The following is a 280,112-nucleotide window of genomic DNA, read 5'->3' as shown; positions in this document are numbered from 1 at the left end:
AACCAGTACTCAGCTGCTTTTCATGAAGATATCTGAAGCCTTTGTGAATTTTTCCCCTGAAAATGGACTTTTCTTCTTTTACCACATTACCAGGCTGTGACAAAGATATCTGAGAATGTAGAAGCAGGTTCAGAAGTGGGTAAAACAGAGAGGTCAGGAGAGTTGGGAATGCTTAGAAGACAGCATGATGAGGAAAAATTTGGACCACTGAAAATAATTGTTAAATACTTGTGATCAGAAGGCTGACAGAAAGATGGACAGTGAAGGCCAGAATTAAAAGGTCTCAGATGAAAATGAGGAACATCTTGTGAACAGGAGCCAAGGTTACATTTGATTGGCCTTAGCCCTGGAGATCTCTGAAACTGTGAACATGGGGGTAACGATTTAGGATGTATCTGGTGGAATGAGCATCTAGGCAGCATAGCTCAAGAGGTGTCCTCTCTACATCCAACAGCCTGTGTTCTTATGTGTGACCTAAGAAATTACCTCAAGTTGCAACTTCTATTTAAATGAGAAGTAGAGCTCAAAAATTTGAAAAATTTGCAGCCTAGCCAAGTGGTCAAAAAGGAAAGCTGATTTTCAGGGGGAAAATTCAAGAGCACTTAAAGTATTTGCATAAAAAAAGAGCCCAGTGCAAATAGCCAAGACTATGGGGAAAAGGCCTTGAAGGCATTTCAGAGACCTTTGCAGCAGCCCTTGCTGTCATAGGCCCTGGGGAAGAGGAGAGAATTGTTTCCTGGGCCAGCTCCATGGCCTGGCTGCTGTGTGCATCCTCAGGACACTGCTGCCTGTATCCCTGCAGATCCGGCTCCAGCCATGGCTGAAAGATGCACAGGTACAGCTTGGGTCACTGCTTCAGAGGTGGCTCCAAGCCTTGATGGCTTCCACATAGTGTTAAGCCAGGAGGTGCACAGAGCAAGAGACTAGAGGCTTGGGAGCCTCTGTCTAGACTCCAGAGGATGTACAGAAAAGCCTGGGTGTCCAGGCAGAAGCCTTTCCAAGAGGCAGAGCCTCATGGGAAACCTTTACTAGGGCGGGAAAGAAGGGATGTATCAGGTGGAAGCCCTCACACAGGGAGGCACCATCCTTCAAACCCCAGATTCATAGACCCACCAACAGCTTGCCCCCTCAATGTGGGAAAGCTACAGTCACTCAACACCAGCCCCGTCCATGAGGGCAGCTGCGGGGACTGATCACTGCAAACCCACAGGTGGAGATCTGCCCAAAGCCTTTGGAGCCCAGCCCTCACACTCCTGTGCCGTGGATGTGGGACAAGGATTCCAAAAGGATGACTTTGGAGCTGTAGGATTGAATGACTGGCCTACTGGGTTTTGGACGTTCATGTATCCTGTGAGTCCCATCGGTGTTTTGTTTTTGTTTCTGGCAATTTTTCTTTTGTTGGCTGGGAATGCTTACCCATTGCCTGTACAATCATTGTACCTTGGAAGTAGTTAACTTGCTTTATAATTCAGAGACTCATGGGCGGAAGGGACTGTATCCTTGTCTCAGATGAAACTTTGGGCTTTACACATTTGAGTAAATGCTGGAATGAGTTAAGATTTGGGGGACTGTAGGAGAGGCATCATTGTATTTTGCAATGTGAGAAAGACAAATTTGCAGGGGCAGGCACAGAATAATACAATCTGGCTCTGTGTCCCACTGATGTGGAACTGTAATGGGAAATGTTAAAGGTGGGGTGCAGGTGGAAGGTGATTTAATCATGGTGGAGAGTGGAGGTTGGAAGGTGGGGGTGGTGGGGCGAATTGGGGAAAATTATGGTGGGGTTGGGGGTGAAAGGCGGGTGGGGGGCAGATCCTTCACAAATGGTTAAACACTGTCTCCTTAATACTGTCCTTGTGATAGTTCTCTTCATGATTTTGTGGCGGTGAGATTGAATGAATACTGTTCTGCTGGGTTTTGGATGTGCATTGGGCCTCTGGTCCCATTTGTGTTATTTTTCTGGGAAATTTCTTCCCCTTGGATTAAGACAGCTTACCCAATACCTGTGTCATCATTGTACCTTTAAAGAAATGAACTCCATTTTAACTTCAGAGACTCATAGGCGTAAGAGACTGTAGCCTTGTCTCGGATGAGACTTTGAACTTTTTATATTTGAGTTAATGCTGGAATGAGTTAAGGATTTTGGAAACTTTTGAAAAGGCATGATTGTATTTTACCCTGTGAGAAGGACATGAGATTTGGAAGGGTCAAGTTCGGAATACTATGGTTTGGCTGTGTTTCCCTAGAAAAACTCATGTGGAAGTGTAATCCTGAATTTTGGAGGTGAAGCCTGGTGGGAGGTGATTTAATCCTGGATGGAAGGAGGGTGGGGGTGTAAGGAAAAAGGGGTGGGGAGGGTGGGGACGAGTAGGCTGGCCATAGGATGGTGGGTAGTAGGAAGGGGGAGTAGCCTGCTGCAGAGGCAGAGGCTCATGGAAAACCTCTACTAGGACAGTGCCCCTGTGGCTTTGCAGGCTTTAGCCCCGTGGCTGCTCTCATGGGCTGGGCTGTTGTTTAATGCCTGTACCTTTTCCATACTGAGAGTATGAGCTGTTGTTGGGTCTATGAATCTGGGGTCTGGAGGATGGTGGCCTCCTGCATAGGGGCTCCAAGCCCATATTTTCCTTCTGCACTGCCCTAGTAGAGGTTTTCCAAGAGGCTCTGCCTCTGCAGCAGGCTTCTGCCTGGCAACAGTGAGGGGTGGAAGTGTGTTGGGGGGTGGATCTTTCACCAATGGTTAAGCACCATCTTCTTGATGCTGACCTTGTGATACTGAGTTCTCATGAGATCTGGTTGTATAACAGGCTGTGACACCTCTTTCCTCTCTCTGTCTTGCTCCTACTCTGGCCATATGCAACATTTTATTGCTGCTTGTCCTTCTGGTATAATTGAGAGGCTTCCTGAGTCCTCCCAGAAGCAGAAGTTACTATGCTTTCTTTACAGCCTACTGCAGAACTATAAGCCAATTAAACCCCTTTTTGTTATGATCTTACAGAAAATTAGTACTGCGAATTGAAGCTATGAAATGTCTTCAATGACTTTTCCCCATCACATTGGCTATTAATACTGGTCTTCCTTTTAGTGCAAATATCTGAAGCCTTCTTGAAGTTTGCCCCTGAAAATGGACTTTTTTTCCTTCTACATTGCCAGGCTGTGACAAAGATAGCTGAAAATATAAAAGCAGGTTCAGAAGTGGCTAACAGCCAGAGGTCGGAGAGTTTGGAGGACTTGGAAGAAGACAGGAAGATGAAGGAAAGTTTGGACCATTGTAGAGACTTGTTAAATACTTGTGATTAAAATGCTGACAGAAGGAGGGACAGTGAAGGCCAGGCTTATGAGGTCTCAGATGAAAATGAGGAACTTACTGGGAACAGGAGCCAAGGTTACTTTTGTTTTGCTGTAACAAAGAACATGGCTGCAGGGTGACCTTGCCCTGGAGATCTGTGAAACTTTAAACTTGAGGTTGATGATTCAGGGTGTATCTGGTGGAATGAACATCTAGGCAGCAAATCTCAAGACGTGTCCTCCCTGTGTCAAACAGCCTGTGCCTTTATGTGTGACCGAGGAAATGACCTCAAGTTGCAACTTATATTTAAATGACAAGCAGAGCTCAAAAGTTTGGAACATTTGCAGCCTGGCCAAGTGGTCAAAACAAAAGCTGATTTTCAGAGGGAAAATTCATGATGGCTTTAAAAATTTGCATAAAATGAAGGCCAGTGCTAATAGCCAACGCAATGGGGGAGAAAGCCTTGGAGGCATTTCAGAGATGTTTGCAGTAGCCCTTGTTGTCACAGGCCCTGGGACCTAGGAGAAAAGAATGGTTTCCTGGGCCATCTCCATGGCTCTGCTGCTGTGTGCAGCCTCAGGATACTGCTGCCTGCATCCCTGCAGCTCCAGCTCCAGCCTTGTCTCAAAGACGCACAGGTACAGCTTGGGACACCGCTTCAGAAGGTGCAAGCTATAAGCCTTGGTGGCTTCCACACAGTGTTAAGCCAATGGGTGCACAGAGCACTAGTTCAGAGGCTTGAGATCCTCCATATATATTTTGGAAGATATATGAAAGTGCCTGGGTGTCCAGACAGAAGGCTGCCAAAAAGGCAGAGCCTCATGGGAAACCTCTACTAGGGCAGTGCAGAAGGAAAATATGGGGTTGGAGCCCCCACACTGGAGGCCACCATCATGAAGACCCCAGATTCATAGACCCACCAAGAGCTTTGCACCCTCCATGGGTTAGAAACCCCAGGCACTCAACACCAGCACAGCCCATGAGGGCAGCTGCACAGGCTGAACACTGCAAAGCCACAGGTGAGCTGCCCAAGGCCTTGGGAGCCCAGCCCTCACGCCCTTGTGCCCTGGATGTGGGACAAGGATTAAAAAAGGATGACTTTGGAGCTGTGGGTTTGAATAACTGGCCTGCTGGGTTTTGGACTTTTCATGGAGCCTGTAAGTCCCATTTATGTTTTGTTCTCTCAGGCAAAAATCTTCCTTTTGGCTGGGAACTCAATGCCTGGACAATCATTGTACCTTGGAAGTAGTTAACTTGTTTGTATTTCAGAGGCTCAGGGGCAGAAGAGACTGCCTTTTCTCAGATGAGACATTGGGCTTTGGACATTTGAGTAAATGCTGGAATGAGTTAAGACCTTGTGGGACTGTAGGTAAGGCATCATTGTATTTTGCAAAGTGAGAAGTACATGAGATTGGGGGAGGCAGGGACAGAATAAGATTTGGCTGTGTGTCCCTACAGAAACTCATTTGGAATTGTAATTGGAAACGTTAAAAGTGGGGCCAGGTGGAAGATGATTTAATCATGGAGGACAGTGGGGGTTGGAAGGTGGGGATTGGGGAGGATGGGGGGATTATGGTGGGGGTGAGGGGTGAAAGGTGGGTGTTGGGGAGGATCCCTCACAAATGGTTAAACACCGTCTCCTTAATGCTTTCCTCATGATGGTGAGTTCTCGTGATGATTCTGGAGCTGTAAGATTGAATAGATACTGTCCTGCTTGGTTTTGGACTTGTACTGGGCCTGTGATCCCATTTGTGTTACTTTCCTGACAAATATCTTCCCTTTGGATTGAGAAAATTTACCCAATGCCTGTACCATCATCGTACCTTGAAAAAAAGACCTCCCTTTGAAATTCAGGGACTCATAGGCAAAAGGGACTGTAGACTTTTCTCAGATGAGATGTTGAACCTTTTACATTTGTGTTAACGCTGGAATGAGTTAAGGCTTTTGGCAACTTTTGAAAAGGCAAGATTGTATTTTACTCGCTGAGAAGGATATGATATTCGGGGGATCAGGGTCAGAATAATATGGTTTGGCTGTGTGTCTCTACCAAAACACATGGGAAATTGTAATTCCAAATGTTGCAGGTGTGGCCTGGTGGGAGGTGATTTATTCCTGTACTTGAGAGGGGTGGAGTTGGAAGTAAACAGAAGTGGGTAACGTTGGAGGAGTAGGTTGGCTGTAGGGTGGTGTGAGGGTGGTGGGTAGTAGGAAGTGGGAGTAGCCTGCTACAGAGGCAGAGGCTCATGGAAAACCTCTACTAGGGCAGTGCACCTGTGGCTTTGCAGGCTTTAGCCCCCATGGCTGCTCTCATGGACTGGGCTGGTGTTGAGTGCCTGTAGCTTTTCCATACTGAGGGTGGGAGCTTTTGGTGGGTCTATGACTCTAGGGTCTGGAGGATGGTGGTATCCCGCGTGGGGGCTCCAAACCCATATTTTCCTTCTGCACTGCCCTAGTAGAGGTTTTCCAAGAGGCTCTGCCTCTGCCTCAGACTTCTGCTTGGAAACACTGGGGGGTGGATGTGGGGTATTGGGTGGATCCTTCACCAATAGTTAAGCACCATCTTCTTGATGCTGATCTCCTGATACTGAGTTCTCTTGAGATCTGGTTGTATGACAGGATGTGGCATCTTTCCTCTGTCTTGCTTCTACTCCTGGAATATGAAACATTTCATTGCTGCTTGGCCTTCTGGTATAAATGGGAGGCTTCCTGAGTCCTCCTGAAAGCAGAAACCACTATGCTTTCCTTACAGCCTCCAGAACTGTGAGTCAATTCAACCTCTTTTCTTTATGTACATGCAGAAAATCAATGCTGTGAAGTGAAGCTATGAAATGCCTTCAAGGCCTTTTCCCCAATCTTTTGGCTGGTAGCACTGGGCTTCTTTGATGCTAATATCTGAAGCCTTCTTGAAGTTTTCCCCAGATAATGGACTTTTCTTCTTTTACCACATTGCCAGGCTGCGACAAAGATAGCTGAAAATGTAGAAGCAGGTTCGGAATTCGGTAATGGCCAGAGGTTAGAGCGTTTGGAGAGCTTGGAAGAAGACAGGAAGATGAGGGAAAGTTTGGACCATTGTAATGACTTGTTAGTTGTGATTAAAAGGCTGACAGAAGGATGGACAGTGAAGGCCAGGCTTAGAAGCTCTCAGATGAAAATGAGAAACTTACTGGGAACAGGGGCCAAGGTTTTGTTCTTTTGCCTTAGCAAAGAATTTGGCTGCACAGTGTCCCTGCTCCGGAGATCTGGGAAACTTTGAACTTGAGGGTGAAGATTTAGGGTCTATCTGGTGGAATGAACTTCTAAGCAGCAAAGCTCAAGAGTTGTCCTGCCTACGTCGAACAGCCTGTGGTATTATGTGTGACCAAAGAAATGACCTTGAGTTGAAACTTATATTTAAATGAGAAGCAGAGCTTAATCCTTTGGAAAATTTGCAACATGGCAAAGTGGTCAAAAAGAAAAGCTGAATTTCAGGGAGAAAATTCCAGAAGCCTTTGGATATTTGCATAAAAAAGGAGCCCAGTGCTAATAATTCAAGACAATGGGAAAAAAGGCCTCGAAGACATTTCAAAGACCTTTGTAGCAGCCCTTGTTGTCACTGGCCCTGGGGCTTAGGAAAAAAGAATGTTTTTTCTGGGCCAGCCCTATGGCCCCACTACTATGTGCAGCCTCAGGACACTGCTGCCTGCACCCCTACACCTTCATCTCCAGCTCCAGCCATGGCTGAAAGATGCACAGGCACAGCTTGGGTCACTGCTTCAGGGGTGCAAGCTCCAAGCCTTTGTGGCTTCCACATAGTGTTAAGCCAGCAGGTACACACAGCACAAAACTAGAGGCTTTGGAGCCTTTGTCTAGACTCCAGAGCATGTATGGGAAAGCCTGGGTGTCCAGGCAGAAGCTTTTCCAACAGGCAGAGCCTCATGGTAAACCTCTACTCGGGCATTGCAGAACAAGCATATAGGGTTGGAGCCCCCATACAGGGAGGCGCCATTTTCCAGACCCCAGATTCATAGACCCACCAACAGCTTGCACTCTTAGTGTTGAAAAGCTATTGGCACTCAACAGCAGCCCAGCCATTGAGGGCAGCTTTGGGGAAAGACCCTGCCATGCCACAGGTGCTGAGCTGCCCAAAGCCTTGGGAGCCCAGCCATCTCACCACCCTGTGCTCTGGATGTGAGATGTAGTTTCAAAAAAGATTATTTGGAGCTGTAGGATAGAATGAATGGCCTGCTAGGTTTTTGACTTGCATGGAGTCTGTAAGTCCCATCTGTGTTTTGCACTTCTTTCTGGCAAATTTCTTCTTTTTGTCTGGGAATGCTTACCCAATGCCTGGACAAGCATTATACCTTGGAAGTAGTTAACTTGCTTTGTATTTCAGAGGCTCAGGGATAGAAGGGACTGTAGCCTTGTCTCAGATGAGACTTTGGGCTTTGGACATTTGAGTAAATGCTGGGATGAGTTAAGACTTTGGGGGGCTGTAGAGAAGGCATCATTGTATCTTGCAGTGTGAGAGGGACATGAGATTTGGGGGGCCAGGGGCAGAATAATATGATTTGGCTCTGTGCCTCTACCAAAACTCATGTGTAATTGTAATGGGGAATGTTAAAGCTGGGGCTTGGTGGAAGGTGATTTATTCATGGTGGACAGTGGGGGTTGGAAGTGTGGGTGTGAGAAGAATGGGGGTTCATGGTGGGGGTGGTCGTGAAACATGGAGACCGGGGCAGATCCTTCACAAATGGTTAAACACTATCTCCTTAATCCTGTCTGTGTGATAGTGAGTTCTCATGATAAATGAATACTCTCCTGCTGGCTTCTGGGCTTGCACTGGGCCTGTGTCCCAATTGTGTTATTTTTCTGGGAAAATCTTCCCTTTGGATTGAGAAAGCTTACCCATCACTGTAACTTGAAAGAAAAGAACTCCCGTTTCCCTTCAGAGACTCATAGGCAGAAGGGACTGCAGCATTGTCCTGGATGAAACTTGAACTTATTACATTTGAGTTACTGCTGGAATGAGTTAAGACTTTTGGAAACTTTTCAAAAGGCACGTTTGTATTTTGCTCTGTGAGAAGGACATGAGATTAGGGGGTCTCAGGGTCAGAATAAAATGGTTTGGCTGTGTTTACCTACAAAAACTCATGGGGAATTGTGCTCCCGAATGTTGGAAGTGCAGCCTGGTGGGAGGTGATTGAACCATAAATGGGAGATTGGTGGGGGTGGAAGGAAAAACAAGTGTGTAGGGTCGGGAGGTGTAGGCTGGCAGTAGGGTGGTGGGAGGGTGGTGGGTAGTAGGAAGGGGGAGTAGCCTCCTGCAGAGGCAGAGGCTCATGGAAAACCTCTACCAGGGCAGTGCACCTGTGGCTTTGCAGGATTTAGCCCCATGGCTGCTCTCATGGGCTGGTCTGTTCTTGTGTGCCTGTAGCTTTTCCACACTGAGAATGTGAGGTGTTGGTGGGTCTATGAATCTGGGATCTGGAGGATGGTGGCCTCCTGCATGGGGGCTCCAAGCCCATATTTTCCTTCTGCACTGCCCTCGTAAGTTTTTGCAAGAGGCTCTGCCTCTGCAACAGGCTTCTGCCTGGAAACAGTGGGGGGTGGGGTGGTGGTAGGGGGTGGATCTTTCACCAATGGTTAAACACCATCTTCTTGATGCTGACCTTGTGATACTGAGTTCCAATGAGATCTCATTGTATAACAGTGTGGAACCTTCTCCTTTCTCTGTCTTGCTCCTACTTCTGCCATATAAAATAGCCCATTGCTGCTTGGTCTTCTGGTATGATTGGGAGGCTTCATGATTCCTCCTAGGAGCAGGAGCCTCTATGATTCCTTTAAAGCCTGCAGAGCCATGAGCCAGTTCAACATCTTTTCTTTATGATCTTACAGAAAATTAGTGCTCTGAAGTGGAGGTATGAAATGCCTTCAAGGTCTTTTCCTTCTTGTCTTGGTAATCAGCTCTCAGCTTCTTTTCATGCAAATATCTGTAGCCTGCATGAATTTTCCCCCTGTGAATGGACTTTTCTTCTTTTACCACACTGACAGGCTGCAACAAAGAGAGCTGAAAATGTAGAAGCAGGTTGAGAATTGTCTAACAGCCAGAGGTTGGAGAGTTTGGAGGACTTGGAAGAAGACAGGAAGATGAGGGAAAGTCTGGACCATTGTAGAGACTTGTTAAATAGTTATAATTAAAAGGGTGACAGAAGGATGGACAGTAAAGGCCAGGCTTAGAAGGTCTCAGATGAAAATGAGGAGTTTACTGGGAACAGGAGCCAAGGTTACATTTGTTTTGCTTTAGCAAAGAATGTCACTGCATGATGCCCCTAACCTGGAGATCTGTGAAACTTTGAACTTGAGGGTGATGTTTCGGGTGTATCCGGCAGAATGAACTTTTGGCAGCAAAGCTCAAGAGGTGTCCTGTCTGTGTCCTGGTCTTCTATGTGACCAAATAAATGACCTCAGTTAGAAACATATTTAAATGAGAAGCAGAGCTTAAAAGTTTGAAAAATTTGCAGCCTGGTCAAGTGGTCAAAAAGAAAACCTGATTTTCAGTGGGAAAATTCAAGACAGCTTCAGAAGCTTGCATAAAATGGAGCCCAGTGCTAATAGCCAAGACAACAGGGAAAAGGCCTTGAAGGCATTTCAGAGACCTTTGCAGCAGCCCTTGCTGTACAGGCCCTGAAGCCTAGGACAGAAGAATGGTTTTCTAGGACAGAATGGTTTCCTGGCCCAGCCCCATGGTCCCCTGCTGTGTGTAGCCTCAGGACAATGCTGCCTACATCCCTGTAGCTCCTGCTGCAGCCATGGCTGAAAGATGCACAGGTACAGCTTGGGTCACTACTTCAGGGGTGCAAGCTCCAAGCCTTGGTGGCTTCCACATAGTGTTAAGTCAGCAGGTACACAGAGCACAAGACGAGAAACTTCGGAGTCTTCATCTTCTAGACTCCAGAGTATGTATGGAAAATCCTGGGTTTCCAGGTGAAGCTTTTCCAACAGACAGAGCCTCGTGGTAAACCTCTACAAGGATGGTATAGAAGGAACATATACGGTGGGAGCCCCCACACTGGGAGGCACCATTCTCCAGACCCCAGATTCATAGACCCACCAACAGCTTGCACCCTTAGTGTTGAAAAGCTACTGGCACTCAACAGCAGCCCAGCCCATGAGGGCAGCTTTGGGGAAAGACCTTGCCATACCACAGGTGCTGAGCTGCCCAAGGCTTTGGGAGACCAGCCATTAAACCACCCTCTTCTCTGGATGTGGGATGTAGATTCAAAAAATATGACTTGGAGCTCTACGATGGAATGACTGGCCTGCTGGGTTTTTGACTTGCATGGGGTCTGTAAGTCCCATCTGTGTTTTGTGCTTCTTTCTGGCAAATTTCTTCCTTTTGGCTGGGACTGCTTACCCAATGCCTGGACAAGCATTGTACCTTGAAAGTAGTTAACTTGCTTTGTATTTCAGAGGCTCAGGGATAGAAGGGACTGCAGCCTTGTCTCAGATGAGACTTTGGGCTTTGGACATTTGAGTAAATGCTGGAATGAGTTAAGACTTCGGGGGACTGTAGAGAAGACATCACTGTATTTTGCAAAGTGAAAGTAACATGAGATTTGGAAGGCCAGGGGCAGAACTATATGATTTGTCTCTGTGCCCCAACCAAAACTCATGTAGAATTGTGATGGGGAATGTTAAAAGTGGTGCTTGGTAGATGGTGATTTAATCACAGCGGACAGTTGGGATTGGAAGTGAGGGTGTGGTAAGTTTGGGGGGTTTATGCTGGGGGTGGGGGTGAAAGATGGGGCTGGGGGGGCAGATCTTTCACAAATGGTTAAACAGTATCTCCTTAATGCTGTCTGTGTGAAAGTGAGTTCTCGTGATGAATGCGTACATACTCTCCTGGCTTTTGGGCTTGCATTGGACCTGTGTCCCAATTGTGTTATTTTTCTGGAAAATTTCTTCCCATTGGACTGAGAAAGCTTACCCAATGCCTGTACCATCATTGTATCGTGAAAGAGAAGCACTCCCTTTTACATTCAGGGACTCAGAAGCAGAAGGGACTGCAGCCTCGTGTTGTTTGAGACTTTAATCTTTTTTATATTTGAGTTACTGCTGGAATGAGTTAAGACTTTTGGAAACTTCTGAAAAGGCTTGTTTGTATTTTACTCTGTGAGAAGGACATGAGATTCAGGGGTGTCAGGGTCAGAGTAATATGGTTTGGTGGTGTTTTCCTACAAAAGATCATGGGAAATTGTATTCCTGAACGTTGGAGGTGGGGCCTGGTGGGAGGTGATTGAATCATGGATGGGAGGGGGTTGCGGGTAGAAGGAAAAAGAAGTGGGTAGGGTGGGGAGGAGTAGGTTGGCAGTAAGCTGGTGAGAGGGTGGTGGGTGGTAGGATGTGGGAGTAGCCTCCTGCAGAGGCAGAGCCTCATGGAAAACCTCTACTAGGGCGGTGCACCTGTGGCTTTGCAGGGTTTAGTACCTTGGCGGCTCTCATGGGTTGGGCTGGTGTTGAGTGCCTGTAGCTTTTCCATACTGAGGGTGCGAGCTGTTGGTGGGTCTATAAATCTGGGGTCTGGAGGATGGTAACCTCCTGTGTGGGGGCTCCAAACCCATATTTTCCTTCTGCACTGCCCTAGTAGAGGTTTTCCAAGAGGCTCTGGCTCTGCAACAGGCTTCTACCTGGAAACAGTGGTGGGGTGGGGGTGTTGGGGGGGACAGATCTTTCAACAATGATTAAGCATCATCTTCTTGATGCTGATTTTGTCATAGTGAGTTGTCATGAGATCTGGTTGTATAACAGGGTGTGATACCTCTTTCCTCCTTCTGTCTTGCTCCTACTTCTACCATATGAAACATCCCATTGCCGCTTGGTCTTCTGGTATGATTGGGAGGCTTCCCGATTCCTCCCAGAAGCAGAGGCCTCTATGATTCCTTTAAAGCCTGCAGAACCATGAGCCAGTTCAACATCTTTTCTTTATGATCTTACAGAAAATTAGTGCTTGGAAGTGGAGCTATGAAATGCCTTCAAAGCCTTTTTCTTATTGCCTTGGCAATCAGCACTCAGCTTCTCTTCATGCAGATATCGGATCCCTTTGTGAATTTTTCCCCTGAAAATGGGCATTTCTTCTTTTTACTGCATTGATAGGCTGCAATAAGGATGGATGAAAATGTAAAAGCAGGATCACAAGAGGGTAACAGCCAGAGGTTGGAAAGTTTGGAGGCCTTGGAAGAAGTCAGGAAGATGAAGGGAAGTTTTGACCATTGTAGAGACTTGTTAAATAGTTATAATTAAAAGGGTGACAGAAGGATGGACAGTGAAGGCCAGGCTTACAAGGTCTCAGATGAAAATGAGGAATTTACTGAAAAGAGGAGCCAAGGTTACTTTGGTTTTGCCTTAGCAAAGAACGTCGCTGCATGATGCCCCTAACCTGGAGACCTATGAAACTTTGAACTTGAGGGTGATGATTTAGGGTGTATCTAAATCATAGGCATGAACTTTTGGCAGCAAAGCTCAAGAGGTATCCTGTCTGTGTCCAAAAGCCTGTGGTCTTCGGTGTGACCAAATAAATGACCTCAAGTAGAAACTTATATTTAAACGAGAAGCAGAACTTAAAAGTTTGGAAAATTTGCAGCCTGGCCAAGTGGTCAAAAAGAAAACCTGATTTTCAGTGGGAAAATCTAAGAGAGCTTTAGAAATTTGTATAAAATGGAGTCCAGTGCTAATAGCCAAGACAATGGGAAAAAGGCCTTGAAGGCATTTCAGAGACCTTTGCAGCAGCCCTTGCTGTCACAGGCCCTAAGGCCTGAGAGAGAAGAATGTTCTCCTGGGCCAGCTGCAAGGCTCCACTGCTGTGCTCAGCCACAGCACACTGCTGCCTGCATCCCTGCAGCTCCAGCTCCAGCCATGGCTGAAAGATGCACAGGCACAGCTTGGGTCACTGCTTCAGGGGTACAAGATGCAAGCCTTGGTGGCTTCTACATAGTGTTAAGCCAGCAGGTGCACAGAGCAAAAGAGGAGAGCCTTGGGAGCCTTCGTCTAGACTCCAGAGCATGTACAGAAAAACCTGGGTTTCCAGGCAGAAGCTTTTCCAAGAGGCAGACCCTCATGGGAAAGCTTTTCTAGGGCATTACAGAAGGAACATATAGAGTTGGAACCCCCACACATGGAGGCACCATTCTGCAAACCCAGATTCATAGACCTACCAACAGCTTGCACCCTCAGTGTGGAAAGCTACAAGTGCTCAACACTAGCCCAGCCCATGAGGGCAGCTGTGGGGGAAAGACCCTGCAAAGCCACAGGTGCAGAGCTACCCAAGGCCTTGGGAGCCCAGCCATCACACCCCTGTGTTCTGGATGTGGGATTTGGATTGAAAAGTGATGATTTGGAGCTGTACAATGGAATGACTGGCCTGCTGGGTTTTTGACTTGCATCGGATCTGTAAGTCTCATCTATATTTTGTGCTTCTTTCTGGCAAAGTTTTTTCTTTTGGCTGGGAATTCATACCCAATGCCTGTACAATCATTGTACCTTGAAAGTAATTAACTTACTTTGTATTTCAGAGGCTCAGAGGCAGAAGGGACTGCAGCCTTGTGTCAGATAAGACTTTGGGCTTTGGATACTTCAGTAAAGGCTGGAATGACTTAAGACTTTGGGGGACTGTAGAGAAGGCATCATTGTATTTTGCAGTGTGTCAAAGATATGAGATTTGGGGGAACTAGGGTCAGAATAATACGATTTGGTTCTGTGTCCCTACCGATACTCATGTGGAATTGTAATGGGGAATGTGAAAGTTGGGACCTGGTGGAAGGTGATTTAATCATGGTGAAGCATGGGGGTTGGAGGTACGGGTGTGGGGAGAATGGTGGAGATTATTTTGGGAGTGGGGTCAAAAGATGAGGATGGGGGGTGGATCCTTCCCAAATGGTTAAACACTATCTCCTTAATGCTGTCTGCATGATAGTGAGTTCTCTTGATGATTATGGAGCTTTAAGATTGAGTGAATACTGTCCTCCTGGGCTTGGACTTGCATTTGTGTTATTTTTCTGGGAAATTTATTCCCTTTGGATTGAGAAATCTTACCCAATGCCTGTACTATCATTGCACCTTGAAAGAAAAGAAATCCCTTTTGAATTCAGGGACTCATAGGCAGAAGAGAAGGTAGCCTTGTCTCAGATGAGACTTTGAAGTTTTTACATTTGGAATGAGTTAAGACTTCTGGAAAATTTTGAAAAGGCATGATTGTATTTTGCTCTGTGAGAAAAACATGAGATTCTGGGGTATCAGGGTCAGAATAATATGGTTTGGCTGTGTGTCCCTGTGAAACTCATGTGGAATTGTAATCCCAAATGCTGAAGGTGGGGCCTAGGGGAGGGGATTTAATCATGGATGGGAGGGAGTTGGGGGTGGAAGGAGAAAGGGTGGGTAGGGTGGGGAGGAATGGGTTGGCTGTAGGGTGATGGGAGGGTGGTGGGTAGTAGGAAGGGGGAGTAACCTGCTGCAGAGGCAGTGGTTCATGGAAAACCTCTACTAGGACAGTGCACCTGTGACTTTACAGGGTTTAGCCCCTGTGGCTGCTCTCATGGGGTGGGCTGGTGTTGACTACCCATACCTTTTTCAAACTGAGGCTGTGAGCTGTTGGTGGGTCTATGGATCTGGGGTCTGGAGGTTGGTGGCCATCTGCGTGGGGGCTCCAAGCCCATATTTTCCTTCCACATTTCCCTAGTAGAGGTTTTCCAAGAGGATCTGCCTCTGCATCAGGCTTCTGCCTGGAAACAGTGGGAGTTGGGGGTGGGGGGCAAATCCTTCACCAATGGTTAAACACCATCTTTTTGATGCTGACCTTGTGAGTTCTCATGAGATCTGCTTGTATAATAGGGCATGGCACCTCTTTCCTCTCTCTGTCTTTCTCCTACTCCTGCCACGTGAATCATCTCATTGCCCCTTGACATTCTGGTATGATTGGGAGGCTTCCTGAGTCCTCCCAGATTCAGAAGCCAGTATGTTTCCTTACAGCCTGCAGAATCATGAGGTTCTTTATGATCATAGAGAAAATTAGTACTGGGAAGTGGATGTATGAAATGTCTTCAAGGCCTTTTCCCTATTGTCTTGGGAGTCAGTACTCAGCTTCTTTTCATTCAAGTATCTGAGGGCTTCTTGAATTTTCTCCCTGAAAATGGACTTGTCTTCCTTTACCACATTGCCAGGCTGTGACAAAGATAGCTGATAATGTAGAAGCAGGTTCAGAAGGGGGTGGCAGACAGAGATCAGGAGAGTTTGGAGGGCTTCGAAGACAGGAAAATGAAGAAAAGTTTGGATCTTTGTAAAGAATTGTTAACTACTTGTGATCAGAAGGCTGACAGGAAAATGGCCAGTGAAAACCAGACTTGGAAGGTCTCAGATAAAAATGAGGAACTTCCTGGGAACAGAAGCCAAGGTTACTTTTATTTTGCTGTAGCAAAGAACATGGCTGCATGGTGACCCTGCCCTGGAGATCTGTGAAACTTTAAACTTGAGGTTGATGATGCAGTGCATATCTGGTGGAATGAACTTCTAGGAAGCAAAGCTCAAGAGGTGTCCTGTCTGCATTGAACAGCCTGTGCTCTGATGTGTGACTGAGAAAATGACCTCTGGATGGGACTTATATTAAATGAGTCCCAACTCTTATGTTAAATGAGAAACAGGACTCAAAAGTTTGGAAAATTTGCAGCCTGGCCAAGTGGTCAAAAAGAAAAGCTGATTTTCAGGGGGAAAATTCAGGAAGGCTTCAGAAACTTGCATGAAAAGGAGCCCAGTGCTAATAGCCAAGACAATAGGGAAAAGCCCTTGACGGCATTTCGGAGACCTTTGCAGCAGCCCTTGCTATCACAGGCCCTGGGCCCTAGGAGAGAAGCATGGTTTCCTGGGCCAGTCCTGTGACCCCGCTCTATGTGCAGCCTCAGGGCACTGCTGCCTGCGTCCCTGCAGCTCCAGCTCCAGCCATGGCTGAAAATGCACAGATGCAGCTTGGGTCACTGCTTCAGAGGGTGCAAGCTAGAAGCCTTGGTAACTTCCTCATAGTGTTAAGCCACTAGGTGGATGGATCATGAGACTAGAGGCTTGGGAGCCTTTTTGTAGACTTTGGAAGATGTATGGAAATGCCTGGGTGACCAGACAAAAGCATCCCAAAAATGCAGAGCCTCATAAGAAACTTCTACTAGGGCAGTGCAGAAGGAAAATATGGGGTTGGAGCCCCCACACTGGAGGCCACCGTCATGCAGACCCCAGATTCATAGACCCACCAACAGCTTGTACCATCAGTCAGGAAAAGCTGTAGGCACTCAACACCCGCCCAGTCCATGGGGGCAGCTGTGGGGCATAAACCCTGCAAAGCCACAGGTGCAGGGCTGCCCAAGGCCTTCAGAGCCCAGCCCTCATGTCCCTGTGCCCTGGATGTGGGACAACGTTTCAAAAAGGGTGATTTTGGAACTGTAGGATTGAATGACTGGCCTTCTGGGTTTGGAGTTTCATGGGGCCTGTAAGTCCTCTATGTGTTTTGCTCTTTCTGGCAAAATTTTTCCTTTCAGTTGAGAATGCTTACCCATTGCCTGCACAAGCATTGTAGCTTGGCAGCAGTTAACTTGCTTTATAGTTCAGAGGCTTATGTGCCTAAGGGACTGTATAGCCTTGTGTCAGATGAGACTTTAAGCTTTGGACATTTGTATAAATGCTGGAATGATACAAGATTTGGGGGGACTGTAGGGAAGGCATCATTGTATTTTGCAATGTGAGAAGGACATGAGATTTGGGAGCCAGGGACAGAATAATAAAGTTAAAGGTGGGGCCTGGTGGAGGGTGATTTAATCATGGTGGAGAGTGTGGGTTGGAAGGTGGGGGGTAGGGAGAATGAGGGGATTATGGTGGGGGTGAGGGGTGAAAAGTGGTGGTGGGAGGTGGATCCTTCACAAATGATTAAACACCATCTCCTTATTGCTGTGCTTATGCTAGTGAGTTCTCTTCGTGATTTTGGAGCTGTGAGATTGAATGGATACTGGCCTCCTGGGTTTTGGACTTGCATTGGGTGTGTGGTTCTATTTGTGGTTTTTTCCTGGGAAATTTCTTCCCTTTGAATTGAGAAAGCTTACCCAATGCCTGTACCATCATTGTACCCTGAAAGAAAAGAACATCCTTTTAAATTCAGGGACTCATAGGTGCAAGGGACTGTAGACTTGTCTCAGATGAGATGTTGAACTTTTTACATTTGAGTTAATGCTGGAATGAGTTAAGACTTTTGGAAACTTTTGACAAGGCATGAATGTATTTTGCTCTGTGAGAAGGACATGAGATTCTGGGGTACCAGGGTCAGAATAATATGGTTTGGCTGTGTTTCTTTACCAAAACTCCTGTGGAATGTACTCCTTAATGTTGGAGGTGGGGCCTGGTGGGAGGTGATGTAATCATGGCAGGAGGGGTTTGGGGTTGGAAGGAAAAGGGGTGGGTAGGGTGGGAAGTAGGTTGGCAGTAGGGTGGTGGGAGGGTGGTGGGTAGTAGGAAGGGGGAGTAGTCTGCTTCAGAGGCAGAGGCTCATGGGAAACCTCTGCTAGGGCAGTGCACCTGCAGCTTTGCAGGCTTCAGCCCCCATGTCTGCTCTCATGGGCTAGGCTGGTGTGGAGTGCCTGTAGCTTTTCCATACTGAGGATGTGAACTGTTGGTGGGCTTATGAATCTGGGGTCTGGAGGATGGTGACCTCCTGTGTCGGGGCTCCAAGCCCATGTTTCCCTTCTGCACTGCCATGGTAGAAGTTTCCCAAGAGGCTCTGCCTCTGCAGGAGGCTTCTGCCTGCAAACAGTGGGTGGTGGTGTGGGTGGTGTTTCCTTCACCAGTGGTTAATCTTCTTGATGCTGATCTCCTGATAGTGAGTTCTCATGAGATCTGGTTGTATAACAGGATGTGGCACCTCCTTTCTCTCTCTGTCTTGCTCCTACTCCTGCCATATGAAATATCTCATTGTCGCTTGTCCTTCTGGTATGGTTATGAGGGCCCTGATCAGTGTGGGCCTCATCAGTGGACCTAGTCAGCTGGGACTTGGTCAGTGAGGCCTATTTATTGGGGGGTGTGGTCAGCAGGGGTCTGCTTAGAGAGGGTCTCATTAGGGGGATCTAGTAGTGGGGTCTTGGTGAGTGGGGACCTAGTGGCAGCCACTTGTTTGGTGTCTGGTCAGTGTAAAACTAGGCTGCAGGACTTTGTCAATGGAGACCTGGTCAGCTGGGGCTTAGTGGTGGCCTTGTCAGCATGGGCCGGGTCACTGGTGACCAGCTCAAGGGGTGCTATTCATTGGAGGCCTGGTCACATGGGACCCAGTCAGCAGGGCCTGCTGGCCATGTCCTCATCAGTGAGGCCCTTGTCAGTGGGGCCCTGGTCAGCGCAGCCTGGTCAGTGGAACCTAATCAGTGGCGGCCTGTTCAGAGAGAGCGCATTCAGTGGTGGCTCTTGTAGCAGTGGTCTGTGGGGTGACCTGGTCAGCAGGGATCTGAGCAGTGGGTGCCTATTCAGTGGGGCCTACTCACTAGGGTCACAGTCAGGGGCATCTTGTCACCTATGGCCTGGTTAATAGGGGCCTGGTCAGTGGCAGCCTGTTCCCTGGAGGCCTGGTCAGTGGGGCCTCATCTATGGTGCCAGGCAATGGGGTCATGATCAGTGGAACCTGGTCAGTGAGGCCCTGGTCAGTAAGAACCTGGTCAGTGAGGCCCTGGTCAGTAAGGTCCTGGTCAGTGGGGTCCTGGACACTGTTGGCCTAGCAGCAAGGGCCTGGTTAGTGGGGCCTGGTCATGGGGTTCTAATCAGTGAGAGTGTGGTCAGGGAGGACCTGATGTGTGGGATATGGCCAGCAGGGACCTGGACCTGGTCAGCAGGGGCTGCTGAGCACTGCTGGGAGATGTCAGGTGCAATGCACGTTATTGAGGGCCCTGTGGACAGTTGGGATGGCCCAGTAGTGCCCAAAGACCCAGTCAAAACTGGACAAAGCAGGTGTTTCGATGGACCTGGGAGATCTTGCTCAGAGATTCCAACAGGACAAAGGGAAAGGAAGGGCCACAGTGGCCAGATAGATGGTCACAGTCTATGGGCTGCACAGGATGGAGGAAGCCAGGGAACAGGCAGGGTGGGCAGCAGGGTGCAGGGAGAGGCAGGTGCATGCTGGGAGGTCAGACCCTGTGAGGGCTGTGGGGGCATCAGGCGCAGTGGGCTCCAGGTGCACCCTCAATGCACTGGGCAGGTCTCAGGCCAGGCTCCCTGGACCCCGGCTGGGTGATGTGGTCACTCCCTGGGGGACTGCTGTCAGGCACCGGGCACCCACCATGGGCAGCACTGTCCCATCTCAGGACTGGACTTTCTCAGATCCTGCAGAGGGCACAGCCTCCAGCCCAGGAGGGGCAGCCCCATGGTGCAGCTGGAGCTCTCCATTGGCCTGGAGTGTCCCCTGCCAGCCCTGTACTCCCTCTTCTCCTGGGTCCCGCTTTTGCAGTGTCAGGAAGCAGAGGGGCTCCGTCCTCCCTTCCCTATGTGTCTCCTGGGCTGAAGCTTGCAGTGGACTGGGACAGGGATGGTGCTTCCCTCAGGCCCATTTAGGGAGGGGACTGGCTCCCAGCCTTGGCACAGGTCCTCAGCTCTGCCTTGGTTGCCTCAGAGTGAGCAGGATCAGTCAGTGCCCTGAAGGTAGAGCTAAGAGACTGTCCTTGCTGTGTGGGAGGCTGGTCTAGGGATGGAGGACTTAACGGGTCCTCCCAGTCTGTCAGGCCTGGACAGTACTGTCCTGTCTCAGACTGCAGAAATTCCAGTCCTGAGATAGGACGGTGCTGCCCAGGGTGGGTGGCCAGGGCCTGACAGCAGTCCCCCAGGGAGTGACCACATCACCCAGCCGGGGTCCAGGGAGCCTGGCCTGAGACCTGCCCAGTGCATTGAGGGTGCACCTGGAGCCCACTCCGCCTGATGCCCCCACAGCCCTCGCAGGGTCTGACCTCCCAGCATGCACCTGCCCCTCCCTGCACCCCAGATGTCCACCCTACCTGTTCCCTGACTTCCTCCATCCTGTCCAGCAGGATGGGCTGGACAGTGGGACAGCCTGTGTGCACATTTTGTGGCAAGTAGGAGTGACACACCATCCCTGGGAGGCACCATGGTTCCTGCCAAACCCAACCCCAGAACTCTGTCCCTGAGGTGGTTTTACCAAAACCCAAAACCCAGAATTGTGCTTGTGGCTCAGGGGTCAGCACCTGCTAGTACCAGGACACTACTGGGAGGCTGGGACCTGACCGAAGCCCATGGTGTCTGTGGCCTGAGGACAGGGTGTGTTGGGGCCATAAGTCCCGGCCACCAATGGCCATTGGGTCCTAGGGCCTCAGCCCCAGTGTTTGCCCTTCCCTGGCTCCTTCTGGTTCAGTCCCATTAGGGCCCTGGAGCCCAAGACCCAGCACCCAAGGTCCCCTCCAGGAATACTGGCGGCTTGGCTTCCTTTATCATGTTTCATCTGAGAGCAAAAATGTCAGATCGGATGCACAGAAAAATGGCCCAAATTGTTTAATAACTAGAAGAAATATAGGAGCAGCAAGAGGGTAATATGGAGAGGGGAGGGCCTCCATGACCGGTGTCTGCAGAGCCAGGGGTACAGGCACCCAGTGTTGTGGCCTGGCACCACCGGCCTCTCAGAGCGTGGGTGGCCCACTGTCTTTACCCGGAGGACAGCAGGCCTGATCACCAGCTTTTCTACCTGTCCCTGTAAGCATCACGTTGCTAGAAGAAAATCTCATGCCAGAGCTTGCACCATCCCTAGCTTGGGGGTTAGGGGTTGTCTCTTGGTGACCTAAATGAAAAAATAGGTCCAGATCAGAGTTCCTGACGCAGAGCACTCACCCACTCTTTGAATCGTGGGAGGGGAGGCCTGGTTTTAGTTAAACCTAACCTCTTTGAGGAACCACAGAGCCCAAGACTGGAAGCCTTCAGAATCTTCTGGCCCCCAACCCTCCCTGGGGACCCCTGTGGCCTGTCTCACCAGAGCACTCTTCTGTCTGTAGATGTCTCAGCTGCTCTACAAGGGAGTCCCATTTCAGGTGTGGGGCTGGGCATGGTCACTCCTGCTGGATGTCTAGAAGGTGGAAACTAAGGACCTAGGAAAATGCCAGATACAGCCTTTCCACCCTCATCCAGAGCAGGACAAACAGGCCCGGTGGTGTCAGGAGCCCAGGTCTCCAGCTGGAGGGAACGTCAACCCTGCAGTGGGAGCAGGGGCCCATCGCACATCCTAGGCACAGATGCTAATGCAGGCACTGCAGGTAAGCTGGGCTTGGTATCCTTCCCTGGCTTCAGAAAGAAGCCAACAAGGAGCGTTTTGCAGAATGAAACCTTTGTTTCCAGAAGCACTGCTGACTGTAAGTGGTTGCCGTTTGTGGCAGTGAGCATTTTGTCCATTCTGAGGTTGGATTGGTTTCTCCTTTTGGCCTTGCCCTGCCCTACAGACCATAAAGGAGAACAGCAAGAAGCCCCCAGCAAACATCCACATATGGCCCTGGACATCAGCCACATTCTGAGGAACATGTCATGTTCTGGGAGGGCTAAGGCATCAAGTAAGGCCTGTGGGGCTGGAGGATCCAAGGCAAGGTGGGGCAATCCAGAGCCATGGGGGCTTCCCATGGGAATTGGGAGGTCCCAAGGCAGAGTCAGAGGTTCCACAGGAGGAGTCAGAGAGTCACCAAGGGCTCTCCTGGCCCAGGGAGCAGTCAACACCATGGACTGAACACTTGCTGGGCTCCAACCCTTGGGCCAGGCTGCCCATGTGGGGCCAGGAGGCAGCTCAGAGTGGGAGGCAGAGAGAGAAGTGTGCTCAGAGGGCACCTGTATCTGGATGTAATGTGGTCCTGAGACTCTGGCTGGGAAGTGCTTCCAGGGTATCATATGTGTTATGCAGCTACTTCCTCTCCCCAGCCTTACCCTGTAGGAATTCTAGTGACTATGTTGCCACCATCTTGGAGCTCCATGCCCTCATAGTGTAATGGCACCAGCAGATCTGCCTGTGCACAGACTTCCTGTACTACCTCACTCCTGAGGGGAGATGCTTCTGCGGGCCTGCGACCTGGTGCTCAACTTTAGACACCATCATCCTGGAGCGGCACTGCACCCTCACTAGCCAGGGTGTTGACGTCCTCAAGGCCAAGGCCACATTCAAGACTTTGGACTTCATTGATGCACTTGTGCCGAGCAAGGTGGGCATCTCTGGGATCTTAATTCAGGAGGTAGAATGCAGCTTGAGATCAAGTGTCTGATCAAAGAACTTGAACTTGATCTGGAGGGCTCTGGGGAGCCATGGAAGGTTCTGGATAAAGGAGGGACAGTCAGCCACGTTTTAGAGATGACTGTGGAAGGCTTCCTGGAAGGAGTGAACAACAGCCAGGAGACCAGGGAGGGAGCTTGTCGGGCAGGTCTGGAGATGGCAAGGGAGGGATCCTGCTTGGATGAAAAGTCTTTAGGGACCATCTCAGGTTACTCTCAGGTGCCCTCTGAGTTAGTGTGTTCTAAGTAAGGGGTTCTAAGCCTCCTATTGTGGCTCATCCCTGACAGTGTCAGCACCAGCTAGCTCCCCTAACCCCACAGCTCAGGGTCCACTTTGCTTCTGCATCCTGCATGTTCCTTTTCCTGCTGAAAAGCAGATTCCCCAGCGAGCAGCAGAATCCTGTTTCTCCCTGTAGGCCCCTCTGCTCCTTATGAGTGGTGTTTTGTGGGATTCCTCCCTTGGTTTTGGATGAGAACACCCTTTCCCATTCCACAGGGATTGTTTCTGTGGACCTTATCCCAGGTTTTCCCCTGGTCGGGCACCGGGCAGGTGGGGGTGGTGGGACCAACTTTTTAGAACCAGCAATGCCAAACAGATCCCACTCAGGGAAAGTCCATGCTAAGTGTCATGGGTCCTATGGAATTTTCTGAAGCTTTCCTTTTCTCCCCCACCTTCAACCAGCTTATCTGATCTTCTGGGATCTCTACTAGGATGCTGGCAGCCCAGCCAGCTGGTCTGGCCCTGGACGTGCCTTCAGGGGCTGGGTATGCTTCATGACCTGTGTTTTGGTGAGTGGTAAGCAGCACCTGCTTCTAGCTTCACTGTTGGGCCAGATTTCATCCCCACCGTGGCTCTTCATTGCGGCTGCTTTCTGCTCCCTCCATGGACCCTGCGTGGAATTGCCCCATGTTTCTGTTTGGGCACCACTGAGGAAGGAAGCATGAAGGACGCACAGGTCAGGCCATTCTGTTGCCCACCTCGTGCTGGGTCTTTACTCCTGGGATGGCTTCAGGGGCAGCTCCTTTTCCATGCCTCCCCCCACCCAACATCTCTCAGGTTGCTGCTCAAAGGTCACCTCTTGGAGGGGTCTCTCCCTGTCACTGTGTTTGGAACAGCTCCCTCAGTTTCTTTCTAGCTCATCTCACTCTGGTAATGTCTTTCATTACCACCACCATCTGACCTGGTCTTACGACCTGTTAGCTTCCTTCATCAGACAAGAGCACCAGGATGGCAGGGGCCTCATCTGTCCTGTTCCTCCTGTGGCCTGGGTCCTAGCACCATGTCTGGTACAGTGTAGGTGCTCAAGGGAAGTTTACTTTATAGAACTGTCTACCTGGGAGAGGTTACTGTTAGTCTAAGCTGCACTATTTGGTAAACCCCTTGCTGTTTTGCAGATCCTGGTTGGAGTAAAACATTCCATGGGAACTCGGGCTGTGAGAAATGTCCTAACCACCTGACTGCAGAAACATCCTTATCACATCCTGCTGGGCAAAGGCCCAACAGCCTGACTTCAGGAACATCCTTATCATCTTCTACTGAGCAGCAAGCTATACTGTCCAGAGCCCTCCCTCCCAGCGCTATGATTACCCCAGCCTGTGAGCGGCAGTGGGCACTGACACTAAGCTGGTTTCCCCCTCCGCAGGGTTTTGCTAGTAATAAACCTGTGTTGCTGTTGAAGCGGCCAGTCTCTCTCTGTGTGTGTGTGTGTGTGTGTGTGTGTGTGTGTGTGTGTGTGTGTGTGTGTGTGTTTCTTTAACTCTTGCCTTGCCTTCAAATCCTTACAATAACTCCACTTCTCCATTTTACCATGGAGGATACGGGACTCAAGGAGAGCAAGTAACTTACCCAGAATTACACAGCCAGTGAGTCACAGAGTCTGAACTTGAACTCAGTTCAGCTGAATCCAGAACTCCCATCTTCCTGAGAGTGCAGGAAAGGAAAGGTGGATATGCAGCTGGTGAGCAGCCCACATGCTTTTTCTAGGAGACCCCAAGGTGGGCTCCTGGGAATTATGTCTTCATGGTCACAAAAGAAGGACTGCTCACCTGCGCTGTGCATCAGCTAAGTGTCCCCATTGTCCCAAATCTGCATTTCTTTTTATTATTTTACTTATTTATTTTATTTTGAGATAATGTCTCACTCTGTTCCCCAGGCTGGAATGCAGTGGTGTGATCTCAGCTCATTGCAACCTCCACCTCCTGGGTTCAAGCTATTCTCCTGCCTCAGCCCCTGAGTAGCTGGGACTACAGATGTATGCCCAGCTAATTTTTGTACTGTTAGTAGAGATGGACTTTTACCATGTTGGCCTGGCTAGTCTTGAACTCCTGACCTCAAATGATCCACCCACCTCAGCCTCCCAAAGTGCTGGGATTACAGGCATGAGCCACTGTGCCAAGCCTCAAATCCTCACTTCTTTTCAAAGGTTTTTTTTTTTTTTTTTTTGAGATGAAGTCTCACTTTTGTCACCCAGGCTGGAGTGCAATGGTGCGATCTTGGCTCACTGCAACCTCCACCTTCTGGGTTCAAGCAATAGTAGGAAATCCTACTATTTGTGACAATGTGGATGAACGTGGAAGACACGCTAAGTGAAATAAATAAGCCACACAGAAAGATAAATATTAAATGATCTCACTTATACATGGAATCTGAAAAAGTCGAACTCACGGAAACCAAAAGCAGAAGAGTGGTTACCAGCAGTCTGAGGGTGAGGAAAATGGACAGATGTTGGGGTACAAATTTTTACATGTAAAATGAGTAACTTTCTGGAAACCTAATGTAGAACATAGAGACTCTAGTTAATGTATACTTGAAATATGCTGAGAGAGTAGATCTTAAATATTCTCACCACAAAAACTCAGGAGGCTGAGGCAGGAGAATCGCATGAACCTGGGAAGCAGAGGTTGCAGTCAGCCAAGATTGCACCACTGCACTCCCAGCCTGCGTGACAGAGTGAGACTCCGTCTCAAAAAAAAAAAAAAAATGCTATGTATGTTGAAGGGAATGTTAATTAGCTTGGTTGTGGTAATCATTTCACAACGTATACACATATCAAAATATATTGTACACCTTAAAGACATAATTTTTGTCAATTATATCTCAATGAAGCTAACCAAAAAAAAAAACTGCATCCCAGCCTTGGGCAGTGGTAGACAATGGATTCAATGGTTAATAGGATGATATGGCTGGGAATGACTCTCAGAAACATGAGGACTTGGTTGGATGGCTAACCATCCCAAGTTAACCTCGTAAAGAGGAAGGCAAGAGACCTAGAGCCAGATCCCAGAGTTAAAATCCCAATCCAAAGCAAAGTCTTATGGCAAAACATTGGTTGATATCATCTTTCTTTCTTTCTTTCTTTCTTTCTTTCTTTCTTTCTTTCTTTCTTTCTTTCTTTCTTTCTTTCCTTCCTTCCTTCCTTCCTTCCTTCCTTCCTTTCTTTCTTTCTTTCTTTTTTTTTTTTTTTGAGACAGAGTCTCGCTCTGTCACCCAGGCTGGAGTACAATGGAGCCATCTCAGCTCACTGCAAGCTCTGCCTCCTGGGTTCATGCCATTCTCCTCCTGCCTCAGCCTCCCGAGTAGCTGGGACTACAGGCACCCACTACCATGCCCAGCTAATTTTTTGTATTTTTGGTAGAGACGGGGTTTCACCGTATTAGCTAGGATGGTCTCCATCTCCTGACCTCATGATCCGCCCGCCTCGGCCTCCCTAAGTGCTGGGATTACAGGCATCAGCCACTGCACCCGGCCGATATCATCTTTCTAGAGCCAACGACAAAAGCAGCACTTATTTCCTGTACCATGAATTTGTGGGATGATTCAGACCAAATTCCTCAGCCCTCTTCAGGACATTTTGGCTAACTGAGGTCTTCTTGTCATGTTGGAGAAAGGGAGCAAGATGGGGATTCTGCATAACTCAAGCCCCAACATGTGGGGACAGACTCAAGTAGATCACCACTGAGGCTTTTTGTGGTAATGTGGATACTGGGAAGCCTGAGGAAGGCTGTGGCCACAAACAGGCTCATTGAATTTACCCCTTGAAATCTGCACAGAACTTGGACAGCTCACTCCCCGATGAGCCATCACATTTATACCTGCAGCTATGACCTTTCTCTTGAGCCTCAGACCCTTATATCCTCCTGAGCACTGGTTATTTCTACTTTGATATTTAAAAGACCCCTGAAAACTAACTCCTCTCAAACTAACTGTTCATGTGGACAATTGACGTGTCAGAACCAAACCTTAGACTTCTCCAAACTTACTGTCCCTCAGTACCCCTTTGCTGTGAAAGCAACATCATCCTGACAGGTGTTCAGAATACAGCTTTGTGGTATTTCTTGACTTATTCCCCTGTTGCCTCTTCTCCATCCCATCAGCAAAGCCTCTATCCCTACCTTCAGGATATGCCTGTGTCTTACCACTTCTTTGCCTTCATCTGTTCTTGACACCATCACTTCTTGACAGGATGACTGTGGCTGCCTACTAACAATATTCCTTCTCCTGTCCTTGCACCCAGTCTGTGCTCCAGTCAGCACCAGAATAACCTCCCAGGTCACTCCTCAGCTCAAAACCCCAATATATTTCCACTCATCAGAGTAGAAGCCAAAATATGCCCATCACCCATGAAGTCCAGGCTGAGCTGGCCACTGGTTATCTCTCTGATCTAACTCCAGAGCTGGGCCTTCACTCACTCTGCTGCAGTCTAAAAGGTTACCTTGCTGCTCCTTGAATACATGAAGATGCACCTGCCCCAGGGCTTGGCATTTGCTCTTCCCTCTGCTTTGAATTGCTACCCCTGATACCCAAATGATGGTCTCTCTTCTGTTCCAATCTCTGCTGAAATGTCACCTTGTCAATGATGTCTCCCCAGATCACTTGTAGTGATCATCCATTAGGAACAGTGTTGACACCCACCCCCAAACCACCCCCTACCAACTTCCTGCCCCATTTCTCTTGCAGCTCTCATTATCATTTGGCATGCCAAATACCATCCTTATTTGTGTATTTCTCTCCTTCATCGCTAGATTGTAAGTTTCATGAGGGCAGGATTTGTTTCCACTTTGTTGCTGCTTTATCTCCAATGACTTTTAGAGAGTAAGCACACAGTAAATGCCTGTTAAAAGAATGATTGAATTGCATGAGGACAAAGAAACTTTTATTTTACTGTCATAATGCCATGACTTCCTGAAAATCTCCATGTGGATCTCTATGTCAGCTTTTTACTGCCTCTACTTAATTTTCTCCAAGACCTTCCTTGGAAATATCTGTAGGCTTAGGAAGTTTTAGTAGTAAATAGTGGAGTAAATAAATAAATAAATAAAATAAAATAAAATAAGTTATGAAATATACCTAGCAGCCATGAAACCTCAACTTATAAAATGCAGAGAAGACCAGATACGTAACACTCTCACCTGTTGGAGGTGGCTGAGGAGTTGGTCTTTGTGTGGCCTAAATCAGAACTCAGATGGCAAAAGTGACTAGCTCAAATCTCAGGGTAGTGGAATCTGCAAGAAGCAGTGAGTATGGCTTGTGAAAAATGTACCAAGCTACAGAACCAGGGATGCCAGCGGAAAGAGGTTTTTGATTAAAAAATGCAATAGAATGCTGAGGCCTCTAGAAGAGGCAGGAGTGAATCTCCTAGGGAAATTAAGACATTAATAACAGCTGTCTATGTGGGGTATTTGGAAAAATAGCACACACATAGGCCCATGGAAGGTTTATGTCCAAAAGACCTTAAATCTTTACACTAGAGTGATTAACAAAGGTCTTCCTCTGCGCAGAGCCATTCTTCAAAGATTGGGAGAGGTGGCCATTTAATCCAAATTGCAGTTTTCAACAAAAACTTACAAGGCATGTAAGGAAATAGGAAAACATGCATAGCCCATTCAAAGGAAGAAAATGAATATCCAGACTCATCTTTGAAAAAACACAGGTCTCAGACTTACTAGATCAAGATTTCAAAGCAGCTGTCTTAAATATGCTTAAAGGGCTAAAGGAAAACACAGACAAGGAAGTAAAGGAAATCAGGAAAACAATATATAAACAAATAAGAATATCAACAAAGAGATTGGAATTGTAAAGAGAACCAAATAGAAACTCTGGAGCTGAAAAATAGAGTAACCTAATAGAAAAATTGACTAGAAGGATACAAAAGCAGACTTGAAAAGGCAGAAGAAGGAATTAGCAAACGTGAAGATAAGTCCATTGAAACTATCAAGTTAAGGAGCAAAAGAAAAGAGTGAGGAAAAGTAAACAGAGCCTAAGAGACTATGGGACACCATATACCAAACACATATACATTATAGAAGGCCCCAGACAAAAGAAAGAGAAAAGGGCGGAAAAATTATTTGAAGATGTAGTGGCCAAAAACCTCACAAATTGGAGGAAAGATGTAAATATACAAATCCAAAAAGTTCTGTGAATCCATGTTGGTTAAACCCAAAGTTACCCATAGTACATTCATGCATAATTATGTAGGATTTGAAGATTAAACATTTTAAATACCTTTTATAATAGCATCCAAAATCATAGGGATACATTTAACAAAAGTGTGTAAGAAAACTAATGAAAACTAAAACTTTGCTGAGAAAAACAAAACTACTGTTAACAGATGACTTCTTTCCAAATATATCTATAGATGCAATGGAATACCATTCCAAATTCTAGTTGGTTGTTAAAAATAGAAACTAACAAGCTGATTTAAAAATATATATGGAAATTCAATCTAGAATATATAAGATATATATGGAAAAGCAACCTAGAATAGCCCAAAGAATTTTGAAAATGAAGAAATTTAGAGGACTTAAACTACCTGACTTCAAGATTTAGAATAAACTCACAGTCTTCAAGATTATAATGTAGTGGTGAAGACAACACAATAAATCAATAAAAAAGATTCCAGGAATAAACGCATGTATATATGGTCAAATGATTTTTTCAACAAAAACCCAAAAGCAATTCAATACGAAAAGAAAACAATTTTTTTCAAAAAATGATGTGGAAACAAGTAGATATCCATATGAGGGGGAAACAAACCTCAACTCTTACTTCACACCCTATATAAAAATTATTCCAAAAGGGATCACAGGCCTACTCATAAATAAAGTAAAACTAGAAAGCTTTTAGAAGAAAAACTAGGAGAATATCTTTATGACTTTGGGGGTGGACATAAATTTGTTAAGGAATTGACAGAAAGCACTGGCCACATTGTTTTGAAAAATTTGAGTTCATTAAAATTTAAATCTTCTGACCATCAAAAGACATTCTTAAGAAACAGGCAAATCTCAGACTGACAGAAAATATTCATATGTATCTGTCAAGGGACTTATGTTAAGAATATATTTTCTAAAAGTTGCTACAATTCAATAATAAAAAGACTAACATCCAAATTTTAAAATGCACAAAAGCTTTGAACTGACAATTTACAAAATAAGATATATGGCAGATCAGCACATTAAAAGATGCCCAGCGTCATTAATCATCAAGGAAGTGCAGATCAAAATTGCCCCCTGACACGAATACAGACCTACCAGAATTGCTAAAATGAAAAAGGCTAATCATTGCTAATGCAACAGCACCTCTCATACATTACTGTATGGTGTAAAATGATACAACCATTTTGGAAGACTGTTTGCAAGTTTCTTAAAACATTTATACATACCTCTTCCTTTTCACCACAGCATCTACAGAAATGCAAACACATGTCCACAAAAAGCCTTGCGCAAAAGTGTTTACAGCAGCCCCAAACTAGAAGCAACCCAAATGTCCATCTACTGGGAAGTAAATAACCAAACTGTAGTACATGCATGCAACTGTCTTCTCCTTCCAGGCTAAGTTCTTTGCTTTTAAGGGCTTCTGGGATTAGATTGGACCCACCCAGATAATTCCAGATAATCTTACTTTCAGTCCCACAAACACCACCATCCCCTGTACCACCCCAGCCCTCCTGCTCTTCAGAGCTCAGCGCACAGGGTTCATTTCCTCTGGGATGACCTTCTCTGCTAAGTCAGTTTATACAGGGTTCCCTTCTTGTGCAGAGCTAGGCCAGCTTCCCACGTTCCAGGGCAGACTCACTTTGAGCAGGCTGTGTGTGTGTGTGTGTGTGTGTGTGTGTGTGTGTGTGTGTTCCTGGCTTTCTGCTATAAATTGAAGATCGTGCAGGGCAGGGACTATGTCTTTTTCTTCTTTTTGCCCTCCACTTAGTCCCTGACACAGTCCAGCTTAGTGGAGAAGCATGCGATCTGTAGAATCAGATGGAACCATGTGAGGTTTGGGACCACAAGTGGATACACAAAACAGGAATCCTCTCTAATAAGGATACCCTTGAGCCAAGCGCTGGGTAAGTGAGGAAGGCACAGCCACAGGGGAATCTGGGAAAGGCTCTGCAAGTGCACAGGCCCTGGGGCCCGCATGTGCTGAGTGTGAGAAAGAGCAATAGGCCAGGATGGCTAATGAGAGTGAGGGAGGGGCCCGCGTTAGGAGGCAGTGGGGACAGATGGTGTTGACCCTTTTGCTCATGTAAGGGCTTGGGTCCATGTTATGAGTGAACCGGGATGCCATTGGCAGATTTGAGTGGAGGAGTCACACGATCTGACTTTTGTCTAACAGGAACATCTCCTGAAGCGCTGAGAATAGATTGAACAGCCAAAGCGTGGAGGTCAGGGCAGAGGTGACTCTATGTGCAGCAGCCTCCCCTCATCACTGGAGTCTTCAGTATTGTTTGTGCAGGAAATGTAGGATCACTGCTTGATTCTTTTCCTTCATTTACCAATTGTCATAGCAATCAGTTGGTTCCCTAGCATCCACCAAAGGAAACAAATGGGGCTTTTTTTTTTAGACAGACAGGGTCTGGCTCTGTCGCCCAGGCTGGAGTGCAGTGGCACAATTACCGCTTACTGCAGCCTCGAAGTTTTGGGCTCAAATTATCCTCCCACCTCAGCCAAGTAGCTGGTATTACAGGCATGTGCCACCATGCCCAGCTGACTTTTTTATTTTTTCTAGAGTCAAAGTCTCACCATGTTGCCCAGTCTGGTCTCAAACTCCTGGCCTCAAGCAATCCTCCAGCCTTGGCCTCCCAAAGTGCTGGGATTACAGGTGCGAGCCACCACATCCTGCTTAATGAGCATTCTTAATATTATTATAAAGTCTTGAGTTTTTCAAATATTTGATATGTTTCAAAACATTCCAGTTATTATTTTATAGCTCAAATTATCCCATATTTGGCCAATGAGAGCCTCTTCATGTTGGCGTCTGGACCCTTTACACGTGTGCCCAGTAGTCCCTGATGGCTCCTTGGCATCTGTTATAACAAGATGCTCCAGGCTCATCTGGTACATTTCCTGCACCAGGTAGGGAACAAGCCATTTCTCTAAGGATCCCTAGTTCCTTTTAGGTGGAAGTGACATTTAGAGTCCACAATGTAGACAACAGGAGTGCTTGTTGCTTCTAGATTTTTGTTTCCTGGAATATTCAGTGGATAGAGGTAGAACATATGTATTGTTAAATTTTAATTTTGAGATACTTGTAGATTCACAAATAATTTTAAGATATTATTTACACAGATCTGCATTCCATTTACTCAGTTTCTCCCAACAATAATATCTTGCAAAGCTATATTGCAATATCACAACCAGGATATTAGCATTGATGCAGTCAAGACGCATTACCTTCACTGCAAAAGCCCCCTCAAGTTTTCCTTTTCTAGCTACACCCACCTCCCTCCTGCCCCCAGTCCCTCCTTCATCTCTGACAACCACTGAATCTATTCTCCATTTCTATAGTTTTGTCATGTCAAGAATGTTATATCAACAGAATTATGCATTCTGTAGCCTTTCAGCATTGGCTTTTTTCACTCTGTAATTCTCTGAAGATTCATCCAGGATGTTGTGCATATCAATAGTGTATTCCTTTTTATTGCTGAAGAGTATTCTGTGCTATGGATGTACCACAGACTGTTTAATCATTCACGAACTGAAGGACATGTAGGTTGTTTCCAGTTGGGGCCACTACGAATAAACTTGCTCTAAACATTTATGTGCAGGTTTTTGTGTAAACCCAAGTCTTCATTTCTCTGGGACAAATGCCCAAGGATGCAGTTGCTGAGTTGTATGGCACTGCCAGTGTCATTTTTTTTAATTGCCAAACTTTTTGCCAGAGTGGCTGTACCATTTTACATTCCCATTAACAGTAAATAAGGGGAAGAATTTCCCTTCATCCTCACTAGCATTTGGAGTTGTCACTATTTTTTATTTAACCATTGTCATATGTGTATAGTAATAGCTCATCATAATTTTAATTTTTATTTTCATAATAGCAAATGATGTTAAATGTCCTTCCTTGTGCTTATTTGACATCCATCTGTGCTTTTTGGTGAAATGCGTGTTCATATCATTTGCCCATTTTCTGTTTGTTTATTTTACTATTGAGTTTTGAGAGTTCTTTATGTAATTTAGATACTAATCCTTTGTCTATTGTATGCTTTCAAAACATTTTGTCCTAGTTGGTAGTTTGTTTTTTCATACTCTTAGCAAGGTCATTCACAGAACAAAATTTTTTTCTTTAATTTTGATAGCATCTGGTTTATCAATTTTTACTTTTATTGATGATGCTTTTGTTGTAAAGTTTAAAATATTCTTTGCCTGGCCCTAGGTCCTGAAGGGTTTTAATGTATTTTTCTAAAAGATTTGTAGTTTTACATGTAAGTCCATGGTCTATTTTGAATTAATTCATGTATGGAGTGTTAGGTTCATGTCACCATTCAACTTTGCTTATGGATATGCAAATTCTCCAGCAATATTTGTTGAAAAAATTCCTTTCCCCACACTGCATTACTTTTATGCTTTTGTCAATAACCTGTCAGTTATATTTATGTGGGTATGAGTTCTCTGTTCTGTTTAATTTGTCTGTGTATCTTTCACTCTACCAATACCACGTGCTGTTGATTACAATAGCTACACAACAAGTCTTGTAATGGGATAGATTGATTCTTCCAACTTGGTAATTCTTTTTCAAAAATGTTTTAGCTATTTTAGTTCCCTTGCATCTCCATGACAATTTTAAAATAATCTTCTATTCATCTACAAAAAAATATTGCTGAAATTTTTATAGGAATTGTATATATGAGTTTGGGAAGAATTAACATCTTTGCTATTTTGAGTCTCCAAATTGAAGAACATGATTTGTCTCGATATTTGTTTAGATCTTTGATTTCTTTCATCAGAATTTCTAATGTTTAGCATTCAAGTCTTATGAATGTTTTGTTAGAATTTGAAATGAGTATTTCCTTTTTTGAGCAATTATAAATGGTACTTATTGTATTTTTAATTTTTATATCCAAGTGTTCATCACTCAAAGTACACTTGATTTTTTTGTATATTTATGTTGTATCCTGCAACCTTGCTGAATTCACTTACTAGTTCTAGGAGTTGTTGATTTTGGTGGTTTAAAATAGATTTCTTTGGATTTTCCACATAGCCATCATGCTATCGGCAAAAGTGAGCAGTTTTATTTCTTCCTTTCCGATCAATATGCCTTTTTTTAAATGCTTTACTAAACTGGCTAAAACTTCCAGTGCGATATTGAATTAGAGTAGTAAGAGCAGATATCTTTGCTTTATTCCCTTTCTTAGGAGAAAAACATTCTTTCTTTGACCATTAAGTATAATGTTAAGTGTTGGAGTTTTTGTAAAAGTTCTTTATCAAATTAAGGAAGTTTCTCTCTATTCTTATTTTTCTCAGAGTTTTTTTTTTTTTTTTTTGTCAGACAGTCTCACTCTGTCACCCAGGCTGGAGTGCAGTGGCTCAATCTCAGCTCAATGCAACCTCCATCTCCCAAGTGCAAGTGATTCTCATGCCTCAGCCTCCCAAGTAGCTGGCATGCATCACCACACCTGGCTAATTTTTTCGTATTTTTAGTAGAGACAGGGTATCGCCATGTTGGCCAGGCAGGTCTCAAACTCCTGGCCTCATGTGATCCACCCACCTCACCTCCCAAAGTGCTCGGATTACAGGTGTGAGCCACCCCACCTGGCATTTCTCAGAGTTTTTATCATGCATTTTGTCAAATGATTTTTCTGCATCAATTGATACGATTATGTGATTCTCTTCTTCATCTTGTTAATATGGTAGGTTACATTGATTTTCACATATGGAACAAGCCTTGCTTTCCAGGAATAAACCCTACTTGCTCATAGTATATAATTCTTTTTACATATTGCTTAATTCTGTGTCTATATTTATGAGGGATATTGGTCTGTAGTTCCTGTTTTGTTTTGTTTTTCAACTGTCTTTGTTTTTGGTATCAAGGTAATACTAGCTTTTAAAAATGAGTTGAGAGAAAGAGAAGGTGGGATTTGGGGGGAAAAGGTTGCAGACTTTTTGACTCAGGTCATTGTGGGCTTAGTCTCTATTGAGTGGCTGGGTTACTACAGGAAGCCACTCTCCATTCTTAGGCACATCTTGTCTATAAAAGGAGAAAGTTCAATGCCTCTAGAAAACCTCAGGTTTATTTTACTGCTTAAAGCCTGTGGCTCTAAATTCAGATCCAGAACTCATGTGGCCTGGCCAGGGAGGGTCAAGGAGTGCTTTCCTTACACCTCATGCCTCTAGGCTCTGTAGACCTAGAGGTGTGGGATGTAAGAGCAGGCCCTTACCCATAGAATTTACATATAAATGGTGGAATAAGACAGTAAGTAAATAAATGTGATTATTCTGATAGTGGTAAAAATAATAAATAAATAAATAAATAAATAAATAAATAAATAAATAAAATAACTTGAGAAATATCCCCTTGTATTTCTTTTTTCTGGAAGAGGTTATATAGAATTGGTATTTATTATTCTTTAAGCTTTGGGCAGAATTTTCCAGTGAAACCATCTGAGCCTGGAGATCTTATGTGGGGCTCTTTGCATTATTTGTTTTATATTGATAAGTTGTGGTAGTTTATGCTTTTCAAGAAAGTGGTCTATTTCATTTAAGTTGACAAACGTATGTGTTTAGAGTTGTTTGTAGTATTCATTTATTATCCTTTCAACATCTACAAGGTCTTTAGTGATACCTTCTGTTTCATGCCTAATATTTATAATCTATAATTCTCTCCTTTTTGCTTTGTCACTCTTGCTAGATGTTTGTGAATTTTATAGATCTTTTTAAAGAACCAGCTCTTTGTTTCATTGGTTTTCTTTATTGTTTTTCTGTTTTAAATTTTATTGATTTCTGCTATTGTAGTCATTATTTCCTTCCTTCTAATTTTGAGTGGGTTTTTTCTCTTATTTTCTATGTACTTCAAGTGGGAGCTTAAATTATTGGCTTGATAATTATCTCATCATCTAATTTATGCATTTAGTTCTATGAATTTCTCTCTCAGCCCTGCTTTATACATGCCCACAAATGTTGATGTGTTGCATTTTCATTGTCATTCAGTTCATTGTATTTTTAATAAGACATATTTATTACGCTAAAGAACAAATTTTATTTTTCATTTTCCCCAAACACTAAAATAGCACATGGCATAGTAATTCAGCACACAACATAAACTGGTATATGCAATCACTAATCCCGAAAATGGTTAAGTCTCACTTTGGGAGTCTTTAAAACCTTATGCCCTTAAATGACCTTTATCAAAGTTATCAACAGACAACCAAAGGAGTCACCTGGAAAAACTTTAGGGTACAAGATACTGCAATTCCTAGAATCTGGGAAACTTTTTATGTGGGAAATAACTTGATTTGCTTCTCTGTAACTGAGCTATTTTTTTCTCTAGCTCATTTTTAAGGTAACACTGCTAGGGTTCCGAGTTTGAGAAGGGATCTTCTAAAGGTAAGTTTAATATTGCAACTTTCACCACAATGCCTCTGTCTAAATTGCATTTCAAGTGGAAGGAAAGAGGTGTGAGAAGTGAAATAGAATTTTGCTGCAGACCAAAATCATTCTACAAAATGTAGAAATGATAATAGCTTACCATGAATTCAGCAAGATTTAACGCCAAGTACAGCAGTGTAGACTTCACAAGTATCCACTTCCATTGGGTGATCAGACAAGCCGAAGGGACACACAGGATTTGGGACAGTAGCCCTTTAGACAGTGTTGGGTGTTGAAGACAGAACTTCATGGTAAATCCGTATGTTCTAATCTGATATTTATACAGGCTATGATCGTCTCCTGAAATGTTTCCCAATTTTTTATATGTCTTTTAAAGCACAATTTAACACATGCTAAAAAATTTCCTTCCGCATCAACCGGCTTTGAATTCAAACTCAACTAAGTCTGCCAGGTCGTACAAACCACACCAGGAACCTAAGGGCTGCATAGTTTGCATCCAGACTTAATGCGAAAGAAATCATTCTAAGACAACTCTTAAAATTAATCTACTTGCATTGTTCTGCTTGTACTTTAAACTATGGCATAATGAATTTGCTAATTCAAAATGTTGCAGCGCCAGTAACCCCAGTGTTATCTGCAGACCATCTGAGGTGCTTTTAAACATTTTCTTGAATTCTATTGTTTGCTTTGAAAACATGGGGTTTAAAAGGTCAAGGAAAATGCGTTTCGTCTCATCTTTCAGGAGCACTTCGGGGCACGCGTGCAGTGTTGCAGACAGGATGGAATGCAGGCAAGAGGGTTCCAACTCAGAGCCCAGACCACTGGGAAAAGCACTTGGTGGGTCATCCCAAAAACTTCCCATTTCCGGCAGTTTTTGATGGCGTGTCAGTCGTGACACCCGAGGCTCTCCTTTGGGGCACTGTCCTCTGTGGCCGTGGGTGGCCCTGGGCCCTCCTCCCAGCCAGTCCCGCCCCAGAGCTTCAACACCACTGCAGGACACCCGAGCAAAATACTCTGTTGGAGCAGGGAACAAACCCACGGCTGCGCTCGGAGTAGCTGCTGAGGCTGGATTTCTTCTTGCTGATTCTTTCACATATGGAAGAACTGGGCCGCCACTGGGAAGCGAGAGGCCAGCCATTTCCAGTGATAATGCCTCACTCTGTGAATTTCCATCAACCGCAGGCTTATTCATCCAGGAGGGTGCATCTGCAGGCCAAGGGCCCTCCGTCGGCATTCTTTTCTTAAGGCTGTATGATAGTTTGTCCGAGTCACCTCCTCCGGCCCACTGTACTTGAGCCAGGCAGGTGCCAAGGGGCCCTCTTCTGTCCCTCATGCTTCGTGTTTTTGGATGCGGTGGGCCTGAGGTCACGCCTTCGTCAGTCCGGGAGGGCCTTCAGTGGATCTCAATATGAACCTGCAGGCGGACGTTGAGCATCATGGAAGCCACCATGTAGAGGTAGGGGAAGTTGATGCGCAGCCGCCAGGCCAGATCGAAGAAGACAGCAGCTTGCGAGTCAGCCCCTTGCAGAAGACCCCACGGGGGCGGGCGGCGGCCGAGCCCTAGAGCCGGACAGCCAGGCCCGACAGATCCGCCGCCATATAGAGCACCCACCACCTCTCCGCGCCGCGTCGCTGCGGCCACTGGCCTTCGCTTGGCGGGCGCAAGAAGCGAGGGAGGCGGCTGCTAGACCGGCGGGCGGGCGGGCTGCGGGAGCGGAGTCCGCGCGTCATGCTCAGAGAAGCGCCTCCGCGAGCCGCCGCCTGGTTCATACCTTCTTATTTTTTCTGCATTTCTGGTTTTTGAAAAATTTTATACAAAAAGCATTCAACAAACAACAGTCAAAATGATTGTGATTGTATCCAGCCTCTATCATTTTACATTCTATGTGATTTTAAGGAATAGTCTTAAGCACCCTGAGTTTCATTTCCTTGATCCTTAAAGGGGTTTATATCTACTTCATTGGGTGTATGAGAACTGACATCCTATTATGTATAAAATGCTGAAAACAATTCCCAGCACTGAACAAAATTTGCAAGCTAATATATCATCGTCATCATCAACAATAACAAAAAATAATAGCAACATAATATACTATTATAGCTCATTACACCATGTCCCTATTTTGTGTGTTGCCTATTATTTTCATCAAAATAGAATTATCAAGTTATTTTAAGTCATTATTTGTGCTTCTGATTATTTCTTGGAATATTAAAAAACAATTTGGGGGATTGTCTTAGTCCATTTCTGCTGCCAAAACGAAATACCACAGACCGGGCAATTTATAAACAATAGAAATTGATTTCTCATGGTTCTAAAGGCTGGGACGTCCAAGATCAAGGTACCAACAGGACTGATGTCTGGTGAGGGCTGTTCTCTGTTTCCAAGATGGTGCCTTTTTGCTCCATCCTCCAGAGGAGCATAACACTGTGTCCTCACATGGTGGAAAGGATGGAACGGGACAAACTCACCCTTTCAAGTCTTTTTATAAAGGCCCAAAACCCATCCATGAGGGCTCCACCCTCATGACTTAATCACTCCCTGAAGGCCCAACTTCTTAATTCTATCACATCGGCAATTACATTTTAGTACTTGAATTTGGGGGATCAGCGGGTATAAAACACTTTAAGAATATTGAAGCCTGTAGCCAAGTTGCACTCCACAACAAGTGAATCACCAATAGTAAAAGAAAAAAGTATAATTTTATTGCTATATTTTTACAACAGCAGATTTGTAAATTAAAATGTTACCTCGCCAATTTGATAGGCATAAAGTGTTACAAAATGTTCTCATTTCAACATGACATTGCAAGTAATTTCATATATTCCTCATTTTTTATTTCTGTGAATCCTGTCTTTAGCCATTGATTTATAAACGGTCCATGTAATAATTTAACCTTGTATTTCTCATGTATTTTTAAATATTTTTCTAGTTTTTTTTTTTTTTAAACTATGCTGTGCTATGCATGAAGAATTTCTAATTATTTTAATTTAATTCATTTAATTTTTCTTTTTTTTTTTAATTTGAGAGAGTCTTACTCTGTTTCCCAGGCTGGAGTGCAGTGGCACGATCTCAGCTCACTGCAACCTCTGCCTCCCAGGTTCAAGCGATTCTTCTGCCTCAGCCTCAAGAGTAGCTGGGATTACAGAAGTGCACCACCACGCCTGGTTAATTTTTGTATTTTTAGTGGAGACCAGGTTTCACCATGTTGATCAGGCTGGTCTCGAACTCCTGGCCTCAAGTGATCCGCCTGACTCAGCCTCCCAAAGTGCTGGGATTATAGGCGTGAGCCACCACGCGTGGCCTCTTTCTTTCCTTTTTTGATTTGCTTAAGAAATCCTAAGACCTCTCAAAAAACATGAAATTTCTATTATAACATAATTAATTGTCCAGCTGTTTAGAACTTATTTTGTTTGTGTGTAAAAATTGTCAAACAACTTTATAGCCTCCAAATAATTACCTAGTTTCCACAACACCGTTCAGTAAATTATTCTAAATTTTCCACCAAATTTATAGCATCAAATTATCAGGTACTTTATTTTTATTTATAATATAATGATTTTCTTTTCTCTGTGTTCTATTTCTTTTATTTATCAGGTTATTTCTATGCTCGTAACTTAATTATTTATCTTTTTTATTACTACATGAAATGCATTGCATATACGAAAGTTCATGAATGAACTTTTCATCTTTTCATGATGAACTTTTCCAACATAACTTATTGATTATACTTTCCTATTTATTACTCTAAATGAATTTCAGAATATCTTTTTTATAACATATTTGTTCCTTGATTACAATTCTATCAATAAATTGAATTTGTAACATTTAGCAGCTTTTGAATACTTAATTCTTTTTCCCATCACCCTCATATTTTTTCTAGGATTTTAAAGTTTTCTTTATGTCATTTCCTAAGTTCATGGGTTCTTTTATCTGGTTTATATGTATTTCTCTCTGTTTCTAAAACATCATAGTTGCATTCCTATTTGGGTAGAATCCTTCCTCTGAATATTCCCTAATCATTAGCATGAACACTTCTTCCCTACTTTTTTGTTCCTCAGTTATGGGAGTGCCTGTTGTGCTTTGATCTTTGAAGGAGCATTTTATTTATTTTTATGTTATTTTTTATTGTTTTTTATTTTTTTGAGACGGAGTCTTGCTCTATTGCCCAGGCTGGAGTTCAGTGGCTCAATCTCAGCTCACTGCAGCCTCCACCTTCCGGGTTCAAGCAATTCTCCTGCCTTAGCCTCCTGAGTAGCTGAGATTACAGGTGTGTGCCACCACACTTGGCTAATTTTTGTATTTTTAGTAGAGACAGGGTTTCAACCATGTTGGCCAGGCTGGTCTCGAACTCCTGGCGTCAAGTGATCCACCCACCTCGGTCTCCCAAAGTGCTAGGATTACAGACGTGAGCCACCACACCCCGCCTGAAGGAGCATTTTAAATTTCAGTGAAGGTCTCTGAATTGGGGAGAATGAAAACACACAGAGGTTTGGGATGAAAGTGGGCATGATGGGGAAGCAGAGGGGCTTTCCCCCTAGTGTGTTTCTCTTCTCTGTGGAGAGCGATGAAAACAAGAGGGACATGAGGGGTGGCAACTGGAAGACTCTTCACTGCTAGATTTGCCACAAATGGCTGCAGAAACTTTCCTCGTTATCCATAAATTTCAGTTTTTTCATTCGTAAATGTTAATGCTGGGAACAGATCATCTCTTAGGTTCCATTTAGAGCCCATAGAGCCCAATGGTGAAGGGCCTGGTCCCAGGAGGCATGCTGAGCAGAGGCTGATCCTGTGCTGAGCAGATGCCGACACTGTGCCTTTCAGGTTACTCCAGGTGGGTCAGTGGGAAAACTTCACTTCATTGACAGGGCCTTAATTGTTGGGACCTTGTCAGACACCCCTTTGCAGACAGTGTCACTGAGACTGCAGTTGCGATGATAATGACAGCTGGTGTGGGGAGGTCAGTTCCAGGATCCTTCCCTATATCTGGGGACCTTCTCTGTTATTCCCCTCCAGGCCCCTGCTCTCAAAGGCTCTGTGTGTGTGAGGAGGCGGCTGCAGAACAGCAGACTTCCCTTTGGTAAGAGCCTCCCCTTTCCAAGTCTCTGTGCGTGAGGAATGCACAAAACAGGGACGTGCTCCAGTGAATTATAACAGTGTATTAAGTTACTGTTATTTTGTGGTTGTTGAGGATCATGATGGTATATTAGCTAACATGTCTTAGCCAGACACGCTCTTTGGCATTTTATGTATATAGTACTATATCAATTCTCACACATCTATTACAGTAGCTGTAATTATAGTCCCCCTCTTAAAGATAAAGAAAATGAAATTCTGATTCAGAATATTGCTTGAAGTCTACAGTGGGTAAGTAACAGAGCCTGGTTATAATCCTAGTGAATTTGAGTAGTTTTAAATAAACACCTTATGGAAGTTTCTTTCTGGCATCCATGGTTTCTGATGTCACGGGAATTGTCCTCATATAGAGAATAGAGCATTTCTCTTTGGTTTTTTCGAGTTTTCGGAAATCTGGTCATGGTGTATCTGGACATGGATTCATTTGGACACGACCCCTTAGTGGTTATCTTATCTCCTTGAATTTATGTATTTCACCATGTTTGTGATGTTTTTTGCCATTATTTGTTCAAAAATGTTTTCAGTCAGTCCTGTCCTTTTTTTTTTTTTTTTTTTTTGAGACGGAGTTTTCCTCTGTCGCCCAGGTTGGAGTGCAGTGGCATGATCTCAGCTCACTGCAACCTCTGCCTCCCGGGATCAAGTGATTCTCCTGCCTCAGCCTCCCAAGTAGCTGGGATTACAGTCACCTGCCACCATGCCTGGCTAATTTTTGTATTTTAGTAGAGACGGGATTTCACCATGTTGGCCAGGCTGGTCTCAAACTCCTGACCTCAAGCGATCCACCTGCCTCGGCCTTCCAAAGTACTGGGATTACAGGCATGAGCCACTGCGCCCGGCAGGTACTCCTTTCTTTTCTCCGTCTGGGAGCCAATCATTTGAAAGTTAGACCTTTTGTTATTTTCCCACAGGTCTCTGAGACTACATTCACTTTTCTCCATTGTGTTTTGTCTCCTCTATTCTAACAGGACAATTTCTATTAAACTTGTCTTCAAGATCCCTGATCTTTCCTCTGTCATCTCCATTCTCTTGAGTCTGTCCAGTGCAATTTATTTCTATTATTTTTTTCACTTCTAAAATTTTCATTTAGTTCTTCCTGGTATCTTTCATTTCTTTGCCATGAATTCGTATTTTCCCCTTGTTCCAAGTATGCCTGTAATTGCTTGTTGGAGCACTGTTGTGATAGCTACTTTAAAATCCTCATCACGTAATACCAACATCTGTCTCATCTCAGTGTTGGGACCTAAAGATTGTATTTTCTTGTGCAAGTTTATTGTTTTATAGTCCTTGGTATAATGAATAGCTTTGGACTGTATCCTGAATGTGCTGAGTATTATCATACATCACGAGACTGGATACTCTTCACACCTGCTATTTCAACAGAGAGTCCTCAGACAACAACAGAGAGTGCTTAGGTCCATAATACAGCTCAGTGCACTTTTTGGGCTGTGGTTCAGCTCTCCCTTGATCTTTAAATGCTTTGCAGTGATGCTCATGCTTTCCCCACTTGCCTGCTTCCCAGAGCCTCATCTCACACCTGTGTGAGTTCAGACCAGTGCTAAATTCTCACACATTCTGCTGTGTTGTTTCTGGTCCCTTTCAGACACAGACTGCTCAGATTTCTGCCCAGAAATTCACGCACACATCGTGGAATTGTCCTCAGTTTTCAGGAGTCAGCTCAAATATCACCCACTCAGAGAGGTTTTCCCCAGGCCCTTGTCTAAAGTTGATTCTTCTAGTCCTTTCCATTGCTTCATATAATATTTTCATATTTATCACAACTTTGTTCTATGTTTCCTTACTTGTTACTAGTCTATCTTTTCACTCCCCCCCAATAAAATATTAACTACGTAGAGATAGGGATTTTTTAAACTAATTATTCAGGACCTAACACAATGCTGGACAAATATGCATATATTTCAAGAAATTTGTACAATATCTGCACTACAGTAACTGCTCTGTATACATTACCTTGTTCAGCACAGTTTTTCTAATGCTAAGTATACAATTTTAAATTTTCATTTTAACTTTCTTTTCTCCGAAGAAAATTTATTCATATTAACTAAATATTTAAAATCACTCTTGATGGATATATAACATTCTATTATAACTAATATTTTAGTGATATAACACGTAAGCCCTTGAACCACAGATTTATTGAGCAAATATTTAATAGGCTTTAAATCTAGCTGGGACTATTTTGGGTAATTAAAGAGACATATAAGACTCCTTTCTTTGCTGGGTGCAGTGGCTCATGACTGTAATCCCAGCACTTTGGGAGGCTGAGGCAGGCGGATCACTTGAGGTCAGGAGTTTGAGACCAGCCTAGCCAACATGGTGAAACCCCGTCTCTACTAAAAAGACAAAAAAATTAGCTGGGTGTGGTGGCGAGCACTTATAATCCCAGCTACTGTGGAGGCTGAGGCAGGAGAATCACTTGAACCCAGGAAGAGGAGGTTGCAGTGAGCCACTGCACTCCAGCCTGGGCAATGGAGGGAAACTCTATCTCAAAAAAAAAAAAAAAGAAAGAAAAGGAAAGACTCCTTTCTTCAAATAGCTTACATTCTAGTTGAGGGAAGGCGTTAATAAGTAAACAAATCAATAAATAGATTAACGAGGTAATCCAGTGCATAACAATTGATGTGGGAAATTAGAGTAAGGATACGGAGAGTGACTAGGGAGGTGGATTATTGGGTACTTGAGTCAAAGATGAGTTTCAGGAGAGAAAAATCAGACATGTCAGAAGTCCAGGAAAGGACCTTTCAGAAACTAGTCTCTCAGCAGCACACCTTCTTTTGTTCAAGAAAGGGCAGGAAGCACAGTGTCGCTAGAGTGCAGGAGCAGAACAGAGGAAGGAGAGGGGTGGCGCGACCAGGCTTTGTTTTGGTCAAGGAATCTCTTGTATTCTAATTGAAACTGGAAGCCCTTGGTGACATTTGATGCATGTCACGGTACTTCATTTTTATTGCTGTGTAGTATTCTGTTGTATGAATACCCCAATATGCATATACCTGTTCTAGATTTGATAGGCATTTGATAATTCTGGGGTTTGGGCTATTGTGAACAACTCCACTGTGAACATTATTGTTCATGACTCTTGGACATAAGTACCCACTTCCTTTCAGTGTATGCCTAAGAGTGATTTGCTAGGTCATAAGATGTGCACGTATGTGTGTATATTTTTGTGTGGGTTTATCTTTAGTAGGAACTGCCAAAATATTTTTTAAGTGACTCAAACAATTTATCCTTTTACCAACAATGTAAGACAGTTCCAGTTGATCCAAATTCTTGCTAAACTCAGCATTTTAGGCCTTTTAAATTTGAGACATTATGGTAGGTGTATAGTGGCATTATTGTTTTATTTATATTTATCAGGTGACTAAGGATGTTGAGGACTTTTTTATACGATTAGGATATCCTCTTTTGTGAAATAGATTTTCAAGTATTTTGTCTATTTTTTTTTGGGTATCTTGTCTTTTTAAATTGATTTCTAGGAGTTCTTTATATATTTTGGATATTAGTATCATCGAATATATGTATTACACGTATCTTCTCTCTGTTTCTGGATTCCTTTTACAAAATATAATTATAGTAAAATCTGCATTCTGTGAAAAGTAAGTTCATAATATACATTCCAGTGTGTTTTGATAAATATTTACATCCATTCAAAATATAGAAAAGTTCCATTACTACAGAAATTTCCTTTGTGTCCCTGTCAGTCACCATGCAAAAAATCATACTGCTGTTGCGATTTCTATGACCGTGTATTTGACTGTTCTTGAACTTTATATATAAATGAAGTCATACACGGTATGTACTTGAGTATTCTGGCCTATTTTTTCGGCATAGTATTTCTGGTAGTCAGTCATGCTATTGCATGTATCACAATGTGTTTTTTTTTTTTTTTTGGTCACCTGCATGTAAAGTAAATGTATTCTTTTATTGGTGAGTAGGATTCCATTGTAGGAATATGCCACAGTCACTTTATTCATTATCCCTTGATGAATTTATGGTTTATTTCCAGTTTTGCTTATTACTAAGAGCAACTATAAATATTCTAGTACAAGAATTTTTATGATTTTTTTTCACTTTGCTGTGAGGAATTACCTAAAGGAATTACCTAAGTGGAATTGCTCTATTGTGAATTAAGTGTGTGTTAAAGAAACTGTAAAAAGTTTTCTAAGTGGCTGTGTGACCCTCCTCCAGGCAGGACTTTAGAGTTCCAGTTGTTCCACGTCATCTCCAGCGTGCTGGGTTCTCAGGCCTTCATCTCAGCCTTTCTAGTGGGTGTGTGGTGCTTTCTCATTGCACTGGGGACTTTGACTGCATTTTTTGCTGTTTGACTCCTGACAGCTTTTCAGCCTCACCCTTCCCTCTTCCCCCTGTGCCCCACATGTGGGCAGACAAGAAATGCTGCTACTCCTTTCCTTTGGTGCCCACGGAAAGGAGATTCAGCCCATGCAAGTCCTTGCCCTCATGTGAGGCCTCTCATCCCAGACCACCCCTAACCACAGTAAAATCCCGGGGCAGTCTCTTTTTCTTGCTCCTTCAAGTCATTTTGGATCTGCTGGAGAGGACTGCCCTGGGCTCCCCAGAGAATTCAGTTATGTCGGCAGTGAACATTTTTGTATCTCCTGGTGTTTGTGGCATTGTCAGTCTCAACATCTGGGCCAAATTTTGAGTGGAGGTCCCTCCTGCTTTTTCGGGGTGACCATGGCACTCACTGTGGTTTAATATGTTTCCCTGATGATTGGTACCATTGGGCACTTTTCCATACACTTCCATTCCTGTGTGAAGATCTGTTCAAGCCATTTTCCCATTTATTTGGGTTTCCTGTCTTTTTTAAATTTAAAAATATTTGTTAATTCAGTCAAAATAACAATAAATCACATTTACAAAAATTACCTTTTTTAATGAAAAAAACTATATTTCCCAAAACAGAAATTGCATTGACAAGTTGTGTTATTTTACATTCTTACACATCTCCTAAATGTCTGTTTCAATGGAAAATAGTTGACTTCTCATATCTACTTCTGCATTCATTACTATTATTATTAACATTTGAGACAGAGTATCACCCTTCACCCAGGCTGGAGTGCAGTGGTGCCTCCTCGGTTCACTGCAACACCTGCCTCCCGGGTTCAAGTGATTCTCGTGCCTCAGCCTCCCGAGTAGCTGGGATTACAGGTGTGGGCCACTATGCCCAGCTAAGTTTTTATATTTTAGTAGAGATGGGGTTTCACCGTGTTGGCCAGGCTGTTCTCGAACTCCTGGCCTCAAAGTGATCTACCCACTTCAGCCTCCCAAAGTGCTGGGATTACAGGCATGAGCCACTGCGCCTGGCCTATTATGTTTTGACATGTGGTTTTGATTGAGGTATATGAAGAAAATCTCACTTCACATAGACCTTTAGTTGGAAAATGGAGTTTAACAGACTTTCCTGAGGATTTCCCTCTCGGATGCCAGACCAAACTCAACAAGTGATAGTTTTTGAAAGTCAGTTGCAATGTGGAATCTGAAATCTTGTCAGTGAACTTTTTGTATACTTGTACATTAATATCCATTGATTATCTTGCACTTTGGCTCTATTTTCCGTGACAAATTTGAAAATATTTTATTACTGAACTATGCAGAATTTCCAAATATTGACATTTCATACACTATCCATAAATCACATTCATTCATTTCACCACCGATCTCCTTAGAAACATTAAGTAATCAGAACTTTTGAAGCTCACCTTCTGAATACTTAATGATTCCAAAGTTTTCCAAAGTTCTAATTTTTGCTTGAAAACATGAATTCTGTTACTGGCAACAGTAATGGACTTGCATCCTTCATTTTCAAGACAGCTTCTGCTAACTATTCTAGTCTGAAAAATCAGTTTGTCCACCCATCATTCTTTCAAGCCAAATGCTGTTCCATGCAGCTGGTCCTGCGCAGCCTCCCGAGCGCTGTGCCTTGAGACAACCATCATGCAACAACACGGAACAGCAATGCTTTGTGGACTCCATGCATTTCATCACTCAGAATACCAAAGAGGCATTTTTTTATAGGGGCAGGATGAAGAAGATTAATAAAGTTAACTATATTTAGTGCCTCGTTTTCAGGACATTCTTTTTTTTTTGAGATGGAATCTTGCTCTGTCACCCAGGCTGGAGTGCAGTGGCGCGATCTTGGCTCACTGCAACCTCTGCCTCCCGGGTTCAAGCAATTCTCTGCCTCAGCCACCCCAGCAGCTGCGATTACAGGTGTCTGCCACCACGCCCGGCTAATTTTTGTATTTTTAGTAGAGATGGGGTTTCACCATCTTGTCCAGGCTGGTCTTGAACTCCTGACCTTGTGATCCACCCGCCTCAGCCTCTCAAAGTGCTAAGATTACAGGCGTGAGCCACCGTGCCCAGCCGTCCAGGACATTCTTAAGGGAAATTGCCTTTTTTTCTTTTAACCCCCAGTGTGTGGCAGGGAAGAATGCTACCACTACTAATTTGGTGCTGGTTCCCCTGCCTTGATCTGTGCCCTAGTGCCAGCCATTTTCTGTCATGGCTTTTGCACCCACAGTGCAAATATAAACAAAGTTGTTCCAGAAGAACCATGAGATTCAATAAAGTTATTCAACTCTGAATATTTATCACCACTTACATTTGTTGCTGAGCATTCACATTTAAAAAAATCCTTTGAAGAGTAGTGGGTGCTGATACAAGTCCAGCCAGGTCTGTAGATTTGCTCATTTGTTCGGTGAAAGTCAAATTCTATAAACAAGATACCAGCTCAAACCATATGTTTGCAGTTGAGTCTTTAACTTGATGAGTCAGAGTAACATCGGAAGTGGCACTGCCCTGATTTTGCCTGATGTTTCACCCAGTCGGCATTCAGCAGTGTCAGCTACTCAAGAGAAACTGTGCACATTAAATATGTGCAGTTCCTTGTGTATCAATTGTAACTCAATCATGCTGTGAAAAATAAATTTTAAGAAGAGTTTTTACTGTTTCTGCTTCTGTGTGAGCTTCTCCAGCCAAAGCACTATGATAATTTACCCTGTAAGAGACTTCAGTGACTTTCATTTCAAGTTAGAAAAACTGGAACAATTTTTCGCTTTTGAAGAGCTCATAGTACATACATTTAAAATGTTCCATTTTTGTCTTTAAACACTGAATGATTAGTCTCAAATGTTACCTGACTTTTTTAAGTGATAATTTATTTTTTGATTCTTGATACAAATTATTTAACAAATATCAGGCCAGGCACAGTGGCTCATGCCTGTAATCCCAGCACTTTGGAAGGCCGAGGTGGGCGGATCACCTGAGGATGGGAGTTCGAGACTAGCCTGACCAATATGGAGAAACCCCGTCTCTACTAAAAATACAAAAAAAATTAGCCAGGCATGGTGGCACAAGTCCGTAATCCCAGCTACTCGGGAGGCTGAGGCAGGAGAATCGCTTGAACCCAGGAGGCAGAGGTTGTGGTGAGCCGAGATCATGCCATTGCACTCCAGCTTGGGCAACAAGAGCAAAACTCCGTCTAAAAAACAAACAAACAAACAAACAAAAAACTATATATATATGTGTGTGTATATATATATATCAGTATTGCAGCTACAGTGTATTCTTTATCTCTGTTACTTGCATTTTTATTTTCTTCTTTTAAAATTTATTTTATTTTATGCTTTTAGAGATGAGGTCTTTCTATGTTGCCAAGCTGGTCTTAAACTCCTGGGGTCAAGTAATCCTCCCACTTTGGCCTCCCAAAGTGCTGAGATTACAGATGTGAGCCACCACACCTGGCCCATTTTTATTTTCTTCATGGTGCTTTTGCCTTTAGATGAACAGAAGATTTTTAAATTTTCATCAAGTCCTATTTATAATTTTTGAGCAGTTAGTGCTCTTTTAATGTTATGAAGCTATTTCCCTTCTACCTTTTAGAAGTGCTTAAATTATGTTGGGCCTAAAGCTACCTCTTTTTGTATTTTAAATTTGAATCAAAAGGTCTCTCCATACATAGTGAACTGGAACAGGTTGTAACCTACTCTTGTGCCAAAGGCTGCCAGCTGTTCAAACCACGTTCAAATAAGGCACATGCCAAACTGTAACCAGTCCAATTCTGTATCTCTCTTTTGTTTTCTGTAGATCACTTTCTTTATTCTGTCCATAAATCCTCTCCCACCATGCAGCAGCAAGGGAGTCGGTTCAGGGGCTGCCTGATTTGCAAATCGTTCTTTGCACAGTTAAATTCTGTTCAAATTAATTTGCCTGAAGTTTTTCTTCCAACAAAACTTAAAAGACATATGTTTTATGCTTAGGTCTCTAATCAATCTCTAATTTTAAGTATGGTATGAAGCAGTAGTTCAGGTCCATTTCTTTCTGTAAGTTTATTCAGTTTCCCCAGAAAAATTATTGATAAGAATCTTATTTCCCCCATTCAATTGCCTTACTACTTTTAACAAAAAACAGCCAACTATGTATGTGTGAGTCTGTGGATTCTCTCTTCTGTCCCATTTTTCCATTTGTCGGCTTTGCATGAGCAGACAACTATCACACTGTTGGGATTACTGAAGCTATCCTAAGTTTTTGAATCTTTATATAAATGTTAGGACCGATGTCTTAATTTGTACAAAAATGCGTGTTGGGATTTTGATGAGAAATTACATTGAATCTATAGATCGACCTTGTGCAAATTGAAATTTTAACGATATCCAGTACCTGATCTTTGTAAATAGTGTATCCTTCCATTGATTTGTTGTTGTTGTTGTTGTTGTTATTTTTTTGAGACAGAGTTTCACTCTTGTCCCCCAGACTGCAGTGCAATGACGTGATGTTGGCTCACTGCAACCTCTGCCTCCCGGGTTCACGCGATTCTCCTGCCTCAGCCTCCTGAGTAGCTGAGATTACAGGCGCCCGCCACCATGCCCGCCTAATTTTTGTATTTTTAGTAGAGACGGGGTTTCACCATGTTGGCCAGACTGGTCTCGAACTCCTGACCTCAAGTGATCCACCTGCCTCGGCCTCCCAAATTGCTGGGATTACAGGCGTGAGCCACCGCACCCACCATTTTGTGGTCTTTATCTGAGAAATGTTTGTAGTTTTCAGTGTATGTGTTTTGCATGTTATTTGTTAAATTTATTCCTAAGTGTTTTATACTTTCAATGCTATTTATTTCATTTTGCAAATGGGTGTTGCTTTTTTTTTTTTTTTGAGACGGAGTCCTGCTCTGTCGCCCAGGCTGGAGTGCAGTGACGCAATCTCGGCTCACTGCAAGCTCCGCCTCGCGGGTTCCGCCATTCTCCTGCCTCAGCCTCCCAAGCAGCTGGGACTACAGGCGCCCGCCAGCACACCCGGCTAATTTTTTGTATTTTTAGTAGAGACGGGGTTTCAGCGTGTTAGCCAGGACGGTCTCACTCTCCTGACCTTGTGATCCGCCCGCCTCGGCCTCCCAAAGTGCTGGGATTACAGGCGTGAGTCACCACACCTGGCTGGCTGTTGCTCTTTAATAAAACACAATTGATTTTATATGCAGAACTTTTATACTCCAAACTTGTTTAATTCATTCACTAGTTCGTGTAGATTTTTGTAGATTTCTTTGTTTTTCATATACACAGTCAAGCTATCTGCAAATGCAGATGGTCTTCTTACTTTCTAAACTATCTTAGTATTTTATTTCATCTTTTTTCCTCATTGCACTGGCTAGGAGCTCCAATACAATGTGGAATAGAAGCATTGGGAATAGAAATCCTCCTCCTGTTGCCAATTTTAGGAAGGACATATACAATAATTCATTATTAATTATAATATTAGCTGCACTGGGTTTCTTTGCAGACTTTTAAAAATCATATTGGGGAAATGTATTTGCTTGAAAGTTTATTATCATTAATGGGTATTGAATCTCATCAAATGTTTCTTTGTACAACAGTTCAGTTGAGCATGTACTTTTTCTCCTTTATTCTATAAATGTGATTAATTCTTTGGATTTATTTTTAAATACTAAAGCAACATTGCATTCCTGGGATAAATCCCCCTTGGTCATGATATACCTTTATATATCTTTTACCTTTTGCATATGTTTATGTCTTTGATGGTGATGATGGTTTCTGGATGTATACTTACCCAAACTCATCAGGATGTATATGTTAAATATATACTGCTTTTTATATGTCAATTTTGCCTCAATAAAGTGGCTTAAATATTTTTTCTTTTTTTTTTGAGATGGAGTACCGCTCTGTTGCCAGGCTGGAGTGCAATGGCACGATCTCAGTGTACTGCAACCTCTGCCTCCCAGGTTCGAGCGATTCTCCTGCCTCAGCCTCCCGAGTAGCTGGGACAACAGGCACGCACCACCACACTCAGCTAATTTTTGTATTTTTAGTAGAGATGGGGTTTCACCATGTTGGCCAGGATGGTCTTGATTCCTTGACCTCGTGATCTACCCACGTTGGCCTCCCAAAGTGCTGGGATTACAGGCATGAGCCACCATGCCCAGCCAAATTTTTTTAATTAAAAAAAGCCCACATGAAATATCTTATGTGAGCACAACAGTATTATAATAAATTAGAAATCGTTATATTATACCTTTTATATATCTCTATATTTATTTTCTCTATACTTATACCTTTTATATATCTCTATATTTAGAGATTATACCTTTTACATATCTATTTATTTATTTTATTATTATTATTATTTTTGAGACAGAGTCTCGCACTGTCGTCCAGGCTGGAGTGCAGTGGTGCGATCTCAGCTCACTGCAACCTCCGCCTCCCGGGTTCAAGCCATTCTCCTGCCTCAGCCTCCCAAGTAGCTGGGACTACAGGCGCGCACCACCATGCCCAGCTAATTTTTGTACTTTTAGTAGAGACGGAGTTTCACAGTGTTGGCCAAGATGGTCTCGATCTCTTGACCTGATCTGCCTGCCTCAGCCTCCCAAAGTGCTGGGATTACAGGCATGAGCCACTGGCGCCCGGCCCTTCTATATTTATTTTAAACATTTTATATATCTCTATATTTATTTTCATATATTTTATATTATATATGATCTCTATATTTTCATATATTTTATTATATATGATATTGGTATATTTATTTCCATATATTTTATTAAAAATTTTTGCATCTCTTGTTCTTGAAGAATATTGGTCTCTATATTTACTTTGTGTAATGTATTGGTACCAAAGTTACACTGGTCACTTAAGTTAGAAAGTATCCATTCTTTATTTCTAAAAATACTTTTACAAAATTGATATTTCTTTCTTAAATGCTTCAAGAATTCACTAGTGAATTCACTATTGTCTTGAAGTTTTCTTTTTGGAAAGGTTTTTCATTATGAACTCTCTTTAACATATATAGAGCTACTTAGCTTTCTCTTCTATGTCAGGTTAATGAATTGTGGCTTTCAAGAAATTTATTTTATCAGTTATTTAATATATTGGCATAAAGTTACTCATAATATCTTATTATAATTTTTAATATCTCTGGGAATTGCACTTATGCCCCATTTTATTCCAGGTATTAATAATTTGTGCTTTATTTTTAGGGATTTATTCACTTTAATTTCTTTTTAAATGTTCAAATTTTTGTTTTAATTTTCTCTATTTTTTTCCTGTTTTACTGACTTCTTTTCCTTTCTTTACTAGTGCATTACTTCTATTTATTTTTAGTTTATTTCTTCTTTTTCTAGCATCTTAAGTGAATCATTAAGTTTAATAATTTATTGTTTAAGCATTTTTCATTCAGTACTTCCTTAGATAGATCTCCTATTTTTTGGCATTTGTTTTCATAATTGTTTAGTTCAATAAGTTTCCTGATGTCCATTGTAATTTCTTCTAGTAACCATGGATTATTTAGAAGTGTGTAATTTAATTGTAATGTTTGGTGATTTTTCTCAGTACCTGATTTCTAACTTATTTATTTATTAATCTGTCTATTTATTTTTGAAACAGAGTCTTGCTCTGTCATCCAGGCTGGAGTGCAGTGGCACGACCTCGGCTCACTGCAACCTCCACCTCCTGGGTTCAAGCAATTCTCCTGCCTTAACCTCCTGAGTAGCTGGGATTACAGGCGCCTGCCACCACACCCAGCTAATTTTTGTATTTTTAGTAGAGATGGGATTTCGCCATGATGGCCAGGCTGGTCTCAACACCTGACCTCAGTGATGCACCTGTCTTGGCCTCCCAAAGTACTGTGATTACAGGTGTGAGCCACCGCACCTGGCCCTGATTTCTAATTTATCATAATACTATTGTGCTCACATAAGATATTTCATATGGGTTTTTGTAATTAAAAAAATTAAGCCACTTTATTGAGGCATCATTGACATATAAAAAGCAATACATATTTAATGTATACATCCTGATGAGTTTGGATAAATATACATCCAGAAACCATCATCACCCTCAAAGACATAAATATATCCATCACCTCCCAAATTTCCTCCCACCTCCTTTATTCTTATTTGTTTTTGTATGGCTTTAATATTTTAAAGTATATTGAAATTTATTTTTATTTCCCAGAACTCTGCCATTTTTACTCTGCCATTTTGTGGTGTAATACTCTATAAATGTCAGTTCAGTCAATTTGACTTGTTCAGATCTTTTACATTCTTACAGTTTTTTTAGTATTTCATTAATTACTGAGATAATGGCATTGAAACATCCAACTATGATGTGTGTTGATACAGGTTTTTATTTAGTTCTGACAGATATTGCTCACCGCATTTTGAAGCTGCTACAGATAAATGCACATTTAGAACTGCTGTGACTTTTTGATGAATTGACAGTTTTATCATTAGGAAGTCTCTTTCTCTGGCATTTCCGGTTTCTTCAAGTATATTTTATTTGAAATGAATATAGTCACACAAGCTTTACTATGTTTAGTGTTGTGCATATCTGTGTCTATCTATTCGAATTGTATATGTTTTAGTACATATGTAGGTCTTGATTTATATTTATAATGTCTGTATTTTATTTATTTAGTTTATTTACATATAGTATAATTACTAATATAGTTTAGTTTAAATCTATCATCTTACTATTCATTTTCTCTTTGCTCCATCTGATCATGTCCCAGGAATTCATGTCCACTCATGTCTTTTGCTTAGTTTTTATTTTTTGGTAAGATTTTCTTCACTGTTTTTAAAAGCATATAGACACACACACACACACACACACACACACACACACATACCTGATGTTAACCAATTATCTATGAACAGGTTACTAATGTTTTTCAGATTTATTATATGCATTTTGACTTACGTTATTTTCATCATGCAAAAGTTCTTTAGGTCAATTTTTAACAACCCCTTTCTTATTTTATATGAACTTTTTATCCTGGAAACATTACCCTTGACACTAGTTAACAAGTAATTCTCACATATTTTCTTCTAACCGTCTCTTGCATAATTCCAGATAACTACATAAAGAGCTTTCTAATTTTTAAACACATGAAATTGTTGGCCAGGCGCAGTGGCTCACACCTGTAATCCTGGCACTTAGGGAGGCTGAGATGGGTGAATCACCTGAGGTGAAGAGTTCGAGACCAGCCTGGCTCTCATGGTGAAACCCCGTCTCTACTAAAAATACAAAAATTAGCTGGATTTGGTGGCACATGCCTGTAATCCCAGCTACTTGGGAGGCGGAGGCAGAAGAATTGCTTGAACCGAGGAGGCAGAGGTTGCACTGAGCTGAGATCATGCCACTGCACTCCAGCCTGGGCAACAGAGCAAGACTTTGTCTCCAAAAAATAAAAATAAAAATAAATAAATAAATACGTGAAATTGTATTGTTTCATTTATTGATACACTCTGTGTACTCAACCCATAATTAATGGGTTGCTCTAGTCTTTTGCTACTACAGAAAATGAATGAATATTCATTCATTGCAGTGAAAAGTTTATTACAGTGAATAACTTTTTAAATAAAAATTTTACACATATACAAGTATACTTAGAGGATAAATTTGTGATTATGAAACAGCTGACTGAAATGGTAAGAGAAAATGTACCTTTTGTAGGAAATGTTATGAAAGTACCTTTTACCCAACGACTCTACCAACGGAAATGAATAACTACCTTTTTTTAAGAAATCAGTCTTACTATGTTGCCCATACATTTTTTAATTAAAATTTTAATCTTAGTCATTCTAATTGTCAAAGAAATGGAATTGAAGTTTTGATTTGCATTTATCCCATTATAAATATGTATGAAAATATGTTCATCTAAGAGTCATTGTATTTTCTTTTTCTGTGAACTGTAACCTCATACCCTTTGCACATTGTTTTCTGTTGGGTTTTTGTTTTATATCTTGATCATTTTTAGAACCCGAAAATATTGAAATTCGCCCTTTGTATCTGGTAAGAGTTGCAGATTTTCCATTTTTCTCTGACCATTTATCATTTGAATTTGTTCATTGTGTTTCTTCTACTTAGGAATGAAGTTCACTAATGAATATTCTAGTGCCAGAACATTTCAGCTAATTAACAGAGGAGAAATAGTATGATTAGAAAATCACTACTTTGTAACTCTAATGAGGACTATGTCTAGGCAACGAACATCAATGGATACCAAGTATTTAACAGGTTGATGAGGAACCTGTATAACGGATGACTCAGGCTGATAATACTTGGACCCAATAATCAATTTTGATATCACTAAACAGACATTGTGCTTTCTGTTTTGATGCAAAGGGAAGTACACAGTACTATAGTGAAATATTCTCAATAAAACAAAAATGAAATATATCAAATCTGTAGATACAGTTAAAAGTTCATGCAAAATATAGAGGATGGAGATACAAGTAAAGTGAAACCATGAGGAAACCGTCTGTCAAATCCAGATTATGAAAAATTTGGTAGGCCAGGCACAATGGTTCATCCCTGCAATCCCAGCAGTTTGGGAAGCTAAGGCGGGAGGATTGCTGGAGCCAGGAGTTCAAGAGCAGCTTGGGCAACATAGTGAGACCCTCTCTCTACAAAAAATTTAAAATCTAGCCAGATGTGGTTGCTGACACCTGTAGTCCCAGCTACTTGGGAGGCTGAGGAGGGAGGATCACCTGAGGTTACAGTGAGCTATGATCTCACCACTGTACTCCAGTCTGGGTGACACAGCAAAACCCTGTTCTAAAAAATGAAAAACTAAAAAATAGAAAAGAGGAAAAATCTATAGTAATAGTGACATGATCTCTTCAATTTTTAAACATAATAACAAAAAAGGTGGGGGGCAGCCCTCTCAGAGGAATAAGTAGCAGATTTATTGTTTCACCATCAACAATTGTCAAAGGGGAAGAAAATAAACAACTGTGTCCAGGTTTTGAAAAACAGACAGTACAGACTACAGTTCCTTTTATTTATTTATTTTCTTTCTTTCCTTTATTTATTTATTGGAGACAGAATCTTGCCCTTTGGCCCAGGCTGGAGTACAGTGGCTCCATCACAGCTCACCGTAGCCTTGACCTCCCAGGTCCGAACAATCTTCTCACCTCAGCCTCCTGAGTAGCTGGGACTACAGGCACACGCCACCACATGTGGCTACTTTTTGTAGAGACAGAATCTCACTATGTTGGCCAGGCTGAATGACTATAATTCTCAAGTGAAGGGAACAGAGCCATGAGCCAGGAAATGGAGCCCAAACGTAGAGCAGAGATCTTGCTGGGTGATGAAACCTATCAGATGTTGGGGCTTTTGAAGTGGCTGGATTTTATGTGGAAAGTCACCAGAGAGGAAAGAGTGGGGCAGGAAAGGAGCCCCAGGATTGCATGCAGGTCATGTGATGTCCTGGTTGTACACTAAGCTGAACTTGCACAAGGACACAAGGCAAGACCCTGAGAGCCCAGAGAGGATAAATAAAGGGCTGGAGCAAAAGGGAGAGGGGCACTTGGGGGCTGAATGGAGAACTCTAGATTGCACTGCTCCCAGATAGAGTTCAAGCAGTCAGAACAGAGATCATGCATGACTCTTTCTTTATATTTCCCATTGTTACGGTGTTTGTTCTTGTGTATAGTGTGAGAAACTGATCCGACTTTTTCAAATGGCTATGCCATTGGAAAAATAAATGGCTACATCATTTACTTAAAAAGTCCCCTTTTTAGCCCAGTGATTTGAGATATGAACTTTTTATGATTTACTAATTTTCCATAATATTTGGATTTTATTTGTGTGCTTGATTTTAGTTCTATCTCATTCATCTATTTGTTTACTCGTGGGCCATTATTATTGTTTTAATTACACAGTCTTTGCAGTTGTTTTAATATGTGGTGATGTTAATCCCCCTCGTTTCTCTTGATAGTATTTTTCTACCCTTGTGATTATTTTTCCATATGAACTTCAATATCAACTTGTCTAGATCCAAAAACCCAACCAAAAAAACCTACTGTTGTTATCTCAGTTGGGATTGCATTGACTTCATATGCTAAATTACCGGAGAACTGACATACTGATGATATTGAGGCATTCTATCCAAATGTCTCTGTATCTGTTCAAGACACTTTTATGTTTTTTAGAAATGTGTTACAGTGTTTTTTTGGTGTGTGTGTTGTTGTTTTTTGTATCTGAGACAGGGTCTTGCCCTGTCGCCCAAGCTGGAGTGTAATGGCATGAAACAGCATCCTGCAGCCTCAACTTCCTGGGCTCAAGCAACCCTCCTGCCTCAGCCTTCCTAGTAGCTGGGACCACAGGCACGCACCATCATGCCCAGCTAATTTTTTTTATTTTTTGTAGAGACAAGGGTCTCACTTTGTTGCCCAGGTTAGTCTCAAACTCCCAGGCTCAAGCGATCCTCCTGTTTTGGCCTCCCAAAGCATTGGGATTACAGGCGTGAACCACAATTCCTGGCCTACAAGTTTTCTTCTTACGGGCTTTGTACATTTCTTGGTAAGTTTATTCCTAAGTATGTTTTATTGCCATTGTAAATGTAGTTATCTCTGCCCTTATAGCTTCTGATTGTAATTTGTATGTGTGAAGGCTATTTATTTTTGTACCATTGTCTTCAAATTTTTAATATGTATTTTAAATTGCTTTGCCAAAGATATCAACACTTAATCCCCATTAGCATTATAGGAAAATTTATTATCTTACTGGACCTTTTCATTTTTGAAGCAGATTAATTTGTAAACTTTTACAAATTGATGAACAAAATTATTTGTTTCCATTTGAATTGATTTAATAACTGAAAAAGTTATTTTTCATGTTTTTATCACTTATAAACCTTCTATAAATTATCTTTAATTTCTCTTTTCCACTTTTCTGTTTCAGCCTCCTGGTATTTTTAAGGAAATGTAAGAGTGTGAATCAGGTACTGATGGTTTTGACTTCATTATGATCAGCATCTTTGGCTTCCATCAGAGTAGACACTGAACGTTTTCATCCAACCGGATGATGAGTGCATTCGTGAGTATTTATTTAGTTCATAATACATGTTCCTGCCACACTCCACTGTAATTTGTTTCAGACTGACTAACATAATGAGAAATCTTACCAAATATAAATGGCACTGCAGATCAAAACCCACTTGATTTTTCTCATTTTATTCTGGGTTCTGGAGAGAGACTAATTATTACTGCCAAAATAAATGTGTGTCATAAGTGAAGGCTTATTTGCTATGGAAATACTCATTATTTCCTATTGGCCTACATCACATCCCAAAATTACCTGTGAACACTGAGAGGGATAATTGGTTACCATGGAATTTTCCAACATGATATTTAATATAGTTCTATTCCTTTTGTATTCCCTTTTAAAGGAACTACATAAGAGATGAAATCCTTTCTCCCTGGGACAGGTATCCTTTTGCGTTCTGCTTTTAATTTACATTTTAATTTGATGTTTTTCAGTCTTTTCAGGCCGAAACATAATATTTGTATCATTCTGAGAGCCTATAACACCATGCTTTCCAGCAATACAATTATGGAAATTTTTTTCCTCTCTCATATTGACATTGGGATTTGGAGGAACTTACTGCTACTCCTGATGCCTATTTACACCTTTTTGATATGTCCCCAGCAGAAGAAGCCCATGGGCTGGCTTTTCCTTCACTTGTCTGTTGCTAATACGATGACACTTCTCCACAAAGTTATTCCATTGGCAGTAAAATCTTTCAATATTAAAAATCTTTTGAATTATACTGGATGTAGGGAATTTGAATTTGTATATAGAGTATCTTGGGGACTTCCCCTATGTACAACATGCCTCCTAAGCATGGTGCAGGCCCTCTGTGGGAGCCCCAGCAAATCCAGGTGGGCGTGGCTGAAAGACAAAATGCTCAAAACACCACTATGCTTCTTCTTAAACTCTGGGTCATCAACAGTCTCATCTACGTCAGGCTTGTGCCGTTTGTTGACACTATCAAATATGGCAGTGTCACCAAGAATCTCTCCATAAAAATGTGTTTAGCTACACCACACATGGGTAACGCAATTGCCGTCTCTCATACGAGTTATCACACTCCAGGACTTAATTTTTCTGGTTCTCATGAGTTGGGCCAGTGGCTACTTTGTGATTTTCCTTCACAGACACCAGAAAAATAATCAACATCTTCACAACAACGGCTGTTCCTCTAGAGCCTCCCATGAGACCGGAACCATCACAACTGCACTGCTGCTTATGATTTGCTTCGTTGTGTTTAATGTGAACAACTCGTGCCACAGCATTTACCTAAGTATGGTGAAGGAAAGGCATCAGTTGTGGACCGTCTCAGATTTGATTTCCTCGTGTTACCCCATATTTTGGTCCATTTTTGCTCATTGGTAGAGAAAGTCTTATCCTGAATTCAAAATCTATGAAGTGGAGAAAGTCGTCTTATCCCATAGATATGTCAAAGTAAACTTTCACCAATATAAACTTCTCCCAAAACAACATTCTATAAAGAGTTGGTATTCTGAAGAAATGATGGGATTTAGGTCTGAAAAATGAGATATTTCTCAGTTCACTGCATGGCATATAATCTAATGACCTTTACCTTCAGTAAAGACGATACTGCATAGCTTAGTATTTAATGTTTGTATACACAGATATAATCGTTTAATAGACAGGTAGATAGATAATTTTTCATGTCAGATGTCATAATGGACTTCTTGCAACTAGTCATTCAATATCCGTATTTTTCTTACTTTAATTACTCTGTGTTCAGCATGAAAAATCATTTCAAAAGGAGATCAGACACTCCAGGAAGCAGAGCATCACTCCCCACTTCTAAACTGTGGGCTTCACATAATGACATCCTACCAAGAACTCAGTATAGCAAAGGAGGAAAAAGAGTAACTTCACGTTGGAGAAACCTAACAAACACTGTCTCAGCCAGGTGATCAAGGCCAGTGTGAGCAGTGATCAGTCAAGTTGAAAGTGTGTATCATACGACAGGATGAGAATGGCATTTTACCTTGACATGTTCCCTCCCAAAACTAATAATCCCACTACATCAGACAAACCTCAGCTGAGAAACAGTTCCCAAAAACACCTGACTAGTACCCCCTAAAACCATCAAGGTCATCAAAAACAATGTAGGCCTGAGAAACGATCACAGCCGGGAAGAACCTAAGGACTCAGTGTCCTGTGGTATCCTGATATGGAATCCTGGAACAGAAAAGGACATTAAGTAAAAACCAAGGAAATAGAAATAAAGTATAAACTTAATAATGTATCAATATTGATTCAATAATTGTGACAAATGTAACATAGTAATGTAAGACATTAAAATGGGGAAAATTGGGTACGGTGTGGAGGAGAACTCTGTGTATTCTATTTGCAACTCTTCTGTAAATTTAAACCTATTTGAAAATTAAAAATTTATTTTTTAAAAAGAAAATTAAGAAACCTATATACTTAAATTTGAGGAAACAAAAATTACTTTCCTTGCCTAAAGTATGTGTTCTACATTTTAGGATTTACCTGAGATCCTAATGAATAGCCTTTTTTAATGTATACAATCTTATGTCACTAATTTAAATGTAAATATTTAAGAGTTAAAAGGTTAAGTCTATTAATTTTATTAACTTGGCCCTTGAAGAAGACTCATATAAGAAAGAGGATGTTTTGACTTAAATTATTTCTGTATAAAGCACTCTTTGATGAGGACAGTACACACTTCATATAATAACCAGCACAAAATAAAATTCCAGATAAATATTCATGCTATCAAGCATGTAAGAAAAAAACAATGCAGGCTTTTGCTTAATATGCTAAAACTTTCTAAGATTTCCCAGAGCCAAGCACATTTGTCTGAAGTTCAGTTTTTAAAAGTTATTTTAACTCTGTCCCCAGCTGACATGGTTGATGAGTTGGAAATGTCATAAATGAAGTCATATTTCAGCAAGTACAGTAGGAACGGAAGAGATAAAGGTCACAGCAATTTTAGTGATGAAAATTTAACTTCATTTAGTACTGTGTTTCAAGTGTTAAGCTAAGATAGAAATATTGTTGGTTTGTCAACATAACAGTATTTTGGTTCCCTGACCCTCTGCTATGTAAACAGCCCTTCCATCTTGCACAAATGCACGCACGCGTGTAAACCTAGAGAAGAGAAGATGATGGTGGTTGCTACGGGTGAGTTGGAGATTTGAGTCTCAGAATTTGGGTACAGGGACTCCTGGTTTTTAAAAGAATGGATTGGGGGAGAAAACTTGAATTTTTAGTCTCTTTTTGTAATACTTCAGGATCTTAAATTCTAATGTCATAAACCCAACTTGAATTAACTTGGGTAAAAGATGACTTTGTTGACTCACAAAAGTCAGAGGAAGAACACAGAGCAGCTATAATGTAGGAGGGTGACAAAATAATTTTGGTTAAAACTAGAGCTAGATAACGGCTGTTGTTATTTCCCAGCTTTACTTCATTTTTTTAATGATACAATATTCTAAATTCCCAGGAAGAAGTTCCAGTTGGCCCCCGATGGAGAAGTGCTCATGTGCGGTCCATCTAGTTGTAGACAGGGAATAAATTCATGTAAGAATCTATTACACCAGCAGGAACCATTTTGGTCAGGTGGAAAATTACCAGATGGGGCTTACCATCTCACAGAGAAAGAGTCTTGGGGTGATGTTCAGGTGATATACAGGCAATGTCTAATTTAGAACTTAGTAGAAAAATTGGCCAGGCACAGTGGCTCACGCCTGTAATCCCAGCACTTTGGGAGACTGAAGCTGGTGTATTACTTGAGGTCAGGAGTTCAACACCAGCCTGGCCAACATGGTGAAACCCTGTGTCTACTAAAAATACAGAAATTAGCCAGGCATGATTACAGGTACCTGTAATCCCAGCTACTTGGGAGGCTGAGCTGGAGGAATCACTTGAACCCGGGAGGCAGAGGTTGCAGTGAGCCGAGATCACGCCACTGCACTCCAGCTTGAGAGACTCCATCTGAAAAAGAAAAATCAGAGGCTAACCCATATGACAACTTTGTCTTATTGGAGCTATTGATGAATGTCTGAGTTTTGACACACTTAAGCAATGATGGAGATCTTGTTGCACTAACAGTGTAAGTTGAAGGCCCTATGACATACTTTGAAGGGAATAGTTCCTTTCTCCAGTTCAGACCATTTTACTTGAGTCAGTCAAGTGCATACACAAGGGGTTTTACAGAAATAAAAATAATTTCATTTATGTACTCACAATATACTTATTAAGTTGTTGACATACTTGAGGCCTGCTCTAGGAACTGGTGATACAATGATGAACAAGATAGGTTATGTCCTTTTCCACATGAAGAACATATTTTAGTTGGTGAAACAGACAATAAAAAAGGAAAACCTATGTGTGTTGTAGAGATTGTGACAACTTTTACATGAAAACAAAAATATAGAAACTGTAAAAGAAAAGGGAAAGGATTTCGCTATAAAACATTAGATACCTTTGAGGGACTAAAACAACCCAAATCGACTAAGAAAATTTATTCACAGTTCATATGTATGATAAAAAAAGCTCTTCCAAGCTGATGAAAAGTCAAAAATCCATTTGAAAAACTGCAAATTATGTGACTAGCACCCAAATATACAGATACATAAAGCAAATATTGACAGATCCAAAGGGAGAAATTGAGTGCAATACCATAATAGTAGGAGACTTCAATTCTCCACTTGTAATAATAGAATATCCAGGCAGAAGAGCAATACAGAAACAGCTGACTTGATCGATGCTATATTCTGAATGGATCCAACAGACACATACAGAACTTCCCACATAATAGCAGAATACACATTCTTCCCAAATGCCCACAAAACTTTCCTAGGATCACATTAGGTCACAAATCAAATCTTAACTAATTTTAAAAAGTTGCAAATCAGCCGGGCGCGGTGGCTTATGCCTGTAATCCCAGCACTTTGGGAGGCTGAGGCAGGTGGATCACAAGGTCAGGAGTTTGAGTCCAGCCTGGCCAATATGGTGAAACCCCGTCTCTACTAAGAAAATGCAAAAATTAGCTGGGCATGGTGGCATGTGCCTGTAGTCCCAGCTCCTCAGGAGGCGGAGGCAGGAGAATCGCTTGAACCTGGGAGGCAGAGGTTGCAGTGAGCCAACATTGTGCCAGTGCACTCCAGCCTGGACAACAGAGTAAGACTCCGTCTCAAAAAAAAAAAAAAAAAGGTTGAAAATCATACCGAGTATCTTTTCCTACCACAATGGAAGAAAATTAGAAACCAATAATGGTAAGAAAACAGGAAAATTCACAAATAGATGGAAACTAAATAATACACTCTTGAGCTACCAGTGGGTCAAAGAGAAAATGAAAAGGAAACTTAAAAAATATCTCAAGATAAACAAAACTGTTTAAATGAATGATGTTGAATCTCAGCTGCTTGCCTGACACTGGAACTAAACTTAATAGGTAGTGTATGAAGCAGACTTCACTGCCTGCCCACTTATCTAAGTGACTGAGTGACTAACTTTATCACCAATCATTTCTGACCTGATGGTCAGGATGACAGGCCGCTGGGTTGTGTAACCCATCCAGTCAGAGAAGTCAGGGGGTGTTGTCAGAGCAAGTTGCTGCCTGTGCTGCTGCTTCATGCCTGGGCTCCTCTGCATTCCAGATCCATGCCCGTCCGCTCGCTTGAGCACACTTACAGATGCTAGGATCAGGTAACCAGCAAATAAATATTGTGAGATGCCTCCAGCCCCTTCCTAACCTAAGAACCATCAGTGACCTGCAGAGAGTCCATGAGCCACTGAGTTTGTGGGTGTGCGCATGTTGCTGTGGTGAGAGCTTATGGTTTCCATCAGATTCTTGATGTCATTGCTAACTTAAATGTCCCAAAATTGTCAAAAAAAACACTACTTAAAAGAGACTCCCCCGCAAAAAATGCTCATGAATATCATAATCTATTCAAAATCCATTTCACAGCCACTGCACTGTATTCTGCTGCTCTCTGGGGTCAAATGAGGGGGAGAAAGAGCAGGACTCTGAGTTCACCCCCGAGCTCCACTTGGAGCTCTGTTGTTCGGGGCGGCCTCTGATTCTTGTTATTCCCACTCAGTGTCCAGAAGGGGAGGTGTGGGCTGAAGTCTTTCAGAGAAAACCCAGGAGAGCCTGACAGCCTGTCTTGCTGACGGCCTCCTTATTCCAGCTGACTGTGACTTCTCCCTTCATGACAGATACTCTTCATTCTCAAGTCAGGGAAAAGGACCCTGATAGGACACCATCCTGTCGGAGCTAACAGACGTGCACCTTTGAGAGTGATCGTTGAGAAGGTAATTTAGATAGATTTCTGTCTCTGAAAACGTCCGTTCATTTGTGTTGTAGAATTACACTCGTGTGTGTTTGTGCTCTGCATAGCAGTGTGTGCATCCTATAGTCTTTTCACAGAAGTGTATGTGTCTGTAAAAACATAGAGTGTAATTTCTGAGCACATAGACACTGAGTAAACTCAGTGTATGATTTAATAACACTTAATCTTTACTAAATGAAACTTGTTACTCATTTTTAAATGTAATACTTTTTGTAAGAAGCAAGTATGAATATGAGAATCAACTTGACCTGTTTCACTGGATAGCACCAACTCAGGATGCTCACACAGGAGCCGTAGAAGGCATCCTTTACCTCTTTCTTCTCCTAACCCCCCAAAACAAAAACTGATTCTTTTCCATTTTTGCCTCTTAGGTACCTAACATTTTTCCTTCCTTCTCTTTATCCCTGAGGCCATCATCTTATTCCAGCAACCTCAGGACTTATTTCAGAAGCCCCTTAACTGCTTCTAATCTGAATTCTTTCAGTCCACTGTTTGCACAACCCCCACAGTGATTCTAAAAGGCTCAATACCTGTGACTACCACTCTGCTGATGACAGTATCATACCAAGCTACTTGCACTCAAAAACAGCTATCAAAATTGACAACATGTGACACAACTCTTTTCAAGCATTGCACACAGCAGGCGTTTGGGGACAGTGATCCTTGAGGGAAGAGAAATGCATGATTTCGGTCCCTCTATCCTCTGTCTCTTTGCTTTATGGACACTTTCCTGCTGTGGCACAATGAGATTAAGTTCAAATGGAGCAATGGTCTTGCTGAGCTGCTGAAGGAATTTGAATCTGGGTCAGGATTAAGAAATGGAATCTCTAGTATGTGGGAAGGAGAGGTGTGGCAAAAGCTTGTTTGGAATTTGTGCTGTTTTTACTCACAACACTTTGGACACCAAATGTGTGGGGGGTTTTCTCACACCAACCAATTATCCAACTCTCCAGACACCAAACACCTGTCCAGTGACTCAGTTCACTTCTGACACTAAGCTCCCAGAGTCAGCATCAGACTCTACAGGAAACGAACTCAGTCCCACAAGTGCCCCCTCACTTCAGATGCCAGTTGCAAGTACTGAGTCCCCAGGTAACCCACCTTTCTGTCCAGCGTGGCTACAAAGTCAGGCGATTCCCAAAGCACTGCACCCTTTCAGGTGTGATAACTTGCTGGAATGGCTCACAGAACTCAGGAAAACACTTTACTTAAGGCTTAATGGTTTATTCTAAAAGATACAACTCAGGAACAGCCAGATGGAAGAGATGCATAGGGCAAGGTATGGGGGGTTCTGTGGAGCTTCCATGCCTCCCCAGGCATGCCACCCTCTCAGCAGCTCAGGGTGTCTGTTTGTCACCCCAGAAGCTCTCTGAATATCATTGTTTGAGCATTTATAGAGGGTTCAATCTTTAGCACCCCTCATCCCTTCCCTGGAGGTTGGATATTAGGGCAGAAAGCTCCAACTCTCTAATAATTTGGTGTTTCTGCGAACTAGTCCCATGCTGAGGCTGTCTTGGGGTTCACCCTAAGTCACCTCATTACCATAAGTTCAGGTGTGATGAAAAGGGGCTTGTTATGAATGACATAAGACACTCTTGTCACTCAGGATATTCTAAGAGTTTAGGAGCACTGTGTCAAGAACTGGGGACAAAGAGCAGATATATTTTTTCATATTATACCACAGATTTCAACATGTAATAGTGAGCAAGAGCAAGTCTAATTACACAGGCTGAGGCTTCCTGAGCCTAGCAGAGGTCATCTGCTTGGGCTGAGAGGTATGTGAGCACTTCTGGCTACTAAGAGAGGAGAGACCTTAAGGAACACCTTGGCATTTCAATGAAACTACAGAAGAGTGAACACTACATCTTAGCAAAAGGACCATGCCCTAAGATTAAGCTCAATGCCATCATAAACCCAGCCTATCAAAGTATGAACAAAGCCACACAAAAAGGGTTTCCAGTAACTCAACTGACTGCCTAAACAAAACTCAAGGTCCTAGAGATGAATAAAAACATAATCCAGAAACCACATAACATCGCATCCTCATTGTCCAGCATCCGGTCATGAACCAGTAGACCTGGGAACCCGGACAATGGAATCCAAAATCCCGGGAGGAAGTACCCGTAAAAATACCTGAGAGGATATAGATCTTGGAATTAGCAGACAGATTTTGAAGGAGCTATTTTGAGTTTACGGACTTAAATATTATTATAAGGAGTGAGCAGATGGGAAATTTCAGTAAGCTAAAAATTTTTTTTAAAAAAAGGAAATCCTTGGCTGGGAGTGGTGGCTCACGCCTGTAATCCCAGCACTTTGGGAGGCCAAGGCGGGCGGATCACGAGGTCCAGAGATTGAGACCATCCTAGCTAACACGGTGAAACCCCGTCTCTACTAAAAATACAAAAAATTAGCTGGGCGCGGTGGTGGGTGCCTGTAGTCCCAGCTACTTGGGAGGCTGAGGCAGGAGAATGGCGTGAACTCGGGAGGTGGAGCTTGCAGTGAGCCGAGATCGCGCCACTGCACTCCAGCCTGGACGACAGAGCGAGACTCCGTCTCAAAAAAAAAAAAAAAAAAGGAAATCCTTGAACTTTAAAGCTGAGTATTTGGAATGAAACGTTACTGAATGGCTTATTTGTGAACTTGAAGATAAATCCATAGAAAGTATCCAAACTGAAAATTGGAGAAAAGAATAGATTGGACAAATGTGAACAGAGACTCAGAAGCACTAATTTCACAAATTATGAAACCTATGTGTAATGAGACACAGGGGAAGGACTAATGGCAAAATCTTTGAAAAAAATAATGGCTAAAGATTCTCAAAATACAGTGGGAAATACCACTTATAGACCCAAGAAGCTCAGTAAAACCCAAAGAAGGTAAATATGAGGAAAACCATATCTAGGCAGAACATAGAAAAACTTTTGAAAACCAGAAAGAAAAAGAAAACCTTAAATACTGAAAGAGGGAATAAAAAGGCAAGCTACCCCATGGAGAACACCATACAAATGACAGCAGGTTTCTCATCAGAAACAGTGGATGCCCAGCTATGAGGGAATGATGTCTTCAAATGATGAAATTTTTTAAAAGTATAAACCCAGAATTCTCTATCAAGGAAATTATATCTCAAAAGTGAGGATGAAATAAAAACATTTAAATAAATAAAAACTAAGATATTTCATTGCCAGCAGATTTGCACTAAAAACAAAAAAACTGAGATAGTTTTTCAATCTGAAGAGAAGTCATATCACACAGCAACTTGGATACATAGAAATGAATGAAGAGCATTAGAAATGGTGAATATATGGATAGGTTTTTTTTAAGACTACATTTTTTCTTAGCTTTTTTGAAAGACAGTTTAAGGCACAAATGACAGGATTATATCCATCATATGGGGTTTATTAATATGTAGCTATAAAATATATCACAACAATGACAAAAAGGACAGTAAATAAGTGGAATTCTATTGTTGAAAGGCTCTTAATGTGAAGTGGTCCAATTTTAACTCTAAATAGATTGCGATAAACTGAGGATACATATTGTAATCCCTAGCATAGCCACTAAAAGAATGCAATGAAGTACAATAAAAATCCAATAAAATAATAAAAATGGAATACTAAAAAAATTTGATTAATCCAAAAGATGGCAAGAAAAGTGAAATAGAGGCCCAAATGAAAAAACAAACAAAACACAGGGGGCAACTAGAAAATGAATTTTTAGGTGGTAATCTTACACTTAATCATATCAAAAATTGTATTCATACTGAAGTGGGGACAGTGGGCATTAACAACCGGTTATTTCAAGAGATAAAAGGTGATATATCACAATCTTAATACAGGTTAATTTCTCCAGGGAACGCAATCATCATAAAGATCGTTATACCTAAAAAGAGAACTTCAAAATACACGATACAAAAACTGAGAGAACAAAAACAAAACATAGACAAATCCACAATGTTGCTTGGAGATTTAACAAGTGTCATAGCGACATCTGTCAACTAGAGTAAACTATAGTGCCCTGTGTTGGTTAATTTTATATGTCAACTTAACTGGGCCACAATGTGCCCAGTTGTTTGGTCAAACGCTATTCTGGGTGTTTCTGCAAGGGTGTTTTTGGGTGAGATAAACATTTAAATTGGTTGACTGAGTGAAGCAGATTGCCCTTCCTGATGTGGGTGGGCCCCATCCAATCAGTGAGAGGCCTGAGGAGAACCAGAAGGCTGACCCACCCCCAAGTAAGGGAGGATTTCTGCTATCTAATGACCTTCAAAGAAAGACAGTGGCTTTCTTTATTTCCTGCCTTTGGACTCAAACTGAAACATTGGCTCTTAGGATATTGACGCTGCTGGCCTGTAGACTGGAACTATACCATTGGCTCTTCTGGTTCTTGGGCCTTAAGACTCAGACTGGAACTACACCATCAGGTCTTCTAGGTCTCCAGCCTGCCAACTCACCCTGCAGATCTTGGTACTCTCCGGTCTCCATAATTGCATGAGCCAACTCCAAATAAGTAAATAGATACTAGATAAGTAACCAAAAATTAGACAAATATCAATTAAGTAAATATACATGTACACACACATATACAGAAATCACAGATGCACAAACACACATACATACACACATACCCTATTGTGCTTTTCTAGAGAACCCTGACTAACACATGCCCAGTTGCTTCAGCAAACACCAGTCTAGATGTTGTGGGGAAGGTATTTTTTAGATGTGATAAGCATAGTTTGAGGCTTTGAGTAAAGGACATTACATTCCACCCTCCATAGTATGGGCAGGCCTCATCCAATCAGTGGGAAGCCTAAAGAGAAAAGATTGAGGTCCCCTCGAGGAGAAAGGAGTTCTGCCTCCAGACTACCTTCAGATTCAAGACTGCAACATACACACACACATCATGATGGTTCTATTTCACTCAACAATGCTAATCCAAAGTTTGCTACCAAGAATAGCTCTACAGGAACAAAATCTTAAGAATAAATTTTCTGGATTGGCTCTGAGGTTTCTGGAATTGGTTCTCTAATCTGATTAGATTTAAAGACATCAATTACTCTATTTCCATTGGTGAAGACAGCACTGGCATGATCTGGCAATAGAGACACACACAATGTCACCATTAGATACTCTTAATCAAAAGCTCATAAAAGGCAAGCTACTGGGTGACCATATATTTAATATGTTATAATATTTTTGTCAAACTAATGAATAGAATAAAATTTGCTACTTGCTTCTAATTGCATTGGGGAAAGAAAAGGATGAGCTCAGGGATTCAGTACAAAGTGTGACCCATGAGGAGGTTCACTACAGATGGATAGATTGCAAAAAATTTCTCCCATTCTGTAGGTTGTCTGTTCACTCTGATGATAGTTTCTTTTGCTGTGCAGAGGCTCTTTAGTTTAATTAGATCCTATTTGTCAATTTTTGGTTTTGTTGCAATTGCTTTTTGCATCTTCGTCACAAAATGTCCTGAATGGTATTGCCTAGATTTTTCTTCCCGTGTTTTATAGTTTCGAGTTTTACATTTAAGTCTTTAATCCATCTTGAGTTGATTTTGTAAGGAAGGGTCCAGTTTCAATTTCCTGCATATGACTAGCCAGTTCTCCTAGCACTATTTATTAAATAAGGAATCCTTTTCCCATTGCTTATTTTGGTCAGGTTTGTCAAAGATCAGATGGTTGTAGGTGTGCAGTCTTCTTTCTGTGCTCTCTATTCTATTGCATTGGTCTTATTCTATTGCATTGGTCTATGTGTCTATTCTTGCACCAGTATGATGCTGTTTTGGTTACTGTAGCCTTGTAGTATAGTTTGAAGTCAGATAGCATGATGCCTTCAGCTTTGTTCTTTTGCTTAGGATTGTCTTGGCTATTGGGGCCCTTTTTTGGTTCCATATGAATTTTAAAATAGTTTTTTTATAATCCTATGAAGAATTTTAATGGTAGTTTAATGGGAATAGTATAGAATCTATACATTGCTTTGGGCAGTATGACCATTTTCAAGATACTGATTCTTCCTATCCAGGAGCATGGATTTTTTTCCATTTCTTTTTGTCATTTCTGGTTTCCTGGAGCAGTGGTTTGTACTTCTCCTTGAAGAGGTCCTTCTCTTCCCTTGTTAGCTGTCTTCCTAGGTATTTTATTCTTTTTGTGGCAATTGTGAATGGGAGTTTATTCATGATTTGGCTCTCTGCTTGCCTGTTTTCGGTGTACAGGAATAATTGTGACTTTTGCACATTGATTTTGTATCCTGAGACTTTGCTGAAGTGGCTTATCAGCTTAAGAAGCTTTTGGGCTGAGACAATTGGGGTTTTCTAGATATAGGACCATATCATCTGCAAGCAAAGATAGTTTTACTTCCTCTCTTCCTATTTGAATACCCTTTATTTCTTTCTCTTGCCTGACTGCCCTGGCCAGAACTTCCAATACTACGTTGAATAGGAGTGGTGAAAGAGAGTATCCTTGTTTTGTGCCAGTTTTCAAGGGGAATGCTTCCAGCTTTTGCCCATTCAGTATGATATTGGCTGTGGGTCTGTCATATATGGCTCTTATTATTTTGAAGTATGTTCTTTCAATACCTAGTTCATTGAAAGTTTTTAACATGAAGGGATGTTGAATTTTATCAAAGGCCTTTTCTGCATCTATTGAGATAATCATATGGTTTTTGTCTTTAGTTCTGTTTACGTGATGAATCACATTTATGGATTTGTGTATGTTGAACCAATCTTGCATTCTGGGGATGAGGCCAACTTGATTGTGGTGGATAAGGTTTTTGATGTGCTTCTGGATTTGGTTTGCCAATATTTTATTGAGGATTATTGCACCAATGTTCATTGAAGATACTGACCTGAAGTTTTCTTTTTCTGTTGTATCTCTGCTAAGTTTTGGTATCAGGATGATGCTGGCCTCATAGAATGCATTAGGGAGGAGTCCCTCCTTTTCAACTATTTGGAACAGTTTCAGGAGAAATGATACCAGCTTTTTTTGTACCTCTGCTAGAATTCAACTGTGACTCCATCCGGTCCTGGGCTTTTTTTGATTGGTAGGCTATTTATTACTGCCTCAATTTTAGAACTCATTATTGGTTTATTCAGGGATTCAATTTCTTCCTAGTTCAGTCTTGGGAGGCTGTATGGGTCCAGGAATTTATCCATTTCTTCTAGATTTTCTAGTTTATGCACATAGAGGTGTTTATAGGATTCTCTGATGGTTGTATTTCCGTGGGGTCAGTGATGATATCTTTCTTATCATTTCTGATTATATTTATTTGAATCTTCTCTCATTTCTTCATTAGTCTAGCTAGTGGTCTATTTTATTAATTTAAAAAAAAACAGCTCCTGGATTCATTGATTTTTTTGAAGGATTTTTTTGTGTGTTTCTATCTCCTTCAGTTCAGCTTGGATCTTGGTTATTTCTTGTCTTTTGCTAGCTTTGGGGTTTGTTTGCACTTGGTTCTCTAGTTCTTTTTGTTGTGATGTTAGGTTGTTAGCTTGATATCCTTCTAGCTTTTTGATGTGGGCATTTAGTGCTATAAATTTCCCCTTGACACTGCTTTAGCTGCATCCCAGAGATTCTGGTACATTGTATCTTAGTTCTCAATAGTTTCAAAGAACTTCTTGATTTCTGCCTTAATTTCATTAATCAACAAGAGTCATTTAGGAGCGGGTTGTTTGATTTCCAGGTAGTTGTGTGATTTTGAGTAAATTTCTTAATCTTGAATTCTAATTTGATTGCACTGTGGTCTGAGAGAATGTTTGTTATGATTTCATTTCTTTCACATTTGCTGAGGAGTGTTTTACTCCTGATTATGTGGTCAATTTTAGAGTAAATGCCATGTGGTAATGAGAATAATGTATATTCTGTTGTTTCTGGGTGAAGAGTTCTGTAAATATCTGTCAGGTCCACTTGATCCAAAGCTGAGTTCAGGTCCTGAATATCTTTGTTAATTTTCTGTGCTCTCTTAACTAATATGGTTAAATCTTCATTGAGACCATTAACAAACATGGAGTTAAGTGCTACTTAAGTGGCATCAGTCTGTTCTTTTGAGAAACCAGAATTTTACTTAAATATTACTTTCTAGTTTATTGGAATAACCATGAACTAGTCTGCCTTCTCTCTGAGCACAAGCCAAAATTTTATTCCAATCTACTGGCTTTGGAAAAGCCATGAGAGTAACTTTAATTAATGTGTCAACCAATTATTTGGCTTTTTCTATATCTTGGAGCAAATTTTGATTTAAATCATCAGAAGAGGCCAAATGTGAGTGGTGTGTGCCTATAGTCCCAGCTACGCAGGGGACTGAGGTGGGAGGATCATTGAACTCAGGAGTTCAAAACCAGCCTGAGCAACATAGTGAGTCACCATATCTAAATAAATAAATAAATAAATCATCAGAAGGATTTTCCCATCCTGACAATTTTTACCCAATGTCTCTCTCCTCCTGGTCCCACCAGTAAATGTATCAGCTGATAGAAATTGAAAACTCTAGGACATAACTTGTACAGACCGTCGAGAATTCCTCGGCAAATCTGAGAGGTCCTCAGTCACCTTGGCAAATCATTTGGCTGTTGCATCACAGGCAACTCAGAACTGGACCAGAGTGTAAGACACCATCAGTAAATTCTCTTTTTTATTTGGGGAGTATTGGAAGGGGTATGTAGGAATTGGGACAGGGGTAGGGAAGGCCATCGTAGGGGTTGCTAGTCAGTTTTGGTTCAGCTGTTTTAGGTGGCTGTAAAGGGGAGGGAATAGGAATGTCGGAGTTCTGCCGGCGGGGCATATGATGAGGTTGAGCGTGAATGTTCTCCTGAAGATTTGATTTGATTTGGTTATTATTTTTTGTGACAGTGTCTTACTATATTTAGCCCAGGCTAGACTTGAACTCCTAGGCTCAGTGATCCCCCCGCCTCAGTCTCCTGAGTTGCTGGAATTGCAGGAACATGCGTGCCCAGCCTCCTGAAGATTTTTATTTAAATGCTCGTTTCCTTTTACTAATTTAGAAACAGTGTCTTGGGAAAACTCTTTTAGATTTCATGGTCTTTTTTATGTGTATCCCTTCTGAATGCTAATTAAAGTATGCTTCCCATGCATTCTGAGAAGTGCAAACCTTTTTATTTCCAAGATGGTATCTTAAAAAAAAAAATAAAAAAAAAAATATATATATATATATATGTTTGGAAAGGTCAAATGAGCCTCCAAGGGGCCACTGTAACTCCAAACTCTGGTCCTTGTCTTTACAAACTGTGAATAGGTTTTTCCTGACCCACTGATGCAAAAGGACTCTTCTACTAACAATTAAAGAATTCTTTGTTTATGAAATAATCTGGCAAACAATTTATGTAATCTAAATAAGTTTCTATCAGTGTGAGCCCTTGCTCTCTTGGGTGGTACAGTTTCTGATTGGTACCCAGGTTGCAGCCCACATTCCTGAGTAAACACTTATTGGCCTGACCGGCTAATTCCTCCTTTTTGTTAGTGGGGAAGCCATGTGACTTCATCCTCCGTGGCTCTGGTGGTCTCTTCCACATCTGTGAGATACTCACTAAAAGCTGGTTGCACTTTGAGATCTGGGCACCTGCTGGAACCTGGAGCCACAAGTCTTCATTCATGCTAAAGAACTCCTGTCTTGGTGGAGGTATTTGCCTTTGTTTGAGTTTCTTGGTAGGGCTCTCCATCTTTTTGCTTGCTCTCGCTTTGTTTTAAGTTCTGACAAGGTGAGAATGGGAGCCTCTGCTTCCAAGCAAATTGAAAGTCCCCCCTGTCCAGGGACTCCAGCTGGTTACATGTTTAAACATGATGGCCCTCTTCTTGTTCGTTTTATCTAAATGACACAATTTCACTAACCAGAGTTTGGAGTTACAGTGGCCCGTTGGAGGCCTTGTATAATGTGTTGTATACTGTTAAGAGCACAGCTGCTGGTGAAGAAAGTGTTTCTCACAGTTCCTTTGTGGGCCTCAGAGTTCCCCAGCAGTTCAGTATGGAGTCAGCCCTGATGACAGGACTCCCTGATGTCAAGCCTGCAAGGGTGTTAAGCTCACGCTAGTCAGGCCTCTCTAAGCCCTTAAGGTACCAACCTGGGGCTCTGACCTTGGCCTGCTTATTCAAGACTCTGTTGAGTCAAAATAGGCAAAATTCCCACCACTACCAAGGTCTCTGATCACCCTTGATATCTAATCAAATTCCTCAGCCCCTACCCTCAATATCGTTATCATCCCGGCCCGCCGTTAGGAGGCCGCAGCGGCCCGACAGATCCAGCTGTGGCTTGCAGGCGCCTCCCTGCTGCGGGCTGGGCCTGGCTCCTGCCCCTGCAGGGGCCATGCTCCCCGGGGCCGGTGGATGAACCAGGAGAGTGGGGAAACCCCCAGCACTCCCTGCCCAGAGCCAGACAGCAGCGTTAGCAGCCTCTGTTCCCTGGGGCTGTGTGACCTTGAGCGGCCCTGCACCCCCTCTGGGCCTGGGCCATCAGTTCTGGCCCCACAAACGACGGCCTGCGGTTCTGGGGCGCTGCTTGCTGAGGGGGGTCTGGCTTTCGCGGCTTGGCTGCTGGATCGCCGAGATAGGCCGCGCGGCGCAGCCTGGACGCCCTGGCTCCACCCACAGCTCTGAGACCTCCAGCGAGCTCTTACCCTTTCCGCACCTCAGTTTCCACACCTGTAAAATGGAGATAATATCACCACGCACTCAGCCCTAACCACTTCATTGCTGTTACTGATACCATTACTGCTGCTATGTCGTTTTTTGATGGCACTGCCCTTAGGGAAGGGGGATCAAGGGAAAAACCGGTACCTTCCCGCAGGAGGTGGGCTGGGCACAGCCCTGAACCATGGAGGTCTCCCACCCTGAGGTCGGGACCTGGGTTCCCTTCCTATCCACTGGGGGTCCCAGTCGTTGTCTTCATCTCTCCAGGTCCCAGCCCTTCACAGTGGGCACCTCTCTGCCTGTGAGGGAGGCCTCAGCCAGCCCCTAATCCCCTCTCCAAAAAAAAAAAAAAAGGCTGCGTAGCCAGTATTTACAGACGCTAAGTTGCTTATTAAAAATTATCCCATTGAATCCTACCAAGCAGGTAATTTACTGTACCCATTTCTCAGATGAGGAAACTGAGGCACTGAGGTTTCTCAGAGCCAGCAGGTAAACCAGCCATTCGGCCTGAGTGACAGGCCGGTGCAGTGCTCTGCGGCTTAGTCTGCTCTGAGCGCCTGCCGGATCCTCACAGCGATCCTGGTTTGTACCCCCGCCCACAGTGGCTCGGCTGGCCCGTCTATGGGAACCCATGAGGCTGTCTGCATATCCCGAAGTGTGACCTTCCAGGCCCACAGGGTGGCTGGCGCTGCGCTTCTTCGTGGCCCGCGACAGTGCGGCCACCTTCATCGGCCAGTGGCGCACTGATCTGGGCGAGCCCGAAATGCTCCGCGAGCTGGCGAGGGAGACACTGGGCCTCTGCACCCGGTCAGCTCCCCAAGATAAAGGCCTCGGAGGGGAAGTTCCGCGTGGGAGACTCCGGCCTGTTGATCTCTGTGAGGGTGCCCGGGAGCCGCCTGACGGCGCGCCTGGGTGTGGCGACCCGCTGGAGCGCTACCTGGACAGTCAGGACCCGCGCCGCCGCTCCTCCACCACCCACCGCCCGCCCCCGTCGAGGGTCCGCACCCTGTCCCCGCAGAGGGTGTCGCCCACCCCTAGCCCCTGCCCTGGTAGCCTGGTCCCCGCGAGAGAGCGCCGGCGCTCCGGACCCTAGGTGACCCCTATTCGCTTACAAAGCATAAAGCAGGGGCCGAGGCTCCCAGGCCCTGGGATCAGCTGCCCGCCGCATCCCCGCTCCTACTCTGAGGACAGTGACTCCTCAGCTTTCTCAGCCCAGAGCCGCCCCCTTGGTGCCCGCAGCGAGGATGAGGCACTAGGCCGGGAGGAAGAGACCCAGACGGGGGCTGACCACCACCACCTGGCCTCTCCGAGACGGCCCCCTGCCCCGCGCAGCCAGTCCCGGGACGGGCTGGATCCGAGTCGGCCCCGGGGAGCTCCAGGAGAGAGGGGAGCCCAGCTGCGGCCCTCAGCCCTGCCCGGTGGGCGCAGGAGCAGACTGGGCTCAAGGATGGAGATGGGCAGCACTCGTGGGAGCCACAGGGCAGGGGCAGCGGGGCTCGGGCAGGAGCACCCCTGGGCTCTCCATGCCCACCGCCCTGAAGCACCCTGGCTTTCCCAGTCCAACCCCAGTTTAGAGTTTAGCACCACACGCGCCAGCGTCTTCCGCACACACCAGAGCAGCTGCTCTGACGCCTGGACAAGGAGTTTCTGGCCAATGCCGGGACCCATAAGGCTGTTGCTGGCGGGACCCCCACTGGACCAGCCCCTAACCGGGCTCCAGCCCCAGACCCTCTAGCTCCTGACTCGGCCTACAGATCCTCCAGTTCCTCCTTTTCATCCCTTATTCTCTTATGTGGCAAACGTGGCCAACCTGGGGACTCTGGCCTTAAGACCAACGGGCTGCCCGGCCCGCTGTCAAGCCCTTCCCAGCTCCTCCTCCGATGAAGGAAAGCCCTGCCCTGGCATGGGAGGGGCTACTAGATGCACCTGGGAGCCCCCTGACTGGTCCAGAACACTGGAGGACCTGAGCACTGGGTAGGATGGACACACAGCCAGACTGCAAACCCTCAGGCATCCCCATGCTTAGGGTCTCCCCCCGGTTCCTCCAGACACACAGAGTTGGAGGGTGCGGGGGGAAGGGGAAGGGAGCTTGCATGCCTCCAGCCAGGTTCCTGGACCAGCCCAGCTGCCCCCAAACCCTATCCCTTCTCCTTTTCGTTTGTGGCCTTAACCCCCTCTGCATCAGGGGGCCCTCTCTGCCTCTTGCGTTCCTGACCTCATGGGACCAGACTCCTCAGGAATGTCACAATGGGACCTCTATTGTACATTACAGTTGGGGGATGAGCTTTGCTATTTAATCGCTAATATTATTGAATGCCTTAGAGGAGGGCAGAGCAGCCTGGTATCCTGAGGACACGTGGCCCAGCAGAGCCCCTGAACAGTAAAGTTTTGCTCCAGCCAAAATGAGAGAGAGAATCTATTAAGTTAGTTTAACCAGAACCCCCCTTATCCCTGATGCTTCCTCTTAGTAATTTTGTGTCCAGTGACCCCTGTCCCTTGGCCATAAATTCCTACTTGTACTTGTTCTATTTGGAATAGAGCCCAGTTCTGTACTGATGTCTCTTTTCCCCTACTGAGATAGCTTCTGAATAAAAGTTGCCTTTGCTGCTTTAACTTCTGTCTGACACTGGTTTTCTTTGACAATAGTCTGCCCTGCCCCGTGATCTTGCCTCGGCCGTCAGTCTGAATTCAAAACATTCTCCGCAGCTAGGAAAGGCAGCACAGGGGGGGTTTCTTCCACAGGAGGAGACAGCTTTCAGGAACGGCCTTGAACAACAGAGATCACGAATGCCTTCCCCCTTCCTGGACCTTCCAGATACTAGGATTTTGTTTTTTCTCTCATTATTGCAAAATCAGTGTGTCCTTTTCAGCAATCATAACTTTACATTTTTGAAATCATACCTTACTTTCATTCAGACATGTCGTCAGGAAGGATTGTCTGGAAGAGGAATAAAAACATTGTCACAGGAAAACATTATTATGCAATTTAAAAGACACGCCATGTTCAGAAATTAGGACAAAATCTTGAATTTAAAAAAAAATTCAAGGCCGGGTGTGGTGGCTCACACCTGTAATCTCAGCACTTTGGGAGGCCGAGGCGGATCACGAGGTCACAAGATCTAGACCATTCTGGCTAACATGGTGAAACCCTCTCTCTACTAAAAATACAAAAAATTAGCCGGGTGTGGTGGCGGGCACCTACATGTAGTACCAGCTACTTGGGAGGCTGAGGCAGGAGAATGGCGTGAACCCAGGAGGCGGAGTTTGCAGTGAGCAGAGATGGCGCCACTGCACTCCAGCCTGGGCAACAGAGCCAGACCCCATCTCAAAAAAAAAAAAAAAATTCAACATGGGTTTAAACAGATCAGCTTGCTTTACTGAAGTGCGTACACCAGGAGAAACATAAGGAAGGCTGTTGTTGCAAGCTGCAAGTAATCCAGAAAGCCAAATAAAATAATCAACAGACAGCAGCAAGACCCCCAAAGGGGGTCAAGAGTCCAATCTGCCAGGAGTGGGCAGGGAGTTCAGAGTCCCTGTGATGTGTCCACCCCAAACTTGTTTGGGGCAGAAATCACAAGTTTAGGAATGAAACTAGTTTTTGGGTCAGACATATGAGGCTGATCAGAAGTGTGATTGCAGATGGTCCCATAAGAGAACAAGCCCTTTCTTGTGGGCATTTGTGTGTGATGCACACAGTCTAGCCAGCATCCATGAAGTTTTCATAGTTTGGGATCCCATGCAGGCATGTCCTAATCTGCAATGATACCAGAGTCTGAGTTCTGTTTATTGTGCTTACAGAGTTTTTCGTTCAGCACGGTTTGTGCTGAGGCTGAAACAGCCAGCAGCAGATAGTATAAGGTTTCATCTCAGAGTCAGGTCCAGGCAATTAGGATCTGTGAGTTAGGATTCCCCACAAAAAGCCAACAGCTTTTGTTCCGCTGTAGCAAAGCCAAAGCCCTGAAGAGTGGGAAAGCAGTGTTGCTGGTCCCAGTGACGGGCAAGGCTTTCCTAAGCCCTGTTTGGCTTGTTATTTGCTGAGTCCAAATGGACCCACTCAAAAATATGCTCAGAGGCCAGAAAATTATCAGCCTCTAAGGCGCAGGCATCTGATCTTACAAGAGCTCATTAGGAACTAAAAACTAATATTTAAAATTCTAAAAGTGTATTAGAGAGTGCCTGTCTTTTCATATTGTCTCCCTTTTATCAGAGGCTCCCATAGGTGAAAATCATACTAAAAATTGTCAGTTATAGAAATTATTTTCCTTTTAATACTCAAAAACTTGCATTTCAATTCCCTCACCAGCAGCAGCAAGCAAGGCAGTTGTATACCATCCTGGGTTTTGTTTGCTTTTGGCAGCTTTCCTGATCAGGATGATTCCTCCAATGTTTATGAAATTACAAGCATAGAATATGTTTCTTATCATCTATCTAGATGCAGTAGCCATAAGACACAAAGCCAGCTTTTAAAAACTCCCTTTCATTTCAAGTTTTTAAAATTTTCCATTCCATTGCAAGTTTACGCAAACCTCCAACAGTGCAATTAGCATTTGAGAGTTAACATGGAATGGGGGATGGGAGGCTCTCGCATCTGAAATGGGTTTTTCTTTTCTTTCTTCTTCTTTTTTTTTCTTGTTTTTAGAAGTTTTTCTTTTTTCCAGTTTATCTAATGCTTTGCCCCAGCCCTAGTACCTAATTTAACTTTTTGTAGAAGAGAACAGCACAAACTTTTAGCATTTTAGGTCCACCTGAAATTCACCTTTGGGAATGCTTGGGCCCCTTCTTTTCCTACCTGGAGGGAAAAATAAAAACCTAAGGCAACACCTGGGCTTTTTGTTTTTTGCCCAACTGGCAGGTGTTTACCAATTTACTCTTCCACTGCCAGGATTTGAAAGAACACAGGCTTTCCACGCAAGTTTCCCTTTAGAGGTTGGAGAATGTGCTGTGCACTGTTGAGAATATGACGCTACACTGTTTTGTATTTATCTTTTCTTAATAAATATATGTAACGTAACATTTGCCATTATAAGTATTTCGAGTTACAATTCAGTGGCATTAACGACATTTACAATGTTGTACAGCCATCACTGCTATCTATTTCGAAAATTTTTTCAAGAATGACTACACCCCAGATCTGAAGCTATTCTGGAGCAAAAACACACATCAGGATGGCACTTCCATCACTCACATACACACACGCTGCAGACCCCAGCTTCTATTGTTCATATACACACACCCTGCAGACCCCAGCTTCCATAGCTCACATACACACACGCTGCAGACCCCAGCTCACATCGCTCACACACACGCACCCTGCAGGTCCCAGCTCACATCTCTCACACACATGCACCCTGCAGGTCCCAGCTCACATCTCTCACATACACACAACCCTGTAAACCCCAGCTTCCATCGCTCACACACACACACCCTGCAGGTCCCGCTTCCATCGCTCACATACACACACGCTGCAGGTCCCAGCTTGTAGTGGAGGTGATTTTGTTTCCTGTGATTCCTTAAAACTCAGGAAGTCTGCTCCAAGTTCTCTTCCCCAGTGGAATAACATTACAGTGCCCTCCTTGACAAGGAAATTTTAGTGATTGGCACCTGCTTTGGCTCTTACTCATTGTGAAAAGTGGTGATTTCACAACTGTGATAGTTATCTATTGCTGCATAAAAACTACAACAAACTTGGCGGCTCAAAACAACACACATTTCTTATCACACAGTGTTTATGAATGAGGAGTCCAGGCACAGCTTAGCAGATCCTCTGCTCAGGGGCCCCCCTGAGGCTGTAATCTGGGTGTCTGATAGGCTGGACGAGGGAAGAATCTGTTGTTGGCAGAATTTCAGCTCCACGGGCTGAAGGACTGAGGGCCTCAATTTCCACTTCTCTTGACAAGAGGCTGCCCTCGGTGCCCTGCCCTTTGGACACGTGGACCCTCTAAGTTCAGTGCAGTGAGTAGGAGCAGACATGTGAGCACTGGAGTGCTTTAGAGAGGTATTCTTGGATAAAAAGCACTGATGTCTAAAGACATGGAATTATCGTTCTCAACAGAGCAACATCAGTACTGAGAAGGCAAATTCATCATCTACTGGTACCTACTTCTATGCCTGCAATAGCTATTTTTGTCTCAATTTTAAAATTATTCTTTAGCTTCCCAGCTGCTAGAAGTGGAACAGTTATCTTTGCGAATGAAAATGACTAACCCCTCCTGACAATTCCAACTCCCTCCCAACCAAGGCTCAATATTTCTCATTTGTTTTACTTTCAAAGGAATATATATGATTGTAAGACCAGGCATCCGTGGCTCACACCTGTAATCCCAGCACTTTGGAAGGTTGAGGCGGGCAGATCGCCTGAGGTCAGGAGTTCAAGACCAGCCTAGCCAACAGGGTGAAACCCCATCTCTACTAAAAATACAAAAAATTAGCCAGGTGTGGTGGTGCGTGCCTGTAATCCCAGCTTACTCAAGAGGCTGAGGCAGAAGAATCACTTGAACCCGGGGGACACAGGTTACAGTGAGTCAATGTTGCTCCACTACACTCCAGCCTAAGGAACAGAGTGAGACTCTGTCTCAAAATATATATATATATATATATGATTGTAAAATGACTTCAATACAACTGTCAATACAACAGTGTAAGGCATATTGTTAAAGAAAAAAAGTGCTAAACCAAATATAATATGTACCTTATGGTGGGAAAGAAAAAGAGAGAATAAGAAGCTGTATTTCTACTTGGTTTGGTATGCATAAATATATCTGGAAGGGTGAATAAAGAAACCAACAAAGCATATTATAGGGGTGAGGGTGGAGAAGTGACCCAGATGTTTTCAAACCTTTCATTTGTTATATTTTTTTGAAGAGGTATGGAACCAGCAATTTACCTGTTGAAAAAAAGTACTTTGTTTAAATTACGACAAAAAGGCCTGACACAGCAACTCATTCCCGTAATCCCAGCGCTGTGGGAGCCTCAGGCAACAAAAATTAGCCAGATGTGGTGATGTACGCCTATAGTACCAGCTACTCAGGAGGCTGAGGCAGGAGGATTGCTTGAGCCCGGGAGGCAGAGGATGCAATGAGTCGAGATCGCACCACTACACTCCAGCCTGAGCAACACAGTGAGACCCTGTCTCAAATTTTAAAAATAAATAAATAATAAATAATTTTAAAAATTAAAAAATTGTTCCCTACACAGCATCCTAATGTCCCTATCAATGCTAGAGATCATTCCCAATATTCTTATAGCAATTTCCAGCCAGGGCTTCTCAGCCTCAGTCCTATTGATTTTGAAGCCAGTTAATTCTTTGTTACGAGTTGTTTATCAGCATCCCTGGCCTATTCACCCAGGCATGAAAATCAAAAATGTCTATTGACATTGCCAAATGTCCCCTGGTCTGAAATCTCCCTGAGTTGAAGACCACTTTACTAGACTCTCTCTATGCATATTGCTACATCTGCATATCAAAATACACATATATGGTAATTTGCAGCATTTTTCATAGCTTTTCTTCATTCTTAAATTCATTCTTCCAAAAATATACTTTATTTTTGAAAACGATAAAACAAAATCTTCAACTATGAACTAACAAAATAGAGGTGAGTTGGCACCGGTGGGCCAATTCTTAACGTGGACATTTTAAAATGCTGTTTTCCATATTACATCAAAATGATCTGCAATAAGAAATTGAAAGGGGGTGCAAAGGAGGGTGCAAAGCATGTACTGAGGTCTTTCTACAGGTACGTGATAGAAGGCTGATTCAGCATGATAAAATGTACTTTGCAACAGCGGCCTTCAAGCTGTGCTAGAGCAAGCGTACCCCAAGGAACCTGTGAAAATCATTTTTTAATTATTCTAAACAGAAAAAGTGGTACCCACTTAAATAAGCACAAAGTAAAACTTCATGGTAAGATCTGCTGTAAAGCTACTTGCTATAGCCCACAGATTCAGTTTGTTCAACAACCTCCTTCATTGACAGAAAAAGTCAGCAAATAAGACTTAGGACAAAAATATTTTCTATCAACCTCCACACGAAAAGACCACAGCTTTAATGATTTTTACAATCCTTAAGCTTAATCACTGGTCAGTACAGATTTCCATATCAAGATCAAGTCATGAACTGTTCACAATAGCTATTCTATACTAAGATGCTAAGCGTTTTCTTTCCAGTATGTCTTCCTATGAGGGAAATAAAATAGCGGGAAGTTTTCCTCTTCGCCTGTGAGGGGATTTATGAAAAGCCTTCTAATCTACAAGTGTTCTTCTGCGAAACTAAAATACATTATGAAGTCAAACAGGTAAATTATCAACAAAACCAAACTGATCTCAACAAAGTCTTGTTTCCAAAGTAAAATCTATTAAGAACAAGCAATATACAAGCACAAGAAATTACAAGAAATGAGGATCATAGTTAGTTACAGATGCAAAGTAGTATCTAGCATCCCAAGCTTTTGGACATAATAATGAAAATCAAATTAATAAGTTAGTTCAAGTATTATGTACAATTTTGATAAGCTGGTCACGTGTTATTTGAATACACACCATATGTGGTAAACCTAAAAGTATATTACCTTTTCTCCTCCTTTAATATTTGTAGATACATGCCAATATGGGAAAAAAAGTATTTCCATTTATGTACTAATAACAGAGAATAACAGAATTTCTACTGTGTATATTTCACACTGTTAAAAAAAAGTTGGCTGGGCACAGTGGCTCATGCCTGTAATCCCAGGACTGTGGGAGGCTGACGTGGGTGGATCACAAGGTCAGGAGTTAGAGACCAGCCTGGCCAACATAGTGAAACACTGTCTCTTCTTAAAATTCAAAAATTAGCAGGACATGGTGGTGCACACCTGTAGACCTAGCTACTCAGGAGGCTGAGGCAGAAGAATCCCTTGAACCCAGGAGGCAGAGGTTATGGTGAGCCGAGATTGTGCCACTGCACTCCAGCCTGGGCAACAGAGTGAGACTCCATTTCAATAAATACATAAATAAATAAATAAAAGGCCAGGCGTGGTGGCGCACACCTGTAATCCCAGCACTTTGGGAGGCCAAGGCAGGCGGATCACAAGATCAAGAGATCGAGACCATCCTGGCCAACATGGTAAAACACTGTCTCTACTAAAAATACAAAAATTAGCTGGTGTGGTGGTGTGCACCTGTAGTCCCAGATACTCGGGAGGCTGAAGCAGGAGAATAGCTTGAACCTGGAAGGTGGAGGTTGCAGTGAGCTGCGCCACTGCACTCCAGCCTGGTGACAGAGTGAGACTCTGTCTCAAAAAAAAAAAAAAAAAAAAATTAAGGTGTATTTTCCTTTAAGAAAGAAAAAAAATAAACTGCAAGAAGTTTAATTTATAAAAGTTTAATATCGACTTATTTATAAAAATGAAAAAAAAAAAAACGTTTTAAAACAGATCCCATACAATTATCCTGTGGTCTCCCTACTGATCAGGAACTACAGAAGACACTTAAGGAAGGGATGCTGGGTCAAAAACAAAGCCTAACCCGCGGGATGTATGTTGCTCTAAAAATCTGATTTGCAGGAAAACTAGTTGCTTGTCCTAGGTTTAAGCTAATTACAAAATCCGTTTTCTTAGTGGTCCAGATATTTTGCCAATTTTTCCATCTCAACAGAACTTCTGTTGATTTCCACATTCATTACAGTCAACAAACGTTGCCATTGGTTCACCAACACTGCAGGCTTGTACCTGTGTGGAAGTGCAATTCTTTTTACATTTGCCACATGTGAGCGAATCAGGCTGGGTTCCACCTGTCTTGGCCATCTGATGCTCTCTGATGGCTTCTTTCGTCAAGTTTTTGTGCATCTCTTTGAGCTCATCGCTAGCCATTTCTTCTGCGGACATTCTAGCAAGTAAGTCAGGAGGAATATTCCCACACGATGCATTTTTCCTTAAATTTGGATTCTTTGCATCTGTAAGATTTGATATCTTACTTTGGACTCTATTTTTGTACTTCATGCCTGTATTCCCTCTTTCTGGATCTACAGCTTCCTCAATTCGAGATCCTAATTCTTCCTCATCAGCTCCCATTTCAATGCAGTCATCTCCTGTTCGAAGAGCTGCAGCAAGCATCTCCCTGTACTTCATCCGCACAGAATTAGAAGCGCTTCGTGCCGAGGAACAGATGAAACAAATATCTCAAGCATTTGTTTTATCCTTTCTGCTGCTTACGTTGCCGCTGGAGCTACTTTCTTTTGCTATTCTGTGATGTCATTGCAGGTTCTATTCGCTTTTCGTTGGGGTCTTTCTCAGTTGATGGCTCATCTGGTAACGTTTTCCAGGATTTGACGAAAGACTTTGCTAGAGATGTAACTTCTTCATCTGTACTCTGCTTGAGACTAACATTAAGTAACATTCCAGTTCCTGTGGACCGCAGTAATTCCAGAACATTCTGAAGCTCGGTTAACAAACCCAGTGCTCCGGCCGTGTTCTTCTCCTGCACTATCTCGTCCATCTTCTTAGCACTGCGGGCCACCTCATCCTCCGTGGCTCCGGCAGGTCTCCTCCGTGCCTAGCCCGCTGGCAAGGGGAAGTGGGCGAAACCGGAGCAGAGGGGAGGGCGGGAAGCAGCCCCGGCGCGGCAAGACCCACCACCGCAGGCTGGGCCTAGGCCTCCGCCTAGACCAATCCCGCCCACGGCTCTTCCTCCCCAGGCAGCGCCAACCCAGCTCCGCACCCTCCCAGCTTCATTCAAGTATGACTGACAAATAAAAATTATATATATTTAGGATATGCAACATGATTTTTTGTTTTGTTGTGTTTTATACAAATAAGAAACTACAGTTCAGGGAGATACTGCATTTTGAATGCCTAACTTTTCTCTCAATGCTCTTTCAACTTGCTTTTCTTTATTTTTGATTGACAAATCATAAACATTTATGGGGTACAATGTGATGTGTGTGTATATACACACACACACACACACACACACACACACACACACACCAAATATGGGATGATTAAATCAAGCTGATTAACCTATCCATCACCTCACTTCTTTTGTTTACCACAGAACCATCAAGTCCAAATCCCTTTTTTTTTGAGACAGGGTCTCGCTCTGCTGCCCAGGCTGGAGTGCAGAGACACAATCTCGGCTTACTGCAGCCCTGACCTCCCAGGCTCAAGTGATCCTCCCACCTCAGCCTCCCGAGTAACTAGGATGACAGGCTCGTACCACAACACCCAGCTAATTTTATGTTTTATTATTTTTGTGTGTGTGTGGAGATAGGGATCCCGTATGTTGCCCAGGCTGGTCTCAAACTGTTGGGCTTTAGTGATCCACCCACCTTGGCCTCCCAAAGTGCTAGGATTACAGGTGTGAGCCACCATGGCTGGCCTCTTCTTTTTTAATGCAGGCTTTTCTTGCTATAAATTTCCCTCTTAGAACTGCTTTTGCTGCATCCCATAGGTTTTGGTATGTTTTGTTTCCATTTTTCTTTGTCTCAAAATGTTTCATTTTCCCCTTTGATTTCTTCTTTTACCCATTGATTGCTTAGAAGCATGTTGTTTAATTTCCATGTATCTGTGAACTTTCCCGTTTTTCTCCCATTATTGATTTCCAGTTTCATACCATTGTGGTCCCAAAAGAAACTTGATATGATCTATATCTTCTCAAATTTATTAAGATTTGCTTTGTGGCCCAACATTTGCTCTGTCCTGGAGAATGTTCCATGTGTGCTTGAGAAGATGTGCATTCTGTTGTTATTGGATGGAATGTTCTCTTTATGTCTGTTAAGTCCATTTGGTTTAAAGTTTAGTTCAAGTCTAATGTTTTCTTACTGTTTTCCTGTCTGAATGATCTATCCATTGTTGAAAGTGGAGTATTAAAGTCCCTTGCTATTATTGTATTGCCGTCTATTCCTCCCTTTAGATCTGTGAATATTTGCCTTATATATTTAAGTGTACCCGATGTTGGGTGCATATTATTTACAACTGTTCTATCCTCTTTATGAATTGACTCCTCTATCATTATATAATAACCATCTTTGTCCTGTTAGTTTTTGACTTAAAGCCTAGTTTGTCTAGTATAACTACCCCTGTGCTCTTTGCTTTCCATTTGCATGGAATATCTTTTCTCGTCCCTTCCCTTTCAGTCTGTGTGTAGCTTTAAAGGTGAAGTGAGTCTCTTGTAGCAACATATAGTTGGGTCTTGTTTTTTCTTTTCTCTTTTTTTTGAGACTCAGTCTCACTCTGTCTCCCAGACTAGAGTGCAGTGGCGCAATCTCGACTCACTGCAACTCTGCCTCACAGGTTCAAGCAATTCTCCTGCCTCAGCCCCCCTAGTAGCTGCAACCACAGGCATTTGCCACCACACCCAGCTAATTTTTGTATTTTTAGTAGAGACGGGGTTTTGCCATGTCGGCCAGGCTGGTCTCGAACTCCCAGCCTCAAGCAGTCCACCCACATCTGCCTCCCAAAGTGCTGGGATTACAGGTATGAGCCACCAGGCCTGGCCTTGTTTTTGTATTTTTTAAATCCATAAAGCCACCCTGTGTCTTTTGATCAGCAAATTTAGTTCATTTACATTTAAAGTAATTATTGATAGAGAAGGATTGATTATTGTCATTTTGTTGATTGTTTTCTGGTTGCTTTGCAGCTCTTTTACTATTTTTTTCCTCTCTTGCTGTCTTTATTTGTGATTCGAGGATTTTCAGTTGTGGTATGCTTTGATTCCTTTCTCTTCATCTTAGCGTATCTGCTAAGTTTTTGCTTCATGATTGCTATGAGGCATATTAAAACATCTTATAGTTATACTAGTCCATTTTAAGCTAACAACAACTTAACTTTGATCCTGTATAAAAGCTCTGCACACACACATACACATTCTGTTTTTGATATCACACTTTACATCTTTTATGTTGTGTATCACTTAATGAGTTATTATGAAGTTATTCTTAATACTTTTGACTATATATGTACCTTTACCAGTGAATTTTATACTTTCATATGTTTTCATATGATTAATTAGCAGCCTTTCATTTTCAGTTTGAAGAACTCCTTTTAGTATTTCTTGTAAGGCAAGTCTAGTGTTAATGGACTTCCTCCCTCTGTTTGTGTGAAGAAGTCTTTATCCCTCCCTTATTTATGAAGGAGAATTTTGCCAAGTAATGTATTATTATTGTGGTTTTTTAATAGGATCATACTATAAACATTGTTCTGAAGTTTGTTTTTTTGTACTTACAGTTATCCTGCACACCTTTTCATTACACACAGATACAACTATACACACAGATACAACTCATTCTGCTTAACCATCACATGTAACCGTAACTTAAAATCTCATTATAGATAAACTTATAGATTCTTTTCAGTTGTTTTATATTATAAATTATGCTACAGAAAAATCTTTGAATATGTGACTATAATATCCATGCTTGTGTGACTACTTTTGTAGACTATAAGTGGATTCATTGAGGCAAACAGTATGTACTTTTTTACAAAGCATAAATATTCCCAATTTTTTGATCAACAAAATTACATCAACTTACCAGTAAATGAGGGGACCCACTTCTCCACACTCACACCAACCCTAAATATTATTTAATCTATTTAATTTTATAAAACTTAGAGGTTAAAAATAAGAAGTCTCAGCTTTGCAAGATGAAAAGAGTGTGAGGATGGGCAGTGGTAATGGTAACAGAGCAACATAAATGTCTAATGCCACTGAACTGCACTCTTCAGTGTATTTTGCTGCAATTTTTAAAAAATAAAAAACATGGCTCTCATACAAAAATGTACCACATCACTTTCTCAGTAAAATTATTTTAGCAAAGTTCTAGTGGTAACAGAAATCAAAACCTTAAAAACATGCATATTCTTCAAATCAGTAATTTCATTTCTAGAAATGTATTCTAGAAAATCTGGCAAGGGAATAATATTATAAGGGGAATAATATCGTAAATACATTTGGCATGAAGTTTTTCAAACAATGACAAGTGGAAAACCACCTCAATGTTTCAGAATACGGGACTGATTAAATATCACTGCGTATCACCACACAATTAGCTATTTACAATTATGATCTAGATGAAGAATTGAAACATGAAATTTTGTTCCAGTATTTTGTTTTGTTGAAAAAAGCAGATCACAAAACAGTGTATGTGTGTGTGTGTGTGTGTAATGCTTTTCAAGTGATTAATCTAGACAATTATCTGACAAGCATCCAGAGATCATGTTAAAACTTTACGCAGATGAAGCTTGCGGAACCTGTCTGAACACTTTATTCGCACAAAAAACTACATCCACCATCTCTGAGTGCTCATTCTGGGCCAGGCCTTTTATGTATACAGCTCATTTAGTCCTCACAGCATCCCTTCATGGTAGACACTTTCATTATTTCTGTTGTGTAAATAATGACTCAGGAAAATTGAGTGCCAGGCCCAGGCTCACAGCCAGGCCTGGACTGGGCTTGGCTTACCTGGTGGGAGATGCAAGGGCTCAGGGTGATCTCCAGAGCGGGAGATGCTACACAGATGTGGAAACCTACCATCATTTCTCCAGAGGAGGGAATGCACGGTACAGCCCATGCTGTCTGACAGTGGGAGGGAGAGGAAAAAAAAGGAATGAGTCCCAAACCTCTTTTGTTTCTTTCTATGGCTCCCAGGAGCTTGTTTTTCACCAAGATTGTAGGATGTTGGTTTTCAAGGCTACCATGTAGCTGGGAGGATGTGATGAGCATAGAGCAAATAAGAACATTACAAATCTCACTATTCTAACCAAAATTCAGCCTATGTTCTTGAATAAATGCTCCGAGATTACAGCAAACCTTTGGATATTTTCCGGAGTTCTGAAAAAGTTGCTTCTATTTTTCTGAGTTGCTTTTATGAAGACAGGAATTTTAGAAGGTTCCTAGCTTGCCATTTTTACTGACATCACTTCCAAATACACTTTTTTTTTTTTTTTTTTTTTTTTTGAGATAGAGTCTCGCTCTGTTGTCCAGGCTGGAGTGCAATGGTGTGGTCTTGGCTCACTGCAACCTCCGCCTCCCAAGTTCAAGCAATTCTCCTGCTTCAGTCTCCCTAGTAGCTGGGATTATAGGTCCACGCCACCATGCCCAGCTAACTTTTGTATTTTTAGTAGAGATGGGGTTTTGCCATGTTGGCCAGGCAGGTCTCGAACTCCTGAACTCAGGTGATCCTCCCGCATCAGCCTCCCAAAGTGCTGGGATCACAGGTGTGAGCCACTGCGCCCGACCCCAAATACGCTTTTAAATACATTTCTGAACTCACAAAAATGTAGAGGAAGTACAAAATGATTACACACACACACACGCATGCACGCAAACAATCTAGAGGTGAAACTAAAGTCATCAGTCAACACAGAAGCCAGAGATGCCCTGGAAGTGTGCCAAAACCAAAAACCTAGAGCTTTGTTAGTTAATATTGCGGCTGCCTGAGGTAGTACATAGGAATTGGGGCAATCAATAGGAAAATAAAAATACTTTCTTTTTTAAAGAGCTGGGAATGAGATGTCAATAGGGGACACTGAAATGCTCTGACACATTCCTGGGAATCTAGAATTTTTCTGGTTAACTGACTAACAGGATTTGAACCTGATAAGGTAGGAAACTGAATCTGAGACCTCCACATAAATCCAGGCACCAAAATGGGCTACATATTTAGTGGAAAAGACAAAGCTGGAAGGATATGACAAGTGAACCAATAAGCAAATCAGTCTCTGCAGGCGGTGGGTTGTAAAACATTAATAATTTTAATAGTCTTCCCTAATGTTTTCTAACCAGCTTTACTTTTATGCTGGAATTTGAATTTACACCATACTCATAGTCCAAGAAAACTCAAACCAATAAATCTAACTAGAATGGTTCCTGATTGGTCCTGCTTCCAGAGCCAAGCAGAAACCAAGCAAATCATCTCAATTTCGGTCTCTCAGGAAACCCAAAGTTAAAGTTTAGACAAATATGAGCTATTTATAAAATTTAACAAAGAGTTGAAGTGTCAAACTACCATAAGCAGGAGTCAACAGAAACCATAAAGAGAAGAACAAGACATAGAAAAATACAAATATTAAAATTATAACAAACTTTATACTCAGGAAGTAGGTTTAAAAGCATGTTTAAAGTGAAAAGATAGAGATCAGCACGATGACTATGGGGAGCATTAAAAGGGGCCATTGGTCCACTCTGGAACTTCAAAGTAGGTTTTCTGAAAAAGATGATGCTTGAGCTTAGGCTTGAAGGACAGTAAATAATTAACCAGGAGGAAAAGTGGTGAGGGAGTTTCAGAGAAAAAGATCATAATGAACAAATACATGGAAGCACTGAATAGCAGAGGGACTTCAGGGGAAATTATAAACATTTACCTATTACTACAAATAGGTAACAAAGGTAGAGCAGAGAGGAACAGGAGATGCCTGTCCATTACATTAAGAAGTATAGACATTATTTAATAGGAAATAGGAGTCAAAAAAGGATTTTAAGAAGGGAAGTCTCAGGATAATTTTGTTTTAGGTAGTCTGTGTTTCAGTGGTGAGGGCAGAGGGGCAACACTGAAGTGTCAGGGATCAGTTAGGAGGCTACTACACAGCTTAGGTGAGAGATGTTGATGGTCTGAAAACCAGGGTGGTAGTAAGAATTGAGAGGAGAGACAGGTTTGAGAAACGGCAGAACACATTAGCACAACTTGTGATTGACTAGCTATGTGGAAGACAGCCAAAGCAATCCTATGCAAAAAGAATGAAGCTGATGGCATCACACTACCTGACTTAAACCATCTACAAGGCTACAGTGACCAAAGCAGCATGGCCCTGGTACAAAAACAGACACACAGGCCAATGGAACAGAAGCTTTACTTCTGAGGAGTAAATGAGAAAACACCTGTCTGTGAATGCACACCTTGATGAACATGGGGTGCTCTACAAATGGAAGCATCACGAACGACAACAACTACCTTTTTATGCAAATGAAAAAGTGGAGCCCCAGTAGTGACAGAGGCTTGTTCAAGATCACACAGCAACTTGACCATGGTGATAGGACTGAAAACCCCAAAAAAGGCCAATAGAGACTTACCTGCCCGTGGGGACACTGTGAAACTTGAATAATGGTGACAGCAAACCTGCAGGAATAGAAACAGAGTTTGGGGCCTTGGGGTTCCCTCCCAGCACAGCCCCAGGAGCAGCCCCCGTGAAAATGGCTCAGATCCCACCCACCCACACCTACCTGTCCCCCTTGGGAGGGCTGATTCCCGGGCCTCCATGGACATCTCTCCCCAGTCGGTCACCCTGCTTGTGCCAAAGTAGGCACACACTAAATTCATTCATTCACCTGCCCTCATGGAGGACATAGTCTTGGAATCCGTGACGGCAGAGCAGGAGGCCCTTAGAGAGCTCATCCTCCCTCCCCTCACCATTCAGGTGGGAGCTGGAAGTCCAGGGTTGGCAAGGGATTTATCCAAGTCACACATGGGCATGGGCAGACTCAGGTCTCCTGACTCCATGGCTAAGGATCTTCCTGCCTCTATGTGACCTGTTTGTAGACTCTGCTCAGAAGTCATGAGCCTTGATGCTTTACCCCACCCCACCCCCCACATGCATTCCTGGTTCTGTTCCAGCTTGGGCCATACTCCCATGGTGCCCAAGGTGCTGATCGATTCCCACCACCATGTTCTCTCCTGGGCAAACGTCTGTCAGAGGCTGATGAGATGATGTTATGCCACATCTAACCCTGGATACCCTCTATTTAAATTTCTATAAAGCAGATCACTTACAAACTTTATGATTGTAGCCACTGGTGTATCAGTTGCTTGTGAGGCCCCTGCCCATCATCTCTGACTAAGTGGGAGAATCCCAGCCTCACAGAAAATGCTGGTTGGGGGAAAGAGCCCAGCAAAGGAGTTGGGAACAAGGAAATGAGTCTCCGCAGCTGGAGAGTAGACTTGTTGGAGGGGTTTTCAGTCAACAACTGTTCTCTGGTGCCAGCTCTGTGCTAAGTCTGGTGCCTGGCACTGAGGGCACAGAGCTCAACATGAAGATCAAGAAGCTTTCATCTGGTGGGAGTGATTGTCCTTGTAGCAGGAGTGTATACTTATCTCTAGACATGACCCACACAGGGAATGGGGACATACAGACAAAGAGGCCAGAACACCTGGTCCATGCAAGTCTGTCTTGTTCTCCAGTGTATTTCCTGGCTCGTAGTAGGGATGCAATGGTTGTTGAATGAATAAGTGGATGGATGAAGGAATGGAGGAGTCTTGTATGGGTGGAGTTGTATGCCAGACATTGTTGGGGGATGGAGGGAAAAGGAGAGGCCAGACTGTGATGGCCCTGAATGCCCAGCTAAGGCACGGGAACTTTCTCCAAGGCTCCCGAGAGAAGCCATGGCAGCACCGATGAAAAGCCTTGAAAAGGGCTCCTGAGTCTTCCAGTGGGGCCCCCAGCAGTTTACAGAAATGAGTTTTCCTCAGGAATGGAAAACGAAATACCATATTCTTACTTCTAAGTAGGAGCTGAGCTGTGGGTGCACAAAAGCATACAGAGTGATATCATGGACGCTGGAGACTCAGAAGGGGGAAGGGTGGGAGCAGGAATAAGGATAAAAAGCCACAGATCAGGTACAGTGTCCACTACTAGGCTGACAGGTGCACTAAAATCTCAGACTTCACTGTGATACAATTCATCCTTGTAATCAAAAACCACTTGTACCCCAAAAGCTATTGAAATAGAAATAAATAAAATAAAATTATAATTTATTTGAAAAAAAAAAAACAGAAATGAGTTATCCAAAATCCCTGACTTCTAGAAACATTCTAATGACAAGCAGCCTTGTGTGAAGCAGATAGAATGCCAGCCTGGCCTTCTGAAGCCTCTAATGCAGTCCCCACAATGGGACCTTGGACAAGTCACTCCTGCCCTCCCTGGGCCTCAGTTCTGGGCAAAGGTATCCTCCAAGGGGAGCTCCCAGATCACCTCCAGCCCTGCGCCCAGAGTTCAGTCACACTCAAGGAGTTGGGGGAGTGGGGGCAGGCAGAGACCGTCTTACCAGATCAGAGTAGCAGAAGCCCAAGATGGAGCTGACCAGCTGGAATTCCGACGAGAGGCAGGCAAAGAAGGGGAAGTGGGACAGGCCGACTTCAATGCCTCCAATCAGAAGCTCAAAGGCTGGGGAGACAGGGCCAGAGACACTGTGAGCTTCTCTTACCACTGGGTTCGGGGGAGTCCCAGGGAAGCTGTGGTACCTCATGCGGACTTCCAGTCAGGGACCTCAGGACCCAGTGAAAAGAATGGAACAGCCCCAGCTTAGGACCAGCAGGAATGCAGGAATGGCTTTCATTCGTTCATACAACAGGCCCTTCCTGGTCCCTATTCGGCGCCAGGCACTGGGCTTACTATTGACATGAAGGAGACTTGGTCTCTGTACTTGGTAAGCTCACAGTGTGATGGATGGAGACAGACTACATAAACAAACAGACAAATGAATGAGCAAAAATAGCGACTGCAAGTGCACCAGACTTAGAGAGAGGGGCTATGGTATGTGCAAAGCTGCTTGTCAACTACAGCGCACTTTACATATAAGGGAACAGTCATGTTAATCCTGCCACTAACTAGCTCTGAGATGGACTAACAGCATCCAGTATAATATAATCATGCATAATGATTAGATACTTTTCAAAGTGTCTACTCTGAGCTGAGTCCTGGGCCAGGCACTCAGGACAGGAGGAATGGACAAGGTTCTTGCTTTGAGATACTGACAGTCCAACAGGGGAGACAAGTGGGAAAGTCAGTGGCATGAAATGACCTGTAAGATAGGGACATTCAGCCTGCTGCGAGGACACAAAAGATGAAGCCACTGACCTCACTTGGGGTATCACGGAAGGCTTCCTGGAGGCAATGCAACATAAGCAGGAGACTACAATGGAGAGAAGTAGGGAAGGAAGGACATCAAAGGATGGGAGATAATTGGCTGGTCGGCACATGTGTGAATGTGAATGCTGGAGGGCTGGTGAGGAAGATCAATACAAAAACAATAATTGTGGTGAGGATAGCAGTTGCAGCAGCAAAACATTCTAATCTCCCTGAATTCCCCCCACAGAAACAGAGCAGCTAGAAAGACAAAACTAAAGACTCACAGACAACATCTGCAACAAATCTAGGTGACAAGACCCATTTGACGTCAATGTCTGAGTAAGAGGAAGCAGAAGAAAGGCTCTTGGGTCTGAAGACCCAAGAGCTGAAGAACTCAAAAATTTGCAGCAGATATTAACGAGAAAATGCAGCTGAAGGCCACAATTCATAGGTGAGTGTAAGCAGACCTTAGTAGGATCTGAAGATGCTGGAGTTGTCTAAGCCCCCGGAAATTCCTATACTAATAACCTAAGGCTCCTCCCAGGACAAAGCCCTTTACTGAGCATAAATTGCTAGCAGTAGAATCCAAAATGAGGAGTAGCTAGGAAATAATTTGTCTGGACAAGGGTGGAAAAGAGAGGCAGACTCAGAAAATATGAGGAGATAGATGGATGGATAGATAGATAGATAGGTATATAGTAGATAGATGATGGATGGATGATAGATATTAGGTAGATGATAAATAATAATGATAATGAGATAGATAGATAGAAGAAACAGAGATATAGTCACATTGTGAAAACAAAAAAGGGAACTCTAAAGCCACAAAGTAAGAAATAATGTCTGACCCAGCCTTCCTTCTTGAATTTATAAGAAAACTTATTTCACTTAAAAATCAGGCACAGATGGGTGCCTGTAGTCCCAGCCACTGGGGGACTGAAGCAGGAAAATCGCTTGAACCTGGGAGGTAGAGGTTGCAGTGAGCTGCGATCATGCCATTGTGCCCCAGCCTGGGCAACAGAGTGATACTCCATCTCAAAAAAAAAAAATTCAAAGTTATTATTTAAAAAAAGGATAAAGAGCAGAAAAATAGCACTACAGATCACAAAACCACTCCAGAAAGAGGCCTGTAAGACAGATGGAAACTGTAATCTAATATTTCAACATAAGCTAAAAAAATTAAGAAAATGATAGCATCTATGAACAAATAATCTATAAATCAGAATTTGAAAAACTATAAAAGGAAGTGATTAAAGAAAAGAAAGATTTGACGACAGGTTAGATAACTCAAGAAAAAAATTATAAATACAAGGAAAAAATCATTTCAGAAATGAAGACCAAAGTAAAACAAGCAGAAAATTGATATCCTGAATATATGAAGAGCACCTGAAAATAAAGTACACACTATATTTACACTTCCACATGAAACAAAAACCAGACCAAATATATAAAACAACTGCTTTCAAGACACTGGACTTCAGGCAGCAGAGGAAAATGATCACTGAAGGACAGGAAACAAACAAGGTGAGCCCCACCATTTCCCTACCTTAATGCAGAATGTAGTACAGGCAGGGGAAACCCAGGCAGAGCCCTGCAGGTTCCCCGAGTTGAGGAGAAAGAACTGAGACTCTGGGAAGACAAAGACAGCTAGAATTCGCAGGAGATAGTACTGGAGAGGAGGCAGCTGCACAAAGAGAGAGTTCTGGGAGACAGAGATCGGTAGAGGGTTCCCCTGAGTCTTCAGCTGAGTGCTGACCAGCACGGTTGTGTAGGAAAAAACCACTTGAAAAGATTAGAGGTAAACATGTCTGCAAGTCACAAAGTGCCAGGATAGTGCCTGTTCTCACCAGTCAGACTGAAAAACTTCATGACATCAAAAGCACAAGCAAAATTTGGACTTCCTCAAAATTGAAAACTTTTATGTATTAAAGGACATTATCAAGAAAGTGAAAAGAAAACCTACAGAATAAGAAAGCATTTGCAAATCATATATCACATAAGGATTTAATATACAGAATATATAAAGAACTACAACTCAACATCAAAAAGATAAACAACTCAGTAAAAAGATGGCCAGGACTTCAATAGACAAGTCTCCAGACAAGATATACAAATGACCAATAAGCACATAAAAAGATGCTCAGCATCACTAGTCATTAGGGAAACGAAATCAAGACAACAATGAGATGCTACTGCACACCTATTAGGATGGTTATAATCAACAAACACACAGAGAGAGAGAGAGAGAGAGAGAAAGAGAGAGAACAGTAAGGGTTGGCTAGGATGTGGTGAAATTGGAACACTTGCACATGGCTAGTAAAAATATAAAATGGTGCAGCCACTGTGAAAAGCAGTGTGCCAATTCCTCAAAAAGGTAAGCATAGATTTAACTTAGCAAGTGAGCCAGCAATTCCACTGTCGGGTATATAACCAAAAGAATTTAAGATGGGGACACAGATACCTGTGTACCAATGTTCACTACAACATTATTAACAATAGCCAAAAGATTAAAACAACTCAAGTGCTCATCAACAAATAAATGGATTACCAGCCATGATATAATGCAGTATCAGCCGTAAAAAGGAATGAGGTTCTGATCTATGCTACAACATGAATGATTCTTGAAAATATTATGCTAAGTGAAAGAAAGCCAGACACAAAAGTACAAATATTGTTTGAATCTGTTTAAAAGAAATGTCTCGAAGAGGCAAATTCACAGAGATAGAAAGTATATTAGAGCTTATCAGGGTGATATGGTTTGGCTGTGTCCCCACCCAAATCTCATCGTGAACTGTAGTTCCCATAGTCCCCATGTGTGGTGGAGGGACCCAGTGGAAGGTAATTGAATCATGGGAGGGTGATTTTCCCCCATACTATTCTCATGATAGTGCGTAAGTTCTCACGAGATCTGATGGTTTTATAAAGGGCTTCCCCCGTTGCTCAGCTCTTATTCTCTCTCCTGCCACCACGTGAAGAAGGACATGTTTGCTGTTTGCTTCCCCTTCTGCTACGATTGTAAGTTTCCTGAGGCTTCCCCAGCCCTGTGGAACTGTGAGTCAATTAAATCTCTTTCCTTTACAAATTACCCAGTCCCAGGTATTTCTTTATAGCAGCATGAGACTGGACTATGACACCAGGGTCTGAGGAGAGGAGGAAAGAGGAGTTATTGCTTAATAATGTTTGGAGTGATGAAAAGTTTTGAAAATAGATATTTGTAATGGTTGCACAAAATTGTGAATGTAATTAATGCCACTGGGTTGTATATTTAAAAATGATTGAAATGAAAAATTTATGTTACATATATTTTACTACAATACAATTTTTTTAAAGGAACAGAGCATCAATTAACTATGCAACAACTCCAATGCCCTAAAATTGTAGTCCTCAAGGAGGGAAAAGAGAGAAAAAATATTTAAAGAAATAATGGCCAAAATTTCTTCTTTCTTTCTTTCTTTCTCTCTTTCTTTCTCCTTCCTTCCTTCCTTTTCCTTTTTTCTTTGAGACAGAGTCTCACTCTGTCACCTACACTGGAGTGCAGTGATGCACTCTGGGCTGACTGCAACCTCTGCCTCCTGGGTTCAAGTGATTCTCCTGCCTCAGCCTCCCAAGAAGCTGGAACTACAGGTGCATGCCACCACAGCTGGCTAATTTTTTTTGTATTTGTAGTAGAGATGGCATTTCATCATGTGGGCCAGGCTGGTCTTGAACTCCTTACATCAAGTGATCCACCCACCTCAGCCTCCCAAAGTGCTTGGATTACAGATGTGAGCCACTGAGACTGGCCTTCCTTCCTTCTTTTTCTTTTTCTTTTTTTTTTTTTTTGAGACAGGGTCTTGCTCTGTAGCCCAGGCTAGAATGCAGTGGCACAATCATGGCTCACTGCAGCTTTGACAACCCAGGCTCAGGTGCTCCTCCTGCCTCAGCTTTCCAAGTAGCGGGGAATACAGGCATGTGCCACCATGCCCAACTAATTTTATTTTTATTTTTGTAGAGATGGGGTCTCACTAAGTTGCCCAGGCTGGTCCCAAAATCCTGAGCTCAAGAATCCTCCTGCCTCAGCCTCCCAAAGTGCTAGGATTATAGCCGTGAGCCACCTCACCATGCCCAAAATTTTTCTAAATTTGAGGAAAAATCAAAATGCAGAAATCAACAAACTCCAAGCATGAGAAATATCAAGAAAATTTGACACATAGTAATGTAATTGTTCAAAATCCGTGTTTTTTAAAAAACAAGCTTTCTCACTAATATGAGGAACAAGAGAAGGATGCTTGGTCTGATCACTTGTACTGAGCATTTTACTGGAAATTTCACCCTCTGCAATTGGGAAAAACATTAACAATAAAATAAAAGACCTCCATATTGGAAAAGAAGAAATAAAACTACTGCCTTTATTCACAGATAATATGATGTAGTATGTCCAAAATACTATACAATCTACAGAAAAAGCTACTGGAACTACTAACTGAGTTTAGCAAGGTTGTAGGATATAACATCAACATACAAAAATCAGTTGTATTTCTATATATTAGCAATGAACATTAAAAGATATAAAACAGATATAAATCTGACAGAAGATGTGAAAGATCTATTCACTGAAAACTACAAAACATTGCTGAGAGAAAGTAATGAACTCTAAATAAAAGGAGATATATATTGTGTTTATGGGTCAGAAGACTCACTATTGTTAAAATAACAATTTTCCCAAAATGGATCTAAAAATGTACAAATGATGTAATCCCAATTTCAGCATTATTTGTATAAATTGACAAATTTATTCTAAAATTCATGTAGAAATGCAAAGAATCTAGAATTGCAAAAATAACTTTGAAATAAAAATGTATCTGAAGGACTAATACCACCTGATTTCAAGACTTATTATAAATCTATAATAATGAAGACAGTATGGTATTGGTGCAAAGATAGACAAACAGATCAATAGGAGAAAATAGAGAGTCTAAGAATAGACCCATACATATGTGACCAATTGCTTTCCAACAAAGGTGCAAAGGCATATCAGTGGACAAAGGACAGGCTTTTGTAGCAAATAGTGCTAGAATACGTTTTATATGGCAATCCAAAGGCAAAAAAAAAACTTTAATCCACACCTCCTACTATATACTATATGCAAAAAAAAATTAGCTCAAAATGTATTGTAGACCTCAAAGCAAAATTTGAGGTTATAAAACTCTGGAAAAAAATACAGGAGAATATCTACATGACCTTATCTTAGGAAAATATTTCTTATATGACACCATAAGCCTGATCTATAAAAGAAAAAAAATGAGTCAATTGGATTTCATCAAAAGTAATGTCAACTCTTCAAAAGAGTTTGTTAGGAGGATTAAAATTCGAGCCACAGATTGGGAGAAAATATTTGCAATTCATATATGTGTATGATAATGGTCTCATACCCAAAATATATTTTTAAAACTCTTAAAACTCACTAAAAAGAAAGCTAAAAAACCAATTTTTGAAAACAGGCAAATGATTTGAACAGAAGCTTCATCAAAGGAGGTACAGGAATAGCAAATAAGCACATAAAAATATGCTCAACAGCATTAGTCACTATAAAAATGCAAATTAAAACCACAATAAGAAACCACTATACACTTCTTAGAAAATTTAAAATTTAAAAAATTAAATTAACAAAATGAATTTAATTTTAAAAATTAAATTTTTTACATTTAGAAACTAAAATTTAAAAATTGACTGTACCAGTGCTGGAGAAACTGGAACTCTCATACTGATGGGGATAATCTAAAGTGGTACAATCACTTTGGAAAGCAGTTTGACAGTTTCTTTAAAAGTATGATCTACTATATGATCTATGTAATCCAGCCTTTAAAAATATGATCTACTATATGGTCTGTGTAATCCAACCATTCTACTCATAGGTATTTACTCAGGAAAACTGAAGCATGGGTACATGAAAAGACTTGTACACAAACGTTCACAGCAGTTTTATTTGCAATGGCCAAAAGTGGAAATAAATCAGATGTTACTCATGAAGTGAATGGATAAACAAATTGTAGTCAATTTATATAGTGGAATACTACTCAGCAAGAAAAAAGGATAAACTACTAACACATGTTACATATGTATGAATCTCAAAATAGCTATGCTGACTGAAAGAAGCCAGACCAAAAAAAAAAGTACATTCTGTATGATTCTATTTATACAAAATTCGGGAAAATGCAAACTAAGTAGATTAGTGGGCATGTGACAGAAGAGGGGAGGAAAAGGGAGATTACAAAGGGGAACAAGGAAATCTCTGAGATTCCTTATCCTGATTGTGGCGATGGTTTCATTGATGTAAATATTTGCCAAAACTTCTCAAACTGTGTACTTCTAAGAGGTGTGTAATGATGCATTATTTTGGTTTTAATTTGCATTTTCTTAAAGACTAATGACCTGTTAGCGGGCATTTGATCACATAGGCTTGGAGCCCATGAGAGGGAACTGTACTGGACAGAGAGGTTTGAGAATGATTGTATCATGGAAAAGTGAACTTGTAGCTTAGAGTTACACTCCTCCAGATGGAGCATGAGGCATGGGGAAAGACGATGCCTCAGACTAATGGCCAAAAACATAAGCATTGTTCTTTGAGGAGGAATGGGGCTCATCAACATCAAGAAGGCAGCCATGACTATGACACAGGAGAGCTTTTGGCAGGTAGGTGAGGAAGAACCTACTTCCTAAGACTTGATATATCATATCTAAAGGACCTCTGAATGTAACTGGGGAAAGCCCCACAAAGAAGCTTTGAAGATTTGTGGGCTAGGTGTTGACCCTGGGCAAGCAACAGGCTGGCAAGAACATGACCATTCACAGAGTTTATCCTCTGATCCCAGACAGCGTGTGCCATGTGGTCTCTGAGAGCAAGAATTTTCATGATGCAGTTTCCAGCAGGTATGAGGTATCCCCAGTACCTTGGGCCCACTGCGGGATCTGCAGGGGCTGGTAGCCTTCTGAGAACAAAAACATGACCTTATTAGCTGTGGCCCCAAAGGTGATTCCATAGGACCATCGGTTACTGAAAGTGCCCACGAAGTCCAGAGGCCTGCAAACAACAGAAACAGTTTGTGAGGCCAGAAGGTGGCTCTGAGACATTCCCACAGATCATCGCCAAAGTAGAGATCCCACCCTGAGGAGGGATTATTGAATAGTCAGCTGCTTATTGCAACTGACATTTTGTGGGGCTCTCTGTGCCAGGCCTAGGGGTAAGCATGAATTCAGGGTACTGAAGTAAGGAGGACAAAACTCTTGCTCTGGAGGAGCTCCAAGATGAGCAGGAGATATCAGCAAGGACACCAGAAGCCTTGACAGCAAAATGGGATGAGTTTCATCTATAAGAGACACAGACAGAATGACTCAAGGACCAAAACAAGGTGTAGGTCCAAGACAGATTTGGGGAAGCCTGCCCTCAGCCAGCCACATTCTATGAGAATTCTTCCTTCCAATATACCTGATGAGGGTCTAGGTATCGTTTGCTATGTCTGTGCTTGAAGAAGTAAATAATAGGCACCCTGAAATATGCCACTCTGGCATATCGACTATTTTGAATTAAAGACATTCAAAAAACAGCAGGTACAAGAAGATCACTCTGACCTTCACGCTATTTCTTAAAAACAGGAGATGAAATTTCTATGTAAAAAATGCTCTCCCTATACAGAAAGAAAGTAACATTCTTATCATCAGGGACAGGAAGTTGAGGCCAAGAGAATTTGGTACAGACTTTATTTAAATAACTCTTGTCTTCTAGTCTCCCCCCACAACTTAGTTACTTTTTCACAACTTAACTATTTGTCCAATTCAATGTGTACGTATTCAACTCTAACTGTATATTTGGGTCTTCACTTCATTATAAGGGCTCCTGTGTCACCTAAAACTTATATTAAATAAATGTGTATACTTTTCTCCTATTGTCTTATGTCAGTTTAATTATCAGGCCCAGCTGAAAAACTTAAGAGGGTAGAGATATAATTTTGTCTCCCCTACACATTCATGCCTTCCTAGCCACAGTTGACTGGACTATGGGCCTGTCTTTGAATGGGCTGATCAGATGTCTGATCTTATATTTTGAATCTGTGACCCTAAGGACATGAACAAGTTAGCTGTTAAAGTACTTGTCTGGAAAGTCATAAAAAGTTGGGATCAGAGTCAGTGCCAGAGGAGAGCCAAGGTTACAGGGAAGCAGAGATTCTAAGTCAGAGAGGAAAATGGTAGAACGGTGCTGAGGAGGCACCAGTAACACAGAGGGGCAGAAAGAGAGAGAAAAAATCAATCTCCCACAGATTCCCATCTCAAGAGATCCAGTTCCCATGAGGCCTGTTCTGTTGGTTTATGTGAGACTCTAACTTTGTAAAAAAAAAAAAAAAAAAAAAAAAAAAGATCCTTTCTCACCAGGTGCGGTGGCTCACATCTGTAATCCCAGCACTTTGGGAGGCCAAGATAGGCGAGTTGCTTGAACCCAGGAGCTTGAGACCAGACTGGGCAACATGAAACAAGAAACCCTGTTTCTACAAAACATACAAAAATTAGCCGGGTGTTGTGGTGCCCACCTGTAGTCTCAGGTACTCGGAAGGCTAAGCTGGGAGGATGGCCTGAGCCCAAGAGGTTGAGGCTGCAGTGAGCCAAAATTATATCCTTATACTCCAGCCTGGGTGACAGAGCTAGACCCCATCTCAAAAAAAAAAAAAAAAAGAAAAAGAAAAATCCTTTCTCTTCCTTTAATGTAAACAAGCTTGAGTGAATATCTGTTTCTTCTAACCAAGACAGCTTTGTATAGGTCAGAGGAAGCAGTTGCATTTGGGAGAAGAAAAAAGTCTCTTTGAATGAATGAAAAGGGAACGGCCATTTAAAGCGGGCCTTAATGAAAACTCAGGAGGGAAGGGAGAGCCAGGCACTGCAGGCAGGGAGTCCCATTGGCTCACTCGCCTTCACATTTAAGGCTCAGCAGAAGGAGCACATCTTCCAGGAAGCCTCCCTGTTCACCCACTGCCAGTGAGGCTACCCCATCCGTGTCCCCTCAGCATTAAGTTCATGTCCCTGTTGAGCATACCTCTGTCACCCAGGCTAGAGTAGAATGGTGTAATTTTGGCTCACTGCAGCCTCAACCTCCTGAGCTCAAGCGATCCTCCCACCTTAGCCTCCCAAGTACCTGGGACTACAGGTGGGCGCCACCACACCAGACCCTTTTGAGACAGGGTCTATCTCTGTCATATTATTTCCTCTCTGACTTAGAATCTCTGCTTCCCTGTAACCGTGGCTCTCCACTTGTTTAGTTAACTATAAACCCCTTAGCGGTGGGGACCTAGCAATGGACCTTGGAAAGAGTAGGCGCTTAGTGCAGGTTTGTGGACATGCATTTTGTAGAACTGAATCGAAATCTAATCAAGATCCCATCTGTAGTACTTAAGAGCTATGTGAGACTCAGTTTCCTCACCTTTAAAACAGAGACACATCCCCTACTCTGCCCCTATCACATTCATTGTGGACAGCAAATGATGAACTGCTTTATCACCTGCAGAGTGCCACACACGTGAGGGGTTATTGCTCGGAGAAGATAGTGGGCCAAAATTATCAGACAAGCAGGGGTTTAGGTGGGAAAGTAGCCAGGGAGCATGTCAACTGTGTCATTATCCATGTAATTCAAAGTAGTTGAATGTAACTGCTATGGACCTCCTACTTTATAAAGTCCTGTGCCAGCCCCTACATGCTAAATGTCTAGGGCAGAACTGAAGGTCTTTATCCACCAGCTTCAGTCTCTTTCTATGCCTCAACCAATGGGTCTCAGACCTGGCAGTTTGGAAAGTGCTGACTGCCCCAGTGGGTGGTATCTAGAATGAATCTCTCACCTGCAGCTCAGGTCACCCCTTGCCTCAGTTCTGACATCTGTGCTTTCTCTCTTCTCCAGAGCCCTTGGCTGAGACCTCAGCATGTCCACAGCTTGAGCCTGCTAAGGTTATAACACTGGGGGGATTCAAAAGAATATAAGGCTGATCTGGGCTAAAGGTCTTGTCACTTGTTAGCTGTGTGGCCGTGGGTAGGTCACTTAACCTCTCTAAGCTTGAGTTCCCTCATTCATTGCATGAGGATAACAATTTCTACCATGCTAGATTGGCAAGAGGATTTGTCAGAATAATGTAGGCAAAGCAAATGGTTCAGTGCTTGGGTCACAGATGGTGTGCAATAAATGTTAACTGCATGATGATGAAGATGATTATAAGAAGTGATGAAACAGAGATACGAACAATCAGAACTCAAGGAAGAATGTGATATGAGCTGCAGAGACTCAAAATGGCAGAGCTAGAAAAGCTCTGAAAGCTCTCCTGGTGCATGACCCATGGTGCCATCCTAACAAGAAGCTTTGCTGTCTCCATTCACAGGGAGCTCTCTCCCTCCTGCCTCCTGAGGTAGCCATAGTCTCAGGTGTGGGAAGGTCTTTTCCATAGTAGGCTGTGTCTCTGTGAGATGATTTAAGCATATTTGAGCAGCCCTGGGTGCTGATAGCTGCAATGGCTTGGAAACCAATTCTGAACTCTGAGAGCTTTGGTTGGGTTGGGGCACGGAGGGGCAGGGCTGTGCACAGTGGGGTAGAGGTGGAGGAGAGGTCCTGGTAGCTATCTGACCTCATAATTGGCATTGGCTCCAACCACAGGATACCCCAAGCTTTAGGGGTTGACTCAACTCACATGATAATGCCAAAGCAGTTCCCCAGCAGGTAAGAGGTATCATCTCTCTGTCTACAATGCTCTCATCTTTGAAGGAAGGACAAGATCAACATGATGAAGAGCTGTAAGAAGAGAAGATGAGAGTTAGTGGGCATGTTCATTCTCAGCATGGCCTCTGAGCCCTCCCTGAAAACAAACGTGTGGGTTAGCAGAGTGCACAGAACATTAGTGACACCTCAAACTCCAGAGCCAGGGGGCTGACTGCATGCACTCTTGAGCTACCAGAATGTTCTGTACTGAGCCTTTCCTTTTGTTTCCCTGAACAGATGTATGTTCAAATCTGGTCTCTCTCACATCCTGGTTGAGAGAGAGATTTAACTTTTCTGTACCTCAGTTTCCTCTTCTGTCAAAAGGCAGTAATAACTGCCAGGTTGCAAAGGCTTCTTTGCTGCTTTTCTGTGGATTCAGTCATGTTCTCACAAACTTGATGCTCTTTCTCTCTCCTGCCTTTATCAGAAACTTCTTGAGAATTGTCTACACTTGTGTCTCCATTCCCTCACCTCTCACTGGCTCCTCAACCCCCGAACCTGGCTTCTACCCTCATCACTCTGCTGAAACAGCTATGGCCAAAGTCACTGATGACTGTTTTGTGGCTTGGTCCCGTGTATACTTGAAGTCCAAATCTAGCTTCATCTCCCAGCAGCATTCTACAATGTTGACCATTCCCTCTTCTTTGAGTACTCTCTTCCCTAGGCCTTCATTACAACCATGTTTTCTTGATTTTTCCCCATTATTCCTCAGCATTCTCTGCTGGATCACTCTTTACCCCAGCCCTTGCTGCAGAGTTCCTTATAGCTCAGTCCAAGGGCTACTCATCTTACCTGGTCTTCTCTTGGTGATCTCATTTATGTCGCCCAGGACGGTCTCAAAGTCCTGGCCTCAGGTGATCCTTCCACCCTGGCCTCCCAAAGCACTGGGATTACAGGTGTGAGCCATTGTGCCTAGCCTCATGTCCATGTTTTAATAACCATAAATACGCAGAAGACTTAAATTTGAATCTCCAGCCCCGACCTTGTCCATAAGCTCCAAAACTATTTAGCCAACTACACAGTTGATATTTCTTTTTAATGTATTGAAAGCTTCTCAAAGCTTGTATCAAAAGCTTCAGTATGCATCTTTTTATTTGAGACAGCGTCTCACTTTGTCACCCACGCTGGAGTGCAGTAGCACAACCACGGCTGACTGCAGACTCAAATTCCCAGGCTCAGCTGATCCTCCCACCTCAGCCTCCTGGGTAGCTGGGACCACAGGCACATGCCACCACCCCCAGCTAATTTTTGTAGAGATGAGGTTTTGCCATGTTGCCCATCCTGTTCTCAAACTCCTAGACTCAAGTGATCTACCTGCCTCGGCCTCCCAAAGTGCTGGGATTACAGGCAGGAGCCACTTTGCCTGGCCAAGTATGTCTTATATCTGCCCCAAACCTGGATCTCTTCTAATGTTCCTTAATGAGTAAATGACAGCTACCATCATCCTTTCATTGTGCAAGTTAGAAACCTAAGTCATCCTCAACCTGCCCCTCTCCCTAACCTTCCTATCCAGCCCATTACAAGTCCTATTGTTTTCACCTCCTGAACTTCTGGAGTTGACATCATCATCTAGGATGTGATAAAATCACGTCTCACCTGGATCCCTGCAAGTCTCCCAGTTGGTCTTCCTGCCTCATCTCTTGCCCACCTCCAACTCGATCTCCGCATTGCAACCAGAGAGATCATTTAAAAACATAAATCTGATCACACCATCTTCATGCTGGAAACACTTCCATTATTTCCTACTGTACTTAGAATGAAGGCAAAACTAAACACAGAGCCCCAAAGGGCTCTGCCTGGCCTGCCCCGCCCACCTCCCCAGACCTCTCTGCCTCAATTCCTCACTCCAGCCATGGCTGAACTTCTCAGCTCTTCCCACTCTGCCTTCTCCCTCCCTCCCCAGAGCCTCTGCATGTGCTCTCCCCTTCTGTCTGCAATATCCTTAACTACATCTTCCAACTGACCTCAGAGCCATCATTACTTCATTGGAAAAGCCTGTTTCACTCTCCTAAAAGTCCATATGCCTGATTCTCGGGCCCACAAAGCCTTCTTCTGCCATATTTTTGGTATATAATGTAAGACATTTTAGAAGGAAACTCAGCTGATCTCTTTCCTCTGATCTACTCAGGTCTCTTTGGGAATCTGTGTTTGGCAGCAGCCCAGCTGCCCTTTCCTGCCCTCCTCACCCTTCCCCTGCCTTTACTTACTGATGGGATGAGGGAATAATGAAGGAAGAGCTCCATGTCCACCGAGCTGGTACAAGTGCCATTTAACTGCCTGGTCCTGCAAAATGGCCAAAAACATCACATTCATATCATCAGTCATTGCTGTTGTCATTCACACTTTAGTCTTGAACATCACTGTCAAGAAGTTTGGCCTAAGACCATCCGCTAAGACCATCTGATCTTTTTAAATTTCACTTTCTGAGAGCCAAGGCTGCTCACCTGTAGTGTGTCTTCCCTAAGTGGAATAATCTTTCATACTTTTTTCTTCAGCTTGATTATTTATCCAACTTCTCTGCTAACTGAAACTAAGTCCTTCATTTAGGGGCAGAATCCAGTTCTGTGGGGCTAAAAGCTTATATAATTTGGGCATGTTTTTAAAGCAATACTACAAAATGTCTTACTTTTTCATATTTTAAGGGAGACATATGACCATGTAAACACCTAATCAGGGTTCTTCCCACTCTCCCAGAGCCTTGGAAGGGTCCTGTGTGAGTGAGGGGCCCTGAGACTAAAGCATCCTTCACAAGAAATTAGCACTGGTCAAGGTCAAGAAACATCAGCTCACACCTGAGCCACTGCTGGGCTGTTGGGGCAGGAGAGAGATTACTGGACTACAGGCTGCAGACTCTGTTCTCTCCAGCCCCCACTATCTGTGGAACAGGACTGTCATTGTCTCATGTCTAAAACACATGGCAGTAGTGTTACGGCTTCTCTTCAAAGAGATGCCTCCTTTCTGGGACTCCCACCACACTTTGTTCTTTCTGCTCTGATCCCCACAAGGCCACCACAACACACTCTATCATATATGTCCACATTTTTGTTCATGCTTTTCCCAACTCCTACACCATCCACCAGCCAGCCGGCCATCTGCTGACCTTTTTTCCCTAGACAGCACCTACTGTTCCCTCAGACGTCTCAGAGAAGAGGACTCCTCTGGGGATTCCATAAGCTTGGCATATTCCCCAGTAAGTCTTTAAAATGCCAGTGCTCCACAGTTATGTCTAACCATGGATCTGAAATATCTGATAAGTGGTGGGGAGGGGGTGGATGAGACCCAAACTGTCAGATATGTGATAGAACTGTAAAAGTCAGACTTCTGCTTTTAGGGAGGTAAACAGAGTATATATACCAGTCTCCTCATCCCATACAAAACCCTCAAAATGATAAGAAAGAAAGAAGGAAGGAAGGAAAGAAAGAAAGAAAGAAAGAGAGAGAGAAAGAAAGAGAAGGAAGGAAGGAAAGAAAGAAAGAGAAAGAAAAAAGAAAGAAAGAAAGAAAGGAAGAAAGGAAGGAAGGAAGAAAAAAAGGAAGGAAGAAAGGGAAGGAAGGGAGGAGAAAGAAAGAGAAAGAGAGAGAGAGAGAATGCATAACCATACTAGAAAGCAAGAAGGGGCTCTATCAGGGACATGGAAATTACCAGAAGACCCTGAAAGATAGAGAGCAACTGGGACTAGATCAGAGTAAAGGCATCAGCCATCATGGCCCCAGACTGTAAGAGCACTCAGGATGTGCTCAATACCCATAGTACAAGAAGTGGAAGCAGAATGGGGCTGGCAACAGACCACAGGAGAAGGAGGAAGAGGAGGAAAAGGAGGATAAGAGGAAGGAGGAAAAAGAATTCTGAAACTTTAAGACAGGTCTTTTGAAATAACCTAGTCAGAAAAGAAAATGAGAATAAAAAATAAAAGAAAATGAGAATAAAAAAGAATGAGAGCAGCCAAACGGGAAGGCTCAAGATGGTGTGCCTGTTGGAGACCCCAATCTGCATGAGCTTCCTCTCAGACCATGAATGAAAGTTACTGGAATTCTCCAGTCCTGTCACTCCAAAGGAGCTACTGTTTACAGATGCCACAGTGACACCGCACCTCATGGCACTGCTTAGCAGGTTCCACTATATCCAGGAGTACATCGGTCGGATCGTCTCACACTGCTGTAAAGGGGCCAGATCATCAAACAATTTTATTTAGCCGTGGTGCAGTTAAGAATATTGCTCACCTACTAACCTCATTTTCTACAAAGTTCAAATGCAAGCACTGAAATGTTTCTCAGTTTTACCCTGGTAAATGTTTTAGTTGATGGAGAATTGTTATCACAGATTTTTGTGACGATGTTACAGAGGGATAAGCATATTGAGATGCAGCTTACATCAGCAAAATGTTTAACTTACATGTATACAGCTGGAGCAATTCAGACAGATAACAACTGTATTAAAGACATTGCCTTATTTGGTTCAAACATGCAGTAAGAAGAGATTACTAGAGGAGAGAGTTAAAGGAGCTGAGACACTTGCCTATCTGATTGAACCAGATATTGAGCTACAGAGAATCGCTAGTGTAACTGATCACCTCATCGCCATGTTTGCTGACTATTTCAAGTATCCCAACTCATTGAGTGCCATCACTGATAGTAAAAGGCTTGATCATGATTTAAAACATGCTCATGAACTCTGCCAGGCTGCATTCAATCTCTACGACTCTCTTAGAGCAAATGATGAAGACATTCAGAAGAAAAGCCCTGAGACTGAAAATATGATGGACTGAATTGTGACTGGCTTGTCTGAGTCTAGTGTCAAGGTGCGGTTACCTGCTCTCAGATGTTTGCACCATTTATCCAGATCTGTGCAGCAGCTTCAAAACAGTTTCTAGGATCACACTCTGTGAAAACCTTTAATGAAGGTTTTACAAAATGCACCAGATGAAATCCTAGTAGCAGCATCTTCCATGGTATATAATCTTCTTGAATTTTCTCCAAGGAAAGAGTCAATTTTAAAATCAGGAGTTGTAAAGCTACTTTGTGGATTAACCCAGAGTGAAAATCCTGCTTTATGAGTGAGCAGAATTTGGGATTTAATGAATATGGCATTTCAGGCTGAACAAAAAATAAAAGCAGACATGTTACAAAGCTTGAGTGCTGAACAGCTATTCTGGTTATTATCAGATTCAGATTTGAATGTCCTGATGAAGACACTGGGACTTCTTAGAAATATCCTCTTGACCTGGCTTCATATAATAAAATAATGAGTACTCATGGAAAGTAAATTATGCAAGCTGTCATCCTTATTCTGGAAGGGGAACATAACTTTAAGGTCAAAGAGTAGATACTGTGCATCTTAGCCAATATAAAAGATGAGACAACAGCAAAAGAATGTATTATGACCAATGATGATATCCTTCAGAAAATCAAATATTACATGGACCATTCACATGTCAAACTGCAGCTTCCAGCTATGTTTTGTATATCAAACCTCATATGGAATGAAGAAGAAGGTTCACAAGAATGCCAGGATAAATTATGAGACATGGGCATCATAGATATTCTACATAAACCGAGTCAGCCACCAGATTCAGACCTTTGTGACAAGGCAAAGATGGCACTGCAGCAGTACCTGGCATGATGAGAGCGCCCCTAGGCACCTGTGAGCATCCTACATCCTTGTTTAAGAAAGTACAGGTGGCTCACGCCTGTAATCTCAGCACTTTGGGAGGCTGAGGCAGGCGGATCACGAGGTCAGGAGATCAAGACCATCCTGGCTAACACGGCGAAACCCCATCTCTACTAAAAATACAAAAAATTAGCTGGGCGTGATGGCAGGTGCCTGTAGTCCCAGCTACTTGGGAGGCTGAGGCAGAAGAATGGCATGAACCCAGGAGGCAGAGGTTGCAGTGAGCTGAGATCACACCACTGCACTCCAGCCTGGGTGACAGAGTGAGACTCCACCTCAAAAAAAAAAAAAAAAAAAAGAAAAAGAAAGTACAGAAACCAGTTTCATTTGATTCCTTCTATTTGCACAAGTTGCCTTGGACTGCAGGGAGCTGTTGTGCAAAAGTAATTTAGTAGGCTTAGATCTCAAATTCACCTTGAGAACATTTTTTGAGGTAGTAATTTCCTCAGAAGATTACTGTGTTTTGTTTTAGTTTTTTCTTAGCTACATGGACTCTTTATTAGAACAATCAGTCGTTTTCCTTTGGACCTACAATCTTTTGCCTATGCTGCAGCCACTTTGTGAGTGAGAATGAATATGTCTGTGTGAACACACAGGTGTGCGTGTGTGTGTGTGCACATGTACCTGGGCCAGAATGAATGTATATGTGTGTATGAGGGATACCTCACATTTTTCTTTCCTCATTTTGTGTGAAAATGTCTTTTCTACAGATTTTCCAGGTTTTAAGCATTGCTTGCTGTACAAAAACTTTACTGAATTATATAAAGTTTGAATGAAATGTTATTTTAAATACAAAACAATTGTTAAGTGTTCAATAAAGGTTATGCTGAATTTTGGTCAGATGAAAACTTGTAAGTAAAAAATATATACATGTCTGAACCTGAAAAAAAAAGAATGAAGAAAGTCAATGAGACTTAAGGGAAATCATTAAGCAAAGAAATAGCTGTACTATAGAAATGCCAGAGGGATAAGAGATAAACAAAGGCACAGAAAATCTATTTGACAAAATAATAGCTGAAAAGTTTACAAGTTTTGGGAGCGACATGGACATCTAGATCCAGGAAGCACAAAGATCCCCAATTAGATTCAACCCAAAAAGATCCTCTCTGAGGCACATTATAATCAAATGGCCAAAAATCAAAGACAAAGAAAGAATTCTAAAAGCTATAAGACAAAAGCATCAGTCACATATAAGGGAATCTCCATTAGAATCTCTGTAGATTTCTCAGCAGAAACCCTGCAGGCAAGGAGAGAATGGGATGACATAGTCAAAGTGCTGAAAAACAAAACAAAACCAAACCCCTGTTAACCAAGAACACAATATCTAGCAAAACTCTCATCCTTCAGAAATGAGAGAGAAATAAAGACCTTCCCAGACAAGCAAAAACTGGGGGGATTTATTACCACTAGACCAGCCTTACCAGAAATGCTTAAAGGAGTGCTGCAACTGGAAGCTAAAAATCAATAACCAGTAGAGGTACATTCATAATCAAACTGATACTACCCCAGTGTTATAATGGTGCTATGTAAATCTTTCATTGCTTTAGTATGAAAAGTAAAAGTCAAAATGGTCAATAAGAGCTACAATTAGTGGCTAAGGAACATGCAATAAAGATATAAATTAAGGCAATGAAAATATAAATTGTGGAAGGAGAACAATAGTATGGAGCATTTTTATGCAACCAAAGTTAAATTATTATCAGCTTAAAGTTGTCTATTATAACTACAAGACTCTGTGTTAGCCCCATAATAACTACAAAAAAAAGAAATTAAAACAGACACACAAACAAGAAAAAGAAAGTAAACAATGCTTAATACCACAGAAAACCACTGAACCAAAGGTAAGCAGTAAGAGAGGAAGAAAAAAGAATCTACCAAACAGCCAGAAAACAATCAAATGGCAGGAGTACATCCTACTTATCAATAATAACCGTGAATATAAATGGATTAAATTCTCCAATTTAAAGTGAGCTCCTGAATGGATTTAAAAACAAGACCCAACTATATGCTCCCTACAAGAGACTAGCCTCACTGGTAGACAAGCATAGACTGAAAGTAAAGGAATGGAAAAAGATATTTCATGCAAACAGATACCAAAAGTGAGCAGGAGTACTCATACTCCTGAAAGGATAAAAGAGCTAGACATTTTATCAGATAAAATAGATTTTAAGTAAAAAACTATAAAAAGCAACAAAGGAGGTCATTATCTAATGACAAAGGAATCAATCCAACAAGTGGATTAACAACTGTAAATACATATACACTCAACACTGAAGCACCCTAATATATGATGAATATATAATATTATGAATACTATATCATGAAGCACCCTAACATAAATGAATATTATTAGCTCTAAAAGGAGAGACAGATTGTTAATACAATAACAGTAGGGTACTTCAGCATCCCCCTTTCAACAACGGACAGATCATCTAGACAGCAAATCATGAAAGAAACATTAGACTTAGGCCAGGCATGGTGGCTTATGCCTATAATCCCAATGCTTTGGCAGTCCAATGCAGGAGGATCACTTGAGGCCAGGAGTTCAAGATTAGCCTGGGCAACATAGCAAGACTCCTTCTCTATAAAAATTTTTAAAAGTTAGTTGATCTCGGTGGCACATGCCCTGTCTCTATAAAACAAACAAACAAAAAACAACAACAAACAAACAAAAAACAAGAAACAGCAGACTTAAACTGCTCATAGTCCAAATGGACTTAACAGACGTACAGAACATTCCACCCAGCACTGCAGAATACACATTCTTCTCAACTGCACATGGAACATTCTCCAGGATAGATCATGTATTAGGCCACAGAATAGGTCTTAACAAATGCAAGATGCTGAAATCATTTCAAGAATTTTTTTATTGACCACAATGGTATAAAAACTAGAAATCAATAACAGAAGGAACACTACAACAGAAGTACAAATGTATGGAAATTAAACAACATGCTCCCAAATAACCACTAGGTCAATGAAGAAATTAAAGAGGGAATTTTAAAATTTATTGAGGAAAAATAAGAGTGGAAACACATTGTATCAAAACCAATGGGACACAGCAAAAGCAGTTCTAAGGGGGAAGTGTACAGCCATAAATACCTACATCAAAAAAGAAGAAAGATTTCCAATAACCTAATGACACACCTCAAGGAACTAGAAAAACAGAAACAAACCAAACCCCAAATTGTTAGAAATAAGTAAGTAATAAAGTCGAGGTCAGAAATAAATGAAACAAGGCCAAGAAAAGCAATTTTTACTTCATTTATTTTTTATTTTTTTATTTTTTTTGAGATGGAGTCTTGCTCTGTCACCCAGGCTGGAGTGCAGTGGTGTGATCTCAGCTCACTGCAACCTCTGCCTTCCAGGTTCAAGTGATCCTCATGCCTCAGCCTCCCCAGTAGCTGGAATTATAGGCTTCCACCACCATGCCCAACTAATTTTTGTATTTTTAGTACAGACAGGGTTTCACCATGTTGCCCAGGCTGGTCTCCAACTCCTGACCTCAGGTGATCCACCTGCCTCAGCTTCCCAATGTGATGGGATTACAGGCATGAGCCACCACACCAGGCCAAAAAAAAAGCCATTTTTAAAAACTTAGCAAAAAAGAGTTCTTTTTTCTGAAAAGATAAAATCAACAAACCTTTAGCTAGACTAACAACAAAGAGAGAAGATGCAAATAAAGTCAGAGATGAAAAAGGATACATTACAACTGACATCACAGAAATACAAAGGATCATAAGAGACTCATGAATCACAACTATAAGCAAACAAATTTGAAAACATAAAAGAAAAGGATAAATGCCTAGACACATATAACACCTGAAGGTTAAATTATGAAGAAATAGAAAACCTGAATAGAGAAAAACAAGTGAGAAAATTGAATCAGTAATAAAAAGTCTTTCATCACAAAAAGTCCTTGAGCCAATGGCTCTGCTGCTAAATTCCATCAGACATTTAAAGAATAGCTAATATCAATTCTTCTCAAACTATTCCAGAAAATTGAGGAAAGGGGAATAGTTCCAAATGCATTTTACAAGGCCAGCATTATGCTGATTCCAAAACCAGATGAGGGCACACAATAGAACAAAACTACAGGCCAATATCTCTGATAAACATAGATGCAAAAATTCTCAACAAGGTATTGACAAACCAAATTCAATAGCACATTAAAAATATCATTCACTATCATCAAGTGAGGTTCATCCCAGGGATGCAAAGATAGTTCAATAAATGCATTTCAATACATGTGATACACCACATTAACAGAAAGAAAGACGAAAACCACATGATCACTTCATTAAATGCTGAAAAAGCATTTGACAAAATTCAGTATCCCTTCAAAATAAAAACTCTCAACAAAGTAGGCATAGAATACATGTACCTCGATCCAATAAAGGCCATGTATGACAAACCCACAGCTAACATAATACTGAATGGGGGAAAGCTGAAAGATTTTTCTCTAAGTTCAGGAATAAGACAAGGATGCCCACTTTCACCACTTCTATTCAACATAGTACTGGAAGTCCTGACCAGAATAATTAAGCAAGAAAAAAAAATAAAAGGCATTCATATTGGAAATGAGGAAGTCAAATCGTTTCTATTTGCAGATGACATAATCTTATATCTAGAAAGTCTTAAAGACTTGACAAAAAACTATTAGAACTAGGAAATGAATTCAATAAGGTGTCAGAAGGCCAAATCAAAATATAAAAATATCATTGCTATACAAGGAAGGAAGGAAGGAAGGAAAGAAGGAGGGGGGGAGGGAGGGAAGGGAGGGAGTGAGGGAGGGAGGGAAGGGAGGGAGGGAGGGAGAGAGGGAAGAAGGGAGGGACTGATGGATGGAGGGAGGGAGGGAAGGAACGGAAGGAAGGAAAAAAGAAAGAAAGAAAAAACAAACAAACAAAAAACCCCCTAGGAATAAACTTAACCAAAGAGGTGAAAGATCTCTACACTGGAAACTATAAAACATTGATAAAAGAAATTAAAGAGGACACAAATAAATAGAAAGATGGTCCATGTTCATACACTGAAAGAATTAATGTTGTTAAAATAGCTATAAAATACCCAAAGCAATCTATAGATTTAATGCAATCCCTATCAAAACACCAATAATATTCTTCACAGAAATGTAAAAAACAATTCTAACATGTATATGGAATCACAAAAATCTCCAAATAGCCAAAGCAATCCTGAATAAACCTGGAGGCATCACACTATTTGACTTTAAAATATACTATTAATACAAAGCTATACTAACCCAAACAGCATGGTATTGGCATAAAAAGAGGCATGTAGAACAATGGCACAGAACAGAGAGCCCAGAAATGAATTCATAAATCTACAACTAACTGATTTTTCACAAAGGTGCCATGAACACACATTGGGGAAAGGACACTCTTTTCAATAAATGGGGCTGGAAAAATTGGATATCCAAATGCAGAAAAATGAGACACCCCCACTACCTCTCACCACATACAAAAATCAAATCAAAATGGATTAAAGACTTAAATGTAAAACTTAAAACTACGAAACTATGAGAACATCAGGGAAATGCTTGATGATATTTGGGCTGGGCAAGGATTTTTAAAGTAAGCCCTCAAAAGCACAGGCAACAAAAGCAAAAATGACAAACGGGATTATACCAAATAAAAAGCTTTTGTGCAGTGAAGGAAAGAGCTGACAGAGTGACAAGACAACCTACAGAATGGGATAAAAGATTTGCAAACTATCTGACAAGGAGTTAATACCCAGAATATATAAGCAACTTAAACAACTCAACAGCACAACTAGTTATTTAACCCAACTAAAAAATGGGCTAAAGACCTTAATAGCCATTTCTCAAAAGAAGACATACAAATGGCCAACATGAAAAATTTCAACATCACTAATCATTAGGGAAAATGCAAATCAAAACCACAATGAGATACCACCTCACTACAGTTAGAATGGCTATTCAAAAAGACAAAACAAGTGTTGGTGAGGATGTGAAGAAAAGGCAACATTTACACACTTTTGGTGGGAATGTAAATTAGTACAGCCATTATGGAAAACAGTATAGAAGTTCCTCAAAAAAATTGAAACTAGAACTACCATATAATCCAGCAACCCCCAGTATGGGTATTTATCCAAAGAAAATGAAATCAGTATATCAAAGAGGTATTTGCACTCCCATGTTTACTGCAGCACTATTCACAATAGCCAAGGTACAGAATCAACCCATGTGTTCAACAACAAATGAATGGATAAAGAAATTGTGGTGCATACACAGTGGAATACTATTGAGCCATAAAAAAGAATGCAATCCTATCATTTGCAACAACATGCACGAGCCCGGAGGACATTATGTTAAGTGAAATAAGCCAGACACAGAAAGACAAATACCAAATGATCTTACTCAGATGCAGAATCTTTTAAAAAGGTGATACAGAAGTAGAACAGTAGTTACCAAAAACCAGGGAGGGAATGGGAGAAGGAAGAATGGGGAGAAGTTGGTGAATGGGTATGAAGTGATAATTAAATAAGATTAATAAATTCTGGTGTTCTATTGCACAGTAGGGTAACTCTAGCTAACAGTAAGGTATTGTATACTACAAAATAGCTGAAGCAGAGGTTTTTAATGTTCTCAACATAAATAAATGATAAATGTGTAAGACAATAGGTATACTAACTATCCAGATTTGATCATTGTACAGCACATGCATAAACCAAAACATCAAATTGTGTTCCGTAAATATGTAGAATTACAATGTGTCAATTAAATTTTTATTTTAAAGGATAAATACAATGAGGGTCAATCTGAAGAGTGACATACACCTACATGCTGCATCTAGAACACAGTTATCTATATTCCTCCCTCCATTCTCCAACATGTGCCACTGATCGTCTTTGCCGGCAGGGGCGGGGTGGCGTCTCCCACATCCTTCTGCTTTTTTTGGTCCTAACATGATCACTCTGTAGTAGTAAGTTAAACCTATGATAGTAGCTTTCACTGATTGGTGTCACTTTATTGTGTCCCTATGTCCCAGGTACTCTGCTATTTTATATTACCTAACTCAACCTTTACTAGAATCTTACGAGGTAGGTTGTATCAGCCCCTTTTTAAAATGAGGAACTGAAGCCAGGCGAGGTGTGATGATTTACCCAGGAGGAAGCAAGTGTGGGAGTCAGGCTCCCCTTCACGTCCCCTTCCTCTGTCCCAGTCCTTGGCTCACTCAGGTGGCTTCTTGGAGCTCCAGAGTTTCCTGGCTTTCCAGGCTGTGGCCAACTCACCTCTCACCTCAGAGACCAGTCCAGTGCCTGCCAAACAGGCTCAGGGAATGGTGATTAATTCCATGGGACTCTCTGCCAGGGAACTGAGGCCCAGAGAGCAGAGATCAGAAGCATCAGCTGCCCAGGACTTTTGAGGTCCCTCATTGTGCTCATTGAGCAGGGCGCTGACCACCTTGTGGGCACAGAAGAAACGGTTCCCACTTCTCAGTGCAGAGTGGGTTAGGGAAGGAGGAAGGGGTGTGTGCAGAGTGCGTGTGAGTGTGCATCCATGTGATGCCTTCTGCAATGCAGCCATGTGTACTTTGGGATGTCTGATTCTGCACCAGCCCTGCCCTGCCTTTGTGAATCCCATGAATCCCCTAGTTCATTCCCCAGAATCCTGCCTTGGAGGTCTGAGGTAGATGTAGAGGTGGTGAGGCTGGCTTGTGCCAAATTGGAAGAACCAATTGTCATGCTCTAAGGAATTCTGCAAGCCAGTTGTGAAGCACCACCATTGTTTTTAAAAATTAAATTATATAAACCTATAATTAAATAAGTTATACTAAAAACAAAGATAAAAAAAGACTCAAAACTCATCTCTTCAAGCTGGGCACAGTGGTGGGCACCGATAGTCCCAGATACTCGGGAGGCTGAGGCAGGACGATTTCTTGAGCCCAGGAGTTTGACACCAGCCTGGGCAACACAGTGAGACCCTGTCTCTAAACAACAAAACGCATCACTTCCCTATTGTTTTGCTACCTTTTACTATCATCTATGCTCTTGGGATTATTTACATCTATTGCATCTGTATCATGTAAACACTGTTATGATGTGCTGTTGTGCATCGCTTTCCAACTCCATATTCAGTGACATCACCTCGCTTGACATCAGCCATGGTGGGAGCGTTTATATCATGGCAATAGGCAAACACTACAAAATCAGGGCTTGATTTATTGTTTTGTAGATTGCCTGTAAAGTGACAGAGAAAATGTTAATAATGCAGATTTAAAAACATGTTTGTAGCTATTACAGAGTGCATAGCAGAAATAATTGAGAAAATATTCTTCCAGAATTCAAAAACGTTTACCCCACTCAGCAAAGTAGCTCCTGACAATCAACAAACAAGTCCTGACTTACATCTAGTCTTTGTTGTTTCCCATTTGTCTTACTCCTTAACATAAATAAAAATATCAACCAATAATCATGTCGAAACTATGTTTACTCAGCAATTGCAATCATAGCTTGGCTACAGATGAATTCAGCAGAAATTAAGGAAAGCACTCTATGAGAATTAATTGGCTGAATGGAATTTGCAATAAAGATATTGTACATGTTTTATTTGTCAATTATGTAAAATGTATTATATCAGTATAATTTATAATAAGCTTATATATACATATGCATACTTTTTCAAGAGCCAGTTCTGATACATTTCCCAGCATACCACTGGGCACAAGTGACCTCGGCTCTGGCATTTCCTAAAATAATGAAGATGTCAGAGTTTCTAGGACCAAGGTCAACATTAACTATGCTTTAGAGGAAAGACAACAAGGGTAAATAAAAGAACTCAAGAGAAAGCCAGTGCCCCACCCTATGCTCTTCTCTCTATGCTCTGCATTGCACAAATCCTTTTTCCCTACTTTGTAAAATGAGGACATTGGACCAGACAAAATTTTTTAACTACCAGTCACAATTGTATGTGTTACATATATAACACACGACTCATAGTTACAATTATGACCCAGTTGAGATGCGTGTGTGCACACATGCATGTTTAACAAATTTCTGTGCATGCATGTTTAATGACTTTTCACAAAACAATACCCTTATCATGCTCAGTGCCCTTTGGTAGTCCTAATTTGGTTCAAGTCATTTGTACTCTGTCCCACTCATTTTGTACAATGCTGGTCATAAACACTAAATTGATTTTACAACCCACAAATGGGTTGCAACCAAGTGTTTGGAAAAAGAAAACACAAACAAACTTGACTATCAGATGATGCTAGGGGGCCGTCTGTCCATGAAGGCCTCTGACGCATTCTGCAAATATGTGTCTTCACACTGCAGGATCCTGAACACCCGCGACCTGCTCAGATGTGTAAACAGCAAATGAGGTCAGGTGGAAACTTTAGCTCAGACCTTATCGCCTCTCTGGGCCCTCCTCCTCGCTCCTCCCTGACCCAAAGTCATTCCCTCCTCCCTCCCACTTCTCCTCTCCCAGCCCCACTGAACTTGGCTGAGGGTCCTCTCTAGCACTCATCACATCTTCTTCATGCTATAGGGACGCCTTTCACATCTCATCTCTCGCTTTCCAGTTGTGAGGTTTTCAAAAGCTAGAAACACGTTTTATTCAACTGTGAATTCCAGCCGTCCCTTACCCAACCCCTACCCTGAGCTTCTGGACTTCAGACAAGGTACATAATAAATCCAAGTAAGTGCTTGCTGAATGAATGAGTGAGTGAAGGAAGGAAGGAAGGAAGGAAGGAGAGAATGCAGGAAGGGCAGGTGCCAGGGAGACATACACTCTGCACTGTGTGTACTTGGCCTGCATATGGCTGAGCTGTCTCCTGGCCCCTCATCCACTCGAAGTAGTGGAATCACAGACTAGCACCCACCCACGGGAAGTGTGAATGCCTCTGCACTCTCTGTCACTCTCCCTCCCCACAGGGCAGCCCTGAAGCTCCATTTGGGCACTGTCAGGGGTAGGAACCCTGTACCTCCCAGGCCGACCCTGCCATCTTGCTAAGTGAGCCAGGCTCAGTGGAAAAGCGTGGGCTTTGGAGCCAGGAAGACCATGAGAGTGAGTCCCAGCTCCACCACGCGCCAGCTGTGTGACTGTGGGCAAGCTGTGCCCCTCTCTGGGTCTTACTCTTCTCATCCTGAAAATGGATCCAGTGTCCCCCTTCCAGGGCTCTGTGTGGATGAGATACTATGAGAGTCGAGTGCCTGGCCTCATGCCCAAAGAGCAGTGCTTCTTTTCTCAATCTTTTCCCCGCTTTTGGACAGCTCTGACAAAAGAAAGGTGTTTTTCCTTTCACAGAACTGAAAGGGGACTGCCAGTGGTTGCGTTTCTACCCCCTCGGAGCCTGGACCCTGTCTGCTCCTCTGTCCCCAGAGCATCTGGTAAACAGTGGCGACCTCTCCCATTCCCCACAGGCTCTGCCTTCCATCCCCCAGCCCCAGTCCAGTGCCATGCATGGCTGTGCTCAGCCGAGCTGGCATCCCTGGCCTTCTGCTAGGGCTGAAAGTGCCAAGGACTCCACTACCTTTGGGCCCCTGACCGTGCAGTGAATTGCAGTCCCCACCTGGTTAACCAGGAGCCAGAGCGGCTGCCCATGCCTGGCCCCATGACCAATCTTACCCTTCCCTACTGCAGAAAGACTGACCCAAAGCCCAGCACCTTTGCCTAGCATGGGCCAGGTGCCCTCCTGAGCCACCGACCTCCTTTGAAGCCCTCATGTGAAGAGGCCCAGTCAGGAAAATCCACTTTGAGTCCATCCCAGCTCTGCTGCTAAGCACTGTGGCTCCTTAGGCTCAGGGGCCCCATAGGTCTCTGTTTGCTCACTTCTGAATTGAGGGGATGGGATGGACTGCTTGGGACACGGCCCAGTTTCACAGCCACCTGTCTACTGTTTGGAGCTAACTTTTCATAGGCCTGTGTACCCCACTGGATGGGGAGCTCTTCGAGGGCAGAGGCCCTTCTCATTTAGCTCCCTGTACCCAGCTCCTGCCCATACCTCTGGCAACAGTTGGCACTCACTCATGTTTCCTAAACGGGTGGATGGAAAGCTAACATCCCTCGAGGGTCTACTATGTGCCAAGCTTTGTTTTAAACATTTAGTATGTTTACCACCTCGTTTCATCCTCACAACAGCCCTATGGGAAAGGTACATTATCACCCCATTTCACAGATGAGGAAACTGAGGCACTGAAAGATCTAGAATGTTGTCCAAACTTACACAGCTAGCAAGTTGGGGAGCCAGGCATTGAATGCTAACAATCTGGATGATCGTAAAAGAACTCTCTGACTGCCGAGTTTTGATTTCAATATAATTTTCAGCTCCTATGGCCAGGGCAGTCTGGGCTCTCTCAGAATCAAGATGAGAGAATGGCAGGGGCTTGTGTAGGTTTGAGAACAAACTTCTGTATCAGATCACTTGTACACCACTTTAAGAATTCCCTGGAGAAAGCAGAATTCTTTTCAAAAATGAAATCCAGGCAGGGTGGTGGCTCGAGCCTATAATCCCAGCACTTTGGGAGGCTGACGGGGGAGGATCGCTTGAGCCTAGGAGTTCGAGACCAACCAAGGAAACACAAGGAGACCCCCATCTCTACAAAAAATAAAAGGCTTAGCTGGGCTTAGAGGTGCATGTCTATGGTCCCAGCTATTCAGGAGGCTGAGGTGGGGGGATCACCTGGGCCAGGGAGACCAAGGCTGCAGTGAGCTGTGATTGCACCACTGCACTCCAGCCTGGGTGACGAGTGAGGCTCTGTCTCAAACAAAAACACAAAAATGAAAACTGTGATGAAATAATAGGCTGCCTAGGAGAGGAGGAGGGGATGGGGGAGTATCAATGAAACAAGATTGGCCATGTGTTGACAGTTGTTGAAGCTGGCAGTTCATGATACTATTCCCTTTTCTTTTGCATGGGTTTGCATATTTCCATAATAAAAAGCTTAAATTTTTAAAATAAAATAAGAGGAAGTCCATGACTACCATAAACCCACATAAGTTTGCTGACTGTCTTTCTGGTTGTTTCCCGGTTTCTCCTTTTCCCCTGCAGGCCTGCCTCTGACAGCACCTCAGAGTGTCACATGCGGCCCCGCTGCCTTTCTCTCTTTGTGTGTTGGCTTGTCTCTATGTCTGCCACTTTCTGTGACCTTCTGAGAATCAAGGAAAAGTTCTGCAATCAAGCCCACACATAAACATCCCATTTTTATTTCATTTTCTCCCAGAGCCTCTCTCTTTCTTCTCTGTATGTCCAAATCTCTGTTCTCGTTGTGTTTGCCTTGACTTCTCCATTCATTTTGACCTTGCTGTATGGCTGGCTAGGAATGGTCAGCTCTGGCTGGTACCCCGGACATTAGAAAATGTGCATGGAGGGTATTTTCATGCATGTCTGAAAAGTTCAGAGAGTGCTACCACAAAAAAAATTGGTTGTTGAAGAAGACAAAAACTTTTCTTTTCTACCTCCTTTCTTTCTTAACTGTCTAATAAAGCCATACTCTTTTTCATTTCTTTTCACTTAATAAAAATAACAATAATAATAGCCATTGTTTATTGAATGTGTGCTGTGTGCTGGGCATTTGGATAAGGTTCTTATAGTTATTGTCTCATTTAACCCTTCACAACCTGTGTAACATGTATTCCCACTTCACGGATGAGAAAACTGAGGCTTCAGAGAGGTTAAGTAAAAGCCCAAAGTCACTTAGCTAGAGGCTGGCAGAGCTGGAGTTTGAACCCTTCTTATATTTTCCAAAGAGGAAACATATTCAGGCACTACAATGACATTAAGACATTGATAAAGGTTTCATGTCTGGGGTCCTTAGTGGGGACAGTGACACCCCTCCCCCACCCCTCACTGGTAGACAAATCTGAACTACATGCTCAGGCTGGGCCCTGCCCTGTGAGAAGGACCCTGACCAGCTGAACCATACCCAGGAAGAGGACCGTGATGGAGAGGGGGCCCTGAGAAGGATGGGTAGAAGCTCTCAGGGGCATGGTGCTGACTTCAAAGGAACATCAAGGGTCCAAGGGGCACAGCTGGCACCAAAAGGTAAGCCACATGCTCTGGGTCCATCCTGGACTTTCCCTCTAATTCCAGACCACAAGGCCAATTGTCAGCCTCCTGGTTATCTGTCTCTGGATGTCCCATGGGCACCCCAGTCGAACATGCCCCATCTGAACACCCCAACTTCCTGCTCCTCCCCTGGCATCCTCATCTCAGGAGTGGCACCACCCCCAACCCATTCATCCAAGTCAGGGACCCAAAGTCATCCTCCACTCCTTCCTCTCCAATCCCTGCCAAATCCAGACACATCTCTCCAACCTGACAGCCACCACCTTCGTCTAGGCCACTGTCCCCTTTGTCTGGACTATCTCAGTAGCCTCCTGCTTGGGCTCCTACCTCCTAACCATTTTCCATCCTGTGACCAGAGGGATCTTCCTAAAAATCCTCCTCTTAGCCTTTCCCTTCTCCCAGCCCAAGGGGCCAGCTGGAGACAGGGAGGAAAGGAAAAATGCTCTCAGACCTTCCAGTTCCAGTCTTTGCCCACCTCTGGCTGCCTCCTGTGCTCCCTGTCCACTGGTCTTGCAAGCCGTCCCTCTGGTCTGTTTCCAGCCTCAGGTCTTTTCCATCCACTGCACTCAGGCTCCCTCCTTCTTCCCGTGGGTGGGATTCTGGGAATCTCCTTTCCCAAGTGACTCTTATTATCCCTGTTGGTGTTTTCTTTTTTTTTTAAATTTTATTATTATTATTATACTTTAAGTTTTAGGGTACATGTGCACAACATGCAGGTTTGTTACATATGTATACATGTGCCACGTTGGTGTGCTGCACCCATTAACTCATCATTTACATTAGGTATATCTCCTAATGCTATTCCTCCCCACTCCCCGCACCCCACAACAGTCCCCAGAGTGTGATATTCCCCTTCCTGTGTCCATGTGTTCTCATTGTTCAGTTCCCACCTATGAGTGAGAACATGCGGTGTTTGGTTTTTTGTCCTTGTGATAGTTTGCTGAGAATGATGGTTTCCAGTTTCATCCATGTCCCTACAAAGGACATGAACTCATCATTTTTTATGGCTGCACAGTATTCCGTGGTGTATATGTGCCACATTTTCTTAATCCAGTCTATCATTGTTGGACATTTAGGTTGGTTCCAAGTCTTTGCTATTGTGAATAGTGCCGCTGTAAACATACGTGTACATGTGTCTTTATAGCAGCATGATTTATAATCCTTTGGGTCTATACCCAGTAATGGGATGGCTGGGTCAAATGGTATTTCTAGTTCTAGATCCCTGAGGAATCGCCACACTGACTTCCACAATGGTTGAACTAGTTTACAGTCCCACCCCTGTTGGTGTTTTCTTGGCTCATTTCCCTCTTTGATCCCCCACAGTTCAAAACAGATATTGTGACGCCAGAAGTGATGGTTGGATTTTTTGTTATATTTTGGAGTAGGCTTTCAGTTCTTGGATCTAAAACATTTGAAGGTTAGAATAAGAATTCTTAATTCCTGCCATCGGGGCAAGACTTTACAGATCTCGAATCCTTTCACATTCTTGTTCTCATATGATCTTCACAAAGCTGTGGTTTAGGTAAGGCAGGGGGTATCACCCCTGATTCAGAGATGAGGAAACTCCAGGATTTGAACCCAGGCCCCCTAACAACACATCTGGGCTCTGCCCACTCCACTCTGTCTCTGAACTGAAGATGAAAGGAAATCTATTCGCTGACCAAGTAACCTATCTATGTCATTTCCTCCATGCCAGCCTGTCTACAAATTAGCTAAAACATGCCTTTCTCCTGGTTTTCATTAAACACCAGCATCAAAGAAGACAGTTGCTAGGAACATGCCGCTATCCAGCATGACTTGTCTCAGATCTGCCTCTTAAAGCTTACCTGGTGTTTTTGGGAAGCATCTTGGAGCAAGGGTACCACGTGCAGCCCTGGTGGGCAACGCGTTGGCAAAGGAGGCTTCTCTCAATTGTTCTTCAGGCTCCTCTGGGCTCTTGGATGTCACTGCTTCTGATGAGCTGATGTTCTGCCCAGTTCTCGTCACAGCACTGAAAAACTCAGAGAAAAGGCAAACTTCCAGCAAATATTTACCTAAGAAATGAAAGCAAGCAGGCAGCCCACTTCCTCATTCCAGAACACTGCTGACTATTCAGCTCTTCCTCCCCTTCTCATGCTGCAAATGTAGGACTTACACTCCTATTTCCTCTCTCCTGGGCTCTTGTGGACCCTTTCAAGCTCCTGCTGTGGGCACCATCCCCCTGAGCTGTCAGAGCTTCGCCCAGCAGCCATGGCCCCTTTGGTTAGCTGTAAAAATTATTACCGGAAATAAACTAGGACTCTGCCTTAAGGCAACACACTAGGACCACGGGCTTCCAGATTCTCTTGGAAACAAAGCAGCCCATTCGCGAGGAGAACAGGCCGGAGACAAGTTCAGAACTGAATTCCAACCACATGGCAGGACACGCTAGCTGTCCACCAGGTGTTCCTGCTCCCTTTCTATAAAGTAAGGATCTTTTCATCCCAGGCCATACTTCCCAGCCACCCCAGCATCTAGGGACAGACATGGACTAGGTCTCACCCATGGAGTGTGAGCCAAAGTGATGTGTGTCACTTCTAGGCCAAGATGGCCAAGGAACAAGCGTGTCTTTCCCACCTTCTCCTTCCCCATCTGTTGGTTGGACTCTAAGGCTCTGAAGGATATAGAATCACAGGATGGAAGGCATCTGGGTCCATGAATCACCCTGCAGACAAAACTGTCCTCTACACAGGCTGTCCTCTCACAGACTAGTGCATGAGCAAGAAGCAAAGTTCTATTGTAATAAGCGGGTGAAGAGTGGGGCTTATTTGTTTTAGCAGCTGGTGTTACCATAGCAGACACAGCACAGAATGTAGAGGACTTGCAAGCACCACATGGTCCATCCTTTATTTTAAGGATAAAGCTTCATTTTGATGTAATTACCTCTTTAAATGTCCTATCTCCAAATACAGTTACATTCTAAGGTACTGAGAGTTAGGGCTTCAACACAGGAATTCGGGAGGGAGATACAGTTCAGTCCATAACACCCCTGATTGAATCAGCCATGGCGGAGTAGGAGACAGTCATGGAGGCAGTAAATAGACACCATAACTGACAAACCCAGGCCATTTGTGTTTGCCAACCCTGACCTCTTCACTCCTGCCTGGAGTGGCTCCTCCCACCTCTACTGATCGGCATCACTCTTGTTCATTAAATCCTGCCTCAAGCAGAATCTGCATGAAGTATCTTCTGATCTGCCGTGATGCAATATTCTGTCTGGACTTGGCCTACATCCTTTTATGTCATAAGTTTATTTGTTCATTTAACACATACTTACGGAGAAATAGTCAGGTGCAGTGGTTCCAAGTGTGGACTTGAGGGCCAACTCCATCATTTACCAGCTGTGTAACTTCAAGCAAGTTTCATTGTTAACCTCCCTGAGCCTCAGTTTTATCTAAGATAAGCTATGACCACCTTATGGACAGTGGGGCTGAAATGAGCTAGTAGATATAAAATACTTAGCAGGGTACCTGACAGACAGTAAGCACTCAGTGAACATTGGCTATCATTGGGAGCCGACTATGTGCCAGGTACTGAGCACACAGTCACAAAGTCACAGCCCCCTTCTAGGCCAGAGTGGCTTGGAAGCCACAGCTAGATCTGATTCAGCATGATATCTGGGATACAGGGGAGGCCCCATACATACTTATTCTCAAAATGAAAATGATGAAAGAAAAAAGAGAATGAGAAATACAAAGATTGAGTACAACATACCTCTTTTGCTGAATGTCTAAAAGCAAAGAATCACTGTAAATGCATTTCCTCTGAAACCAGGCTGTCTCCTTCACTGATAGAAGCAGTTCTTGGTACATCTTCGTCACATGGTTCATAAAAAAGAATTGCAAAGCTCTTCTCCTTCTAGGCACACAGAGATGCTCTCTTCCAGGAGTGCCCATCCAAAACGTGCTTCCTGGCTCCACTTCCCAGACTTCAAATGGATATTTTAAATTCTTGGATGATTGTGGCAAGTTTCCTCATAATCTTACAATTCCTCTCTTCATACCATTAAGGAAGAGTCATTATTGAGTTGTCACCAACCACTCTGGGGACACTGGGAAGGCAGCCATCTTAAAGTGGGGGAAAATAAAAAGCTAAGACATTGGCTTTAAAATGCTTAAATTCTGGACATTGGTTTTAAAATGCTTAAATTCCGGAAAATTTGGTTCATAGTAGTAAAGATTTACTTCTGAGGGGCTGTCATGCTCCAGGCTTGGACCCTTTTGAAACCAGCATGATAGATTTCATTTCCCTTCTCTTGGGCTTTCTCATTTTTGTGCTGAACTCAAACATAGAACTTGACATGTATCTCCAGAACATTTCAACATTTGATTTCTCTTCACCATGCTAAGCTATGCAAGCCTTTTTGAATATTGCTTTTCCTATCCAACGTATATTAATTTCTTTGGGGGCATTTGAATACTCTGAGTTCATCTAGGTTACCGATAAAAACATTGACGAGAACAGAGCCCTATAGCACTCCACTACCGACTTTTTTCCAGGAGTTAATGCAATGGTGCTGCAGTTGGCAGAGAGTGAGGAAAGAGATTACTGACTGCACCAGACCCAGGTTAGGAAGAGTTACTGTACTGGGGCCCTGTATGTAGCAGGGTTCACAGCCTGGGTGATGTCACAGAAGGAAATTCAACAGTGTATCACAAAGGTTGTGCTTGTTTCCTGAGTGTTGTAAGCTTATCACAGGCCAGCTTCTAGTTATTCTCTAGAGATATGGTTTAATTACTAACTTTAGAAACAAAAAAACTCAGATATCTAGAAGACCTAGTGCAATTTCTTCATTAAGTTGTGAAAGGAAAATCTGTCTCAGACCCTCACTAAGCTAAAGGGAAAAGTCAAGCTGGGAACTAAGTCAGGCAAATCTACTTCCCATTTTATTTCTAAATAAGATAGCCACAAAGCTTCAATTTAAAAAAAAAGCTACATACCTTTCTCATAATTTACCCACAAGGAAATTCTCTGTGGGCCTCAGGGTCTTTACCCTAAAACAGTTCTGTTGAATTTCACCTTGGCTATGTAAATTGATGGCTTATCTTCACACGTGCAGTACAAAGGACAGACAGAACTCAAAGTTATCCCTTTGTTCACCCCAGACAAATGCATATCTGATTGCTTCCTCTACCCTATTGTTTATGTAAAAGTGCAGATTCACTGAGCCAGACTAAGGGATAAGTGACTATTCCTCTACCCTCCTCTCACATGTAAACTGTGTATTCGGGGAAAGGCTAATCAGACACTCAAAAGAATGCAACCATTTGTCTCTTATCTACCTATGACCGAGAAGCCCCCACTTTGGCTTGTCCCACCACACCAGACAGAACCAATGTACTTCTTACACATGTTGATTGATGTCTCATCTCTTCCTAAAATGTATAAAACCAAGCTGTGCCCCGACCACCTTGGGCACATGTCGTCAGCACCTCCTCAGGCTGTATCACGAGTGTGTCCTTAACCCTGGCAAAACAAACTTTCTAAACTGATTGAAACCTGTCTCCGATATTTTTGGGTTCACAAAGTAATATCAATGGCTTTCTGGGACAGATAGAGTTTTGACTTGGGACTATTTTTCTCTCTTTGACAAGGAATGAAACCAACCTATATTCTGATCCTGCTCCTTCCCTGTTCTCTAACAGGTTTGCTTCCCCTCTGCTAGTAGAAGAAAGACAATCTTTTTAGCTGGGCATTCAGCGACCTTTGTAATCTATCCCCAACTAATCTTTCCAGACTATTCTAGAGAAAACTCAACTCTGGATAAGCCCACAGGAGAGCTGGGACTAACCTCTCAGGCCTATCCACCTCCCCTGTCTTCACTCATTCATTCACATCACAAAAATTTCAAAGTACTTATGTACCAAGGACTATGCTAGTCCCTGAGGATAAATGCTCTTGGGACACACCTTGTTTCTTCTTCCCAGGGAGGACAAGATCCTGGCTTCAGCACAGTATTCACCCTAGGGAGAGTTTGTGTTTTGCAATTTCACACAGACAGAATTCAGATCACAAAGGAAGAGATTACTGCATCAGAAAGCTGGCTGTGACCAGTTACCATGATGGGGCCTGTGAACAGGCAGGAGCGGAAGATCAGATTCTGCAAAGGCCATTTCTAGAGCACCAGGAGTGGGACCCATTTAAACTGAAGGCCAACCATGTATAAGAAAGAGCTCTGGGCTGACATACCGAGAAACTTGGGTGCTTGCCCCAGCTCTGCCCTGAAGAGCTGTGTGACCTTGAGTGAGTCCTCTCCTATTCTGCGCTGCAGGATGGAAAGTGAATATGGCCCCCAAAGACCCCTTTTTACCTGACTCAGTGCAGGTGTCATCTCTGTAGCTTTCCATGACCTCCCTCACCAACCTATTGCTTCAGGCATACCTCTGAACATTCACTGACTTCTGTATGCATTTCTGTTCTCTCCACCTGATAGACTCCTTATTCCAGCACTGTGGCTTGTAATTATTAGCAAATACATACTGAATTCAGAAATAAGGAACATCATCATTTCTAGATCTGTAATTCCAGCATTACCCACAAGGTGGCAATTTCCTACACGTGGTCCCAGCACAAACCTTACATTTGGATAGAAGCCCCAGGAAGGGCCAGGTGCAGTGGCTCATGCCTGTAATCCCAACACTTTGGGAGGCCAAGGTGGGAGGATTGCTTGAGTCCAGAAGTTCAAGGCTCCAGTGAGCTATGATTGCACCACTGCACTCCAGCCTGTGAGACACAGGAAAGGAGAACCAGAAGGACTTTCCAAAAGGCTCATCCTGTGGCCCCTGGTGGGTACGTGCTGTCCCCTTCCCCTCCACTTGTGAAGTCTCTGTCTGTCAGAAAGCAATACAGGCCTGCTCTACTGTGGCCAAGCCTAGGTTGCACTATTTCCAAGCTTCTCAGCTGGCCAGGAAAGACTGATGGTCTGGCTCTTACTGACGTCTCAGGTTTCCCCTCCTATGTCTCCACACCCCACACAACACCACAGCTGTGCTGAGCTTGCTCCTGCTCTTGACTGTGCTGTCCTCTCTCTGGTCCTCATGCCTTCCCATACACTGTTCCCTCCATGTGGATTCCCCTTCTGTATCATCCTTCCAGGCCAAAACCTACTGGCTCTCTGAAATTTAATTTAGGAAGTGCTCTGTCCAGGAGCTTTCCTTGACTCTCTTTTCCCCGAATACTCTTCAGTAGTAACATTCATTGAGCTGAAATTGCTTCCCTATCCACCCTACCTGGGCCACCTTCTTGAGCACACAGAGCATGGCTTCCTCAGCTACTCCCCAGTGTCCAGCACAGGCCAGGTGTACAGCGAGCCTTCTGAGAGCTTGCTGGATGAAGAACAAATGAGTCAATGCATCAGTGAATCTACAGATTAGGGATGTGATGTGGCAAGATGAACTGAGACCTGTACCCCTCCCCGGTATGGAAGAAATTTGAGAATAAGTGGGGGAAGAAGCTACAGCAGGTCCTTGAATAAAGTTGTCACATTCAACGCGATTTTTTTACAACATTGATGAGAAAAAAGGAAACCACCTCCAGCCAGGACCACTGTCTGTGTGGAGTTTGCACGTTATCCTCATGTCTGTGTGGGTTTTCTCCAGGAGATGCCTGAAGATGTGCACCACTGAGGGGAACTGGCGTGTCTGCATGGTCCCAGTGTGAGTGACTGTGGGTGTGTGTGAGCGTGCCCTGCGATGGTCAGGGTCAGTTCCTGCCTTGTGCTCTGAGCTGCTCAGATAGGGTTCAGCTCTTGCAACCCTGAGTAATAATTATCTTGTTCTTATTAATTTTTCTTAAATGTACCTATAGTTCACATTCATTTTAATGTTTATGATTAGAAGTATTTGGGGTTTTTATTTAGAAGTTTGGTAACGTTTTTATAACCAGAAATATGCCATAGGAACTTAACCTCTTGTCTGTATCAATGAGCCTACGTAAAATTGGTTTTGTTATACGTTGTCTCACTTAAAGTCAGTTTCCAAGAACCTATCCACGGTGTTAAAGAAGGACTTGCTGTGTAATTTTTTGTTGATCTGGATCAGAAAGCAATCAAGTGCTCTTAGCACAATAATGGTACATTATTATTTTGAAAGGAAAAAGGCCAAAGACATGAAAAAGGGGGCAGGTGCTTTCCTCCTATGAGACTAGGCTGTGCTGCCTTCTAAGAAAGTGAATTCTCCCATTGGCAAGATGAATTCTCTTTCAATTATTTGTGAGGAAACTGGCAGCAGATATTTTACCCTCCTGGTCAGAAAGGAAGTTCCAGGGCCTTCCACTTTGTGTCACAGAGCTGATGCTGGGATTTTGCTGGTTGCCAAGTGCATCTATTCTATTTAGGAAGTGGGGAAGTAACCACAGGATGTGTGCTCTGTGATCTGAACTTGGGCCCTGAGTGCTGTATTCCCCGACTTTGACTGTGGGCTATGGTGGTTCACTCTCGTAAACGGTCAGAGGTCCCTCTGGGGAGGGCTTACAGGATGGTTTATAGGATACATTTGTAAAGAGTCCTTCTTTAAGGGGACCCAGCCGTCCTTTCAAAGAAGAGGCTCTGGGTTAATACTAGGTCTGAAAATGGACAAGAAATTCTGGCTGTCCACTGTGGTGATTGAAATCAGCTTCTAGACACCAGATATGGAGTTTTCCCTGTTACATAAAGCACACAGCATTTTAGTAAGATGCCCATCTCTTTCAGTCCTAGGGACACTGTGACAACTAGCCAATGACAAGATTCCTGTGAGTCAAGACACAGTGATGTCCACCATTTTACTCCATTTTACTGCCCATTACAGTGTATGTGCCCTGCTCTGCCCTTGGCAGTTGGATGCTACCACTTGGCCTCTGCTATTCTGGGATCCCATGATTCCCAGTGGATTAAGGAGCCCATCACAGTGGTGTCATCTCTTATCTTCATATGTGGCCAATAGAGGAGAGCCACCACCAAGTCTTCAAGGATAGTAGTGGTCCCCTCGCTAATGAATTTCCCAATGTCATAGTGAAGGGAATGTCCTCTGGGCCCCCTTGGAGAATGTAGTGGTTGGTTGGGTGGGTGAGTGTGCGAGTTGTCTATAACAAATCTATTCCAACATCTCCCTAAGCCTTCTTATCCCATCCCCTACAACACACCAAGGATGTTCTGGCACCTCAATGTCTTTAAATATAGGTCACCATTGAGTCCCAGTTCCACTCAAACAGCTAAGTAAACTATAGAGCCCCTTCCCCCTGCACAAATCAACACATTGAATCCAGAATCTCTGATCAGTGTACCTGTATCAATAAATTTGACTTGATGCTAAGTTCTATTCTGCCTTCCTTGGTCTAACACCCTAAGAATCTATTCATGCACATATTCTCCAGGTTTCTACAATGTAATGTATCAAAATCTTGCCATTTTTTTGGTGTAGAAGCTAAATCTTCCCAGGGTAAACCTTGTATGTGCCCTACTCAAGTACATAGAGTTCTGATGTCAGTTGAAAGTCTAGTGGCCACAAGCCCTAGGTTTTGAGGAGAAAAGGTATCTCTTGCAAGGCAACTGCCTTGGGTGATCTTAACACAGGGTCCTTAAGCAAGGGAAAGAGAGTCTTCTCAGACATGACAGGCAAGCTGCTTCCATTGGCAAAGGAAGCTCAGAATGACTCAAGGGTTCAGGATTCTCAGCTTCATCTGAGTCCACCCAGATTTCTCCATTCCAAGTCTCAGGTTCTCATTCCCTAACTTTCACATAAGAGACTGGAAAGCCTGTGAATTCAACTTATAATTATGCAACACACACAATTACATTTTTTGTGTCATTTTCAGCAATACTGACCCTGTAGCTGCAAGAAATGTATTCTTATTTATCATTTAAATAAATAATTTGTATGATTATTGAAGCATATTTATAGTTAAGCTTTCTAGTTCTCTGATTGTGACCCATCTTTGACAGTTGTTTCCTGGGACCACTCCTGGTTCTATTAGCTAGATCACTCAGGCCTACCTAGTCAGATGACAAATAGAATTCATTTCTCTTTTTTTCTTTTTCAGGCATGCAACAGCTCTGTTCCCCAGGCTGGAGTGCAGTGGCTTGATCACAGCTCACTGCAGTCTTGAACTTCAAGGCTCAAGTGATCCCCCTACCTCAGCCTCCTGGGTAGCTGGAGGCATGTACCACCATGCCCAGCAAACTTTACATGTTTTTGCTAGTAGAAAAGAGGTCTCACTATGTTGCCCAGGCTGTTGAAGTCCTGACACAATCCTCCCCACAAACCTTGGGAGGTACAGGGATTACAGGCATGAGCCACTGTGCCAAGCCTACAAATGGAATGTAATATAAAGAATTATTGGGCCAGGCATGGTGGCTCACGCCTCTAATCCCAGCACTTTGGGAGGCCGAGGCACGTGGATCACCTGAGGTCAGGAGTTCGAGACCAGCCTGACCAACATGGCGAAACCCTGTCTCTACTAAAAATACAAAAATTAGCTGGGCGTGACAGCATGCACCTGTAGTCCCAGCTACTCGAGAGGCTGAGGCAGGAGAATCGCTTGAACTCAGGAGGTGGAGGTCGCAGTGAGCCAAGATAATGCCACTGCACTCCATCCTGGGTGACAGAGTGAGACTCCGTCTCAAAAAATAATAATTAAAAAAAAAAAAAGAATTATTGGCTGGGCACAGTGGCTCATGCCTGTAATCTGAGCACTTTGGGAGGCTGAGGTGGGCGGATCACTTGAGTTCAGGAGTTCAAGACTGGGATCGACAACATGGCAAAACCCTGTCTCTACAAAAAAAATACAAAAATTTAGCCAGGCATAGTGGCAAATGCCTGTAGTCCCAGCTACTCAGGAGGCTGAGGCAGGAGGATGGTTTGAGCACAAGAGGCAGAAGTTGCAGTAAACCAATATCGTGCTACTGCATTCCAGCCTGGGCGACAGAGCCAGACCCTGTCTCAAAAAAAAGAAGAAGAAGAGGAATTATTAACTAGGCAACTTGGAGGTAGCAACTGTGAAGCAGCTACCACCATGAGGGCTAGGAGAACAATGGAAATGGCTGGAATGACTAAAACTTAGATGCGTATAAGAGGGGTCCTTGGAGCTCAAACTGAGACCTCTGCAGGGTGTGCCACTAGGCTGATGCTAGTGTCACTGAGCTTGGAGAAAGAACCCCAGGGGGGCTGGGGCAGTTCATTCTGGGTGGGCCTGAACTCTAAAATCTTATCAGCACTGTGTGAGCCCCAAATCTCTGCTCAGCTCTCACCTCCCAGCAGCCTCCCTCAAGTCTTGCCCTGTACTTGTGCAGTACAGGGTCAGCCAAAGGTCTAAGACTTGTGGGATTCCCTCTCTGTGGTTCCTCATTTTCTGTCCTAGATCCCCAAATCTCTGCCTTACTCCTGAATTCTGATGTCTACCTCTTCTGTCCAGTGAGACCACTTGGCCTCCACCTCCCTGCAGAGTGGCCTGGAAAGTGTCCCCAGGGAGAATGCTTGGGTAGATGTGGGGCTCACATTGTGTACCCCCTGACGCTCTCAAGGATCACAGCCCTGTATTAGAACACTGTCCAGTGCCTGTCCATAGCTGTTTTCTTTAATTTGTCCAAGTTATATAGTGGTTTACAGCAGAACAGCAAATCCTCTACCATTCTTTTTCGTCTGCTCAGTATCTGAATTCCCATCTTTGCAGAGTTCTACATCTTGCTACATCCCCTTGCATGCAATATTGAAGTGAAATCTGTCTCCCTAAAAATCCCATCTGTCATTTATGGAACTTCCCTCTAGAAATTCACCTTGCCTTCTGCTCTGTAATCGCCCACCAGAGGTCTGGAGAAAGGGCTTTCACCTTCCTTTAGCTTGGAGAAGACTATCTATGATTGCCCTGACTATTAAAGCTTGAGGTTCAAATCCATGGCCTATTTATGGAGTGGCCTTTGCTCAACTGAGCTTCTATTCTCTTCCTCTGTGCTGGAAGCTCCCCAAGGACAGAGAATATCTGCCATTTATCTCTACGTTCAAGGGAGGAATTAATGGATGGGACATTCATACCCACTTCAGCAGCTGCCGGGTGGGCACACATCTGCTCTGAATGGGGGATTGGCTAGTCTTCCCTGTGTTGTGTTTGTTTTCAGGCTGGAGGCTGAAGAGGAAGAAAATCACACCCATTCTTGTTGCCTAATTACTTACCCAGGTGCATGGGATCTCTCCACCTGCCAGACAACAGAGGCACCTCAACCCCCCTTCCCGACTGGGAGAATTTGTCCCTACTTTCTCCTATCATCTTAGGGGGCCCACAGGTGTGGCCCACAGTGTTAACTGGTACTCTGGGAACCAGAGAGATGAAAGAGCACAAATGCCTCTGCTGGGCTATGGGCTTGCAGGCAATTTTAAAAGGAAATAGACATGACTGATCACCTTCAAAGCTTGGGAATGTTTTCTCCACCCAGATACAGGGGCTTTGATGCCACAGGCTCAGTGTTGGAAAATGAGTCTTCTGATTTAATTCTCAAAGAGTCGTTATGCATACATAGTACTCTCCCTACCATTTAAAAGGAATGTAGATCATATGTAAATGCGCCTCTGTGAGATTGTGTATCCTAACCTGCATTAAGCACACATTAATTTCATTATGACACCGTTCACTTACTCCTCCTTTAATGTCTGCATAAAAAGCAGGCAAATCATTTCTGTACACATTTATTTCTCAATCATGACCATGTTTTGTCCAGTCCAGGTCTCAGGGTCGGGCACTGTACTACAGGAATGGTGGCTCAGTTTGAGGTAATCAAACGTCAACTCCCCTGACCCCTACTTCTGACCCCCTCCATGCTCCTTGCCAAGACTCATTCTTAAACTCCTTCTTTGACAAGGACCTCACTATCTCTGGAGCAGCCTGATCTCTCTTTGGACAACTATGAACCATTAGAAAGTCTGAACTTACCAGCAAAGTTGTCCCTGAAAAGCAGCATGGAGTTCGCTTATCTCTTTTGTTTGCAAATCCTGCTTTGTTCATTTAACATTATAAGTGTTTCCTTCTCATAGTGAGACCCCATCTCTGAAAAAAAAAAATTGTTTAAATTAGCCAGGCGTGGTGGTGCTCACCTATAGTCCTAGATACTCAGGAGGCTGAGTGGGGGAGGACGGCTTGAGGCTCAGGAGTTTGAGGCTGCAGTGAGCTATGATCATGACATTGCACTCCAACCTGGGCAGCAGAATGAGGTACCATCTCTTTTTTTTTTTTTTTTTAAAAAAAGGGTTTCCTTCACATCATTAAAAACAATCTTAAATTTTTGCATGTTTACACATTCACATATTTACAAATATGCCATTACATTAGATGTGCACTTTTTAACCGCTATTTTACTAAACAATGTATTATAAACATGTTTTCATTTCTATTAACCCATATTTTCTTTCTAATTGTTAATGCCTGCATAATCCTCTATTGTTAGATGTACCATAATTTATTTAACGATTGCCTCTCGGTGGGCATTTAGGTCGTTAACTTTTTTTATTTTTATTTTATTTATTTATTTATTTTTTGCTATAGTAACCAACTCCAGGATGAAATCTTCACACATAGTGATCATTTTTTTAGGAGAGATTCCTGGAAGAGCACAGAGGGGTCAAGCGGTGAGAGCACTTTAAAAGGCCACTCCTGGTAAAGACAGCAGCCTCCAGGTTGAAAGTCACTGTTGATAGGTTCTGAGAGCTGCGCTGAGTGCATTACCAACATTGTTATATTTATTCCTTACCACCACCCCTTCATGGTGCCTAACCGCCCCTGCTCTGTGTGGCTGATTGTAAGGTAAGGCCTGGCGTGGACCAGGCAGATGGCCCTCCTCTGACCACCACATAAAGTGGCCTCAGAAGAGGCTCCTTTCTGGGGATAAGAAGACTGCAAACTGGGAAGGAACTGGGCTTGAAAAGCAAAATGAACCCCACCCAAGAACGGTGTAGCTGGTCTTCCCAGGCTGCAAGAGGCTTTCTCCATCTCCAGGAGTTCAGCAAAGAAAAAACAATAGAGCACAAGACACATGAGGGGTGGCCAGTAAAGGCAGGAAAAGTCTCCTATAAAACCTGCTCAGCGAGTCCCTCCCTCCATCCAGTGCATTTACCCAGCAACACATCAAATCCCAGCAGCCAAGACTCTCTTAGGTTTCTCGTCTGGGTGCCCTGCCAGAACTCAGGCAGGATGGTGTGCACAGAGCCTGGCCCAGAGAAGGCGCAACGGCGGCATGAATAACTGACTACAAGAAACTGCATCTTTCCAACATGCATTCCCCAGTAAGCCACAGGTACACTGACCCTTGTGCACCAAGACTTCATCAAAGCATTATTCGTATTAACCAAAGGATGGAAAATAAGTGGTTAAATAACTGCAACTAAACCCTGTGGAAAGGCCACTCTGTATGAACTCCAAAATATATCACCATATCTCATCACAACAAAGTCACTGTGGACGGAGATGTACCATGACTTTATGCAGCATTAAGAAACACACTCACAGAGCCAATGAACTATGCTCCCATTGATTGTATAAGAAACCCAGTTTCACAGATGACAAGAGGTGGGGAAACTGTGAAACACTGTAAGTGCAAAAACCAAGTGCAGACTAATGTGTATGGCACGCTACTCTGTGTGTGTGAGAGAGAAACAGAGTGTGTGTGTTTTAAAGGAAGGGGCTTTTTTAGGCACATGTACTTTTATAGGCATAGAGAAAATTTCTGAAAAGATATACAAAAACCCGATAGCAAGAGTGGCCTCTGGAAGCCGAGTTGGAGGATGGGGATACAAGGTGGTAGGGTAACCCTCTTTTCATCCTTAGATGTATATGTAAAATCTACATTTTAAACCATATATTCTCTTTATAAAATAAAACTTTGAAAACTACTGAATGCAAAATAAAATTAAATAAAATAGCGCATCCTTCTGGGAGGATTTACGGGCATACTATCTGGAGCCAGCCTTGGATCCGGAGACCGTACGGTTATCCAATCCTGACTCTGCCATAGCGACCTCGGGCAAGTTGTCGCCCCGACTGGGTCTCGGTTCCCTCAAGAGTCCAATCGGAGGTCGGAGAGCTGCTCTCGGGGCGACCCTCCAGCTCGGAGACCCGGGCCGCGGGCACCGCGCGGGTCCCGGGCTGGAGCAGCGGTCTGCGGGCGCCCCGCGGTGCAGGCCCGGCCAATCAGCGGCCGCGGGGCGGGAGCGGTGACTGCTCGGCGGGCGCGGAGCGGAGCGCGAAGCAGAGGCGCCGCCGCTGTCCCGGAGCAAGCCATGCCGCGCTTGTCTCTGCTCTTGCCGCTGCTGCTTCTGCTGCTGCTGCCGCTGCTGCCGCCGCTGTCCCCGAGCCTTGGGATCCGCGACGTGGGCGGCCGGCGCCCCAAGTGTGGTCCGTGCCGGCCAGAGGGCTGCCCGGCGCCTGCGCCCTGCCCGGCGCCCGGGATCTCGGCGCTCGACGAGTGCGGCTGCTGCGCCCGCTGCCTGGGAGCCGAGGGCGCGAGCTGCGGGGGCCGCGCCGGCGGGCGCTGTGGCCCCGGCCTGGTATGCGCGAGCCAGGCCGCTGGGGCAGCGCCCGAGGGCACCGGGCTCTGCGTGTGCGCGCAGCGCGGCACCGTCTGCGGCTCCGACGGTCGCTCGTACCCCAGCGTCTGCGCGCTGCGCCTGCGCGCTCGGCACACGCCCCGCGCGCACCCCGGTCACCTGCACAAGGCGCGCGACGGCCCTTGCGAGTTCGGTGAGTCAGGGTCGGGGATTGGGTGGGTAGAGAAGGAGGGATTCCAACCCTCTGGGGTGTGGAGCGAAGGATCCCCCTGCCCAGTGGTGGACGGCGCTGCCTGGCACTCAGTTTCCCCTTAGGGAGCAGTATTTCATATCTCTCCTCGTGCTCAGAGAGACTGGGGCGAGAATCCTTGGAGACGCCACTCACTGTGCTAGTCGAATTTTTGGTGAGCCTGCTACCCCTTTTGGTACTTAAGTACCTGCTGATGCAGTCACTTATTTGTAGGCATGGTATGTTTGCCCAGCAGGAGACTGGGAGTTAAGGAGGGGGATCCGAGTTCCCAGGTATCCAGCGCTAGGTGGATTGTTTGAATGGGGAGGAAGGGAAGTTGAGGTTGGGGGAGGAAGGGAAGTAGAGGATAGGGGAGGAAGGGAAGTTGAGGATGCAGGAGGAGGATGAGTTCCAGACTGGGGAATCAGTAGTCACCAGGCCACAGCACCAGAGCACCAGGGCCCCCGGTGTGGGAAGGGGCTGAGCTGGGATGCTGAGGGAGCTCCATCCAGGAGAAGTAAGACCTTTGGAGACGTAAGGTCTGAAAAGATTGTGGTGCTATTAGGGGCAGACTCAGGTTTCGTGCTTCTAAAACATATATAATTTGGAGAGTCCTGCCTTAAGTAAAGGAATAGAACTGCTAGGGACTTAGAAACTTATTATGAAATGCTAGGGACTTAGAAACTTAAGCTTCATTAACATCACAGTAAAATAATCTCTGAGTGCTATAGTTGCCCACCCTCTTTATGTACCTTTTGAAAACCAAACAAAAAGAAACCAAAACGTTAGCACTGCTTTACCGGCTTCCTAAGCATGAGTGTATTCCACCCACTAGGTTTTGAAGTGCCGCTGTGTACTTTGCCTGGAGTGGGCAGTGCTGAGTTTAGGGTGAGTGAGAAGGTGGCCAGTGAGTCCCAAGGAGCCTGGGTTTCGGCCTGGAGTTCAGGCTTCTGGGAAATAATTCTGGCCTGAGCCCAGAGACCAAGTCCAGACTTTAGTGCCTAAGTCAGTGTAATGACTTAGCTTCAAGAAAGAAGCCTGGGGTGGGGTGAGACCTTTCCAAGCCTTAAGAAGTATCTAGTAGTCTTTCCTCTCAAGTAGTTCAGGTAGATGTACCCAAGTCCAGGAGACGCAATGGGTTGTTGGAGATGGGGCAGGAAGCCTCCAGTCCTGGGAAATGTAAAACCAGTGTGTGGCCAGTTGAGCACAGGAAAGTCACCATTGGCTGTTCCTAGCTGAAGCTCCCCATGGAGGACAGAGCTGGCTGGGGGTGCATCTGTGCTGCCGCTGGCTCCCTGAGTGGCCCTGGACGGGTCCCTTCCCCTCTCTGGCCATATCAGCCCCAGTGGAGTCATTGTTGAGGTCCCTTTCACTCGGAACAGTTGGTTTCCGCCCTGTGGCACTTAAACAGTCCTGTCTCTTTCCTTTTGCTAGTTCCTATCACTCGTTTTTATAACTGCTTTCCTCAGCCGTTAATTCACAGGCAATTCTCTTTGTCTCCAGACAGGTAACACTTTTAACTCCACATGCAGGAGACAGAAGAAATGCTGACCAGGTCCTCAGACTATAAATGCTGCTGATGATCTCAGATAATTTCTCCCCAGAGTGGCATTCTCTTCCTAAGAGAAAGGCACCTTAAAGACATTCAGACCAAATCTGCTGTTATACAGAGAAAGAGACTGAGACACAGCAAGGTCAGAGCCCTTGTCCAGGGTGACCAGTAAAGGATGACCAGCTCCCTGGTCCCAACACCCTGTCCAGTGCTCTTTTGGCACAGGACTTAATAGTATTAAGTCAGGCAGATGGTGGTTACCATGGTTACCAGAGTGAGGCCAGATGGCAGATGGAAACTCCATACCCCTAATTCACTGAAAATTACCAAATGACAAGTAAATGTGACAGCCCCTTCACTCTGATCTATGGGATCTGAGGCCCACCCCAGGCACAGACCCAGGGAATAAAGATATTCGTGGGGCCACATGGAAGCAACTCAGAACTGGTTTTCATGATCTCATTACTGACAGGCGTCAGGCCTCCCCGGGGTTCAGCCCTTCTTCCGCACCAGCCTTTGTGTCATCCACCACAGAACCGGGCACTGTTTGCCTGTCACTCTCTGTCCTGAAGTGCTAGTGTGGCCTCTGCCCTTGTGTCCAGATAAAGCATGAAGGTTTGGACAGGGGATGTTTCCTAGCCCAGGCAGCAGCTCATTCTGTGCTGCCCTAAAGCCATCTTTTATTCACAAGACACAGCGGGAGCGTTTTTTAACAATGCCTCTGGGGATCCCGGTTGAAGGAAAACAGACTGTGAGTCAGAGCAGGGCTGTTCTGCTTCAATATTCATGATAAAATCACCCCTCCTGACTCCTTGGGTACCCAAGCACCTAGATTTCATGGAATGAGGCCTCGGGAAGTATTTATTATGTTGTTCACAGTGTGTGAAGGGCCCTTATACATGCCTCTGAGGAGCCTGGGGAAGCAGTTTTCAGGCTTAAATTCTGCCCTTTCCTCCTATGCCCTGAAATGCCCCAAACTGCCACATAATGAGAGTGATCCTTTGATCCGCACACATGTATGGAAGACTCACATATGAATAATTCTTACTGTTGGAAATTGCTTTTGCATCCTTTTTTTTTTTTTTTTTTTTTGAGACAGGGTCTCACTGTATCTCCCAGGTGGAATACAATGGCTTGATCACAGCCCACTGTGATCCTGGGCTCAAGGAATCCTCCTGCCTCAGCCTCCCAAGTAGCTGGGACTATAGGCACATACCATCATGCCCAGCTGATTTTTAGAATTTTTTGTAGAGACAGGATCTTACTGTGTTTCCCAGGCTGTTCTTGAACTCCTGGCCTCAAGCACTCCTCCCACCTCAGCCTCCCAAAGTGCTGAAATTACAGACATGAGATACCATCCCTGGGCTGCACCCATCTTTTTACATGATTTTTACAAGTGTCCTGGGGAGGTCTCCTTCCCATTTGATAGAAGGGAAAGCTGAGGCACATGGAAGGAAATTCCCTGGAGCCACCTGGCTGGTCCCAGCTGTGAAAGGGCTCCAGTGTAGGTTTGCCTGGCTGTTTTGTTTTGTTTTGTTTTGAGACAGAGTCTCACTCTGTCACCCAGGCTGGAGTGCAGTGGTGTGATCTTGGCTCACTGCAAGCTCCACCTCCTGGGTTCACGCCATTCTCCTGCCTCAGCCTCCAGAGTAGCTGGGACTACAGGCGCCCACCACCACGCCTGGCTAATTTTGTTTTTTGTACTTTTAGTAGAGACGGGGTTTCACTGTGTTAGTCAGGATGGTCTTGATCTCCTACCTCATGATCTGCCCGCCTCGGCCTCCCAAAGTGCTGGGATTACAGGCGTGCGCCACCATGCCTGGCCTGCCTCGCTATTTTCAGATGGGCGCTGCACAGCTAGCCGCTAGCAACCTGATCAGTAAGGTGCTGTGCACCCGCCAGCCTTGAATCTTGGGGGTTTCTCAATCTGGGTCCACCTTCCTGTTTTTCCCAAGGTTTGTCACTTGTCCCTCTATTTAGCACTGGGCTATAGCTCCTGAGAGAAGCCTTGAAGGATGGGGAGAGAATCCCAATGCTAGCAAGGGGGAGGCACAGCATGAACTGAGGCTCAGAGGTGGGAGCCCTTTGGTGGGTGTGCAAGTGGGCCCATAGGGCCGAGGCCTGGTAGGATGGTTGGGAAAGGAGATGACACCCCAGAGTAGTTTGGGGTAGGCCACTGCAAGCCTTGGGTGCAAGGCCGAAGGGGGAAGCTTCATTCTGCACTTTGGGAGGCTGAGGTGGAAGGATTGCTTGAGGCCAGGAGTTCAAGGATAGCCTGGGCAACGCAGCAAGATCCCATCTCTACAAAAAATTCTAAAAACTAGCTGGACATGATGGCATGTGCCTGTAGTCCCAGCTACTTGGGAGGCTGAGGCAGGAGGATTTCTTGAGCCCAGGAGTTCGAGGCTACAGTGAGCTATGATCATGCCACTGTACTCCGCCTAGGAGACAGAGTGAGACCCTGTCTAAAAAGAAGAAGAAGAAGGAGGAGGAGGAGGAGGAGGAGGAGGAGGGGGAGGAGGAGAAGGAAGAAGAAGGATGCAAAAGCAATTTCCAACAGTAAGAATTATTCATACGTGGGTCTTCGATACATTCTGAATTATTGGTTCAGCTTCTCACTGGTAAGGTGGTATGGCCTTAGTATTATGATGATTATTATTGCTCTCATTACTTTAAAGGCTGGATAGTTCAGTGTGTGCACCCTATTTGTTAGCATTGGGAGAGGGTTGGGGTCCTACGGACAGCAAGTTAATGTCATGTTTCAAATGATAAATTAGATAGGAACAGGGTCCCGGCCAGCACCCGCCAGGGCATTGAGCCCTGGCAGCTTCGGTGAGCTCCTGAGACCCTGAATCTTAGAAAATTCACCTTGGTTGAAATTCCAGCTCCACTTAGAAACCTAGGTCTGTGCTAGTGTGTGTTACCAGGTAACCAGGAGAGGCAGCGCATGCCACTTCGTGAGAGGGACAAAGAAGGGGGTTTGTGCTCAAAACCCTTTCATGCTGAGGGAGGAGATCTGAGGCAGAGGCTGCAGGGAGCAGGATTAAGCTGTTTCTTGTTCCACATCATAACGTGACTATTAGCATAAATTATCAGGGCTGTTCAGTGTGTTGATTATTAAAATCTTTGGTTATGTGCTTTTTAATACAAGCAGATGGGGTCCTGGGGAATGACTTGATATCCTTTCTTTCCCTAGCACCATTAACTTTAAAGAAATCTCAGAGGGATTTGGGAAGATTTTTTCATTCCAGCCATCAATGATCGATATAATTGACGAGGTAGGGGGACAAATCACCACACACTATAATAATAATATTGATCCCTTTCATTTGTACAGATCCACACAGTTAATAACACAGTCACATCCATTTTCTCCCTTCACCCCAAGGATGCGAGGCTGCGGTCATCATCTTCATTTGCAGATAAAAAGGAAATGATTAGCAACTTGCCCAAGCTCAAGTGGTTGGCAGCGAGACCCCTGGGCATTTGAGTCTCCCTCTGGTACTGTTTTTGCTCACCCCACAGTACTGCCTCCTGTGACCATGTGCATCTGGGTGACTGTCTTACCTGCTGGTTAGCCCTTGGATGGTTGGATTTGTGCAATTCTAGGGCTATTGCTGGCACAAGCAGAAGGAAACAAGTATCAGCAAGGAAGAGCTATAGGGGGATGAAGCTTCCACATTCACAGACTGGGCTAGCTAGAAGCCATCCTCCCTCCTGCAAGCCACATCATTCTTGTGAAAGGCAGGCAGAAAGGAAAGCCCTGGTTCCTCTGGCAGTGTGGCGGCTCTGGCAACAGTAAGAGTATGTGCTTGGCTCCCCAGAGTGAGGGCTGTAGTCATGGTCCCTGGTGCCTCTCACCCAAGGCCAGAGGAGGCTCTCATGCATGCAGGGAGCTTTAGAGGAGATGCCTAAGGACAGCACACCCTGCCTGAGTCCTCAAGTCCCTCTGCAGAGGTCTTTTACAGTTTGTAAGGGGTCTTGCAATTGTTCCTCACAACAGCCTTTGAGGAGTGGGCTGGGAAGGGAATAGATTCCTGTGCCCATTTTAAAGAAGAAGACACTGAGGCCAAGACTGGGACGTGGCAGAGAAAGGATTTGAACCTGGACTCTTCCACCCCTGCCTGCCACGCTGTCCTTCCTGCCTGTGGTGGCAGCCATGACGTTGAGCACTCCAGTGCCATGCTGGAATGAGCCCTTGGGGATAGTAGGGACTAGAAATGTCCTGCTGGTGTCAAGGACACATTGCTCATGTTATGGGTTATCTTCATAAGAGCTGTTCCCTGGGGGTGATGTTTGGGGTGTTTCATTGTTGTATAGAAAACAGCTAACACGGCAGGCCTGCGACCATATCCTCAGAAAGGCCTGCTGGCAAGGTTGGCCTTGGGCTGGTATCTGGGGACTTAGATTTCAGGGGGGTTCCACTCTTCTCAGAATTGATGAGAGTGGCTCACTGTGCCTGAACTGTACAAACAATGTGGTTTATGCTGAACCCCTGCTTTCCTTCTCGGAGTGTGGAATTTGGGTATTCAGTTAGGCAGAGAGTGCCTCTGTGGCCAGCTCCCAGTAAAAACCCTGGGCGCCAAGTCCCTCTTGAGCTTCTCTGGTAGACAGCATTTCACATGCTTGTGACTCCATGGGGAGGGCTCTTGGCATCTTGGGCCTGCTTCCCCAACCCTGACTTTTTCCCTTGGCTGATTTTGCCAGATGGGAAAATCCTTTCACTGTACTAAATCACAGCCTGAGTACCACTAAATGCTGAGTCCTGTGAGTCCTCCTAGTCCTCCTAGGAAATCATTGAACCAGAGAGTTGTCTTGGGGATCCCCCAACACAATCCCTAAGCAACTCATCTCTTATTCTGGATCGGAGACCACACAGATAACAAATGTTCCACTTTAGAAACCAGTGTGGGAGTGAATGGAATCATGGTGCCTGGGTTTGAGTCCCTGTTCCTCTGGGCACTTTACCTTTCTGAGTCTTGGTTTTCTCATCTGTGAAATGGGGATGGAAGCAGCTACCTCACAGGGCTGCCATGAGGATGAAAGGGTGGTGTACGTGGAAGGGTCCTCTAGGGAAAAGGCAGGATGGTGTTAGCACAGTGGTTCAGAAGAGCTTGGGATCTGGAGCCACATCACTGGGCTCACAGCCTCCTCACTACACCCTTTAATGCTCGGTAACCCAGGGCAGCGCCACCATCTGGCAGCTGGTGAGATTGCTGGAGAGATAAACAAGTTAATACCTGTAGGCAGAGGAGTGCTTAGCACACAGCGAGCGCTGTGCTAGCTGATAGCATAATAACAGTGTTATTATTATTGATTATAAAGAGCTACTGTGGATAAAAATATTTTAAATTTAAAATCAGATATGTTAAAATATGTTAAAATTAAAAACAGGGCTGGGAATACAGTGACTCATGCCTGTATTCCCAGAGCTTTGGAAGGCCAAGATGGGAGGATTGTTAGAGGCCAGGAGTTTAAGACCAGCCTGAGCAACATAGCAAGACCCATCTCTACAAAAAAAAAAATTTTTTTTAATTATCTGGGCGTGGTAGTGCATGCCTGTAGTCCCAGCTACTCAAGAGGCTGAGGCAGGAGGATTGCTTGAGCCCTGGAGTTCAAGACTACAGTGAGCTATGATTGTGCCACTTCATTCCAGTCTGAGGATAACATGAGACTCTGCCTCAAAAAAAAAAAAAAAAATTAGAACCGGATTATTATGGCATGAGCAACATGACATTTTTTGAGGTCACAGAACAACTGTTCTGTATCTTGGCTATAGTGGTAATTACATGACTGTATCCATTTGTCAAAACCTAGAACTGCACACCAGAAGGAACGAATTGTGCTTTGTGTAAATTTAAAAATAAATAAATAAATAAATACAAATTTAAATGTCCCTTTAATGTGCTTTGACGTCCCTTTAAAAAGCAGGGCTTCTTTTGTAAAGGAATTTGTATTTTTTGCCACAAAATCAGTTACAAAGTCAGTATTTCCAAGACAGTCTTTCTTAATTGTAGTTGTTAGAGAGACAGACTGAAACATGAGGAGAGAGAGATGAATTGTGATTTATTGGTTTACTCATTTAGGCCTGAAAGGGATTGATGAAATCACATTTAAAATGTATGACTTTACATGAACAAAAGTAAACCAGGCTGATTGAGAGTCCCCTTGGTATCCAGGTCTTTCTGACTGTCACCACAGCGAGCCACTGGAGCACTGGTTTGGGCTTCCCTGGAGGCGGCATCCCAGCGCTTGTGTGGTTGGGGAGGCGCTGGCGGGACAATGTGAATAAATTAGACTGTCTTTGTCATCACAGATGGGGCTCCTGCCGGAGAGCTCAGTGTTGTGGCTCTCTGTGGCTGTCAGGCAACGTTAGACATCTAGGATCTTGGTTCCCGGGGCTTTGGCTACATTCAGGCACATGGGTTGGGCACCACCCTTCAGAGGGCCCTCAGATGGGTACAGCTGAATGAGTGGGTGGATCAGATAGAGGGGGAGGAAAGCAGCCTGGGATGGGGAGGGCAGTCTGTATTCAACTCACTGGTGGGCTGCTGGGACACCCAGGGGCTATGGGGCTCCAGAGGGCAGCCCCAGGATCAACAGGTGGGAGTTACAGGCTTTAGCTCTAGGTGAGGATGCACCTTCTTACCAGTGGAGCCCTCCAAAGACAGAATGGCCTGGCTCCGTAGGTGGTGAGTTCTCCATCCCTGAAGGCATGCAAATGGAGGCTGTGCGAGCATGTCATACGTGGTCAGGCACAGAATCACAGAGAATCAGGATGCTAAAGAGCCTCTCTAGTTTGAGACTGTGGCTCTAAGGCGATTTTCCAGAGATTTTTTGGCACTGGCTTGACAGGGTCTGCTTCCCAGTCTGTCTGGAGGGGCCAAACTAGTCTCCTTTCTGCACCCTGATCCTCCTGAGCATTGGGGTGTGATGCGACGCTGTCCGTCACCTCCTTCCTCCTGCCTTCTGTCTCCTCCCTTTGCTCTCCTTTTGTATTGCAGCCTTATCCAGGTGCAGTCTTGTGGAGAACAACAGGGCTGTCCTTGAGTCACCAGGCAAAGCCCTAGGAGTTCTAGACTCTGCAGTTTGATGGCCTGGAAATGAACATGTTTGTTCCTTGATTTCTCATGTGTTTGTTCATCCAGTCATCCTTTTGCTCCTGGCCCTCACTTGCATATCACATTAACTTACACTTTTCACTCATTCCATGGTTAGATCAGCCTGACCGCCCTAGGAAGCAGGGGTGTGATCCCCACCTTATAGATGACAGCTGGGTGGGAGCATTCCCTGGCCAGGCCTCTACACTGCACGTTGCCCAACACGCTGTGGTGCTGGATGCCAGGGTGGCTGAGTTGCTGTCCAATGCAGGTGAGAGCAGGTAGAAACGCCTGGCCTTGATTATTCCAGCCCAGTGTGAGCAGAGCAGATGCCAGGCATGGGGAGGAAGGCAGAGTGTGGAGTAGGAGTTTGAAACATCTAACACTGGGTCCTGTCCAGGGAGCCCATACCCTCCCTCTCCTCTCCGTCATGTTCTGGCAGTCTAGAACCACATTTCCCTGATTCCCTGATTTGCCCAGGCTTGGGTCGGCTTCTGGGGATGGGGAGGCAGAGGGAGTGGGGGAGCCCTGGGGAGTCTTTACCCTGTGCATGCAAATGGGCATCTTGAATGGACCGCAGGGGATTGAGCTCCAGGGTGTGTGCAGCTGTTCTTCCTGGCATTCTTCTTCCTAACACCCTCCACGTGGAAGGAGAAAAGCCCATCTGTTAGAAGACTCTGCCGTTGGTGGCGTGACACCAGCCCCTCTAGGAGTCGGCTGCCGTTTTTCCTGGTTGAGCTATAGCAGATGGCAGCCGGAGCCTGGAACGGACCCTGGGAGGGAGCACTGAGGCCCAAGCTCTGCCACAGATGGTGCTGGGGGAATTTGGGAAGTTGCCCTTCCCCTCTGGACCCCTGCTTTCCCATTGGTAAAACAATCATTGGATCAGGAGATCGGTCGGCAGCTTTCCAGGTCTGAGGAAATCTCTCTTTTAGGATTCCTGCCCAAGCGTGATGTGCCGCTCCCCTCATGTCAGGACATCACAGCGGGCTCTCCGCGGCAGGGGAATTTAGAGGTGGGTTGCTTGGAACCCTGCAGGGTAAAGGCTGCGTCTCCTTGTCTCCTCCTCCTAGCTCCTGTGGTCGTCGTTCCTCCCCGAAGTGTTCACAACGTCACCGGGGCGCAGGTGGGCCTGTCCTGTGAAGTGAGGGCTGTGCCTACCCCAGTCATCACGTGGAGAAAGGTATTTCTGTCCAAGAACTCATGCATCTCGTGTGTGTGTGTGTGTGTGTGTGTGTGTGTGAGAAAGAGGGAGAAACAGACGTGAGTGGTAAAAATGTTTTTCTTTTAAGTGTGTTTATATATATATGCCTTTATAGGTGGGCCAGAGGATGAAGAAAAGATATCATCTGTACCACTCCTCTGCCTCGAAACTTCTACCCCAAACCTCTCCCCTTGGAAGGGAACATTGCAACCCTTCCTGTGCCACTTACACCCTTGGCCACTTAGGGACCCAGAAAGCTGTGCTTTTACCCAGTCTGCTTCAGCTGCGGTGGCCATGTGTGTGTGTATCCTGCTTCACTTCGGGGCTGTGTTTCAGACAGACCTGGCTGGTGGCAGAAGACTCAGTCCTATTCCAAAACCAAATCTTCTAAAGACCAGTTTTTGAGAGACCGGCAAGGATCACAGCGAATGTTGTCCCCTTAATGTCAATAGCCCTGAGACAGGCGTTGAAATTCTGAATCTTTCTGTGGGATGGTGGTGATGTTCGGGTCTTTGCTGTCTGGCAGAGCGTGCTGTCTATATGTACAAGTAGGTTTAAAAAATGACTGATGTCATTTGCATAGGCATGAGCAGTGCTAGGGTTTCCGTTTTTGAGTCAGTGGGAGGAGGAGGAAGGAGGAGGGCAAGGAAGCCTATGGGATGGTCTTTATCCAGAATTGCTTTTTCTAAGCCCCCTCCTGGCATTCCTGTCCCCTGTAGGTCACGAAGTCCCCTGAGGGCACCCAAGCACTGGAGGAGCTGCCTGGGGACCATGTCAATATAGCTGTCCAAGTGCGAGGGGGCCCTTCTGACCATGAGGCCACGGCCTGGATTTTGGTGAGTGTTTAGGATTATTGGATATTATTGACTGACCATTATAAACCATCCTTTATATTTCTACAACACATTACATGTTTCAAAGCTGTTCTTACCCATTTCTCACTGGCCCCTCCAGTAACTGTGAGGCAGGCAGGGCAGGTTTCAGATCTGCTGGGAACATACGTGTTCTGCTGCCAGGGGCAGAGTGATGGCCCCACAGTGATGTCCACCACGTCCTCACCCCCAGAACCGTACGATGTTACATGGCAAGGTGGTGGGAGGGAGGTTGTGGTTGCTAAACAGCTGAGATAAGGAGATTTAAGATAAGGAGATTAGCCTGGATTATCCGGGTGGGCCAATTTAAAGGTGGGTCTTTAAGTGTGGAAGAGGGAAACAGAAGAGTCAGAGGCAGACTGAAGTGATTCGATGTGAGGAGGACTTGACCCACCATTTCTGGCTTTGATGATGTTGGAAAGGGCCACAGCCAAGGAGTGCCAGCATCCACTAGGAACTGGAGAAGGCAAGAAAATGAGTCTCCTGAGAGCCTTCAGAAAGAATGCAGCCCTGCCGGCACCTTGATCTTAGCCCCCTTTGGGCCTCTGACCTCCAAAACTGTAGAAAAGAAATGTGTTTGTTTTAAGGCACTCAGCTTGTGGCGATTTGTTACAGCAGCCCAAGGAACTAGTACACCTGCCTAAGGTCACCCGCTGGTAAAGGTAGAAGGTGGCACATTCGAGTCCTCCTCCAGAGCTCTTTCCTGCCACTCGCAGCACTTTTACCAAGATGAAGAATGCCACATGTTTGAAAGAGTGATGGAATGAGGAGATAGGGGTCCATGTTGGGTCGTCACTGTACCCTTCTGAGCCTCCATTTCCACTGTTGTTGAAAGAGGGCTTCAAACTGAAAGACCTCTGAGGGCCTTTGTGGCCCTGGCAGTCTGTGATTTACCTGTGAGTCTCCTGTAAAAAGAAGACCATAATGCTCACCCTTCCCCCACGACTGGCATGAGTTTAAAACGAGCTGATGTGCGTACACCAGCGCGTGGTCGGTAGGATGATTTGTAATTGATGGAAGCGGTTGGTTGTAACGAGAAAGCAAAAAAGACGCGAGCTGGTTATGGACCTGGCTGTGAACATCCTTGGGGTGCTCCCTAAGGACAACCTCCTCATTCCACCCACAGCTCTGGGAGGCTTGGTGACTCTTCTCCACCCAGCTGAGAGATTGGGAATGCAATTGGCTGTGCGGTTTTTTCAAATCAAGCACATTCCTCTATTTTCTTAGGAGAAAAGACAGGGAAAAGAGGTTATCTCTGGTGGTATTTTGTAGAGGCTGCCCCTATAGGGAATACTTTCTGGATCATTCTTTGGTCAGTAGATTTTTGTTCTTCTTTTAACTTGAGGTGTTTTCCAAATAACCTATACCTTGCACCTTTAATACAAAAGACCAGGTAGCTCACAGTAAAAGGCAGGTGTGCGGAGGAATCATTCAGATGAGAGCCACAATAGGGAGCGTGCCTTTCAAGAGGGTCCCTGGGAAGGAAATTTACCTGCGTGCTCCTTGGCAGCCAATGCAAGGAGAGAAATAGAGCAAGTTTTACCTTATTCTGAAAAGGAGGAAGTGTGCAGACTTATCATTAAGAACTAACTAAGGAAGTCATTTTGCTGTTCCTTATATAACTGTATAAACTTGCCTGTTGTATTTCTAGATCAACCCCCTGCGAAAGGAGGATGAGGGTGTGTACCAGTGCCATGCAGCCAACATGGTGGGAGAGGCTGAGTCCCACAGCACAGTGACGGTTCTAGATCTGAGTAAATACAGGAGCTTCCACTTCCCAGCTCCCGATGACCGCATGTGATGGAGAAATGTACATGTTCTAAGTCATTTTCAGTATTTTACACCCATGTTATGAGATATTTGAGGTGGCTTATAAGACCTGTAAAAAAAAGAAGAAAAATACGTAAATGGAGGAAACCAGGGAAAGAGCAAAAGAAGAGTAGGGACATACTTAGATGAGCAGTAGAATCCCTGGTATATTCTGCACACATCTCCCTCTGAGCTTCTTAGCATGCAAAGACAAGAGCTGTGAACATGATGTGTGTCCATGAGATGAAAAGACCAGTTGTGTTTTGGGGCTGGAGGGAATATTTCCTCTGTATTCTTCTAGAAAGAGCACTGAGAGAGGTAGCAGACAGTGTCATTGTGACAGCGTCCATGTGAAAATGTTCCCACAAAGAAGATGCCTGAGCTTCCTTTGTGTGTTCCTGGAGCTCTTCCTTGTTCAGGACACCTGAGCTTCCTTCCTGGGGCTCAGGCCTTGCCTTCCTGTCCTCAGCACTGTGTGCTGCTTTGCAACACATCTCCTTGTGGGTAGGGGCAGAGAGAATCTCTGCATCCCCTCTGGTCAAGGCCTCCTAGTCTGTAGTCACACAGGTGACAGCTGGGGTTGCATCTGTTCCTTGCCTACAGGTGAACTGGGAATTCGGGAAAGGGATCACTTTATAAGCCAGCTTTTGCTCATAAAAATCCCAAAATCTTGCTGGTTCACAGCCACAGACGTTGATCACTTGCTCATGTTCCATGTTATAGCTGTGAGCTGGCTGTGGCCCTGCCCCATGTGTCCCCTCATTCAGGACCCAGCTGGAGGAACAGCTCCAGTGTGGAACATGTCCGTTCTGTGGCCAGGCTGCACACACCATTGCATTTAAAGTTTCTGCTCGGATGTGATGTGTGCCCCGCCCATTTACAGACCAATCATTTTTTTTTTTTTTTTTTGAGACAGAGTCTCACTCTGTCACCCAGGCTGGAGTGCAGTGGTGCGATCTCGGCTCACTGCAAGCTCTGCCTCCTGGGTTCACGCCACTCTCCTGCCTCAGCCTCCCGAGTAGCTGGGACTACAGGCACCCGCCACCACACCTGGCTAATTTTTTTGTATTTTTAGTAGAGACGGGGTTTCACCGTGTTAGCCAGGATGGTCTTGATCTCCCGACTTCATGATCCGCCCGCCTTGGCATCCCAAAGTACTGGGATTACAGGCGTGAGCCACCGTGCCTGGCCTGCACGATCCTCTTACAGGAATGGGGGAGCAGTGGTGAACAGGCACCATTACCAAGGCTGATCAACAGGTGCTTAATAGAACAGGAAAAATTAGAAACAAGTCTGATAGGGTTTCTCAAAAGCAGGGGGATTTTGCCATGGTTTTAGTTATATTATTCTTTCAGCCACTACTGTTGCACACCTTCTGTGTGCAAGGCCTTACTTCTGGTCTGTAGGGGATCACAGAAAAACAAAAAGTGGACATAATTATAATACAAGGAGTGCGATGTAAGGGAATGGGAGGAGATATTAAGGCATGAAAAGCAGCTTAGAACTGGGGAAAATGAAGGAAGAATCATCGAGGAGGTGGCATGAGGATTGAAGGATGGGTGTACGTGAGTAGTTAGAGGCCCTAGAAATGGGGAGAAAAATATGAAAATGTAAAACTGTGAAATAGGAATTCAACAAAGAGTTAGGAGATTGGGTCTTAAAATTGTCTTCCTGATGATATGTGACTTGTTTTATATAGATATGTTTCCAGTTTTAAATATATATATCTATAATTTTCAAATACACGTATATTTTGAGGCAGAAATGATTCTGGGTTGTGAATACATCAAAAGGATACCATGAAAAATTGTGGAATTTTAAGAGCATCACTGCTGCCTAGGTCTTGAGTTCCTTCTGTGACACACAGTATTGCCAGCTCTGGCTTACATACCTCCAGGGATACAGAGCTCACTACCACTGAGAGCCATCTGTGGATTTTCCAATGGTTGAAAAGATCTTATTAAGCTGGAGTCTGCTGCTTTGAAACGTCCACCTTTTGGTCTTAAAAGTACTTCTTGGGACTCCACAGGGCCCTTCACTCTCCACTGGCACCATTTCCTGCTGGGGAGAGATTCGAAGTGAAGGATCATTTCCCCCACCTTCCATGTAACACATAGTTGATTGTAACGGAGCAGGCTTACGTTCTCTAATTCTTTCTCTCCTTTTCTTCCTAGGGTCTTAGAAACATTGATCATGGGATGATGGAAAAGTCAAATAACGGATCTTTGTGCTTCATGAAGAGTTGGAAAACCTGTGTGTGTAGATGACCCCTTTTGTGTGTTTTTAAAAATTAGATGCAAACTAGATCTGTATGCAGATGTAGTTTTTAGCAGGGCAAACAGTGAGAAACGGATTTGCATGTGGCTTTTTTATACTTTTGAAATGAATTGTTCCATGAGAAGTCTTTTTGTAATTATTCTCTTCCAGGGAGATCACAGAACGGCATGTTTGCAATTTCGAAAGGGCTCGTGTCAGCTGTGACTCTTTACCTCATTTGTCTATGACCTATTAGTGGTGCTCTGTGACTTAGTGTGTGTTGTAGAAGGAGGGATGAGGGTCCCAGCTGTCCTCTGCCTGACTGTAACTTGCTGTGTGACCTGAACAGATCCCTTCCCCTCTCTGGGCCCTGGTCCCTTCATCTGTGAGTATGGCATTTTAACTGGATGTTATCAATGTCCCTTTTAGCCCTGCCATCCTAGATTAAGATGGCCTTTTGGGAAAATAACAGGAAGTGTGGTCTTAGTGTTCTTTCTAAAATGGTATTCCCTCAGAAACAAATTCCATTGCTTTACCCCAACGTGTGGACAGCTGGCTGTAGCTCTTCTATTCCTAACTTTTTCCCTTTGAAGGAGATTTAGTTTTAGGTGGGATGCTTTACCAGACTCAGGAGCGCCTTGGCTGGGTCTTTGGAGACCAGAGCATCCATTTGTTAGCCTAGCATTCTCTTTTTTAAAATTTTATTTTGAGACAGGGTCTCGCTCTATCACCCAGGCTGGAGTGCAGTGGCGTGATCATGGCTCACTGCAACCTCCACTTTCTGGGCTCGAGTGATCGTTCCACCTCAGCCTCCTGAGTAGCTGGGACCACAGGCATGCCCCACCACACCCAGCTATTTTTTTTTTTTTTTTTTTTTTTTTTGTAGAGACAGGGTCTCCCTATGTTGCCGCCCAGGCTGGTCTCAAATTCCTATGCTCAAATGATCCTCCTGCCTTGGCCTCCCAAAGTGCTGGGATTATAGGCATCAGCCACTGTGCTTGGCCTAGCCTAGCATTCTCTAAACAGGTGGTTAGAAGCGGTGGATACCAGGCTTCTGACGATCAAATTGTAAAAAAAGGGGTCAGGTGTTATCTCCAGACTGTGGAATTAGATTGTAGTAGAATATATTTTACCTACAAACATTTTGACCTCACCCAAGAGTAAGGCTCTCTTTTTTTTCTTTTTTAATGAAAAAAGAAAGGAGAATATTTGCTATCTTATCTTAAAAAAATAGATCCTTAGGTGATTACAATTTTAAAATAAGAATTGAGAGCCCTTACTATGCACAGTCCTTTAAGTTCATAAAGCTTGATCCCAACTCTGGGAGATGGGGCAGGACAGGTGTTAATGTCCCTGCCTTTAGCAGATGAAGAAACCAGGCTCTGAGAGGAGAAGCTACTTGCCCAAGGCCTGAAGGCCTCTGAAAGAGGAGCAGAGCTCAGGGCACCTGGCCCTCCTTGGTCCCCTCTCTACTCCACGGTGCTGCTACTCAGGGTCATCTCAAAACTATGTAAAGGCAGATGTTGCCAATCCACAGGCTTCAGGGACTCTTATCAAGACTCATCCCAACTTTTAAGGCACACTTTCACACCGCTCACATTGTGCATTACATTTTGGAGTCCTTGTTGGAAGTGAACTTTCCGCCTGTAAGCCTGCCATTCCATGTCTAATATATTGGGATGGCATCACCTTCTGTACTATGCAGCAGAAGGAGACTGGCCTGGGATTCTGGAAACATGAGATCCATTTGCATATTAATCCCCGGCTCGCTGTGTGACCCTGAGCAAGTCTCCTTCACTTTCTGTGCCTCAGTGTCCTTATTTGAGTAAAAAGGGAATAAAACTAGATGAGTGGTTTTCAAACTTTAAAACACTGGAAGCTCTCTTTGAAAACAAAAGATGAGAATTGAAATGGATGGCACTGGAAGCTGTTCTTGTCTACTGGGGTTTGGAGCTGCCAGGGGACCTGCTCACATCCACTCCTCACTCAGCCCCTCCCGCCCCTCCCTTCTCCACGCACTGTGACTGACTTCCATGTGTGAAGGCCTGCAGTTAATTCTCCTGTGTCTTGAATGGTTGGGAGATGAGTTGGTCAGACCCTTAGTGAAATGATGTGGGAAGGAACAGGAATGCTGTGGCTCTGAAGAAGGTAGTAGAACATCCCACACCTGCTAATAAGCACATTTTGCAAACTCAGTTGACTCACCTCAGATTTGCCTAGTGAAAACTGAAGGGCTGGATGTAGACCCAGAGAGCAGGGTGGACAGAGCCCATGCTGGAAGTACTGAGCATCAGGACTGTATGGGGCTGGCTTTAGCATCATCATTCTGTGCAAAGACAAATAATTAATGTCACACTGTCTGAAATTTTCACCAAAACCAAAAAGGCGCATTAACATGATTGTTCCAACCTCATGGTTTTTCAAGTGTGAGCGCCCAGAGACCTCTTCAGAGGCTAAGAGAGCATGCGCTGCCACAGCTGTTAGCATTTGGAGACGTAATTACAATGCCCCCACTCCCCGCACCAAACCTGGGTTTTTCTACCGTTTTTGTAGATGTCATGATGTCACGACCCCTGCACCCTGAAAAAAATAAATGTTTTTAAGGACAGTCTTTGTGGTGTCTTTGTTGTAGGAATGCTGTATAGGTGGGTGCAGGTCCCACTGGTATTCCTTTATCATCCCTCATGCCTCCTGTCCTTCCTTCTGCATGCCCACTTCAGCTACTTAGTCTAGATCCTCCTTACCTCCCACGCCTGGTTGCGATCGCAGCCCCACCGTTCACCTTGCCCGAAATTTTTAACCAGCCCTAATCATCTTACACTACTGCCCTTGACTATGTGTGTCCTGCCGTGTACGCATTCTAGTACTTAATTCACTTGCTGAGATAGTGCTCTGTCCCCTCCCACACACACAGTAGCATTCTCCAGGTGCCAGACAGGTACAAGATGCCGAAAGTCATATGTTTGGAATCATCTGGATTCCTCCCATATGAAAGTAGGTAGAATCAGGTCCTGAACTCAGACTCCAGTGGAGACATGGGTGGGATGAGGTCACCATCCCTGGCAGCATATGGTGTCTGCTTTGTGGTTAGAGCAGAGGGAGATCAAGGAAGACTTCCCAGAAGAGGAGGCAGGCATTTGAACTGGCAGGAGTGGGTGTGGGGGATTCCAGGCTAAGGAAACAGCATGCAAAAAGGAGTCGGGGTAGAAAAATGCAGTGTAGTTTGTGAACAGGGAGGAATGGCCAGTTGCTGCTGCTCAGAGCTATGGTGGTGGGCGGGTAGTAGTTTGGGGCAACACCCCTCAATGCAGACAGAGGAGGTTGAACTTGTTGCCGTAAGCAGTGGACAGACTGAATCTCTGTCTCTGTTGTCAGCTGGGCTTGAGGAAGACAATTCCACAGCCCATGTTCAATCCCAAATGTATCTGCTTTCCCCCTTAAACACAAATAAGGCTAGTTTTTAGTTAAGGTGGATTTTTTTTTCTTTCAGGTTTTATGGTGAAATTAATTCCAACATCTTTAAAAACACTGTCCTGCCCTCTCCTCCAGGGACGGATGGTGCAGGAGAAATGAATAAGAACGGCAGATCCAGCGACAGTAAAAGTCTCCGCTAATGAATTTCCTCCTTCCCAGCCTTTACGAGGGCTTCTTGAACATTACATCAGACAATGATTATTCCATGATATTTTAATTAATTAAGGGAAAGCCAGGTGCTCTGGTGTCTCAGTTTAATGAATTCAGAACGTGGAAGCCCAGTGCCCAGGGCTGAGATGGACACCAACACTTGCCCACGCTCTGGCTCTCTGGGGCTGACCGCTCTCCTGGAACGTGAACTCGTTTACGGCCAGGGCTCCTTTTCAGTTCAGCCTCGATTGCATCCAGCAGTGAGAAGTGCGTGGGTCCAAGGAGGCAGACTTCCCTGTGTTGACTTTCACTGTGGCTGTCTCTTCCTCATGCCTACATCTCCCCTCCTATATTAGGGAACGGTTGATTCTCGAGGGAAGAGTAAAAATCCTGAGTACTAGGGAGTGGGGGAACAGTCTCCCCTCTTTTCTCCATGCATAAACCCACCCATCACACATTTGCAGAGCTCCTCCAGTGCACCAGGCATCGCCAGGTAGCAAAGGGTCTACAATTGCCCACAGACCTCGGAGTCTCAGCTCCGGCACAGAAGGCTGCTTGTGGTGCCAAGTGGCATGCCCCGTCTCTCTGCTGTTGAAGGTGTATGCAGCTCTTGCTTGGGTGGAAAGGGCACTAGCTTTAGAGTTGGAAGACCCAGAACTAAGGTCAAGCCTTGTCAGAGATTGCAAGGCTGGGTCACTTTCATCAACTCTTAGAGTTTCCATTTCCTCTTCAATCCAGGAAGGGTGGCATCCCTGCCCTGGCCTGTTGCTCTGAGAGCCCCATGTGTGAATGGCCATGCACTGTCTGTTCTGCACAGATCTTGGAGGGCTGTGTGCCGGTGGGAGAGGGCTGGGAGATAAATCAAACATGCTCAGAGTATGTGAGACATAGTCTAGCAGGACAAAAACATTAGACCCGTTTCAACCAACGAGAGCTGCCTCAGTACAAGACTAAATGAAGGGTGCCCAGAGACCTCTTCAGAGGCTAAGAGAGCATGTGCTGCCACAGCTGTTAGCGCAAAAGGTTAGCTCAAAGGGTGAGATTGCTTAAATGAGAAGTTCAGAGGAACTGTCCTGGAGGGGGTGGCCCTTAAGTAGGGCTCCAAGAAAAAGGAACAGTGTGAGCACGGCTGGATGGGAGGCAGCAAATGACCCACGAGAGCATTAAACTCAAAAAACATCCTTGTGAGAAGCAGTCTCCTGTTGGCATATCTCCACGGACGTGCCATGGGCGGCAGAGCTGGGGCGAACTGCCAGCAAAACCGAGGGTCTTCCACAGTGTTGAACTGTCCTGTCACAGACTATACTTCCCGTCTCCTCTTGCACCTAGGCTGGGTCATGTAGCTAGTGAAATGTGAGTAGAGGCGATGTGTTCCATGCAGAGCCCAGGGCTCTCAAAAAGTCACTGTGCCTTTTCTGCACTTTCTTCCCCATTTACCAGCTGACACGGAGATCTCTGAGGCCCCAGACAGGGGTTTTCACTTGGATCCCTGGACCCCTTGGGATTCTATAGGTAGATTCACAGATTCTGTGAACTCCTTGAAAGTGTGCAAACTGTGTGCATGTGCGTGTACATCCTTTTCATGGTGAAAAGGTCTATTGCTTTGATTAGCTTTTCAAAGGAACGCAAAACATAAAAATGGTTAAGAACAGGCCAGGTGCGGTGGCTCATGCCTGTAATCCCAGCACTTTGGGAGGCCGAGGCCGGCAGATCACCTGAGGTCAGGAGTTCGAGACCAGCCTGGCCAACATGGTGAAACTGTGTCTCTACTAAAAATACAAAAATTAGTCGGGCATGGTGGTAGGCACCTGTAATCCCAGCTACTCGGGAGACTGAGGCAGGGGGAATTGCTTGAACCCAGGAAGCAGAGGTTGCAGTGAACCGAGATCGCGCCACTGTACTCCAGCCTGGGCAACAGAGCAAAGGCTCCGTCTCAAAAAAAAAAAAAAAAAAAAGGTTAAGAACCGTTGTACATGGTGGAACCACAAGACGAAAGGAACCGGTGTCCCTGAATCTCCATGTGGAAGGAAAATACCAATTTGCCAGGTACCTGCATTAGACTGTTACATAAGCAAAACTAAATAGTCGTCGTATTGAACCCTCAAATTTGGGGGGTTATTTGTTGTGGCGGCTAACATTATGCCAGTACACATGGGAAGAACGCTTGGCTGGGAGCAACTTGTCCAAGTTGCTCTGTCCACATTTCTGGCTAAGTGAGGTGGGATGCACCAGAGGCTCTCAAAGGGCCTCATACCAGGACTTCTTGCTTTCCCTTGAGGGTCTTCCTAACTCCAGGACTAATGTACAGATCATTGGCGCTTGGGAGGATTAAGTGACACTCTCAACCCAGGTTTTCTGGCTTCTGTGCCCAACTCCACCACCTGCTCTTACCAAGGTCTACAGGGAGTCCTGGTGGCTGCAGCCAGGGACATTGCTCAGTGCTCCTCCTACTTGACCTCTTGGGAGCCTCAGGCTTTGCTGGGGGCTCCCTCCCCCGGAAAGTACCCCGCCTTCCTTGGCTTCTTGCCTCATCTCTCCTGGGTCTTCCTCCTGCTCCTCCTCATTCTCTGTTCACTCCTTGTTGGCATTCTTAAGGTCAAATGATTTTGCTCCCCTTACAAACTGTTCTCAACATAGCGGCCCCAGTGATCCTTTTAAAACAAGTCATATCATGTTGCCGCTGTGCCCAAAAGCCTCTGGTGGCTCCTTCCTCAGAGTAAAGGCCCCCGTCAGTCCATCCACACGGTGACCTCCAAACACCAGCCCTCTGCCCCCCTCAGGCTGTGACTTCTCTGTCCTATTTCCCCACCTGGCTTGCTCCATGCCAGCCACCTGGCCTTCTCCTGTGTTCCTGGAGCCTCCAGGCATGCTCCAGTCTCTTGGTGAGACGACCTCTGAGCACCTTACTGAAAATTACAATGTCTACTCCATCCCACCCACTTCCCTATTCCCTTCCCAGCACTGTTGTTCTCTATAATACCCTTCACCTCCTGACAGACTAACGATTTCACCTGTTTTGCATATGGTCTGCCTCTTCTATCAGAAAGGATGTTCAGGATTTTATTTTTTTTTTAGTTTCCTGCTGTATCCTCTGCCCCTAGAATAGTTCCTAGCACATAGACAACATTCCATAAAATGTGTTAAACAAAGGAATACATAAGTAAGAGTCCCACCGTGTCCCTAAACGTGCAACCTCCAGGGTGGTTGCAGTGGCTGGCACTACCCCCCACGTGGTTACTGCAGCCAGAAACATGAGGTTACCCAACTTTCTCTCCTCTCTTGTGCCAAGTTGTCCATCTGTCATCATGCCCTGAAGCCTGCCTTCTGGCTGTCCAGACTCTGCCCCCACCCCACACCCTGGTGTGCCAGCATCACTTTGGGCGCAAGCAACAATGTCCTGAGAGGTGCTGACTCCAGGTCAACTCCCTCAATCTATCCTCCACATTGAAGCAGAGCCAGCTTCAGAAACCGAATGTGATCCTATCACTTTCCTTTAAAAGCCCTCGGGGGCAGCCAGACATGGTGGCTCACACCTGTAATCTCAGCACTTTGGGTGGCTGAGGCAGGAGGATTGCTTGAGGCCAGGAGTTCAAGACCAGCCTGGGCTACACAGCGAGATGTCCCCCATCTCTACAAAATGTTAAAAAAGTTAACCCAGCATGATGGCACACACCTGTAGTCCCAGTTACTTGGGAGGCTCAGGTGGGAGGATCGCTTGAGCCCAGGAGTTTGAAGCTGTAGTGAGCTATGATCAAGCAACTGTGCTCCAGCCTGTGTGGCAGAGGGAGACCCTGTTTAAAAAACAAAAGCAAAACCAAAAAGCACCCTCCCATTGCTAGACCAAGTGTGAGCTTTCTGAAAGGATGCACGAGCCCCTTCACAGTCCAGCCCCTGCCTGCCCCCTGCCCCCATGCTTTTCCTCCCTGCCTCTTTCCTCCTCATGGAAAAACTTGCCCTTCCTCCAACCCTCCATATTTCTCAGACTCCAGGAGCATCCTTCCCTTATCCCTCTGGTCCCCTGCTAGTCATTTAGCAGGACCCCATGCCCACTCCCACTGGGCCTGTGCCTGAACTGAGCTGGGAGCCCTGGGAGGCAGCGGTGTCTGGCAGAATCAGAGGACCTGAGCTTGAGCCTGTCTCCACTCACTGCTGAACACCTCCCAGGCTTGATGTCTATCAAGTGCAGAAGAATAATACTGAGGGCCCTGATGGCAGTTAGAAAGTGAAACCCTGTCTCTACTAAAACTACAAAAATTAGCCGGACGTGGTGGTGTCTGCTTGTAATCCCAGCTACTCAGGAGGCACCCAGGAGGCAGAGGTTGCAGTGAGCCAAGATTGCGCCACTGCACTCCAGCCTGGTAGACAGAGCGAGACTCCATCACGAAATTAAAAAAAAGAAAGAAGCATGAAGGGAGGTGGCCCACCGTGTGTGCTTGATACAGAGGCTTGCTTTCCGCTCATGATCTCACGGCCTCTGTGCTTCTCACTGCACTGTCCACCCGGCTCTGTAATTGTCTCCCCTGCCCAACTGTGAGCTCCTGCAGGGAAGGGACTGTCTTACTCAATTCTCTTTCCCCCAACAATAGGCCTAGAGCAGGACCATCGCCCCCCACCCAACCCCTTTGTTTTTTCTTAAACCAAAGAGTTACTTGTGTGAATTAATGAATCAGGTGGCCACCAGAGGTCAGCCTCACACCCAGAATGGAGCCAACCCAAATGAAAGTTCCTAAATGGCCCCGGGTCTGAGGAGAACCGGTGGGACTGAGCAGCAGCTCTGATGCATCCAGCACAGTGGCTGGCTTGGGTGTGTAGGGCTTGCTGGGCTTTGCCGTGGGTTCTCCAGGCTTGGAGGGTTGGTTCCATGTGCTTGCCAGTATGCGCCGCTCTCTGGTCCCTCGTGCATGCTCATGGGGAACTGATTCCAGAAGAGTTCCCTATTAAACCTCTCCACTTCCTTTCCCTCACCTGAAAAAAGTGGGGTGGTAACTCCATTACTCCACTACCTGCTTTATAGGATGGTTGTGAGGCTTCCATAGCATGGCAAGGTGCCTGGCATAGTGTTTATGGAGTAAGATCTTGGTGAGAGTTTGCTAAGTGGATGGAAGCCCCAGAATTGCAACATCTCCCAAGTGTGAGTCTGGTGGGCAGTGTCTGGCCTGAATGAGGACACCCAGTTAAACCTCCCTGCTCACAAGTCTGTGCATTCAGCACAGTGGTAAAATGAGTGGAGGGGACTGGGCTTGCTGGCTCACGCCTGTAATCCCAGCACTTTGGGAGGCCAAGGTGGGCAGATCATTTGAACTCAGGACTTCAAGACCAGCCTGGGCTATGAGGCAAAACCCTGTCTCTCCAAAAAATACACAAATCAGCCAGGCATCATGACATATGCCTGTAGTCCCAGCTACTCAGGAGGCTGAGGTGTGAGGATTGCTTGAGCCCAAGAGGTGGAGGCTGCAGTGCGCCATGATCGTGCCACTGCACCCACCCTGGACAACAGAATGAGACCCTATCTCAATGAATGAATGAATGAATGAATAAATAAATAAATAAATAAATTTTTAAAAGAATTTAAAAATGGGTGGAGGAGCCGTGATGGCTGAGTTTATTAACAATCTGACCTACAGGCTCCTCACTCTCAGAATTTCAGGGCTCAAAACAAGGGACCATGAAGATTGTCTTTTCCAATCCCATTCCATACTGGAACACTGTCTACAGAGCTCGTCTTTGGTTAAGGAGTATTGAAACTTAAATAAGGAATGGAGTTGTTAAAATATTGTGATGTTGCACATTAATCATTAGAGACACCCAGCCGCCCATTTCCATGTCCCAGTGCGTTTATGAGAAACTTTCGCTGCTGTGCAACAGAGGTGCCAACAGCCTCCCAGAGAAATCCGTAGAAGGTGCACTATGGGGGAGTGTCAGGGTCACCTTAGCTGTAGACAAATGGTGTAGAAAGGAGGTCCTAGGAAGGGAGGTGAGGGAACCAAACAGACTCTGAACCCTCAAGCAGCAGTTTCCAGCCAAACCCAAGTTATGATAATAAACAAAATCATCATGTTGCCTAGGTAAGACAATAGGATGTTTAAGAGTTGACTGGGGCCAGGCATGGTGGCTCATGCCTGTAATTCCAGCACTTTGGGAGGCCGTGGCAGGAGGGTTGCTTGAGACCAGGAGTTTGAGACAAGCCTGGGAAACATGGTGAAACCTCATCTCTACAAAAAATACCAAAAAAAAAAAAAAAATTAGCCAGGCATGGTGGTGAGTGCCTGTAGTCCCAGCTACTTGGGAGGCTCAGGTGGGAGGATTGCTTGAGCCTGGGAAGCAGAGATGAGTGGGGTGTGCATTTACAGGAATGGGGGGACTTGAACGTAAGGTGGCTTGTAAGCAGCATGGTCTAGAAAGATGGACCGAGAGAGGGAGGCTCAGCATTCTGCTTCTGTATTGTGGCCTGGCTGGCTTGGATTTGCCTTCACTCCCATCAGTTGGGGAATGAATGTAGCAAGACTAACAATAAACATTATGAACTCTGAGGTTTGAAACTCTGGAAATCCCCAGCATGTCAAGGTGGCCCCCATGCTAGGCTTGGCTTGAAGGGTGGGTATGGTTTGGAAGGGGTGGGGGGCTGTGGAAACGAGTCCAACAAGATGGGCCCATTCTGAGCAGGAACCAGAGTTTTTCTCTACGGGTCTTACAGTTGCACTTTGTCACCCATCCAAGAGAAAACAAAAACAGAAACATTGGGGAGGGGACTTTTGCACCTGACTGGGGGTTGACTAGACCACCTGGGTCCCTTCCATCCCCCACACTCTATAAAATGTTCAGCAGCAGGACAATATGGAGACAAAATGGATTTGCTCACAGAATGTATACGTTTATTTTTTAACGGAGTTAATTCATGGCCGGGTGTTGTGGCTCCCACCTGTAATCCCAGCACTTTGGGAGGCTGAGGCGGGTGGATCACCTGAGGTCAGGAGTTCAAGATCAGCCTGGCCAAAATGGTGAAACCTCATCTCTACTAAAAATACAAAAATTAGCCAGGTGTGATGGCATGTACCTATAATCCCAGCTACTCAGGAGGCTGAGACAGGAGAATCGCTTGAATCTGGGAGGCGGAGGTTGCAGTGAGACGAGATCACACCACTGCACTCCAGCCTGGGCGACAGAGTGAGACTCCGTGTCAAAAAAAAAAAAAAAAAAGAAAAAAAGAAAGAAATTAATTCATATACCATAATTAAACAATTCCATAGTTTTTAGTATTTTTACCAAATCATGCAACCATTACTATTGTTCAACTCCAGAACATTTTCAAAACCTCCCAAAAACAAATCCCATGCCCACTAACAATTACTCCTCTATCCCCTGGCAACCACTAATCTATGTTCCATCTCCATGGATTTGCCTAGTATGTATATTTCATATAAATGGAATCATACAGTCTGTAGCCTTGTACATCTCTCTGGCTTGTTTCACTGAGAAGGATGTTTTCAGGGTTCACTGATGTCACAGCATGTGTCAGTACTTCATTCCTTTTTATGGCTGAGTAATCCAAGGAATATTCCATGGAAACATTTTATTAATCCACTCATCAGTTGACGGACATTTGGGATGTTTGGGCTTACTTTACAGGTGTAATCATGTAAGCATATTCTTTGCCTACTCCTTCCCACAAATTAAGGAAAATCAGTAGCAAAATGAAGGGCAAGCAACTAAAACAGCCAGCAACTGGCACACAGACAAGGAAAAGCACCTCTGGTTTTTAGGTTAAGCCAATGAAGAGTGGGGCCGAGATTTAGTATCCACCTAGTTCAAAACCCCTAACACTTTCCAAGCTTGTGTTCTGAGTTGAGTCGATCCACTAAACCATCAAGCGCACCCATGGGAAAGTCCTTGGATCAGCAGGAAGAGCTACAAATTACAGATCACTGGTTTTTAATCTGTCCTCCAGAGACTCCTAAGATTTCATGGAAGCAACTCATGGGCCACCAAGGGGGCTGTGGTTGGGGGTTAGATAGGTAGAACTCTGAGCCTGGTCCCCATCTCTGATTTAAATAGAACAGCCTTGATTGAATTGCTTTATTTGTGGGGTTTCTTCTAAGAGTTAATTTGGAACAAAGAAAGGGTGTTCTTGGCTTTAAAACAGCTTGGCAAGCATTCGTCAAGGTGGTTGTGGAATTGCTGGACTGTGACTGGGCCTCCCTGACAGCTGCTCTTACGAGTTCTTCTGAGGAACCTTGATGGTGACCGTCTTTACCTCTGTGTAGGCCTTAAGCCCATCCTCACCCAGCTCCCTCCCGTTTCCAGATTCCTTAAACCCTCCAAATGGCGTGTGGCAGGTGACGATGTTGTAGGTGTTTACCCACACGGTCCCGGCCTGGAGTGCCTGGGTGAAGTACATGGCCTTGTCCAGATCCCGGGTGAACACAGCCGCAGCCAGGCCATACCTGGTGTTGTTGGCCCTCTCAACCACCTCCTCAATCTTCTTGAACTTGAACAGGGGCTGCACAGGCCCAAAGATCTCCTCTTTGGCAATTCTCATGTCATCCTGCACGCCACCAAAGACAGTAGGCTTGATGAAGAAACCACGCTCCCCGAAACGCTCTCCGCCACAGAGGAGTTTTGCGCCCTCCTTCTGGCCAAGCTGGATGTAGCCTAGGACTCGTTCAAACTGCTCCTTGTCCACCTGAGGCCCCTGCTGGGTGTCCAGCTCAAAGGGGTTCCCCACTTTCCTCTGCTTTGCTTTCTCCACGGTTCTCTCGAGAAACTCATTGTAGATGGATTCTTCCACGAAGGTCCGGGAGCCAGCACAGCAGCACTGGCCCATGTTGAAGAACAGGGCTTCGTGGCACTGCTCCACGGCATGCTCCATGTCAGCATCGGCCAGCACGATGCTGGGGCTCTTACCACCCAGCTCCAGGGTGACTCTCTTGAGGTTGGAATCGCCAGCTGCTTTCTGGATCAGGTGGCCCACCTCGGTGGAACCGGTGAAGGCAACTTTGTCAACATCCACGTGCTGGGCGATGGCCGCACCTGCTGTTGGGCCATACCCCGTGATGATGTTCACCACCCCAGGGGGAAAGCCTGCCTCCTTGATGAGGGAGGCCAAATACAGGGCAGAGAGGGGGGTCTGCTCTGCCACCTTCATAACCACAGTGTTGCCTGTGGCGAGTGCCGGGGCAAGTTTCCAACCCTGCATGACCAAGGGGAAGTTCCACGGGATGATCTGGCCACAGACACCAACGGGCTCATGCCGGGTGAAGCAGAAATGCTGGCCATCCATGGGGATGGTCTTGCCATGCCACTTGTCAGCCCAGCCAGCAAAGTACCGATACACCTTGATGACCTCATCCAAGTCCAAGGCGTAAGACTCTTGGAAAGGCTTCCCATTGTCCAAGGTCTCGAGTGAGGCCAAGTAGACTCGATCCCGCTCCACTAGGTCTGCCAGGCGGTTCAGCAGCCGGCCCCGCTCAGAGGCATCCATCCGGCGCCATGGGGACCCCAGGCGGAAGGCTTCCCGGGCTGCTTTCACGGCCCGATCCACATCAGCCCGGTCACCTTCAGCCACGTGCCCAATGACCTCCCCGGTGGTAGGGTTGACCGTCGGGAAGGTCTTCTTGCTGACTGCATCTTGCCATTCATTGTTGATGAACAGCTGGTTGTAGGGGATGTCTGGGTTCAGAATGGGGCTTGGGAGGGCTGCTGCCGAGGAGTAGCGGGCGGTCCTGCCCTGGAGGCTAAGCAGCCGGGGTGCCAGGAAGCGCAGCATGCTGACACTCTGGAGAGGGACAAAAGAAACCAGGGTGAACAGGTGGGAGAAGGCAGGTGGCGGTACCCAAGGGCCCACCAGCTCAAACATTTCAAGATTCCAGCATAAAGGACTGTCACCTCTAAAAACACAGACTGTAAGAGCTGTGAGGGCCCTGATGAACTCTCTGGGCCAACTCCATCACGTCCCGCCTATCCTCAGCTCACTCCCTCACCTCTGCTGGGTCTCAAAAGCCACTGTCTCAGCAAGGCCTTCCCTGACCACCCTTTAAAAAATTGCAACCCTTCCCACCCCAACACTCTCTATCCCCGCTACCCTGCTTTACTCCTTCTCTATCTCACATCCCAAATACTATCTTTACAGGCTTATATGTTTGTCTGTCTCCCCCCAGTAAAATGCAAGCTCCATGAGCACAGGAACTTATTTTTCTGTTCCATTCACTGCTACGTCCCCGAGCCTAGAGGTATGCCTGCTACAGAGCAGCGGCTCAACACACAGTACTGAATGATACACTGAGAAAACACTGAAATTGCCACAAAGGCTGTCTAAGAATTGACCTAAGACTTGAGTAGAAATCAAAGGGACTTGGAGATGGTTGTTCTCTGAGAGGGACTTGCTTCATTTCACCTCTGTGCCTCAGTTCCCCCATATGTGAAATGCCTCATGGGGTTATGTTGAATGATGTCTTGCATATAAAAACCCTGGCAAGCTCCACTCAGGACATCAGAACTGGCCGTGCCTCAGAAATTGACCTAGCCCAGCATCCCCCAACCACAGGTCTCAGCATCCCTTTTCAGCTTTCCCAGAGGTGCAGCAAGTCAGGAGGCAGCTGAGAAGAAAAGCTACAACTCTGAAGAGTGTAGACTTCGTTAAAACAACTACTGTTATAAAACTTAAACGGCATATAATACATATTAAATGAAAATTAAACAGAGTGTAGTGTTCCCAGATTAGTTGAAGCAGTTATTCTTCAGTCAGAATTTGAATCTCTCTGCCTTTGATGTCTCATGAGTCTTGCTCCGCCCAGCGGTAAAATGGAATTGCACCTGCCTGTCCCTTCACCCCCAGCCTCTCACCCTCCACCCCTGGGCAGGGAGAGGAACAAAAAACTCAATCAGGAAAGCAAGGCTCCATGTAGGTCCCCGGCCCCATAAAAATCAATGTGATGGGCGTGGTGGCTTACGCTGGTAACGCTTTGGTAGGCCGAAGTGGAAGGACTGCTTGAGGCCAGGAGTTTGAGACCAGCCTGAGCACATAGCAAGAACCGTGTCTCTACAAAAAAACAAAAATAAATTTGCCGAGCATAGTGGTGCATGCCTGTAGTTCTAGCTGCTTGGGAGGCTGAGGTGGGGGCAATCACCTGAGCCCAGGAGGTTGAGGCTGCAGTGAGCCATGATTGTGCCACTGCACTCCAGCCTGGGTAACAGAACAAGACTGTATCTAAAAAAAATAATAATAATCAATGCTGACCAAGAAAGTTTCCCTTCCCCTTGCGGGTGTTAGGAATAATGCTCAAAATCCTAAGGAAATTGAACACTCGAACACAGGATTCTTAGCAAAGCAATTTTACTTCTGCGCAGAGGGATGCCTCCTTGGCCAGTTGCCATGAGAGCACACCTGAACAAAGGGGCACGAGAGCCTTTATTCCTGATGCAAGTCCTGCCCCTGTACCCTTTCCCCATTGGCTGGGGTCAGGTCGTACAATCTAAACTAATCCCGGTTGGCTAAACATTTGATTTATTTTAGATAGAGTGGGCACGTAAAAGAAAGTGGAGAGAAAGGGGAAAGGGTGTCTGTAATGAGCTAGAAAGTTAGTCTTCTTTCCAAATAAGCAAAGGAATGTGAGCTGGTACTGATAACGCTTGGTACTGTGGCATGCCTGGGCATCTAACAAAGGCAAAAAGGAGAAAAATGAAAAAAAAAAAGGGGGGGATACTAAGAATTAAAGAATAAAAGATTGATCAGATTATTTGAAGAGAAACCTCATCATATCCCACAGGGGGAAGCTGAGTCAGCAGATCTGCCAGGGGTGCCCAGGGTTCCATTTAGCTCAGGACTTTGCCATATGCTGGGACACAGCCCCCTTGCCACCAACAGGCCTGGCTCTGAGGGTGAGGAGACCAAAAGGAGGTAGGGGAAAGGGGAGTCACCAACCCATGGGGTAAGGATTGGAGGGGTGAAGCAGTCAGGAGAGGTGGTCATAGGCCAAGGCTGGCAAACCTTTGCAGCCACACCAAGGCCGTTCCTACTCTTGGGGCCTATATGGGGTTCTTGCTGGGGCCTCCACTTGCTGATAGGAAGATCACAGCTCACAGAGCATCATGCTTTACAGTTTGCAGGCTGTCTTCTCACGGGAAATTTGCCAAGCCTCTCTGCAGTCCCTGGGTGGTCAGGGTTGATGATGACCCCCATTCTGGAAGAAGGCTGGGCATCAGAGAGGTTCAGGGACTCACCGAGGACACACAGCAAGAAAGTATAGGAGCCTCACCCCAGACTTCCACAAACCTAGCTTTGCATATCCTCCTGAATACAGGCAATTTTTTACAGTTCACCCACAGCGGGAAGGACCGGACCTTCTCTATCCGCGGGAACTGCAGCGGCGCCCACCTCACCCCTTCTGCGGGGGAAAGGGCGCAACCTTTGGGCTTGTCCAAGCCTCTGGGCTATGGTCAGGGGCCCTCTGTTGAAGTGGGCCGAGTGGGCAGGAGTGTTGAGGTCGAGCTAACGTGGTAAGGTCTGGGGGCGTCTGTGTCCTCGGGGCTCCTGTAGCGTCACCCAGAGGCGGGGGATGGGATTAGGGGACGTGGAGAGAGTCCTACAGTGCAACGGCGGAAAGGCCAGCCCCCAGATGCGGACGCCGCGGCCCAGAGAGGAAAGCCCCCACGCGGAGCCAGGAGCTGCGGCTTCCCGAGGGAGCCGAGGGGAGACCAGCGTTAGTTACCTGCAGCAGGCTCGGGCTCCGGTTCAGGATCACGCTTGGGTTCTGGTTCCGGCCCTCCCAGCTCTGTCCACATGGCCGCCCAGGGCTGGCCGCAGGTCCCGCCTCCGCGCAGCCCGGGGCTCAGCGGCCAATGAGGCTCCGCCTGCGCCTGGGGCGCTGCCTACGTCCTGTCGCCGGCCAAGGCCGCTCCTCCCTCGCCCCGCCCGGTCTTTCCCGGTCCCCGCCCCTCTACCCCCGGCAGCCCGCACCGCTTCAGCGCTCCCTCCCTCGGGTCTCCGCAAGCCCAGTGTCCACGTTGCTCAGATCTAGGCTCCTAAGGCACTGGTTTGGGAGCGGAAACAGAGATACCCAGAGAGGGGCAGGGGCTTCCCCAGGTCACACAGCAAAGTTTTCGGAGACCGAACCCCAACTACACTTTGCATTTCTCCCCGCTGCAAGACGCTGCTTAATCGACTGCCATCCTTGAGACTCCCCTTAACCCCTTCTCTGCCTCGCCTCTCCCTCACTTTTTTTGTCCAGGATTCACTAATTTCTGTCCTCCACTTTCACTGCTCCTTTCTTCAGTTCCTTCAAGAAGATTTTATATTTGGGCATTTTTCAAAGTACATTTTTGTCCTAAGGACAAAAAGAATGTATGCACAGTGTAGAAAGCTTGGAAAACACAGGAAAGGATGAAAAAAGAAGAAAAATATCACCTGTAATCTCTTCACCTACGGTAGCCATTATTACGGTGTTCGTCCTGCTAGTATTGTTTCCTCTGCATCTTTCAAAATTATTTTAATAAAAATAAAATCATATAGTAACCTCTGTTGTGCTGCTTTAAAAAAAATTTAAAAACTTAGCGCTGTATTTTGAAGTTTTCTCCTATCACTAATTACAGATGACATCATCCTCTCCAAGGTGGCATAGAATTCTGTTGTAGGGGTAAACTGTTGGACATTTAATTGTCTCCATTTTGTTGCTATAAAGGTTGCCAAGATGGACCACTGAACATGCATCTCACTCGCTCCACCCTCGCTGCACCTTCCTTCTGGCTAGGGAGGTCCCAAAGCTAACCGCCATGTTTCCCAGCCTCATTTGCAGTTAGAGTTCTGGATGTGGACTAGGTGCTGCCAATTAGTAGTACTCTGCCGGATGTGGAAGGCGGGCACGCATTGGAGGGTATTGTCCTGCCCCTGTAGGGTGGCACTAGCAGGATAGCAGAAATGGGAGATGTTCTGCGGCAGCATTCCTTGTCCCTTCTCCAGCTTTCTGGCTGTGGACCGGCCGCTGTGGCTGTAGCCGCTCCTTGACCTGGCTTCCTGCTCTTTGAATGGAGGCTGCAGGAGGGTGTCTGAAGTAGCCTCAGACAGGCACGAGGCTGGTGGGCCACGTCCATATTGTCCTGAGAGTTGGTCCTGGTCTGGCTAAGGCTTGCTTCTGCCTCCGGCACTTGCAGCAGGTCTGTAAGCACCCAGTTCCTTGTATTAAATCCCTGCCTCTCCACTGATCTAGGGTGCTCACATGCGACTGCTTGGACCTAATTCACTTAGTTCTTTCCTTAAGCTACATCTCTATGGAATCTTTTGCTACCATATCATCCTTAGCATGTTCACAGCCCTTGCTGCAAAAGTTAGCCATCCATGAAGGCACTATGATTGGCATCTTATCACCTTGATGCCCATGCTTTCCTCGGGTTTCTCCAGCAACGGCATGAGCCCCTTGCCAAGGCCCTCCTGCCTCCCCCACAGCACGTGGACAGCCTAGCTCCCCTTGGGCACTTGGCATAGCACTCCAGGACTGATTGACTTAATGATTAACTGACCAATCCTTAAGAGGCCTCATTGATAGAGGGAGTGAGTTTATGGCAAAATGAGTATCAGTCCTCGTGTTAGAGTGCATTGGAAACTGTGGCAGGTCTGAGAGGCCAGCTGCAGACAGGAAGTGACCCCCATGCGGCAAGGTTGGAGGCTGTGCCCCTTGAGGAGCAGCTGAAGGAACTGGGATGTTCACCCTTTAGAACTTGAAAGACAAGGCTGTGCCGTCCAAATCTCTGAAGGGCAAAACCAGATAGGATCTGTGGGGTCCTAGAAGGCAGAGCCAGACCAGTGAAGAATACAGAGGAATAACTCCCAGAAAAAGCAGAACTGGCTAAGGCTGGGAGGGGCTCCCTTGAAAGGCAGTGGGCCTCCCATCACTGGAGGAGTACAGGGAAGGACAGATAACCATGTGGCAAAATCCTAGTTCAGATAAGAACTAGACAAGGGGCTCCCAAACTTAGCTATACATCAGAATTGAGTGGGGAGCTTAGTTTTTTTTGTTTGTTTGTGTTTTTGTTTTTGTTTTTTAACAATCTCCTGGACCTTGCCTTCAGAGAGTCTAAATTATTAGATGTAGGTTGGAGCCCAGAAGTTTTTGTTAAGTTTCTCATATGCTTCCTTTTTTGTTTTGTTTTGTTTTGTTTTGTTTTGAGATGGAGTCTTACTCTGTCACCCAGGCTGGAGTACAACAGTGCCATCTCGGCTCACTGCCGCCTCCGCCTCCCCAATTCAGGTGAGTCTCCTGCCTCAGACTCCTGAGTAGCTTGGACTACAGGAGCGTGCCACCATGCCAGCTAATTTTTGTATTTTTAGTAGAGACGGGGTTTCACTATGTTGACCAGGCTGGTCTCAAACTCCTGACCTCAAGTGATCCGCCCTGCTCAGCCTCCCAAAGTGCGGGGATTACAGGCATGAGCCACTGCGCCTGGCCAAGTTTCTCATATGCTTCTGATATATAACCATATTTGGGAAGCACTGGCCTAAGTGGTTTCTGAGGAGTCTTTGACTCCGTCATGGTTATTTCCAGAAAGTGACTTTGCCTGCAAATGTGTTATGTCTAGATTCTATCCAGCATGCCCACCTTTGACACTTTCTAAGCTGTGACTGGCATCAGAACTCACCAAAGTGGTCCTGTTGCAAGGTATTTACCCCTCCTCAAAAAAAAAAAAAAAAAACTTCCACAGTGCTTGACATTTATGGTTTGGAGAGAAGAATGAATGTGCAGTAGCTGAAGGTAAAATGCACAAATTATTTTTGCAGAGGGTTGACTATTTTCCAGGAATGTGATGGATTCAGCTTTTTAATTAACAAAAAAAGATCCAGGCCCTTTGTAAGGATATTGGACCTGGAGCCTGTGTGGATTGAAGGGGAAAGGGTGAGATAACACAAGCCACAGTCAGGTCAGTGTCGTCCAGGGATGTGTTTACACTGGGCTGGTGGGAGAAGAGAAGCAATTTCTATCCTTCAGCGTTGTAGAGCCTTATATGTCTAAGAAGTTACTGAAGAAGAATCCAGCTCTGAGAATGACGTACAGATCAGCTAGATTCCAAACAAAAGGACTGAAAGCTGCACTGAGTGTTTCTTCTACACTGAGCATAATCATTTTCTGTATTTGAACGGAAGAGGCAAGACTAGGTCAAGACACTGAGGCATTTGCAGGAAATGGAAATTTAAAAATAAAGATACATTTAAAAATCAAACCAATATATACTTTTTTCTTTTTTCCTAAGTGATCCTCTAAGTGAAGCTTACTCTCTGTGAACATGAGCAAGTCTGAATGTTGTTGAACATAACTAACCCCTGAGTATTTGCCACAAACTCTGTTCTCCTCCCTCTCTGTCTTCCTTCCCCTTCACCTCATTTTTATGGTTGAAGAAACTGAGACCCAAAAAGGAAAAGGGACTTGCCCAAGGTCCCTTTGGAAGGGATTAGGGGATTAGTATCCAAGTGCAGACTAGAAGCCAAGCTCTTGCACAATCACACAAATAACACTGGCCTGGAAGCAAAACATGCAGCTGGTGCGTGGGCATCTGCAGAGGTGGATTTCTACCCAAGGCTTTGAAGGCCCCCCTAAGGAGTGCTCCGTTCATGACTGTGGACTGCAGAGAACACTGGTAGTAGCCTCCCTATAATCCTAGCACTTCCAGATTTCTTGACAATAGCTTAGTGCCCTTCACTTCCCAGCCTCCCAACACTTGTGTTAATATTAATCTCTTCCTACTCAAAACACCTAGAGTGGCTTCCATTTTCTTGACCACACCTTAACTGACAGCATCATTGAGACTAAGGAAGACCCAACTGAGAGGAGGAGGAGGTTGGGGTCCGGTGGGGCAGGGAGAGAAGACTGTTGCAGTGCTTACGTGTGGCAATAGCACCTGTAAAGCACAGTTAGAGTTCACCCTAGCAGAGCAAAAGGCTCAGCTTTTACTACGCTGCCCTGGCTGTGGCTCCCCTCCTCATGTTAAGGTCAAGGAGAAAAGCCACATGCAAATGAAATAAACAGTAATTGAAGGCAGAGCCACGTGCAACCTTGGGAGCTCCTTCTTTTGGAGAGATGAGGAGGAGTTTGGACAGAGGTCAAGGGAGGAACGTGGGTGGTAAATGGAAGGGAAATACCAACACCACCCTGGGGCCTGAGAGAGAGCCTGGGCTTCACACCTGCCTGTCTCTTCTCCCACTGACAAGGTGACAAGCAGCACAAAATAAAGTAATGCTGCCTTAACTGTCCTAGTGAGGAAGAAGCTCCAGACTAGACACCACAAACTGGTAGCCCAAGTCTCAAGCCAGCATACATGTTCTATTTGGCCCCAGCAGAGTTGTGGGGTTTTTTTTCCCCGTTTTATGCTTTCTAATGCTTAAACATTGAGATATTTGACATTAAAATGTACTTTTCTATTTGTTCTTGAAACATTGGAAGACTTAGTACTATCAGGCCTGCACGTGGATATGGAACAGTGGCTCAACTAGAGATGCACGTAGTAGCTGCCCCCTTTAGGCAGGGCTTTCATTTTCCAGTTTGCCACAGGCCTCACCACTCCCTATTGCTTCACCTTATGTACACTGATTGTGGTAGGCAGAATAATGGCCCCTAAAGACGTCAATGTCCTAACACCTGGTACCTATGAAGACATTACCTTACATGGCAAAAGAGGATATTGTAGTTAATGATCTGGAGGTGGGAGATTATTCTAGATTGTATAGCCAGGGCCTAATGTAATCACAAGGGTCCTTATCGAAGGGAAACAGGAGTCAGAGAAAGAGATGTGGGGATGGAAGCAGAGGTCAGGTGATGCTGTCACAAGACAACAAATGCAAGCAGTTGGAAAAGGCAAGGGACAGGCTTCTCCCCCAGTGTCTCTAGAAGAAACTCGTCCCTGCCAACACCTTGATTTTAGTCCAAGGAGACACTTTGAGTTTCTGACCTCCACCACACTCGGCTAATTTTAAAATTTTTCTTAGAGATAGGGTCTCACCCATATTACCCAGGCTGGTCTCAAACTCCTGGGCTCAATGAATCCTCCCGACTCAGCCTCCCAAAGTGTTGGGATTACAGGCATCAGTCACTATGCCCAGCCTGATACACTTAATAAAGATTAGCACCAAGCTCTGTGGAAACAGAAGAGGCAGCCCTGAGTTCCTCCCCAGACTTCTTGGGAGAAGATGACCTTTCAGCCGAGCCTGTACCAGTTAGAGTTAGATTGGATGCATATGATGAAACAGTGGTTCTCAACTATGCCTGTGGATCAGCACCACCTGGGAGAGTCTTTGGAAACACCTGAGCAACACTCCACATTGCTAGGAGTCCCTGGGTGTTGTTCTGGGTTATCTGGTTTTGTTGTTGTTTTGTTTTGTGTTTAAGCTCTTCCATTGATTCCATTGTGTAGCCAGTTTTGAGAACTACTGACATCAGAGAAAACCCAAAATAAAAGTGGCTTAAACAAGAGAAGTGTACTTTTCTCTCACTTAAAAGAAGTCTAGAGACAGCTGTCCAGGTCTGGGGTAGGAGCTCTGCTCCATCTTCATCCCAGGACCAGAGGATTCTATTAAAGGGTCTTGAGGGAGAAGGAAGGGCGGTTGACACAATCCAGTTTGCAATTTGAAATGATCATTCTGGTTATAGTGTTTTATAGTGTGTGTCTCCTCCAGTTTCCAAGGAGGAAATAAGATTCCAAGTTATGTTACCAAGAACAGCAGGTGTTCATAATTACTTACGCTGGCAGCTGCTGGCACAAAGGGGTTCATTATAATGTCTATTTTTGTGTATATTTAAAATTTCTGGTAATAAAAAGTTAAAAAAAAAAAAAAGATTATGTTACCAAGTCAATAGCAAGTGTCCTCTGGGCTCAAACACTGTGTAATGAATCTGTTCTTTTATGACCTCATGATTGGGCCCGAGGGGTCCATGTCTTTCTCAGAATCCACGGTTAATTATTGAATAGCCCTCACCAAACCTAGTAGAGTTGGTGCAAAGGGCACTGGCAGGCTATCAGAGCCTGGGTGCTGGTTCCAGCCTTTCTGTGTGACCTTGAGCCACCACCTACCTCCCTCTGGGCCTCAGTCATCGCCACTGTAAAAAGAGGGGTATAGGAGGAGAAGGACACAAGGGCCTCTAGGAGACTGAAGCCCCAGAAAGTTGTAGTAAAGCTGTTACATAGTGTTCATTTGTTCATTGGCAGCAGAGTCCTTGGGCCACAAATGTTGGAGCCTAAATGCATGCTATTTGTTAAACCCAGTCAATTGACTTTCCCATCCTGTTATGGCTGGTTATGGGCCACTATAAGGCAATGGTTGAAGTACAAAGTATTGGCAGGGACCCAGTGTATCTTCATACACTTGCTGATGGAGCGAGCCTGAAATGCTGCCCTACCATCCATGACAGCAGGGCAGATCTGCCAAGGAGGGCGCAAAGGCTTTTTGGATCCACAGGGCTGATGCCTAGGTGACCAGAGTATGGGAGCTGCAGTGAGCGCTGATTACCCTTGCTTTCCACTTTGCCTCTCTGTCTCTAGCTAGTTCTTTCTGGTTCAAAGACAGTTTCCCCAGCACAGTCCCTTGTCAGGCCCAGCAGTGTCCACATCAGCAAGCATCTGCCACTCATCATTCCTTCTTTCACTCAGCTCCTGTTACTGCTGACCCACCTATGCCAGGCCCTGCCGTGTGGAGACAAATAAGACATCATACCTGTCCTCTGGCAACTCACAGACTGGGGAGGCAGACAGACATGGAGACTGGCATGTTTCCCTCACACAGTGTGAGAAAGAGAACCCAGAGAGTGGTGCCAAGAGAGCAGAGAAACAGGAAATGGGACAAAACAACTACACAAAGCCTGGGAAGGTCAGGGGAGGCTTCTTGGAGGAGCTGATGCTTGACCTGATTCTTGAAAGCTGAATCAAGGGGAGAAACAGCATTTCTGGAAGACAGAGCTGCATGTGCCAAAGGTCAGAAATGAGAGGGAGCCCTGTGGCTTTGGGTGCAGTAAGAACCTCCTCCTGGCTGGTGCCTGGGCTGTGATGGGATAAGTGGGGGCCATTGAGAGCCAAGTCTGGAGCCATAGATCATGCCAAGATCATGAAAGGCCTGAAGTGCCTTGCTAAGGAGTTTGGATGTATCCTGAGGAGGCACAGAAGTGACACAGGATGCTTCTCAGTCACTTTGCCAGCTGGGACCTCTGGTCAGCGATGTCCCCCTTGCCTGGGCCTCTCTGGGTCCCAGGCCTGCCGTTAGAGACACCCTACCCACTTGTCCCACCTGTGTTATAGCTTGTACCTGTGTTCAGCAGTTCTTGAGCTCTTGTCTCACATCCAAGAAGAATGAGGACATGCTGACAGTAGAAGGGTGAGGATGGGCAGAGAAGAATTTTATTGAACAATAGAACAGCTGTCAGCAGAGAGGGGATGTGGGAATTGGTCCCCCAGCCCTGCAGCTGGGTGGTTTCTCTCCTCAGTGTGGCTGGGTCTGGGGCTTTTTATGGACTCAGAATGGGGAATGCGTGTTAATTGGTTTGTGAGCATGCAAAAAAGGTTAAAGCGAAGACACCACCCAAAGGAGGGCATGAGAGTGTAGAAAACCAATTAGAAAAGGGTAGGCTTGTGTAAAATAGGTGAAGGGTGTGATCAGTCAGAGGAAGGTGTGCCAAATGGGAAGACAGGTTCTCAGTCTGGTCCAAGGATCTAACTTGTAGCTTGGCTTTTAGGCTTTGAACTGTCTTTGGCTTGGAGGTGGGATTTCACTGGGGACCACTCCTATCTGCCTAGGCATTTGGCTGCCTCCTGTCAGTATCAGAGGGATTTAAGGCATAAGGGTGACTTGGTTAGATGAGAACCACTTGATTTCCTCAGATCCTATGGCAGTGAGTGAGGAGTAAGTTCAGCTCTGAGTAACAGAGACTCGTATAAAAATGGCTTACATAAGATGGGAGTTGATTTCTCTAAAAAAGTAAAGGAAGCCCAGAGGGAAGCAGGTGAGGGAGGTGGCTCAATGATGCTCAAGGAGGTGGACCCCTTCCAATTCCCACTGGTCACCCCTAGCAGGGGAAACTGTCTTCATGATCCCAAATGGCAGCCACCACATCTACATTCTAGGGATCAGAAGGCGGGTGGGAATGAAGAAGACAAAAGGGCAAAGTGTGCATGCCTCTGGCTTTAGAGGAAGGCTCCCCAAAGCTAACCCCCAAACAACTCCATTTATATCCCATTGGCCAGAACTTACCTACATGGTACAACTATCTGCAAGGCATGCTGGGAAATAGAGTCTTTAGGGTGGTCAGAATATTGGGGCTTTCATTTCTGTGGCTTGGTGGGAAGAGAGACACTGGGGGCTAACTAGGAGGTTCTGTCACAGACCCCTCCAACTCTGCTATGAGGAAAAGATTACTGGCTCTGGTTGACAGATAAGGACACTGAGGTTCAGAAAGAGAAAATTACTCACTGGTAAGTGGTGCATCTGCAATTGCAAAGCTTGGCTTGGAATTCCACACTCATAAAAGCACTAGGCAAGCTAGTGGAGGTGACTGACTTTGCACTGTCTCCCCTCTCCAAATCTGATAATCTGATTCTAAAGGTCCCCCCATAGGTGTGCCTCAGTGAGTCGTCAAGGAAGAGCAACCCCTGCCTCCCCAATTCAAGCAATTCTCCTGCCTCAGCCTCCTGAGTAGCTGGGACTACAGGCGCATGCCACCACGCCCGGCTAATTTTTGTATTTTTAGTAGAGACGGGGTTTCACCATGTTGACCAGGCTGGTCTCAAATTCCTGACCTCAAGTGATTCACCCCGCTCAGCCTCCCAAAGTGCTGGAATTACAGGCATGAGCCACTGCACCTGGCCAAGTTTCTCATATGCTTCTGATATATAACCATATTTGGGAAGCACTGGCCTAAGTGGTTTCTGAGGAGTCTTTGACTCCGTCATGGTTATTTCCAGAAAGTGACTTCGCCTGCAAATGTGTTGTGTCTAGATTCTATCCAGCATGACTACCTTGACACTTTCTAAGCTGTGACTGGCATCAGAACTCACCAAAGTGGTCCTGTTGCAAGGTATTTACCCCCTCAAAAATAAAAAGTAATAAAAAGAAAACCTTCCACAGTGCTTGACATTTATGGTTTGGAGAGAAGAACCAACGTGCAGTAGCTGAAGGTAAAATGCACAAATTATTTTTGCAGAGGGTTGACTATTTTCCAGGAATGTGATGGATTGGAATGCCACACTCTTAAAAGCACTAGGCAAGCTAGTGGAGGTGACTGACTTTGCACTGTCTCCCCTCTCCAAATCTGATTCTAAAGGTCCCACCATAGGTGTACCTCAGTGAGTCATCAAGGAAGAGCAGCCCTTTCTTTTTTATTTTTGAGACAGAGTGTTGCTCTGTCACCCAGGCTGGAGTGAAGTGGCACCATCTCGGTTCACTGTGGCCTCCGCCTCCTGGGTTCAAGTGTTCTCGTGCCTCAGCCTCCCAAGTAGCTGGGATTACACATGCATGCCACCATGCCCAGCTAATTTTTGTATTTTTAGTAGAGACGGGGTTTCGCCATGTTGGCCAGGCTGGTTTCAAACTCCTGACCTCAAATGATCTGCCCGCCTCAGCCTCCCAAAGTGCGTGAGCCACTGCACCCTGCCTGAGCAGCTTTTTCCTGAGAGGATTCCAGGATGGTTGTTCCCACCCCTGGCCTTATAGAATCAGGAACAGATCAGGAGAAAGGGGGTCCTTAGAATTTCTGGTCCAACATCACCATTGTATAGATGAGGAGACTAAGGTCCAGAGAAGGGAAAGACTTCTGTAGATCCCACAGGGAGTGAGTGGGAAGGTCTGGATAGGGTCCAAAGTGAGAGCCCACATATAGTCCAGTCTTAGTTATGGCTCACCTGGTGCTACGTGTGGGGTTTGGACAACCTTTTCAGCTAGACTGAAGCCTCATTAAGGCCTCTGCTACGGGTTGGTGAAAGAAATTGCCCCAGTGTTGGAATAACAAAGATGCTTCCCGTTGTCTATCTGTTCACACGGATTATGGGCCATGGAATACTCCTTCCCTGGAACAGAGAGACAACGTGTGTGAGGACGAGGATAGACCCACAAAGGAGAGAGGGCACAAGGTGCTGTGGGCAAAGCCCCCAGCTGGGGACTGGACCCCAGGCTGTCTGACTCACCATGAGCCCTCTGGGCCCAATTATCCTCACGGTGAAGGGATTGCACTAGATTACAGACTAAGCCAGGTGCAAGGGAGCTGCTTACCGGGCCCCCACCCTCTGGTGGCCCCTGAGGAAGCTCCAAGGGGCCCGGTGGCTCCAGGCTTTCCTAGATCTGCCCCTGGGCTGATGCCTGGACATGTTCATGAGGAACGGGAAGGAAAGTGATCAGGAGCAGGAGCCAGAGAGTGTGGCCTCCACCCCGTCACGAAGGGTCCTTCACAGGAGGATGGTTGGGCTGGGTCTGTCCTCCCAGGCCCAACTTCTTGGGCCAGAAATACCTGTTAGAAATGAAGGTAGAAGCAGACAGATCAGGGCTCACCGGCTCAGAAATGGCTCCACTCCCAGCTGCACTCCTGTTCAGTGAATCCAGGCAGGCTGGATTCTGCTGTTAAAGGATGGGAGAATCTCCTCAAGAAGCCTCTCTCTAGGCTAAGAAGGGCTGGAGCCTGTGCAGGGGCCCCAGCCCAGGCCCAGGGGTGAGATTTGATATACTGAGGAATGGAGCATGGGCACAAAGCCTGGCTGTAATTCTGTGCTCACCCTAACCCTAACCCTTGTGATCTGGTTGGCCATGGTGAGTCATGCGGAAGTTCAGGGGGTCCCAGGCCAAGGGCCGTGAGGACAGAGTGGAGGTGGCACCTAGGGGCTCAGAGAGGGGCTGCTTACAAACTGGTAGGTGAGCATTTTGTATTAAAGTACCCGTATGGCTGTACTAGGGCTTTTCCATGGAAAACGAGTCTTATATTATCATTTATGACTGAGCCAGAGGGGTTCATCCCTGTGATGGGAAGAATATGAATTAACAGCCTTGTGACTCTGTACAGAAGAAGAGCCTGAACCCCAAGGAGGGTCAGGGTCCGTCCCAGGCCAGGCAGGGAGACTGGCAGGGCAGGGCAGGGCGGGGTGGAGTAGAACCCCAGGCTGTGCATCTGTGGCATTTGAGGTGCAATTACTGCCTGCTGGGGACAGATCAATGCCTCTAATAGACATGTTTATTTAGGGAATGAAAGGCTCTTTCACTCTTACCGAGGAGGAGTCACGAGGCAGCTGAACAACCCTCCAGCTGACCAAGGCTGGCATCTCAGATCACATTCCACCTGTCCCATGATGGGAGGAAGAAACCGGTGCACTGAACGGGGCTGTTTATTCACCAAACAATGTTTGCAAAGCTGCTGAATCATTATCTTCTTCTTATCACTGTTCTCTCCTTCACAGAGCATGGGGCTCCCTAGTGTGCAGGCTTCAGGCCTTGCAAAACCTGGATCCTCCCTGCTTGTTTTCCTGATTGCTGCTCTTTGGAAGCCCCTGAGTTCCATTCCCAAAGCTCTCCTGAGCAACAAAGCCATTTCTTCCTCCGGCCAAAGACCACCCCTGGAGAGCACAGGAGAGGAAAAGCAATTATTTTCGAAAACTCAAAGGCCTCCTCTTCAGGAAGCCCTGGAATCCATAGTAAACAAAGTTCCCCATCTTATCTGTGAGAAACCTGAAGGAGGATTTTAAAATTCTGGTGTGCCTGTCAGAGCAGAATACGTGTAAATAGGCAATTTCCTGCAACCTTAAGGCACGCTGGGAGGCAGACACTTACCAAGGTGACATTGGCCCAGGCGCCTGTTCTGTGCTTTGAATGTGGCACTAGAATCCCTAAACCAAGCCCGAGGGATGCAGAGTTCTGATTAGATCCTGCCTTGTGTCTCCCTAAGGTGTGAAATGCTTGGTTTTAGTGCACCTGAAAAGGTCACTGAGTAAGTGATCTACTGAATCTTTCTATTCATAAGAGGGGATATAGCAGGAGGCACTGAAAGATGATCCAGGTACAGGTGGGGATACTGAGACCCAAGAGGGAAAAGGACCACTGCACATCCACAGGGAGTCAGTCGTGAGTCACAGTAATGAATTGGTGGTTTACTATGTCCTACTCACTTTACAGGGATTACCTTACTTGAGGCTCATCACACCCACGTGGGGTAACCTAACACTGATTTCTATTTTAGAGGAGGAAACAGATTTAGAGAGATAGGGGTGGTGCTTGGTGCTGGCTACATATTAGAATCATCTGGGGCCTTATATTAATAAGTACTGATTCTGGTCTGATTCTTGAAGGTCCATTAAAAACAAGATTAAAATAAAAAGTACTGGTGCCTAAGCCCCTCTCCTGAGGCCAACTTGAATTCTCAGGGTAGGCCTTAGCCATGGGTATAATTTGAGGTGCTCCAGGTGATTCTAATATGTAGCCAGCGTTGAGACGATGGGGTTGCAGAATTTGCTCAAGGTTACATGGCCAGTGAGTGGTGGATTCTACCCCGGGAGGTCTGACTCCACTAGGCCTCACCTGAGCATGCTGGAAATCAGTGCAACTCATTACCCTGCAAAAAGTATCTGCTCCCCTTAACATCATCTTCTGTGAGCCTGAAACCTCTAGTACATGCAGCTCTGGGACCACAGGTGTGCTTTCTTTCCTGCTCTAAACTCTCCTGATGGTACCAAATGGATATGATGCAGGGTATTCCTTTGCTATTGTTGCTGTAACAATTGCTACAAATTTCCAGTTCAAAACACACACGTCCAAGGAAAGGTGCAGTGGCTCACACCTGCAATCCCAGCACTTTGGGAGGTGGAGGCAGGTGGATCACTTGGGGCCAGAAGTTTGAGACCAGCCAGGCCAACATGGGGAAACCTCATCTCTACTAAAAATACAAAAATTAGCCAGGCGTGGTGGTGCACGCCTGTAGTCCCAGCTACTCAGGAGGCTGAGTCAGGAGAATTGCCTGAACCCGGGAGGCAGAGGTTGCAGTGAGCCAAGATCGAGCCACTGCACTCCAGCCTAGGCAACAGAGTGATACTCTTGACTCAAAAACAAAAACCAAAAACCAACCCCTCCCCCCCACCCCCCACACACAACCAATCTCTTGCAGTTCTAGAAGTCAGAAGTGTGAAATCAGTTTCACTGGGCCAAATTCAAGGCATCAGCAGGGCCCTGCTCCTTTCTGAGGCTCCAGGAGAGAAGACATTTCCTTGCCTTTCTCAATTTCTAAAGCTGTTTTTCTTGGATTCCTTATTTCATAGCTCCTTCCCCTCTCGTCTTGCTAGTGTTACATTGTCACCTCCTTCTTCTGTGTCAAATTTCCCCCTCCCTTTTCTCCCCACCCCCCTTCCTTCTCTCTCTCCCATCTCTTCTTCTACTTTGTGAGGACACAGCAAGAAAGGGAGAAGGCAGTCATCTGAAAACGAGGAAGACAGCCCTCACCAGAAACTGACACTGTTGGACCTGAATGTCTCCATTCAGGTTCCACATAACCATCTGTGATCTAACTGAAGGCCATTGGGCCAAAAACACGTTGGTTGATATCAGTTTGGTCTAAGTAAAATTTTTTTTTAAAGAATGTTGTAGCCAGCCTCCAAATGGTTCCCAGTGAACCCTGCCTCCTGGTATTCCCAGCTGCCTGCATTGTGGGGTTCCCTCCCACACTGTATCAGGGATGGTCTGTGTGACCAACAGCATATGGTAGATGTAGCGGTGGTGTGCCCGGAATTGGTGGGTTCTTTGCTCACTGACTTCAAGAATGAAGCCGTGGACCCTCACGGTGAGTGTTAGTTTTTAAAAGTGGCGTGTCCGGAGTTTGTTCCTTCTGACATTCGGATGTGTTCGGAGTTTCTTCCTTTTGGTGGGTTCGTGGTCTCGCTGGATCAAGAGTGAAGCTGCAGACCTTCGCAGTGAGTGTTACAGCTTTTAAGGCAGCGCCTCTGGAGTTGTTCATTCCTCCTGCTGGGTTCGTGGTCTCACTGGCTTCAGGAGTGAAGCTACAGACTTTTGCGGTGAGTGTTACAGCTCATAAAGGCAGTGTGGACCCAGAGTGAGTAACAGCAAGACGTATTGCAAAAAGCAAAAGAACAAGGAACCCACACCATGGAAGAAGACCCGAGCCAGTTGCCACTGTGGGCCCGGGCAGCCTGGTTTTATTCTCTTATCTGGCCCCACCCACATCCTGCTGATTGGTCCATTTTACAGAGAGCCGATTGGTCCATTTTACAGAAAGCTGCTTGGTCCGTTTTGACAGGGTGCTGATTGGTGCCTTTACAATCTCTGAGCTAGACACAAAAGTTCTCCACCTCCCCACTAGATTAGCTAGATACAGAGTGTCCACACGAAGGTTCTCCAAGTCCCCACCAGAGTAGCTAGATACAGAGTGTCAATTGGTGCATTCACAAACCCTGAGCTAGACACAGGGTGCTGATTGGTGTGTTTACAAACCTTGAGCTAGATACAGAGTGCCGATTGGTGTATTTACAATCCCTTAGCTAGACATAAATGTTCTCCAAGTCCCCACCAGACTCAGGAGCCCAGTTGGCTTCACCCAGTGGATCCCACTCATACTGGTGCCGCAGGTGGAGCTGCCTGCCAGTCCCAGCCGTGCGCCCGCACTCCTCAGCCCTTGGGTGGTCGATGGGACTGGGCGCTGTGGAGCAGGGGGCGTTGCTCGTCAGGGAGGCTCCGGCTGCGCAGGAGCCCATGGAGGGGTGGAGGAGGCTCACGCATGGTGGGCTGCAGGTCCACAGCCCTGCCCCGAGGGGAGGCAGCTAAGGCCAGGCGAGAAGTCGAGCGCAGCTGCTGGCCCAGGTGCTAAGCCCCTCACTGCCCGGGGCTTGCGGGCCACGGGGCCTCCGAGTGCGGGGCCCGCCGAGCCCACGCCCACCCGGAACTCCCGCTGGCCCGCAAGCGCGCAGCACGCAGCCCCGGTTCTCACCCGCGCCTCTTCCTCCACACCTCCCTGCAAGCTGAGGGAGCCGGCTCTGGCCTTGGCCAGCCCAGAAGGGGGCTCCCACGGTGCAGCGGCGGGCTGAAGGGCTCCTCAAGGGCGGCCAGAGTGGGCGCCAAGGCCGAGGAGGCGCCCAGAGCGAGTGAGGGCTGTGAGGGCTGCCAGCAGGCTGTCACCTCTCAGTGGTATGTCCTATCCAAGATTAGATGATGAAAGATTGAGGCCCATCTTGGGCTTTTTTCTCTGATCTCTCACTCCGGGAAGCAAGCTGCCATGTGAGTCTGGAGAGGCCCACCTGGCCAGGAATGGAGGCCTCCCTCCAGGCTGCCAGCATCCCCTTGCGTGCACTTGGAAGTGGGTCCTCCAGGCCAGGCAAAGCTTCGGGTGGCTGCAGCCCTGGCTGACAGCTTGATCCAAATCCCACGAGAGACCCTGAGCCAGAACCAGCCAGCTAAGCCACTCCTGGATCCTGATGCTCAGAAATTGTTGTTTAAAGTTGCTAAGTTGGGGACAATCTATTAGGCAGCAATAGGTAGCTATTACAAGAGATACTTTCAGTCTCTTTTCTAGTATTGGTAATTTTTAGTCCCTCCAATGAGGCACTTTGCCAACTTTTCAGTAACTCAGAGCACTTTTTTCCACTTTCCGGAAGTGTGCAGAGATTCATTTTCTCTTTTAAAAATGTTCAGCTTATTTTCAGCCACTGATCTCTGCATTCCCATGTTCTAATATTAAACAAGGCCAAAAGAGGATGACTTAGAATGAACTGATGTCTGAAAATGAAGAATTTGCTGGGACAAGTGATGTGGCTTATCATTGGGCTTCACTGACATTGAGGGTGAGGTGCAGAAGGGACCATGAGGACCCTCTGGGCCAGCAGTACTCAGAGGGTGGTCAGAGATCGCCTCTCAAAATCATGAGGACTTGAGGCTCATCCTCAGACATGCCCACTTGGAATCCAGAGGGGTGGATCTTGGAGTCTGCCTCCTTGACGAGGGGCCCCGGGGATTTTCCCCGGTACCCTGACCCTGACCCTGACCCCGACCCCGACCCCTGCTGCAGGCCCACTCTCCTCTGTTGTTGAAAGGAAGTCTTATCCGCTCAGGCTGCCATAACAACATACCACACACTAGAGAGCTTAAATAACAGAGTCCACAGCTTAAATTTATTTTCTTGCAATTCTAGAGGCTGCAAGTCCAAGATCGAGGTCCAACAGTGTCAGTTTCTGGTGAGGGCTGTCTTCCTCGTTTCCAGATGACTGCCTTCTCCCCTTCTTGCTGTGTCCTCACAAGGTAGGAGAAGGGGTGGTAGAGAGAGAGAGAGAGAGAGAGAGAGAAAGGAGGGGGGTGGGGAGAAAAGAGAGATGGAGCCGCCATCTCATGCATATACATGAGATCCTAAGGTTTGGCATATTTTTCACATGAAAAGCAGGATGGTGAAGTGTATATTCAAAAGAACATTGAATTTCAAGCTTAAAGACCTGGGGTCTCATCTCACTTCTCCACTTAATCTTTTGTGATCCTAACATTTAAAAACCTAATTTTTCTGAGGCTCAATTTCCTGGTCTGTAAATTAGGGATAACAATACTCAACTCTCAGAGTCATGATAAGGACTAAAAGAATGAGAGCCACGGAAGGTGACCAGCACACTCAAGGACATACACAGGCCCCCATCCGTATTGGTTGAGGATGGAGGATGGAGGAGAGAGAATCAGCCCCAGCCTGGGAGCAGTGGGAGCAAAGGCCTGGGGTAGGAAGTGCACGGTAGGGGCGGGGGACTGGGCAGAAGGCGGTGGCTGGAGCTTAGAGCGTGTGAGGGGTCAGCAGCTGTGGGCAGGATCTGCAGGGACTTCGAGGGAGTGATGGGCTCTGCTGTTTATTTGCACGCCCACTCGGCTCCCACCCAGATATGTCCCCCAGACCCCCCACCCTATGCCCAGAGCACTTGTCCTCCTTGCTCTGAGGGGCGCTTGACTGCCTTGGACCCCCTTCCTGTCTCTCCATTTCTCTGCAAGAAAGTGGACCCCTCCTTTGTCTCTTTCCCATCTCTTCTTTGCTGTATGCTAAGGTTAAGCTGGACCAGAACAATCCAGAGACCAATGAGGATGTGAATGGCCAGCCAGAGAGCTGATACCTGTTAAGGCTTTGTCACCCTGTGGCCTCAGCCGTGTTGCTTCTCCTCTCTTGGTGTCAGCTGTTTATTTGCAAAGCCGGGGCTGGACTCGATGAACAGCGCTCAGTCAAAGGCCTTTTGTAGTTGAAATATTCCAGAGGATGCTGTCACTTGGAAATACATTCTCTCAGGTGAGTGAGTAATAAATGCAACTTAAGAGGCAGACAAAATATATTCCAGCAACAAGCCCAAGGGGGTGGGTAAGGAAAAGGTCTCTGAGGGTGAAAAGGATAAGGACTTCTGGGCTGGGAAACCTCCAAGTTCCCATCTCTTTGTGAGAGTCTGTGAGTCTGTTACATTTCAAGTCAGCTTCAGAAAGCACTTTCTAACTAGCAAAATGGTCCCATGATGGAAGGCACCACTTGGGGAGAGAATGAGCCCCCTGTCACCAGCATGTGCAAACAGAAGCCAGATAAACCATTGGCAAGGACACTGTAGGATGGAGGTTGTAAACGGAAATGTGTTCAAAGGCCAGGAATATATTTTGAGAGAGAGAGAAGAGAGGCCACATTCACATAACTTTGATTACTGTATATTGTTAAAATTGTTCTATTTTATTACTAGCTATTGTTGTTAATCTTTTACTGTGCCTAATTTATAAATTAAACTTTATTTTAGGTATTTACATATAGGGAAAACCATAAGCTATGTTGAGTTCGGTACTATTGAGGTTTCAGGCATCCACTAGGGGTCTTGGAATGTATTAACACTTTCATCCTACCTGTTCCTAAATCGGGATTATTTTGTAATCTGATGATTACATGTTTATAGTAATTAGCATGTAATTTTATAGTAAATAACGTGTTTATAGTAATTCTCAGATCATTGGCTCTGACAGGCAAATTTCTTTTTAAAGCTTGATGTTAAATATATTTTAAAGCTATCATAATTTATCGAATTTTTTTGAAAAAGAACAATGGGGAGGATAAGGGGGACTACTATAGATATAAACAACAGAATATTATTCAGCCTTTAAAAAGAGGGCACTCCTGCCGTTTGTGACAGCACGTGTGGACCTGGGGCACATTATGCTAAGTGAAATAAGTCAGGGAGATGATTCTTATTTGTGAATGTAAAGAGCAGCCCATTGCGTGTTTAATATACAAGCCCACTTCATCTGCTTTGGTGGATTCTGCATCACTGAGCCATAAGTATGTTAGTGGTTGGATGTCAAGAGCAGACGATGTTGATGACAACTGGGCAGGTAGCATCTCCAATGTGGAATGCTGAACAAAGGGATGATTCACATCCCAGGTGGGACAGAGCAGGACAGTACAAGATTTCATCACGCAGTTTAAAACTTATGAATTGTTTATTTTTGGAATTTTCTATTTAATACTTTCATACTATGGTTGACTGCAGGGTAACTGAAACTGTAAAAAGTGAAAACGTGGATAAGGGGGCACTGTTGTACCAAAGTTGCTTTATCCATCTAGCCATCACACAGAAAGACAGATCAATACTGCATGATCTCACTCATATGTGGAATCTTAAAAAGGTGAACTCACAGAAACAGAAACTAGAAGGGTGGTTATACCAGCGGTGAGGGGTAGGGGAAATGGGGCAATGTTGGCCGAAAGGTACAAACTTGCAGATGAAAAAGTTCTGGAGACCTAATGTACAGCATGGCTATTATTAACTATACAGTGAATAATATAGGAATGATTCCTTTGTTCAGCATTCCACACTGTAGATGCTATCTGTCCACAAGTCATTGACATCATCTGCAACTATAGTTAATAACTATAACTATATAGTCAACAACTATAGTTCATAATCACTAATAACTACTAATTAATAACTAACTATACAGTTAATAAAATTAGCCATGCCTGGCTAATTTTCATCCTTGTTACTGTACAGAATCCTTAGTGTGACTATACCACAATTAATTCATCCACTCCTGTTGCTGGCCATTTAGGATGTTTCCAGTTTCAGTCTGTTACAAATCATGCTGCCATAAACATTTTTGAACGTCTTTTGATGGCTGTGTGTACGCATTTCTGTTGGGTGCATACCTAGGAGTGGAATTGCTGGGTCACCAGGCACGCATGTGTTCTGCTTATAGTAGAAAATGTCAATCAGCTTTTCAAAGGGGATGTATCCATTTATACCCTGATATCTGTGGATGAGTTGGATGCTCCAAATTTCCCTGTATTTAAATATTAACCACAAATTTTTAAACACCCTTTGCAGGCCAAATAAAATACAGATTTTATCTGTAGCTGCCTGTTTTCAATCTCTCGAGTGGAGAGAATTCAAATGGCAGAGCAGCTGAGAATTAGACAAGAGCGTTTCCAGCATCTCTTTTTGCTGGAGAGCTCAAAATTGGCTCCAGCAAATGGTTCAAGTCTTTTTGATTCCTCCACTCCCACCCAATACTCGCCCCCAAAGCTTGTAAAACAGGCTTCCCCCTCCCTACTTACCTCCCTAGACCGCCGTGAAGATTTACTAATAAATGTCTGCACATCAGCCAGTGAAGAGAAGCAGGGCTGTAAGTAGACAATAATCAGGATACTAATCAGCATCACATCCAAGGGCGTGACTCCATTAAGCCAGCCCTTGCCCCACCACTGACCCCCCTCCATTCAGCTGCTCACGCCACTATTCTGTAAGCAATTTTCAGGCATCTGCTCTGGGCTGGGCCCTCAGTTATAGGCTGGAGACCCAAAGGAGGGCCTGGAAGAGTTCCTGGACTCACCCTCCATGGTACGAAGGAGGAAACTGAGACCCAGGAACAGAAAGGAATCTGCCCAGGTCACAGCACCCTTCAGGCATAGCTAGAGGCTGAAGCCCCTAACTCTAGCTCAGGCTTCTTTCTGTACCTGTGAGGTCCCAGACATTCTCAAAAGGACCCCCCTTTTCCCCTGGCACTGCCTCCCTGCCACTCCCTGTGCCCCCCACTGCCTCTAGTCCCCACCAGTTCCTCCCTTTGCAGCTGCCTTGATGAGAAAGGGATTCTCCCATCCCCTCCCAATTTCCCAGTCCTTTTCTTTCTCCTCAAATCTGTCAGGCTGGCAACCCTATCTGGGTCTCACCGTGCCCACCCTGCCTCTCTGTTTCTGCACTGAGGTCCTCCTGGGTGGAGACTCTTCTGAGGTTCTGGTGTCAGACAGAGCTGGAACTGAATCCTGACCCTGCCTCTCTAACTAGATGTATAACCTTGGGCATGCCAAGGTTAACTTAACCTCTCTGTGCCTCAGTTCTTATATCTGTGAAATGGGGATATCAACAGTACTTATCTCCTAAGGTAGGTATGAAGAATAAATAACATAAAGTGTTTGGAAACCATTAACCTCAAGGCCAGACAGGAGTTTTGAGACGCAGAGTGATGAAGGCACCAGTCTGTGGTCACATAGCATGTCTGTGGAAGAGGCAGGAACTGATCCAGGTCTCCTGGGTCCCAGGTCTAGGCTCCACGCACCACCTTTGAGGGATTTCTGCTGGGCTGCGCAGACCAGTTGGATAGAAGTTTTAAGTCAGGCAGTAATGAGACTAAGCACCAAGAAAGAAGCCCATTTCCAGCCCTGACAAAAGGCTGTTCTCCTTAATGAGAGCCAACCATATACTAGGTGTACACATGCTTTATAGTCATGAACTCTCGTCTTTGCTACAAAGTAGGCAACCACTTTACAGAAGAGAATATTGAGGCTCAGAGAAGTCCACAAGCCCAGTAAGTAGTGGAGCAGAGTGAGAACACAGGTAGGGCATGTGACTTTGCAAGACACTAGGCTGCCACCTGCTGTGAGATTAGGTTGTTCACCTCTGCATAAACCAGTCCTCAGATAATTGCATGGGTGCTGGAGACTGAAGTGGGTATTGAGATCTCCTTTATTAGAACAGGCAATTGCATCTAGGATAGCCCCTGGGTTCTTACAGAATGACCTTTTCGGAAAACCTCTAGCTTCCCTTCCACGCTCTGGCCCCACCACCTTCACCTTTGCCTTTACCTTCACTGTCAGCAGGGGACTTCAGAGAGATGCACTTGCTGTGGTGTTCGGAATCATATTCTTTTTTTTTGTTTTTGTTTTTTGCGAGGGAGTGGGGAAGGTCTTTCTACGTTGCCCAGGCTGGCCTCAAACTCCTGGGCTCAAGCAGTCCTCCTGCCTCAGCCTCCCAAATAGGTGGGGAAATCACATTTCCTGTTGCTGAATCCAGATCGCACTCTGCCTGTTTTCCTCACTGGCTTCTGGGCATTTCCCTTCCTGCTCTTGAGCTCAGTTTCCTCATCTGTACACTGACTCAGTGGATCCTTCAAAGCGACCTTGACTCCCAGGCAGCCACACTTTCCCCAACATTTCTACCTGCTCCAGGCAGGTGAGACTCAGCTGGAGGCCAGAAGGAAAGCAATGGATTAGAATGATTCACACCAGGGAGTGAATGGCTGACCTCCCTACCACTCCCCTCCTTCCTTATCTTAGCCTTAAAATAAAAAACAAACACACACAAACAAAAACACCAGGGCAGTATCCTGGTGGCATCTTATGTGGACTGAAGAAGAGATGGGAACTAATGAGGAAGACAGGTGAGTGTGGGAACAGAAACCTCCACAGCTTGAGACCAAACCTCAGGCTCTGGAATCAGACAGAGCTGAGCTCAAATCAGTTCTGTCACTGACCAGAATTGTGGCCTTGGCAAGTTCTTGCCCTCTCTGAGTCTCAGTTTCCACATCTGTAAAAGAGAATAACAACCCCTGCCTCTGTGACTTGTAATGACTTTTGAACAAGATAACACACATGCAGTGCCCAGCACCGAGCTGTGCTCCTGATGGGTGCAAGGAGGTGTGGAGTCTCCTTCCTTCTTTCCTTGTATCCCACCACAGGATGTAGGCTTCCTCCCACCTCTACCTCCGGATCTGGGTGTATGGGCCATGAGTAGGGTGGTCTGACCCTGCCATCCAGGATGGGAGTGTGGCAGGTGACCTCCCTCCCAGAAGCCCCTCACCCTACATTCTCTGGCTGGGTGCAGATTTTGGAAGCTGAGGGTTGGCTGTGGGACAGGCCTGGCTCCAGACTATGGGGTGCCAGCCGGGGTGGCAGCAGGAAGCAGCTTGCCTCGAGGCAAGTTTGGCTCAGCCCACTGCTTTGTTTAGCTTCATACACTCAACTCCTCGCTTCTATTTGAAAACCTGAGTCTGATGGGATGGCCTGGCAGCTGGTGAGAAATGTGGGGAGCTGCATCTGGGCAGTGGGAGGCCTGACTGCATGTATGTGACAGCCTGGCCCTCTCTCTGCCTGGAATGGCATTCATTCATTCACTCATTCAGCCATCAAATATCTACTAGGTGCCTGCCATCTCCCAGGCTCTGTGATAAATGCTGGGATCCAGCTGCTGGGCAAGACTGACATGGCCCCTGCTCTCCAGGATCTGGGTGTGTTGGCTGGGAAAGGGCCATTACTCAAAGGAAGCACAAGCTGGTGTAAAGTGGTCAGTGCTCTCAGGGGTGGGCATATACTATCATTAAGGTGTGTAATGGGCATTAACCAGGTGGAAGGGAGAGTGACTTTGTTCCGGCCAATCCAGTCATCCAACAATGACTTATATCTATTCCGTGCTGGACCCTGTACTAAGCCCTTGATCGAATTGTCACTCTACTCACCAGAAGCTCCTTGAGGGCTGTGCTGAGGAGTAGTTATTCTCCCCTGGACCTTCCCTGCAAGACCCCAGCTTGATTGTGCAGAAGGGACTCAGATACTGGAACTGGAATTAAAAGCCATGCAGAAAAGCAGAGAATCCTTCTTGGCTGAATAGGGATTTCATGGAGGATCCCAGGTTATCACCGGCATTACTTGGAATGCTGGGGAAATGAGAGACTCAGGATTGAGTCCTGATTCTGCTACTCACAGGCTGTGTGACCTCAGGCAAGCCCTTTCCCTCTCTTGTCTTTAATTTCCCCTCTTATACAAGAAAGGGGTTGAAGCAGGTCAACTCCAGAGTCCAGGTCACAGAGCTCAGGACAAGGTCTAGTACAGAACAGGGGCCTGGGAATGCCTATGTCATTTGTCACAAGGGGCCAGATGCAGCCAGGTTTGGGGATGGGACAAGCAGCACTAATTGGTGTCATTAACACTTTCATCCTACCTGTTCCTAAATTGGGATTATTTTGTAATCTGATGATTACATGTTTATAGTAATTAGCATGTAATTTTATAGTAAATAGTGTGTTTATAGTAATTATCAGATCATTGGGTCTGACAGGCAAATTTCTTTTTAAAGTTTGATGTTAAATATATTTTAAAGTGATCATAATTTATTGATTTTTTTAAAAAGAACAATGATAATATGGCGATAGGTTCTGGGACACATGAGATAGGATTCTAGATCAAAAAGGAAGCAGAGATTTGCTTCCAAAGAATAGAATGTAGAAAAGGAAATAGCAGCTTCACCATGGAGAAACCTGGCAGACTCCACTTTACCCAAGTGATCCAGGTGAGCCTCCCCAGTGATGTCATGTGGCTATCATGTATCCATTGGTATGATGTAGCCAGAGGGCACTTCATCTCTGTTGAGTGTTTTCCATAAACCTTAACCTGTCTAAGCATGAGAAGAACGTTAAACAAACCCAGATTGGGGACATTCTACAAGATCCCCAGTCAGTCCTCCTTAGAACTGTCAAAGTCATGGAAAACAAGGAAAGACTGAGAAACTATCCCAGACCAGAGGGGACCATGGAGACTCATGACAACTAAATACAATATATGCTGGATGGGATACCAGTGCAAAAAGAGGACATTAATGGGAAGACTGGTGAAATCTAAGTAAAGTCTAGACTTTACTTATTAGTAATGTACCAATATCAAATGTCTTTGTTTTGATGTGTATAGCATGATAATGTACAATGTTAACAATGGAGGAAACTGGATAAGGGGTACATGGAAATTCTCGGTACTATATATGTAAATTTCTTGTAAATCTGAAATTATTCCAAAATAAAATGTTTAATTTTTTAAAAAAAGAAACAGAAAAACTTTTGGATACCAAAATTAATAAAGTCATTTGGCAAAAATAGGAAAAGAATGATTAATAAACAAAGTACCTTACTTCTTAGAAAATGCCATAGAAAAACTCATTTCATCCTAGTTGATGGGGTTAAGATTTTTAGTAGTTATAAAATTACTGAGAAAAAATTTTGAAACTAAACCAAAATATGGGGATTTGTGTAAGATGTTGTCTTATAACCTCCATGCCTTGGCTTGGTGTTAAAATCAGAGCTGCAGAAGGTGCAGGAAAACAAGGGTCACTAACTCTGGAAGGGTTCCTAAAAACTTTTTAGAAGAGGGGGCATTTTGAATAGGGTCTTGAAGGATATATAGGAGTTATCAAGCTAACTAGAAAAGATAAGAATAGGAATCCCTGCAATTATATTTAATAATATTTATTGGTTACCTGCTAATTGCTAAGCACTAGACTAGGCCCTGGGACTTTAGCTATAAATTAAACTGAGAAATAGTATCTGCCTTCATGGTGGTTTTTTTTTTTTATTTCTTATTACTTTCTACAACAGAAATTACACTGTGGTAAAGATGGTGTGTATTTGTATGTTTGGTAGGCATCCTAGGACTATCAATCACTGGACCTGCCCACCCACTGTGCCCACTCTGACTTCTAAGGGATGACACTACTCCACATTCAGCCTCTGCTGCCCAGGCCTCCGTGTTCTTGCTCCAGGCTGGCTTTACAGGTATGAGACCTCTGCAGTTGTACAGGCACTTGATTTTTATGCTCTACTGTGGCTGTCTTGAAATTCCTAGTAATTTGGCCAGGCATGGTGGCTCACACCTGTAATCCCAGCACTTTGGGAGGCCAAGGTCGGCGGATCACCTGAGGTCAGGAGTTTGAGACCATCCTGGCCAATGTGGTGAAACCCCGTCTCTACTAAAAACACAAAAATTAACCAGGCACGATGGCGCACGCCTGTATTCCCAGCTACTTGAGAGGCTGAAGCAGGAGAATCACTTGAACCCAGAAGGCGGAGGTTGCAGTGAGCTGAGATCATGCCACTACATTCCAGCCTGGGCAACAGAGTGAGACCTGGTCTCAAAAGAAAAAAAAAATTCTTAATAATTTTACCCTTCAACCTGCTTTGTAGTGAAGTCTGATAGTACAATGGAGCCTGCACGTGAGCAGAGGATATATGCCAGGTGGTAAGGCATGCATGCGTGGGCTCAGGTCTGCAGGGACAGTGTACACTGTGCAGATCAAGCAGTTGGCCTTGCCACCTGAAGTGCATACACACTACACTTGGGGTGTGTCCAGGGTGTGGTAGGACCCTGAGGGGTGGCCAGGCCCAGGACCTGGGCTCATATTGGTGGCAGTGGTGGCAGGAGTCAGGCCCCAGGAGAGAGGAGATGTGGCTACACTGCAAACAAACCACCCTTGATGGCGAGTGAGCTCTTTGCCCTGCAGCAATATCATCAAGCCAGGTACCTAGGAGAGACTGAATGATGAGCTGCTTCCTTTCCAAGGGTGACCACCAGCAGGAGAATGTGCTATTGAGTGACTAACGTTATTTTCAGTTGTGTCCACTGAAAAATGGGGTTAGAAGTATAAATTTTGATGACCTAAAAAATGAATTTGTAGAAAAATGAGTCAAAGAAAGCTTATAATCAATCAAGATATTACTAAAGTATTATTGAAGGATATAGAAAAGAAGAAATAAGCAACTCCATAGACTCAAAACCTCAAAAACTACTACTATTTGGGTGTATTTCTCTCTAGATTTTGCTGTGCATATTTTGACACAATTTGAATAACATATATTCCATCAAGTGAATATACCATATTTGCTTTCCTTGACATTTATGTGGTTTCCAATTTTTTATATTAAGACTTTGCTTTACATCCTTGTGCATAATTGTACTTTTAAATAAACTGTTTCATTTCAAAAAAGCATAAAGTTTTTCATGAATTTCAAGTAATTTTTAAACCCAGAATCTCTGTTCTTTTTTCTCTATGGTCTTCTTAGGTGAGCCATTCACTCATGTGTTTGGTTATTTCAGTACTGACTTCTCCTTAACTTTATAATAATCAAATTTAATAGCTTAGATGAAATGGACAAATCCTTTGGAAGATGCAAACTACCCAAGCTTCACTCAGGAAGAAATAGATAACAACAATAACCCTATATCTATTAAACAAATTGAATTTAAGATTGAAAAGCTTCCAACAAAGGGAACTCCAGACTCAGATGGCTTTACTGGTGAATTCTAATACCAAGTCATTTGAGGAAGAAATAATGCCAGTTCTACACAAACTCTTACAGAAAATAGAAGAGGAGGAAACACTTCTCATTTTATAAGGCTGACATTTCCCTGATACCAAAAGCAGACAAAGACTCTCCAAAAAAAGGAGAAAACTACAGTCTAAAATTCTTTATGAATATAGATGCAAAAATCCTCAACAAAATATTATCAAAGCAAATTCAGCCGTGAACACAAAGAATAATTCATAATTGCCACATTGGGAAATAAACTAAATGTCTTTCAACTGGTGAATAAATAAGCAAACTGTGGTGCATTTATGCAATGGAATACTGCTCAGCAATAAAAAGGAAGACTCAAAAGGCTTCATACTGTAGTCCGCTATTTATATGACATTCTGGAAAAGGCAAAATTATAGGATCAGAAAATAGATGATTGATTGCCAGGATGGGGAGAAGGATGTCGATGGAGGCACATGCATAAGGGAATTTTTTGAGGTGATAGCATGGCTCTGTATCTTGATTGATGTAGTGGTCACATGACTGTATGTGTCAAAACTCACAGAACTGTATACCAAAAAGCATACATTGTATTATATGTAAATTATATGTAAATACAACATGCAAATAATACCTCATTTTAGTATATGTAAAGAATACCTTAATTTAAAAAAGAATTAAAAGGCCATCTATGCTTCCATTTATGATGTCCTGGAAAAGATAAAACTAAAGGGACATAAAATAGACCAGGATTGTAGGAGTTGGGGTGGAAAGAGGGGTCTGATTACAAAGAGGCAGGAAGCAGCACTTGGGGTGATGGAAATATGCTATGTCTTGATTATGGTGGTGGTTAAAGGCTGTGTGTGTTTCACAGATCTGTATACCTCAAGCTGGTGAATTTTAGTATATGTAAAACCTTAATACATCTAACTTTAAAAAGTCTTATGCCCCGGATCTCACATGACTGCTTGGTTTATCTATGGCAGCAATCCTTAAAAGGACATATGTATACATTTTTCTCAAGGCATTTATTTATGTCAAATTATCATCAAATGCCCTGCCTCCAGATCTCAGTTTTCTAATCGGTAAAATGGGGATTTGGCCCTGTTACCATGTCTTTTAATGGAGAAGGGCATGTATATTAGGCTGTTCTCTCATTGCTATAAAAACAATACTTGATACTGGGTAATTTATAAAGAAGAGAGGTTTAATTGGCTCACAGTTCTGCAGGCTGAATGGGCATGGCCCCAGCTCTGCTCGGCTTCTGGTGAGGATCTTAGGAAGCTTACAATCATGGCGGAAGGAGAAGCAGAAGCAGGTGTCTCAGATGGTGACAACGGGAGCAAGGCTGGGGGAAGTGCCACACACTTCTAAAAAACCAGATCTCGGTCAGGCACAGTGGCTTATCCCTGTAATCCCAGCACTTTGGATGCCGAGGTGGGTGGATCACTTGAGGTCAGGAGTTTGAGACCAGCCTGGCCAACATGGTGAAAACCGGTCTCTACTAAAAATACAAAAATTAGCCGGGAGTGGTGGCCCGTGCCTGTAATCCCAGCTACTTGGGAGGTTGAGACAGGAGAATCACTTGAACCTGGGAGGTGCAGGTTGTAGTGAGCCGAGATCAAGCCACTGCACTCCAGCCTGGGCGACAGAGCGAGAGTCTGTCTCAAAAACAAAAACAAAAAAACAGATCTTAAGAGAACTCATCATCTCAAGGACAGCACCAAGCCAGGAGGGATCCATTCTCACGACCCAGACACCTCCTACCAGGCCCCACCTCGAACAATGGGGATTACATTTCAACAGGAGATCTGGGCGGGGACAAATATCCAAACCACGTCATCATGGTTTTGAAGTTTGACAATCCTAAATTCAAAATCTGTCTCCATGACTTCCCAGCTGTGTGCCTTGGCACCTTAGGTCACCTTACCAAGCCCCAGTTACCTCATAGGAAAGCTGCGAGGACCAAATGGCAGAGTGCATAGTCAGGTGCAATGACAGGCACCGAGTAAACCTGCCATAAGTGGCACCAGTGTCTCAAGTCCTGCTAGTCCCAACGCATACAGAACTGTACAGGGAGACACAGAACTCTGGGATGGGCACCTGTGGTGGGCCAAATAATGCGCCCCAGACATCCACATCCTTATCCCCAGGACGTGGGAATGTTGCCTTGCGTGGCAAATGACACTTTGCAGATGGGATTAAGGACTTGAGATGGGGAGATTATCTGGCTTATCCAGGTGGACCAAATGGAATTACAAGGATCCTTATAAGGGAAAGAGGGAGTTAGGAGAGACAGAGGCAGAGAAGGGGATGTGCAAACAGAAGCAGAGGTTGGAGTGACGTGGGTCCACCAGCCAAGGAATGCAGATCACCTTGCTGGAGAGGCAGGGAGATGGAGCTTCCCCTGGAGCCTCCAGAGGGTGCCAGCCCTGGTGACCCATTGACACTTCTGACCTCCACGAAGCCACCGAGTTTGTGGCACTATGTTACAACAGCCACAGGAAATCAACACAGCGTTTCGGGTGAAGGGATCCTATTTCCCAGACCAGTGGGACTTGGTGTGGTGCATGAAGGGCATAGCTCTGAATGTGAATTCCATGTTCTTGGAACTGGGCCCGACTGGGGCAATAGAGAATGCAGGGCCCCAGCAAACATGGAAGCTCTGAGTACAGTTGCTCCTGACCATGGTCTAATGCGTGTCGTCCACCTCCTCCCTCCTGGCTCACAGACCCACCCAGTGATCCTGCCTCTGTCCTCTCACCCCCGCATCATGAAGCAGCTGCCGGTAGGCTGGACCTCCATAGGGAAAACTGTTAAGTGTGTGTCCACTCCAGAAGCATGACCCTCCCCGGTTTTCTCAAGGACCGTCCTGAAAACTTCACCCTGCGTCTGATGACAAACCAGTATTGAATTTGGAAGCGATTCAGATCCTGCCTTTTTTTGGCTTTGTTTTTTTTTTGAAGGTGCTTTCCACTGATGTCCACTGGAGGGTACTGTGTACGTGTTTATAGGAGGCTCTGAACACAGAACTCAGCATCCGCGTGGCATGCAAACACTGAAGTAGAGAAACATGGACAAAGACATATCTACACACGTGTGCCTATGTTCAGACATATGGATGCACACAGACTCACAAATCATCACACACATAGCAGTCACACATATGCGGATAGATGTGTATATCTATATACAGTCATACGTCACTTAATACGGACGCGTTCTGAGAAAGGCGTCATTAGGCAATTTCCTCTTTGTGTGAACATCGTAGACTGAACTTACACAAACCTAGATGGCAGAGCCTACTACACACTGAGGCTGTACGGAATAGCCTATTGCTCCCAGGCTACAGACCTGTACAGCAGGTACTGTGCTGAACACTGTAGGCAATTGTAACACAATGGTAAGTATTTGTGTATCTAAGCATAGCTAAACATAAAAAAGGTACAGTGAAAATACCATATTATAATTTGGGCCACTGTCGCATATGTGGTCTGTCATTGATGGAAACTTCATTATGTGATACATGACTATGGAGGTACATAAACACGAGCAAGTACGCACGCAAACATGTACTCATGAATACAGTCACGGTGCCATAAAACACACACACAGAGGTGCACGAAGCACATATCCACATACATGGTAGATATGTTCAGATACACACAGGTTTACATAGGTTCATCTACACACACATACACATACACACACACACACACACACACACACGCACACAGACCATTAATCCATACATGCATGTAGCCGATTATCATTGGCAGACAAACAGCCACATGCAGAGTGTCATGAATACACATTCTGACATGCAGACTTAAGCATAAAAACATAGACATGCATCCGTGGCTAAACACCAACACGTGTGCACATACGTGTACTCCCTGGCCTGGGCCTTTGCTACTTCACTTGTTCAAAAAATGCAATCCCTTGAGGGATGATTAACACTGTGGTGTTTTCTAAAGAAAACAATGGAAATGTCAACTTCATTGTCCCTATAGAACTGTTTTATTTGTTAAATGTTAGTGAAAGGCATTTCTAATAATGTACTGAGTCTTTTAAGAGAAAAATAGTAGCCCTGCTCTGACAAAGCAGAAAACCCAAACCATAGTTTCGCAAACACCTAATTAACACATGGAAGGCTCAGAGCTACTCTAAAAGAGATTCTGTTTTTTTTTTTTAAAGTGGAGAAATTTCAGATTCAGATAAAACCAAAAAATTATGTGAAGTTGAAGAATTGTTAGGTCCAAACAAGTCCTTCCTTCTCAGAAAGGGTGATGATAAAGAAACATGGAGACTTTGCAAATGATTATCAGATGGCCAGGCCTGGAAATTTGCCTTTGATAAGACAAAGACATTAAAATAAAGGAAAACATGAAAGGAGAGAGAGAGAAAAGGGCCTATGAAAACAGTTGACTCTATAATAACATTGCAGAGCTGAGAAAAGTCAGCTGTCAGAAATGCATTCCGCTTGGCAGCCAAGCCCTGCCATGAAGTGCGAGTGGAGCACACTCCAGCAGAGGATCCAGGGGGTGTGAGCAGCTTTGCATGGACACACGCTGTTTATTGCTCGCCTCTCTTCACAGGATCCTCAGAAGGCAGGGGAGGATGCTCAGGGTCTGGGCAGGACACCCAGGTCCAAGTCCCATTTCTGCCACCCCCATAGCGGCTCCCTGCTCATCCCTGGGTCTCGGTCTCCCTAGGTATACAGTGAAGAAGTTGCCTTCTCTAATCGCTAAAGTTCCTTCCTCCTCTGACACTATCATTACCAGCTCCCTGCACCTCTGACACCCCACTGCCTCTGGTGACCGGAATCATTGCAAGTGGCTCTGTTTGTGCATTTAACAAAGTGCTGGTTCCAGCCCATCAGCTCAATACCAGCGAACAATAGCTCAGGAATAGATAAAAGGCATTCATCAGGCAGCCAGGCCCAATTATCATGTCACGCTGAATGAATGTATTTTAAAATCTTTTCTGACAAGAAAATGTTCCATGTAGGTACCTTCAAATTAGCTGGAAAATCCAGAAAATTTGCTATTAGGCCTTCTTTGAAGAACCTTTATTCCCCCCCACTGTTCCAGAGGAATTCCTTGGATATTATTAATTCCTTCCAAGAGTGTGACCTTGTGCCTCCTGCTGGGACTGAGACACTTTTCCTGTCTGCTCAACTCCACGGGAGCCATTGCAGATGACACACACATGGCCCGAATGGGAGATCACCTGTCCATCAATTTCAAGTGTCTGGGCGCTAGTGGAAATTCTGTTCAGTTTTGCTCCACCAGCATTTGCTGAGCATCTGTTGTGTGTCTATGAGCCCTGCAATAAGAGCTGAGTCCACCCAGCTCTTGCCCCTGAAGGGAGACTCCACTAAAGGGGGCATGCTTACAAACAGATCAGTGTCAGGGGGAGGTCATGTACCAGAGCTGAAAGCCAGACAGACTTCATTTTGAAGCCTGATTTCGTCACTGGCTGTGTAACTTTGGGCAGGGGACTTCACCTCTCTGAGTCTCACTTTCCTCACCTCCAGAATGGGGGAGAAGCACATAACTCTGGGGGTTGTTGTGAGGAGGGACAGTTTCAGGGGAGGCAGGCCATCCCTCCCTTTGACCCACATCGTGGTCAAGGCCTGGCACCCCAGCCTTTTCCCTGGCTCCCTGGGCTGAAGGGTTGTTTCTGACCTCTTCTCCACTCACAATACAGCAATCTTTCTGCGGCTTTATCTTCAGCTTCATGGTGCAGATGGTTCCATTTGGCTGTGGCCTGGGAGAAGAGATTTCTTTGGCATGGTGAGAAATTGTGTCAAATGTAGAGCTACCTGGAACTCGTGGCTCTGGTGTGGAGATCTGAAAAGGCAACGGCAAGCACTTGGTGGAAAAGAGACTGACTCAGGGTATTAATTCCCAAGTGAATACAGAACAATCTGCTTGCATCTTCATGTGACTGTGGGTTTGTGCAGGAGCAGTTGCTAACTATGGGAGATTTCTCATCAACCCACAGAATTCCAGGGCTGGAGGGGGATCTTAGAGGCCAGCTAGTTCTTGTTTTACAAGTGGGGAAACAAGTCCAGAGAGGGGAAGGGGCCTGCTCAACAGCAAACAGTGAGCCATGAACAAGTTGGGCCTGGATCCCAGATGTCCTGTGCCCTTGGCCTCTGTTCCTCTTTTGATCCTGCTGTGCCGCAGATCACCACCTAGAGGACTGGGATTGGGCTCCTCTTTCCAGCCTTCCTCCTGGCCCCAGTCCCCTTGGTTCTGCCCTGCCCGAGCCTACAGACTCTTCTTGTTCTCAGCCGTGGGACATCTCAGGTTCTTCAGTGCCTTAGTGTGGAGTTCCTGCCTCCACCAGCCCTGGGGACCCCCAGGCCTCAGGAGAAGTCCACACATTCCCACTGGCACCTCTTCAGTGGGATTACTCCCAACTAGTCAAAGTTGGGCTTTGTGGATGATGGAATCACAGAGTGAAGATTTGACTCTAAGTTAGCCCTCCATGAAAGGGGGAGCAATTACACCAAGAACAGATAAGTGGTTCATGCCTGCCATCCCAGTGCTTCAGGAAGCCAAGGCAGGAGGATGGTGTGAGGCCGGGTGTTTGAGACAGCCTGGGCAATACAGTGAGATTCCATCTCTACAAACAAATTTTTAAAAATTAGCTACTCAGGAGGCTGAGGCAGGAGACTTACGTAAGCCCAGGAGGTTGAGGCTGCAGCAAGCAGTGATCGCACCACTGCACTCTGGCCTGGGTGACAAAGCGAGATCCTGTTTCAAAAAAAAAAAAAAGCACATCCTCACTGTGGCTCTCCCTCCATCCTGCCTCCCTCCCATGCACCTCACATCTCTGGACTGTACTCCCTCGGCTGTGTTGACTCTGCTTTCTGGAGGACGTAGCAGGGACACTTTGTTCTCCCCGCATCAGAAAGGTTATCCTGAATCATTCATCTCACACCATTGTACCCCCAGATCACAGAGACGTTGTGATCCAGAGGAGGGCTCAGGGTCCCAGCCAGGCAGATCTGAGTGCTGGCCCCACCCCCGGCTGGCTCTGTAGACTGAGGAGGTTGCAGAGGTGGATACTGGGGGGCAGCTTGCTCAGCACCCTTCTGCACTGCTGGTTGGAGAGGCTGGAGAGCTGACCTTGTGTTTTCTGTGTTCTCCCCACTCTCATGCAGCTAGGGCCCTGGGGCATCAAGTAGACACACTCCTGTGAGGTCTGCAAAATGCAAGTGAGTCAGGGGTCACCTTCCTTTCTGTCTCCTTGGCTGTTCCCAGCAGTGGGCAAGGCTGAGGTTTTCCTGTGGCAATGACCCAGTGTCTGTTACCCACATCCCTGGAGCAGTCACAGTGGCAGAATAGTCTGAATGCTTCCTCTGCACATTCCTGGTCAGAGTGAAATGAACAAAGTCCTATCTGGAGAAAGTACCAGGCAACACATGCTCAATTAGTAACTAGGAGGATGCAGATAGATGTTTTCCTTTTCCTAAGGAACCGCAGCTGAACTGGCCCTATGACTAGGGTGACTGCAAAAGTAAACACGAGCCACTTATCCCTTTTTTCTAAGAGACGGAGTCTTGCTGTGTTGCCCAGGCTGGAGTGCAGTGATACAATCATAAGCTCACTGCAGCCTCGACCTCCTGGGCTCATGTAATACTCCTGCCCCGCCTCCCAAGAAGCTGGGACTACCAGGACGTGCCACCATGCTTGGTTAATTTTTAAATTTTTTGTAGAGATGGGATCTCACCATGTTGAACTCCTGAGCTCAAGCCATCCTCCTGCCCTGGCCTCCCAAAGTGCTTGGATTGAAGGCATGAGCCACCACGCCCAGCTGATGCTTTAAAAATCTTAACTAAACCTGAACCTGCTTCCTCTGAGCCTCGTGCTTCACCCTTTACGAAGTGCTTTCTCACGCATGACCTCATGTGCCCCTCTGTTCAGCTGGGAGGTAGCAAGGGTGGGGAAGGATCACCATTCCCATTTCCAGAAGAGGCAGCATCAAGCAGGACCAGTGGAAGGTGCTGGGGTCAAGGTGTCAGGCCGAGCTGAGTATCAGCTGCATGAGGACCTGGGAAGGGGTGCTAGGGCCAACAATCCCAGAGCCCAGGTGTGGACTAAAGAGTCATCCAGACTAAGATACCCCTCATGTGCCTTTTACTACTTCTCTGCTTCCATAGAAACCTGGAGACTTGGGGATTATCTGTGGGGAGGTTCTAGCTTCCCTCCCACCTTCATAACCACACAGGGCCTGGGGACCAGCTTCATGTCAACAAGCCAGACAGTGGAATCTTCACTGCCAGTGCTGTCCAGTGAGGTGGGGTGGGCTCTCTTTGATCTGGGTTCACATGAGTGCGGGAGGAAGAGAAACAAGGCTGGCAAGGCGGGTTGCAGTGAAAGGCCTTGATGACAAATAAAGCAGCTTCGTATGACCTTGCAGGAGGGGGGAAGAGAAGAGTTTAAAACCTTGTGACCTCTAGGTAAGCTGCATGTTGGGAAGGGCACAGATGAGATGAAATCCATCCATCAAACAACCACTCAGTGAGCAGCAAGTCCAGATGGGGCCTGTGCCAGGGTGGGCCAGCACACAACAAGTGGGAGACCAGGAGAAGTCTCTAAAGCAGAAGGAAGAGACCAGTACCCAGGCTCTGGGCCAGGCACAGGCTGTTCACAGCTGGATGTCTCCACCTCAGACTGTATCTTTCGAGGCAACACCTTCAGAGGCAGCCCCAGAGGTCCACAGCTGCCAGCTTCCTCCTGTCTCTCTTGTAAACACAGATGTTTTATTACCTTGTCAAAGGAACGCTCTTACAGCTTGCCTTGGGGAAAACAGAAATTCAGCCCCTTCAGCCTCCTGAAAAACTGCCATTGTGAGGTCTCTGACTTGAACACAAAACTGCCGCCTTCTCTTCTTTGAAAGCAGAGGAGGGCCTCCCGTCTTAGGCCTCAGTTCCTTTAGATGGGAAAGGTAGGAGTTGGATAAGAAGAACCTCTTCCTTACAGTTTACCAGGTTATCTCCCCACTGGACTGGGGCCTGACGGCCTGGGCTGTGTCTCCCAGAGCACCTGCCAAGGTGTAGGCTCTCAAGACACGTTTGTGAATGAATGAATGAATGAATACATACATACCTGAGAGTGCCTTTTTGCTGTGTTGTCTTGGGATTTCAAAGCAGCCTGTGAAACACAACTCGAGTTGCCCTCCACCCACTGGAGGTGAAATTTGGTGGCTGCTCCAGGGTTTCAGGCTCTTCTTGCCACCAGGTTTAGGGTTGGCCATGAACTTCCCGCGAGTTATTTCAGATCAGGGACAGAGAGGGCTGGGGCTGCTCCCAAAGGACACATATTTCTCAAGGACAATTGAATCCCTCAATTCACACAACAGCTGCTGTCTGGTTTGATGCCCACTTCCCATCACATTCTAAATAATGATCCAGAAACCCCTGTTCCTGGGACCCAGTGAAGAATGACTGCTGAGGGCAAAGGGCAGCCTCAACTTAGCCTCTTGATGGCTGCCTCAGAAAGGCAGCTGGGATGCAGGAGAAAGAAGTAGACATTGAGCTGGGTGGATATGGATCTGTCTGACCCACCCCTGTAACTTTGGGATGCAGGCAAGTTCCTGGACCTCTCTGTCACTCAGTTTCCTCTTCTGTAAGACAGGAGGATTAATATGGATCCTGGGAACTGTAGGCTCAGAGTGCAAGAAGTGCTTGGTTAAGCTGGGTTCCTGTCCCTGGTTACAGCTCCCTCTAGTCACTGAGGGACCTTGGCAGAGTCCCTGAGCATCTGCAGAGCAGACCTCATCATATCCACCTCATGGAGCTGCAGTGAGGGTTAAATGAGATGATTTACATAAAAAGATTTGTAAACTGAGAAGTTTGTGCAACTCAATGGGCCTAATACTGTATTTTTAAAATATCTTCAAACAAGATGACTACATGTTCTACTAAATCGAAAGTGTGTTGGCCTGACTGTGGAGGTGATTTGAGTCCAGACCTGTGAGTTAAGTCACTTTCTCTCAATAAGTCAATGGCTGGAGCGTAGGGCATGTAGTGATAGTGGGAATTTGGGACAGTGGTGATTAGGGTGATAGGAGCTGATGCTAGAAAAACGGTGAATTAAGACAAACAGTTTTAGGCTTTATCCAGTAGGCAATGTGAAACATGGAAAGTCTTTCAGTGGGAGCAAGAAATGATCAGAACTGGCAAATGGAACATTCTAGTGGCCTGCATGGAGGATGGATTGGGGAGGGTGAAACTGGGGCCAGGGCAACTGATGCACAGTTATCCTGAGGTCCAGGAGAGGGATGGCAAGGCTGAAACAAGGTCTGTGTGACTCCGAGGTCCAGGCCTCACTCGTTAATTGAATATAGGATGGGAGACTTTTTACTAAGTGCAATGCTGAGGATAAGAGTATTAACCTTTTGTAGGAGGGGTTAAATGTCATGAGCAGGAGACAAGCATTGGTTGAGCATTGCTTCACCCCAGCCTCCCAGAAGGCCCCTCTCTGGCTTGGTAATGATTTCTTTGAAGTTACTAAACATGAACAGATTTGTACTTTGCTCTACTTGTTTGAGTGAATGTTTTTATTTAGGCCTTTATTTTTAAGGCCACTTTCTTCCATTTAAGGGGGCCAATGGCTTCCATCATGGAAGTAGCACTTTCTCCCCATAAGAAATGAAAATCCTGCAGGCCCTGGGTGGATGACTGGGTCTCTTTGTGGGGTGGTTTGAGCAAGGGAGCAGCAGGATAATGTCCGTGGGGCCAAGGCTGACCCCAGCCTCACTTTTGTCAATATATTCCCCCTGGTGTCCTCAATCCTGGCTCTCTGACGACTGGAGTCAATATCTACTTTAATGTGTTTTGGTCTCATTAACATGGACTGGATTAACCAGCCCGCATGGGCTTTTCAATTAGGAAGATAAATTTCTGACAGTGTTTACAAAGGGATTAGATACCTGCTTAGCATGTGACAGGCCTTGCCTTCTCTTCCTCCCTCCTTCTCCCCCTCCCTCCCTCCATCTCTTCCTCTCTTTTCTCCTTTGCTCTCTCCCTCATTCCCTCCCTCCCTCCCCTTCCTTCTTCCTCTCCCTCTTTCTTCCCTGTGTTCCATGAATGAATGGGCTTACTCTGTTTCCCTTTTAGGGATTGCTATGGTTTGGATCTGTGTCCCCACCAAATCTCATGTTGAATTTTCATACCTAATGTTGGAGGTGAGCCTGGTGGGAGGTGATTGGGTCATTAAGTTGGATTTTTTGTGATGGCTTTTCTGTCCTTCAGTCCCAAAGGTCATCTCAGAGCAGCAGCAGCAGCAGCAGCAGCAGCAGCAGCAGCAGCAGCAGCAGACAAGCTTTGAGGGGCCCAAAAAGCAGGCCTAGCACCGTCCCCTTGGTGCTGTTCTCGCGATAGTGAGTGAGTTCTCCTGAGATATCTGTTCATTTAAAAGCGTGTGGCACCTCTACCCTGTCTCTTGCTGGCTTCTCCTCCCACTGTGTGACGTGCCTGCTCCCCCTGTGCCTTCTGCCATGATTGTAAGTTTCCTGAGGCCTTCCCTGAAGCTGAGCAGATGCCAGCATCCTGCATCCTGTAAAGCCTGAAGAACTGTGAGCCAATGAAACCTCTTTTCTTTATAAAATACCCTGTCTCATGTATTTCTTTATAGCAATGCAAGAATGGCCTAATACAGGGATATTTGGCTAGATGGGCTGGTATGAGTAGACATGTGATTAATATCATTTAACCATCCTAGGTGACATCATTCCAGCTGCCCAGCTCTACTCCAGCCTTTGCTTGCACACCTCCAGCCCCTGAAAGCTCACTACCTCAGGGGCCAGCCCATGTCACTGACCACAAGAAGGCTCTTCCCTGAGCTGAGCTGCCACCTGCCCCCCAAAAGAGTTCCATCTCATGTGCTAGGCCTGCTTTCTGGGACCTCTCAAAGCTTGTCTGCTGCTGCTGCTGCTGCTCTGAGATGACCTTTGGGACTGAGAGACAGAGATCTCATGCCTCCCGGGGGTCTCCCTCTGTGCTGGACAGCGCACCCCTCTCAATGTCTCATCCTTTGCAAGGAGGCACCATTTGCGTCATACAGTCACATGTGTATAGTTTCCATCATGCTATAAATAGCCTTTTGTGCTCCTTTTTTAAATTAAAAATACATTGTAAACATTGTTCCACATGCTATGCCTAATCCTCAAAACACAACTACCCTTTTAAGCACTTCAGGGTATTCTGTGTGGAACCTCATGGATGGCTTCCCCATCTTCCACTGACGCATGCATACCTCGCTTTTCAAATGTTTTCACGGCATCTTTGTTGATTTGGCGTTTTCCTCCTGTTGAATAATCTCCTCAGGAGAAATTCACATTAGTGAGATGCCTGGATCATTTATCTTGATTTGACTTTTGGTACATATTATTAGATCGCCTTGCAAAATGTCTGCTACAGGATAAGTTTTACCTCCCCAGCGGAGTGTATCACTTCAGCTAGAAACTCATTTTAATATACATATTTTTTTATTTTGTGGGAATAAAGCCATCTCGAGGTTGTTTTAATTTGATATCTTGCACCGAGGATTAAAGAAAAGTAAAGCAAAAGAGGGGGGAAAGACATTTTTCTTTGTGTTGGATTGTTATTTGTCTTTCTCCGGTGTGAATTGTCTGTTTGAACCCTTTGCTCATTTACATATTGGGGTATTGATGTTTTGCTTACAAATTCCAGTGAGCTCTTGAATTAAACCTTAGTCTGTCCTTAGACTAAGGTTTCTCCCTAGAACTTTCACTTTTATTTTAATCATGTTGCTCTTCCTGTTTTCTGCCTGGGGGAGCCCACCATTTAGGACTAGAAGACAAGCTTGGGCACTGACTGCCCAGCTCCTACAACTGGCACCACCGAGGTCCCAAAGAAGAATATTAATAAAAGCACTGTACTGGATGCTCTGGGTATATCTCTTCTACTCCTCAAAGTAACCCTGACAGGACATTGTGCCTATGTTACAGATGTGGAAACAGGCTCAGAGGGGTGGCGCGTGTGCTGCAGGTCTCACAGCAGGCACACCAGAGGTGGTGCAGGTAAGCATTGTCTCTGGGTTTGTTATCCTTTTCCACAATACCAGCAGCCTGCGGAGGAGTAAGAAAACATCTGCTGCCAACATCTCCAGGTTTGTGACTTCAAACTCCCCTGGCAGAGGAGGGAACTACCATATTTGGGGACAATTTACATCAAATTACCATGCACCAGCCAACAGCTGCCGCCTGGAGCGGGAGGCTGGCTGCACAGAGCCATCACATTTATACACATGATAATGAAAACCCGCACGCGGGCCTCCACGTTCTCCCATAAATATGGTCATTATGATCTTGTTGGCATTGCTTGTTGAATTCCATCTTGCAAATTGTTTCCTGGTTGCCTAGGGGAGCTGACTTGGGCTCTTCTCAGTCTCCTTTCCTCTAGACATGACAGTGTTTGGGGTTTGCCCACTGTCCTCAGACCATCCTCTGGCACAATTCTCAGGACAGCCTCCACCCCATGCTATGAGCAGTCAGCAAGTTCCCACTGTGTGCACCATGCGTGGGACTGATTGCAGAGAGCCGCAGAGCTGAGAGGGCTCTCAGGGCAGCTGACAGGCCCACTCCTGCATTTTACAGACTGACAGGATACAGGACAGGAGTGGGGTCAAAGTCCAAGATTAAAAAGGACCCTTTGCATACCCTCCCTGTGCTGAACCCTGGAAGGGTAGCACACAAACCTCCCCAGGGCACCCAGGGCTTAGGCAGGCCATGGCTCAAAGTCCGCACTGTAAATAATAGAAATCTTTCTCAGCTAGCTGGAGGACAGGGAGTGGCAGTGAGGAGATTTGTTACAAGGAATCTCATGAAATCCAGGGGCTAAATTGGGCCACATCTCCAGAAGGACTAGAAACAGGAAGTGGAAAGCCAATAGGAAAGCAAGGCACCCTCTTCAGCTCTTGTCTGCTTCCCTCTGCAGAGGGACTCCGATCTCCTGTCTTTGAATGAACATCCCCTGTTCCTCCCTGTACGTGGTAGAACATGGACACCCCAAGTGTCATGTTTCTATGTGACAAGTCCAGCCATCCACAGGGTGGCTGTCTCCGGCGTCCCAATTCTAAATTACCAAAGAACTGAAGAATGGGCTCTAACGGGCTCATCTTGGGTCAGGTGCTTACTTCTGGTGCCATCACCTGTAGCCAAGAGGGTCAGCTCAGCTTCTAACACATGGCAGCTGACAGCCCATCCTTGTGGGCAGGACTGCAAGATTACAAGGAAAGGGAGCTGAGAAGATGACCAAATTGGCTTCTGCCATACCTTCAGCCTAGTACTATTTTTGAGACACGGTCTCTCTATGTTGCCCAGGCTGGTCTTGAACTCCTGGGCTCAAGGATCCTCCTTCCTTGGCCTCCCAGAGTGCTGGGACTACAGGCATGTATTAGTTCATTCTCACGCTGCTAACAAAGACATATCCAAAACTGGGTAATTTATAAAGGAAAGAGGTTTAATTGACTCACAGTTCAGCATGGCTGGGGAGGTCTCTGGAAACTTACCATCATGGCAGAAGGGGAAGCAAACATATTCTTCTTCACATGGCAGCAGGAAGGAGAATGAGTGCTGAGCAAAGGGGTAAAAGTCCCTTATAATACTATCAGATCTCTTGAGAACTCACTCACTATCATGAGAACAGCAGCATGGGGGTAACTGCCCCCATGATTCAATTACCTCCCACCAGGTCCCTCCAACAACATGTGGGGATTATGAGAACTACAATTCAAAATGAGATTTGCATGGGGACACAGCCAAACTATATGAAGGCATGAGCCACCACACCTGGCCTAGCACTTTTTTAATAATTAAAAATTTTCCTGAGATAACTGTAGAATCACATGCAGTTGTAAGACAGAATGCAGAGAGAACTCTTATGCACTTTGCCAAGTTTCCCCTCAATGGTGACATTTTGCAAGACCATAGTATAATATCACAATCAGAATATTGATATTGATAAAAGCCACACATCTCATTCAGATTTCACCAGTTTTACTTGTACTCAATTGTGTGTGTGTGTTAAGTTTTACACAATCTTATCCCCTGGGTAGATCTTTGTATGGGATACAACCACACCATAGTCAAGATATTGAACGGTTCCAACACCACCAAGATTCCTTGTGTAGCCCTTTGTGGTAAGCTGAATAATGCAACTACCACTATCCCCCAAGAGATACAGGTCCTAATCCCTGGAATCTGTGAATGTTATAGGGACTTTGCAGATGTACTTAAGTTAAGGATCTTCAAAGGGGGAGATGATGCTGCTGGATTATCCAGGTAGGCCCTAAAAGTAATCACAGGGGTTCTTGTGAGAGGGAGGCAAGAAGGTCAAAGCAGGAAGTAAGAAATGTGATGATGGATGCAAGAGGCTAAGGTGATGCAAGGAAGAGGTCATGAGTCAAAGAATGCAGACGGCCTCATGAAGCTGAAAAAGGCAAAACACAGGTTTCCCCCTGGAGTCTTCAGTGGGACTGCGGCCCTGCCAACACCTTGACTTTAGCCCAGTGAAACTAATTTTGGACTTCTGATCTCCAGAACTGAGAGAGAATACATTTGTATTGCTTTAAGGCACTAAGTTTGTGGTCATTTATTACAGAAGAAATTAGAAATTAATATACCCTTTTATGAAGAATTCAGCAAAGTTTTTGGATACAAAATCAATGTATACAAATCAGTAGCTCTTCTATACACCAGCAATGACCAAGCTGAGAATCAAATCAAGAACTCAACTCCTTTTACAATAGCTGCAAAAATAAAATAAAATACTTAGGAACATACCTAACCAAGGAGGTGAAAGACCTCTGCAAGAAAAACTACAAAACACTGCTGAAAGAAATCACAGATGAAACAAATGGAAACACATTCCATGCCCATGGATAGGTAGAATCAATATTGTGAAAATGACCATACTGCCAAAAGCAATCTACAAATGCAACACAATTCCCATCAAAATACCACCATCATTCTTCACAGAATTAGAAAAAAAAATCCTGAAATTCATATGGATGAAAAAAGAGCCCACATAGCCAAAGCAAGACCAAGCAAAAAAGAACAAATCTGGAAGCATCACATTACCTGATTTCAAACTATACTATAAGGCCATATTCACCAAAACAGCATGGTACTGGCATAAAAATAGGCACATAGACCAATGGAACAGAATATAGAACTCAGAAATAAACCCCAATACTTACAGCCAACTGATATTTGACAAACCAAACGAAAACATAAAGTGGGGAAAGGACACCCTATTCAACAAATGGTACTGGGATTGGCAAGCCACATGTTGGAGAACGAAACTGGATCCTCATCTCTCACCTTATACAAAAATCAACTCAAGATGGATCAAGGACTTAAAGACCTAAAACTATGAAAATTCTGGAAGACAACATTGGAAAAACCCTTCTAGACATTGGCTTCGGTAAGGATTTCATGACCAAGAACTCCAAAGCAAATGCAATAAAAACAAAGGTAAATAGCTGGGACTTCATTAAACTAAAGCACTTTTGCATGGCAAAGGGAACAGTCAGCAGTGTAAACAGACAACCCACAGAGTGGGAGAAAATCTTCACAATCTATTCATCTGACAAAGGACTAATATCTGGGATCTACAACAAACTCAAACAAATTAGCAAGAAAAAAACAAACGATCCCATCAAAAAGTGGGCTAAGGACATGAATAGACAATTCTCAAAAGAGGTTATACAAATGGCCAACAAACATATGAACAAAATGCTTAACATCACTAATGATCAGTGAAATGCAAATCAAAACCACAATGTGATATCACCTTACTCCCGCAAGAATGGCCATAATAAAAAATAATAGATGTTGGCGTGGATACAGTGAATAGGGAACACTTCTACACTGCTGGTGGGAATGTAAACTACAACCACTATGGAAAACAGTATGGAGATTCCTTAAAGAACGAAAAGGAGAACTACCATTTGAGTTAACAATCCAACTGCTGGGTATCTACCCAGAGGGAAAGAAGTCATCATATGAAAAAGATACTTGCACATGCATGGTTATAACAGCACAATTCACAATTGCAAAACATAGAACCAACCTAAATGCCCATCAATCAATGAATGGATAAACTGTTGTATTATACACACACACACACACACACACACACACACACACACATATATATATTCCATCATATATATATGATGGCATACTACTCAGCTATAAAAGGGAATAAATTAATGGCATTCACAGTGACCTGGATGAGATTGGAGACTATTATTCTGAGTGAAGTAGCTCAGGAATGGAAAACCAAACACTGTATGTTCTCACTCATACGTGAGAGATAATCTATGAGAAAGTAAAGGCATAAGAAAGACACAGTGGACTTTGGGGACTCAGAGAGAAAGGGTGGGAAGGTGGTGAGGGATAAAAGAGCACAAATTGGATGCAGTGTATACTGCTCGGGTGATGGATCCACCAAAATCTCACAAATCACCACCAAAGAACTTACTCACGTAACCGAACACCACCTGTTTCCCAATAACCTATGGGAATAAAAAATTAATAAAAAAGAAATTAATATACCCTTTTATGACTGCACCCACCTCCATCCCAGCACCTGCCCTCCCCAGCAACCACTAATGTGTCTTCAATATCTAAAATTTTACCATTTCATAAATGTTATATAAATGGAATCATACATATGTAACATTTTGGAATTTGCTAGAGAGGGCCAAGAAGGGCCTCTGGAGCTCCAGAGAGAGAGAGATTGGGTTGGAGATGCAGGTTCAGAGGTGATGGTGTCCCATGGCTACAGGAGCCCAAGGGTGGCTGAGATTACCCAGACAGAGAAGGAGGAGGGACAGCAGGTGGGGCTGTCAACATTTAGGGGATGAACAGAGAAGGAAGATCCTGGGAAGGACACTGAGAAGGATCAGTTGGAAAGGGGGGTCGTCACAGGACTCACTGGTAGGGCTCAATGCTTGGTGGCCATGACATTTACTAGGGAGGACAGGGCATTCCTGACAATGCTGCCTTCTATGGGGTACATCCTGTGTGCTTGGCCCTGCTCTGTGCCCCGCTCAGTTCTTACCTCACCACCTGTGAGATAGGTTTTTCATTTTGTATTGTTTTGTTTTGTTTTTGAGACAGGGTCTCACTCTCTCAGCCAGGATGGAGTATAGTGGCGTGATCAGAGCTCACTGCAGCCTTGACCTCCTGGGCTTAAGCAATCCTCTTGCCTCAACCTCCCATGTAGCTGGGACCACAGGCACGTGACGGCATGCTTGGCTAATTTTAAAAAATTTTTTGTAGACAAGGTCTCATTATGTTGCCCAGGCTGCTCTTGAATTCCTGAGCTCAAGCAATCCTCTCCTCTATCTTGGCCTCTCAGGGTGCTGGGATTACAGGTGTGAGCCACTGCATCTGGCTGAGATAGGTATTATTACATCAATTTAGGTGAGAAGACCGGGGCTCTGAGTGGTGAAGGGACCTGCCAAGGACACCTGGCTGGTAAGTGGCAGAGTTGGGAATGGAACCTGGGCTGTCTCTCTGGGCTCTGGTGATTGTGTGTTAAACTCTTCTGAGTCAGAGAGAGTGGGGGCAAAAGAATAGGAGTTGGAATGAATTGGCTTGGACAAGTGCATGGGCTGGGGTGCTGAGGAAGAGGGCGTGGATCTGAGCCACAGCCTGCTGGCATCTGTGGAGAGGACAGCACTGGGGGTGGGAGGAGGGGGAAAGGGGAATGTAGGGCATTGTTGAAAGAGGAGCTAGTCCAGAGGAAGAGGCTGCAGACTAAGGAGAGACAGACAGACAGACAAGAAGCCTGGAAGAGTGGGAGCCAGAACCCAAGGGGCTGAAGGGCCAGCCCTGCACCTGGTGAAGGATGCACGTTAACAAGAGGGCCCCTTCTGGGGCTCCCTCCCTTTTCCTAGGTCTCCCCTTAAAAGAGGGGAACTGGCTCCTCCCAAGGCTCCTTTGCCCCTTCTCTGAGCTATCCACACCCCCCTTGTTGCCTGGTGAGGAGCAGCAGGGGATTCTAAACAAAGACATCAGGGAACTGGAACAAGAATGGATCATAACCATCCCAGCGCCTGCCAAGTCCCCCACCCCTCACACACACACCCCTGGGCTCCCGCAAACACTCCCTGGCTCAGGCCCAGCGCGGGGCCTTCTGGTGAGAACCCCTCCCTGGGAGTGCAGCCTTCTGGGCCGCTTTCTTCTCAGTAGGACTGAGCTGTCAGGCGCCTCCCAGAGATTTCAAGACGGCTCCCCTCCCCCAAGGGATGCCTTTGTCTTTGTCTCCATAGAAGAGGCAGCAGCAGGGGGTGGGGTTTGGAAGAGGGGAAATGAGACAGGGTCCTTGCACCCAGAAAGCCTAATTGGGGTGAAGGGTGGCCAGACACGGATGCTTTTTGTGTGGGTCATAGGAGCTCAGAGGACTGAGAGGTCCCTGCCTTCTGGAAGGTAGTCAGAGAGGACTTCATGGAGGAGATGGCCTTTGGGCTGTCCTGGAAGGACAGTAGATTAGATGGGCAGAGATGAGGAGGAAGAGTGTTTCCAAGTGAAGGGACCACATGACCCAAGGCTCGGAGGTGGGAGAGAACCAGGGGTACTGGAGAATAGGAGGTGGGCCCGTGTGAGTGGCCCTGAAGAGTATGGGTGGAGATGCTGGGGAAATGGGGAATAAGGCCAGAGAAGTCCCAGGCCAGCCGGATGGCAGAGGGCTTGATTGTCAGCTGAAGAGCATGAGCCTGGTTTCTCAGCCCATGGAGAGCACCGAAAGTTTTGATAAGGATAACGGCCCTGGTCCTTGGGGTGGAGAATAGAATGAGTAGGGTGAGGTGGAGGCAGGGAGAACAATGTGGAAGGGCTATGGCCTGGACAGGGCAGTGGCTGTTAGGGTGGGGAAAGATGCACATGTGAAAATCACCTTCAACAGAAGGAAAAGCTTACAGAACATGGACTGGGGGGAGGGGTGAGAGAGAACAGGTAGTCAGGGATGATCCTCAGGCCACACAAGCAGGCCCTTGGAGGTGCAAGTGGGTCAGGTGGAGAGTGTGGTTGGGGCGGGGGTGGTAGTTTTCTGAGCACAAAAGTCTGTGTCCCTTTGGGCATCTGTGGCTGGGAAGGAGGGCTTTGCTCCGGGTAAGATGCAGGTGGGAGGCTGCAAGCATGTTGTATGTGGCAGGGCTAGGTGCTGTACCCAGGCAGACCCAGGACCTGTCACAGGAGAGGTGTCTCAGGGAAGAGAGCAGAAGGCAGTAGCGGGCAGGAGCAGGGGATGAGCAGCCACTTGCCGCCACATAGAATGAGTAAAAGGAGAGTTCGGGGGTTTTTTGCACTCAGAGGTGATTCTGAACTGGACCTTCCTTTCCATTATCCCATTATCAATGAGCACCTCCCACGTGCCAGCTAGTGGCAGAACCATGGTGGCTTCCAGCCCCAGCCCCTATTTTTAAAGAAGTTTCCATCTGATGGGGGAGAGAATGGGTTCCAATATTAGGCTCACCATGCTCAGTGCCATGAGAGAGGGACAGAGGGACAGGTCAGGGAAGGAACCCTCAAGGAGGTTTGCTCACAGGGACATGGGGAAAGGACAATTCCAGGAGAAACAGCCTGAGCAAAGGCCTGGAGACAGAAGTCCATCAGTGTAGACTGAGCCCAGGCAGATTTGGGAAGGGGAGAAGGGGAGACAGGAGATGGAGAGACAGAGGAAGCAGCTCTAGAAAGGCAGATTCAGGTGGATGCAGGTGACCTGGGTTCTGGCTATGGATGGGAGCTGTAGTGCAGGCAGCAAGGAGGGAGAGTGGGGTAGGCAGAAGGGAAGGATGATGGAAGCTTTTCATAAAGGCAGAGGCAGGGTGGTTGCTGGGCCTGAGAGGTCAGTGGGCCCTGGCCGCCTGTCTCGCTCGCCAGGACCTCTCCATTTCCATTACTGCCTGGGTCCTGACTCCTTTATATTACATTTCTGGATCACCCACTCATAAATCCTCTTCCTGCCTGGGGCTGGGAGCCCTTGAACAGGCAGCAGCTTTGATTTAAAGCAGGGCTGGCAGTAAAGGGGGAACAAAACTACCCAGAGAAGAACACAGGCAGCAGAGGCTTCCCTGGGGGAGATATGTAATTAAAGTGGGGCCGCCTCTCTCTTCCTGAGAGCTTCCTAGAGGATGGACGAGGGGAAGGTTGCCACCTGCTACATCGGTCCACTGGGCCAGCACATTCCCAGTTCCAGGAGGACAGGGCCAGACTCAGAGCTGCACACACTAGACTCCAGCTGAGCTCCCTGCTGTAGTCAGCAGACTTCTAAGATTGTCTCCAGTAATCCCCACCTGCTAGTAACTATGCCCTTGTTATGGTGGGAGTCTGGGGTGGATCTAGTGACTTGTTTCTAATGGATACAGACACATAGCAAATGAGATGGGTGCCACTTCCATGACTGGGCTATTAATACGAAAGACTGTGAATTCCTTCTTGCTAACAGTCTCTCTCTGTCTCCCCCTCCCCCTGCCTCTTGCCTTCTTGGTTTGCACACTTTGATCAAGCAAGCTGCCATGTTGGAGTGGTCCACATGACAAGGAACTGAGTGGGGGTCTCTGGCCAACAGTTAGAGAGGAACTTAGGTCCTCAGTGCAACAACATCCAAAGAATTAAATCTCATCAACAATCGCATGAATGAGATTGGAAGGAGATCCCTCCCCCAGGCATCATCAGATGAGACCACAGACCCTGGGCTGACACCTCCATTGCAGCCTCACAGAAGAGGCTGCATCTGTCATCAGATGACATAGAAGATATCGCTAAGTCATGCCTGATCCCAGGCCCACAGAGACTGGGAGAAAACAAATGTGTACTATTTTAAGCTGCCAAATTTTAGGGTAATATGTTACACAGCAATAGATAACTCATACACCTGCTGATTTGAGCCAGTCAATTCCTTGCTCTGAATCCCAATGTTCCCATCTGAATAAATGGGCTAATAATACTCAGCCCAAGGGATTGATCAAAGATCAGAGCCAAAAGCAGATGGGAAAGAGCTCTGAGTGCTGTAAAATGTTGTGTACATGGGATGCATTTTTGTGAATATAATTATCTCAGTGAGGGGTTGGGGAGAACATGGTTCTTATCTTGACTTCTCAACTTATAGACTGAGAGGCCTTGTGTAAGTCAGTTAACCTCTCAGTCCTCAGCTTCCTCATCTGTAAAAGGGGTTTGTTGGGAAAACGAAAGGAGAATTCAGGTAAATCATGCAGCATGTGCCTAGCGTATAGTAGGCACTCAGAAAAAAATCATGGCCCTTCTTGATTCATGTTGTTACTGTTGTGGTGATTCTGAATGAGATGAAGGGATGAGGACGGTGAATGCTGGTTCTTCCCACTGCACTGGCGCAAGAGCCTTGGCATCTGCAAGATCTCTGGACCACCAACCTGATCTCAGCCGAGTGTGCCTCTCTGGGGAAGCTGACAGCAGAGAGCAGATTGATCCTGCCCCAAGAATCACCCTATGCACGAGCTTGTTAAGGCTGCCTTACTAAGGAGCTGCTGGCAGAGAAGCACCTGACATGGAGGACGCAGAAGCAGAGCTGGCCCTGTGGCCTGTTCTGCAATGGACTGGCTGCTGTTTATTCTGTGTTTCTGAGACCAGCCCCAGAGTGCTCTGGGGATGCCCTGGAAGTCTTTGATGGGAAAGTCAGGCTTTCTGAGCAGTGACAGTGATGTTTCGGAACCAGGTCAGACAGCATGTGTTCTGAGCTGAGGATGCAGAGTGATGATGGGAGATGAAGGAGAGGAGGGGTCAGAAAGGACATCCTGGGGACAACATACACCTTGGTTAGCGATCACCATTCCTGGTCTCTGTTGGGTGTTGGATTCTGACTGAATGGCCTCTGGACCTCCTGTCACCTACTGGTGAAGGCCTCTCTGCCACCCTCCTGGGCCAAAGTCAGCTGGGTAAAGCAGAGCCATTGGCCCTGAGAGGCACAGTGACTTACTTGCACAGGGCCACTCAGCCAGTTGGTGGAGTAGGAAGCAGAGAGTGAGTCTGTCCAACCTCAAAGCCCATAAGAAAAATCAGCCTACAGGAGCTGTGCTTTGAAGGCTGAACTCATTCCTGGTCGTCGAAAAGAGAGGATGAAATTGCAGAATTTGGCACATTTTAATCCTGAAGTTTTTTATTCAAAGGATGACCGTCCTGCAGCATCAGAGCCCAAGTGTGTCCTGTTCTGAACAATAGCAGAGACAATGACTATAAATAGCTGCCATGAAGGTAAAGAGTTAGGTTCCCATGGAGAGACAATGGCATAGGAGACGCAACTGGGGTGGGGGACAGGTGTCAGAAAAGTGTCCTCTGAAAAACCAACATTTGGGCTGAGACCTAAAGGCTGAGCAAGAATCAGCCAAGGGAAGGATAGAAAAAAGAGAGTCACAGGAAGAGGAAACCATGTATGCAAAGGCCCTGAGGCAGGAAGCTGTGTGCTGTGTAAGTGATGGAAAGGAAGCAAGTCTTCCTGGAGCTCTGTGAACAAGAGGACGATTGCTTGAGGCCAGAGGACCCCCGAAGGCCTTGATAAGAAGTTTAGATTCAATTCTAAGTGATCCAATTCCCATTTTTAGTGGGTTAGACCTCAAGGAGTCTAGGGGTGGGAGTAAGGGAGTGATAGATGGATTTGGTTGGAGATATTGCCATGTTCTGATATTAGTTAGAGGGGTAGTGTATCTGGCAGTTGATGAAGAGATGAATAAGATAAGGGAAACTCATTGGAAAGCACCTAATGCCTTCGAGTGGGGTAGCCTCAGTACCCCTGGGCAGCTGGAGAGCTTGCTCCAGGCTTTGAAGGGCTGGACTATCAGAAGCCACGGTGCTTGTCCATGTGCTCTCCAGAGTTTGCCCTTGCTCTCCAAGGACATTTGGACATCTGGTCCAGGCCTGAGTCACCTTCTCTGCCAAGTGATCACATTGACAGGCTCTGCGGGCAGGAATCTGCTCTTTGCCTCTGTGGTAGTCAAAAGAATGTCTCGAGAGATATCTATGCCCTCATCTTCAGAATTGGTGAATATGTCAGGTTGCATGGCAAAAGGAAATTAAGGTTGCAGATGGAATTAAGGTTGCTAATCAGCTGACCTTTAAACAAGGGGGTTATCCTGGATTATCTGGGTGGGCCCAGTGGAATCACCAGGGTCCTTTAGATGTGGGAGAGGGAGGTGGAAGAGGAGGTTAGAGTGATGTGATCCATGGATCTGAGGAGGACCTGATCCATGATTGCTGGCTTTAAAATTGAAGGAAGAGGCCATGAGCCAAGGAATATAGACGGCCTTTGGAAGCTGGAAAAGACAAGATATGGAGTCTCTTCTAGAGCTTCCAGAATGGAGTCTTTTCTAGAGCTTCCAGAAGGGAATGCTGCCCTGCCAGCACTTTGACTTGAGCCCACTGAAACTCATGTTGGATGTCTATCCTCTGGAAGTTTAAGATAATACATTTGTGTTGTTTAAGCCACTGACTTCATGAAGTTTGTTCTAGCAGCAATAGGAAACTATAACAGTTGCCCTCCCCGACATGGGCACCATCTCTCTGTGGGTGGGTGGTTTTTTCTCAAGCCCATAAAGTCACCTTTCCCCCAAACCCAGGCACAGTGGAAAGAGCACTGGACCTGAAGCCTGGAAACCTGGGCCTCAGTCTCTGCAGCTTTGTCAACTACCTGTGAGACCTTGGGCATCTCCCTCTGCTTCTCTGGTCTCAGTCTGCAAAGGGGCTAATACCCACCCCGTATGACACCTTGCAGGGGGACAGCATTCTGCAAGCCATAATGTGGTGCACATGTGGAAAGGATATTCATGGTGCAGGGGGGTGACATGCTTTAAATGTTTGTCCCCTCCAAACATTTCATGTTGAAATGTGACCTCCAATGTTGGAGGTGGTACCTGGTAGGGAAGGTGTTTGAGTCACATGGGTGGATCCCTCATGAATGGCTTGCTGATGAGTGAGTTCTCAGTTCTCACTCAGTTTAGTGAGATCTGATTGTTTAAAAGAGTGTGGCACCTCCCCACTCTCTCTCTTGCTCCTGCTCCCACCATATGATATGGCTGCTCCCCGTTTGCCTTCCATCATAATTGGAAATTTGCCGAGGCTCTCACTACACTTCCTGTATAGCCTGCAAAACCATGAGCCGATTAAACCTCTTTTCTTTATAAATTGCCCAGTCTCAGTTGTTCCTTTATAGTGATGCAAAAACAGACTAACACAGGGAAGAAGTTCGTAGTGCTCGAAGACCAGATATTTAAATGAGAGAAAAGACACAGGCATGAGGAAAGATAACATAAAGTGGAAAAGCTACAGGGAGATGTGACTGTTGGGCCCCCATTCAAGACTAGAGCTGGGCAGCACTGAATGTGTACAGGGGATGGCAAGTCCCAGGACACACAGCTAGTGAAGCTCATGAGGCTGGAAAGGCAGGCGAGAGCCTGGCCTCACAGGGCCTCGAGTGCCAGTGTATTAGTCTGCCAATAAGGATATACCCAAGACTGGGTAATTGATAAAGAAAAAGAGGTTTAATGATCTCACAGTTCTGCATGGCTGGGGAGGCCTCACAATCATGGCGGAAGATGGAGGAACATTGGCACCTCTTACATGGTGGCAGACGAGAGCATGTGCGGGGGAACTGCCCTTTATAAACCCATCAGATCTCCTGAGACTTATTCACTATCATGAGAACAGCACAGGAAAACTGTCCCCCATGATTCCATTACCTCCCACCAGGTCCCTCCCATGACACATGGGGATTATGGGAGCTATAATTCAAGATGAGATTTGGGTGGGGACAAAGCCAAACCATATCGGCCAGACAGAGCCGCCCAGCCTTTATCCTGAAGACAGATTCTGGGGAGCCCTAGTGGGGACCCAGTAACTTATTGGAAGGCCATGCCAGGGGGATGGGGCGCAAGGAGCACCTAGGAGACTAATATAAGAATCTTAGCTCAGGGTGGGAGGGAGGGTCCTCAGATAGGTGTGAATGCTCAGTTCACTCACTCATGACTCTGCCCTTGCCAGCTGGGAGCCCTTGAGCAAATCACTTACCATCTATAATCTCAGTCTTTCTCCTGTTCAGTGGGGCTTGGTGGTGGTGCTAACTCCATTGTAGAGTTGTGGGGCTCACCCCAGAAAACACACCCAACACCCTTGATATGGACCTCCTTGTGCTGCCCAAACCTCCATGCTCCCCTCTCACTATCCAGTGACTTCCACCCCATCAGGTGGACATGTTGGGTCCCTTCATTGTCCTTCCATCCACACCTGTGGCCCCCCTGCAAAAGCAACTTCTCTTTCCTGTTGTCTCTCTATCCTTTCCCAGCAAGGGCTTCTGATGTGTGCTCCCAGCATCCCCACATTCTTCAAAAGACGTGTTTGGAAACAAGAAATTGCTAGAGAGATGATTCAGTCCTTGGCCTCAGCTTGTGTCTGGACATAAGCAGGCCCATCTGTGGAGGCCGCACTGCCAAATTCTGTCACTCTTGCTCCATATGGTCTGTGCCCCCCTCTATCTCCCTCCCAGAAGCTGCAGTCTGTGCCTGTCTCTCACTCTGCTTTGGTTGCTACATGGAAAATTCAGCAAGGGATGTCTTGACTCTAGTGAGCAGGCATCTCTGCTCCTCTCCTGCCTTGCCTGGGACCACTATGGGGGCAAATATTGGGGGTGGGGCGTTCTGGGCTCCTTTGGAACCTCTTCCTTCTTGTCCACATAGGGCCACAGTGTGGAGTCCTAGAGCTGAGAGGAACAGAGGGAGGCTGTCAGCTCCTGCCTTGGAAGTAGAGGTCTCTGTGGCAGAAAGTAACTTCCTGAAATGCTGGCTCTGTCGTTCACGGGTCCAGTTCCCTTGTCCTAAACAGTGATGTCAGACAGCCTCTTTCAACCACAGCCTTGCTGGCAGGAAGCTGGACTTGGCACTAAAAGACCTCAATTCATATCAAGCTGTGTGACCTTGTGTTATTGGTTAACCTCTCTGAGTCATCTTGTGACAGTTGTGAACTGCGAGTGGTTATTCATGCCTTGTTCACCTCCTAGGTTGGTTGTTGGGGTCTAATAAGATGCCCATTGTGAAAGAGCTTGGTAAGCAGTAGGGGAGCAAATCTCAAAGTGTGGTCCCTGGGCCATCAGCCATAGCATTACCTAGGAATTCAGGAATAATGTAGACCTACTGGTCCTGAAGCTCTGGGGGTGGAGCCCAGCAATGTGGATTTCCACAAGCTTTCTGGTGACTTCAATGCCCACTAAAGCTTAAGAAGCTCTGGGAAGATGAGCATATGGATGAGACCATCCCCATCTCCTCATCAGTATATTGGCTCAGAGAGTCACCTTAAGTGTGCCGGGGCCTGTGCCACGTTTGGCTGTGTAAATATTTCATTGCAAACAGTCTAAGGTTTAAAGATCTGTGTGATTTCATCTGGGCAAATCCATTTCAAAATAAATTCATGATGTTTATGGGCAGAGAGAAAAAGCAACTTCCCAGGGAGATTTAAACCCAGGATGGCAAACTCAAAGCCTTCGGGAGCTAAGCAGGTGATGCGAATGTGGGAAGAGGTTGGGGTAGGACAGGGAGAGGCAGAGTCTGGCTGTGCTGCAGAGCTCAGCCCTTACCTAATGGCATTAAAAAATAACAAAAACCCTGATCTGGCCAAACAAAACACATATGTTAGACAGATCTGGTTCAAGGTCTGCCAGTTTTTAACTGGTACAAATGCTGAGGGGTGGGGAGGAGAAAAGAGATTTGGTCTCAACAAAGCTATGCATTGGCCACAGACTTAGTTGCCCTGGAAAATAGTGTTTGGCATGCAGTTATAATTCCCAGGTTCCGCCTGGGTTAACAATGGCATGATTTCATTAATTTGCTTGTTTATTTATTCCACACAAACTCTTTTCTAGGGCCCATGCTAGGTTCTGTGGCCCCAAAGCTGAATTAGACACTTTCTCTCGAGGGACTGGACATGTCTGTGGATGCCTCCTGTCCATCGTTTTACAGCATTCTGTGGAGTGCTACTTGACGAGCTACTGGGTATTCCACGGGGAAAGTGGTCCAGGGTTAGCTAAGCATGGAAAGCGCCTAGTTAAACAAAGTTACTTCACTGCAGGACTTCTCAGAGCCGTTGCTATGCTAATGTGTATTACACATTAAATGACCTCAAAGTGTCTGGGCCTCTCTGGGGTTCCTGATGGGCCTGTATGTCCTGACCTGTACTGGGGCTGGTGAGTAGATGTGGGATCCCCTAGAGGTGTGGCAGGGCCAGGGACCTGCTGCGCTTAGGCTTGGAGGGGTCTTCTTCCCCTGGGACCTTCAGGATCTGCAGTGAGACACTGAGGGGACAGTCCTCAAGGGGTGGATTTCACTTTCTGTGGCAGTAAGAGAGCTCAAAGGGTTTAATGCAGAGGTCCCCTGGTTCCATTTGCATTTGAGAAATATGACCGTGCTGGGGACGGGGAGGAGGGATCCACATCGGAGAATGGAGAACTGTCAGTGTCCCGTGCAACAGGAATGCTGAAACCTACTCCCATGCCAGTTTCTGTTTCTGGATTTTATTACCAAGAAAGGGTGAGAAAGCAATTTCTGTATTCAAACAGGGCTTGATCTCTTTCCTACAGCACATAAGCCACTGATCCACCAAGGAGCTTGAGGAAGCCTCAGACAGAAGGCCTTAGTTACGTTAACTGCTGCTTTTACAACCGAGGCTGGCTCTGACTTCTATGAATAAAATTTAGAGGTTCAGGACAGATCTGAAAACCAATCTCTCCCTTTTTCTCTTCTCAACTCTCCCCACTCATTGTCTGAGGCTGGCGCGCGTGCTCTTTTCTCTTTCTCTCTCCCCACCCCCTTTCTTGCTATCCTGCTGGCTCTCTCTCCTTCTGCCATCTATGAAGTCAGTCCAGTTTGGGACTCGATATCTCTTTGTTCTGGAAATCCCCACAGCAAAAGGAGAATGAATTGCCCTTGGTCCAGGATAATCTTTTGCCGAATTAAGATGGAAGCACATTCATGAAAAACCACAACACAAAACAAAACAAAAAATCCCAACTTCCCTGAAAACATAATTCACAGAGATCATGTCCAAGAATAACTTCTTGAACTAATCAAAACTGATTCCAAAATTGCCTCCGAAGTATCTCTGATGGCTACGTTCAGTTCAGTTTCAGATACAGGGGTCTTACGTCCACAGTGGAAAGGGTGAGAAAGTCTCACTTTCTTGATAAACCAAGTCATATTTAAGAAAGGCCTGGGAATATGAAAGTTTACTTTAGAAGAATCAGAAAAAGCTGGACGCAAGGCAGGGGCAGCATTTTAAAATGTCTATGTGAATCCCCCACAGCGCGTGCCGCACCATTGATGTATTCACGCGGAGCTCTCATTCATTTAATCCTCCTCATTACCTATGTTCTGTGGTCCGGGGAAGTCAAGCACTTTCCCGAGGCCACACAGGCAAGAAAGGACAGCTCTGGAGTGAAATGCTGGTGTACCAGGTTTAGGCCAGTCCATGCTGTGTCTGGGATGGATCTCGAAGGGTCTGTGCATCTGGGGGATAGCAGGAGAGAGAGGTTTTCGATTTGCTGGAGCAGCAGGAGGCGCCTGCTGGCCTGTCTCTGTGACAGAAGGGAACGGGACTCTCCCCACAGACGGGCCTTGGGGATTTCTCCCCCTCACTCTGTCCTCAGTCCCTCCCTTTGGCAGCCCTGGGTCTGTCAGTTTGCAGGGGATACACCAGCCAGCAATCCCAAGTCATGCTCCCAGGCCAGGAAAAACATAACAGGAAACCTCCTCCCGGTCTACAGGACAGGTTCCCCAGACTTCAGCAGACCCACGGAAATCTGCTTGCATGGATCTGTAGTACGCAATGACAGCCTGCTTGGCCATAAGATTCAAGGCTCACATTTCTCAGGTGACTGGAGGGGGTTCTAACTCATGGGGGACTCTGGCTTCCATCTGGCCAAGACTACAAAGAGCATCTCTTCCCATGTTGATGTGGCTGCCTCTTGCTTTGAGTCTCATCCTGTCTTTGGTCTGTATGCGAAAGGCAGGTTTGAGCCTGCAGGAACAGCAAACAGGAATCCTTTCTCTTCTTCGGGGTTTAAACAATTACCGATCCCACCCAAAAACAGACTTGGAGCTGTCCCTAACCTTCCTACAACAGAGACAAAGGAAATAGATTGCCTTTGTATACATTAAAACATGGAGTCTAGAACAATGGAGGTCAAGGCTCCACCTTGGCCACAGCTAGGATGTCCTGATCCAAGTAAAACCAGCACCAAATGTATCCTCATGGCTGGTGGGTAATTGTTTAAACAGGAGCCATGCTGCTAAAACACCTGCTCACCCAAGCAGTTTCCAAGGTCACAGCTACTATACTTTTGTGATTATTTATCTAATCCCACCTTTCCCAAAGCATCTTTCCCTATAGGATGTTAGTAGGTGTTGTATGGGGAGAAAGGTTTCTACAGTAAAATAAAGTTGGGGGAATAGCTGTATTCAAGAAAATTAATTAGGTTTAACTTAAAGGCTTTTCAGAGCCTTTAATATGCTAATGTGCTTTATGCATCTCTAATGGGGGAGTAGGCAGTATCCTCCCCCCACCCCGCCCCAAATTGTTGACCATAAATCCGTTTTTACTCCAGAACACCTCAGGGGACAAGGGCTTCGTGAAGTACATTGTTGGAAAGTAGTTCTTATTTTATACCCTGGCTATACTTTTCTCAGGATTGGTACTAACCACAGAATGGAAAAGGAGGACATTAGAGAATGAGGCTGAAGGGAGCATGGTGGCTGGACACCTCCAGACAGCTGAGAGGTTCCTAATGGCCAGGGCAGGAAGGGAGACACTGGGCCACCCTCACAGCTATTGTTTTGTGTTTCTTGAGATGTTTTCACCCCAGCTCCTTCTTCTGCCCCTAACCTGAGTTGCATATCACTTAATATTAGATTTGGTTGCAAATAGAGCCTCCATAATAGTGGCTAAACCAAGATAAAGGTATATTTTTCTCTCACATAAAAGTGTGCAGAGGAGGCAGTTCAAGACAAGTAAGGAAAAGACATAGTATCAGGGGCTCAGACTCTTTCTGTCTTGTTCTTCTGCCACATGTAGCTTCCATCCCCAAAGCCACTTCACAGTACAGGATGGCTGCTGAGTTCTAGCCATGGCATCCACATTTCTAGCAATAGAAAGGAGGAGAAGGAGGATAAAAGAGCAATCTCTCCCTTTTACGGGCTTCCAGAAATACTTCTGAACTCTTCTACTTACATCTCATTGATCAGAACTTGAACACATGACCACACCTATTTGCAAGGGAGGTCGGGAAATGTATTAACTGGGCAGCAATATGACCAGCCCAAAAATGGAGGTTCCAGCTAGAAGGGGAAAATGGATATTGGGAGACAATTGGCACTCTGCTACACATCAAAATTATTTCCATGGCTAAAGGAAATAAACCATTGGTTTGGGCCCAGAACCAATCTCAGTTCATCCCCAGGCTGTTTCAGTTTGAAGCTGGAGAAGAAGATTCTTTTTCTTCTATGGTTACTAAGCTGAAGAGGGTCTGAAGGGTTTGGAGCCATGCTCTTCAGCATGCAGAGAAAGCTTGTGTAGATGGAGAGAACAAAGGCGATATGCAGAGAGACACAAACGTGAGAGACTAGGGGAAACAGAATGAAAGAGGGATTGATCGATTAATTGTTTCCCAGTTCCAGTCATTCCTAAGGCCAGGCTCACCCCTGCCCTCTTCTGGTCACATGAGCCAATAAATCCCCTTTTGACCTAACACTATTTCAACTTGGGTTTCCATCACTTTCTGTAAAAGAGCCCTGGCTGCCAATGTTATCTTTTCTTCTGAGAGCAGGGACCACATGGATCCCTATTTTAGCAAAGAGAGTGTTTTCCTAGAATTAAATTGCAGAGGGAATTTATTACTTGATCTCATGTTGAAGGACATGGAATGACATAATTATACTCTTGCATGTCTGTGTAGGTCTTTACAGTTAAATCCATTAGCTCACCTGAGTGTCACAATCTCTCTGAGATATAGGTTTTTCCCTCCCATTGTGTAGACGTGGAACCGAAGCTCAGTGGGATAATCTGGTCTCTCTACATGGCTGCTCAGCAATGGCATCATTCATTGTTCCAGCAGCATTTTGTGTGCAACCTCTATAAAGATGAAGGCAGTGTGACTCCATCATAATTTGGAGGAGAATGCATTTTATATGGTGGATGAGCTTAAGAAAGCTTGGTCCAGGTGCTTTAATACAGGGACAGGCCTCAATGTGGAGGATGACCATTAGACCATTAAATATCAATGGTTTGCCTCAAGGCTCAGGCAGGTGTGTTTTGCAATTGATTCACAACTCACACTTGGAAGCCTTTGCAACAAGATTCTCTATAAAGGGCCTGTTGTGCAGGCCTTCAGTGTGGCCAGTTAAAGGGACAGTCCTCATTGTCAGCACCTGGTTGCAGGAAAAGTGTCTTTGGATTATGAGAATTTCAGAGTTCAGTCTGCATTCTCATCCAGAGAGAAGGGCACTTTCAGCCGAGGTGCCCATCTCTCTCACAGAAGAACTTCGGTTATTTAGGAGCTTGCAGTTCTGCCTTATGTAGCATAAAAGAGACAACTTTAGTTTGGCACAGCTTTATAGCAAGAGTCATTGACTTTACCAGGGTTCCCCATTGTAAGCAAAATAAACTGTGTCTTTAGCAAACATTTTTTTTTAAATAATCTATTGGGAGGATAATTGTATTTACAGGATCAAGAGAAAGCTGGAGGAACAGGTTTGGAAATGAGCAGGAATCAAAGCAGTTGTAGGTCACGAAGCTGGGGTGGAAAATCACATTTCAGCCTGGCGGGGAATGATGGTCCCAACAACGGACATGATAACCACTTCCATGCACAGTTCTGAATGTGCTCCATATTTACCTCGCCCACTCCCATGAGTCAGACTCCCAGGCAGAGGCCTTAATGGTTTGAGTGCTGTGGCTGCCAGAGGACAGGAAGCTGGGGATCTTCTCCCTTCACCTGTGTGGTAGAGGGGCAGACTTGGGTACCTCCCAAAGCAGTAGACCACTCTGTTTACCAATTACAGCTTTATTCATTTAAAAAGCGGTCCAGGTGGCTCCTAGAAGATGTTGGTTTTAAGATCTGAAAATAAAATGACAGAAGCCACTGTGTTCCCACTTTTACCCTCTCCTCCCAGTCCCTCAGAGCCAAATTCAGGGGGTTGGCAAGTGTCATGGGTCACCATGCGCATTCGCTTGTCCACACTGCCAACATACTTATTTTTCAGGACTGTGCACATCTGATCCTGCCTCTGGCCTTCACACACAGAACAAATGCTGTACCTGGTATTCAAGGCCTTCATTATCTGACTGCAAACCTGCTTTCCCCTCCTCCCGCACCTCAGCCCCCACCACCTGTTCTCCTACCATGGAATGATTTACATTCTTCAAACACACTCCTTGGAACATTTGGTTCTAGTCTTCTGTCTCCTCTTCCATCTGGGGAACGCCTGTACCATCCTCTCCCACCACTCCTGTGAGCTTTATTTTGACTCATTTCTTCATTATCTAGGATACTTACTGAGTGATATGGTTTGGATTTGTGTCCCTGCCCAAATCTCATGTCGAATTGTAATCTCCAATGTTGGAGGAGGGGCCTGGTGGGAGGCGATTGGATCAAGGGGGTGGATTTCCCCCCTTATTGTTCTCCTGATAGTGAGTTAGTTCTCACAAGATCTGGTTGTTTAAAAGCGTGTAGCTCCCCCACCCTTCTCTCTCTTGCTTCTGTCCCAGCCATGTAAGACATGCTTGCTTCCTCTTTGCTTTCCACCATGATTGTAAGTTTCCTGAGGCCTCCCCAGCCATGCTTCCTGTACAGCCTGCAGAACTCTGAGCCAATTAAACCTCTTTTCTTTATAAATTACCCAGTCTCAGGTATTTCTTTATAGCAGTGTGAGAACAGACTAATATAGTGAAGTAGACAGAATGATAGCCCCCAAAAGATGTCTACATTTGAATCCTTGGACCCTGAGAATATGTTACATGGTAAAAGGGGTTTTGCAGATGTTACTAAGGTTAAGGATGTTAAGATAGTAAGAGTACCCTGGATTATCCAGGTGGGTTCAATCTAATTGCATAAATCACATCAAAGTAGAGAGGCTCCTGGCTGTGACCACAGAAAGAGACGTAATTATAGAAGCAAGTCAGAGAGGGGGCAGCATGAGAAGGACTTGCCCTGCCATTGCCACCGTTGGTGATGGAGGAAGGCGCCATGAGTGAAGGAGCAGACAGCCTTCACAAGCTAGTAAAGGCCAGGAAATAGACTCTCCCCTCGAGCCTCCAGAAAGTAACCAGCCCTGCTGACACCTTGACTTTAGCCTAGTGAGAGACCCATGTCAGACTTCTGACCTATAGAACTAGAAGGTGATACATCTGTGTTGTTTTAAGCCACTAAGTTTGTGGCGATTCGTTACAGCAACAATGGAAAATGAATATTCCAGTAATTTGTTTTTTTTTTTCAAGGCTATGAAGAGTTACACTTTCTGAGGCTCTGGATATCTGAGAATGTCTCCCTATTGCTGTCCCCTATGAACAATAAATAATTCAGCTGACTTTATAAAGGGTTATTGGGTCATACTCTTTTAAACTAAAAATCTGCAAATGTTGTTTCATTGTTGTGCTGGAAAGGGCTAACACAGCAGGCCTGAGGCTATATCCTCAGAAAAACCTGCTGTCAAGGTTGGCCCTTGGCTGGTGTCTGGGAACTTGGATTTCGGGAGGGTTCCATCATTCTCCGAATGGATCGGAGCAGCTCACTGTGCTTAAGCTGTACAAACAATATGCTTTATGCCGAACACCTGTTTTTCTTCTGGGATTCTGAAATTTTCGTGTGTGCCAGCCAGAGGGTGCCTTAGCGACCAGACCCCAGTAGTACTTCAGGCACTGAATCTCTAGTGAGCATCCTGGTAGACAGCATTTCACGCATGTTGCCATTATTCGTTTGCTGTTGGAATTAAGGGTGCCCTGTGCAACTCCCCTGGGAGAGGTCTCTTGGGAGCTTGTGTCTGGTTTCCCCTTGACTTCGCCCCATGCACCTTTTTTCCTTTTGTTGATTTTGATTTGTATCTTTTCACGGTAATAAATGTACTCACAGCTATGTAATGCTGTGAGCAGTAGTACTCACAGCTATGTAATAGATGTACTACTACATGCTGGGCCCTGAGAGTTCTCCTAGCAAGCCATCAAACCTGGAGGTTGTGTTGGAGACTCCTGACACAGATGTGTCATTGTAGCATTTAGTGCCATGGGGGAAAACTTTGATGCCCGTAACTCCACTCACCCCTTCATAGAAATCCTTTTCTTTTCTTTTTTCCTTATCTGGATATTTATAATCATTTTTCTTTATCCTTGAAATTAAAATAAAATCACTAAAGTCAGTCTAGATGCGCGTCTCTTTTCATTACTTTTCCCTGGTAGTCAATGATCATTTTTAATCTAAACATGCCAGTCTTTAGCTAGGGGAGGTTTTTATCTAGTGTAGCAGGTATTACTGTCAAAATTAAACTTCTTTTTTCTCCTCTAATTTAAAAGAGAAGTGGCACAGAGTCACCTTCATCACTCTTGGAATGCAGGGAAATTCTTTGTGCAAATAGCCTCTTCCCAAGACCACTGAGACAATTACAATGTATCATTGGGTGGGTGGGCACCAGGCCTTTGTGTCTGAGGGCAGGGAGGTCACCAGGAATTGGGTACCTGCTGAAACCCCTCCTGACCCTGGATTACAACCCCTGGTTGTTGGTGCTGGTGAACACAGAAAGGACTGGAGTGGAAGGGCATGTGTGTCCAGTGCTAGGCACTAGCCAGAACAGAGGACGCAGTCCCTTCCACGCCTTGGGGTGCTCACCAAGGCGGTCAGTCCCCGGCCCCAGCTATTGCAGCTTGACTCACTGCCCGCGGTGTTGCACAGTTATTGCGTGGGTCAAGGACATGGCTGTTGCTGTATTCCAAAGATGACAATTGATAATTCCCGCTGGCCGCCGTGTGACTCAAGTGTCCCGTGTTTCTGAGATGACCCACCAAAGCCAGCTGCTACAGGTTAGTGCTGCCCTCACCTCACTGTCATAGCCAGGGATCACAATAACATTGCTGGGCAATATTTGAATTAGGGACTAGGAATTGAGCTCCTCATGCTGGTAATGGACTGGCTCATATTAGAGCTGATTCCACTGGCGGAAAAGAGTACTCTGGAAATTCCTGTACATGATTATTTCTTTAATGATTCTTCTTTTGTTTCTGTTATCTATTGTGTATAACAGACCACTCCCACAATTTAGTGGTTTAAAACAACCGTTGGATTCATTATTGATTACAATTTTGTGTATTGGCAATCTGAAATGTTCTCCTGCTGTACTTTTTATCTCTAAACCTAAGTATCTTCTTAAAAAAATTTCAATCGATCATGTATGAGCTGCAATTGTCTGGTGGCTTGACGAGCTAGAGGGTACAAGGTGGCCTCACTCACATGTCCAGCAGTTGGTGCTGGCTACTGGCTGGGTGTCTTGGTTGCCTTCCACATGGCCTCTCATCATCCAGCAGGCTAAACTGAGCTTCTTCACGGCATGGTTCTCAGGGTTCCAAGAATTAAAGTGGAAGCTCAGAAGTCACAAAAGACTGCCACTTCTGCATTCACTTGGTCAAAGCAAATCACAGGCCAGCCCAAATATGAGGAGATAGACTCTGTCTCTTGCTAGGACTGTTAGAGTTACATTGTGTGGACACAGCGGGGCATGACCCACTGGAGGTCATTTTAATAATCTACCACAGTTTCCTTCCAGCATTTCTACTACCTATAAAATTCTATTGGGGTAAAATAGAGCCCTGATCTTTTTCCCACCTGTCTGATCTTTTTACCCGTCATTTAAGTCTCTCTTTATTTGTATTCACTGGGTTCTAGAAGAATATATCAAGCATATGTTTTAATTTGCAAATTTGATTTTTTTACAGTGTCCAATCTAACTTTCACTAACTCTGTTACCTTTTTATTCATCAGTTATGTTTTTAATTTGAAAAGAAGCTTGTATGATTTCAGACCAATTCTTTTCATAGGTGCAATGTTTTCCTGAATGTAACTGAGAAGGCAACTTAGAGTTTTATCAAAATTTCCCCCTATTTCTTGCCATAAGACTAATTGGAGGCAGCCGTTTTCTCTCAGTTCCTCAAATATAGTCTCTTTCTTTTGAACCATTAAATCTTTTTATATCTGATAATTTTTCTCTATTTGCTCATCCTAACAAATGAGAAAGCTAGGTTTTGTTCAGAATTGGGGGCTGAAATGGGTTTATTTAGAGAATGTGTGACTGTGTGGTTAAGTCTTTCAGTTCCAGATGAGCTAAGAAGGAAAACAATGGGATTTTATGTGTTTTTACCTTTCCAAGATAGAATTTATATGGGATTAGACAGAAACAGTCAAAAGGAGCCACATGGCCAGAAATCTTTTCTGATTTGTTGCAGCAGCCAGAAGCAAATGCAAGCATCTGTAACCTGCACGGCTGCCCTCACTAGAGGCTAGTTGCAGGGGTGTATGATCTTTATTTGTGGAGACACCTAGACCCAGTGCAGGCCGAGGGGCTGCCATGGCCCACCATGCAAAGTCCTAGTGCCAGTCAACCTCCAGAGTCTGGATGTAGATGGAGATTTTAACTCCTCTCCTTCCCTATACTCTTTCTCTCCTCCAGAACTTACCACTTTAAGTTTGAGGAAAGCACTGAGACACTTTTGGGGCCCTCGCTCCTCAGATGAGATTCGTTTTCATTACAATGATTTCCACTGCAGTTAGCCTTCCCCTCTTGCACAATGTCTCATATAAATGTCTCAAATTTCTGGCAAGTGCCACCCTTTGTTGGTATTCATCCCTGGTAGAGATTGTTCTCTACTTTATATTCCTTTGGTCAAATTAGTGGGAATTTGGAAGATGAGGGGAGTTAAGACAGTTTAACCTTGGGCTAGATGACCACACTGTTCCACAGGAAATAAGGTCTGGATCCCAGACAATATGGAGGGTTAGAACCATAACTCCTTGTTTCCCGCCCAGTAAGCCTGGGACACAAAGGGCCAAACTGTTAATGAAATGTGGACAATAAAAGATCCATTCACTTGTGTGTCTTGACCTGTGCCCTTAATTCCCACAAATAAAGCCCACAGATGAGCTTATAATGCAAATTAGAAAAAATAAAGAGTAACAACCTTCAATAAGTGAGAATCAGGCAATATAACAAAAAGCAGAATTAGACAACTACCCCAGATAGTTGAAAATCTGATAGAGACTGTAAAATAAATACTTCATAATAATCAAAAACATTTGTAAAGGCCACGCACAGTGGCTCACACCTGTAATCTCAGCATTTTGGGAGGCCGAGGCAGGCAGATCACTTGAGGTCAGGAGTTTGAGACCAGCCTGGCCAATATAGTGAAACACCGCCTCTACTAAAAATACAAACATTAGCTGGGCATGGCGGCACTTGCCTATAATCCCAGCTACTTGGGAGACTGAGGCACGAGAATCGTTTGAGCCTGGGAGGCAGTGAAGGTTCCAGTGAGCCAAGATCATGCCATTGCACCGCAGCCTTGGTGACAGAGACTCTGTCTCAAAAAAACAAAACAACAACAACAAAAGTGTAAAGGATGCTGAAGACAAGTAAAACAAAACAATATGGGGGAGAAACAGGCAGATTTAGAAAGGAATCAAGTGGAACTTTTAGATGCTAAAATATAATCATTGGAATTAAAAACTCAATGGACACACAATTAGACACAACTAAGAGAATTAGTGAAGTAGAAGATAGCTTTGAGGCTACTATCCAGAATGCAGTACTGTGAACTAAAGAGACTGAAAATGTGAAACTGAAGTTGAGAAGGTGGAATGAGTAGCTCATTCTAGGAGGATAGAATAAGGAGCTCCAATATACATTTAATAGGTTTTGGTATGGTTAGAGCTGAAAGGAATTGGGAGAGGCACCATTAGAAGGGAGAATGGCTGAGAATATTTGATAATTGATGAGAGGCATGAAATCTCTAATGACTAAGGATATTCCCAAATTGATGAAAAGTAAGAATTTTCAGATTCTATAAGCACAAGTACCAAACAGGATTTTTTTTAATCCTAAACATATCAGACTGAAACTACAGAGGACCAAGACAAAGAGAAGATCTCAAAAGCAAAGCAACGAGACAGACTTATTAGAAATGACAGTGAGGCTGGGCATGGTGGCTCACGTCTATAATCTCAGGACTTTGGGAAGCTGAGGTGGGAAAATTGCTTGAGGCCAGGAGTTTGAGACCAGCCTGGCCAACATAGCAAGACGCTGTCTCTATATTAGAAAAAAAAAGATGACTTCTCAACAATAATAGAAACCATAGACAATGAAAAATACTCTAGAATTATTTTTTAATTTAGCTGTTGCTAGCTTTATCCCCTCCAGCTTTATAAAAATATAATTGACAAATACAAATTATATATATTTACAGCATGCAATGTTATATTTTGATATATTTTTACATTGTGAAATGAATAAATCAAGTGAATTAACATACTTATCACTTCATATTCAGATTATTTTGTACTACTGTCTTAGCAATTTTCAAGTATATAATACACTATTAGTAAATATAGTCACACTGCTGTAGAATAGACCTCCTGAACTTATTCATCCTAACTGAAATGTTCTGTGTTTTCATCAACATCTCCGCATTCCCCCACCCGTATCCCTGGACACTTGTAACCATTATTCTGCTCTCTGCGTCTATGAGTTCAACTTGTTGCAGATTGCCCCATGTAAGTGAGATCACGTGGTATTTGTCTTTCTGTGCCTGGCTTATTTCACTTAACACAAAGCCCACCAGGTCCATCCATGTCATCACAAATGATAGGATTTCTTTCTTTTTAAAGGCTAAATAGTATTCTATTGTGTATATATACCACATCTTCTTTATCCATTGATGGACACTTAGGTTGATTCCATATTTTGGCTATTGTGAATAATGCTGCAATGAACATGAAAGTGCAGATGCCTCTTCAGCATACTGATTTCATTTCCTTTGGCTGTAGACCCAGAAGTGGGGTTGCTGGGTCATGTGGTGGTTCTATTTTTAATTTTTTTAGGAACCTCCATACTGTTTTTTTTTTTTCGTTTTTTTTTTTAATTAATTTATTTTTTATTGATAATTCTTGGGTGTTTCTCACAGAGGGGGATTTGGCAGGGTCATAGGACAATAGTGGAGGGAAGGTCAGCACATAAACAAGTGAACAAAGGTCTCTGGTTTTCCTAGGCAGAGGACCCTGCGGCCTTCCGCAGTGTTTGTGTCCCTGGGTACTTGAGATTAGGGAATGGTGATGACTCTTAACGAGCATGCTGCCTTCAAGCATCTGTTTAACAAAGCACGTCTTGCACCGCCCTTAATCCATTTAACCCTGAGTGGACACAGCACATGTTTCAGAGAGCACAGGGTTGGGGGTAAGGTCACAGATCAACAGGATCCCAAGGCAGAAGTTTTCTTAGTACAGAACAAAATGAAAAGTCTCCCATGTCTACTTCTTTCTACACAGACACGGCAACCATCCGATTTCTCAATCTTTTCCCCACCTTTCCCGCCTTTCTATTCCACAAAGCCGCCATTGTCATCCTGGCCCGTTCTCAATGAGCTGTTGGGCACACCTCCCAGACGGGGTGGTGGCCGGGCAGAGGGGCTCCTCACTTCCCAGTAGGGGCGGCCGGGCAGAGGCGCCCCTCACCTCCTGGACGGGGCGGCTGGCCGGGCGGGGGGCTGACCCCCCCCACCTCCCTCCCGGACAGGGCGGCTGGCCGGGCAGAGGGGCTCCTCACTTCCCAGTAGGGGCGGCCAGGCAGAGGCGCCCCTCACCTCCCGGACGGGGCGGCTGGCCGGGCGGGGGGCTGCCCCCCCACCTCCCTCCCGGACGGGGCGGCTGGCCGGGCAGAGGGGCTCCTCACTTCCCAGTAGGGGCGGCTGGGCAGAGGCGCCCCTCACCTCCCGGACGGGGCGGCTGGCCGGGTGGGGGGCTGACCCCCCCACCACCCTCCTGGAAGGGCGGCTGGCCGGGCGGGGGGCTGACGCCCCCACCTCCCTCCCGGACGGGGCGGCTGGCCGGGCGGGGGGCTGCCCCCCCCACCTCCTTCCCGGACTGGGCGGCTGGCCGGGCTGGGCGCTGACCCCCCCACCTCCCTCCCGGACGGGGCGGCTGGCTGGGCGGGGGGCTGACGCCCCCACCTCCCTCCCGGACGGGGTGGCTGCCGGGCGGAGACGCTCCTCACTTCCCAGACGGGGCGGCTGCTGGGCGGAGGGGCTCCTCACTTCTCAGACGGGGCGGTTGCCGGGCAGAGGGTCTCCTCACTTCTCAGACGGGGCAGCCGGGCAGAGATGCTCCTCACCTCCCAGACGGGGTCGCGGCCGGGCAGAGGTGCTCCTCACATCCCAGATGGGGCAGCGGGGCAGAGGCGCTCCCCACATCTCAGACGATGGGCGGCCGGGCAGAGACGCTCCTCACTTCCTAGATGTGATGGCGGCCGGGAAGAGGCGCTCCTCACCTCCTAGATGGGATGGCGGCCGGGCGGAGACGCTCCTCACCTCCCAGACTGGGCAGCCAGGCAGAGGGACTCCCCACATCCCAGACGATGGGCGGCCAGGCAGAGACGCTCCTCACTTCCCAGACGGGGTGGTGGCCGGGCAGAGGCTGTAATCTCCGCACTTTGGGAGGCAAAGGCAGGCGGCTGGGAGGTGGAGGTTGTAGCAAGCCGAGATCACGCCACTGCACTCCAGCCTGGGCACCACCGAGCACTGAGTGAACGAGACTCCGCCTGCAATCCCGGCACCTCTGGAGGCCGAGGCCGGCGGATCACTTGCGGTTAGGGGCTGGAGACCGGCCTGGCCAACACAGCGAAACCCCGTCTCCACCAAAACCAGTCAGGCGTGGCGGCGCGAGCCTGCAATCGCAGGCACTCGGCAGGCTGAGTCAGGAGAATCAGGCAGGGAGGTTGCAGTGAGCCGAGATGGCAGCAGTACAGTCCAGCTGCGGCTCAGCATGAGAGGGAGACCGTGGAAAGAGAGGGAGAGGGAGACCGTGGGGAGAGGGAGACGGAGAGGGAGAGGGAGAGGGAGAGGGAGAGGGAGACCCTCCATACTGTTTTTCATAATGGCTGTACTAATTTACATTCCTACCAACAGCATACAAGGGTCTCCTTTTCTCCATATCCGTGCCAACACTTTTTATTTTTTGTCTTTTTTATAATGGGCTTTCTAACTGGAACAAGGTAATATCTCATTGTGGTTTTAATTTTCATTTCCCTGATGATTAGTAGTTTTGAGCATTTTTTCATATACCTGTTGGCCATTTGTATGTCTTCTTTTGAGAGATGTTTCAGGTCCTCTGTCCATTTTTTAGTTGCATTGTTTTCGTGCTATTGAGTTGTTTCTCTTTCTCTTTAGTGTGTCTACTAGTTTTTTTCCTTGGTGGTTATTATGAGGCTTACATAAAGCTGCTATAGTTATAACAGTTTATTTTAAGTTTATAACAACTTATCTTTGACTGCTCACAAAATCTTTACACTTTAAATTCTCCTCCCTCCCAAATTTTATGCTATTGATGTCACAATTTATGTTTTATGTATTGTATGTCCATTAATAAATTATTATAGCTATAGCTATTTTTAATACTTTTGTCTTTTAACTTTTACACTACAGTTAAAAATTATTTATGCACCTTTATTACAGTATTAGAGTATTCTGAATTTGAGTATATTCTTACCTTTACACTGAGTTTTATACTTTTATATATGTTCATGTTGTTAGTTAGCATCCTTTTGTTTGAACCTGAATTCTCTTTAGCACTTACTATAAGGCAGGGCTAGTGGTAATGAACCCCCAGAACTTTTGTTTGTTTGAGATAACCGTAGACTGCTATAACCCACTCGTTCATTAAAAACAAAAACAAAACTCTAAAACGAATTGGACTGTAAGAGGGGTTGAAAAAGTCATTTTCAGACAAATACCAAGAGAGTTTATCACCAGTCAACCCTTTCTGCAAGAATTATGCTAGGATATGTTTTAGGTAAAAGAAATTCAAGACCAGGAAGGAGTAGTAGAATGAAAGAAGGTATGTCAGGAAAGAAATAGTAAATATGTTATTAAATCTAAACATGCATTGAATGTATAAAGTACTAATTATTATCTGAAGGATATAAAAATAAGGTGCCTTTAGCAAAAACTTGGAACCAACCAAAATGCCCATCAATGATAGACTGGATAAAGAAAATGTGGCACATATACATGGAAAACTATGCAGCCATAAAAAAGAATGAGTTCACATCCTTTGCAGGGACATGGATGAAGCTAGAAACCATTATTCTCAGCAAACTAATGCAGGAACAGAAAACCAAACACCTCATGTTTTCACTCATAAATGGGAGTTGAACAATGAGCACACATGGACACATGGAGGGGAACATCACACACCGGGGGTGGGGGGCTAGGGGAGGGAGGGCATTAGGATAAACACTTAATGCATGTGGGGCATAAAACCTAGATGATGGGTTGATGGGTGCAGCAAACCACCATGGCACATGTATACCTATGTAACAAACCTGCACGTTCTGCACATGTATCACAGAACTTGAAGTAAAATAAATAAAAAAAATTAGGTGCCTTTTACTTTAGGCACCTAAAATACCTGATAACAATGAGACAGGAGGAGTGTACCAACATCCAAGGTGTTCTGACATTCTTGAATTGTTTGGGAAGAAGGTATAGATAGTGATAAACTTGATATTATGCAATATACACATTGAAAAATCAAAGATAACCAATACAAATGGAAACAGTATGTTTTATCTCTTAATGAGAGGAGAGGAAATATGTAATAAAAGAAGATTTGATCACACTGACAGAAGGCAAAAATAAGGCATGGTGAAAATATAAAGCATTAAATAAGATGATAGAAATAAATGCAAATATATTGGTAGTAACAATATAAGCAAATAAACCAAAATTTCTGATGACAGAATACAGGTTCTCAGATGGTCATTTTAATAAAAAGTCCTATGCTATGTATTCTAGGAAAATACTGACCAAAAGAAAGATGGTCTATTTTCCTTTGGCCTGGGAAAATAGACCAAAGTCTCTGATGACAGAACAGAGATTCTCAGATAGATGTTTTTATTAAAAGTCCTATGCTATGTATTCTAGGAAAATATTGACCAAAAGGAAGGTGGTATAGATATTTAGACAAAATTGATGTTAGTGTCAAACACATTATTAGGAATAATGGTGATCATTACATAATGAAAAAAGAAACAGTGGATAAGACATACATAAAGTCTCAAATTATACAGAAACCTAAGGCAGGGACAAGTTGGGTGAATTGAAGAGACAGAAAGATGGCCAGTGTGGCTCTAAACTGCCCCATCTGGGGCATCTTCTCTTCTCACATGTACCTCTCTGAGTGTCATCTCTCCCTGTCTTGATCTCAGTAATCACCTACAAGTGAAGGACTTTTTCTAGACTTCAGATGTGTATGACCAGCTGTTTGCTGACCATTTCCCCCACGCCTCCAGGCGCCCCCCACATGTATAACCTCATCCCCACCTCCTCCTCCGCACATCTACTCTTCTTCCTGTGTTCCCCTAATCTGCATGAAGCTGTCAAAATCCATTCATCACCCAAGCTAGAGAACTGGGAGTCTTCACGTGGACCAGAGTCCGATGTTCACAGGTCTCTGCATGGCAAATTGACATGGCAAGCTACATGGCACTTGGGAAGGGGCTTGGGGGACAGGAATCAGCAAAAGGAGTTAGATCATATTCTTTTAAATTTTTCTAGTTACAAATAATTCAGACAGAAAGAGTGTGTATAATAAATGTTGAAAGCCATTTCAGATCCCAGTTCCTCAAAGACAATCACTATAATAGGGTAGTGATAGGTCCTTTCAGAACTTTTAAATGTATAGGCATTTATAGGTATATGTATACTTATGTTTTGATTCTTCTGCACAATTGTGAATATATTATATGAAAAGCCAGTCCTTGCTTTTTTTCACTGAATATATTTTTATATTTTTCATATCAATTTCTGACATGTTTATAATATTACATTTTATGCCTATATCTTAATTCATTTTATGAATCTATATGTTTCAAGTTATATATATATATAAAAGTCTCAAATTATATATATGTATATAAAATATTCAAATTTCCCACTTGTACAAACAGCTGCAGTGAACAAACTTGGACATGTATCTTTGTGCAGTTGAATGAAGAAATCTGCAGAATAAATTACTAGAACTGAAATGCCTGGGTCAGTGGAGATTCACATTGTAATCTTTGATGGATTCTGCCAAATTGCCTTTAAAACTTTCTCCTAATTTACCCACTCCCCGACTGGGTATACATTTCCCTACCATCTTACCAACATTAAGCTTTATCAATATATAAAAGTGTTTTGCCAATCTGATAGGTAAAAATATATTTTTGTCATTTATTTATTTATTTTTATTTTTTATTTTTGAGATGGAGTCACTCTGTTGCCCAGGCTGCAGTGGCTCACTGCAACCTCCACCTCCCAGGTTCAAGTGATTCTCCTGCCTCAGCCTCCCAAGTAGCTGGGATTACAGATGCCCACCACCACGCCTAGCTAATTTTAAATATATTTTTAGTAGAAATGAGATTTCATCATGTTTGCCAGGCTGGTCTTAAACTGCTGACCTCAAATGATCCACCTGCCTCGGCCTCCCAAAGTGTTGGGATTACAGGTGTGAGCCACTGCGCCCGGCTTACTTTTGTCATTTTAATCTGTACTTCTTTGAGCACTGTCTTTCTTTTAAGTGAATTTCTAGTCCAAGTCTCCTGCACATTTACTATTAGGTTGTTTTTTTTTTTATTGAGTCATAGAAAGCTCTTTATACATGAACACTATTAACCTTTTGTATGTAATAAATGTTGAAAATGTTTTCCCTCAATTTGTCATTTGTACTTTAGTTTTATTTGTAATGTCTTTTGCCTTACAGACATTTCAAATATTTATGTAGTTAAACCTTGTCATTTATTATTTCCAGATTTATTTTTACTTTACCACCTTGTTTTTTAACTACCAGTTAATGATTTTACTCTCTAGTTAATCATGAGTTACTTGGGGGCATAGGCTGCCTCTTACTCACATCTGTAGATCTTTCTCAAGAAATCACTCACCCTAGAGCCCTGGCTATGATAAGTGCTCCGTAAATAAGCACATGTTTAAATTTTATTGAATCGACAGAGTTCAGTGTGCTGTAAAATAAGCAAACATAGAAAATGTAATTCCAAGATTGAAGTTGAGGGAAAAGCTCCAAGGTGCTTTGGCATACAAAACAAAATGCATGGTGAATTAAAACTGTAATTTCAATCGATATATGGAGTAAGATCACGGTTAAATTCAGCTGGCAATAGAAAATTATTAAAAAGATCACAAGAAATGTGTTCTATATTGGTTTCACTTTAAAAGCTGTTTTTGTCCCTGAATTATCTGCTTTCAGAATCAGAGTTTAATACGGAAGAGTCATAGTTTAATATAAAAATAGTCACAGTTTAATATAAAAAGTCAGAATTTAATATAAAAATAACAAAGTGGGGAGTTCAGATGGTAATCTGGATCTCATGTAAAACACATGCCCGGTGACTGGGGCCACTTTAACTACCCTGTGTCTGCTCTTTGCTGGTGACAGTCTACACTGATTGCAGAACACATGGGGAAAAGGAAAGACAGGCTCTTAAGTACGAGAACTGCACACCTCAAGCTGTAATATGCTGCTGTTGTTTACATTCTTAATGCTGCTCATCGAAACTTGGAAGGCATGTGATGTTGGGGAAATCCCTGGGCCTCATTTTGGCTGTTTTAAAAACAAAGCGGGTTCACTGCATGATCTCGGCAGTTCGTCCTGAAACTGAGGTCCTTGGAGCGTACGAGACTCTTCCTGTGAAATGATTTCCAGGGCCCTGCCTTTGTGGAATTCCCCTGTGATTCCATCTGAGGTGTGAAGGCAAACCCATCACAGTTGTTACCAGCTGTTCTGTGAGGCTGCGCTGGGAGCCCCCAAGAGCATCAACACCGACGTCTGTATAAGTTAAATTAAATTCCAGGATCTGGTGTGAAGCTGGAACAGGCCTTGATGTTTTTATCTGTCTGCTGCTGAATTCCTCTGGGGCCTATCGCCTCAGCTGAGAGCACACGAGGGAAAGGGAATGGAGTGGAAGGGACAGTTTTCTCTCTTTTATTTATGTAGGTTAATAATCATTTTATTATATAAATTATACCCTGGTCACTTCCTAAAAGGACTGAAGATAATTCATGAGTTCACTTGAATTATGGTACTCTATCCCTGCCCTATGCCAGACCCAATGCTGGAGGCTTGGGGAAAGAGAAACACATGAAAAAAATCTGATACTGTGTCTTACATGGTATTAGAGAGGCCTTGGGGTATACAGGGTTATGGGGACACATGGAAAGAAAAAGCAATTCTGATGGTCCAGAGGTGGGCATGGAGGGGAAGAGAGAGGGAAAGGGGATGTCAATTTCTTGAGTACCTTTTAGGAAGGAATATGTCATCATGACCAAGGGCACAGGATTTGGCGACAGGTAAGACTGGGTTCAACTTATTTAAACCTCAGTTTTCTCATCAGCAAAATGGAGTAATAATAGAATTTCCTTTATTGGGTTGGTAGGCAGATTAAGTGAAAAAGGCATATAAAGCACTTAGCCATGCTTAGTGTCCAGCACATGGCAAGCATACCATATGTGGTCACTGCTTTTATTATTATTCTGCTTATCAGTCAGTCAGATGCACTTACTATCGAAGACTGCATTGTACTTGGTTTACAGATGAGGAAACAAAGGCTCAGAGAGCTTATATAATTTGCCCAAGGCCACTCAGCTTGAAAATGGCAGAAGCAAAATTCCAATGAACTTCAAAGCCCATTTTCTTCCCACTGCTGTGCTGTGCTGCTGCTGAAGGAAGGTTCCCCAAAGACCTGATATTTGAGTTGGGTGTTAAGGAATGAATAGAGGTTGCTTTGTGGGCCTTAGAGAAAAGGAAATGCTCTACAACCCTCCAGCCTCAAAGAGGTGGATTTGGCCAACAAGCTGAATGAACTCAGAAGTGGATTCTTCCCTCAGAGACTCCAGAATGGAGTGCAGCCTGGCTGACACCTTGAGTTCAGCAGACCCGAGCAGAGGACACGGTCATCCCATGCTCAGGCTTCTGACCTACAGAACCGCAAACAAGCAAATGGGTATTGTTTTAGGCTGATAAATGTATGGTCATTGGTTATGCAGCAATAGAAAATGAATACAATGATTCAAATATAAAAAGAACATGTATCAAACACTTCATTTAACTCAGTAAATGAGGGGATCCATCCGCTGTTACAACTCACTCAAAGGAGAATTCACAGAACTGCACAAGTAGGCAATCAAGAATGTTGAAATAGATACAAATGTCATCAACATCCCCAGAGCAATAAGCAATTGCATCTCCAGTGGGTAAAATTCATTTGTGCTTTTTTTTTTTTTTTTTAAAGACGGAGTCTTACTCTGTTGCCTAGGCTGGAGCGCAGTGGCACAATCTCGGCTCACTGCAACCTCTGCCTCCCGGGTTCAAGCGATTCTCCTGCCTCAGCCTCCCACGTAGCTGGGGCTATAGGCCCCTGCCGCCACGCCCGGCTAATTTTTTTGTATTTTTAGTAGAGATGGGCTTTCACCATATTGGCCAGGCTGGTCTCAAACTCCTGCCCTTGTGATCCGCCCGCCTTAGCCTCCCAAAGTGCTGGGATTACAGGCGTGAGCCACCGCACACGGCCAATTCATTTGTACTTCTATGGACTGGAATTATTTGCATTGCTATCAGTTGTCTACAACATATAAAATTGTAAGATAGCTTGAAAACAGTTAAAGGAGCAGATAACCCAAAAGGATGCTTTAGAAGAACATCTAGTGATCATGTTTTGCCCATTTTAAAGTCTTTCCCAATTTTTCCTGATGAGTGGCATGGAAATACCGCTTCAAGATAGGCCACAGCCACACACAGTCCTCCACAACCTATTGTCGCCACTCAATCCTGCCACAGAGAAATTGTGAATTGACTACAGGCTGGGATTCCATGAGGCCAAGTGCGGCAGGGGCTTAGCCCAGCCTTGACCATTTACAAGCCCTGGAACATCCATTATCTGGCTCATTATTTTGTCTTTTCACAAGATTCCTGTGGGTAAGGCAGAACCAGTAACAATTATCCCCATTATGTTTCCAAGGAAACTGAGGGTCAGAGAGGAGGAGGACATGTTCAGGGTCACTCAGGGAGTCAATGACAGAACTTGGATATGACCTCCCTTTCCATCAGCTTACCATCTTCACTGCCCCCTGCCTCCTTATCCTCTGACAGGTAAATTTCTGTCCCTCAGCCCCTTTCCTCCTGCCTGGTGGACCATCCTTCCTGCAGCCACATTGCAGGGCGGGGAACCTGGGCACTGGCTATGGCCTTGCCTGTCCCTTGTCCAGTCTGCAGGCAGCAATCTTGCTTTGCAAAGCTGGCCTGATCCAGTGCCCCTGCCCCTACCAGACCCTCTCCCATTGTGCACTGAACACATTCATGCCTGTGTTCCCTTCCCTTGCTCCAGCAGCCCGACAGCCCCCAGAACAATGCCCAGACATGACTTACCCAGACCTGCTGTGCCAGGGCCACCTGCTCTGCCTCCCAGGCTCTCCACCCTGGCCACTTGCCTCTGTTGGTTTCCCATTGGCACGGGGTTGGGAAGTCATCTGTGAGACCAGGCACGCCGGTCTGCTGGAGACTCTTCCCAAACTGTCCTCCTGACCCCATGCCAAGCACTGGTGCAGGACAAGCCATTGGTGCCAGGCTGAGCAGCTGGGCGGCAAGCTGGCCACCTGCTCAGCTCACAAAGTATAAAGTTTACTTTGTGTTGACATTTTTTAATTTGTAAACTCTATTTTAATCTTTAATTTAATAGAGACAAGGTCTTGCCATGTTGCCCAGGCTGGTCTCAACCTCCTTTTCTCAAGTGATCTGCCCACCTCAGCCTCCCAAAGTGCTAGGATTACAGGTGTGAGCCACAGCGCCTGGCCTGCATTGACTTTTGAATCCTGGAGCTGAGACTGTCAGAGCTGACAGGTTTTGAAAAGAGCCTTACACTATTCCGATGGGGTCACGGAAGTCCAGAGAGGAGTAGGGACCTGCTCGTTGACTGGCAGCCTGGTGGTTGGCACTGGACCTGCCAGGTCAGGCGGGGGTTTAGTACTGACCCATCCTCACCATCTGCTCCTTGGAGGCCCCTGGGGGTGCAGATCACAGGGAAATAGGGTGCACATTGATCAGGACATTTTGATTCGCTAAAAAAACAGAATGGCCAGGGAATCTGAGTGCTGGCATCGAGTGTCAGCTCAGGTGCGTAATATCAGTGTTTCAGTCTCCCCATGCTTCATCCCTTTCCCTGTGCCTGTATCTTAGGCTCCAGTCCTGTACGGGAGACACATGCTATCTCCTAGACACAGGACGCTCTTCAATACCACTAAGCCTTCCACTGTGTGGCTCCTGCTGCCTGCACTGCCCTTTTCCGATGCCTACTTGTTTTAAGGTTCTGGCAAAACTCCTGCATGGACCTCTGAGCGTTTCCTTCTGGCTGCACTCCGGCTGCCGCCAGTGGAACTGACCTGCCTCAGCAGCCCCTTACCCTTCTCGAGAGATTCACAGCACCTGGGATACTTGCTTCCTCCTTTTATTCACGTGTCCCTAGAGCCTTTAGTTTGCAAGCCTCTTGGAGTGGCGACCAGGCATACCTCCATATTTGCACACCTGGATGAGGTCTGGCACACACTCAGTCCCGGAATCCAGTTTCAGCTCAGTTGTCTGACATCAGGATCTAGTTTCCTCACTCCTCATCCTCTTGCCTAAATGTGTGTTTGCTACAAGTCTGCTGAATGTGGGCTATACTTAGAATACAAAAAGGGACAAATATTTTCAGTGATATTTATGAAGGCTTTAGAAAGCATCAAATGTATGTGATTATGGAGAACGATATGGAAATAATATAACGAAAACCCTTAGAAATTTACCTTGGTTAAAAATATAATAGAGAAATGATCTTAAAGGCAATTTAACGAGTTTCTGATCTTAACTAAATGGAATGTCTTTTTCACATATTTTAAAATACATCCTATTTATTAAAATTGTAACAACTTTTTAAAAGGTCCAGATGTCTTGAACGATCCTTGAGCATGAATATTTTTGAAATGCATTAAACTTTTTTTTTCATCCAATCTGTGGGATGGAAAAAGAACACCTTTTTTTTTTTTTAATAAAGGGAGAAAGGAAAGAAGGAAGGAGAAGAGAAAGAAAGGAAGAGAGAAAGACAAGTTTGGAGGGAGGGAAGGAAAATGGAGAAGGAAGGAAGAGATGGGAAGGGAAGGAAAGGGAAGGGAGAGAACAAAAGAAGGAGGGGAAAGAGGGAGGAAAAGTCACAATACCCCTTTGGTTTCCTTCATTGTGCTGGTCATACGATGCCATTGGGGTAAATGATGCCACCTCTCTGGGTCTTGGCTCCTTCATCAAAAGCTAGAGTTGGGTGCTGTCGTGAGGGAATGCTGGGAGGGCAGATGATCATTGCATTATTTATATTTCAATTACCTTGGGCCCAGTCTTTGGCTACTGACATTTGAAGCCAAATCTCTTCCTCATTCCAAGCCTCAGTTTCCAAAATGAGGGAGTTGGACCAGATGAGAGGAAGGTCACTTTCTGCTTCCACAATCTGTGGACCAGCCTCTGGCAGGCTGATTGTAAAAAAGCAAAAAGTGCTGCAATAAACATATGTATGCATGTGTCTTTATAGTAGAATGATTTATAATCCTGGATAAAGAAAATGTGGCACATATATACCATGGAATACTATGCAGCCATAAAAAAGAATGAGTTCAGGTCCTTTGCAGGGACATGGATGAAGCTGGAAACCATCATCCTCAGCAAACTAACACAGGAACAGAAAACCAAACACCACATGTTCTCACTCATAAGTGGGAGTTGAACAACGAGAACACATGGATACCGGGAGGGGAACATCACACATCGGGGTCTGTTGGGGGTTAGAGAGCAAGGGGAGGGAGAGCATTAGGACAAATACCTAATGCATATGGGGCTTAAAACCTAGATGATGGCTTGATGGGTGCAGCAAACCACCATGGCACATGTATACCTATGTAACAAACCTGCACATTCAGCACATGTATCCCAGAACTTAAAGTAAAATAAAACTAAAAAAGAAGAAGAAAAAAGATGATGTCAGAGCCAGGAAAGTTCCAGTGCCCAGGTTTGAAAGGAGACATCTCCCTCTTTCTCACGGTTTCCCCACTGTGTAGAGCCAGACAATTCAGCCAGCTGCCGGGGACCTCCAATGAGTCCCTCCACATTTCAGATCCTTTTGTCCTTTGTGCCTGGAAGTCGGTCAGCTCACTCTGACCTTCTGCCTGTCCCTCATCTGTCAGAGCAGCTGTTGGAAAGTGAAGCAGTTGGATCTAGACAACAGGGGAAGAGTTGTTTGCTTTCGTGCTGGGGAACGAAGAAACCCACACAGCTCCTTTTGTGGGTTGTATTAAAATGCATCTGCAGGCGTTATTATTCCTAATTATAAGTAGCTTAATAATGTCTCTGAAGCAGAGGGTATATGGAGATGGCCAGGAGTCTTGAATTCGTATTGTAGCTCAGCTGGAAAAGGGAAGGATGCTTTGGCATAAATACATGGGTGTTCAAATTGATGGCTCAGGGGTCCAGGATTTATAGAGCCAAGCTTTGGGAATGGTTGTGGGTGGCACCCACTTTCACTGTGTCCATGGCTGAGTAACACCCTTGGCCTTTCCACAGGGCGTCTGCTCAGCAACACCTTCCCCGTCCTGGGCATTCAGTTTTGTGAGGCAGTTTTTTATTTTTATTAAAATTTTTTTTTTTTGCAACAGAGTCTCTCTCACTGTTGCAACACTGTCACTCTCTCATGCAGTGGCACAATCTCGGCTCACTGCAGCCTCTGCCTCCCGGGTTCAAGTGATTCTCCTGCCTCAGCCTCCCAAGTAGCTGGCATTACAGGCATGCGCCACCACGCCCAGCTATTTTTTGTATTTTTCATAGAGATGGGGTTTCACCAGGTTGGCAAGGCTGGTCTCAAACTCCTGACCTCCAGTGATCTGCCTGCCTCAGCCTCTCAGAGTGCTGAGATTACAGGTGTGAGCCACTGCACCCGGCCTTGTTAGGCAGTCTAGACAGAGCATAATAAGTGGCACTGTGACAAGCAGAGGGACATTGAACAAAGCCATGCTAAGGGGAGACATCACAAGACCAGCTCGGTGTGTAAATGCAAGCAGGACTCAGTGAGTTTTCTATTTGTGTCCAGGAGGTGAGGGGACCAAATGCCTCAGAGGCTGGCATTTGAGACCCATAACCTCTCCGGTGGCAGATGGGACACTGATGCTTGAGCTGTGACCTTCCTGGGTTCCCACAGCTGGGCAGAGCAAAGTGAGGTAGAAGCCCAGGGTTCGGCCTGGCCCATTCCTCTCCGTTTTCCACCATGGGGCCTCCCAGGGTTTCCTCTTCAAGCCTCAAGGCAGGCCAGGGCTGGAAGTAGCACAGAGCTGATGAAGGGGAGGCAGTGCCATGCTGTCTGCAGAAGTCTAGAACCTTGGGCCATTAAGGAGGTGCTAAGGCATAAAGAGACTCCTTGAGCCAAGAAATAGACCAAGAAGATGCTTGCCATGGGTAGGGGGATGCCACGTATCTAGGGTCAGATGTACATTTGACGTGATTTCTGCAGTTCACCGTTTGGCAAATGCTGACATTAGTGAGGCACACAGGGCCCAACAGAAAACGGAGCCGTGACCTGGGAGGCGGGGAGCTGGGTGTGTGGTGTGGTTCTCTCTCTGCCTCCCAGCCCCTGCTGGTTCAGTGCTGAGCACCTATGATGATGCCAGGTGCTACACAAGTGGCTTTCATCTGCTTCACTCATTCTGTCCTTGTGCTGTGTGCTTCCTGCTCCCTGGTAACCCCAAGACTGACTCAGGATAGAAGCGACAGGGAGGGGACTCCTGGAGAAAGCCCCCAAGGTGCTGTGGGCAGAAGCAGGGTCCTTCTTACTCTCTGAGTGTCCGTGTTGACAGTGCTGAGCAAAGTGCAGTGGGTGGTATGAGGCCAGGCTGCCCTTTGTACACCCACCAATAGCGTCAGCAGGGAAGTCAACATGCTACCGTGAGAGCTGTTGAGACCAGAATGCAAAGATGCACGAGGAATAGAATGAGTGCAGAACTGAGAGACATCACGAGCAGGCAGGAGAGCAGCCCTCTGCCCAGCCCACTCTAGGGGTCCAGCCCTCTGATGGAGCCGCCGGCTGTGACTCTGGCTCTCTCGTGGTGGGCCCTCTCCTGAAGCCGCATCCCACAGACAGCTTGGCCACTCCCTTGCTCCTTTCCCAGGGGTGGTGAGCAGCCCAGAGTCCTGCCCAGCACTGCAAAGGAGGAAGAAACCTCAGCCAATGGAAGCCGAGGGGAGCTGCCAGGAGCTGTCCTGAAGGGAACTGAGCAGAGGCTGCTGGCTGAGCCACTCTGGAGGGGGCTGCTGGAGTCTCCCAGAAGCTAAGGCTGCTCACAGGAGCCAGGGACTCTCATATTTGCCCTGTCGGTGCCATTGAGCAGAAGAGGAAGACAGGGATGTATCAGAGGGCTCCAGAACCTGCCGTGGGAGCCCAGGCTGGCCATGTGAGGAAAGCTTCTGGTGGGCATGAGTCTCATTTTGAAGCTGGTCTCTGGAATCCAAGCTTCTGGAGGGTCCCAGGTGCAGGGTCCCCTGAAAAGCCCCAGGGTCCTGGTAGGAGCCTGGCTGCACCCACCATTCTGTTGTATAATTGGGAGCAATGGAGGCAAAGAGGATGCCATGACTCACCAGGAATCCACAGGGGCAGAGCCGATCAAGGAAATCCCATGGATCCGGAGACACGGAGAAACCTGTGTCTCTATGTGGTGAGCCACGGCGTGGAGGCCTCAGCTAGGCAGGGGCAGCACCCAAGCTGGAGCTGGGAGGGAGGGGACACACTTGAGTGAGTCAGTTCCTTAAAATAGATCTCTCTCCCTCTACACACACACACACACACACACACACACACACACACACGCACACTGACTCTGTTTCTCAGGAGAAGCCTGACTAACACACATAGTGAAGAGGCAACCAAAGGTGGCAGAGTGGAAGCTACTATGGAATTTTGGAACAAGAGATAGCAGACAATGACATGTAAATTCCCCACCTCCACCCCAGATGCAAAAATCCTAAGCAGCACAGCTCTCCCTGGCTCTCTGGGGGATTGGTTCCAGGACCTGCTCACAAATCCCAAAATTCACAGACACTCAAGCCCCTGATATCAAAAGGCGTAGTATTTGCATATAACCTGTACACATCCTCCCCTATACTTTAAATCTTCTCTAGATTATTTTAAAAACCTAATACAATGTAAATGAGATGTAAATAGTTGTTATACGGTATTGTTTAGGGAATTATGACTGTATAAAAAAAAGTCTGTATGTGTTCAGTATAGACACAACCATTCTTTGGATTCAGAGAGATGACTGTATTTAGGAAGAGACTGAATTTCTTATCAAAGCCAGGCTAGGGGTGTATCAAGCAGATTCAACGCAGGGAACACAAATCCCACTGGCTCCTTAGGCAGGAAAGGATTTAACCAGGGCATGGGTGCTTACCCAGTCATTGGGAGGGTTAAAGGACTTGGCTCCAGGAAGAACTCTCAGGACTGCACAAAACTGACCACTGGGGTTGCTAATGCCTCTGAGAACCCACTGGGGCTCTGCTTGAATACAAAAGCTAAAACTTCCACTGTTGCAGCTGCTGCTGCAAAAGGCTCTGGGTACCAGCAAGCTGGAAAATGGACAGGGAACCCTGCTGCAGGGAAACTGTGTTTCTGTGGCCTTGCTTGCTGGAAGAACAGCAAGCAGGGGTCAGGAAAGTGGGGCTTCTGCACTTCTGATTTGCAAAACTCATACGAGTGTACCCAATGGATGGTACTTACTTCCCATCCATGATTCTCACCACAGGGCATCTGGGAAATGTCATCTTAAGCTGCCCAGCCTCTCCAACCAGAAGGAGGGTGGACTGGAGCAATCCAGTTCACAGGACTGTCCAGGGAACTGGACTCTGAAGACTGTGGGGGCCTATAGGAGTGCATGCAAACAGGAAAGCGAGGCTCACACAGACAACAGCAATCAGCCACAGGGTGAGCAGCCATGCCTCAACCACGCCTGCCTTCCTAGATGCAGGGGATAAAAGAGCACAGCTGCTTGGAGCAAGAAAGGGTTTGTTGCTCTCCATGTGGAAGGTAGAGAGCATTTAGCAGGAGATGGGAATTTCGGTCCAAATGCAGTTGAGATCATATCTTGGCTTTGTTCCCCACAAACGCACAGTTATTTGTATTTCAGCATAAAATTCAAACTCCCAGAACCTGATTAACAAAGGCAGTGCACCACGCATTCCCCCAGAGGCCAGCCAGATGGAAAGCCCAGCGGAATTCCACTTTGAAGTATTCTGTGTTATCTGACTCATTTGCAAAAGAAATGAGCTTTATGGGATGTTCGAATGTTTCCAGACATAACCAGTTGCCCCCAAGCGAGAATAAAGTTATACTCTCTCCTTCACCTTGTGCACATGCAGGCGGGCACGGATGTACACAGCACAGTTAGAATCAAAATATGCCTCCCTTGCCAGGCTCCCCAGGGGGCTGGCAGAAGAGGGAATAAAAATAAAAATGCCTTGGATGAAGTGATGATGGATTTGTTTCTCCCCCACTTTGACAGTGGAATCAGAACAACTGTATGGCTAGTCTAACAAATAGCACATGCCTTTGTCATTAGGAAAATGCAAAATAGGTTTCTAGGTATGGTCAGTCATACAGCCTCTAAAGCTCTGTGGTATCAGGAAAAGCACAGATAGATTTGGGTTCAAATCTCAGCCCTGCTGATTCCCAGCCATATGACCCTAGAAAAGTAGCTTCTGCTCTCTGAGCCTCAGTTTCTTTTTCTGTAAAATAAGCATTAAAAAATATTGATCTCATGCTGTGGTTATGAGAAGAGCGTGAAAGGGCCTTGGAAACCACAAAGGGCTGTGCGTACCTCAAAATTCCTCCCTCTACACACCTAGTGATCCCGCCACCCCTAGGCCACTCCTTTCCCTGAATCCAGTGAGCAATTTCCCACCCCTGTGCCTTTGATCATGCTGTTCCCTCTGTTTAGAAGCCTTCTCCTGCCTATTTCCCCACATCCTTGCCAACATCTGCTGTTAACCTCTTTTTTGGTGGGGGTGCTGGAGTGGACATTCCCCATGCCAATTCAGAAGGTGGAAATTGTGTAGAGGCTTGGCTGTGTTCACTTCTCAGTAACTCAGCATCTCAAGGAACCTGGAACATTAGAATTAAAAGAGTCTGCAGGGACCATCCAGTCCAACCACTCTTTAATGGGATAGGAAAATGGAAGCAGAGAGGGGCCAAGGTGTATGCCCACCTGTGCCAGGCACATCAGCCGGGTGGGTTGAGGGGCCCTGCAACACCTATGCCACGTGACAGTGCCTTGTTGGCCAAATTTCTGGGTCTTTTCTGTTTTTCCCCATTGTATTTGTCAGGGTTCCCCAGAGAAACAGAAACAAGGAGAAATATCTAATCTATATCTATCATCTATCGATCTATCGATCTATCTATCATCTATCTATCTATCTATCTATCTATCTATCTATCTATCTAATCTATCATATATCTATCTAATGAGAGAGAGAGAGAAAGACAGACTGAGTTATTGTGAGAAATTTTCTCATGGAATTATGGAGACTAGCAGGTCTAAAATCTGCAAAGCCAATGTCCTGTCCTATTTTGAAGGCCCTTAGGCAGGAGACTTTTCTCTTACTTGGATCAGCCTTTGTTTCAGGCCTTTGATTCTAGCCTTCAACTGATGGGATGAAGTCCAGCCCATTATGGAGGACAATCTGCTTTACTCATTTTACTAAGTTAAATGTTCATCTCATCCAAACCCCACCCCTGACCTTACAGAAACACCCAGAATAATGTAGAACCAACTATCTGGCCCAGCCAAGCTGACACATACAATTAACCATCACGTGAAGGTTGAAATGAAAGTTGAAAACCCTCAGGACTTAAGTAAGCAGGAGTGTGTCTATGAGATGCATATTTAAAACACAAAGAACAGGTACACAAAGGTGATAGGTGTGGTTTGGACATTTTAAAAAATTCAAATATTTCTAAATGACATTTCCAGTTTTAAATGGCAATTGATAGTACCCTCCTCCACCCCAACTACAAATTTTCACTAATGGAACCATGAAGCCACAGCATTGCTTGCAGGCATACAGATGACTCAGGTGGACAGAAAACTTTCTGCTTAAATCTGAGAGGACACTCCACTAATGATAAGACAGGTGAAGAAGATTGAAATACCTTCTGGTGTTCACCTCCTGAAACACAGAATTACTTAAAGCAGATAGGAGGCTCCTGCATACCTCCTCCACCATCTGACCCTGGACAAACCTAGAGTCAAGATCAGTGAGGGCACCTTCAGTGTCCACCTTCAGCCCCTAAATACCATCTTCCTACTTAATCCCTGCCCAGGATCTCAAGGAAAATAGCTGTATAAATCTCAGGGGAGTTTAAAACAACAATAACAGGCCATTCGCACCTGCCAGATTGCGGGGAAAGCCTGGCAACACTAAACACTGGGAAGGAGATGACTGGGAGGCAGGTTCACTAACAATTAGCCCCAAGGGAGGCCTCCCACTGCATGGAGGGCAGCAGAGACCATCACTGCACCAACCACCAGGAACAGGAGTCCAAGCACTCCTCCCACTGCATCTTGGACTGCAGTGTTACCAACACCCGAGTCCGGTGAAACAGAACACACTCACGTGCAACAAGTTTATTACTTACAGGTAGGCAGCAAGGGACAAGAGAAACCTAGGATTCATTGTAAGCTGGTACCCCAAGGCTCAAGATAACTGCATGGGGTAGATAGGGTCTTGCCTGCACGTTTCCCACTTTGCATAAAACCTGAGAGACCCCGAAAGGCAGCCCACTCTGGGTTATAGACCTCAGGGGCAACAGGACTCACTGGGCAAAGCTTTGATGGACATCCTGCTTCCAGGGGAGAGAGGAACAGAGCCCGGACTGTCCCAGGCAGTTCCTCCCTAACTCAAGATATTACATTCCCTAGGAGGGATAGGAACAAGGCCCAGGCTGCTCCTGGCCTCCTCTCTATCTCAGGATATTGCATTCCCAGCACATTCTACAGTTATGCTTGAGAATTACAAGCAAAAAGAGGAAGGAATTGCGTTGGTCCAAGGCGACCCAGAGAACTGTCCTGCAATGACCTCACTTTAACTTTCACACCTCAAAGGATCATGGTAAATTTTGCATCATCTTCCATGACTTCTCAACCATATTCGACACCACTAAACATTCCCTTTTCTAAAGACTTTCTTCCCTTGACCTCCAGGAAGACATGCTCTCCAGTAGCTCCCCACCTTGCTGGATGTCACTTCTCAGTCTTTTCTGGCCCCTCCTCTGTCCTCCACGTGTTACTACAGACATATGTCATTTCATTATGCTTCACTTTATTGCACTTCACAAATATTGCTTTTTAAAAAAAAACAAACTGAAGGTTTGTGGCAACCCTGTGTCTAGCGAGTCTATTGGCACTATTTTTCAAGCAACATGTGCTCACTTTGTGTCTCCATGGTACATGATGGCATTTCTAGCAAAATTTCAAATATTTTCATTATTAATATATCTGTAATTGTGATCTGTGATTAGTGATTTTTGATGTTTTTATTGTAATTGTTTTGGGACACCACAAACTGCACCTATATAAGATGGCAAACTTAATTGATGAATTTTGTGTGTTGACTGTGTGTGACTGTTTTGACTGCTCCACTCACCCTCTCTCTCTCCCTCTCTTCAGGCCTCCCTATTCCCTGAGACACAACCATATTGAAGTTAGGTCAATTAATAACCCTATAATGACCTCTAAATGTTCAAGTGAAAGGAAGAATTGAATGAACATCTCTCTTTTGAAATCAAAAGCTAGCAATGATCAAGCTTAGTGAGGAAGGCATGTCGAAAGCTGACATCAGTCAAAAGCTAGAGCTCTTGTGCCAACAGCCAGGTTGTGAATGCAAAGGAAAAGTTCTTGAAGGGAAATGAGAAGTGCTACTCCAGTGAACACATGAATAATAAGGAGTAAAAGAGCCTTATTGCTGATAAGGAGAACACTTGAGTGGTCTGGATAGAAGATCAAACCAGCCACAAGATTTCCTTAAGCCAAAGCCTAACCCAGGACAAGGCCTTAACTCTCTTCAACTCTGTGAAGGCTGAGAAAGGGGAGAAAATTACAGAAGAAAAATTGTAAGCTAGCAGAAGTTGGCACATAAAGTTGAGTGAAAGAAGTGATCTCCATAACATAAAAATGCAAGTTGAAACAGCAGGTGCTGACATGGAAGCTGCAGAGAGTTATCCAGAAGGTCTAACTAAGATCATTGATGAAGGTGGCAATGCTATACAACAGATTTTCAGTGCAGATGAAACAGCCTTATACTGGAAGAAGATCCCATCTAACACTTTCATAGCCACAGAGGAGAAGTCAATGCCTGGCTTCAAAGCTTCAGAGGACAAGCTGACTCTTTCATTAGAGGCTAATACAGCTGGTTACTTTAAGTTGAAGCCACTGCTCATTTGCCATTCTGAAAATCCTAGGGCCCTTGAGAATCATGCTGAATCTATTCTGTCTGTGCTCTTTAGATGGAAGAACAAGGCCTAGATAACAACATATCTGTTTACAGCATGGTTTACTATTTTAAGTTCACAGTTGAGACCTACTCCTCAAGAAAAGATTCCTTTCAAAATATTACTGCTCCTTGACTCTGCACCTGGTCACCCAAGAGCTCTGATGGAGATATACAAGAAAATGAATGTTGTTTTCATGCCTAACCCAACATCCATTCTGCAGCTCATGGATCAAGGAGTAATTTTGAATTTCAATTCTTGTTATTTAAGAAATATCTTTCACAAGGCTATAGATGCCATAGATAGTGATTCTTCTGATGGATCTGGGCAAAGTGAATTGAAACCTTCTGAAAAGGATTCATCATCTAGATGCCAGTAAGAACACGCATGGGCCAGGCGCGGTGGCTCACGCCTGTAATCCCAACACTTTGGGAGGCCGAGGCAGGTGGATCATGAGGTCAGGAGATGGAGACCCTCCTGGCTAACACGATGAAACCCCATCTCTACCAAAAATACAAAAAATTTGCCAGGCATGGTGGTGGGCTCCTGTAGTCTCAGCTACACAGGAGGCTGAGGCAGGAGAATGGCGTGAACCCGGGAGGCGGTGCATGCAGTGAGCCAAGATCGTGCCGCTGCACTCCAGCCCTGCACTCCAGCCTGGGTGACAGAGCAAGACTCTGACTCAAAAAAAAAAAAAAAAAAAAAAAAAAAAAAAAAAAAAAAAGAACACTCATGATTAATGGGAGGAGGTGAAAATATCAACATTGACAAGAGTTTGGAAGAAGTTGATTCCCACCCTCAGGGATGACTTTGAGGAGTTTAAAAATTCAGTGGAGGAAGTAACTATATATGTGGTGGAAATAGAAAGAAAACTACATTAGAAGTGAAGCCTGAAGATATGACTAACTGTTGTAACCTCAAGATAAAACTTGAGTAGATGATTTGCTTCTTACAGATGAGCAAAGAAAGTGATTTCTTGAGATGAAATCTACTCCTGGTGAAGGTGCTATGAACATCGTTCAAATGACAACAAAGGATTTAGAATAGTACATAAAATTAGTTGATAAAGCAGCAACAGGATTTGAGAAGACTGACTCAAATTTGGGATGAAGTTAAACTGTGATTAAACGCTATCAGAGGCCGAGCATGGTGGCTCATGCCTGTAATTCCAGCACTTTGGGAGGCCGAGGCGGGTGGATCACCTGAGGTCAGGAGTTCAAGACCAGCCTGGCCAACATGGCGAAACCCCATCTCTATTAAAAGTACAAAAATTAGCCTGACATGGTGGTGTGCACCTGTAATCCCAGCTACTCGGGAGGCTGAGACAGGAGAATCGCTTGAACCCCGGAGGCGGAGGTTGCAGTGAGCTGAGATTGTGCCATTGCACTCCAGCCTGGGTGACAGAGTGAGACTCCATCTAAAAATAAAATAAAATAAAATAAAATAAAATAAAATGCTGTCGGCATTGATGCTATAGGGAAATCTTTTGTGAAGGAAAAATTCACTGATGCAGCAAACTTCTTTTTTTTTTTTTTTTTTTTGAGACAGAGTCTCACTCTGTCACCCAAGCTGAAGTGCAGTGGCATGATCTCAGCTCACTGTAACCTCCACCTCCTGGGTTCAAGCGATTCTCCTGCCTCAGCCTCCCGAGTAACTAGAATTGCAGGTGCATGCCACAATGCCCAGTTACTTTTTGTATTTTTAGTAGAGACACGGTTTCACCATGTTGGCCAGGCTGGTCTCGAACTCCTGACCTCAGGTGATCCGCCTGCCTCGGACTTCCAAAGTGTTGGGATTACAGGTGTGAGCCAACATGCCCAGCCCATTGCTGTCCAATTTTAAGAAATTGCCACAGCCACCCCAATCTTCAGTAACCACCACCCCCATGAGTCAGCAGCCATCAAAATCAAGGCAGAAGCCTCCACCAGCAAAAAGATTACAACTCATTGAAGGCTCAGATGATCCTTAGCATTTTTTGGTAATAAAGTATATTTTAATTAAGGTAAGGACATTTTTTAGACATACTCTAGTGCACACTTACTAGACTACAGTATACTGTAAACATAACTTTTATATGTACTGGGAGACCAGAATATTTGTGTAACTCACTTTATTTCAATATTTGCTTTATTGTGCTGGTCTGGAACCAAACCTGCAATGTCTAAGGTCTGTCTGTATTGATGATATGTCCCAGGTCTCAGTCCTCAGATGCTTTCTTTTTCACTATACACACTTAGATGACCTCCTTAGTCTCATGGCTTTAATACTATCTAGCTACTAACAATTACCAACTTTACATGACATCCATACCTAAACTTTTTCCTTAGAACCACGCTTGGGTTTTCAACTGCCAACTCAACATCTCTACTTGGTTATCTAAGTGTATCCAACTCAGCCTCAGCTCAGGCTGCTGTAACAAAATAACATGCACTGAGTGGCTTAAGCCACAGAAATTTATTTGTCATAGCTCTGGGCACTGGAATGGTCAGGCTCTGTTGAGGGCTCTCTTCTTGGCTTGCAGACTGCCCCCTTCTCACTGTGTCCAAAAGTGATGGGGAGAAGGAGAGAAAAAGCTCTCTAGCAGCTCTTTTGAGATGGGCGCTAAAACCATCATGAGGGCTTCACCCTCATAACTTCTTCTAAACCTAATTACCTTCTTAAAACCCCACCTCTAAATATCATCACATTGGCAGTTAGGGCTTCAACATATGAAGGGGCGGGGGAGTAGGACACAATTCCGTCCATAGCACTATGAGTTGTCTCAAACTTCTGATGTCCAAAGCTGACCTCCTGGTCATCCCCCAAACCGTGCTACACAGTCCTCCCTCTCTCAGTAAATGACAGCTGCATCTTGGACTCAACCTTGGACTCAACTTGGACTCCTGACAGCAAATCCTCTTGGCTCTTCATTCAATATATATCCAGATCCAATCTCTTCTCACCACCTTCATTACTACCACTCAAGTCCAGGCGACTACCTTCTTTTTCTTGGAATATCATTATATAGTCTCTAATCTAGTTTTCCCTCTCCTACCCTAGTCTGCCTACAGCCTGTTATCCATAGACACTGAGAGTGAGGCTTTTAAAACATAAGGCAGAGCATTGCATGATTTTGCTCAAAATCCTCCATGGCTGTCACTTCACTGAGAGTAAACGTCAAGGTCTCTATAATCACCAAGAAGGCCCACCATGACTGGCTCCCTGACACCTCTCTAACCTTATCTCCTATGTCTCTCCCCGTCACTCACTCTACTCTGATCACACTGGTGTCTTGGCTATTCTTTCAGGCCTCCAGGCACCCCATGTCAGGGCCTTCGCTCCCGCAGGCCCCCAGATATCCACATGGCCCCTGCCTCAACTCCTTTGGTTTTTGCTCAACGTCACTTCTCCATGAGGCCCAGACCACCCCATCTCAGCCCCTTAGCACTCCTTATTTTCCTTACTTGGGCTTATTTTTCTTCACAGCATTTCTTACTTTTGAATATAGTATTTATTTATTATGTTTATCATCTGTCCCCCTCCAACCCCAACCCCACTGACATTGTCAGGAAGAATTTCAACAAGGATTGGAAAACAGGCAAGCAAAAGAACGATCAAGCAGCAGCCAGGATTTTCACCACAGTCCCTTCCATTGAACCCTGGATGTGCCACCTGCACAGCTGGCATCTGGCCTTGACTGCTGCTGTTGGCTCTGCTGGCCCTGGAAACTCAGTGTTGCCACAGTGTATGGCCAGAAGCGGAATTTTCAAGACCCCCTACTTCTTTATATCAATAGGCCCTGACCAAAGCAGCTGCACTGATGGCTGAGCCTAGGCCCTAGCAACAAGAGAAGTGAGGAAAGCAGGTATTAGGTACAATAAATGCCCATCAGAAAGGGAGTTCAATAATAAGCAGTCAAAAAAAGGATAAATGTCTACTATATTGGGGTATATTGGGCCATTAATAAAGGACCCAAAAAGTCCTAAAAAGTAGGGATTGTCGTAAGATTACTTTATCATAATGTAATAAAACATAGCTGTTTTGTTAAACAGACCAAGTTCAATAGGCTATAAGTAGAAAATAGGCTTATTCTTTCCCCTGCTGTTCTGTATAGTTTATTACTTCCTCAATCCCTGGACGAAATTTTAGGTGTGTCCCATAACTTTTCCAGTCATCATTGGATAACACAAATAATTCATCAGTCATTTTCAATGTGTGCTAGGAAAAGACATATGAAACTTCTAAATACTCCTAATTTATAATTTTTCATATAAATGGAGCAAAAGTCCTATTTAAGCTCACTTGAAGGAGCAGGTTACAAAGAGAAACATAACTTTGTTTTAGAGTGTCATATAGAGCTTTTTAAAAATCAGCTTTGCTGAGAAATAATAATTTACATACAATAAAATTTAGCAATTTTATTTCTACAATCTAGTTTCACTGAAATTTTTTTGAGATAATTGTAATTAAATTACAATTATCACTGAAAAATTTCACTGAAATTTTTTTGAGATAATTGTAAAAATTGTCTTACACATGCAGTTGTAAGAAATATTACAGAGAGATCCTATATACCCTTAACCAGTTTTCCCCTAGTTGTAGCACTAATGATCCACTAATGATTGTGATAATACAACATCATAACCTGGATATTGACATTGATAACACCCCACTGATCTTGTGTAGTTTTCCCTGATACTCACTTGTATGTGTATATTTAGTTCTATACAATGTCATCACATGTGTAGGTTGGTGTATTTATACCATAGTCAAGATACTGAAGAGTTCTATCGCTACAAGGACCCCTCATGCTGTCCTTTTATAACTACACCCATACTCCCCCCAGCATACACACACTGAGTTTTCACAAATGTACACAGTTATATAATCATCTTCACAACTTTAATAAAAATATTTCTAACCCAGAAAGTTCCCTTACACCCTTTGCAATCAATTTACTCTCTCTCATTCTGCACCCTAGGCAACCACTGATCTGCCTTCTATAACTGTAGTTTTACCTTTTCTAGAATTTCATGTAAATTTAGTCAACATAATGCTTTTGACATTCACTCACGTTGTTGCAAGTATCAGTAGTTCATTCCTTTTATTGCTGAATAATAAAAAGAATGGATATATCACATCTTACGTATCTCTTCATCAGTTCACAGATGTTTAGCTTATTTTTAGCTCTTCGTCATTATGAACAAAGCTATAAATATTCAAGTCCTCTTGTGAACATGATTTCATTTCTCTTGGCCCAGTAGTATGATTGCTCTATGGTAAGCATATATTTCATTGTGGATAGTTTCTAAGGCTATAGCTTCAAGTTCACTGATTTTTCCTTCTTCAGAATCTAATCTCATATTACTACCATCTGTGTGTATGTGTTTCATTTCAGATATTATATTTTTCACTTCAAGAAATTCCATTTGGAGCTTAAATTTTACAAACTTCCATTTCACTCTTCATCCTGGTCATTTTCCTCTACCTTCTTGACCCTGTGAGTCATAATAGCTGTTTTAATGTTCTTGTCTTCTAATTCTATAATTTCTATTACTTATTGGTTTGTTTCTACTAATTAGTTTTCCATCCGGTTGTAACCCACATTTTCCTATTTCTGTGCTTGCTGCCCAAGGGAGCACTTCGGTGCTGGATATTGCAAATTTTACCTTGTTGGTTGCTGAATTTTATTATATCCCTTTAAATACCATTGGACTTTGTTCTGGAGCATGAATCAATTGTATCCTTTTGAGGGTGACAGAGCAGCTTTTAGGGTAGGGTTAATTTGGCCTCACTAATAAGGCTGAGAATCCTACTCAGTATCCCGCGTGGTAGGAGGTCTTTCCACTTGAGTTGGGGAGAACATGAAAAATTCTCAGCTCTGTGTGAGCTCCAGGAACTATTCTGGAGACTCCTTGGCTGGAAACAGACATATTTGTTTAGGATTTTAAAGCACCACATTAAATGCAGAAACTGTAAAGTAAAAGAGTGATACATTTGACAACATAAAAATCTAAAACCTCTTCCTTGGGTTTCCTCTAGAATTCACTTCACTTCAGCTGTTGTTTCTAATTGATTTGAGGCCGGTTGGTAGAAGGAGAGTAACTGTGGGTGCAGAGGAGGCCCAGGGCCTGGGTCTGGGGCCAGGTCTGCCTCTCACTGTGTGACTTCAGTCCCCTCTGAACTTCAGTCTTCTGACCTGGAAAATAGGGGACTGGATAAGCTGTTCCCGGAAGTACTTCCAGTCCTGATACAGCCCACCCACCAACCAGGTAGTATCCATTTCTTGCTCATCTCTTTGCCTCCGTGATATCCAACTCTCAGGGACTGCACTCCACCCCAAAGCAGCCTTCTTAGTCCTTTTTCCCTTTTTAAATATAATTTAGTTTTTATTTGATTTATGGACTCAGTCCCAGTCACTAAACTTCATTCAGCTTGGATGCCTTATTGATTTTCAATAACAGTAGAGCAGAAAAATAAAGAGATGACAGCAGCACTTGGCTGCAGACCCAGGGCCGGCCATGGGAGGCAGGAATTAATCATCTCAGGGGTGATCACTCAGGCTGTCCCTGGCAGGGCAGCAACTCAGGGAGCTCAGCCAGCCTGGGACAGCGCAGCAAGCCACGCGATGATCGTCTGCTTGTGACAACAAGAGCTCAGCAGACTGTCCCATCTGGGTTCTAATCCCAGCATTACTGGAGGTAAGTATTTGCTCACCTCTAGAGACAAGGAGCTAGAGGGAAGCTGCACTATTTGGATCGACAGGGAGGAGGAGATGGCCATGTACAAAAGTGCCAACATTAAGTAAGTAAATGCAAAGACAAACTGGTGATAAAAGATGAAAGGGATGTCGAGGTCCTGGCTATGTATGTTGATTTCAGCATGGCTTCTCCTGGCTGCCTGCAGCAGCTAAAATCAGTTAAGACTGATCTATGGCTTCCCTAAAGAAGTGCACCAAGCTTTCTTTGGCCTCTCAGGTTCCAATTTGGCGTGGCCAGATCCTGACTGTGTGACTTTGGGCTGGTCACCTTATTGCCCTAATGTTTTACTACAAATGCATTTAAGGAGATGTCAAGGGGATTTTCAAAAGGAATTAATGCACTTCAGTATGGCTTCTCCTGGCTGCCTGCAGCAGGTAGAAACAGCAAGACTGATCTATGACTTCCCTAAAGAAGTGCACCAAGCTTTCTTTGGCCTCTAGACCTTTGCATGTGTTGTTCTCTAGATGATAATCCAGCCCTCCCTTTGCCTGGCCAATTCTTGCTTCTCCTTCAGGTCTCAGCTTACTTGTTGCCTCCTCTGGGAAGCCTTTCCTGATTCCCCCGCCCCACACTACCTCTGGCTAGGTACCCCTACCCTGTGCTCTCGCAGGTTCCTATGCTGACCCTGTTATGACATTCATCACACTGCATTACAAGGGTTACATCAACAGTGTAATAGCTCATTGTTACAGCAATAACAATGGTCTGTTTTCTTAACTGCTGCCCCTTCTTAATTCCCACTCTGCCAGGGCAGGGACTGTGCCTACTTTGTTCACTCAGCATGTGGTATATAAGAGGTAGTCAACAAATATTTGCTGAATAGATGATAGTTGAAAAGAATGATTTTCAACATTATTCGGTGATTAAAAAAATACTTATGGAGCACCAGCTCCACACCTCCTGTAAGTAGGTATTGAAGTCATTAATTCCCTTTTAAAATCCCCTTGACATCTCCTTAAATGTGTGTGTAATAAAACACCAGAGCAATAAGGTAACCAGCCCAAAGTCACACAGCCGGGATCCGGCCAGGCCAAATTGGAACCTGAGTCTGCAAATTCCTAATCCCAGTTCTGCCTCTTTCCTACCAGTGGAACTTGGCTGGTCTCTTCTATCCCAAAGACCCCACAGTTTTCTTTTCTTCATGACGAGAGGGTCATGCCAGATCAGTTCTTGACCTTTGAGAATTGATGAAAGCAATGAACTGTAACCCCTTTGTGTGTGCTGGAAATGCACACATGCACAGAAACGTTTACACATAATTTCATGGGTTCACAGACCCCATAAAACCCAGCCACAGATTAAGAGGCCCTAAACTCCCCAAAGGCCTTGCCAGCTCTCATAGTCTCTGGATGGTTTATGTTTCACCCACTGACACTGGTTTTATGAAGTGGCAAAATTTTTTCCACTCATTTTTCAAAGTCTCAGCCTCACCTCCTCTCCCCAGCCCAGTTGGAAGCAGTTTCTCCCTGCAGTGAAACCCTATTAGCCCCCAGACCCCAGAGCCCTGCCAGAATGTGGCTGTCACACTGAGTCCCAGTCCTGATTTATTCTCCATGGTGTCTCTCTGGATGAGAAGTTATGCATAACAGCAGGACTCAGCCCCTGATAGAAGAAATGGCCAAGTTCAATCCTTAACAAATAAAAGCACTGCCGTTCAGTAATTCCCAGGGTTGATGGAAAATGTGATTTCCTTGCCACAGCAAATGTGGAAGGCGGGAGATGTAAAGATGCTCCCACTTTGGTCTATGGAAGAAACCGTAACAACATAAATCAGTGAGATAGATAACCTTCTCCTCTATTCATTATCTGGGCAGGCCAGAGCTAATGTGTTTGTTTTTTAAATCCTCTGTTGTCAGCCACCCTTCCCCCTCAAGGATGCCTGCACTTTTCTGAAACCCACGAGGAGCATTGCAGCAAAGAAATAGAACTTTCAGTTTCTGGAGATTATACTGATTCTCCAGGATCTTAAAGGTTAGGCTGAGAACTTTATCCTGTGGGTCAGTGAGTTTTATCTAGGGGCATCTAGGTGCAGACCCCTGATGAAGCAGCTGCTGAGGGTGTTAGAACCAGGGTCTCATGCTAGAAAGATCATTCTGGCTCTGGATGGGAGCCCATCAGAGGGGCCAAGAGGGATAGGGGTACAGGCAGGTAGGGGGCTGTGGGAGAAGCCTGATGCAGTCAGGGGAGAGGGTTGAGAAGTCTAGGGAGATGTCTCCTCTTGTTCCCTATTGTTTCCACAATGGGGATGGCAGTGTGCTCACTAAAACTAGATGCAGATAAGACACTGCCCCTCTGAAGGTAGGAGCGTCCAAGGAGATGAAAGGGGAAGCAGTTGGGCGGAGCTTCTTGGAAGACGCTTTAGAAGAGGCTTCTAAACCAGTGGTGTCTTTTTGCCCTTCTCCATGTCTTTTTTCTTCCTGTCTAGAATGCAGATGAGATGGCCAGTGCTACAGCTGCCTTCTTGCAACCACAAGGGAAAGGCTAAGAGAACCAGAGACTTCAGCTAGGACATGCTTAAGCTGCTGAGTCAATGCAAGACACTGCCTGCTTCTAGACTCATTATGTGAGAAAAATCCCTGCAGGGCATCAAGTGGAGAAGTTACGTAGGTAGGTGGATTAATACATCTGGCACTCTGGAGAGTCATCACATGGGGTTAATGGAAGACACGAGGGTGGGCAAGATGGTGCAGGGAGTGGATAGATTAGATAGATAGATAGATAGATAGATAGATAGATAGATAGATAGATAGATGATAGATGATAAATAGATGAATAGACAGATGTTGATTGATTGATAGACGAATGGATAGACAGGTGATAGAGATGAATGAATGAATAAATGAATAGATAGATAATAAATGAATGGGTAGGTAAATAATAGATAGACATAGATAATATAGATGGATGATAGCTGATATAGATACTAGATGATGGATGAACGGATAGATTATATAGACAGATAATAGATGGATGAATATATGATAGATGATATTGATAGATGATAGAAGATATTGATAGAGGATAAATGATAGAGAAAGTGAGAGAGAGAGAGGATAGATAGAAAAGAAGATGGTCCTGGAGAACACCAATCTTCAAGGAATAGGCTGAGGAAAACGTGTCTGCAGAGATAAAACAGCCAGAAAAAGAGAGTACATTTGGATACTGTGGAGTCCCAGGAGCAAGGGAGGATATGGACTCTGGTAGTGGTGAGTGGTCAACAGTACAAATGACAGAGAGGGCCAGAGGCTGACACCAGAGAAAGGGACTTGGCAGTGATCCCAACAAGGACTAAAGGGAGAGCCCTGATAATTCCACCCTGAAATGTCAGTGCTGGTCTGTCCAAGGGTTCTACTGTACCCTCCAGGCCCTCTCTGTGGGGCTGTGGGCACAGGATGGTGGCTACCAGAAGTCCACATAGAGAACAAGAAAATGCAGAGGGAATACTTCCTTACCCCACTGCCTTGACTGGGATCTTTTTGGACATGGTTACTGTGACATGCTTCTCCCTGTTTCCAGCCTATGTTCAGATGTGCTTGTTGACCTTGTTAGATTTGATTCTTCTTTGCTCAGAGGGTGTGTGGCTTGGGTGTTCAACACCAGCTCTGTCCCAGTGCTCTGTGGGGCTTTAGGCAACTGGTTCAGCAAGTTGAAGGCAGAGCTCAGGCCTTCTGATTCCAAATTCTTCAGACCACCAAACCCACGTGTGGAATATTTCCTAAGTCTGGGTTTTAACGAGCACATCAAAATTGGCATGCCGCCGACAGTTTGCTGGCTTGGAGAGGGAACCAGGATATTTTTTGCAAATTGGGTACTCTATCATGTAGAAAAACTTCTTTTCAGGAGGTAAAACATCTGGAGTTACATAGCATGAAAGGAGACTAAAAGGCCAGGTTACATACTCAACACACAGCTCTCTGGGTTTTAACGATGCTCAAAGATTTGAAATGTTCAGCAAATCTGTTTGTTGCTGCTCTGACTTTCGATGTTTCCCTGGGGAGATGCTGCTGGTTTTTTCTGTCTCGTTTAACCCAGTAGGATTCCTGGGGATGGATGCATCTTCTGAAGCTTGAAAAAAACTCTCCAGGAAAGCTCCAGATCTCAGCATCGAAGTCACAAAAAAATGCTTCTAAAAATAGAGAAAACCTGGCAAGGACAAGGGCCTTGGCCTACTCAACCCAGCCACACAGGCAGCCTTTTTCTTGATACCAAGCCTGAAGTTGTCTGGAAAGAGCAGCCCAGATTGGAGAGTATTTGGGACTTCTGCTCAAGGGCATAACTGCAGTCAAGAAATCTGGCAATGAGTGAAAGACTGAAAAAAGAACAGAAATATGGTAAAGGGGAATATTGCAAAGCTCTGAATGCTTGGGTAGGATTTGACCAGAGACTTACAAAGGACTGGTCCCCACTCTTACAGTCAGGAAGTCCAACTCCAGTTCCAACTTGCCACTGACTCTCTGGATGTTTAGCAAGTCTCTCTCCCTCTCTGGGCTTCAGTTTTCCCATCTATAAAACAGGGATGGTAAATCCCAAAGCCCTATCTGCTTCCAGAATTGCTGGATGATAATAGATTTAAAGCTGTACAGATGTGAGACATTGCACATATAAAATAACCCAATTCTCCAGTGAAGAGTGCCAGCTAAGCCCATCCAGACAGCCCGAGGGGCTCTATGGGCAGCTGTGGAAGAAGGCTCTTCCATGTAGAAACATGTGTGTTCCTCTGGAAATGACCCTCCTTATTGGACCCATTTAAGCGAGTGTTCACAATGATTCTGGTGGGTTATTCCTCAGTGTCTGAAGTTCAGCTGGGAATTGGCCTTGTCCCCCATCTAATCACCAAAGGGTTGAGCCTCAGAAGTCTAAGGTAGATACCTACCTTTCTTCAGCTCCAGGGGGTACAGTTGAGGCTTGTGTTTGGTGTGATTAAATACAATAAAATGAGAAAGGAGACTTGTTGGCAGGCTTGTGTTCAGAGTTAGAGAAATTGACTTTGTCTTCAGAGTCTCTCAACCAAGTAGTCTTAGGAGACTCTGTGTGCAGGGGACAAACCCATTTCATGTGTTTAAGAAACATCTTGCCTGTTGGGAACTTCTGAACCTTGTATGTGAGTGTATGCACATGTGTGCATGTGTGAGTGTGCATATGTGGGTGTGCATGCATTACATAGCTATATGTTCATGCAGGATGTATGTATATGTGCATGGGCTATGTAGGGGTATAGTGCACATGTGTGCATGTGTGTGCATTTGTATGTATGCACGTCCATGCACGTGTATGAACATGCATGTTTGTGTGTGCATGTGTGTGTCCACATGTGTTTCTGTGGGCCTCTGTGCAGGCATGTATGTTTATGTGTGTGCACGTGTATATACTCGCCCTCTCTCCTGAGCAGGGAGGCTTGCTCAGTTGCATTGTGTCAGAGGGTGATTTAATAAGCCCTGGGTCCCCTTGTCCAACATGATGAGCTATGGAAATGGCAAAGCCTTTCCAAACCTGAAAGACAGATGAGTTCATTTTCAGGTTTTGCCATGAATCGGTGGTCCCTGGAATGGCTAATGGCTCAGAGAGGCAGCATTTGCACCCAGCAGAGCCAGAGCAGCTATGGGATTACTGGATGAGGGGTGATTTAGGATAGTTATTTAGGAACATCTACCATTTTCCAATAATGGTTGAGAAATTGCCTCTCCTGAGAAGAGAAATTTCAAGAGGGCGTGGAACAGCAATGGGGAGGATAGAGAAAATGCAGACTCCTCTAGTCTGAGCAGCACAGCTGCAGGCGTCCAGAAAGCCTGGTGTCCCAGAGCCCTCTAGGCAGATTGGCTCCATCGATTGCCTGGCAGCCCTCCCCCTGCACCCCGATCTGTGCACATGCTCATCTCCCAGAACCTCCCCCTGGGGCACCCCCCAACATCTATCTGATGAAATTAGTATTTGAAATACAATAAAGTGATTAGTTCACTTGACTGTGACAAACATATTTAATCTTGGCCGATCAATAGTGTCAGAAAACCAGCACCATTAGTTAAATTATTCTCTGGACTCAGAAAAACAAACAGCCTAATTGAAGAAGTCAAACTCCCAAGGCCTTCATTTCAGCCCAGACACTTCCTACCTTGTGCTTTTGGCAGGCTCTGATTTAAACATTTGCCATACCCACTTTCTGTGCAGCCATCACCCCTGGGACCCTCCCTGGGTCTCCGTTTCCCCACCTGTCAGTATAGTGCAGAGATTAAGAGGAGAGACTCTGGTGTTCAACCAATTCAAATCAGCTTTACTCACTGGCTGACTGTGGGCAAGTGACTCAACTTCTCTATGCCTCAGTTTCTTCATCTATAAAATGGGGATGTTGATTCTAGTGTCTGGTTCCTTGGGAGGTACAGGGAAAGAGGCCTGGCCTGGGTTCTTTTTGGGCCACAGTATGACCACTTTGACCCCTTCCCTCTCTCAGGCTCCCCATCTATAAATAAGGAAGTGAGATGGAGCATCGTAAAGGCTCCTGCAGCCCTGATGTTCCATGAGCCTCTGAGCCAAATGTCCTTGTTGACGTGCATGGGAGTTACTACAAGTGAGCTGGGGTAGGAAGGCTAAGTGATCTCAATAACCCAATGGAGGTCTCTTTTTTATTTTGTTTTGTTTTATTTTGAGATAGAGTCTTGCTCTGTCACCCAGACTGCAGTGCAGTGGTGAGATCTTGGCTCACTGCAACCTCCACCTCCCAGGCTCAAGCAATTCCCATGCCTCAGCCTCCTAAGTAGATGGGATTACAGGCGTGCGCCACCATGCCCAGCTAATTTTGTATTTTTAGTAGAGATGGGGTTTCTCTATGTTGGCCAGACTGGTCTTGAACTCCTGACCTCAAGTGATCTGCCCACCTCGCCTCCCAAAGTGCTGGGATTACAGGCGTGAGCCACCACCCCCGGCACAGAGGTTGTCTTTGAGGCAACATAACTGGTGGTTTTGGACTTAGCAGGGTAAAAAGGTAGTGCTAGTAACACAGGGAACCATGCCTTCTGGCTATGAAATAAAGTCAATTCCACTTCATCTCAGCCCATGAAGCCCCAAAGGCCTGATATCCACAATGGGTCTGTTGGTGCCAGAGAAAGGAAGTGCCTCCCTCGCTCCTTTGTCCAGCATTTGCTAGGTGTCGTCTGTGTCTGACCTTGTACTGGGAGTAGAGGCACAGGGAAGGGCCAACCATTACCCTCCAGGGTCTCACAGACTCATGAAGAACCAACTCTAATATGAGGCTGTGTTAGTTTCCTGTGCCTGCTGCAACAAATTATCACCAACTTAGTGACGGAAAACAACACAAATGTATTATCTTACAGTTCTGTGGGTCAGAAGTGCAATGTGGGTCTCAGTAGGCTAAAGTCAAGGTGTCAGCAGGGCTGTGGCCCTTTCTGGAGGCTGTATGGAGGAATTCATATACTTGCCTTTCCAGCTTCCAGAGGCTGCCCACATCCCTTGGCTGGTGGCCCCACATCACTCCAATTCCACTCCACTTCCACTTCTAACATCATATCCCCCTCTCTGCCTCTCATACTCCTGCCTCCCTTTTATAAGGACCTTTGTGAGTAATTGGGCCCATCCAGATAATTCAGGATAATCATCCCATCACAATTTTCTGAACTTAATGACATCTGCAGAATCCCTTTTGCCATGTAAGGCAATATATTCCCAGGTTTCTGGGATTAGGACATGGGCATCTTAGGGAAGTGGCATTATTCTACCTACTACAGACACCACATTCCCAAAGCTGGGGGGAAAAAAACACAGGGATTCACTTTCCTCAATAAGGTGCCACCGGAAATGGTCTCGGAAGCATGAGTAGGATTCAGGCTTTTGGAAAAAGGAGGAGAACACTCCAGACAACAGGAACAGTAGGAAAAAAGGCCTGGTGGTTCCAGGGGGCATAGAATGTTTGGAGAACATCATATCTGGAAATAAGCAGCTGAAACAGCAGAGAGGCAGAGGCCAGGACACTGAAGGCCTTGTATGCTACGCTTTGGGGATGGGAAACCATGGAAGGGTTTCAAATGGAGCAGTTAGATCAGACCTGAATTTCATGAAGGTTATTCTGGCTATAAGATAGGGGATTGATAGGAGGGGGTAAGGTCAGAAACACCAATAAGAAGGCCGCTATGGAGGTCCCGATAAGAGGATGAAGCCTGAACTAAGTAATTAATTGGCAGGGACAGAATTATCGGAGGCAGGAAGTGTGGTACTCAGGACCTGGGATGATTGGATATGGGGTGTGAAAGAGAGGAGAAGGCTTGGACTACTTGCGGGCCTCTGGCTTGGGTGCGTGGCTGGAGAGCAGAGCCGGAGCCTGTAACTGAGAGAAGAGTCTTGTCTCCAAGTCCTTTCTTCAGGATGGCCACAGTCTCAGGCGCTGTAAGTGTGCCTGCATGCTTCCGTGCTTGTGTGCTTGTGTACTGCTGTCCCCGCCGTGACTGGGGCGAGGCCCGGCTGTCCTGCTCCAGGAATGGCTGCTGTTCCCCTGCAGAGCAGAACACGGATACTCAGGGGCCTCTGTCTGCTGGCATGCTGCCTGGGCTCCAGAGGCATTTCCACATGCTGTAGACCAGGGCCCACTCCTTCTCTGAGAGGGGCATGATCCGTACTCTCTCCATGACTGATTGTTGTTTGAGGAAAATCCACCTGCTTCCAATTACTCTGCAGGTCAGGCTGATAAAATGTTGGACTGAAGGTAATTTCCAATGAAGAAAATGTGTTGGCTTGGAGTGTTATTTAAAGAGAACCATCCATTGCACAAACACCTCCTGAGAGGAACTCCGTGGGGAAAGGGGCTTGAGCCCCTAGCCCTGGCTCCGGTTCCCCAGCCTGGGGGATTTCCCAGGCCCAATTGGAAAAGACTGCAGGAGTCACCTGAGCTCCATCCCTCCCTTCCATCCATTCCATTCAACAAGAAACAGCACCGTGGTGGTCAAGCCATAAGCTTTGGGATCTCATAGCCACAGTTTCTGAATCCCAGTTCTACCAATGACTGCCCATCAACATTACCCTCATTGGAGTATCAGAGGAAAGCACTAAACCTTTGCCCTTTTGTACTTAGGACTTCTCCTGGACATTTCTTACCCTTCAAGTTTCCTCCTTAATAGGAATATATGTGGGGGATGGGGAAAGAGCAATTAACACCTTTCCAGTCCTTGAGTGACCGGCCTGCCCCCTGCCAATTACTGCATCAGGACCCACCTGCTCTTGAAAGGGCTGACCAATTATCAGAAATAAGTGTGAAAGCTAGTCTGCAGCCTGGAGCCTCATTACCTGCCTCTCCATCAGCCTAGAGGGGAGGGGGAGCCCCAGTCTCCACTCCCTGCAGTGGGAATGGGAGAATCAAGGAAAGATGATGAATTTTCTGAGAGCTCTTCCACCTTCAAGAAGGAAGGGGGCTCACTCTGCACTGCCATTATAATGAAGCAGAGTCTTGTGCATTTTTAAAAAATTATATATGCATGTTTCTGGAAAATAATGCATTTAGGTATTTGCCTGTATTTCCTCTAACTGTATTCTCCCTCTCAGTTCCAAGTAAGAACCCAGCCTTTTCTCTCCTTGACTTGGGAGGAGACGCTTGCAGGCATCAGTGCATCAGTTACTTCTTGGCTTTTGCTTTACCAAAAGCCTGAGCTGCTTGAGGGTTCTGTGCAAGAGAGGAAGGGAGACAGAACTGGCCTGTGAGAGAGGAGATTCGCCATGGCTGGGAGCAGGACCCACTCCTCGGCAGTCCTCAGAGGGGAGTGGCTGGGTGTCCCCAAGGAGACTGGGTTCTGCCTCCACAGCATCCAGGCTCAGCAAAAATTCCTGGGCACCACAGATGGCATAGAGGCCTCAGGGCTGCTGGCAGTGACCACATGCAGGTCAGGAGGGGCAGCTGCCAGACAGAGGGCTGGGAGCCATTCTCCCCTTTCCCCTGCACCCTGTGGGCCTGGGGAGGGTGAGATGCCTCTTTCAGTTTCTGAAATGACTGAGCTTGAGTGTGTACCCCCATCCTGACAGGGGTAGGGGAGGGGATGGAGGCTGTGAGTTTAATTTAGAGAAAATAGAGTAACATGATTTGTCTTGCACATTCACATTTTTAAAAGAAGATATAGGGTGTGAAGGTTAGCAGAAGAATAGGCCATTCCAGGACTCTGGTTTGGGTCACTGGAAGCCAATATGAAAATGACTAGAAAGAAATTCACTAAATGTTAACAGTAGTTTTCCCTGGGTAGAGGAATTATGGGTGATTGATATTCTGTTCTTTTGTACTTGATATTCTGTAAATTTTTTCTAACAGGACATTTTACTTCAGTAATAAGAAAAATAACCAGAATTTACGTACACCCCCACCCCACCACCTTCAGTGGCCACTCATTACCTGCAGGCTAAAATGGAAATCCCTTGGCATAGCTTTCAAGGGTTTTCCTGCTCCCTGAATCTACCCTCCATTTGTGCCATTGGGCCCTCCCTGTGCTCCGCCTCCCCTTCCCATGCCTGGCCATTCATCCCTCAAGACTCAACTCTGAAATGCCCTCCCCCAAAGAAATGTCTCCTCCTTGCCCACTTCCAATGTGGCTCTTAGTACCCTGTGTTTTAATGCCTATGTCCAGCCACGTCTGTCCCCCCCAACCAGTCTGAGGAGGGCAGGGACCAAGTCTGATGCATTTCTCTTCCCAGTGTAGCTCAGGACTGGGCACACAGTCAGTGCCTATTGAATGTTTGCTGAGTGAATTGTAGAGGACCTGGGCTCTTTCCCTCCTCAAGCAGGGTGATGTGGGCAGTTTCCCCCAACACATGCCTGCAGGTGGCAAGATTTCAGTGGGGCCAGGCCAGGCCAGCTCATCTCTGGGTATTGTCTTGCCTGACTGCTGCCTGTGCTTGCTGATGGGCAGATAGGAAGGGGGAGCCCCATGAGTCAGGCTGCGCTGGTCTTCAAGCAGGTTATTCATGTTCTTCAGAGATGGTCACTGCCATGCACCAAACCCCTGAGCAAGCCATGCAGTTCCAAGGCACTCAGCTTCCCATCCTCAGCTTTGCCTTTCATTTGAACCCTCCCACACCTGGGGATCCTCCACACTAAGGAAGGTGAGGCTGGCAGTGGCAAGGGCCCACAATGCATGCCACACAGGCTCACTCAAAACAGCCTGGAAAGGAGACTCTCCTTTGCAGAGCGAGCCTCTTAACAGTTGCCCCACTCCTTATAGATCTCGCCTGGACATGACCTCATTGGGAGACAATGCTCCACGGATTTCTCATGTTTCCACACATCTTACAAGTGGAGGCACTGATAGCTTTCTTTCCAGACTATCTTTTCATGGGTGTTTGTAGAGTGAGCAGCCACCCTGGAAGACAGAGATCATTTTTCCCTCCAAAGCAGAAGGCAGATTTATTTGCTGTCCTGTATAATAAAAATAATGTCTCACCTCTGAGGCAAAGATAGCTTTGCTTATAGGTCATAATGAAAGATTTGGATTTCCTAAACTTGGAGTTCCTAATTTTGACACACACCCACTATGCATACCACATCCACCAGGCTGCTCAGCATCATCCCCCCACGGGCCTTGGGGAGCAAGGAGAACTGATATAAATATGAAGCCCATGCTGCTTGCAACACCATGAGTAATAAAGTCTTTTGTCTCTGGCCCTGGAGTCTCATGTCTTCTGCCAGCATCCATGAAACTGTAGCAGGGTGGCTGGTAGCTTGCAAGTGAGGAAAAATTTCAGACCCTCCGCAGCTCTTGATGGGAATAAATTCAAAGTAAAGATTGAATTTTATAAAATTAGGTTCCAAGTTTTTTGGAGTTTTATAAAACCAAGAATAGGTGTGCAATTTGTTGAACAGCTACTGGGATCCAGCCCTTTACATACATAATTTCACTGAATCCTCCCTATAGCCCTGTGATGTATGTGTGATAACACCCATTTTACAGATGAGGAAACTGATGCTCAGCTAGGTGAGGGGACTTGCCCAGGATGAACTGCATTAGAAGCCCAAGATATTCTCCCTTGGCTCTTGTGCCTCCCTCTCAGAAGATCCCAGCAATGCAGAGAGCTCTGAGCAGCCATGGGAAGCCCATTCTAGGAGGCAATGGGTGTTTCTATAGCAACCAGCTTCCCAAAAAGTCCACACCAATGCAACAAGCCTCAGCCCTAACTCTGAGGCCTCTAGGCTGCATTCTTGTGGGCCATCCTCAGAGAAGGATTCTGCTGGCCTGTAGAATTGAGGCAGAGAACGCTAGGGGAGATTTCAATCTTGGCAACCATTGGCATTGAAAAGTGCTAGAAAGCATGTATCCTTTTGAAATGGTTATCCAACCCGTGGCCCACATGCAGCCCAGGGTGGCTTTGAATGCAGCCCAACCCAAATTCGTAAACTTTCTTAAAACATTGTAAGAATTTTTTGTGTTGTTTGTTTTGTTTTGTTTTGTATTTAGCTCATCAGCTATCGTGTTAGTGTATTTTTATGTGGCCCAAGACAATTCTTCGTCTTTCAATATGGCCCAGGGAAGTCAAAAGATTGTACACCCCTAGATTAGACATGTCCGTAATGCAGTCAAGCAGCAAATATGAATCAAAGACCTAGTATATGCCAGTCATTGTTCTAGGTATTAGGCATACAGCAGTGAAGAGGACAGAAAATTTTTGTGCTCTTATAGTGCTTCATCTTAGAAAGGTAAATGCATAATTTAGTAAATGCTAGTGATAAGTGCTACCAGCAAAAACAAACAAAAATTAGCCTGGCATGGTGGCATGCACTTGTTGTTTCAGTTACTCCAGAGGCTGAAAGGTAGGAAGATTTGCTTGAGCCTGGGAGGTCCAGGTTACAGTGAGCCATGATCATGCCTCTGCACTCCAGCCTGGGTGACAGAACGAGACCCTCTCTCAAACAAAAAAAATAAAAATCACAAAAAACAAACAAGGTGAGGAGAATGAAGAAGGGTAATAGGGGAGGTCAAGGAAGATTTCTCTGAAGAGAAGACATTTGAGCTTTCATCTGATGGGCAGAAGAAGTAAGCCAGATACATATGCAGGGGAAGAGCCTTCCAGACACAGAGGACAGCAGGTGCAAAGGCCCTGGGGCAGGACGTGCTGGCCTGTTCAAGGAACACTGAGATGGCTGGGTGGCTGGAGGGGAGTAACCAGGGTGAGCCTGTTAGGAGATGAGGTTGGACTAGGAGATATAACAGGAAGATTCCTCCTACTGAGGCCAGACAGATCTGCGTTTCTATCCTAAGACCTGCCACTTTTTGCCTGCAAATTTGGATGGCCTCACTTGCAATGTGTGGCCAGCGACACCTTCCCCAGTGTGATAATGTGTTTAAAACATGATGTCCTGGGCTTAGCAGTGGCTACTGTCATTATTATGTTTATTACTGTTTAATCTCAATGTCTTCTCCTCACTTTCCTCCCATTCCTGCACCACTAGAATTGGATGCTGTTGCTGCAGCAGCTTTGGGCCTGTGAGCCAGGGTGCCAGTGGGGTGGAGGGTTGAGCCTTTACCAGTAATTACCGCTCCTGGGAAGCCCTCTTGGCTCAGCTCCACACTCAGCGTGGCGAGGACGACAGCCACTTGTCAGAAGCCTCCCAGAGAGACCACCTGCAAATGAGAGCAGCCCCAACCGGGGAGCCGTGCTGAAGGGGGAAGGGCAGTGCGAGTCCCTTTGTCATTAGGCAGCCAGCGCTGGAGGGATCACTCCAGCTTAAATTAAGGATTTAATGAGATGAGGCCAAATTAGATGCAATTAAAAAGACACTTTAGAGCTGGCAGACGACCAAGAGAGGCAGTAATGACTTTTGTAGAAGGGAATCCC

At 45.1% G+C, this 280,112-nt stretch overlaps 2 protein-coding genes, 5 long non-coding RNA genes and 6 pseudogenes across 15 annotated transcripts, besides 15 other annotated features; 7 read left to right on the top strand and 6 right to left on the bottom strand.

Moving 5' to 3' along the window:
* Positions 1-19,442: 19,442 nt before the first annotated feature.
* FAM95C (family with sequence similarity 95 member C) lies at positions 19,443-24,248 on the top strand. The gene is made up of 3 exons (NR_047651.1): positions 19,443-19,499; positions 20,177-22,503; positions 23,966-24,248. It is a non-coding gene; the product is annotated as a family with sequence similarity 95 member C (long non-coding RNA).
* On the top strand, positions 22,246-22,501 carry CYP4F33P (cytochrome P450 family 4 subfamily F member 33, pseudogene; annotated as a pseudogene).
* FAM220BP (family with sequence similarity 220 member B, pseudogene) lies at positions 36,001-38,153 on the bottom strand (annotated as a pseudogene).
* On the top strand, positions 59,378-60,314 carry VN1R48P (vomeronasal 1 receptor 48 pseudogene; annotated as a pseudogene).
* Positions 60,468-65,164, bottom strand: LOC105376042 (uncharacterized). Its single transcript, XR_929607.3, has 2 exons — positions 62,734-65,164; positions 60,468-61,063 (listed from the first exon to the last, which is right to left on the bottom strand). It is a non-coding gene; the product is annotated as an uncharacterized LOC105376042 (long non-coding RNA).
* Positions 65,165-74,684: 9,520 nt separating this feature from the next.
* On the top strand, positions 74,685-78,454 carry GAS2L1P1 (growth arrest specific 2 like 1 pseudogene 1; annotated as a pseudogene). The gene is made up of 2 exons (XR_007061488.1): positions 74,685-74,837; positions 76,444-78,454. The product of XR_007061488.1 is annotated as a growth arrest specific 2 like 1 pseudogene 1 (transcript).
* Positions 80,454-81,069: an enhancer, noted in NCBI's record as "NANOG-H3K4me1 hESC enhancer chr9:38483743-38484358 (GRCh37/hg19 assembly coordinates)". NCBI's record gives its function as "activates a minimal SCP1, AML or CMV promoter by ChIP-STARR-seq in naive H9 embryonic stem cells {active_cell/tissue: H9 hESC(naive)}" and the evidence as "EXISTENCE:reporter gene assay evidence [ECO:0000049][PMID:30033119]".
* Positions 81,070-81,687: an enhancer, noted in NCBI's record as "H3K4me1 hESC enhancer chr9:38483125-38483742 (GRCh37/hg19 assembly coordinates)". NCBI's record gives its function as "activates a minimal SCP1, AML or CMV promoter by ChIP-STARR-seq in naive H9 embryonic stem cells {active_cell/tissue: H9 hESC(naive)}" and the evidence as "EXISTENCE:reporter gene assay evidence [ECO:0000049][PMID:30033119]".
* On the bottom strand, positions 85,271-86,531 carry TCEA1P3 (transcription elongation factor A1 pseudogene 3; annotated as a pseudogene).
* Positions 87,326-140,204, bottom strand: LOC105376041 (uncharacterized). Of its 4 annotated transcripts, XR_007061486.1 has the most exons (9): positions 140,065-140,204; positions 138,052-138,165; positions 128,869-129,221; positions 126,963-127,126; positions 108,622-108,697; positions 106,347-106,447; positions 102,582-102,712; positions 94,850-94,968; positions 87,326-92,927 (listed from the first exon to the last, which is right to left on the bottom strand). It is a non-coding gene; the product is annotated as an uncharacterized LOC105376041 (long non-coding RNA). The 4 variants fall into 4 exon arrangements; XR_007061487.1 differs by lacking the exon at positions 94,850-94,968; XR_007061485.1 differs by lacking the exons at positions 87,326-92,927; positions 94,850-94,968 and having other exon boundaries at positions 100,012-102,712.
* Positions 110,352-112,090, top strand: ARMC8P1 (armadillo repeat containing 8 pseudogene 1; annotated as a pseudogene).
* Positions 121,329-121,623: an enhancer, noted in NCBI's record as "tiled region #10144; HepG2 Activating DNase matched - State 5:Enh". NCBI's record gives its function as "activates a minimal TATA promoter and a strong SV40 promoter by Sharpr-MPRA in HepG2 cells {active_cell/tissue: HepG2}" and the evidence as "EXISTENCE:reporter gene assay evidence [ECO:0000049][PMID:27701403]".
* Positions 135,037-139,316: an enhancer, noted in NCBI's record as "VISTA enhancer hs1390". NCBI's record gives its function as "enhancer in: limb[6/6] | tail[5/6]" and the evidence as "EXISTENCE:transgenic organism evidence [ECO:0001131][PMID:17130149]".
* A 156-nt stretch (positions 140,205-140,360) lies between the features above and the next one.
* On the top strand, positions 140,361-158,287 carry IGFBPL1 (insulin like growth factor binding protein like 1). 2 transcript variants are annotated; one of them, NM_001007563.3, is made up of 5 exons: positions 140,361-140,850; positions 150,612-150,721; positions 151,462-151,578; positions 153,266-153,424; positions 155,598-158,287. In NM_001007563.3, the coding sequence occupies exons 1-4, from the start codon at positions 140,391-140,393 to the stop codon at positions 153,413-153,415; spliced, it is 837 nt and encodes a 278-aa protein (NP_001007564.1). In that variant the 5' UTR covers positions 140,361-140,390; the 3' UTR covers positions 153,416-153,424; positions 155,598-158,287. The 2 variants fall into 2 exon arrangements, with proteins under 2 accessions (NP_001007564.1, XP_016870188.1); XM_017014699.2 differs by lacking the exons at positions 151,462-151,578; positions 153,266-153,424; positions 155,598-158,287 and adding an exon at positions 145,635-145,716 and having other exon boundaries at positions 150,612-150,692.
* Positions 166,154-172,113, bottom strand: ALDH1B1 (aldehyde dehydrogenase 1 family member B1). Of its 2 annotated transcripts, none has more exons than XM_011517802.3 (2): positions 170,250-172,113; positions 166,154-169,075 (listed from the first exon to the last, which is right to left on the bottom strand). In XM_011517802.3, exons 1-2 carry the CDS (start codon positions 170,379-170,381, stop codon positions 167,513-167,515), a joined length of 1,695 nt encoding a protein of 564 aa, XP_011516104.2. In that variant the 5' UTR covers positions 170,382-172,113; the 3' UTR covers positions 166,154-167,512. The 2 variants fall into 2 exon arrangements, with proteins under 2 accessions (XP_011516104.2, NP_000683.3); NM_000692.5 differs by having other exon boundaries at positions 172,008-172,113.
* Positions 171,637-171,726: an enhancer, noted in NCBI's record as "active region_28416". NCBI's record gives its function as "activates an Ori minimal core promoter by ATAC-STARR-seq in GM12878 lymphoblastoid cells {active_cell/tissue: GM12878}" and the evidence as "EXISTENCE:reporter gene assay evidence [ECO:0000049][PMID:35858748]".
* Positions 171,767-171,816: an enhancer, noted in NCBI's record as "active region_28415". NCBI's record gives its function as "activates an Ori minimal core promoter by ATAC-STARR-seq in GM12878 lymphoblastoid cells {active_cell/tissue: GM12878}" and the evidence as "EXISTENCE:reporter gene assay evidence [ECO:0000049][PMID:35858748]".
* Positions 172,027-172,346: a silencer, noted in NCBI's record as "silent region_19918". NCBI's record gives its function as "represses an Ori minimal core promoter by ATAC-STARR-seq in GM12878 lymphoblastoid cells {active_cell/tissue: GM12878}" and the evidence as "EXISTENCE:reporter gene assay evidence [ECO:0000049][PMID:35858748]".
* Positions 175,669-175,963: a silencer, noted in NCBI's record as "tiled region #2586; K562 Repressive non-DNase unmatched - State 7:EnhWF". NCBI's record gives its function as "represses a minimal TATA promoter and a strong SV40 promoter by Sharpr-MPRA in K562 cells {active_cell/tissue: K562}" and the evidence as "EXISTENCE:reporter gene assay evidence [ECO:0000049][PMID:27701403]".
* Positions 183,064-184,012: an enhancer, noted in NCBI's record as "OCT4-NANOG-H3K4me1 hESC enhancer chr9:38380800-38381748 (GRCh37/hg19 assembly coordinates)". NCBI's record gives its function as "activates a minimal SCP1, AML or CMV promoter by ChIP-STARR-seq in primed H9 embryonic stem cells {active_cell/tissue: H9 hESC(primed)}" and the evidence as "EXISTENCE:reporter gene assay evidence [ECO:0000049][PMID:30033119]".
* LOC107987065 (uncharacterized) lies at positions 183,610-248,692 on the bottom strand. 3 transcript variants are annotated; one of them, XR_001746669.2, is made up of 5 exons: positions 205,302-205,338; positions 204,301-204,465; positions 191,838-191,903; positions 189,373-189,521; positions 188,382-188,515 (listed from the first exon to the last, which is right to left on the bottom strand). It is a non-coding gene; the product is annotated as an uncharacterized LOC107987065 (long non-coding RNA). The 3 variants fall into 3 exon arrangements; XR_001746668.2 differs by lacking the exons at positions 204,301-204,465; positions 205,302-205,338 and adding an exon at positions 248,391-248,692; XR_001746670.2 differs by lacking the exons at positions 188,382-188,515; positions 189,373-189,521; positions 204,301-204,465; positions 205,302-205,338 and adding exons at positions 183,610-183,855; positions 248,391-248,692.
* On the top strand, positions 188,446-209,922 carry LOC105376040 (uncharacterized). Its single transcript, XR_929605.1, has 4 exons — positions 188,446-188,530; positions 189,307-189,542; positions 196,961-197,092; positions 209,883-209,922. It is a non-coding gene; the product is annotated as an uncharacterized LOC105376040 (long non-coding RNA).
* Positions 193,009-193,303: a silencer, noted in NCBI's record as "tiled region #3476; HepG2 Repressive DNase matched - State 12:CtcfO, and K562 Repressive DNase unmatched - State 12:CtcfO". NCBI's record gives its function as "represses a minimal TATA promoter and a strong SV40 promoter by Sharpr-MPRA in HepG2 and K562 cells {active_cell/tissue: HepG2 | K562}" and the evidence as "EXISTENCE:reporter gene assay evidence [ECO:0000049][PMID:27701403]".
* Positions 225,365-225,454: an enhancer, noted in NCBI's record as "active region_28414". NCBI's record gives its function as "activates an Ori minimal core promoter by ATAC-STARR-seq in GM12878 lymphoblastoid cells {active_cell/tissue: GM12878}" and the evidence as "EXISTENCE:reporter gene assay evidence [ECO:0000049][PMID:35858748]".
* Positions 238,771-239,280: an enhancer, noted in NCBI's record as "NANOG-H3K27ac hESC enhancer chr9:38325532-38326041 (GRCh37/hg19 assembly coordinates)". NCBI's record gives its function as "activates a minimal SCP1, AML or CMV promoter by ChIP-STARR-seq in naive H9 embryonic stem cells {active_cell/tissue: H9 hESC(naive)}" and the evidence as "EXISTENCE:reporter gene assay evidence [ECO:0000049][PMID:30033119]".
* Positions 245,433-245,772: an enhancer, noted in NCBI's record as "active region_28413". NCBI's record gives its function as "activates an Ori minimal core promoter by ATAC-STARR-seq in GM12878 lymphoblastoid cells {active_cell/tissue: GM12878}" and the evidence as "EXISTENCE:reporter gene assay evidence [ECO:0000049][PMID:35858748]".
* Positions 247,912-248,411: an enhancer, noted in NCBI's record as "H3K4me1 hESC enhancer chr9:38316401-38316900 (GRCh37/hg19 assembly coordinates)". NCBI's record gives its function as "activates a minimal SCP1, AML or CMV promoter by ChIP-STARR-seq in primed H9 embryonic stem cells {active_cell/tissue: H9 hESC(primed)}" and the evidence as "EXISTENCE:reporter gene assay evidence [ECO:0000049][PMID:30033119]".
* Positions 253,342-253,900: an enhancer, noted in NCBI's record as "H3K4me1 hESC enhancer chr9:38310912-38311470 (GRCh37/hg19 assembly coordinates)". NCBI's record gives its function as "activates a minimal SCP1, AML or CMV promoter by ChIP-STARR-seq in naive H9 embryonic stem cells {active_cell/tissue: H9 hESC(naive)}" and the evidence as "EXISTENCE:reporter gene assay evidence [ECO:0000049][PMID:30033119]".

Source organism: Homo sapiens, chromosome 9 (genome assembly GCF_000001405.40).
Source record: "Homo sapiens chromosome 9, GRCh38.p14 Primary Assembly".
Taxonomy (NCBI): domain Eukaryota; kingdom Metazoa; phylum Chordata; class Mammalia; order Primates; family Hominidae; genus Homo; species Homo sapiens.
The sequence above is the reverse complement of the archived record's forward strand: the minus strand, read 5'-3'. Positions and strand labels throughout refer to the sequence as shown.

Bases quoted from the DNA above. Each gene is read 5' to 3' on its own strand.
- IGFBPL1 (NM_001007563.3), top strand. From the start codon at position 140,391: ATGCCGCGCTTGTCTCTGCTCTTGCCGCTGCTGCTTCTGCTGCTGCTG. The intron at 140,851-150,611 runs GTGAGTCAGGGT...TCCTCCTCCTAG, and splicing joins CGACGGCCCTTGCGAGTTCG to CTCCTGTGGTCGTCGTTCCT. The intron at 150,722-151,461 runs GTATTTCTGTCC...TGTCCCCTGTAG, and splicing joins CAGTCATCACGTGGAGAAAG to GTCACGAAGTCCCCTGAGGG.
- ALDH1B1 (XM_011517802.3), bottom strand. From the start codon at position 170,381: ATGCACCACTATGCTCGGCAAATTTATTTTTGTTTTTTTGTAGAGACA. The intron at 169,076-170,249 runs GTAAGCCACCAC...GTCCCTCTCCAG, and splicing joins CCTACCAAAGCGTTACCAGC to AGTGTCAGCATGCTGCGCTT.